This window comes from Cryptomeria japonica, chromosome 6 (assembly GCF_030272615.1).
Source record: "Cryptomeria japonica chromosome 6, Sugi_1.0, whole genome shotgun sequence".
NCBI lineage: Eukaryota > Viridiplantae > Streptophyta > Pinopsida > Cupressales > Cupressaceae > Cryptomeria > Cryptomeria japonica.
Window position 1 is genome coordinate 70,450,873 of NC_081410.1, and position 288,358 is coordinate 70,739,230.

The 288,358-nt window shown below is 36.5% G+C and overlaps 2 protein-coding genes across 7 annotated transcripts; one reads left to right on the forward strand and one right to left on the reverse strand.

The window, feature by feature from the left end:
- The first annotated feature begins 64,652 nt into the window (after nt 1–64,652).
- On the forward strand, nt 64,653–221,229 carry LOC131064206 (helicase and polymerase-containing protein TEBICHI). Of its 6 annotated transcripts, XR_009358148.1 has the most exons (28): nt 64,654–64,860; nt 81,437–81,984; nt 82,112–83,277; nt 83,423–83,514; nt 83,626–83,889; nt 94,033–94,097; nt 110,121–110,226; nt 110,375–110,575; nt 147,506–147,706; nt 147,963–148,124; nt 148,250–148,489; nt 148,784–148,996; nt 149,167–149,517; nt 149,649–149,801; nt 159,108–159,335; nt 186,036–186,254; nt 186,432–186,549; nt 204,015–205,231; nt 205,724–205,921; nt 206,064–206,323; nt 207,632–207,821; nt 207,946–208,056; nt 208,168–208,520; nt 219,644–219,752; nt 219,841–219,987; nt 220,078–220,174; nt 220,277–220,404; nt 220,644–221,229. XR_009358148.1 is itself a non-coding variant. In XM_057998265.2 (27 exons), exons 1-27 carry the CDS (start codon nt 64,825–64,827, stop codon nt 220,345–220,347), a joined length of 7,116 nt encoding a protein of 2,371 aa, XP_057854248.2. In that variant the 5' UTR covers nt 64,654–64,824; the 3' UTR covers nt 220,348–221,229. The 6 variants fall into 6 exon arrangements, 3 of the variants coding, with proteins under 3 accessions (XP_059063139.1, XP_057854248.2, XP_059063138.1); XM_057998265.2 differs by having other exon boundaries at nt 220,277–221,229; XM_059207155.1 differs by having other exon boundaries at nt 82,133–83,277; nt 220,277–221,229.
- Nucleotides 221,230–240,916: 19,687 nt separating this feature from the next.
- Nucleotides 240,917–243,091, reverse strand: LOC131064155 (uncharacterized). The gene has a single exon (XM_057998186.2). The coding sequence runs from the start codon at nt 243,089–243,091 to the stop codon at nt 240,917–240,919; it is 2,175 nt and encodes a 724-aa protein (XP_057854169.2).
- Between the last annotated feature and the right edge of the window lie 45,267 nt (nt 243,092–288,358).

A 288,358-nucleotide genomic window follows, 5' to 3' on the forward strand; every position in this document is an offset into this window, starting at 1 on the left:
AACTTTCGTGCTCTCTTTTTAGATATATTATTTCTTCAGTCAGCTTCTTGTTCTTTTCCATCAGTTCTAAGACTGCTTCTTCAGATCCACTTTGTTCAGAGAGTTGATCTATGATATCTGACTCTCATTTAGTCATAGAGCTAGTTCCTTCCTTTAGCAAGTGATTTTCTCAGTCTCTCCTTCAGCTGGGCAATCATTTCATTAGCTTCATCAATCTTCTTCTGATATTGGTATTCCTCCATTATCTTTTCCTCAAGCTGTCAAACTTTTCTTCAGAGGACCTTAGGATCTAATACCAATTGTTGGTCCCTACCAGTGACTAAGAGGGGGGGTGAATCAGTCACCTACCGGTTTTACATAAATAAAACCCTTTTACTCAAGTTTGCAGTAACTTAATATTCATCAATACAAATAGTTATTGTAGGAGAACATGCATGCATGAAAAGATACACAATAACACCAAGAATTATCTTGTGGAAACCCAAATGGGAGAAAACCATAGTGTGAGTTGATGCTCACAAAATTTGTACTCTTTTGGAGCACACCCTACAAGGAGCCATCCCTATTAGGATATTTACATAGACATTGTTAAGTACCACCTGATTAAGGGATTTGAATCTAGGCCAGTTGAAGCCTTTACCATGTTAAAGGTAGCCTAATTAAAGGACTTAAATCATCAATCAAGATGACACCCGATTAAGGGATTTAAACAACATGACCTATTAGAGTCCACCCGGTTAAGGGATTTTGAGTTGCAATGGTTAGAAAGAAACAGGATGTTGATCTAGTAGAATAGCTACTGATAGCTTGATCAAATTACAATGAATCTCATACTCTGTATGTACTGATTGTGTCTGCTCTGCACTACACCAGTTCTCTACCCATACCCTCAACTTTGCACTTTGTTGGTCTACTTCACACACACTCTGCTCTGCTAAATCACTTATCACTTCCTCACTCTTCACTCTACACGTTGGATCACCTCTCATAGGATTTGCACTTTGTAAATTATTTCGATCATAAATGTTTTGCATGAACTCAAAACACTTTATACTCCCTCTATCATCACCTTTAGATGTTCCCTTAATCAATTCAATCACAAATCATGGTGGATTTCAAATTCAAAAGTTCTCACTCTTTCTCTATGCGTACTACAACAATTTTGTGAACTGTTCATCCAAATTTACCACTGCATCACCCAAAAATAGCAACTTCTGGGCCGAGTTCAATCCTTTAAATGTGAACCAAAAAATATGCAATAATAATGGCTTAACTACATGATGAATGAGTTTGACTTCACTAACCTTTAATTTGGCTTTATCACAAACTAACCAACTCACCTTTTTCTATTTCAACTTTGAAATCGATCACCACTCCTAGATTTAAGGTGACCACCTATCTTCCTTCTGCTTCACCGGTATACCACTGCGTTCTTCACTACCAGTTCATCCTTTGCTACCGATTTGTGGTACTTCCATCAATAATATTTTCCTTTTTGCTAATGAGGTTCTAGTTTGCATAGGACCTCAAACCTTCTTACCCAAGGCACCTTTTGTGACTACATCATCATCAGAATAGCCAATTTGAAGATCTGACCTTAACACCGATCTTCTTGAATGGCAAACCAGTTGGCTTATTATGTCTTCCCTTGAACCGACTAAACCTTGATCATCTATCTCTAATGTTTCTTCCATGTTTTTTACAATTCATCACCTTTGCTACTGAGATACACCACTCCACCGGTCAGTGTTAGTCATCAATGACAAATCTCAGCTAATATGTTGGTTCACTAGATTAACCAGTTTTGTCAATATTAGTAATGCCAACAATATATAGAAAGGATCAATGAAATTATGGAAGACATGATGTATTTCATGATACTACAAGAGAATTAATTGGTTCTCTCTTCATCTATGCAAATTTTTTATGGATTTTGATATTTATGGGAGCTGGCCTCACAAGGAAGTACATTTCTAAAAAAAAAATTAGAAACATTGGAGCCAAATTAAGCAATTTATTGTAAAATAAGTATTGTTGCCATATTTGGTTTTTTTTCCTAATTTTTTAAGGTTTTTTCAAGAATACATTTAGACATATGTAATTTAAATTTTAGAGGTTTTGAAGTAGAATTAAGCAATCTATTAAAAAATTAGGGTTTCCAACAAATTTTCTCTTGAGGCTACAAATTAACTATTTTTCTTGAAGATTTGTCTAAGTAATTGTGACCTAGGCACTTAAGTTGTAAAAGAAAAAAAAGAATCAAATGTAGTAGAAAAAAGAAGTATAAGAAAAAAAGGAGATGAATAAGAAGGAAAAAGAAACATAAGAATTAGATGAAGACAAAGATTTTTACAAAAAAAAAATCTATAATTAATTTGCATTAAGGACAATGCTTTTATAGAGAGGGGGGATATGTCATGCCCCTAACCTTATAGTGTGTATTGGTTTATGCTTAGTCAACATGTGGCTACTTTAATCCTTAAAATCATATTATCATCATTATATTATTATTTAGTTAAGTAGGTCAACATATGGGTTAAATGTTGTTGTCCAACTTAGCTTGGGTGATATCCTAGGCATAAGTTGGGTATATTGTAGGAGCTAAGATTGAGCTATGATACTATGTAGAATTTGATGATCAACCACAGGAGCCAAAAATCATTTGCAAGAAAAATACCTATCACACAAAAGATGTCAAGCAAAGATTGTATGCTCTATAACAACCAAATAATTTTGTATTATTGCAAAAAATAATTGAAGATTTAATATTGAAGGTACATAATATTGGAGGTACAATTACAATGAATGAATGAATTTCTATATAGATAGAAAGAGATTCCCTAATCCTAAAATTAGAATAACTACAACAATGCAAAGTAGGAGCTAAATTAAGCTCAAATACAAGCTATAAAAGCTAACTAGAAGTGCCTCTAAGTGAACTGAGACTTAAAAAGCATAACACCTAGATAAGATAAAGCACCTAGGTTTAGCTTAAGTGAAAAATCAATTAAAGGACCTAATTAATAAATAATTAAATAATTGTCCTAAAATTACTCCAACATACATTTAGAGCGCAAAGGTCATTTATTATTATCATGTACAATGTCATCTTCTTGTTGAAGACTAATGAAAGTATCCCCCTCAAAGTGGATTCGGTGGTCTCCTCCTCAAATTAACATATTATTATCAATTATTTGTATCACATTTCATATTATATTATCTCTTATGCAATTTACTTCATAGCAAGTAATATTACCTCTTACAAGTATTAGTGATATCATTTTTTCCCAGTATTGCAAGTTGAGCATTGTCATTAAAGGATTGTTCTTGATTTTAAAATGTTATGTGTAGACGTCTAAAATTAATTAAATTAAATATTTAATTAATTTATCATTTTTACATAACTAATTGATTTAATTATGTTGTCCTTTATTCTTCTCGAAATTAATTTAATTTAATTTAATTAATCCTATTACTATAGTCCAATAATTGATTTATTAAATAAATTGATTATTCCCTATTCCTCTAAGGTCCTCAATTAATTAATTCTTCTAAATTAATTTTAGTTAATTAATTGAAATTAATTAACTAAATCATGTGATTCCTACAAATCACTTTCCTCTAATCCTCACTTGGCGTAATTAATTCTTCTAGAAGCCCACTTAACATTATTTCCTAATTTTTAATTCCTCCAATTCTTCTCTCTCCTCTTGTCAAATCCTCCTAACTTTCCCACTTGTCTCCTAATCCCCTATTAATTTTCCTAATCACCCTCTTTAATCATTCACTAGTGGTTAATCCTCATGATTAGCCATAAAGTCAATCAATTGCCATAAATGGCTTGTCCCCTCTCAACCTCCAACCTTAAATGCACCAAATTTGGTCATTTCAAGGATTTCAAAATTTCTCATTTTCCCATGCACTCTCATCTTCCCAAGGAATTTTTAATTCTTTTTCCCATTTCCTTTCCCCATGCTCCTCATTATTTGGTAATTTTTAATTCCTCTATCCTCCCCTAAGGAATTTTTAATTCCTTTTTGTCTTCCCAATGTACTTGAGGATCTCTTCCCCATGTACATTGTGGAGTGTGGAGACAAGAAATGCCTTTATGAAAAATATCTTGGTCTCCACACCATGTCCCTTTAATCCATGTCCCCACCTTTCAATATCCACCCTTGATCTACTTTCAATCTCAATTGTCCATTCATCCCCCTTCAAATCTATAAATTGGGGTCTCCTCCCCTTCATTTCTCATCTCATTTTTCAAGTAATCTTATGTTGCTCATCTAGCTTTTGAACTTTATCTTGTGCATCCATACGATAGGCAATTTTATTTATCACCCACATTCTCCATCCATCTTTGCAATTACCCATTCATCATAATTCATCCACCAATTTGTTGTGCATTGGAGAGAAACCGCATTCAACCAAGGAGCTCATCAAATCAAGTGGAGACAAGGGCACTTCTTTACTTCATCCATAGCTCAATCTAAAGGAGAAGGTAAATGGAAAGGTATAATAGTTTTTCTTTTATTTTTTGAATACTCCATTTGATTTTCTAACCATTCTATTCTTTTATTTGGCTTTTCACCCTCTTCATTTTTGCATGCTCGATGGGACCCACGTCCCTAAATACTAATAAAAAAATTCAAGTTTTTATGATTTTTAGCTTGTAGGTCTCAGTTCAACATCTGCGTCTAGAAATCAATGCCTATGCTCAGTTGTTTCAATGTCTCCATCGTAGATCAATGCATGTGTTTTAAACTTGAATTTTTCTAACTGCCATTTTTTGTAGGACTACGCTTCAATGTTTCCGCCCTGCTTCAACGCTTCCACACAGTGTCTTTGGACGCTTAGTTTAGAGATTTCATTTTTCAATTTCCTGCCATCTAAAAAAGAACAAAAAAATCTAGAGTAGTTCTTTTTTTTCTGTTTTTGCATATTAATTAGTCTTTTAGGCAAGTTATTTAAATTTTTTAGGCCTTTTGATGCATGACCGTTTGCACAGACGGTCAACGTCTACACTCTGGTTTGACACCTCTGTCGGACCTGAAAAGCCCACCTACTTTTAAATTTAATTTTTAAATTTTGAATTTTCACCTAACTTTGTTTTTTGCATTTAATTATGTTCTAATGTCTGTGCAGACCCTTAACATCTACACATAGGATCGACGTCTGTATTATAGTAGGGTAAAATTCAAATTTTTGAAATTTCAAATTCTGTCATTTTCTTGCGTCATTGTTGGTACGTTGTGTGCAGGTTGCTTCTATGTCTGCACAGATGTTTCAATGTCTGTGTAGGCATTTTGATATATGCGCCATTGGTTTAGCATCTGCGTTGTAACCTTAGAGATTTTTGGTTACTGATTAAATCTTAGTTTTTGCAGGTTCCCTCATCTGTCCAAAGACAAAATCTCAGACTACTAATAGTTTCTTTTGCAACACCGCTTGTCAAAGATGAATATTTCTCACTAGTTTAGTTTACTTTTTTGTACCTTAGTGTAGAAAACCTTTGCATGTGGGATTTGTTGGCAGTAACGAAGGAAATTGAGAGGGGGGTGAACTAGTTTTCACCAAATTATAAACTTAACCACAAAAATAGATTTGATAAACTGCAGCAATAATAGAGATATGTAAAATGACAAACAACACACAACACCAAGATTTTGATGTGGAAAACCTGATTAAGGGAAAAACCACGGTGAGAACCTACCCACAATAAGATGATACTCTGCAGTAATATGTGAAAATATTACTATGGGGAATGCACATGCATTCAAGCATACTTCCTAGAGCTCACTACTCAATGATAGTGACCTAGCTCAGGGAAGTCTCACTGACTTACAACAAGATTAGGACTACAATCCAAAAGAAATGAATTGCAATAATAGCATCTCCAAATGCTTGATGATAGTTTTGGTTAAGTACAATTGTCTGCCCTGCAATACCAGTTTCTCCTTAATGCACTACATCAAAAAATGAATCCTTTCTTGTACATACACCACTCTCTAATAATGCAGACACAACCTCAACACCCAAATTACATGATAATATCATCTATTTAGACAATTCATTAACCTTGACAACAACGTTGGCTAAACCCTCAACTCATAATTACAAAAATACATCACACAATACAAAGATCAACTATACCAAACCAATATAATAATTTTTATAAAATAACATGGACCTAATTCAAATTCTCAAGCATTCAACACCATCAAAAATCATGCCAAGATCAATCGCAACACGCTACACCACTAAGAAAACCGCATAACATGAAGAATATCATCGGTTCAACAAAATCACCAAAAACTCGCACAACGATCAATGCAGATCATCAAGAAAAATAGGACACAATTAGGAAACACCATCAAGCACGTTAGAATCATTAGTAATAGCTGCACCAATGCCACTTGTCAAATCTTCATTTGTTAATGTCTACAACTCAAGAACACTCAAATAGAAGCAACTGTCACGAAGAAAGATAACTTGTGGAGCACCAAATAATGAACCATCTGAAATGAAGATACACAAGACCATCCCAAGAAAATATCCCAAAAACTCAAATCAAGATCTGATCACACCGGAATATACCGGAGGAAATACTGAACTCTGCAAAGCACTGATTAGATTAAAAAATTTAAAAACCAAATCATATGATATGATCAATTAATCTTCCCAGATCACCAACACCAATCCAGAAGAATATAATGATACTAAAGATACTCCATACACCAAACCATAATCACAATGAGCCAATCTGCAATCATCGGAGCAGGAATATGTTGACATCAATGACAACAACATATCCTAGCAGCAACAATGTCCAACAATCTCCCCCTTTGGCATTGATAGCAACATGAATGTGAAAAACAATCAATGCAAAGAAAGAAACATCTCCAGCAAACTCCTCCTAAGATCAGGCAGATAAAACAGTTTTTCATATGCATCTCTCCCCCTTTGATAACAATGCCAAAGATAACAAAACCAAAATATCCCCCTTAAACACATAACCAGTCTACTCTACCAAAGGAGCAGCACCAACTCATCAATCTAGATAAAGAGATAAGACTGTGAATTCCACCAGATTGATGCAACTCAATGCATCTAGTTCTCATCAGGAAGGGTGGATATGCCTAACTTGTCTCTCAAATAGACAAATGTATCTGTAGGCAAAGGCTTAGTGAAAATATCAACAATCTATTCCTTTGTAGACACATACTCCAAATTTACTTCCTCTTCACTGAATTTCTCCCTCAAGTAATGATATTTGATTGACACATGTTTATTCTTTGAATGTTGCACCGGATTCTTTGACATGTTGATATCACTGGAATTATCATAGTATATGACAGTAGGCTCATCATAGATAACTCAGATATCCTTTAACATTTGTTTCATCCAAACCACCTAAGTGCAACTACCAGTAGCAGCAATGTACTCAGCTTCAGTAGTAGATAAGGACATTGAGTCTTGTTTCTTACTATCCTATGAAACCAAAATTCTTACCCAAAAAGAAAGTGCCACTAAATGTACTCCTTCGGTCATCAACATTTCCATGCCAAATAACATCAATGTAAGAACATAACATGAAACCATGATTTCTCAGATACCACAAACCATAATCCATAATTCCCTTCAAGTATCTGAATATCCTCTTCACAGTTGTAAGATGACTTTCTTTTGGATCAGCTTGATATCTAGCAGCCATACACACAACATACATAATGTCTAGCCTAGTCTGAGTAAGATATAGCAGTCCACCAACCATAGACTTGTACAAACTTTGATTAGCTTTCAGATATTCATCATTTTTAGATCATTTGCAGCCAATCACCATAGGAGTTCCAACTGGTTTGGAGTCATCTAACCCAAACTTCTTCAATAGTTCCTTCACATATTTAGTTTGAGATATAAAGATACCTTTTTCAGACTGTGAAATTTGCAAACCTAAGAAAAATTTCATCTCACCTATCATAGCAATCTCAAATTCCTCATGCATATCACTGACAAACTTCATGCTCAAGCCAGTTAGGAGCCGGAAGGACAACTGAGAGGGGGGGTGAATCAATTGTCAATGAATTACAACCCAAATATAGAAATTATTTCAACTTAAAATTAGTGTTGGTAAACAGATTAGCAATTATACCAATACCAGTGTAACTTGATGCATGAAACACAAAGAGAAACAACATCCACAATATATGACACAATGATTTTTATGTGGAAACCATGTAAGGGGAAAAACCACAGTGGGAAACCTTACCCGCAATCAGATGATACTACTGTAGATAGAAAGTATATACAAATGGGGTATGCACATGCAGAAAGGCCAACCACCTAGAGCTCACTGCTCAAACATAGAATGGGAGTCACATTGACTACAGTAGGATGGTTAAATCCTATAACAATGTACTGCTTCAAAGTAGCATCTCCAATGCTATATTCAGTACCAGTTTAAGCTCTGATAAACACCTTTATACCTTCCTTCAACCTTCAGATGATGTATGCATGATTATTTGTATATTCTTCTCATATAATCTTCAATATTCGCACATATATTCATACCATTACCATGACATGATACATCTCTCAAATGAGATCTTACATTTATACAAAACCTAAGACCATAACATGAGGTCGGCTCACTAAGGATATTACAATTAAATCAATTACAAATAATTCTTGATGTGATACAACATGTTGGCTCAATACATTTACCACAATATCCAATCAATGAACCATCTCCATAATGTGTCGTGTTGATCTGGAATAGATAGCGTGTACCGGTCCATAACTTAGATCTATCTACCGGTAAAGGAAAATATGTCAACCCGATTAGACAAATAAGCAAAACACCAAATCCAAACATCCAATCCATGTCTTCGACATAATCAAATGATCTCCTGATGATAACAAGTCATCTTCATTGTCAATGAACCATATATCCTACCGGTGAGCATATACCGGTAACTGTGCATAAGTCACTAACCTTGCCAGTGAACATAATGTGTCAGTTCAACAGTAAACCAATATAACCATAGTGCCAAATCAACAATGTAAACCTCTTGAAGGATAAGTGTTGACATCAATGACAAAACCAAGGCAACACATCCATAATACCAACAATCTCCCCCTTTGGCATTGATGGCAACACTAGATGGAAAAAACATCTAAGTGCCAAAACAGAAAGCCAAAACCAATAAACCAACAATCTCCCAAAGATAGATCAATACAAAGATTGTTACAAAACCAAAAAACCAAAAATATATCTCTCCCCAAAGGAATAATCTCTCCCCCAAGGAATAATGTTTTTCCATAGATATCTCTCCCCCTTTGACATCAAATGCCAAAGTAGTTAAGAAACAAAACATAACTTTCTGCCAACTACTCCCCCTGATAAGTAGCTCTCCTCCATCAAAGTCGGAAAAAGAATCTTTTGTTAGTTTATGTCAGTTTGATGCCAATCTTCAACATCTAAGTCTCTACCGGTGGGGGAATTATCCCAAGCTTCTCTCTGAGATATTCAAAGGTTTCCTTAGGCAAAGGCTGTGTAAGGATATCTGCAATCTGCTCTTTAGTATTCACATAAACCAATATAACTTCATTTTCTTCAACATTCTCTTTCAGAAAATTATACTTGATAGAAACATGTTTTGTCTTAGAGTGAAATACCAGATTCTTTGTGTATGCGGGAAAAATGGGTCGATAGAACTCAATATGTGGAAACGGAGCTCTATGGAGCCTTGCTCACACACTCACAGGATTTCTTGGTGCAAGCTATGGAGTAATGAAGTATCACTCAGCTTCCCAAGGTTGGTCCCATGGTTCTCTATCTTACACGGTCCCTCAAACCAATGTTTTTGCTCTCAGATCACTGAGCAAAATGGTTTAGGGATGGCAAATGCAAGAATGAGGGATGCTTTTTATTGGTTTTAATATGAGATGCATCCTAAACTATGCATGAATCTAGAAATGCAATAAACTAACTATAAGATGACAAGGTTAGTAAACAAACTATCCTAGCATACTATATTAGTTAATGATTTAAGCTAATGATAAAGAAAGTACTCTAAACATGCATATTTAGATTAATTTCTATCTAAAAGAGAGGCTAAAATGATGAGCATAAATGGTATATGAAAGCTTGAATGTATTTGAGCATGAGTATGATACTACAAACTTGGATTGATCTCTAAAAATGGAGGAATGAGAGCTCTATTTTATAGCAAAAATAGGGCAATGGATGGTCAGGATTGAAAGATATAATCAAGGGTTGAGTTTGAAAGTTGGGGATCCATGTTTGCAATTTGCACCAATGAAATGGTGACAAGTGTCAACATAGGGTTGGGTTGAGAGAAGGGGTTGGAGACATTAAATGCCTGAGAAGACCTTATGGTTATCTAGAGGGTAAGGGTCAAGCCTAAGTTAAGATTACCCATTGGATTAAGAGTTAATCCAAGGATAAACTCTTGTGCAAATGATTAAGGAATAACCATGGTCAAAGCAATGAATGCTTGAAGAGACCCTTGGGTTAGATGGAGGTTGAGTTAAAAGAAATTCTTTAACCATGTAAGAGGGTTTGAGTTAACCATTAATGGTTATGAAGACTTTGGGGAATTAAGTGGTTGAAGACTTGAAGCCTTTAATGGTTATCAAAGACTTTGAGGATTTGAGAAGTGACTTCCCTTTGTTTAGGGATGTGACAAAGTTTAGAAGATGGGTTAGGCTAATTAGAAGCGATTAGAAGAGTCTAGAAGGGATTAGAAATAGGTTTTAGAATGCAAGTGGGAGATGTAGGAAAATGCAAGTGGATGGAGGGATAATAGGATTTAATTGAAATAAAGTTAATTTAATTCAATTTGGTTGCAATTTGGGGAAATTAAATAAATTAGATTTATTTAATTTAGGATAACTATTTAATTAAATTTGAATTTAATTAAAAGTGGATAGGGGGGATTTAATTGAATAAAATGATTTATTCATTAAATGGTACAGTGAATTTAATTTAAATAAATTGAGTAATTTACTTAATTAAATAGAGGAATGCAGGTAATTTAATTAAATTGGATTTAATTAAATAGAGAAATGAACATAAAATATTCATTTAGGAATATGGTCATTTTTATACATCTACACTTTGATATATCAATTGTTGTTGAATTATCACAATAAATGATTACCGAGTCTTTGCATTTTACCTTTATATCCTTCAACATTTACTTAATCCATAATACCTGAGTACAATTAGTTGCTACTGCAACATATTTTGCTTCAGTTGTAGATAATGATGTGCAACTCTGCTTCTTGCTTATCCATGAAATCAATCTGCTGCCAAGAAAGAATACACCACCAGTGGTACTCTTTTTGTCATCTACATCTCCTACCCAATTTGAATATGTGTATACACATAAATCAAAATTTTCATTTTTAAGATACCATAAACCAAGATTTGTTGTGCCTTGTAGGTACCAAAAAATCCTTTTTACTGTTGATTCATGATTTTCTTTGGGATTACTCTGAAATCTTGAAACAATGCATATTGCATTCATTATATCAGGTCTGGTTTGTGTCAAATATAGTAAACCTCCAATCATAGGAGTACTTACCAGTTAAGAGTTTTCCATACCAAATTTCATCAAAATTTCTTTTAAGTATTTTGTCTGACATATGAATTTACCATTGTCTGTTTGTGAAATCTGCAAGCCTAGAAAGAATTTTATCTCTTCAATCATAGACATTTCAAATTTTCTTGCATCTTGTTAGCAAAGTCCTTACATAATCCATCTTCACCTCCAAAAATGATGTCATCAACAAAAACTTCAATAACCAAGATATCATTATTAGTGAATTTGTAATATAAGTTACTGTCGGCGTTACCTTTAGTGTATCCAAGCTTCAAAAGATATTTATCCAATCTATCATACCAAGCTCTGGGAGCTTTCTTTAATCCATACAAAGCTTTCCTTAATCTTCAAACCATATATGTATCATTTGTCAATGAAAATCCATCAGGTTGTCCAATGTAAACTTCCTCTTCAAGATCACCATTCAGAAATACACATTTTACATCCATCTGATATATTTTATTCTTATGAGCTGCAAATGCAAGAAATAGTCTAACTGCCTCAATTCTGGATACTGGTGCAAAGGTTTCATTATAATCAATTCCCTCTTTCTGTGAATAACCTTTACAAACTAATCTTGCTTTGTTTCTTATTAGTTCTCCATCTTCATTAAGTTTATTTATAAATACCAATTTAGTTCCAATTATATTTTTGTCTTTAGGCTGGGGAACTAATGTCCAAGTATTGTTCTTTTTAATTTGTTCTAATTCATCTTCCATTATTTTTATCCAATGTTCGTCCTTACATGCTTCAATAACAGATGTTGGTTCAACTTGAGAAATTAAACATACCTCTTCATTTTCCAATCTTCCTCTTGTCATAACACCTTGATATTTGTTTCCAATTATCTGATTCTCTAAATGATTCAATCTTATATACCTGGGTTTATTCACATGTTGTTGTTCTTCAGTCATAGTGGAGTTTTCTGATGATACCGGTGTGACTGGATCCACATTTTGTACCGGTGCAATCTATATTGGTTCATTTATGATCATCTCAACTATCGGTTCGGAATCTATAGACTTTGAATTTCCTCTAAAGTGTTCATCTATCATCATATTATCACTTTCAATATTTTTTTGTAATCTTTTATTAAAACATCTATATGCCTTGCTCTTAGATGAATAACCAATAAATATTCCTTCATCACTTCTAGGATCAAATTTGCCAACATACTCATCTCTCCTAATATAGCATTTTCTTCCAAATATTCTGAAGTATTTAAGAGTAGGAGTATTACCAAACCATATTTCATAAGGGGTCTTACCGGTTTCACCTTTGATGTGAACTTTGTTGAAAGTGTAAACAGTTGTATTTACTGCTTCTCTCCAGTAGGCGTGAGGTAGATTTGCTTCCATTATCATGCTCCTTGTTGCATCCAGAATAGTTTTGTTCTTCCTTTCCACAACTCCATTCTGCTAAGGTGTCTGGGGTGTTGATAGTTATCTTTTGATTCCATTCACTTCACAGAATGTATTAAATTCCTTAGATGTAAATTCTCCTCCTTGATCAGATCTTAAACATTTGATTTTCTTGTTGGTTTCATTCTCTACCATTGCCTTGAATAACTTGAATATTCCAAAATCTTTTGACTTCTCCCTGAGAAAAGTAACCCAACACATTCTAGAATAATCATCAATTATTAGCATAAAGTATCTATCTCCCTAAAGACTTCTTGTTCTTGCTGGACCACATAAATCGGTGTGAATTAAATCAAGAACATTATTTGATTTCTCATAAATACTCTTAAATGTTGTTCTAACTTGCTTTCCCATTTGACATCCCTTACATATCGGATTATGAGGTTTCACAATCTTAGGTAAATCCCTTACTGCCTTAGTTGAACTAATCTTTACAATGCAATCAAAATTTACATGACAGAGTCTCTTATGACATAGTTACAAAATTTATGGCACCAACCCAAGGAGCACCAACCCCTACCTGATTTATGGGCTACAACCCAAAGGAGCACCAATCCCTAACTTTAGGGCACCAACCCAAGGAGCTACAACCCCTGCACTGAGCTGCAACTCAGTGTTCACAAATTAAACATCAAATACATAAGTGGTTATCTTGTTACAAGTGAATCTTGCAACCATTACATATATCTTACCCTATCGGTGTGATACCTTCTCTGCTTCACCGACTCACTTCTCTTTTGCTCTTCACTTGTTGCTTCTCTGGTGGTAAGACTTGCCAGTTTATCTCTCTTCTATACTGCTCTCACTAAATTTCCTCTTCACTGCTCTGCTTTTCACCGATTCTTCTCTACAATCTCCTTTACTTCTGCACTGTCGGTATGAACACTACCGGTTCTTTTCTCCAACCGGGTTCTCTCTCACTACTACTCTCTTTACCGATGCTTCTTGAGCACTTGGCTAATTTTCTCTTACTTGCAAAAGCCTTCAACTTCGCAATCACACGATATTCTATTCTTCAGTAGCGCCAAACATTCTCTTCTGCCACATACTTATAGACCGGTTTTCCCTCCAAAAAACCAATTCAAAATCTAGGCGGTTAGGGTTTCCTCACCATCCTTGAGGCAAACCAAATCCAATCAGATCTTGCATAATCTGATCTTTCTCACATCCAATTGCATAACTTCACCATATTCGCATCTCTTGGATCACGCCTTCCATCTCTGGTGACTTGTTTTTTACCCTAATAGTTGATCCCTTGGTCAATCATGAAAGATATGTTGTGTTGTTTCCTTTGTCACCTCGATCTTCTCAATCACTCTAGGCTAACTCATAGTTTTCTTCCATACCTTGAGCCTCAAACCCCTACAATCACTTTGCAGCAAGTCCCATGATTTGTGTGACCTTTCCTTAAAGCCAACCAACCCTGCAACAACTCTGTCGATGTACATTCCATCTTTACCCAAACACAAGTTTGCCACATTGACTCCATGTGGCATCCATATCGATTAACTGTCAGCTTGGCACTTCATGTTGGTCCAAATGGGATCACCAACTAGCCACTCAACCGGTTCCTCTTTCCTGCCGGTTTGCTAACCCTACTAGTATCATACACTATATCGATAACCTCATCATGTCTGCATCTTACTGAAGTGTGGGTGGAACACCTTGACCAGTTGTCAGACATGTCTTTCTTTGAGCAAGTTCATTTGCTTGTTACCCCAAGGTGGAGAGTCATCTGCATCTGCACCTTGCTCATATTACCAATGGGCTTACATACCGGTTATCACACTTGATGACACCAGTCATCAACCTTTACTAGACTCCTTCATCGGTCAGGCCATTCTCCTCTGACTGTATCTGCTCAACCAGTTTGCTTGAATGACAAACATATCACTCTTTTCAGCATGCCTTCTCTGTCAGTCTAGTGCATAACCCTGATCTCATGTACTTAAGACATTCCCTCAATTCACTGATGGATCTAGTGTGATCCTTCAAGTCCTTACTTTTGCCACTTCACTCTTATCTCACCAAACTATAGTCCCTCAATGCATATAGGAGATAAGCCCCACTTACTTGGTGGAGTAACACCTTGTCATCTACTCATGTGAGTTCCATGTTTGTGCAGCATATCTTCAAACAGGCACATGTGATCTGGTGTGGACACACTCACTGTTTAGTCATTGCTTCTCATGATGACTGTATCTTCAACTGGTGAGGTTCTAGTAGTTCTGCAACCTCATAGCACATCGATTCATTCTTCTCTTCTAGTGTTGGTGTGATTCAAATAACATTCTGCCTCTTCATCACAAACAACCACTCAAACACCTCTCTATCTCATCACACAAGTCAGGCACTAACTTGTGTATAGGTCATCTTCCTTACCTTTATCGATGTTTCACAACACAAGGTGATATCAAAGATATCACATCCTGTACTCCTTCATTTCAGAGTTGTACCTACATCTCATCTACCAGTGGTCATCTTATGTCGGCTGACATCAATGACAACACAATGCCAACATCTCTTCTTTTGATTAAACAAGTTTTATCATCTCCAAAGCTTACTAGACCTCCATCACATTCTTGAAATGATAAGAATTTTATTTTATCACCAGTCATATGATGTGAACATCCACTATCAATGATCCATTCATCCTTTTCTTCAATGTTAGCTGTCAGTGCCTACTCTACCGGTTTGACAGTAGGTGTCGGTTGATCTTCTTTTATTGCAACAAATTCCCATCCATTGTCTTGTTGGGACTCATTAAATTTGAGTCAAGTTTTGAGGCCCATTTCAAAATTTTGCTCTCCATTTTCAAAAAGGCACCTAATCTCATCCGGAGTGGCCTAGTTAGAGAGAGGGTAAAATGAAGCTAGTTAATTATCAAAGGGTAAGGCTTGGTAAATGTGTCCTATACCTTTCATTTGGCCTATGAAGTGATTTGAAACTTTCATATTTCAATTTGGATTAGTTTTTCAGTTACTCATTTCAAGGGGTGAGCTGAAAGTCCATCATATGTATAAATGCAGATTTTATTAAGTGACCTACTTCGAGCTCCTATATCTTTTGAATAGTTGATTTTCATGCTAAAATTTAAAGTGAATTGAATTTTATGCATATAAGTGTGCCTCCATGCCAATTTTCAGATCTTTATGAATCCGTTTGATTAGTTTTCCAAGATGATTTCTTGAGCCACTTCATTTAGTTTTCTACATTTTCATTGCTACATCAGTTAAAGTGGCTATTTCCATGAGCTCGCCATTTACACCTAGTTAGCTTCTTGGTTAAACTGAGCATTCCAAGGTCTTCTTTGTTCTTCAAGGTACCTATGCCCCAAATTTAGGGGTCTATGGAGATCATTTGATATTTTTAGTAAAGGCAGTTTGTGGTCCCTGCACATTGATTTTATCAAGTTCACAGTGTTGACAAAGCCATTTGGTCATCTTTGACGATTAATATTTCTTCACTCAGGATTCGTCTTGAGAAACGGCTTAGGAGAGTTAATGTTTGTATATTAGACAGTAGGCCTGTCAGTTTGCGAAGTCCAAAAAGGTGTTTTGACCAGTTTGAAAATTACATCTTTGGGATTAAATGCGAAAATGTGGCGCAAGCGCTTGAAAGTTGCAAAACTCTGTTTAATGATCAGAAAACTATGTTGATCAACTCCAAAGGTATGTTTAATATTTTTGAGGCATTTCGAAGGTCAGTTGCATGAAAACAAAAAAAAAATAATCAGACCCACTTTGGGGCCCGATCTGGCTCATGCCCTTGCAGTATTAATTTTACTAGTGACTTGGCCCTTCGAGCAATTCCAGAATGATAGTGACATCCATCGTTGGAGTAGAGTACTTGCAAGTTTCCCAAGAGAGAGTAATGCAAGAATGAGAAAGCACTTGAATCCAAAGCTATTAAATAGACTTGATGAGATAGTTGTCTTTTATCCTCTTAAAAATAAGGAGCTGAGGAAAGTTGCAAGATTGCAAATCAAAGATATTATTATACAACTTGCAGAGAGGGGAGTTACTTTGACAGTCACTGATGCAGCATTAGATCTCCTTGTGGTATCCTCCCTGTGAATGGTATAAAAAAAGAAAAGGCATATAACTTCAAGCAAAATTTCATCCTCTTCATTGTCAGTGGCAAATGAAATAGGTGTTGAAACTTTAAAGTAAATAACAATTGGCAGGCTTTCAAAGTTAATTCCTCCTGGGGATGCGTGAGAGGGAGGCATTGAAAAGGTTTTAAGAACCTTCAGTAAATGAAATTAACAGCATATGCAAATGGCATGTTAAATGCCAGCCATATTCCCTCCTCCCTTTGCGTGGTTGAAAGGCAAGTAGGAAAATCTCAAGCAAATGAAATTCGCTGAAGAAAGTTTTTAACTTTCAAACAAATGCCTTGGTAGCTTAAAACCAAATTCCACAACTCTGCCAACGTCCTCCCTGCACTATAAATGTGGGCAGTAGAAGCTATGTTTGTATATGCAAATTGGCAAATAAAATGCTAAATCCTCCTGCTATGGTAGTGAGGAAGGCATAAGAATTTTTTTTTAAGCAATTGCAGATTGTTAGGTGTCTAACCAATCTCCATGTGTGAGGCAAAGGCCATTAAACTTTTAGCAAGTGCATATGTCGGTGTAAAGGTCAAAGTCCTCCAGTTTGTTGTGAGTATGGCATTGAAGGAGTTTAGTGGGCAATAAACTTCAAAGCAAAGGCAAATAGCAGGTGCAAAGCAACGTCCTCTTCTGCACAGTGATAATGGAGGGGGGCATTTAGAAATTTAAATAAATGCAATCTCCTCCTTGTTGTTCATTAAAAAACCCCAAACACATGTAGCTAGAGATGGTGCAGAATGTTGTTGGAAGGGCATTTAAACTCAAAGAAAATGTAAATGGCAAGTGTATAACCATCCTCTCCTCTTGTGTGGAATGGTTAAAATAGATACTTCCAACCAAATGTCATTGGAAGTTGTAAAGCTATTAAAACTCTCAGAAACCTTTAGAAAGTGTAAAACCAGGCATAAACCATTATCCCACATTGGCTAGGAGATGAGATTTTTTAGTATTTAAATCAAAAGCTCCACCCTTCTATAGTGTCAAATAATTAAAGGCTTTTGACGCAAGGTGTCGACTAGGTGCAAAGTGGACCCCACACATGCGTGCACGATTCCTAAGGTGACCGATGAGCTAGTTGGCGATTAGGTGGACCCCACCATGTTCATGGTTCCTGAGGTGAGAAATTTTAACAGTGAAAGGGTAGAGTAAATATCGAGAAAGTTCGTAGAAGATCAACGATGGTCACTATGTCACAAGGCGAAGATGCACGAAGGTTACAATCGTGGATCAGTGACCAAGCATGTGCGGAAAAGGATGCGGTAAATATCCAGCAAGTTCGCAGAAGATCAACGATGGACGTCATTTCGCGAAGCGAAGATGCATGAAGGTTACCCTTCCCGAACCAACGACCGATGATGTGGTAGGTCCAAGTGGCAGTCCAGCTGGCGGGTCTCGCTGAGGTGGCCGACAAGTGGCCGATAGGTGGCGGTCCACGTGGCTGACAAGTGGCAGTATGCGTGGCTGACAAGTGGCGGATAGGTGAGGTGTCATCCTAGGTGGTGAACAGTGGACCTTGCGAGTGAATCACAGGCTATCACATGGCAGGGTGTCAAGTAAAAAATGAAAAAAAATCAAATTTAAATGCATAGTTTCAACTATTCTAAGAATTGAAAAATTTAAATGATGGTGGCCTGCATTCAAGATTAATTCGCTCAGGGGGTATTTTTTACCCGAAATGGCAAGTATTATATATCATCGGAAATCTCTTAAGACAAGGAATTCAGTTATGCAGTTTGTTTCAACAAACATGAGATATTTTGAGAGCGGTTTCCATGGGAAGAAAAGGGGATATTTTTGCAGTTAGGGAAAAAGAGACACTTGGCATGTTCTGATGCATTCTGGTCTTTTCCCCCCTCCTTCATATCCCCATTTCTTCTCATTTGTAAGGGTTCCATAATTCTGTGAGAAATGCTTCAGATTTTCTTGGTTTCCAATTCTAACATTTTTTTAGTTTTTTTGTAATAACAGTGTGTTTCTTCTGAGTTTTCAGTGTTGTCTTCGTTGTAGGTTTTGTTCCAGTTTGGAGGTTTACCCATATGCAAGGCATGTGTGATTTTTCACAAAATTGTCTCCAAAATACCATTTGAGTTTATACAATTTTATTTTATCAATGGTAATTTGGATTTGTCTCTTTTTGTCTTCTCTGAGAGTGTAATGTTTGTCTTTTGGGTATTCTTCAAGGAAGGATTTAAATCCTAAAACCCAACATTAATGATGTTAAATGTGTATATTGGATTTATAAGTATGATTTTGTGATAGAGCAGAGGATTGTATTAATTTAAGGCATTAATACATAAAAATTTAATGCTAAATAAAACTTGCATCTGAGATTTCTCTTCCAGTTTTATGCATGACTTTGTGGCCTGGACAAGGCACTAATCTTTTGTAACATCGAAGGATTGTCAGAACATCAATTTAAAATCAAATCAGAATATCTTTATTTTATGTTCTATGGAAATGTTCCACCTATCTCATGTTCAAGCATGTTGAGATGTCAATGCAGATTTAGCCTATCCACAGTGCCCTCCTTGCTTTTGAACCTTTTATGAGATCTATTTGCTTTATTGATGTTGTCATATGTGGGTAAATGGGTTAATTCTATGCATCAAAGGTATACCCACCTAGGTTTTGCAGAGCCTGAAGAGTAGAAGGACTCATATCCTTGTTATGTTATCCAAGTCCTGATGTATGTCATAGATTGAAATTGGCCATTTCATAGATTAATTACAGGTGAACTTGGGTTAACCAGTTTTGGTAAACAACATGTATGTCGGATCTTCATCTGAATCATTTGTAACTCCTTCATCTACATAGTAACATGACTTATCTTTATTCTTCTTAAATCTATATCTCTGATATTCAGGGTTAGGCTTATATGTTCTCTTTGCTTCTTCTCTCAATCTTGCATGTCTATCAGGACATCTAGATGCTATATGACCAACTTTATTGCAGTTAAAACATTTGAAAGGTGCTTTACCTTCATACTTACTTCCAACTGGACCTTTAGGCATCTTCCTTGCAAATAGTGCATCAAGTTCTTCCAATTCTTCATTTTCCCTCCTGATATCTTCTAGTTATTTTGCATAAAGTGCTTTCCAATTAGATTTGTCAGATGATGATGATGATGTTATAGATGATGATGCTTTGAAAGCTAAATCAGTCTTGACTGTAGTAACGGGACCAAATTCCTCAAGCTCAAATGTTGAATTTTTTCCAACCAAGGTATCTCTAGATACTAATGTATTAGGCATTGTTCTCAACTCATTAATAGTAGTTACTTTCATTTTGTAAGCTAGTGGCAAAGCTCTTAAAAATTTAGAAACAATTTCATCTTCACTTAAGGATCCTCCACAACATTGTATTCCTAAAACAATTTCATTAACTCTTTCCATAAAAGCAGAAATTCTTTCATCTTCTTCCATTTTTAAATTTTCATACCTGGCCTGGTAACATTCCAGTTTTGCAATTTTGATAGTGGTATCTCCTTCATTCAATGTCTCCAGTTTATCCCAAATGGCTTTAGCAGTAGATCGGTCTGATAATCCCATGATTTGTTGATCTGATAATGCGCTCAAAAGAGCTTCTCTTGCTTTGCAATCATTCTCCAAGTATTTGCTCAAGTTTGGTGTATGAGGTTGATTCAAAGTAGGACCAACATAGACATTCTTTGTAACTTCCCATATATCTCTTCCAATGCAATTCAAATGTGTCTCCATTCTGATCTTTCATATACCATAATTAGTTCCATCAAGTTTAGGACTGTCCTTTCTGAAAAAATTTGCTGCCATAGGATCTCCTTAAGTTGTTAGGCTTCTACAAAAAGAGAACTAGGCTCTGATACCAATTGTTAGGAACCGGAAGGACAACTGAGAGGGGGGGGTGAATCATTTGTCAATGAATTACAACACAAATATAGAAATTATTTCAACTTAAACTTAGTGTCGGTAAATAGATTAGAAATTATATCAATACTGGTGTAAATTAATACATGAAACACAAAGAGAAACAACATCCACAATATATGACATAGAGATTTTGACGTGGAAACCCTATAGGGGAAAAACCACGGTGGGAAACCTTACCCACAATCAGATGATACTACTACAGATAGTAAGTGTATACAAATGGGTCTGCACATGCATAAAGGCCAACTACCTAGAGCTCACTGCTCAAACACAAAATGAGTCACATTGACTACAGTAGGATGGTTAAATCATATAACAATATACTACTTCAAAGTAGCATCTCCAATGCTGGATTCAGTACCGGTTTAAGCTCCGATAAACACCTTTATACCTTCCTTAAACCTTCAGATGATGTCTACGTGATTCACTCTATATTTTGCTAATATGATCTTCAATATTCACACATATATTCATACCATTACCATGACATGATACATCTCTCAAATGAGATCTTACATTTATGCAAAACCTAAGACCATAACATGACGTCGTCTCACTAAGGATATTACAATTAAATCAATTACAAATAAGTCTTGATGCAATATAACATGTCCGCTCAATACATTCACCACAATATCCAATCAATAAACCATCTCCATAACGTGTCGTGCTAATGTGGAATAGATAGCGTGTACTAGTCCATAACCTAGACATATCTGTTGGTAAAGGCAAATATGTCAACCTGATTAGACCAATAAGAAAAACACCAAATCCAAACATCTAATCCATGTCTTCGACATAATCAAATGATCTCTAGATGATAACAAGTCATCTTCATTGTCAGTGAACCTTATATCCTGTCGGTGAATATATACCAGTGACTGTGCATAAGTCACTAACCTTGTCAGTGAACACAATGTGTCGGTTCAACAATAAACCAATATAACCATAGTGCCAAATCAACAATGTAAACCTCCAGAAGGATACGTGTTGACATCAATGACAAAACCAATGCAACACATCTATAATACCAACAAAGCCATCATCACCTTCAAAGATAATATCATCAACAAAGACTTTAACAATTAAGATGTTATCATTTTCAATCTTAAAGTACATATTACTATCAGCAGACCCTTTATTAAATCCTAATTTCAACAAATACTTATCCAATCTATCATAACAAGCTCTAGGGGCTTGTTTCAATCTATAAAGAGATTTCATCAGTTTACATACCATGTCTCCATCATAAAATAATGAAAATCCATCATGTTGCTCAATGTAGACTTCTTCCTCAAGATCACCATTGAAAAAGGTAGATTTGACATCCATATGATATACCTTGAAATCTTTATAGGCAACATATGCAAGCAATGGTCTAACAGCTTCAAGTCTGGCCAGCGGAGAAAAAGTATCCTCATAATCAATTCCCTTTCTGTGAATATCCTTTACCTACCAATCCTGCTTTATTTCAGACAACTTCACCTACCTCATTTAATTTATTCCTTAATACACAGTTATTACCAATCACATTCTTATCTTTAGGTCTAGTTATTCTTCTCAATCTAATATAATTCTTCTTCCATAGCTCTCATCCTATTTTCACCTTTGCAAGCTTCAGCAACATCTTTAGGTTCAATTTCAAAATCAAACATACCTCTTCAGTAGCTAACCTTCTTCTAGTCATCACACCTTTATTTTTATCTCCAATAATCTGATTTTCTGAATGGTTCAGTCTTGCATACCTTGCAGTCTTCTAATTGTTCTAATTTTCAAGTTCCTGCACCTCTCCACCGACAGTAGCAACATCCAAATTAATAGTTTCTACTTGATCAGACTTCTTTGGTTCTTTAGTTTAAATAGGGTTCAGAATAATATGTTGACCATCATCATGTCCACATGTTCTTATCTCTATCTCAAGGTTTTCATCCACCTTCACATTTAAATTTTCCACTATCTTTCTCAATCTCTTATTGTAGCACTAGTAGGCTTTTCTCTTTGTTGAATATCCCAAGAAAATTCCTTCATCACTTCTTGCATCAAAATTTATTATGTTTTCATCTCTCTTGATATAACATTTTCTACCAAATACTCTGAAATATCTCACACTAGGAACATGACCAAACCATAACTCATAAGGAGTCTTACCGGTGTCACCTTTGATATAAACTTGATTGAATGTGTAAATAGTAGTTCTAATAGCTTCTCTCCAATAGATCTTTGGAACATTCCCTTCAATCAACATAGTCCTTGCAGCATCCAAAACAGTCTTGTTCTTCCTTTCAACAACTCCATTCTACTAATGGGTTCTAGGAGCAGATAATTGTCTTCCAATCCCTTGCTTCTCATAGAATGAATCAAACTCATTGGAACAAAATTCTCCACCTTTGTTAGATCTCATACATTTCACCTTCAATCCTAACTCAGTCTCGACCTTTGCTTTGAATATCTTGAACTTGTCTAATGCTCCTGATTTTTCCTTCAAAAAGATGACTCACATCATCCTAGAATAATCAATTAGAAACATAAAATATCTCTCCCTGCACACTTCCAACTTTTTTAGGTCCACATAGGTCATTATGCACAAGATCTAGCAATCCATCAGATGTATATTGCTTGCTCTTGAAATAAATTCTTGTTTGCTTACTATTGAACACAATGTACCACTAAGAGGGGGGTGAATCAATGGTTCCTAAGAGATCTTTTGTTTTTAAACCAAGCTATGAGTACTGATTAACAACCTAAACACTTAGCAATCAAACCGGTAAGATATGAGAGGACATATAAAGAGGTAAACACAAAAATGCATAACCCACAACACCAGATGTATGAGGAAAACCCTATATGGAAAAAACCTCGGTGAGAAATGTTGTTGGAATCTACTGCTCCAATCCAACCTCATGATGAAACAACAGGTTACAATGGTTTAGGGAACCAACCCAAGGAGCACCAACCCCTACTGATTTAGGGCATCAACCCAAGGAGCACCAACCCCTGCACCAAGCACCAACTTGGTGTAATACAATGAAATATAATTTTAATGCAATGATAGCACCTAGTTAAAAATGAGTTTTGCAACACCTGATCAACTGATGTCTGTCGGTTATCACCTTCATTTGTTTCACCAGTCCTTTTACTATCAGTTATCATATTTCTCTCTCTGATCTCTTGTCAGTTACTCTCTGCCTCTTTTCTCTTTCTCATGACCTTACCCTACAAAGTATCACACTTAGATGCCTTCCTAACCCTTCAATCTCTACCAGTACGCTTGACTGTTAAGATTATAACAGTTTACTGGTTACTCTATCTCTGTCGGTTAGAACCTCTCACTAATTCAGCCTACTAACTCCACACTCTAACTCTTCTATGAAATAACTCTTAGGCAGATAGTTTCTCTTCTTGCTCAAGCTCTCTTCTTACTCTTAACTCGCATCCAGCATCAACATCTTCAGTCTCAAGTTCACATATTTATATGTGAGGGTTCTCACCAAAAGAAACATTCAAATGGGGAATGATAAGTTTTTCCTCCACCAACTCAATCTGTATCAAATATGATCAGATCTTCTTTTGTGGAAAGATGATATGCATCATATCAAACAACATTGTCATATCCTTTCCTTCTAATGCATATTTTCTATTTTTAGATATCTGCAACATGCTTTTTGGTGTTGCTTTGTCAATCACCTTTAATGGCTTGATTGTTTCCTTCATCGAATGAGTACAAGGATCAGATCATCCTGCAAGGTCAATTCAATCACCTTGCCACTCTGTCTGCCTTGATCCATAATATCTCATCATCATCCCATGATTTACAAGTTCTTCATTAATGTCGACCTACTTGTCAACTATTACATTGATGAACATTTCATCGACCTCTGCATGCTCGCCACCTGGTGTCCACCTGTCATGCTTGTTGACATCCACCTATGCTCAGAGTGCAAAGTCAGTTTGACATTCTTCACCAACCAAGACATACTACCAGTTCAACTCACCTTATTGGTATAACCTAAATTCATCGATGGACCTTCACACCTACTGACCTCTTCTCTGTCGGTGGATCAACTTGGCCTTCCATCAAACATACTGGTCCATCCACCAAATCCATTTACTGATTACATTATACTTCTCTTTGTCTATCAGTGATCAAATCCCTATGTTCTTCTTTGCTTCTTTTCTTGCTTGTTGGTGGTCATGCTTTACCGGTAGATGTTGCACTTTATGTGTACCGGTAACATACCTTTTCTGTCTACTTACACACTTCATCCTTCATACCGGTTGATATCATTACTTACTTCACCCATACCGATCACCACTACTTACTCACCGGTGACCATGCCATACCAATTGACATCAATGACAATATAATGTCAAAAATCTCCCCCTTTATCATTGATGTCAACACACTTTGTTCCTTCATCTAGCCCATTTACATACTCTCCCCCTTTGACAACAATGACAAAGGGTTGGGGCATCCTTCCATCTAATTCATTCTCCACCAGTTATATAGTGTATTCTCCCCCTTTGACCACAATCCACTCAACCAGTAGCATATAAGACTCAAATGTGATTGTACTATGAGTGCTACCAATTGGGAAATTAGATTCTTGTAATCATGAAATTCTCTTGGGTATTCCTACAACAATTTCCTTCTTCTGCATTTTATTCTTCCAATACACCCAAAAGTTCAAGCATGTCGGTACTACATCATAAAAACTTGATCTCCCCCTGTGTTCAGCATATGGTCCAAGAGATAGGATATTTTACAATGAACTCCCCATGAACCATAGATTTGTATACATATTTAAGTTCATGAAGAAGGTGACACCACTCCTAACTTGTGTCTCAAATACTCAAAAGTGTTTACCGATAGAGGCTTGGTGAAGTGTCAGCCACTTGTTCACCTATAGGGACATACTCTACCTTGACTTCTTGATTTGCCACCTTCTCCCTTTGAAAATGATATTTGATGGCAATATGCTTTGTCCTTGAGTGCATAACCGGACTTTTTGATATGTTAATTGCACTAGAATTGTCACACTAGATGGAAATGAGGTCATGCATCTCTACTTGAATATCCTTGAGGGTCTTCTTCATCCATAGCACCTGAGAACAGAATGTGGCAACAGCAGTATATTCTACCCGAGCTGTAGATAGAGAAATAGAATCTTGCTCCTTGTTGTTCCATGAGACCAACCGGTTACCTAGGAAGAATGCACCACCACTTGTGCTCTTTCGGTCATCAATGCAACCTGCCCAATCAACATCAGTGTAGGCATACAAGATAAAATCCCCTTGCTTGGGATACCATAGTCCATAATCAAGTGTCCCTTGTATATACCAGAATATCCTCCTGACTACATTTACATGTGACTGTTTGGGTGCAGCTTCAAATCTATCCACCATGCAAACTGCCTGCACTATATCTATTCTAGAAGTAGTAAGATATAACAAACAGCCAATCATGGATTTATATAATGTTTGATCTGCTACCAGTGATTCATCATCCTTGCTCAACTTGCATTTGGTCACCATGGGGGTACTTACCAGTTTGTTGTCTTCCATTTGGAATTTCTTCAACATGTCCTGGGCATACTTGGTTTGAGACAAAAATTCCCTCGTCTCATTGTGAGACTTGCAAACGAACAAAAAATTACAGCTCTCCAAGCATAGACATCTCAAATTTAGTTTTCATCTTATTAGCAAAGTCCTTGCATAGAGTGTCCTTATTACCTCCAAAAATGATGTCATCTACATACACAACCATGATGATCATGTGTTTTCCATCTACCTTGATGTATAGATTGTTGTCAGCACTCCCCTTTTTGAATCCTTTCTCCTTTGGGTACTTATCTAGTCATGAATACCATGCTCTAGGAGCTTTCTTTAAACCATATAGGTCTTTCTTCAACTGACACATAAAGGTTTCATCATCATGAAATAGAAACCCTTCTAGTTGCTCCATGTACACTTCTTCCAAATTTCCATTGAGGAAGGTAGATTTTACATCCATTTGATATACCTTATAACTTTTGTAAGCTAAAAAAGATATAAACATTCTAATTTCTTCTAGTCTAGCTACTGGTGTAAATGTTTCTTCAAAATCAATGCCTTCTACTTGAGAGTAACCCTTGCACACAAATATATCTGTATGCCTAACAATTTTACCTTCTTCGTTCATCTTGTTTTGGTAGACCCATTTGGTGTTGATGATGTTCTTGTATGTCGGCCTAGGGACTAATTCCCAAGTCTTGTTCTTCTCAATCTGTTGCAACTCTTCTTCCATTGAATCCATCCATTTCTGACTTTTGTTGGCCTCATTGAATGTCTAAGGTTCCATTTCAATCATTAGGCATAAATTGACTTGTTCATCATTCCGGGCAAGTCTTCTTCTAGTCTGCACACCATCACTCTTATTACCTAAAATCTCCTCTTCCGGGTGGTTTTTTTGCATATACTGGTTAGGGACCTTATTGGATGCTTCTTCTAGTTCATTTTCTGACTGAGTTTCTTTGCCTTCATCACTGTAATCATCATATCGGTTCACTTGTGCTTGTCTTCCTTTATGCATATCCTCATCTACCCTTACATGCACACTCTCAATGACTCTTCTTAGTCTTTTGTTATAGCATTTGTAGGCTCTACTGTGAGTTGAGTAACCAAGGAAGATCCCTTCATCACTCCTAGAATCAAATCTGCCCAAGTCATCCTGGTCTCTTTTAATGAAGCATTTACTCCCAAACACCTTGAAGTACTTGACTGAGGGTTTTCGATCATACCACAATTGATAAGGTGTCATATTGTTGTTTGTTCTCAATTGAACTCAGTTCAAAGTATATGCTACAGTATGAACTGCTTCCTTCCAATACATATCTTGAAAACATGCCTCATTCTGTTAAGAACCGGAAGGACAACTGAGAGGGGGGTGAATTAGTTGCCAATGAATTTCAACCCAATTATAAATTAATTAAACTTAATACATAATACCGTTAAACCAATCTTAATGCCAGTTAAACATATTAACAATGTATATCAATACTAGTGAAACTTAATGCATAAAACAGAAAGAGAAACAACATCCACAACACATAACACAAAGATTTTTGACGTGGAAACCCTGTAAGGGGAAAACCCATGATGGGAAACCTTACCCATAATTAGATGATACTACTGCAGATAGTTTGTGTATACAAATGGGGTCTGCACATGCAGAAAGGCCAACCACCTAGAGCACATTGCTCAAATGGGAGTTGCAATGACTACAGTAGGATGGTTAAATCCTAGAATAATGTACTGCTTCGAAGTGCATCTGAAATGCTGGATTCAGTATCGGTTTAAGCTCTGATAAACACCTTTAAACCTTCCTTTAACCTTCAAATGATGTTTGCTTGATTCACTCTATGATCTGCTCATATGATCTTCAATATTCACACATACCATGAGCATATGTTCATCTCACAAAATGAGATCTTACATTTAACAAAACCTAAGACCAAATGTGTAGGTCGGCTCACTAAGAATATTACAATTAAATCAATTACAAATAAGTATTGATGCAATACAAGATGTCAGCCTCAATACAATAACCAATAACAAATCATCTCCATAACGTGTTGTGCTGATCTGGAATAGATAATGTATATCAGTCCATAACCTAGACCTAAGTCGGTAACAGCAAATATGTCAACCCGATTAGACCAATAACTAAAATACCAAAACCAAGTATCCAAACCATGTCTTCAACATAATTAAGTGATCTCCAAATGATAACAAGTCATCATCAGTGTCAGTGAACCATATAACCTGTCAGTGACCATATACCAGTGACTATGCATAATTCACTGGCCTTGTCGGTGAACACAATGTGTCGGTTCAATAGCAAACCAATATAACATAGTGTCAAATAAATAATTTAGGTCTCCATAAGGATAAGTGTTGACATCAATGACAAAACCAATGCAACACATCCATAATACCAACACATTCAACATGATTCTGGCTATTTCCTTGACTATCGTACTCTTCCTTTCTACCACACCATTTTTGTTGTGGTGTCATGGGGGTTGAGTATTGTCGTTTGATTCCATGTCTTTCATAGTAATCTTCAAACTCATTTGATGTGAAATCTCCACCTTGGTTAGATCTTAGGCATTTCATCTTGCATCCACTTTCCTTCTCTACCATCTTCTAGAAGATCTTGAATCAGTCAAATGCTTGTGATTTATCATGTAGGAAAGTGACCCATGTCATTCTTGAATAGTCATCAATGAAGAGCATAAAGTATCTCTCACTGGAAAGAGATCATGTCCTTGTCGGACCACATAGATCTGTATGTACAAGTTCAAGTGGTCTTGAAGTGTTGTGTTATTTTGTCTTGAAGCTCACTTTAGTCTACTTTCCTTTCACACATTCATCACAAAATGTGTTTACCGGTTTGATGATGGGTGGAATATTTCTCACACGGCCCTTTTTGCTTACTGCAACTAGATTATCAAAATTTATGTGGCCTAATCTCCTGTGCCACAACCAACTTTCATCCACTTGTCCCAACATGTATTGAGATTCAAAAAATTATTTCCGGTTATATACATTCCCATATGTCCTCTTTCCTTCTACTACAACCTGACCAGTACTCTCCTTCTTTATCTGGCAACCAGTAGAGTCAAAAGTGAATTTATAACCTTTGTCACACATCTGACTCACACTTAGCAAATTGTGTTTTAGCCCTTCCACGTAATATACATCATGTGCCTTCAATTTTCAATCTATATTCAGAGTACCTTTGCCTTTTATCTTCATGGAGGAATTATCTCCAAATATTATTAAGACACCATTCTAATCTTCAAGCTTGATAGATTTATTTCTATCACCAGTCGTGTGGTTGGAACAGCCACTATCTACAACCCACAAGTTTCTTCTTTCTGCATGTAAAGTAGTCTGTACTATTAGACTTGTTTCTGCTTTGTCATTTTCTTTCTCAACCCAAACCAGTTGAGTTTCCTTCTTCTTATCGACTGCAATTTTATGCTCTGGTATGACTACCTGTTCCTGTTCAAGAGCATTCCTCTTCTGCTTGATTTTCCCATTTTAAAATTATTTGCAATATGTCCAAACTCATGACAACTATAACACTTTACATTCATATTAAATGATGATTTTGAAAAAAAATTATAGGAAACCAGTTCACTTTTCTTACACTCATAACTTCTATGACCTGATCCATTACATTGATAGCAGATGACATTCATCTCCCAAAGTGTAGAAAAGGAGTTTCTATTTTCATAACTTATAGTGGGCTTATTCATTAATCTACAGTTAGCTAACCTATGTCCAAATTTGTTACACCAATAACAATAACCATGAAAGTTTGGAACATATCAGTTAGCTTTCCTTGGTCCTACAAACATTTATCTCATCGGGGGTCTTCCTTTCATGTTGCTAACTTTAGTGAATCCTTCATGATCAAGCTTTGCATTTCTCCTAAGATCTGCATTTTGATACATTGAGAGTGGCCTCTGGTTCATTGATTATGTATATCGATTTGTGTAGCAATTTCTAACAGCTTCTACATAAGTCTTCTTACCGGTATCCTTTCTTATTGTAAATGTTTTCTTATCTTCACCTTCAATTGAAGAAGTGAATTGTATCTCCTTATAGGATGTATCTTTGTTGTTTAAACTTTGTCCTTCTTCAAATCCTAAGCCACCGATATCTTTAGATTAATTCTGTTTCCTCAACATCTTGTCCAAGGCTTTTGTGGTACCCTCATATTTGCTCCTCATTTTTAGTTCATCCTTACTATTTTCAAGCTCCTTTCTAAACTTCATTATTTCTTCTTCCAGGTCTTGATGCTCGTTTTTATTCTTCATCAAATTAGAGGATGTAGCTTCACATATCCTTTTGGCTTCTTCCAACTGGAGTTTCAAGTCAGAGACAACACGATTGGACTCATCCAGGGATTGATTCAAGTGATCTTGTTCTTCTGCTGGAGAAAGCTTGACTTTCTTGAGTTCTCTTTTTGTCTTAGTTAACTCCTCAAGAGCACTTATGATCTCACCTTCTAGATCCCCTTCAGCTTCAAAGTCTTCATCTTCCTCATCTTCCACAACCGGTTCATCTAGTACCATAAAAAGATTAACTTCTCTTTCATCTTCATGGCAGTCATCTTTTGATGCACTCTCTTCATCTACGGCATCATCCTCAATGGTATATAGGCTATTCTTCTTCTAGTAGCTTCTTCTTTATTGTCAATAAACTTTCTTTTCTTTGTTTTTACCGAAAGATTTGCCAAAACTTATTTGTTCATCTCCACCGATTTCATTATAGGGACATTTTGCAGCAAAGTGTCCAACTTTACCACAATTAAAGCATTTGAGTGGTAAATTTCCTTTATACTTATTGGATCCTCTCTTGAGCTTTCTGACAAATTTTTCTACCTTTGCATCTGAGTCTTCACTGGATCCTTTATGAGAAACCTCTTCCTTTCCCTTTTTGATGGAGTTGAAGGTTGCCTCTTTTCTTCAAGATGCTTCACTGATTGTCCTCATTTCATAGGTAGTTAAGGAGCTAAATAACTCATCCATTGTGAAGGTTTTCAGATCCTTGGCTTCCTCTATGGCAGAAACCTTAGTATCATACTTAGATGTGGGAGATCTAAGCACCTTTTTGACAATAATTTCATCAGCAATTTCCTCTCCAAGTCCTCTGATGGTGTTCACAATTTCATCTACTCTGTGAAGGTGGTCTGCAATCTTTTCTTCATCTTTCATCTTCAAGCCTTCAAGTTGACCTCTCAGTGAATGCAGCTTGGCCTCTTTGACTTTGGCATCTCCTTCAAATAATCTATGCAGTTTATCCCAAGTCTCCTTAGCAGATGCACAGTGCATGACCTTGACGAATTCATTATTTGTCAGCCTGCTTAGAATAGCATGTTTAGCCTTTGCATTATTCTTGAGAAGGGGAAAATAACACAAGGTAAATTGGATTTGTTAGTATGCAAATCAAACACTAAAAACATAAGAAGATAAAGCATAAACCAAATCACACAAGAAACATGAATACAACGCTTATACCTTGCTATTTTACCTTCTCCTTTAGATGAAGCTTGACGAAGTGAAGGCGCCCTTGGATGATGCTCCACTTGATGTGATCCTCTTGCTTGCTTGATGTGGATGGCTCTCCAATTTTGTGCACAAATGAGATGGATCTTGAGGGATGTGGGGATGAGATGATCAAGTATGGATGGGAGATGATTTTGACATGATAAGGGTGCCAAGATGATTTTCTTAGGCTCAAAAGGGCAGCATAAGATTACTAAACTTGGAGATGGAGAATGAAGGGATGGAGTCCTCAATTTATAGGAAGAGGAGAGGAAAAATGGATGGCTAGGATGGATCCAAGATGAAGGGCTAGGATTTCTTGTGAGCTCACACAAGGCCCAAGAGAGGGTGTGGAGACCAAGAGATATGCCTTAAAGGCATTTCTTGTCTCCACACTCCTCAAGGTGCATTGGGAAGACCTCCCAAGGTGCCTTGAGAAGAGTAAGGTGCATTGGGAAGACTTCCCAATGTGCCTTGAGAGGAGCAAGGGATGTGACATTCCTTGAAGAATGGGGAGGAGGAATTTAAAATTCTCCAAAAAGGGATGATCATGGGGATTGGAGGAATAACAAGGAATTAAAAATTCTTTGGGAGAGGAGATGCTTAGAGGAATGTGAGATTTTGAAAATCTCATATTCACCTAGGAAAAGAGCATTAAAAGCTAGTGGTTGGATGGAAGGGACAAGGAGTTGACTTTGTGGCTAATCATGATGATTAGCCACTAGCAACTCATTAGGAGGGGATTATAGGAAGAATTAGGTGGGATAGGATTTGTAGGAGGATTTGACTAGGAGAGAGAATGAGTGGGGGAATTAAAAATTAGAAGAATAATGTTAAGTGGGTTTAGGGAGTTTCTAGAAGACTTTATTAGGTTAATGATAAATTAGGAAGATGATTTGGAGGATTCATGTGGGTTAACTAATTAATTGAAATTAATTAGCTAAGAGGAAGATTTGTGAGGATTCAACTTTTAGAAGAATAAAGAAAGGGATTTATTTATAAATAAATCAGTCACATACTATAGTGACAATATTAATTATAATTAATTAATATTGAGGAGAATTTAAATTAACATAATTAAATTAATTAATTATGTTAGGAATTAAAAATAATAAAAATAATTATTTTTAAGTGTCTACAATTCTCATACTCCTTCTTAGCATCTGGATCAATGGGAGGAATGCTAGGGATAGTATACCCATTCTTGACAGACGTCCACACATCAAAACCAAGAGAGCAAAGATAGGTCTCCATTCTTCTATTCTAGAAGGCATAGTTAGATCCATGAAACATGGGGGATTTTGAGGAGGCTGACTCATTTCTTGCCATTATGTACTTTGACCAAAATCTACCCAAGCTAGAGAAAGCTTTGATCAACTGGGAACCTGACTCTGATACCAATTGTTGAACACAATGTACCACTGAGAGGGGGGTGAATCAATATTTCCTAAGAGATCTTTTGTTTTTTAACCAAGCTATGAGTACCGGTTAACAACGTAAATACTAAGTAGTCAAACTGGTAAGATATGAGAGGACATATAAAAAGGAAAATACACAAATGCATGACCCACAACACCATATGTACGAGGAAAACCCTATATGTGAAAAACCTCAGTGAGAAATATTGTTGGAGTCTACTGCTCCAATCCAGCCTCACAATGAAACAATGAGTTACAATGATATAGGGCACCAACCCAAGGAGCACCAAGCACCAACTCGATGTAATACAATGAAATACAATTTTAATGTAAAGATAGCACCTAGTTCCAAATGAGTTTTGCAAAACCTGATCAACTGATGTTTGTCAGTTATCACCTTCCTTTGTTTCACCAGTCCTTCTACTACCTATAATACCCTAAAAATGGTCATCTAAACCATGGGCCCCTAATCTCGACAACATCACCAAGGTCCTAACCAAAGGCAATTAAATCAATCTTGAGCACACAATTAATTTCTTAAATCATCATTTCACATGGCAAAATTAATCAGCCAATATTAATTAAATATTTATTTAATTAATTGATCATTCCAAGTAAATCATTTTAAACAATCATCTTATTTATTTTATTAAATATCCTAGCATACAATAATTAAATAAATCGATTTGCCATTAAGTCATCAAAAAGAGGAATTAATTTAATTAAATAAATCAATTTGCCATCAAATCTTGGAAAAAGGAAACAAATCAAGAAAGAGGAATTGGAAATTATGAGCACAAATCTTCAAAAATGGAAATAAATCAAAAAAGGAATTAATTGACAAAAAAGAATTAAAATTTGAGAAAAGAAATCAATTGGAGATAATCTTGAAAAAAAAAAATTAAAAATTGATAAATAATCTCAAAGAAAGCAATTAAAACAATTAAATATTAAAATTGAATGAAATAGAGAATAAATCAGTTTTTCTTGATTTTATCTTAATTTTAGTTCAATTTCCTTTAAAACTGAGAAAAGCATCCAATCACATCAATTCACCTGGATTGTGCTTCCTCTTGGAAAATCTTGACCGCTCATCATCATTTGATCTCAGCCTTTGGTTTCTTTCTGAATTTTCTATAAATTCAAGCTCTCATCTCTCATTCAAAAAAATCTTGGAGAATATATTGTTATTATACTGTTTTTGCTCTAGGTTCATTGAGAATATTGCATACATATTTAGATCATTTATCTCATTTATTGCTTAAATCTTGTTAGATTAATCTTGCATCCATCTAGCATTAATATCATGCTCATATATATTAAAATCATTCATCTTGGTGTAGTCTAGTCACTGAATTGCTTATACAAATCTGAGAGCAATCTTATACTCGCATCTTTTAGAAGGCAATGGGTCGGTTTGTTATGGTTTTTCATATTCATGCTTATATCTCACTAACCATGCATCTAATGACTTAATTGAAGTGTTGTGTATTCCAGATACAGATACAGTTCCACTTTTCACACACACATCTTTGGCGCCCCACGGTGGGCGCCAAAGATGTGTGTGTGAAAAGTGGACCTGTATCTGTAAGCACAACACTTCAATCAAGTCATTACATGCATGGTTAGACAGATATAAATATGAATATGAAAACCATAACAAATCGACCCATTGCCTTCTAAAAGATGCGAGTATAAGATTGCTCTCAGATTATAAGCAATACCAGTGACTAGACGACACCAAGACGAAGGATTTAATCTATATGAGAATGATATTAGCTAGATGGATGCAAGATTTATCTAACAAGATTTAAGAAATAAATGAGATAAATGATCTAAATATGGAGGCAATAACTTAATATGTGAATATCTAAATGCACAAATATCAATGAACCTAGAGCAAAAATAGCATGATAACAATACATTCTCCAGGATTGTTTTGAATGAGAGATGAGAGCCTAAATTTATAGAAAATTCAGAAAGAAACCAAAGGTTGAGATCAAATGATGATGAGCGGTCAAGATTTTCCAAGAGGAAGCACAATCCAAGTGAATTGATGTGATTTGATGCTTTTCTCAGTTTTAAAGGAAATTGAACTAAAATTAAGATAAAATTGAGAAAAACTGATTTATTCTCTATTTCATTCAATTTTAATATTTAATTGTTTTAATTGCTTTCTTTGAGATTATTTATCAATTTTTAATTTGTTTTTTTCAAGATTATCTCCAATTGATTTCTTTTCTCAAATTTTTAATTCTTTTTTGGTCAATTAATTCTTTTTCTGATTTATTTCCTTTTTTGAAGATTTGTGCTCATAATTTCCAATTCCTCTTTCTTGATTTGTTTCCTTTTTTGAAGATTTATGGCAATTTTTAATTTATTTTTCAAATTAATTCCTCTTTTTTATGATTTAATGGCAAATTGATTTATTTAATTAAATATGCTAGGATATTTAATAAAATAAATAAGATAATTGTTTAAAATGATTTACTTGGAACGATCAATTAATTAAATAAATATTTAATTAATATTGGTTGATTAATTTGCCATGTGACATTTGATGATTTTAGAAATTAATATTGTGCTCAAGATTTATTTAATTGCCTTTGGTTAGGACCTTGGTGATGTTGTCGAGATTAGGGGCCCATGGTTTAGATGACCATTTTTAGGGTATTACAAGCACCTCAGCCGCCTAGCTGACTTATTTATATAGCGGCTCAAAAAAACCCGTTTGAGATTATGCTGGGAGATTTGATATCCCCGATGTGTCCCAATTCTAAGTACCCTTGTGGGGTGATGAAATACCAATCAAGAATACCCCTCTCTACAAAAATAAAAAAAGTGGGTGTTGATTTCTCTTTCTCTTACACCAAAGATCTATGAAGGCGAGGAGAGAGGATAATCAAGCACAATGGTGGGTCCACCAAAACATGTGAGCAAGCACACAAGACACATAAGACATTTGTTAATTTTAATCTTGTTGGACATTGTAGCTGCTAGGATATATTATTTTCATTGATGTCAACATATTCCTGCTTCGGTGATTGCAGATTGGCTCATTGTGATTGTGGTTTGGTTTATGGAGAATCCTTAATATCATTATATTATTTTGGAATAGTTTTGGTGATCCAAGAAGCTTAATTGATCATATCATATGATCCAATTTTGCAATTTATTTATTTGATCAGTGCGTTGCAGAGTTCAGTATTTCCTTTGGTATATTCTGATGTGATCAGATGTTGATTTGAGTTTTTCAGGATATTACTTGGGATGGTCTTGTGCATATTCCTTTCAGATGGTTCGTGATTTGATGCTCTCTTTCTTTGTGACATTTGCTCCTATTTGAGTGTTCTTGAGTTGTAGACATTGACAGATGAAGATTTCAAAAGTGGTGTTGGTGCATCCATTACTGATGATTCTAACATGCTTGTTCGTGTTTCCTAATTATTTCCTATTTATCTTGATGATCTGTATTGATCATTGTGCTATTTTTTGGTGATTTTGTTGAACCGGTGATACTCTTTGTGTTATGTGGTTTTCCTGGTAGTGTAACGTGTTGTGGTTGATCTTGGCATGATTTCCAATGGTATTTCATGCTTGAGAATTTTAATTAGGTCCACGTTATGTCATGGAAATCATTATATTGGTTTGGTGGTCGATCTTTGTATCGTGTGATGTATTTTTGTAATTATGAGTTGAGGGTTTAGCTGACCAAATACAAAATGAGCAAATGAAAACCTAAAATCTCTATTTATAGCTCAAAATTAGGGTTTTTTGACACCTCGACGTTTGTGGTCCCCGCTAGCTTCAAACAACTTGTAGCCTACTCAAACAATCTTGAAATGGAACGAAATTTCACACGCTTGCTCGTTACAGTGGTATTGAAAACATGGTCTCAAATTTTGAAATTTTCGACCACCTTTTTCGAGGGGACATATTTACACTATACAACAGTACCAAGGCATACTGGGGCATAATTTTTTGTTTTCTTTGAAACAATATAGTTCCGAATTTGTCTCAAAGAGGGCAAAATGTAGACACCTAAAAATGTCTCATTGATCATGTACTAATTATTCCTCTAATTGATTAAATAATTCTTTAATTTTTTAATTAAGTTAATTAATCTTATTCTTCTAATTTCATATTTCCCCATCATCTTACTAACTATTCTATTTCTTATTATTTTATCATTTAATCATTTTAACTATTTTCTAAATATTAATTATTTAATTAATTATGATTAATTCCCCAATTTAAATAATCTTTATTATTTAAATAAATTCTATTCTCAATTTCTATTTCTAATCATCTAATCATTCAACCCCTTTCTAAAGATTAATTGAATATTTATTATTTAATTAATTATGATTTAAACCTTTAAATTAAATAATCTTTATTATTTAATTAAGTTTCATTCCCAAATAATTAAATAGTTTCTTTAAATTATTTAATTAACTAATTAATTCTTCTAGTTCTCCAAATTCTAATTTCATTTAATTAATTCTTCTAATTTCCTCCAAATTCAATTGCATGTGCATGATTTCAAAAACCAAATTGAAAATCAAAGTCAAGTTCTAAATATATTCAAATACTAAATTGAATTTCAAATAAGTTCAATTATTTGAATAAATCTCATGCAAAGATTAAATTGAAAATCTAAGTTAAAATGCAATCACGTGCTAAATTAATTAATTCAATCAATTAATTAATTAATTCAATTATCTCTCCAATCTCTATTTCCATCTTCTAGTTAGCTTTTTCTAAAATAAGCTTTCTTTGTCATCAATTAATTTTCCTCCAATCATTCTTTTTTCTTCCTTCAATTAGCTTTTTCTCAAATCAATTGACTCAATTAATCTATTCAATCTATTCTGTTTCACCTCCAAGTCAGTAATTCAACTATCAATTTTCATGTGAGCTCACCTGAGTTCCACCTCTTGATCAATTTGTTCCACCTTTCAATCAATCTTATCCAAAAATCTATAAATTGAACATTCAATCCTCACAATTCCTCAGAATCACGAACTTTGAATCTTTGTGTCACTTGCAGGTTACTAGCGCAATATCTGAGAGCCATCATACCACAAAGAAGAGAAGAGTAATGGAAGTTATACGCAATCACAGAATAGGGAGTTTTTAATTGATTTGATTTATAAACCCTGTTTTGATGTTATTGTGTTATTTCATTGTCTGTTTGTTAGAATTCTTTGATTAAATAGGGATTCGTGATTTCCCTTTCATTCCTAATTTATTTTACATTTAGATAAATTTTACTTGCACACAACCGATATTCATGATTCGACAACCGACATTTAGGGAAACCGATACATAAGGCCGACATAGGAGATTGCTGTGATAGGTCTACACAACAACAATCAATGACATCAGTCATGAAGTTTAATGTATTTATTTTTATCGAGGCTGACATGTAAATAAATTGTAATATCAACTGATCAAACTGTCTTATCAATCGTATCATATCCATATCAAGTGATCATTATCTCGTCTTAAACATAAGAGGATACACTCGAAATCAGATAGGTCAGTCTTAAATGGGCTCCGCAACTTTTTGAGATCAGAAATTATCAACCATCATATCAAGCAACTGAGAACGAAGGCACAAGGTCAATATAGCTGCTGAATTTTGTCCAGGTCAGTCTTTATCTTTTATCATTTGGGGACAGATTATGTTCCTATGCTAGTCAGGGATGTCCACAAGTGACTAGAGGAGCTATGATGGGCATTATCTTTTTCTTTGTTTGTTGTTTGTGGTGTGAACCGATGAAAATCTAAGGAAATTTCTCTAGTGGGTGTCTGTGATAGGAGCATTCAGCTATTGGATGCCACACATACCTCGACCCCTAGTGTAATTCCCATAATGGAGGGCTCAATCCTTGTCTGCTACGTGTTTGTTTCTTCAATTAGATATCTTTACATCTTGGTTCCTTGTGCCCTGATGTGCTAAACTTCATTTTTCAATAATGAGGCTCAGTGATGAATATATATTGGACAATAAAATATGTGACACGGGCTCATGATTCTTTCAATTTCATTCTCATCTCATATGCTTATTGATAGTTTGTTCTGCCATTATCATAACATTCTTTCTAACATTATTTCTAACATTCTCTCTAAATCGCATTCTTTCTAACATTATTTCTATCATCAATCTCTTATCTCTATCATCTAACTAACATTTCTTCACAGTGCATCTAAGTTAAAAATTTGTTCTACCATTATCATACAAAAACATTCATAATAGATTCCATTAAACATTCATAATAGATTCCATTAAACATTCATAGTAGATACCATTTCATTCATTAGCATCATTGATACATGCATATAGATACCATTTCATTCATTAGCATCATTGATACATACATAATTACCATTGTATTTATGAATCATATAGAATCAAATAGATATGCATCATAAAACTCATAGCATCGTATAAGCATATGTGGAAAACAAAACATAAATAGATCACTGCCAAAACTTGCATATCATATATATATATATATATATATATATATATATATATATATATATATATATATATATATATATATATATATATATATATATATATATATATATATATATATATATATATAACTTAAAAATGATAATGTGTACGAATGCAATAAACAGGCTCGAAGGCTTAGATAACATGATCAAAAGTGTCTCAACCAACACTACCTCTGTTAGCAGGTGGATCATGTCCACTAGATCCTGCCCCAGGATGTCGAGGTGGTCCCATAACACCACCACTGCTAGTCCATCAAGAAGTAGATCTACACGATCTCCTCCCCATAAAAGCACTAAAACTAGGCTCTCTCTAACCCTCGGAGATAGCTCTCTCATAAGCCTGCCGATAGTATATAACCTCCTGTGCAGTGGTGAAATACCTATCTGCTTGGTTGTGAGCATCTATACCTAGTCTAAAAAGCTGATCAAATGCATCCATGGTAATTTGACCTCTCTGGACTGCCTCATCTCTCTCCCTCTAGAGACGATCCCTCTCAGCCTCAAGCGCATCGTAATCTGCACAGTAGGCCTCCCGCTCGACATCTCATCTAGCGACCTCCTCCTCCAAACTCTGGATTCACGCTCTAAGACTATGCAGATCATCCTCATCGCCCACCTATCCTCTCCCACCCTCTGCAATAGGCACGTCCTCTAGCTCTGACATATCATCATCATCGTCTCCATCCTCGCTGCTCGATGACTCTGAAGAATCATTGTTATCCCCACTACTGATAGACTCGGTGTCTCCACCAATATCTACATCCTCGTCTCCATCTCCCTCATCTCCTTTCTTATCCTCTCCCTCTGCTCCCTCATCTCCCTCACCTCCTCCCTCGACTCCACCCTCCTCTCATCTTCCGACTTTCTCCCTCATGTCTATCCTCAAGCATTGTCTAGGATGGTGAATCTGGTGTGCTGTAATTGGAACAACTGGATCAGTAAGTGGAATCAGCCTATGTCTAGCAAACCATGCATCATACTTCTGCATCGTCCCTAGATTCGGTGCACCTCTACCCCAACCCCAAAGTAACGGCAAAAGAGAATCAAACTTAGCAAAAGCAACATGTGGCTGAATACAAACACCCCAATCAGATACCTCTCGAGATACACAAGCAAAATAAGTGGTAACCACTGGTGTCACCTGTACCTCACCAAACTATCTCAGTACCCGCCCTAGAAGATACATCTCGATAATCCACTGGGTCTCAAAAGTCCTACTGATCAGATATCTCTGTTGTCGGCAGAAAGGCATGTGCACTGCATCATCTGCCCAACCGGGGCAGTCTAAGTATGGTCTCCAAATGAAATGCTGCAAAATGTCAAACTGATGCCTCCAATACAAGGTGTTACCCGAACCCTTGTGTCTGATACCTACTGTGTACCTAAAAGCACAAGGCTCACTAGGATGCAAATCAACATAAATGACGGGTCTCGAAATAGAAATATGCTCCCATGCCCAAGTCTTGAACAGTGTCACACCACAACTGATAGACCGATATCCAAGATATACAATCCCATGCATTTGATAATACAACATGGCCAGTAGACATGGACCCCACGCATATACTTGTCGATGAACAATCATATCATGGAGCACTATGTCCCATCCAAGTGGAAATTCGTGACCTCGTCTGTCAGGTATCAACAAATCGCCAACAACACTGCATAGTACAATAGTCATGTCATCATAATCCAACCGGGCCCGAGGGATGTTATATCAACCACTGATCTGCAAGTCTTGTATCTCACACTTGAGAAGTGCACACAATCCAACAATGCCATCAACATGGTCGTACACAACTCTCTCACCATGAATCAGAATATGCAGTATACGCCATACATCCTCTAAAGTAATGGATACCTCCCCAGTCAATAGATGGAATGAATGAGTCTCAGAATGCCACCACTCTATCAAAGCTGTAATCATGGCCTTGTTAGTCATAACCTCTGGTAAGTGTAATACATGATATAAACCAAGCTGGCAGATATGCTCAATCTCCTCATCAAGTAAGTCAGCATGAAGATCAAGTCCACTGGGTCTGCTCTATCGGTAGTATAACACTCCAATGTTCTCCTACAACGAGAAAATGTTGAAAATATCAGATATCGGATCACAAAAAACTAAAATATTTTCAGACACATGACAAAACATTTCACATACAACGAATGCATGATAGTTATTACTAATGCGGTACACTTATAGATTTTGTGTAACATTTAGAGCTAATGCGTAATGATATGAGCACGCCTATAACATTAAACACTTATGCGTATATGAACGAATGCAGCACATTCTACACTATGCGTAACAGTTAAGACGATTGCGTAACAGTTAAAGCGTTTGCGTAACAGTTAAGGCGAATGCGTGACGTGAGGAAAAAATGATCACTGATTTTTTTTTGGAAAAAAAGCAAAAAAAAGGCAAAAAATCAAGAAAAATTTGGAAAAATACCATGCCGCTAGTCCCAAGAGGTCTCTAATATGAACGTACTCGGTTAAACAGGTGCAATCGAGCTCTATAACCAGCCATGATGATCAAATACTCACAAGAAAGCACAAAAATTGCAGAGAAAACAAAGAACTTACCAAATACAAAATGAGCAAATGAAAACCTAAAATCTCTATTTATAGCTCAAAATTAGGGTTTTTTGACACCTCGACGTTTGTGGTCCCCGCTAGCTTCAAACAACTTGTAGCCTACTCAAACGATCTCAAAATGGAACGAAATTTCACACGCTTACACGTTACACTGGTATCGAAAACATGGTCTCAAATTTTGAAATTTTCGACCACCTTTTCCGAGGGGGCATATTTACACTATGTAACAGTACCAAGGCATACTGGGGTAGAATTTTTCGTTTTCTTTGGAACAATATCGTTCCAACTTTGTCTCAAAGAGGGGCAAATGTAGACACTTAAAAATGTCTCATTGATCATGTACTAATTATTCCTCTAATTGATTAAATAATTATTTAATTAAGTTAATTAATCTTATTCTTCTAATTTCATATTTCCTTATCATCTTACTAACTATTCTATTGCTTATTCTTTCACCATTTAATCATTTTAACTATCTTCTAAATATTAAATTAAATATTTATTATTTAATTAATTCTGATTAATTCCCCGGTTTAAATAATCTTTTTTATTTTAATAAATTATATTCTCAATTTCTATCTCTAATCATCTAATCATTCAACCCTTTTCTAAATATTAATTAAATATTTATTATTTAATTAATTATAATTTAATCCTTTAAATTAAATAATCTTTATTATTTAATCAAGTTCCATTCCTAAATAATTAAATAGTTTCTTTTAATTATTTAATTAACTAATTAATTCTTCTAGTTCTCCAGATTCTAATTTCATTTAATTAATTCTTCTAATTTCCTCCAAATTCAATTACATGCGCATGATTTCAAAAACCAAATTGAAAATCAAAGTCAAGTTCTAAATATATTCAAATACTAAATTGAATTTTAAATAAGTTCAATTATTTGAATAAATCTCATGCAAAGATTAAATTGAAAATCTAAGTTAAAATGCAAGCACATGCTAAATTAATTAATTCAATCAGTTAATTAATTAATTCAATTATCTCTCCAATCTCTATTTCCATCTTCTAGCTAGCTTTTTCTAAAATAAGCTTTCTTTGTCATCAATTAATCTTCCTCCAATCATTCTTTTTTCTTCCTGCAGATAGCTTTTTCTCAAATCAGTTGACTCAATTAATCTATTCAATCTATTTTGTTTCACCTCCAAGTCAGCAGTTCAACTATCAATTTTCATGTGAGCTCGCCTGAGTTCCACCTCTTGATCAATTTGTTTCACCTTTCAATCAATCTCATCCCAAAATCTATAAATTGAGCATTCAATCCTCACAATTCCTCAGAATCACGAACTTTGAATCTTTGTGTCACTTGCAAGTTACCAACACAATATGTGAGAGCCATCATACCATAGAGAAGAGAAGAGCAATGGAAGTTATACGCAGTCATGGAATAGGGAGTTTTTAATTGATTTGATTTGTAAACCCTGTTTTGATGTTATTGTGTTATTTCATTGTCTATTTGTTAGAATTCTTTGATTAGATAGGGATTCGTGATTTCCCTTTAATTTCTAATTTATTTTTACATTTAGATGAATTTTACTTACACACATTTTAGTGAACCCGACGTGAAACACAACTAATTTACCTTCTCTGTTCTCTGTGTAATTTTTGCAGGTCATACGAACTTTTTAAATTTTTTACAGATTTTGCTCAGATTTCGAGAACAATTTTTTCATCACACAATCATACTTACATCTTCATGCAATCGCATAGATTGCGCTACGCATTTGACCCCTCTGGGTCACGCATTCGACCTGACAGGGTCACGTAATCAACCTTTCCAGATCATGCAATCGCCCTTTCCAGATCACACATTCGCACAAAATTATTTTTCTGCTATTTTTATTTTTATATCCTTTATGTTCTCTGATCTGTTTAATTCTGTCTAAAATTGAGTGAATTTGGAAACAAATTATTTATATTACATAATTTTATTATAATATTTATGGCACAAAAGGTACAATTCAAGATCTCAGGTGCTAGAAGGACAAAGGAACAAAGAAGACAAGCCAAACACTATCAAAGGGTTCTCTAAGCAAAAAAGCAGATACAAGATTGGGAAGATCAACCAGCCTTTGATAGATATAACAACTTAGTTCTTTCATATCAATTTAAACATGATCTAATCAATATTGAATGGATGATGAGAGATTTGGCTAGGGCTTCCCAATTGGTTTTGCAAGTTTTTGATCGAGTTTAGCTTAATTTCTTATTTTTTGTGTTATCTGCCTATCTGTCATGCAATCGTCCTGTTTGGATTATGCAATTGATTTGCTATTGTCACACATTCGAGTTGTCATTATTACGCATTCACTATGTTATGTTCACGCATTGGGTCTGTTAGTGTCACGCAATCGCGCAAGTATTGTCACACATTCGTTTGTCAATTTTTTATTTTTTGTCTTCTGTTGATTTGATTTTACTACTAATCATTTGTTTGCAGCCTGTGACAAATTTACAGAAAGGATCATATTAGTATTAGATCAATTGCACTCATAATCTCACACTTCATCTTTTGGTGCTTAAAATCAACAACAATTAAAATGGACATGCATGCATAATCTCACACTTCGTCTTTTGGTGTTTAAAATTAACATTGGCTAAAATTGACATGCATGTATAACACTTCGATTTGGGATTAAAATCAACAATGGTTAAAATTGACATGCATGCCTTCATATTTCAATTTGGTGTTTAAAATGGACATGCACATGCTTATTCAACACCTCAATTTGGGCTATAAAATGGACGTGAATCAGGCTGCATTAGATTAAATCTTATTTGGTTTTCTTAAGGTAAAGAATTTTTATCATGTTTGGGGTGGACCTACTGTTGCATTAACTAACTTTCCACCCGCCTTCGGGGTCTTGGGAGAAAGGAAGGAGGTGATAACGAAACCCAATTTTATTTTATTCTATGTAATGAGGGGTATCTTTGACTGGGGATTTCATCAACCCACAGAGGTACTTCGAATTGGGATGCATTGGGGATATCATCTCTCCCAGTGTACTCTCGAGTGGGTTTTTCGAGCCGCTATATAAATATACTGGTCAGGCGGCTAGAGTGTTGAGTGAATTTTGACATATATGGGGGCCTTCCCTGCACCAATAAGCTCAACTAAAGTCTTAAGTGGCTTGCTCTGAGAATCCGTCGTTGGATCGGGACCCCTCGAAACCTTGTACTACGAACCAATTTAGTAGCCCAAAATCCTACATTTAGTGATTCTGAGAGTGCGGATTGTACCCCGTAGATACCCCTCATGTACCTTACATTATGAGATAGAAATCCCTTGGTGATAAGATCTTTGGATCTTCGAGGTAAGAGAGACTAACATGCCCGAGAAGTGTGTGTCGTGGAGTGGAGCCAGTGCTGCCAGACTCTCTATCTCTCCATCTTGTTTCGGTATTTTGCTGCGGGGGCCTCATTGAATGGTTTCCACTTTCCAGCCTAAGATTGTATTCTGTGCTTTTTAATGTATCATTGTGTCGGACCAGTATTGAGTCAGTCCTTTGGGCTATTTCAGGCCCTATCCTACGTATCTCAGAATTTTCTAAGATTGTTTGAAAAACAAGTTCAGTCAGCTATATTTACCTCCAAACAATTGTTCTCAGACTTGGAAAACCACAAAACTTGTCCTACACAGAATTACTGAAAACAAAGTCCATTTTTGAAACCCAAAACTCAAAGTTTTACACACTTATGACCCTAGGAAGTCCTTGCATAGTCCTCACTTGCATCCTCATTATCATCCTAAGTCCTTGCATAGTCCTCACTTGAATCCTTATTATCATCCTAAGTCTTTGCATAGTCCTCACTTACGTTCTTACTAAAGTCATATGTCCTTGCATAGTCCTCATTTACGTCCTTATTATCGTCCATAGTCGTTACATAGTCCTCATTTTATGTTCGCATTATCATCCTCATATACATCTTCATCTAGATCTCATATGCATTTATCTTAATCCATAATCATCCTACAAAGTCATAGCATGTGTCTTGATGGGTCTCCCAAGTGATGGTTTGCTCCCCTTCGAGCAACCTAATCCAGTGCCAAACGACGGTCAATGAGAAATCATTGAAGGTCTAGCTAACTTAGACCGGGACTCAAGGAGAAACTCACCTTAGTACATAGGAGTCAAGTACGAGATAAAGATTGAGTATAAAATTGCCCATAGGATTGATAGAGAAATTCTTGCAGAACGTCTAAGAGAAGACATGGAAAAACTTGCATTATAGAAATCCAGAAATGCTCAACAGGTCTCGAATCGAAATCCCCAATAGAGAGTCTAGTCTAGTTTTGCATACCTCATACCTACGTCTACAGTCTAGCATTAGTCGTTGTCTTGCATAAAACCACCCTCATATAGTAGTCTTAAATGCCCGTCACAAGGTCACAAAAGGCAAAAGGTATAATGGACCCAAACAACGACCAGTTTGTAAATCCAACTTGGAATATGGACATATCAACTAGTCAACAATTAGGTTCTCAAGCAATGTCTACCCTAAATGAATTACAACAACATTTAACAAAAGAATAAATTGAGTTATCTCAATAAGATCCACATGTCCTTATGATCTTAGATGCACTTGTACATAGTGATAGGGATAAATATCTCTTGTTGTTATTATAAAATGGGGTGAAGCTACCTGAAAATTTTGATGTCACAAAGATCTTACCATTGGGAAAAACTTTAGGTCAAGAGAATAGTCAAACACCGCCCATAACACAAATGCAAGCAACGACCTCTAGTTTTCCTCAAAACGTACCTATCCAAACAAATGTCAATATGAATGCAAACTTTCAAACAAGTGCATCATCTTCAGCGATCAATGTTAGTATACCAACACAAAGCATACCAATAATATCAAGTGTCTCAGCACCTATTCAAACACAAGCAACAAGTTACACCCAACCTCCGATTTCTTATTCTATGGGATCAACATATAGTCACCAAAATGCAAATCTAGGTCTTACCAATACAAATAAGTACAACTCAACCAAACATGGGTTTGCATATCACTTATTTCACGGTACCTAGTGGAACGCTAAACACACAAAATTATAATCATGGTACCTTCCAACAAGCTCCTAGTTATGCAACCACAAATCCTTTTGTGGGACATACACAAACACAAGGTGTACCTTTGACCCAAACATATATTCTGACACAACAATTACAAAATTTGCAACAACAAATGACGATCATGCAGACCGGTAACAATAAGAAGAGCTACACAATGCAGGACTTATGTCCTTATCCACTCGATCACACATTATACATGTCGCCTTTCCCACAACATTTTGAAACACCTAAATTTGGCAGATATCGAGGGAAGGGTGATCCTAGAGACCATATCAGAGAGTTTTTTACGACATGTATAGAGGTTGCAATAGAAGCTACTTACTTAATGAGACTATTTCCTAAAAGTCTGGGGGGTCCAGCTTTAGAGTGGTTTTCACATTTACCACCAACCATCACATCATGGGGAGAATTAGCTGAACAATTTATTGCAAACTTCTCACATAACATTGAAACCCTAGTTACTTTGATGGACTTGTGTGCCGCTAAACAATATGAGAATGAAACATTTGCCTCCTTCATACAACGATTGAGGGCTCTCTATAGGAGGTGCAAGACAATTATCCCAGAAACAAAGCAAGTGGATATGTTCACATAAAACTTGATTCCTAAGATTAAAAATCTGATACAAATGCAATGTTTAACCACATTCAAACAAATCACAGAAAAAGCTCTAAAATGTGAGAAGGGACTAGTGGAACAAGGTCTTATTAATTATGGCAACACCAACAACAATAACAAGTCCAAGTTTTGGTCGAAAAATAAAAATGTGACCAATGATGGTATTGTAGATGCCAGAACAATAAACAGAACTCAACCGGTTTTATCTTTGGGAACAAGTCAGTCATCTAATCCACATATAGGGAATAACACGACCTCAACACATGTAAACACTACACAATACATGAACACAAGGTACCCCAGGGTAAATGCTCCAAGAAGAAATTACACACCTCTAGGAGAACCTATTGAGTCAACACTCAAAAAGTTAATACAGACAAACATGATCACTTTACTAGAAATGAGAGTATATGAACCAGGTCCTTTCAAACCCACATGGTGGAATGATAATGATTTATGTGATTATCATCGGACTTAAGGTCACAAAACAACAAGTTGCTACAAATTGAAAAACTTGGTCCAAGATATGATAGACCAAGGGGACATCACAATTGATACCGATAAAACCTCAACAAACACAAATCATACAATTTTTAAGGATCCATTTGTTAAGCATGACAGGGAAATCTACCACATCTGGTACCCAAGACAATACAACTAACTACACAAAGGTCTCATACGACTACACTATTCATGCCATTAGAGATGTAGTAAACAATGATTCACAAGAAATACTTGATGAAGATGAGCAATATCAAGACACTCACACAGATGATAACCAAATTTGCATGATATTAGAGGCACCAAAATACGATGATGATAAAAATCATTGTCTTAGAGACTGGAGGCATGATCAACCATCTCATTCAGGTTGGTTTGAAGATGAACTCATAGAACACATCATGGATGTCAAACATGCACATAAAGACTATGAAGAGGGATTTAACATAAATCTTGATAACACAACATATGATACCGACAAAACCTATAAGTCATTTAATACAGTGGCTACAATCACCATAACTCCTAGAGACAGAGACTGTGCAGTAGTTACTCGTAGATCAAAGGTAACTTTAAGTGGGAAACCGTTGTCTCTATCTCCTAAGTCTTTTGGGAAACCTCACAATACAGTACAAAAATAAGATAAAGGAAAAGAAATTGTCAGATACACAGACTCATTCTCTTTAATTAGATGGGGTGACTTACAACAAGAATCCCTGAACAAAGATGTTAACCATTGGATATATAGAGAAGAAGATCATATGACAATACCTAGAATACCCACAGATCAGTATGGCAAGGGATTCAAAATGCTCCAAAGACATGGATATGATGGTACCATAAACCTGAGGTTATAGAAACAAGGAAGACTAGAGCCTATTGTTCCTAATGATAATCAAGGGAATCAAGGATTGGGGTATAAGCATGCACCACATATCACAAAGGCAAGACAACATACCCTTGATATACTAAATCGACCAATGAAACCATCGGACTACATACCCCAAAGGGATTTGTCCATGCAGGTGCTTCCATCTTCATCTCAAACAAGTAATCAAGTACCAACATCACGTAGTGTGGAATTAGATGGGGAAGACATGAGACACCTTCTGCAAGAACCCAGCACTGAGTCACAAAATGATGCAGTTGTTGACACAATAGTACAAGCTAATGTTGAACGGATGCAGGTTCATCCCCACCAAATGAATCTCATCCATGGTTATTGTCACTACTTCTGCCACAAGAAATGACTCACGCTCAACCTAACGAATCAGATGAAGAAAGATGGCACAGGCTTATACTAGGCTAAAGAAGGGTAACTATTGTCCAAAGAAGACCAGTCAATCTACAATAGAATCAACGATAGGAACAAGAAGAAATAAGTGATGATAGCTCACATGATGAAACATACATTGAAATTAAGAAAGACTCTCACGACTACGAGCTCTTATCACTCCATGATTCTAGCCCACCAACAAGTGTCATATTAAGGTATCAAATAAAGCCTATACAAGATGAAAATACACAAAGTCATTCAAACAATCTAGTCTTCATGTTATCATAGTCTACTATGGAAGGGAGTAATGATTTACTCGGTGTACATTCACACTTTATTGATTGGGGGCAAGAAGGAAAACCAACGTTGGATTGGTTTGAAAACAATCAAGCAATTGCAGAATTTCTCATAGTCGGAGAGGGGTTTCCCTAAGGTGATCACAAAGCAAGGTTTGTTGTAGACATGGATAGAACAACATACTTTGGAGAAGAAAGTACCTCTACAATAGAAGATAAAGATCAAAACACCCATAATGGCAAGAACGAGTTGGGTAACCTTCCTATTGAAAGAGAAAGTTCAACATTGCTTATAAAAGAAACAAAAGAAGTAAACATAGTAGAAGGGGAGGTTGTACATAACATCCATCTAGCAAAATCACTAAGCAAAGAAGGAAAAGATAGATTCATTCATTTTTTCAAGCAACGACCTATCAATTTTGCTTGGTCCTATGCAGATATGCCAAGCTTAGACCCTGAATTAGTGTTGCATTACTTACCTTTTATACCGGGAGTTAAACCTTACAAGCAAAAATTGAGAAAAATGCATCCAAGTATTGCATTATTGGTTAAAATAGAATTACAAAAGCTGCTGGATGTAGGTTTCATTAGACCTGTTGACTATATGGAATGGATATCCAACCTAGTACCTATGACTAAGCCCACACGAGGCATAAGAATTTGCACGGATTTCTAGGATCTAAATAAAGCTTGTCTTAAGGATGACTTCCCGCTACCCAATATCGATATGATACTTGACCTAACAGTTGGAAATGAAGTGTTATCCTTAATGGATGGTTTTTCAGGATACAACCAAATTAAAATTGTACCAGAAGATCAACATAAAATGCCCTTTACATGCCCATGGGGAACATATTGTTGGAATGTGATGCCATTTGGTCTCAAAAACACCAGAGCAACATACCAAAGAGCCATGACAATGTTGTTTCATGACATGATCCGCAACACAATGGAAGATTATGTGGATGACATATTGGCTAAATCATAGACAAGAGAAGGTCACCTTGCAGTCCTTGCACATATATTTGATCGGTTGGAGCAGTATAATGTCAGACTAAACCAGAAGAAGTGTGTGTTCGGCGTAACAATAGGTAAACTGTTAGGTTTTATAGTGTCAAACAGAGGAATTGAAGTAGACCCTGCCAAGGTCAAGGCAATCATTGATATGCAACCTCCGTCAACACTTAAAAAACTAAGAGGGTTACAAGGAAAACTGCAATCCATAAGGAGATTCATAGCGCAGTTCGCAGATAAGTGTCACCCATTCCAACATTCACTCAGGAAAGGAGTTACTTTTAAATGGACAGAACAATGCCAAGAAGCTTTCCAAGCTCTTAAAGATTATTTTTTAAACACACCAGTGTTAGTATCACCTACTCCTGGAAAACCTCTATTGTTATACATATCAGCAACAAACTTGGCTCTAGGACCATTGTTGGCACAACATGACGAAAAAAGAAAAGAAAGAGCCATTTATTATATAAGTAGGACTCTGATCAGCTATGAGCTTAATTATACCTCTATAGAGAGAGCATGCTTAGCAGTAATCTTTGCATCCCAAAAGCTTAGACATTACATGCTAAGTCATAAGGTACAACTCATTGCACGCTTTGACCCACTCAAGTACCTATTGAGCATAGCAACATTGACTGGGAGATTTGCTAAGTGGGTTATGATCCCAGCGAGTTTGATATAGAATACATAGACAAAAAATCCATCAAAGGACAAATTATAGTAGATTAATTAACAAAGGCTCCTTTACAGGACAATCACTCGTTGCTAATAGAATTTACAGACGAATCCGTGTTTACATTGACTGCATCTATAATGTGGAAATTATATTTTGATGGGTCATACGCAAGTTATGGATCTAGAGAAGGGATTCTTTTCGTCACCCCTCGAGGGGATACTATACCTAATTCATTTAGGATCAATTTCCAATGCACAAACAATATAGCTGAATATGAAGCTCTCCTCATAGGGCTTCGTACAACTGTACAATGGAGAATACAAGAATTACAGGTCTATGGTGATTCACAATTGATTGTAAACCAGGTCAATGATGATTACAACACAAAGGATGACAAACTCATAAGTTATAAGAAGCTGGTAGAAGATAACAACAAGCACTTCAGCAAAATTACCTTCGAACAGATCTCAAGGATACAAAACAAGGCAGCAGATGCAATGGCTACCATAGGATCTCTTCTGAATATGCCTACTATCGAAACTCAGTTTGAGTTCATCATAGAACTGTTGATGCTACTCGCATATGAGACTCCCCCAACAGAATACGTATGTGCAATTGTGGGTCTAGAATCACCTTGGTACAGTGAAATATATACATATTTACATACTCAGTACATGTCACTGGATTTGTCCACAAATCAAAAGAAGACCTTTATTCGTCAGGCATCTAGATACACCATTATAGCTGATACTTTGTATAGAAAGGGCTTCGATGGAAATCTTCTCTGATGTCTTAATGAGAATGAAGTGCAACTTTCTTTAAAGGAAGTCCATGATGGAATTTGTGGGGATCACCAAACTAGTCCACCATTGTCAAAGAAATTGTTGAGAACAGGTTACTACTAGCCAACTATGGAAAATGACGCTTATAAGTATGTACATAAATGTAAGCAATACCAAATGCATGGAGACCTCATTCATGCACCAACACAAGATCTTCAACCTATTACGTTACCATGGCCATTTTCACAACGGGGATTAGATCTAGTGGGTAAAATCAACCCTGCTTCGTCCAATGGGCACAAGTTCATTTTAACAGCCACTGAGTACTTTACCAAATGGGTTGAGGCAATTCCTCTTACATACACTACTAGAAAACAGATAGAAAAATTCATGCTCAACTACATTATATGTAGATACATGATTCCACTGTGCTTCGTTACAGATAATGGACGTCCATTTAAAAACCAGGAAATGAAAGAGTTGTGTGACAAATTTCACATACAACAGAGATTTGCCACGCCATATTATCCACATAGAAATGGAAAAGCAGAGGCAACAAATAAAACAATATTGAAAATTCTTAAGAAATTTGTCACTGACATGGGACGAGAATAGCATCTCCAGTTAAATCCCTCTCTTTGGGCTTACAGAATAGGAGTACGCACACCTACAGGAGCAACACCATATTCCTTGGTCTATGGTACAGAAGAAATACTCCCCATTGAAATAGAAATACCATCTCTAAGACTCTCTTTACAGAATATCATATCAGCGGAAGACTATCGAGTAACAAGGTTATAAGAACTAGAAACACTTGATGAAAAAAGACAAACAACGTTAAATCATCTACAAGGGTATCAAAACAGACTGAGACAGAGTTATAATAAACGGGTTCACCCATGAAATTTTGAAGTGGGAGATCCAGTTCTTAAAGAGAATAGAAGGAACCTAGCAGAACGAGAAAAGCCAGGGAAATTCGAACCCAACTGGCTAGGTCCTTTCATCACAACAAGGGTTATAGGCAATGGAGCATATAATTTGGCTACCATGGAGGGAGATCCACTCTCTGACCCTATGAACAACATGCACCTTAAACGATATTATACCTAAGGGTTGGGTTAGTTTACGTTTTACTTTCTGCATTGCATATCATATTATTCAAAGCACTACATTACATATAGTTTCTTTTTTAAAATGCATCACATTCGCAAAGTTTCTGCATTTTCATATAGCAGCACCAATAAAACAAGGCAACTATCCAAGTTTATCATTCGTTTGAATTCAAGAGAAACAAGGGTCATCTCCTTTCTTAGATATTCAAACATGAAGTCTTTGGGGTTCTAAGGTCATTCATTTTCAACATCACCCTGTGACGACGCTTTACTTATGGTTGGGCAACAATTTCACTATTTGAAACTTGTTAACCAAAAATATATCAATTGCTATATCTCAAGCATATCAAGAAGATCTCTAATTCATTCTAGGCACCTAGTTGATCATATGACTAGTTAAAAATCTAAAATTCTACTTCAGCACCGCTGTAATTGTCACACCCAAGTAGGTTTCATTACTTACAAGTCAAGGCAAGAAAATAATAAAAGAAAAAGAGCTATTCCAAATTCATCTCAAGGCCAAAGAGCAATGATATATAACTGAAATATCACGCATACAAGCGCAACAAGAAGCTTGTCTATGGGAGCATGCAAGTAACTCCATCAGGGCTATGGACGCCTACTGGCAATGGAGCAATATTTGAAAAATTACAGTCTATAACCTTGTCGGAGCTCTAAAAGCTTGCTGGCAGCGAGGCTTTATTTGGGATGCTTTTAAAGTTAGGATAATCCATGTAGGTAGTCATATAGGATGCTAAGGATCTTTAGTGAACACAAGAGTGGGAATTAACTCATCTACACACACATGGGCAAAAAAAGATCAAAGTTTCAAGAACCAATGGGGAAGTTTTCTACGTCTCCATTTGTAAATCCTAGTCACTAAGTGTGTTGAGTTGAATGTTCCAAAGGGCCTTAGGGATCGATTGACTACTTATCTATGAAATATTTTGCACCTCCATTTCAATTGGTGTATTACAAATGCTAAAACAAACATAGTCAACCTTGTTTGAATAGGAAAGGCATCTTCATCATGCATATTGCATTAACATAGGTCATTTCAAAAATTTATTTGTCTCCACATGCATTTTGCAGATCATCATGTCATACAGGTCTGCACACTGGGGGCATAACTGGAAAAAACCTAAAAATCATATAAAGTCCTGAAAAAATCATAAAAATCATATAACGTCCTTCAACAAAATCCAAAAACAATGAAAAACACAAAATCCAAAAACATTGGAAAACTTAAAATCCAAAAACAATGAAAAACTCAAAATCCAAAAAAAGATTGGAAAACTTAAAATCCAAAAACAATGAAAACCAAAAAATCAATACCAAAAACATCCATAAAATGTCCTGAAAAAAAAACAACAACCAAAAACATTCAAATATCGATCCACATCCAAAAACATCGAAAAGGCTCTTGGAAAAGAACTAAAAATCGAAAAATCAATCAATCAGAAAAACTTGCAATAAAATGTCTTGTGAGAAACAAATACCCTAGCAGATATCCAACAAACACTTCGCACGAAGTTAACAAAGCATACGACTATCCAATCAAACATTTGCCATCAACTGATCAAACTGTCTTATCAATCGTATCATATCCATATTAAGTGATCATTATCTTGTCTTAAACAGAAGAGGATACACTCAAAATCAGATAGGTCAGTCTTAAATGGGCTCCGCAACTTTTTGAGATCAGAAAGGATCAACCATCACATCAAGCAACTAAGAATGAAGGCACAAGGTGAGTATAGCTGCTGAATTTTGTCCAGGTCAGTCTTTATCTTTTATCATTTGGTGACAGATTATGTTCCTATGCTACTCAGGGATGTCCACAAGTGACTAGAGGAGCTATGATGGGCATTATCTTTTCCTTTGTTTGTTGTTTGTGGTGTGAACCAATGAAATTCTAGGGAAATTACTCTAGTGGGTGTCTGTGATAGGAGCATTCAGCTATTGGATGCCACACATACCTCGACCCCTAGTGTAATTCCCAGAATGGAGGGTTCACTCCTTGTCTGCTACGTGTTTGTTTCTACAATGAAAAATATTTACATCTTGGTTCCTTATACCCTGATGTGCTAAACTTCATTGTTCAATAATAAGGCTCAGTGATGAATACTTATTGCACAATAAAATATGTGACATAGGTTCGTGATTCTTTCAATTTCATTCTCATCTCATATGCTTATTGATACTTTGTTGATTTCTCATCTTCTCTCTAAATCGCATTCTTTCTAACATTCTTTCTATCATCAATCTCTTGTCTTTATCATCTAACTAAGATTTCTTCACGGTGCATCTGAGTTAAAAATTTGTTCTGCCATTATCATACAAAAATATTCATAATAGATTCCATTAAACATTCATAATAGACACCATTTCATTCATTAGCATCGTTGATACATGCATATAGATACCATTGCATTCATTAGCATCATTGATACATACATAACTACTATTGCATTTATGAATCATATAGAATCAAATAGATATGCATCATAAAATTCATAGCATCATATAAGCATACATGGAAAACAAAACATAAATAGATCGCTACCAAAACCTGTATGTATATATATATATATATATATATATACATATATATATATATATATATATATATATATATATATATGTATATATATATATATATATATGTATATATATATATATATATATATATATATATATATATATAACTTAAAAATGATAATGTGTACGAATACAATAAACAGGCTCGATGGCTCAGATAACATGATCAAAAGTGTCTCAACCAACATTGCCTCTGTCAGCAGGTGGATCATGTCCACTAGATCCTGCCCTAGGATGTCAAGGAGGTCCCATAACACCACCACTACTAGTTCGTCGAGAAGTAGATCTACTCGATCTCCTCCCCATAAAGGCACTAAAACTAGGCTCTCTCTGACCCTCGGGGATAGCTCTCTCATAAGACTACTGATAGTATATAGCCTCATGTGTAGCGATGAAATACCTATCTGCCTAGTCGCGAGCATCTGTACCTGGTCTAAAAAGATGACCAAATGCATCCATGGTAATCTGACCTCTCTGGACTGCCTCATCTCTCTCCCTCTAGAGACGATCCCTCTTAGCCTCAAGCACACCGTAATCTGCATGGTAGGCCTCCCGCTCGACATCTCGTCTAGCGACCTTCTCCTCCAAACTCTGGATTCACGCTCTAAGAATTTGCGGATTGTCCTCATCGCCCACCTGTCCTCTCCCACCCTCTACAACAAGCGCATCCTCTAGCTTCGACATATCATCATCATCATCTCCATCCTCGCTGCTCGATGACTCTGAAGAATCATCGCTATCCCCACTGCTGATAGACTCGATGTCTCCACCAATGTCTACATCCTCGTCTCCACCTCCCTCATCTCCTATCTCATCCTCTCCCTCCACTCCCTCATCTCCCTCATCTCCTCCCTCGGCTCCACCCTCCTATCCTCTTCCAATGCTCTCCCCCACATCTATCCTCAAGCGCTGTCTAGGATGGCGAATCTGTTGTGCTGTAATCGGAACAACAAGATTAGTAAGTGGAATCAGCCTATATTTGGAAAACCATGCAGCATACTCTGATGTCGTCCCTGGATCCGCTGGACCTCTACCCCAACCCCAAAGTAACGGTTGAAGAGCATGAAACTCAACAGAAGCAACATGTGGCTGAATACAAACACCCCAATCAGATACCTCGCGGGATACACAAGCAAAATAAGCGGTAACCACTGGTGTCACCTGTACCTTACCAAACTGTCTCAATACCCGCCCTGGAAGATACATCTTGATAATCCGCTAGGTCTCGAAAGTCCTACCGATTAGATATCTCTATTGTCGGCAGAAAGGCATGTGCACTGCATCATCTGCCCAACTGGGGCAATCTAAGTATGGTCTCCAAATGAAATGCTGCAAAATGTCAAAATGATGCCTCCAATACAAGGTGTTGCCCGAACCCCTATGTCTGATACTTGTTGTGTACCTTAAAGCATAAGGCTTACCAGGTTGCAAATCAATATGAATGACAGGTCTCTAAATAGAAATATGCTCCCATGCCCAAGTCTGGAGTAGTGTCACACCACAATTGATAGATCGATATCCAAGATATACAATCCCATGCATTTGATAATACAACATGGCCAGTAGACATGGACCCGACGCATATACTCATCGATGAACAATCATATCATGGAGCACTCTGCCCCATCCAACTGGAAATCTGTGATCTCGTCTGTCAGGTATCAACAAACCGCCAACAACACCGCATGGTACAATAGTCATGTCATCATAATCCAATCGGGCCCAAGGGATATCATATCAGCCACTGATCTGCAATTCCTGTATCTCACACTCGAAAAGTGCACACATGCCATCATCATGGTTGTACGCAACTCTCTCACCATGAATCGGAATACGCAATATACGCCATACATCCTCTAAAGTAATGGATGCCTCCTTAGTCGAAAGATGGAATGAACGAGTCTCAAAATGCCACCGCTCTATCAAAGCTGTAATCATGGCCCTGTTGGTTGTAACCTCTGGTAAGTATAATACGTGATATAAACTGAGCTGGCGGATATGCTCAATCTCCTCATCAAGTAAGTCAGCACGAAGATCAAGTCCACTGGGTCTGCTCTGTTGGTAGTATAACACTCCAATGTTCTCCTACAACGAGAAAATATCGAAAATATTAGATATCGGTTCACAAAAAACTAAAATATTTTTAGACACATGACAAAACATTTCACATACAACAAATGCGTGATTGTTATTACTAATGCGGTACACTTATAGCTTTTGCGTGACATTTAGAGCTAATGAGTAATGATATGAGCACATGCGTAACATTAAACACATGCGTGATGATATGAACGAATGCGACACATTCTACACTAATGTGTAACAGTTAAGACGATTGCGTAACAGTTAAAGCATTTGCGTAACAATTAAGGCAAATGTGTGACGCAAGGAAAAAATGATCATTGAATTTTTTTTGGAAAAAAAAAAAAAAAAGGCAAAAAATAAAGAAAATTTTGGAAAAATACCATGCCGCTAGTCCGAGGAGGTCTCTGATATGAACGTACTCGGTTAGACAGGTGCAATCGAGCTCTATAACCAACCATGATGATCAAATACTCACAAGAAAGCACAAAAATCGTAGAGAAAACAAAGAACTGACCAAATACAAAATGAGCAAACGAAAACCTAAAATCTCTATTTATAGCTCAAAATTAGGGTTTTTTGACACCTCGACGTTTGTGGTCCCCGCTAGCTTCAAACAACTTGTAGCCTACTCAAACGATCTTGAAATGGAATGAAATTTCACACGCTTGCTCGTTACAGTGGTATCGAAAACATGGTCTCAAATTTTGAAATTTCCGATCACCTTTTCCGAGGGGACATATTTACACCATACAACAGTACCAAGGCATACTGGGGCATAATTTTTTGTTTTCTTCGAAACAATATCGTTCTGACTTTGTCTCAAAGAGGGGCAAATGTAGACACCTAAAAATGTCTCATTGATCATGTACTAATTATTCCTCTAATTGATTAAATAATTCTTTAATTTTTTAATTAAGTTAATTAATCTTATTCTTCTAATTTCATATTTCCTCATCATCTTACTAACTATTCTATTTCTTATTATTTCATCATTTAATCATTTTAACTATTTTCTAAATATTAATAAAATATTAATTATTTAATTAATTCTGATTAATTCCCCAATTTAAATAATCATTATTATTTAAATAAATTCTATTCTCAATTTCTATTTCTAGTCATCTAATCATTCAATCCTTTTCTAAAGATTAATTAAATATTTAATATTTAATTAATTATGATTTAATCCTTTAAATTAAATAATCTCTATTATTTAATTAAGTTCCATTCCTAAATAATTAAATAGTTTCTTTAAATTATTTAATTAATTAATTAATTCTTCTAGTTCTCCAAATTCTAATTTCATTTAATTAATTCTTCTAATTTCCTCCAAATTCAATTACATGTGCATGATTTCAAAAACCAAATTGAAAATCAAAGTCAAGTTCTAAATATATTCAAATACTAAATTGGATTTCAAATAAGTTCAATTATTTGAATAAATCTAATGCAAAGATTAAATTGAAAATCTAAGTTAAAATGCAATCACGTGCTAAATTAATTAATTCAATCAATTAATTAATTAATTCAATTATCTCTCCAATCTCTATTTCCATCTTCTAGCTAGCTTTTTCTAAAATAAGCTTTCTTTGTCATCAATTAATTTTCCTCCAATCATTCTTTTTTCTTCCTTCAATTAGCTTTTTCTCAAATTAGTTGACTCAATTAATCTATTCAATCTATTCTGTTTCACCTCCAAGTCAGTAATTCAACTATCAATTTTCATGTGAGCTCACCTGAGTTCTACCTCTTGATCAATTTGTTCCACCTTTCAATCAATCTTATCCAAAAATCTATAAATTGAACATTCAATCCTCACAATTCCTCAGAATCGCGAACTTTGAATCTTTGTGTCACTTGCAGGTTACCAGCGCAATATCTGAGAGCCATCATACCACAAAGAAGAGAAGAGTAATGGAAGTTATATGCAATCACAGAATAGGGAGTTTTTAATTGATTTGATTTATAAACCCTGTTTTGATGTTATTATGTTATTTCATTGTCTGTTTGTTAGAATTCTTTGATTAGATAGGGATTCATGATTTCCCTTTCATTCCTAATTTATTTTACATTTAGATGAATTTTACTTGCACACAACCGATATTCATGATTCGACAACCGACATTTAGGGAAACTGATACATAAGGCCGACATAGGAGATTGTTGTGACAGGTCTACACAACAACAATCAATGACATCGGTCATGAAGTTTAATGTATTTATTTTTATCGAGGTCGACATGTAAATAAATTGTAATATCATTGTAAGTCGACATAAGGCATTTATGTTTATATTTGGGAAGGGTATTTAAGTCAGTCCAGTTATGATATTTTGGATATGATGATATTGAGAGATATACATATGATGCGAGATATAGTGGTATTGTGTGAACAATATTGATTGAATGTATGCAAATATAATATTATGTCGTCGGTCTTGGTTATTGGTTTTAAGGTTTGGGATGCAAAGCAAGTTATCGATGAAGGAGGACATAGTGGAATATAGTTAGTGCTTGAGCCATAACTTATCCAACATATTAGATGCATTCTCTGAGTTTAGAATTTTGTTTGTAAACTAGTATTTGGTGTTTGTAGTCAGTGAGACTCCTTTTGTGATGAGCAGTGTGATCTAGGCTGTTGGCCTTCCTGCATGTGCAGACCCCTATTTTAATATTTAGTCGTTTGGCTAGTGGATAGATATTGTGAGTCACCATTCCCACCGTGGTTTTTCCTCTTTGAGTTTTTTCACATATAAATCTTTGTGTTATGGTGTATATTATTGTGGTGGCATTATTTATACTTGTTGTAATATTCTTTTATGGTTATCGGTTACTAAAACACTTTGTTAATAAGGTTAAAACTTATCTCACTGACAAAACACCGATTCACCCCTTCTCAGTGTTCTTGGATTCCAACAGCTTCTTCACTTCATCCATATCTCAATCCGAAGGAGAAGATAATGTTGGCAATTGACACTCATCCGATAAGGTTAATGACATTATGGGTTGTCATTGATGACAACTCATCATCTCAAGGTAAATGGTTTCATTATTTGGTCAACCAACATTCATTGCACTTAACCGGTATTGGTATTCACATTGCTTTACACCGACACTGACACTGACATTCACTTCATACTCGGCTAAGTCCCGATCTCGGTAATGTGCATATGGAACCCAGTAATGGATAGGACCCAGCTAAGGGAATCTTTAGGTCCCTATTATGTCTTCATGGATTTTGTGGTAATGTGTGATGACCGACACAGTCATTGGATTTATGTTTGATTTTCATTATGTTCCGACAGTTGACTTGTTTATATTTCTTGTTGAAGCCAACATGGTTAAGTCATAAGGATACTTAAGAAGATCTCTTCAGCGATAGATTATATATGTGTGATGGAATATGAACTTTTGGTTGAGAATATTTTAGTGAGTTTTGGTATGCATTTTGGTATGCGATTGGAAGCGACTGTGTGTAGTTTCATGTGCACAACTTAACCGGTAGTAGAATAGAGTATTAGAAAACCGGAATACAGAGGAGGTTATTAGAGCATTCACCAGAACTTATCCAGCATGGTCAGATGCGGTTTATAAGTTCATTTTCAGTTGTAAACGCTTTGTAATGTTCTGTAAGTCAGTGAGACTTCCTATATTTTGTGTTTGAGCAGTGAGCTCTAGGCGGTTGGCCTTTCTGCATGTGCAAATACTCTTATGTAATATTTGTATACCTTGATCAAGTGTATAGATATTGTGGGTATCAGCCCCAACGTGTTTTTTCCCTTTGTAAGGTTTTCCATGTATAAATCTTGGTGTTAGGTGTTGCATTTCATTGTGTTATTTTGTGTATGCATTCTAATTTTATTTACTGTTAACCGGTTAATAAGGAATAAGTTCAAAACTAACTTTACCGATATAACACTAATTCACCCCCCCTCTCAGTGTTCTTGGATTCCAACAGGTAAATGACAAGGTATATTAATTTTGCTTTTATGTTTTGAATACTCCATTTGATTTGCTAACCATTGTATGCTTTTATTTGGCTTTTCACCCTCTTCATTATGTTATTTAGATTTTAAATAAAGTTGGGCAATCGACTTAGTTCATGTTTTAATTATTTTAAGTGGAAGACAATAAATGGGTTGATATTTTGGCATACAAGCAATAAGAATTAATAGTTAAGACAAATAAAACAACAATTTTGAAATATAATAAAAAATAAAGGTATCAAATCAACAAAAAAAAGATACAACCCTGGGAGAAAAGCTAGAGTGGTTCAATGAATCAAGGTTCCCTAAAATGTAGAGAAGAAAGACATCTCTCTATAAAACACATATTAGATATAGGAGGTAAATTCTAATAAAATACTTTGATTGAATCTCCTATAAATATAGTTGAGTTGTGTAGGCAACTCAAATTGAGATGCAAATCAATTTTCTTTTCGGTTTTTTTTTATCACCTAGTTCTCAAGATGGGCAAGGTGAGAACATACAATGTTCAACATTGCAATTAAATTGAAAGCATCATTTGAAAAGAAAGCATTAGGTGACAAGCCAACCAATGCCACTTATTCATTGGGATGCATACATACAATACTAAAAGAAGTAAACATCTGCTCATTTTATGAGAATTATAATGTCACTTTTGTTGGGGTAATTAGGAAATTTATCTAATTATTTATTAGTTAGGTCCTTTATTACTTTTAAATTCACTTAAGCTAAACTTAAGTGCTTTTTAAAATTATTATCTAGAGTTTACTTTTCTAGCTCTAGATGTAGTTGAGCTTAATTTAGCTCCTTCTCTGCATTGCTTTAGTTCTCCTAATTTTAAATTAGGGTTTTGCACCTGAAGTTTCATTCATCTTTTATAAGGATTCATTCATTCATTGTAATTGTATCACCAAACATATTTTGGTGCAATAATACAAAATTCTTAGGTTGCTATTGAGCATACAATCTTTGCTTGATCTCTTTTGTGTAAGATGCTATTTGCTTGCAAATGATTCTTGGCTCTTGTGGTTGTATAATCAACTTCTACAACTTTCACATTTTAGTGGGAATGCTTATGGGAATATCTACTTTTTAGTTAGAAATCTTATACAAATTTGAAATGTAAAGCAAACTTCTTCCACTTATCTAGTGACGAGCAATTATAGTAAGCCACTTATTCGATGAGGTAGGTACACCAACAATAAGGAGAGCAAGTCGTTGGCAACACTACCATCCAATGTTACAATATTGAATGTATGAAAATAATTTATTATGGCAATATGACTACCCATATCATTACAATGTTAGTACATAAGCATAGTAAAATCAAATAAGAGGATTAGTTGATGTTAAAAAGTGCTAATATAAAAATAAAAGCTATATCACCCCAAAATGAAGTAAAAACACATAGATAATCAACATAATCAATTTCCCAATATAGAAGGTACCTTGGATAATGTAAATAAGAGTTGTAGGTTTGTAACACTTAATGAAGTGTAATGATATGAACATATTGACAAATATATAGTCAAATATTTATTGTAAAAATAAAAAATATTTAAAAATAAAATAAAATTTAAATAAATAAAAATGAGTTTTCAAATAAAAATAATTTAAAAATATAAATATAATATAATAATTTTAAAATAAAAGATTATATTTTTTTGACATTTTAAAAATAAATATATTTAACATATTTACATTAAAATTCTAATAAAAAAAATTGATTTAATTATAAACTCATCTAAATCTATTTTGAAAAGCTCACAAGAAACCCACAATTAAAAAATTATCAAATCTTAAAAATTTCAAAATCTTAAAAGAAATAAATAAAAAATTTAATTATGCCTCAAATTTTGTCCAAACATAACGACTCGAAATGAACAAACTCTTGAGCGCCATTTTTTTCAGCTATTCCGTTGATTTCAAATTTCATTTTTGTGGTTCCTCTTCTCTTCTCCCTTCTTTCTCTGCTGCATCAGTATAACAGAAGAGGCCGCGCCATTAAATTATGTTGCAACTTCAGACTTAACAAAGCACGGCATCAAGCGGTCGAGGTCCTCAGGAATGAACCCCAATTTGCGAAACGCCAGGGTAGATCAGGTACGGTATTAAACTAACCTAAAACCCTTCTCTTTGTCATCTATTATGATTTGGTCTTGAGCTGTTTCGGATTACTACAGCGGCCACTAGAGACACCCACTAGATTCTCACCCCTGTTTGCTATCCCTACTATGAGAAAATACGTGCATTGCTTACAGTTGAAGAAATGTAAAAACCCAAGTGCTGGCGCATACAGTCATAGGGAAAAACATTTCTTGTAATAATTACGCTTCAGGGATCAGAAGTAGAACCATCCCAACAGATTTGGGTGCAGCCCAGGCCTAATTTTGCCCTAACAATGTCCAAACAGCCATCAATAAATTTATTGATTGGAAGGAACACAACAAATCTAATATTCCAGGTATGAGTAAAACGTTCTTGAATATAACAGGCGAAAGGGTTTGCTCTACCTTATTGGGTGTTGGCCTGATGAAAAGATGCCATGCGAATGGCAGTCAAACCCTTGACCACTTATCTACAAATTCATCTTAAAATCTGCATATGGAGTTCTAGACAGTACAGCCATATTAAAATCTTCAAGCAAGAATGGTCCATTTGAAAACATGGATTGTGAATTGAACTCTTGCTCATCAACTTGCAAAATCGAATCTTCAAACCTATACATGAGTTTATACAGTGCATCTATTTTGAAAACCTCAATCAAGATATTTTAATTGAAAGCATTAATTGGGAACTGAACTGCTGACAAATCTCATTTTAAAACCTACACAAGGAGTTCTATTCAGCACACGTCTATCAAAAAATTCAAGTCAGGATTGTTCAATCGAAAACTTTTTTGGGAAGTCAGCTCTTGAATGGCTAACTATAAACCATTGAATGGCTAACTATAACTCAAAATGTCTGCATGATTCAAAATGAAAACATTGATTGGGATTTGAACTCTCAAAAACCTGTTTAGAATATTGCATCTTAGAGCCTACACAAGGAGTTATATTCAGCACAGATATATCAAAAACTCAAAGTCAGAATGGTTCATTTTTGGTAACTGAATTCTTGAACGTCTAACCATAAAATCTCAACATAAATTATTTTCATGGTTCAATTGTAAACATTGATTGGAACTGAACTCTTGACAACCTACTTACAATATCACATCTTAGAACCTTCTTAAGGAATTCTATTCAGTACAGTTGTATCAAAACATCAAGTCAGAGTGGTTCAATTGATGACATTTTTGGGAAGCAAACTCATGAATGCCTAACTACAAATTCTTAGCTTAAAATGTTTGCATGGTTCAATTGAAATTTGAAAACATTGATTAGGAACTGAACCCTTGACAATCTATTTACAAAATATCATCTTAGAATGTACACAAGGAGTTCCATTCACAGGTGTATAAAGAAATTCAAGTCAGAATGGTTCAATTGAAATTTTTATTGGGAAGTGAACTCTTGAATGCCTATCTACAAAATCTCAACTTAATGCCTGCATGTTTTAATTGAAGATATTGATTGGGAACTGAACTCTTGACAGCCTATTTACAAAATCTTATCCTAGAACCTACATACGGAGTTCTATTCAGCACAGTTGTATCAAAAACTTCAAGTTAGAGCAACTCAATTGAAAACAGTTTTGGGAAGTGAACTCTTGAATGCCTAACTACAAAATATCAACTTACAATGTCTACATGGTTCAATTCAAAATATTCTCTACAATGACGAAATGGTAGTTTGCAATGAAAGTACGTTAATGGCTTGTACTTTTGCATCTGATTGAAATCATTTTCCATACAAATGCTACGATAGATTTACTTTTGTATACATCTCCAAGAAACATTTGATTCTTTATAATAGTGATTCTGGTCACCAGTTCAATGTTTTTCCTCCAAGGATAGCTGTTGTAATGGCAATGTTGGAGTCCTTTACCTCTTGTTTTTCATTTCTTTGTCATGGAGGTATTGATATAAGGAGCTCCAATCGGCAAGCTGTATTTATCAATCATCTCAACGATTGATCACAAACAGTGGCTGAAAATGTTAATTTTAGGATCAGATTGTAGCAAAAAATAGCAATAACAGAAAGCAAAACAATGTGCACAAGGAACACCAAGAATACCCTGGGAAAACCTCCCTCTTGGAGATGAAAAACCCAGCTATAGATCTCAGATCTAATTATGCAATAATCAGAAGTATCTTACAATATGGCTTCAACACTTGAAGCAATCAGAACCAGCAAACTATGCACAATAGGATAATGCCTTCAACCAAGGATATACAAATGATAAACTTATCTCTAAGCATAGGGTATCTGCTGTTAAGAAGGTTCACTGCCCCAGAGATAGTGTTTGCTGCTCTAGGATGAAGATCCCTGTCAACAATGATAGTTTGGACCCTTCAAATGAAGCTCGCTGTCCACAAGATGAAGTTCGCTACCCTTGAGAATAGTTCACTGTCTCTAGAATGAAGATCGCTGTCACTGCAAGATGGTTCGCTATCCTTGAATTATAGTTCATTGACACAGAGAAACAATTTGCTGAATGAAGGAGATAATTTTCTGATTGAAGACAATTTGCTAAGTGTATGTATATACAGTGACTAAGCCTTTGTATATATATGTGGCTCAGCCTCCCAATTCACTCTAGGTCGGCCCTTTCAACTTGGCGCCAAAACATAGGGTTAAGATTACCAGATACATAAGATAGGGCCTGCCCTATTCACAAGTTACAAGTTACATTCAATATAGGACCACAAGTTACATCGCCCAATTAGGGTCAGACCAAATTACAAGTTACATTTATAGGGCCCGTCCTATCCACAAGTTACATTATATATAGGTCTTGCCCAATATTCATAGCAAGACATAATTACAAGTTACATGTATTTGGGCCCAGCCCTAAGTGGTTCGGATTGCATGAGAAGTAATACATAGGAATTTTAATTGTCATTGACAACATTAAAATTCAATAGTCAGGTATCCGAGCTAGCTACAATTTTCAACAGAAAATGTTGTTAAATTATTTCTCTTGCTCATTTATTGCCTTGAAGTGATAATAATTTTTCAAGATATTAGAGTTTAGACTTCACCAATCTATAATTTTAGAGGCATTTTTCTGAAACAAAAACTGTGCACAAAGAATTTTAACATCACTTTTTTTTCTCGCACATTGTGAGCCTTCATCATTGTGTTCAATTTTTCAAGTAGGGATAGCTGGGAAGGAGAGGTTTTGATTTTCTAAATCCTATTCCTATTCGTTTAAGTTCTTTTAGTATTTTATTATGTTATAGCTAGAGTAAAACTAGTTCCATATATAAAGAGTTTTGTCCATCTGGAAATAATTCATATAGCTTTGAGATATAAAAGTAGGGTGTATTTATATGAATTTTTTAAAGTCTTGGCTAGTTATAATCTAGGTGCACTGTTGGCCTCTAGAAGCAGACTTCCTAATATTTTTTCAGCAAGTGCTGCATATTATATTATAAAACCGTTGCGTAAAATGTTCCTATTGGGTTTTGAAACTTTATCCATATGGAAGTTCAACACAAGTAGTTAGGAGATGAAAAAAGGGTTTCAGATCAATCTAAAGAAAGACTGATGTAAATTGTAATATATAGTTACAGCATAGTGTGACATGACTAGGAGTGTTGCCATTATTTTTTATTTGATAGGTAAACATGGTTCTCTATTTTGAGTCTTTGCCATAACCATAGAAACAAGACTTGGACTCGGCACGGACTCGGCAAGGTTGAGCCGACTCGAGACTCGGCAAAAAAACCAATTTCTAGTGATTTTTGCCTAGAGCGAGTCTTGGAGAGTCACGAGTCCTTGAGACTCGGCTAGGGTCACTCGGCTCGGGACTCGTGAGGACTCGGCGAGTCCTGGAACTATGGCCATAACTAACTGAAAAATGCAACAAAATAAAGCTTCCTAGGAAGACTGTAGCTGGCATAGTAAAAGCTATAGCTCCAACATCAGTATGATTGAAATCACATATGGCCAATAGAAAAATACTAATCTCTCCCATAGCAGTGCCTGAAACTGAACAAAAGTTGTATGCTAGAAATTCCTGAGATAAGAGCCTTTCAAAGACTACATAAAGAAGTCAATTAATGTTTCCTGTCCCATCAAAGTTTCGAAGTTGGAAATTTTTATAACAGGCCTGACAGCATATTATTAAGCCTTACATTGACTAGCAAACTCAAATACTTAAAATCAAAGCATAATAGACTTAAGAAAAAGAGGAGTTTTTGCCATTTGGGATCAGAGAGAACAGACCAATGAAGAAGCTAGCTTATGCTGTTCTCTGGAATTATCTATGCCAATGCCTGGAATATACACTTCATCTGAGGAAATACCCAGAGATCTTCATGTTGTGCGCTGGTTATGTTTTATGAGGATCCTGGCCAAGTGAGGAGAAGGGTTGTAATTTTTAATATAGATTTAGTTTCCTAGCCCGTGACAAGTGCCCCCTTTTTAATTAACACCTTTTTTATACATAACCATGCTTTTAAAAACTCCCTTGTATATGTGCATTATCATGGGGAGCAAGCTAAATAGGCATAAACCTGGGCCATAGTAGTGGTAAGGGAGCAACAGGCCCTCTTGTTTACTAGTAGGGACCTTTGTGCAACACTTTTACTTTGAAACAAGGTTTTGTAGGTTGGATTTCACTTTGGGATTTTCTTATCACTCCCAGCTTTTTAAAGAAAGAAAGAAGGAAATGTTTGTAGCCTCTATGAATGATCAAAGTAGGTTAGTAGAACTCAAAAGAACAATTTTATGATAGCTAACTGCAAGCATAAAACTGAGTCCATCAACAAAAGATTAAAAAACCTAAAAGGTAAACTAGACTTAGAAACTTGGATTCAAAAGAACATAATGAGAGGGGGCCTAATCCGAATAGTTTTTCCATAGACAAATAGGCCACATTTCTGGTTTACCGCACCCATCACATTGGTACCTGTTGATGTGTTTTTTATGCACATGCGAACACAGAATAAAATACCGAGTATCTTATCCTCTCTTGAACAAAGTTCCCGACTGTTGAAGATCTCGCCGAAGGATCAGTCGAGGCAACTCCAAGGTTCTTGTATGTAGGATCTCTACTCGTGGATAAGCTCTCTGCGGTACGATGTGATTTTGCTGGAATCACAAGGGGACTTACACTTGATGACTGAACGTCTGATTTGCTGGAATCACAGGTTTTCACTAGCCTAGATTTTTTGAAAAAAGGGAAAAAAGGATGAGGGCGAGGGAAGGATCTAATTCTGACACTAAGAATGTAGGAGCAATGAATGATCTTTGATGAAATTCTAACTAAGTCTTGTCTTGACATCCCAGGACCATCTCCACAAGGTTAGTGCGATCTTCGGAGGAAAGCTTTATGATGTTCAGATCATCGCTACAGGCATAGACACCATCAGGCTGATGCATATCAATGAAGAAGCGACAATTGAAGTTAAGCTTAAGCTGAATGATTCCAGTTGACTACACAAGGCAGGTCTGCAATCAACAAACTTCTAGTAGTATGGATATACAAATTTCACCATCAATCAAACACATTTCTTCCACTCATCTAATAACATGAAATCAAAACTGAGAAGTATAAAGACCATGGAAATTGTTGAATCGACCCATAGATTTCACCATTTCTTCAATGAAGTTTTACAAGCCTTTTACAACAACATCTTGGCAACAATCTTTGCCTTCTCTTTCTATTCTACTCTAATTGCTATACTATTAACTGACTTATTCAATATTCTAACTATTCACCTTCTAACTCCTGACTGACTATTATTAGCCTTTACAAATGAGGAACCAGGGCTTATATAGTGCCCTCAATACAATTCGATGGCTCAGATCAACTTGAGATCAATGGTCGAGATTTTACAATGAAAACCCTAATTAGGGTTTGTTACAACAAACTCAATTCTGGCCAATGAAATAATTGCATTACTTGGACACATGTCTTCTCTGGAATATTTGACCAATGGAGAACCGGGGTAGGTACATCGAAGTTTGTGCCATCTCCCATGAGTCAGTACATTGAATCTGGACACGCTGAGGTGGACCAATCTGACTGGAGGAGTGATGACTGGGATGCCACCTTGTCTGACACTTGTAACTTGGTAGATGCTCAATTTGATGATGCTGAGAAGCTAACTTTAATTAACTCTTATGAAACTGTCTGCTTCTTCAACGAACCCTTGCTTTAACTTCCTTTGTCTTCGATGTGCAGGATGGATGGTGTACCTTTCCTTCGAATGCTGGACTGGAAGAGGTCGTCCCTGATGATGCTGGACTGGAGAAGGTTGTCCTTGTTGATGCCGGACTGGAGAAGGTCGCCTTTTAACTGCAAGACAAACAAAAAGATGATTAAGGACACATACTAAATTCATTTCAACATAGCCTTTTATACCTTAAATCATCAACAAGAAGACATCAAAATTAAGTTTGTTCAAGAGTCTTTCTAGGGACAGGCCCTATAAGAATTTCGCCCTGGACCCTCTGGAAGGGTCAGGAGCGAATTTTGCACTTTTGGACAAATTCCATCATGTCTTTATTCCAAAATACCTTCCAAGGCAAGCATACACTAGTCTTTTCTCCACCAAGGCCTGGGAATCCATTTCTTGATTGTCATTGTGAGCAATTTAGGTGATACTGGGAATTTCGCTCTGGACCCTTTGGAAGGGTCAGGAGCGAAATCCAAGCTTTAGGTCTCAATTCCTCATCTCCTTCACTTCAATTCATCTTGCAGGGCAAAGTAACATCATTTCAACCTCAACTACGCCTTAGGACTCCTAGTCTTGACTTGACACAAGGAGGAAATAGGCAGATGAAGAATTTCGCTCTAGACCCTTTGGAAGGGTCATGAGCGAATTTCTTGTTTGTAGCTCATTTTTTCATCATTTCAACTTCAATCCACCTCACAAGGCAAGGAAACACTTTTCTTCTCTCATCCAACCCAAGTTTATCTTGATTTTGCAAGGCAAAATAGGTGATTGAAGGATTTTCACCTTGGACCCTTTGGAAGGGTCAGGAGTGAATTTCCTCTTCTGGCCTAAAATCATCACTTCTAGTGACAACCATCGACTTAAGGGCAATCGCAAGGGCATCTTTTACCTTGGTCTAGGCATAGCTTAGCATAAATTTGAAAGGAATAGGTAGATTTTAGGATTTTCGCTCTGGATCCTTTGGAAGGGTCAGGGGCGAAAATCTTGTTTTAGGGCTATTTCACCATCCTTTCAACTTCAAATCACCTCCAAGACTTAGAACACCTTGCCTCACTCCTCTCCAGGTCATAAAAACCAAAATCTTGACTTGATTTGCAAGGAAAAAGGGGAATCTTAAGAATTTCGCTCTGGACCCTTTGGAAGGGTCAGGAGCGAAATTCTCATTTGGCTTCAAAATTTGCATTCTTGGCGACCAAAATTCACTCTAAGGCAATCCAAATGACTTCTCTCACCCTTGTCCAGGTTTGACTTTGCTCAAATTTTGGAAGAAAAGATGGTTTTTAGGATTTTCGCTCTGGACCCTTTGGAAGGGTCAGGAGCGAAAATCATTTTTAGGCTCAATTCCTTCATCTTTCATGGTTTCTAGCAACTTAAAGTCAATCTCAGGGGCAACTTTTCCTTGAATTTACCTTAGCCCACACTTGATCTAGCAAAAAATTGATAGCAAAGAGAGGTTTTGAGAAAATTCGCTCTGGACCCTTTGGAAGGGTCAGGAGCAAAAATCTCATTCTTGACCCAAAATCATAATTCTTTCAACTTGAAACTTCTTTGCAAGGTAGAATTTCATCCTTCATTGCCCTAGGAACAAGGTTTCATGTCCAAGAAAGGTTAAAAAGTAGGCTTATAAGGAATTTCGCTTTGGACCCTTTGGAAGGGTTAGGAGCGAAGTTTCCTTTCCTGGCTAAAATCCTTCATTTTCACAACTTCCAAACACTCTCAAAGGCAAGATCATGTCCATTTCCCCTTTCAACATGCTTTGGACATCACAATTTGGTCAAATAGGGAAGGAAATGAGGTCTAGGAGGATTTTTGCTCTGGACCCTTTGGAAGGGTCAGGAGCGAAAATCATGATTTGGGCTTGATTCTTCCTTTTTCCAACTCAAAATCACGTCAAGAGGTAACTAAATATCATCCTTCACAAGGTCAAAAGAATAGGCTTGCAAGGAATTTCGCTCTGGACCCTTTGGAAGGGTCAGGAGCGAAATTCACCTTCTCGGCTAGAATCCTTCATTTTTTTAAGGCTTTCAAACACTTCCAACATCCAAACATGTCTACTCTTCCCTTCAAAATGCCTTGCAAATCAAAATTTGGTCAAATAAGGCAAGAAATGAGTCTTAGGTTGATTTTCGCTCTGGACCCTTTGGAAAGGTCAGGAGCGAAAATATTGATTTAGGCTTTAATTGCTCATTTTTCAAACTTCAATCTTCTCTTGCAGGCAAATATAGATTGTTTTCCACTTGAGGAACCAGGTTTTAAGCCCATTCAAGGTAGCAAATGAGGATTATAGTGAATTTCGCTCTGGACCCTTTGGAAGGGTCAGGAGCGAAATTCCTATTCTTGGCTAAAATCTTCATCTCATCCACCTTTACTCACCTCCTAAGGTCAGAACATGTCAAAAATCCCCCAAACATGCCTAAGGAACTATGAAATTGGTCTTGACAAGTGATAAATTGAGGTGCATAAGGATTTTCGCTCTGGACCCTCTGGAAGGGTCAGGAGCGAAATTCCTAATCTTGGCCAAAATCCTTCACATTTCTACGTTCCATCACCTCAAAAGGCAGAGACATGTTATTTCCTTCCCAAATTCGCCCATGGAACAAGGTTGGTATCCAAAACAAGGGAGCAAATGAGGCTTATGAAGAATTTCGCTCTGGACCCTTTGGAAGGGTCAGGAGCGAAATTTGCTTTGGACCCTTTGGAAGGGTCAGGAGCGAAATTTGACATTTTGGACTCTCCGTCAGGATCATTTTATGGAATATAACATTTAAGTATAGGTGACATTTCCTTATATCTTATCTTTCTTCTTTCTTATACTTTAAGTTATATTCCATATATACTTTCAAGATGTTTGAGAGTGGTTTCGGACCTCCAGGAGTTATATTGCAAAATCTAGTTTTTGGAGGGTTCTTCAATTTTCTAGACTTAGTCAAATTTCAGGATCAGGACATTCCAGACTTAGCCAAATTTCAGGATCAGGGCATTCCAGTCTTAGCCAAATTTCAGGGCATTTGAAGATCAGGATGACATTCCAGACTTCATCACTCACCAACTTGACCTAGCTCGGACCCTCAAGAATGATACCCACTCACAAAGCAAGACACAATTAGCAACGAGAGCAAAACCAGGCCCTAAGGAAGACTCTCAAAGAAACCCTAATTCTGGGGCCCTGTGGACTCATCCTGGCTCAAGCAAAGCTTGTAATCCAACGATCCCCTCGACAACACTCATCCTGCAAAGGCTAACAGACAAAACCCTAAAGACCTAGAAAACAAACCCTAGAAAGCAAAAAGCAGGGGTCCCCATTTGCAATGGGGCGATGTGTGAATACGTCACAACAATACCTAATTCAAATTGGTTTTTGGTCTTGGGAAATTTATGACCTAGAATCAGTTCGAATTGCTTGGAAAGCATAACCTTCCCTAGGTGAGGCTCAAGTTCATTAGTGGACTTGTTGCACCTTGGGCAAAGTCTCATGTACTTGGGGTGAATCGATGTCTATTTCATTAAAATATTTGTACACATAAATTTATTAAATTATTAGTTAAAAGTTGCGAAGTTATGAAATTTTTTTTGGTGTTCATTTTTGTTCATATTATGCATTTTATGGCTTCATTTTGATTATTTGCTTAATGTTTTTATATTTTTTGTATAGACATAAGTAAATACTAAATAGTATTGAACCTAAGATAAATGTGGAACCCGCATACCTAAACTTGTACGGGCAACCTAATCTGAATTAACAACTTGACAAATAACTATATGCAAAGCATGCATTGCCAAACGGTCTTGTGAAAATCACTTTGGGATTTTCTTATCACTCCCAGCTTTTTAAAGAAAGAAAGAAGGAAATGTTTGTAGCCTCTATGAATGATCAAAGTAGGTTAGTAGAACTCAAAAGAACAATTTTATGATAGCTAACTGCAAGCATAAAACTGAGTCCATCAACAAAAGATTAAAAAACCTAAAAGGTAAACTAGACTTAGAAACATGGATTCAAAAGAACATAATGAGAGGGGGCCTAATCCAAATAGTTTTTCCATAGACAAATAGGCCACATTTCTGGTTTACCCCACCCATCATATTGGTACCTAATTCAAATTGGTTTTTGGTCTTGGGAAATTTATGACCTAGAATCAGTTCGAATTGCTTGGAAAGCATAACCTTCCCTAGGTGAGGCTCAAGTTCATTAGTGGACTTGTTGCACCTTGGGCAAAGTCTCATGTACTTGGTGTAAATTGATGTCTATTTCATTAAAATATTTGTACACATAAATTTATTAAATTATTAGTTAAAAGTTGCAAAGTTATGAATTTTTTTGTTCATTTTTGTTCATATTATGCATTTTATGGCTTCATTTTGATTATTTGCTTAATTTTTTTATATTTTTTGTATAGACATAAGTAAATACTAAATAGTATTGGACCTAAGATAAATGTGGAACCCGTATACCTAAACTTGTACAGGCAACCTAATCTGAATTAACAACTTGACAAATAACTATATGCAAAGCATGCATTGCCAAATGGTCTTGTGAAAATCAAGTCCCTTGTGAAATAGAGACAAACAATTGTTGTCATCTTTAACTGTTTTGTTTAATATGCAAAGTAAACCAAAACATAATTTGTACCATAGGTTAGATGCATTGGCAAGGTTTAGAATTATTGCTAGCTTGGCCAAAAAGTCAAAACCCAAAGAATTAAAAACATTAAATATATTTAAGAAAAAATGGAAAAGCATTACCTTTGTGCAATTTTACAAGTAGTGTCTCATACACCAAGATGGTGTTTTGGTTCGTGGTGACTAAAACAACTTCGTATATCTTTATTGCAATAAATATTGTAAACTTCCCTCCAAAATCTTATAGGTATCTTATGGGCCATGGTTTTGTTGATGTGTTTTTTATGCACATGCGAACACAGAATAAAATACCTAAAGGTACCTTATCCTCTCTTGAACAAAGTTCCCAACTGTTGAAGATCTCGTCGAAGGATCAGTTGGAGTAACTCCAAGGTTCTGTTATGTAGGATCTCTACTCGTGGATAAGCTCTTCGCGATATGATGTGATTTTTGCTGGAATCACAAGGGGACTTACTTTTGACGACCTGAACGTCTGATTTGCTTTGAATATTATTGGAACACAGGATTTCACTAGCCTAGATTTTTGAAAAAAGGAAAAAAAGGATGAGGGCGAGGAAAGGATCTAATTCTGACACTAAGAATGTAGGGGCAATGAATGACCTTTGATGAAATTCTAACTAAGTCTTGTTTTGACATCCCAGGACCATCTCCACAAGGTTAGTGCGATCTTCGGAGGAAAGTTTTATGATGTTCAGACCATCGCTACAAGCCTACAGGCATAGACACCATCAGGCTGATGCATGTCAATGAAGAAGCGACAATTGAAGTCAAGCTTAAGCTGAATGATTCCAGTTGACTACACAAGGCAAGTCTGCAATCAACAAACTGCTAGTAGTGTGGATATACAAATTTCACCATCAATCAAACACATTTCTTCCACTCATCTAATAACATGAAATCAAATCTGAGAAGTATAGAGACCATGCAAATTGTTGAATTGACCCATAGATTTCACCATTTCTTCAATGAAGTTTACAAGTCTTTTACAACAACATCCTGGCAACAATCTTTGCCTTCTCTTTCTATTCTACTCTAATTGCTATTCTATTTGTTATTAATCATTAGCTGTTCTAACCTCTATCAACTAACCATTAACCTCCTAACTATTAGCCTTTACAAATGAGGAGCCAGGGCTTATATAGCGCTCTTAATACAATTCAATGGCTCAGATCAATTTGAGATCAATGGCCAATATTTTACAATGAAAACCCTAATTAGGGTTTGTTACAACCAACTCAATTTTGGCCAATGAAATAATTGCATTATTTGGACACATGTCTTCTCTGGAATATTCAACCAATGGATAATTGGGGTAGGTACATCGAAGTTAGTGTCATCTTTGATGAGTCAGGTACATTGAATCTGGACACGCTGAGGTGGACCAATCTGGCTGGAGGAGTGATGATTGGGATGCCACCTTGTCTGACACTTGCAACTTGGTGCCTTAATTGTCTCATTTCTTACTCCAAAATCCTCTTAAAGGTGTGCATATGCTTGTTTTGGCTTAACAAAGCCTAGGAATTCAACTTTTTAGCTTCTCATATGGGCAAATTAGGTGATAATGGGAATTTCGCTTTGGACCCTTTGGAAGGGTCAGGAGCGAAATTCACTTTTTGCTTGCCTATCCACACCCAATTTAATTTTCTTCACTTCACTTCATCTGGACTCCCTCACATTGAATCCACTTCCCAACTTGGCATCATTGGTTTGATCTTCACAAGGCCTAAAAAGTCAAATTCGCTCAAAAACCTAGCCAGGGACAGGACCTATCCAGAATTTCGCTCTGGACCCTTTGGAAGGGTCAGGAGCGAAATTCCAATTTTAGCTCAAAATTTGCATCTTTGGTGATCAAACATCTTTCCAAGGCATTCCAAATAGCTTCTCTCACCCTAGTCCAGGCCTGACTTAGCACAAAATTTGGAGAAAAGGATGGTTTTAGTGTTTTTCGCTCTGGACCCTTTGGAAGGGTCAGGAGCGAATTTCTTGTTTTGAGCTCATTTCTTCATATTTGATGACTCTTGGCAATTTGAGGACATGCCTAAGGACACCTCTAATCTTGACCCACACTAGACTTGGCATAAATTTGAGGGAAAAGATAGGTTTTGCACAATTTCGCTCTGGACCCTTTGGAAGGTTCAGGAGCAAATTTCTTCCTCTAGCCCAAAATCATCATTTTTGGAGACAAAAATCCATTCAAGGGCAATCTCAACGGCTTCTATCATCTTTGTCTAGGCCCGGCTTGGCACAAATGTGAAAGGAATAGGTGGATTTTAGAATTTCGCTTTGGACCCTTTGGAAGGGTCAGGAGCGAAATTCTAGATTTGGCTCAATTCCTTCAATTTCAATGATTCCTAGCAACTTGAAGTTACTCCTAAGGACCTCTTCCATCCCAATTCACTTTATTTTGCAATTGTCTTGACACAAAATTGGAAAAAAGGTGGTTTTGGTGAAATTTCGCCCTGGACCCTTTGGAAGGGTTAGGAGCGAATTTCATATTCTAGGCTTGATATTTCATCTTTTATTACTTTCCATCATTCCTCAAGGCAAGAATATGTCTATCCTTCCTCCAACATGCCTTGGACACTAAGAACTTGGCCTAACAAGGAAGACAATGAGGTCCATGAAGATTTTCGCTCTGGACCCTTTGGAAGGGTCAGGAGCGAAAATCATGATTTGAGCTTTATTTTTTTCATTTCTCCAACTCCAAACCACCTCAAGAGGCAAAGACATGCTATCCCACTTCCATCCATGCTACAAAAAAACCAAGGACTTGACCTCCTCCAATGGAAAAATAGGCGTTTTTAGGAATTTCGCTCTGGACCCTTTGGAAGGGTCAGGAGTGAAATTCACTATTTGGCTCAAAATCCTTCACTTTTCAATGCTTTCAAACATTCCCAAAGGCAAAAAACATGTCAAACATTTCCATACATGCCTTAGAGACCAACACTTAGCCAAAATTAGGAAGAAACTAAGGGTTATGAGGATTTTCGCTCTAAACCCTTTGGAAGGGTCAGGAGCGAAAATCTTGGTTTATCCAATTCTCTCTCAAACTTGATCAATTTCAAGGTTCTTTCAAACTCTATTCATCATTTTAGGCAAGATAGAAGGTCAAATGGAAGATTTCGCTCTGGACCCTTTGGAAGGGTCAGGAGCGAAGTAAGGGTCAAGAGCGATATTTCCATTCTAGGTTGATTTTCACCATTTTGTAGTCTTAAACCTTCTTTCCAAGGCAAACATGCATCCAAGTCTCCTCAACTATGCCTCAAAATCCAAAACTTGGCCATATGAAAGAGCAAAATAGAGGAAAAGGTGAATTTCGCTCTGGACCCTTTGGAAGGGTCAGGATCGAAATTCATGCTTTAGACAAGATCCACACTTTCAAACACCTCAAATCACTTCCTAAGGCAAGAATATGTCAATTTGCCCATACCATGCCCAAGGAATCAAGGTTTCCAGTGCAAACAAGGAGAAAAAAGGTGTCTAGGGAGAATTTCGCTCTAGACCCTTTGGAAGGGTCAGGAGCGAAATTCACATTTAGGCTCAAATCTTGATTTCATTTCTCACTTTTCTTCATCCAAACAAGTGATTTGCCCTCAATAATGCTTGGGAATGAGTTAGTTCTAAATTTAGGTCAAACTAGAATGTCTTATGGAGAATTTCGCTCTGGACCCTCTGGAAGGGTCAGGAGCGAAATTTGCTTTGGACCCTTTGGAAGGGTCGGGAGCGAAATTTGACATTTTGCTCTCTCCCTTAGGATTCATGTATGGAATATAACATTTAAGTATAAGAAAGAAGAAAGAGTTATATTCCATATATACTGTCAGGATGTTTGAGAGTGGTTTCGGACCTCCAGGAGTTATAATGCAAAATCTAGTTTTTGGAGGATTCTTCAGTTTTCCAGACTTAGTCAAATTTCAGGATCAGGATGACATTCCAGACAGCCAAATTTCAGGGCATTTGAAGATCAGGATGACATTCTAGACTTCATCACTCACCAACTTGACCTAGCTCGGACCTTCAAGAATGATACTCACTCACCAAGCAAGACACAATTAGCAACAAGAGCAAAACCAAGCCCTAAGGAAGACTTTCAAAGAAACCCTAATTCTGGGGCCCCAAAGACACCTCGGCTCAAGCAGAGCCTACCATCCTAGTGATCCCCCTGGCGGCACTCGAAAAGCAAAGGCTAACAGACAAAATGTAAAAACCTAGAAAGCAAACCCCAGAAAGCAAAAAAGTAGGGGTCCCCATTTGCAATGGGGCGATGTGTGAATACGTCACAACAGGTTTACTTTGCTGCATGGTAACATGCATGCTTATTATCTTATATAACTTATAGTCACCTACTTTTGATTTGTTATCATTCTTTTAATTGTAGACTATAGTTGATAATGAAAAAATCTATTTGACCTTGCCGATTCTATGCTACTTGATTTTCATCTTTCATTTGTGGATTTCTAATTCACACATCCATTTGGATTCTACAAATAGGTTGAAGAGAATCCATTTTGTTCTTTTGAGTTTTCTTTTCTAATGAACAAACATGCAAACCTCTGGCAGCATTCTTGAAGTATTCCTTGAATGTGATTCAAATTGCATTGTATTAACAGATTAACCTTAATACAAAGTGGATGCTCAATCTAGGAAAACCTTCCACTAGACAAGGAAACTTTAAAATGGTCAAACAAGCTGATTAATAAAATTGATTTCCCCTTCAAAAGCTTACTACAAGGAGCTAGGAGCTTACTAAAACAAATATGTAAAGAACTATTTGAGCACAAAAATATGTAGCACTAAGGCATATAGTAATTGGATCATTTAAATAAAATGCTTTTCTAGAGGGCATAAAGAAATAAAAAATATGCACTCAAATGTATGGATAATTGTGAAGAGTGTTTTTAATGTATAGTTTTGGATTTACTTTGAACTTTAACCATTTATGTTAGGCCTAGAAGGCATGTTTTTAAGGAATACTATATTTAATTAACACTTACAGAAGTTTATTTTGTAGTGTCACGGAGCATTAAGACTTCCAAACATGGCAATTAATTTGCAATTTTAGTCAAAGATTCAACCATGTGTTCTAGGATGTCTCAAAATCAAATATTGCCACAGGTAACGCGAGAAAGTTGTAATTCAAACTTTGGCAAAAACATACATGTGTTATTAATCCATACAAGAGTATGGTCTAATACTTTGTTTCCATGAGAAAAAAACACTTGTATCTTTGTAGAAGTGGTAAGAGGGTCATTGCTTCTCAACCCCACAAAGGGTAGTGAGGGAAATAATGAAGGATTTTCTTGGGTCTGGTGCATGATTATAAAGCTCATGTGTCGAAATGCCATCTTGAAGAATTGCAGGTGGATTGATTTTGAAAAGTTGTGCATTTTTATTATCTTAACCCCAACAAAAGGGTGAAAACATTATTTTCTTCCTGCTTAAGCTTTTTCAATCTTTTTAAAGGATTATCATCTTGGAGAACAATAAAGTTTGATTCATTTTAAACGCAATCTGTATTCTTGACTTTACTAATTTTGAGTGAGCTTAAGTTTGACTCATTTTAAATGCAATATGTATTCTTGACTTTACCTAATTTTGAGTGAGCTTTGAATTATACAAAATTATCATTCTCATGATATTCTTGAAGATTATATAAATGAGCTATAGTCAATTATCTAAATATTAGCAATTGAGCATTTTAAACATTCTGTATAAGTCATCTGTCATATGAACTTGATTTCTTTGCAGTTTTTCCCTTCCAAAAAGAAGAAATGCTTGTCTCCATCTGGTAAGCTACTCAAGATCAATAAGGATGTGAGTTCTCCCAACACAAAATGTAGTTTGGATGGCTATTTAGTGAATTCACATGATGGACTTATTTCGCCTGATCATGTTCGTTCAAGTAGTCATGACTCAAATAAAGGAGATACAGCTAAGCAAAATTTGACTTTTGAAGCTAAGCAGCATTCCCCCTTGCTGGAGAAAACTTCACAAGAAAGTTCTCTAAGATTCAAGCCATGCTCAAGTTCTCTGTTGTTCTCTTTATCTAGTAAGGCGAGTCATGAAAATGAAGAAGGAAAGACAATAGAACATGGAAAGGAGGTGTATTCTGATCCAGCCTTATTGGAAGAAAATGGGAAACCATCTGACATGAATCATGGTTCTATTGGATTGTTGCATTCTGAGGCTGGAGTTTCATCCGCTGGATTTTCCAATAAAGATCAAATATCTTCCCATAATGGGCATGGTGAAGAACTTAGCCAGTTTGCAAATAGCTTTCTGGCAATGTGCTCCAGGTACTCTTATTTAGTAATTGACGGCAAAGCATTAATATATTATTATTTGTCCTTTTATTAGGGTTTGAACTTGTATATTATTCTATTGCTAATGAATGCAAGTCAAAGTTGAATATCGATTTTTTAGGCTGAGTTTTTATCCTGGCAGTGGACTTGTGTTAAAAGAAGCCTCTTCAAATGAGGAACCTTTGGCATCTCAAAAGATAAATAGGAACAAGAGACCAGCAAGTGTCTCTGAACTGTCTCCATATAAGGACATTTTGAGGAAAAAACAATGTAGTGTAGAAGATGGTAATAACTTGCCAGAAATACTATTGGATGAGCCTTATAGTCACAATGGAAAGTTGACTGACCATGCAAGCAATACTGGGAATGAATTATTTGCTTCTTGTACATCTCAATTACAAGACTTGCCAGTAGGACAGTCTACAGATGTAACTAAAAAATTCAAGGGTCAGGAAAATGATAGCAATGAGCAAATAGTGCAACACACGAGCAAGGTTTTCAAAAATGCAATGGATGCTAGTGCCAAAAGTTCAGAGTCTAATGCAATGCAAAATTCTCAGGATATTTCTGAAATTGATGGACCAGTGGAATTTCGTGGTTTTTTCATAAGCGAAACTCCCAAGATCTTAAGAAAATGTAGTGGAACTCCTGAAAATGGAATAGAACAGATAGTGCTATTTACTCCTAATGCTGTTGTTGTTAAAGGGTCTTCAAATACAACTCCAACGCCTGAGAATGGAAGACAATGCATATCTCCATTTACTCCCAATGCTGCTGTGAATGAAGGGTCTGCGAATAAAGCTCTTGGATGGGTGTATCGTAGCTCTCTTTCCCCAGGAGACGAATTCTGGAATGATGCGATTCAGGTTGCAGATGGTCTAGTTGCTGCCAAAACAGATAATAATGCTAGGGGTGATTGTGATGCTTCTGCACACACAAATAGTGAAGATGTGCAAGAGAATTCATTTTCAGATAAAATAGAAAGATGCACAGTCAATACCCAAAATTTGGAGTCTCATAATGCTGCAAACAGGGTTTCATCTGGCAATAAACTTCAGCAATCAGTTGTATCTGGACGGGAGTTTCACTGTGCAGCATCAGAAGCTCCTGATTTGAGTGTGTCATCCTCTAAAGTACCCATGCCAGAGGAATGCACCGAAAACAATGAAAAGATACATGTTGGAAGGGTGGGTCTATCTAAAACAACTGGTATAGGAAACTCTGCTTTGCCAGTCAGACATTTTAACGTTCTATTTGAGGATAATATCACTATGAACAACACTCAAGGTAAAGTTCCTTTCAATTATATGCAATGTTTTTTTTTGCAGAAATTATCTAACATTTGCTATTAGTCTGCTTCTCAAAATATTTAATGATACAAATTTAAATAGAATTGACCAATGAATGATTAATGTTGCCCTGAAAATTTCAGACTATTCTTCGAAGGCTGAAGATTGTAGAGTCACTGAGGTTGTTAATGCAGATACCTCAGACGAACATTTAAAGGATGATGCTGTTCAAAATGTGAGGACCATGCTCTTTTTATGCTTTGAATTGTCTGCTAATAAATATTTTGCACCTTTGAGTTGTCATGATACCAAAATTCTGAACATTGCATCTTTTTCATACTTGTAGTCAGAGAATCAAGGATATGAAAAGAAAATTACAGTCATAAACAGGAATGCTGCAGTATGTAATGATAGTCCAGTAGTAGAAGAATTGGAACTGGCTGAAACAAAAGGCAAGGATCCTTCTGAGCTTTCTCTTAGGGAGGAGAATATTAAAACACCTTCAAGTAATATTTCTTTTACAGACAATCTAGAGCTCCGTTCATGGCTTCCAGACAAAATATGTGAAATTTATGCAAAAAAGGGTATCACCAAGCTTTACCCATGGCAGGTTATACTTTTTTTCTCTTTTATCTTCCCTCTACACTACTGTATTTTTTCATGGATGCTAAGATTTGACTCAAATGTATTTCATGAAGAATGACAAAGCACAGGCCAACCTAAAACCCAAGAAAGTTGATAAAACAATGGTATGGGAGATTGATCTTAGGTTGGTATATTTGGCACATAGTATCATTACACTTGAAAAATGTGCATTTAATCCCAAGTAAAGATGATCCACCTCATTTGCTATTCCATTTCCTGAGTTTTTACTGCATTTTCCAAAAACAAGTTTTGATTTTTATATATATCTTTTTTCGCTCATATTTACCTATAGATACAAAAATATAAAGAGCTAAGGAAGACTAAATATTTTTGGTAAAGAGTTAGGGTTATCTTATTTTAATTAATTTTAAAGTTTCACTTTGAATGGGTCACTTTTAGACATTAAATTTTATACCACAATGAAAATTTTTCTTTTAATTTTTTTCTTTCTGTAAAAGGATTGAAGTAAAAGACACAGGGCTGCCCTTGAAATGGTAGGCCATGCTTTGTGATATAATGGCATACTGTTTTAGGCCCAGGTGTATGCTTTTTACATAAACCCTCTTAACTGGAAGAAAAGTTCTGTATAATTTTTTTATAATTATAGTTTTTATAATGTATAACATGTGTTTGTATCTATATGCAATTTATTTGACATGAACTAACAAAACTAGTTTTTTCTCAGTTTTTAGTACTAGTACTTTGTTATTTAGTTCCCAAATTTTTGCTTTGTTTTTCGTGTTTTAAACTTGGGTATTTGAATTCCATTTATACTTTTAAACTGCTGTGTTAATGGAGTGCTACTATGATTTGGCATTTAAAGGTAAAGTGACCAAAAGGGATTGGCTTGGGATTGGTCCTAAATTAGGCATCCTATGGCATTCGGAGATAAAAAAGATGGTAAATTTCATAGTTATCTTGAATCATTCATATTCTGGTGGAGGAGGATGATCACCATTTGCAAAGTTCATATGCCCCTTATATTATCTAGAGAGCTGGCAGATGATTGGTATCAACCAGTTTTGCAACTTATCTGCCCGTTAATACCATAGATAGAATAGGTGCTTATTTTAATCATGCAATAATTTTCTTCTTAGAGAATCAGCAATTATTACAAATTGATAAATTTCCACACTAATACTAATAGCTGTTCTGAAAGGGCTTTGAGGAAACACTATCTGTCTTAGCTGTGTATAATGCTTGAGGTTTCTGTGTATTGCTTTTCATATTTATCAAGCATGGGTCATTTGTTCTTGGTATGGAGTAGAACAATTGGACTGATAATAGTCATTCTTTCATCACACTACGCAAGCAATGCTTAATTGAAATTATAGTTACAATACTTAGTGAAACTTAGTGAGTTCCAAGATAGTTGAGTTGAGCCAGGGCTTGAGGAATTGGGACCCGGGTACTTGGTGAGTTTGGTCAGACTCATAAACTCACCAAAACTTGCTGAAATTCAGCGAGTCCCAAGCTTGTTGAGTTGAATCAAGGCTGTAGGACTTGGGACCTACATTGTAGGGTTCACTAGCAAAGGTTTCACATCTGAGTCCGGTTCGAACCCGGTTTGGATTCGGGTCCGGTACTTTTGCTAGTTTGACTAGGGGCCACTGCAAACTGCACTGGTTTGACCTAGGCCAACCCGGTTGCCCAAGTGGCAAAAAAATTAAAAAATTGCAGTTTCTTAAATTTTTTGGAGGTTTGGTTCACTTTATGACCAACCCAAACCCTAAAAGCTGCCTCCAAAACAAAAGCATCATCATTTTTGCTCATTTCAGTTTCCAAAAACAAATTCATTCCTATAGGATGACTTATATTTTTGCTTGTTGCATCAACATAGAGAGTTGAAGATTGAAGATTGAAGATTGAAGATTGAAGCTTCATCAAGTGTTGCACCATCATTCCTACGCATTTGCATTGGTTGTAAGAGGTAAGATTTTGTTCATTTTCTTTTCCTCATTTTTTTCCCTCTATTTTTTCTCCATTCTTTTTTTGTTTTGAATGTGTTCATAAAATTTCTTGCCATAGGAACTACAATGGCAACTAGCACTACCTCCACAAATGAACAACAAAAATACAAAACAAATCCAAATTCTCTTCTATGGAAATACATTGATATTATACAACCACTTCCAAGAGGTGGGGGGTTCCTTTGCAAATGCAGGGGATGTGATGTACAACGTTCTAGTTCATTTTTTTGGGTGAAAGGCCATTTGTGTGGGAATACTAGGAAGAGGCATCAAAAGTTGCCTTGGAAAGATGGTGTACCTCTACCACAAGAGACTGTTAAAATATATTAGGGAGCAAGATGAAGTAGATGAGAGAGAAGCACATGGATTAAATCAACCCATTCCAAAAAAATCAAAGGAAATGCAGCCCTCGTCAACTCCTAATATTGTGGTAGAAGACCACCCATTTTTTACCATAGTTGATGTTGAAAGTGAAGAACCCTTTGTACGCAAAAGATCAAAGGGACCTTTGGAAAGTGCATTTCAAAATGAGAGTTGAGCCATTGTTGACCAACATGTAGCAAGATGTATATATGCAAATGGGTTGTCTTTCAATGTTATTTGCTCCCCATATTGGTAAGAGATGTTGAAAAAAATTAATGAAGTTCCAAGAGGGTATAAAGGCTTGGGTTATGAGAAGGTACATGGCACCTTGTTCGAAAGACAGGTCAAGGGGGTTGAGATGCATTGAAGGTCATAAGGGATTCATGGATTGAGACCAAGTGTGTCCATTGTTTCAGATGTGTGGAAAGATTCAAGAAATCGTCCCTTGATCAATGTCATTGTCCTCTAAAGGGGCAATGTTTTTGAAAGCCGTGGATTGTGAGGGGCAGGTAACAGATGGACAATTTATTGCTGATATTCTCATCTCTGCTATTGAGATTGTGGGACCTTTTGATGTTGTTCAAGTCATAATATACAACACAAAAAATTGTAGAACTGTTGGTTTGTTGGTTGATCAACGATATCAACATATCTTTTGGACACCTTGTGTGGTCCACTCACTAAATTTTATGCTATAAAAGATTGGGAAATAAATTAAGTGGATCAAAGAGGTGTATGTAGAGGTTGAGGACATCCAGAAGTTCATCACCCAACACCCTATGTCTCAAAGAATTTTTAGATCATTTTCAAAATTGGAGCTATTGAAGGTAAGTGTATTATAAAATTTTACATTTTCTGATTTTCATAATTTTATTGTGCAATGTGTATTCAAATTCTTCTTTAAAATTTGTCTTTAATTTTTAATTATTTTGGTTTTCATTTCTATTATAGGTTGCAGGGACCCATTTCTCCTCTTACACAATCATTTTGAGATGACTTGTGAAGTTAAAGATGCACTTTGCAATATGACGATCAACCAAAATTGGTCTATATGAAAGCAAATTAACACTGAGAGGTCAACAAAAAATAAGCAAAGGATATTAGGTGACTCATGGTGGGATTGTGTGGAGTATCTCCTTAGTTTCACTGAGCCCATTATGAGCATGATTTGCTATGCTGACATGGATAGGCCTTGTATTGGGGATGTGTATGATGGCATTGCCTTAATGCTTGAGAAGATGAAGTGCATCATAAATGCAAAAGAGCAAGACCCTGAGGAGACTTTCTTCAAACAATTGTATGCAATTGTTGAAGAAAGGTTGAACAAGATGACCACTCCATTACATCTTCTTGCCTATGCATTGACTCCAAATTACTACATCAATCAATACCTTGATATGCCAAAGAAGGTTTGCCCCATATAGAGATTTTGAAGTGTTTGAAGGGTACAAGGCAACATTCCTTTGACTCTTCCTTGAAGGTGATGTGTGAGATGCAATTACAAACGAGTTCATAGATTTTGTGCACGCAAATGGTCAAAGTGTTGAGGCTCTTCGTGATAAGTATAAGAAGGATGCTCATAGTTGGCAATACTTCCATGGTCAATACATCCAAAACGTGTAGCCCCTCGCAATTAAAATTTTATCACAAGTATAGCAATTAATGAATATTTATTTTTTAGCATTTAAAGTTTTATTTATAGTTTTTTATTTTTTAAAATTGAAATCTCTATTAATAAAATTATAAATGTATAACTTCAATTGTTTACTTTGTCTTCATAGGCTGTTAGTTCATTTACTTCAAAAAGAAATTGTAGCACATATTCTTTCATCCACTCAGTAAAGTGCAATAGATTGCACTCAAAAAGAGAGGAGAACTTAGTATATGTGCATTCCAACTTGCATCTCCTTTAACACAAATAACATGACTACAAGCAAGGGGAGATGAAGATGTGGGATATAGAGCCAAAGCATACTGATTTGGATGCTTCCACTTTTCAGTATGTTGCATTTGAGGACTCAGAAAGCAAGAACACTATTAGTGCAAGTGCAAGTGGCATTGGCATTGGCATTATTTGCGGTTCATCTAATGTCAATGATGATGATATTGATGATTTAGAGAATCCATTTGATGATTGAAACTTAAAAGTTAAAAGCTCCAATTGTTGAAACAATGAAACTTGAACTCGATATTTTAACATTGTTTTTGTACTAACAAAAAACTCATTTTCAAAGTTTTGTTGAATTGGTGAACTGGTTCTCGAACTTGAATCTGAACCCGAACCTGAATTGACAACTTAGCTTGGGACCCAAGTACTTGGCAAGTCTTGTCATCAACACTTGGTATATTTAGGAAAAGTACACCACTGGGCCTGATAAAACTTCTTTTTTACATATGAGAAAAAAATTGAAGATGAAAAGCAGGCTTGTCTAATGCAAGATAGCTTTTATATCTACCCTCTTAAACACATTTGAATGTAGGGAAGAAATTGTAGGTAGGGGTAGCCAAGAGATCAAGTCTTCACATCTTCTATTCATTAAAGAAAGTGATGGATCAATACTTGTGTGCTAGTAAATGTAGACATTTCCATATTGTGTCATGCCCCTGCCATACTAGGCTTAGCTTAATAAAAATAAGTTGCTGCCTTTATTAATTGTAAACCTGGGCGATAGTACTAGCAATTCAAGGGGCCAACCATATAAATAAGTCTAGGCAAAGGGAAATTAAATTAACAGCAGCCGACCAATATTAAAAGAGTTTAATTATTAACATTTTATTTAAAGTGGGGGAAGCTGAAATAGCATATAAATATATTAACAATTAAGGGCAGCCCTTGATTAGGAAAAGATGCACCCCTTGCCAAGGTTGTGTTAATGAAAAGATGTTACTTTTCCTCCAACCGTTGAAAATATAAAAGGGGGAGATCAATTCAATTGAGGGTGGAGGCATCAAGGATAGGAATTCAAGTAACATTGAAAAAAATATATTGAGCAGCAGATCCTCAATTTAGAGCAGTCAATAATATTAAGGGAAATAATTGGTACTATTGTAGTTATTTATTTATTTCAACATAAATCTGATAGGAAGGTTTTAAGTCTTACTTACATGATTAAATTGCCAATCCATCAAGAAATATAAGACAAGTAATTATTTACCTAATTTCAATCAGCAACCTGTTGACGTGTTTTTTAGGACTACATCCAACACAAAATAAAATCTACCAGCGGTCACTCTATTCTCTCTTGATCAAAGTTATACTGCGTGCTAAGATTACTCCAAGGTTCCTTTAAGCCCAGACGTGACTCATTCAGTTGATGAGTTTGCTGATAACCCAAGGGGCCTTATGCATTCACTTGAAGAAGATAAGCAATTTTGTGCAAGTTCGAGGATTTGATATGAATGATTTAGCTTTGAAAACAATGTTTTATTTTGCGGGACTTTTTTCGATTTGGAATATATTGAAAATAAAATGAGGTAAGGGTCTAGAGAACTATGCAAAAACTAATCTAGTCTTAAGAACTATGCAAATTGACTTGATTATGGTGAGGAGAGATGGGTTTGATCAAGTTTGAAGTGAATTGAGGAGAGAAGAAGTGTGAAATCAACCCAAAGTGTGAATTTCGCTCTTGACCCTTCCAAAGGGTCCAGAGCGAAATTCTCCATAGACACTATTTTCTTCCTTGTTTAGACCAAAATCCTTGTTCCTTGGGCATAGTGGGGGTGGATTGACATGTTTTTGTCATTTGAAGTGATTAAAAGTGAAGGAGATGAAGGATTTTGTCCAAAAGTGTGAATTTCGCACCTGACCCTTCCAAAGGGTCTAGAGTGAAATTCCTCAAAGCGCCTTTTTTCCCCTTGTGTGAGGTCAAACATTGTTTCCTATGGGGTGGCTGAGGGTGGATTAGTTTATATTTTCTTTGCAAAGTGGATTGGAGTTAATGAAATGAAGGAATCAAGCCTAAATCTTGAATTTCGCTCTTGACCCTTCTAAAGGGTCCAGAGCGAAATTCTCAAAATCTCCTTTTTCTCCCAATTTTATGTTGAGCCAAGTGTTGATCAGGGTGAATTGAGCTTAAAGATATCCCTAGGCATGTATTTGAATGGGTTGTGATTCCGAAAAGTGAAGATTTTGAGCTAGAGCATGAATTTCGCTCTTGACCCTTCCAAAGGGTCCAAAGAGAAATTCTAAATAGGTCCTGTCCTTGGCCATGGTCTGAAGCGAATTTCTCCTTTCAGGCCTTCTTGAAGGTCAAACAAGTGTTGCCTTCATGAGGGAGGGATCGAAAGGTGAGAATCAAGGCAAAACAAAGTAAGAAGGAGGAATTCAACCTAAGGGAAGATTTTCGTTCCTGACCCTTCCAAAGGGTCCAGAGCGAATTTCTTCATGAAGCTTTATACCTTGCTCCAATCTACAAGCTAGCTCATTCCCAAGTAATTTCGAAGGCCAAAGATTTGATGACTCAAATGCATGAAGGGCGAAGCTAAGTGAGGGAAGACAAGCAAAGTATGAATTTCGCTCTTGACCCTTCCAAAGGGTCCAGAGCAAAATTCTCAAAAAACACCTAATTTGCTCTTGTACGAGTTCAAGATATGGATTCCTTGACCTTGGTGGAGAGAAGACTAGTATACTTGCCTTGAGAAGCAATTTGGAGCAAGGAAGGGATGGAATTATGTCTTAATCATGAATTTCGCTCTTGACCCTTCCAAAGGGTCTAGAGCGAAATCCTAAGGTAGCCTGTTTTTTTCTATTTTCTTGCCAAAAAAACACTTTGAAATTGGCATCACTTTGAGGGTAATTGTGTAAGATTGAGATGGGATCTGACATAAAAGCCAAGCTTAGAAGTGAGATTGAAGGAAATGGTCAAGATTTGTGCATTTGACAAAAATCGCTCCTGACCCTTCCAAAGGGTCCAGAGCGAAATTCCTATAGGGCCTGCCCCTAGAGAGGATCCTAAGCGAATTCCATTTTGATGCCTTCTTGTTAATGATGTAAGGTAAGAAATGCTATGTTGGGATAGATATATCATGCGTACTTAATCATCTTTTGGTTTGTTTTACAGATGGAGGAGGACTTCAAGTGTTAGGGAAAAGCATTGAGAGATTTCAAGTGTTCAAGGAGTTCCAAGCTATCCTCAAAGACTTCATTCTGCCACACAAAGGAACCACATGATGACAAAGAAGAAGGACCTTACAAACACTTCAAGGCGAAGTATGCTACCAGAGAAAGAAAACTTGATAGTGAGGAAACCTCATCAAGCACATAGGGAATCAATGGGTACATCATTCATCGCATCAAGGACGAAGGAGGATCAACCAAGGTCAGTGCAAGGATACATTGAAGAAGCAAATAGTTTCAGAATAGTTAATCAAAGTTAGCTTCTCGGCATCATCAAATTGAGTATCAAGAGAGATACGAGCAAGTACCAGACAAGGTGGCATCCTAGTCATTGTTCCTCCAGTCAGATATGTCCACCTCAGCATGTCCAGATTCAATGTACTTGACTCACCGGTGACGGCACAAACTTCGGTGTACCTACCCTTGCTTCCTATTGGTCCACACTCATTGAATGTAATTTTCTCATTGGCTAAAGGAGTTTGTTGTAACAAACCCTAATTAGAGTTTCTATCTTGTAATCCTAGCCATTGATTGTAAATCAATCAGAGCCTTTGAAATGTAAAGAGCTCTCTATATAAAGCTCTGGCTCTTCATTTGTAAGGGTTAATAGTGAGAGAATAGTGAATAACTAAGAGTTAGTAGCTAGAATAGTCAAAAGATAGAATAGCAATCAGAGTAGATTAGGAAAAGAAGGCAAAAAATTGTTGCCTTGATTGTAAATAAACTCCATTTTCATTGAAGCTATGGTGAAATGTGTCTTTTCTTTGCAACATGCATGGTCTCTTGTTGAATCTTCATTTTAAATGATAGATAATTAGATTGAATGAAAGGAGTTATTGAATGCACTCGCGTGGAATCCACCTAGTCCAAACCACTAGCCTCTTGTTGATTGTAAGTGTGCCTTGCGTGGTCAACTGGCATAGAATGAGCTTAATCTGGAGTCGTTACATGTCTATTGTTCATGCATTATCTTGAATGGTGATCAGTATTTGATGGTATACGATTTGAACATATTCGAAGCATCCCTTAGAAGATCGCATTGAGTTGGTGTTGAATTTTTCAGCTTGATGGTGAGACCCAACCCAGTAGGACTCCACCTAGTTGTTCATCCATCTTCTTGCATTCTAGGTCTTAGATTAGATTCTCCAAACCCTGTATCTTTTGTCATTTCTTTATCTTCCAGCTAGTAGATAGGATTCAAGTTCCAGCAAATCAGATGCTTAGGTCATCAAACGTAAGTCCCCTTGTGATTCCAGCAAAATCACATCACACCGCAAGAGCTTATCCACACGTAGAGACCATACATACCAGAACCTTGGAGTTGCCTCGATTGATCCTTAGGCGAAATCTTCAGCATTTGGGGAAACTTTGTTCAAGAGAGGATAAGATACCTTGGTATTTTATTCTGTGTTTTCATGTGCATGAAAAATACAGAATAACCCCGGAGGACTCACTATCCTACAAATGATTACAATAGTGTCTGAACTGAAGAATAGCATCTACTAATGCCAAATAGAAGTTCTTGTTAGGCTCAAGAGTTCTGCTACCATTGTTTTGTCATTCACAAAACTTCGTACATTCGGTCATACAGTCTGCTCACACTCATACCATCCTTCAAAACGCTCAAATGAATTGGTCTGATATATCCGCATCAACAAAATAAATCAATTCCCATGTTGGCTTCCAAAAACCGCGTTACACGCAACATGGAACGTGTAACCAACAAGTCGGCTCAATTCATCCACAAATTCATATGCGGACCTAAACAAGATGATAAAAAGCTTCACACATGTCGGCTCAATCTCCTCGAACTCAAAACCAATCACCGAAATCATCCCAAAGATTGCTGATCACACGTTACATCAAAATAGCTCTATTATTCCTGAATCACCGGATACTGGACCTTCAATCTCGCTCATGAATCAACATTGGCTACTAGGATTACAAAATAAGCTGCTTCAAACCTCAAATCATCTGCTTCTATTACCACAACCAAAGTTATGTAATTGAAATCAAGATCTGCACAATGTACTCATACTCTGTTGGATATTGTATTCCACCTTCCAGACTTATGCTTAATGATAATACAACTTCGGTAAATCAAATCTACATGTACCGGATATGATTTCTGAACTGAGTTGCCATCAATGACAACTCCTAAACATCTCTCATGGATCAATCTTCACCGGAACAGTGTCTCTTGCCAACATGATATTATAATCCATGAGTTTTGTACACTTAAAACACTTGACAATGTTTATATATTTAAAAATATTGTTTCCTTTAACTCAAATTCGTTTTTATACTCAATTGATGCATACTTGTTTGTGATTAAAGTAGCTTCTAATTGATAAGTTTATTATGTCTTTAAAGTTGATTTATTGAAGGGTACATAGTAAAAGTTTTAAATCCCTGAACTTTTAAAATATTCTATGGCTTTTCAATTTTCCAAGTCTTAGTGCTAAGACTCAGTTAAAAATCAGACTGCAGAGGATGAGCCAAGTCCACGTTTTGTAAGTATGGTTGAAATCATATTTATTCAATCAATCCATTTTGTGTTGGGCTTGTAGATGTGTGTGAAATGTGTATAATCTTTCTTGTTCAAGGTCCTTAACTTTGAGGAGAAACTTAAATATAGTTTGATGATTTGTCATTGCAGGTTGAATGCTTGCAATTGGATGGTGTGCTTGAAAGAAGAAATCTTGTTTACTGTGCATCAACAAGGTTTGAATGCGACTCGAAAAATTATTCCTTCATAGAATATCATTATTGTATGCTTAATATATCTGATGTGTTTTCCAATTGCTTCATTCATGCATAACAAACTGAATTGCCATGTAGAGTTTTACTGCATGCGCCCTTGTTTTAGTGACTCGAATTCTTATTAGGATCAATTTCTTGTGTAGCTTGGTTGGGATATTATTGAGATAAATTTTTGCTTCAGGATTAACACCATCTAAATATTGCATTTGCTCTGTACTTTCAATGTGATAGTTATTGAATTTTTAATTTAATTCTATATGTAGATGAATCTGTGATTATCGGTTACTGGATTCCTCATTGATGTGTTACTGTCCAATCTTTGTATCACATCAGTTTACTGACTTTTGGCAAACTTTAATATATAAATTTTATTTCAAATATTATATATTATTTAGAAATATGATATTTCCATAATCCGTAATAGTTTTTAAACAATTTTTCTGGATTAAATTGATTTAAGTTATTTGAGAAACCAATGTTTTGAATCATACTACATGATCCATGATCAGGATTGGACAGTTATGTTGGAAAATTGCAAGAATCAAGTATAAATATCAAATAAGCAGAATGACTATATTGCCAAGCTAGCTTTGGCTGAGCATTTATCTTGCACAAAACACCATATCTGCCTAGAAAATTCTCAGATATTGGCTAAGGAAGCTAACTTTATCAAAAGAAAACTCTTGGAAGCCATTGCAATTGACAACCACCCTTCCAACTTGAATAGTGACGAGGGTCGGAATTGGAGAATCTCTTGTAAACCTTTGCTTGCCTATCTCAAAAACCAAGCTTCCCCTCCCTCTGGATTGCCTCTCGTCCTCTTTGTTTTCCCCTTCTACCCCTCTTTGTCTTCCTTGCTCTCTCCTCATCTAGTTGTTTGTATACCCCTTGAATGTTGGTTCTTGGATTTTCTCCCTCTTTTTTGCTGTTTGATTTCACTCTTCATTCTAGTTCTCCTCTTTTCCTTTCTTCTTGTGTTTTGGTTTTGTTTCTATTTTACTCGTTCTTCTTGCTTTGCTCCTCTTGTATATATATATCGCCTTTGATACACACACACATATACACGTGCATATGCACATACACATATACACATGCACACATACATATACACATATACATGCATGCACACAAACAAACATATATATTAACTACTTTTGGCACTTATGTGGGATTTGTTAGTTTCGTTGCTTTTGTATATTCTTTTGTCTATTTTTGGTTTTTCCTTTGTTTTGCTGCTTCTTTCTTTATAGTGCTCTTCTTTTCTTTTATGTTTATAATCTCTTAATGATGATATATACAATTATGTAATGTTTTTCATATTTTTATTACTTCATGCTTATTTTTTTCAATTTATTTACATTCTTTTTTTTTGCTATGTAAAACACAACTGAGGTGGCAGAAATTTCTATTGATATAATAAAAAATTACATCAAATATTGTCGATAGTCGAACACAAGCCTGTTGTGAAGTTTTCACACATCGCCCCATTGCACACATACATATACACATATACATGCATGCACACAGACAAACATATATATTAACTACTTTTGGTGCTTATGTGGGATTTGTTAGTTTCTTTGCTTTTGTATATTCTTTTTTTTATTTTTGGTTTTTCTTTAGTTTTACTGCTTCTTTCTTTTTATTGCTCTTGTTTTATTTTGTGTTTATAATCTCTTAATGATGATATATACAATTATGTAATGTTTTTCATATTTTTATTACTTCATGCTTTTTTTTTTCAATTTATTTGCATTCTTTGTTTTTGGCTATGTAAAACACAACTGAGGTGGCAGAAATTTCTATTGATATAATAAAAAATTACATCAAATATTGTCGATAGTTGAACACAAGCCTGTTGCGATGTTTTCACACATCGTCCCATTGCAAATGGGACCCCCTACTTTTGAGGCCCTCTCGGTCTTTTGGTTTTGGTGTTTTGGGTCTTTTCGCGGCAGTCTCTTCGGTTTCCCCGGTTTGCAGGTGATTGGGATGGAATTTAATCAAGTCTGGAACCTGTTGTGTCTATTTTGAATAAATTTGGCCAAGTCTGGAACCTGTTGTGTCTATTTTAGGGTTTTGCCCTTCAGACTTGGATTTGAGGCCTTTCCTTTAGTGTTTCAGAAAAACTAAACATTGCATTGGAATTAGGACCCTTCAAGGAAGCTCCTAGTGCAATTTGAGCAAATTTTGAGCAACTTTCTATTTTTAGAAAGTTCCCATTTTTAGGGATTACACTGCCCCTCTCGAATTGTCTTTATTTTGCCAAAATTCAAACTTACTATTTTTAGTAGTTTCTATTTTTAGTAAGTTTCTATTTTTAGTAGTGTTGTCTTGTCTTGTTTTGCTCTAATCTTAACATTTGGAAGTACTTACTATTTTGGGTAAGCTTATTTTTGGCAGTTTCTTCACAGGCAGGGTTGCTGGCATTGAAGACTGAACACTCCTGAATACTTGTCTAAATCCAAAAAGTTTGAAAAAGCAAGCTTCTAAGCAAAAAAATGGCTGTGGAAATCATTACAAAAATGTAAAGGCATTGAAAACTTTCCAAGGCAGAGAAAAATCACTTCAATCTTGAAATGGCATTCCAATCTGGAAATGAGCAATCAATGACAAATCCTTACCAAAGGCAAAATAGATTTCAAGGATGTGGGTGCTAAATTGAGGGTGTTGAGGAATTTTCCTCCACACCATATTTTCCTTCACACTGCCAAAATTCCGCCTAAGTTGGTAGTTGGGTGCCAAAATGAGGTCATGGAGGAATTTTACTCCATGGCAAATTTTCCCTCACCCAGCCAAATTTCCGCCCAAGCTGGCAGCTGGGCGCCAAAATGGGGGTGTGGAGTAATTTTCCTCCACAACCCAAATTCCTCCCTTGCATGGAAAATCCACCTAGTTAGGTGCTTGGGTGCCTAAACCAGGGTGTCATGGAAAAGTCAGTGCAGTCAATATTCCTCCACAACATGGAATTTTCACCTAGGTTTGAGGTTGGGCGCCAAACAAAGGGGATGATGGAATTTTGTCCAAGGCATAGAAATCCTCCACAACATAGAAATTCCACCCAAGTGTGCATCATGGTGCCAAAGTGAGGAAGGGAAGGATTTTTCCTTCCAAAAGAACATTCCTCCACAAGGTCATTCCATCGCCCAAGATTAAAGGTTGAATTCCAAGGCATGGAAATTTGAAGTGAAGGAATTTTCCTTCCAAAGAAAATTCCTCCACAAGGTCATTCCAGTGCCCAAGATTGAAGGTTGAATTCCAAGGCATGGAAATTTAAAGTCAAGGAATTCTCCTTCCAAAGAAAACTCCTCCACAAGGTCATTTTAGCGCCTAGGATTGAAGGTTGAATTCCAAGGCATGGAAATTTGAAGTCAAGGAATTTCGCTTCCAAATAAAATTTCTCCACGGGGTCATTCCAGCGCCTAAGTTTGGAGGTTGAATTCCAAGGCATGGAAATTTGAAGTCAAGGAATTTTCCTCCCAAAGAAAATTCCTCCACAGGGTTATTCTAGCGCCCAAGATTGAAGGTTGAATTCCAAGGCATGGAAATTTGAGGTCATGGATAAGATTGAGAAAAGAAAATCCCCCCAGGAAATATTTCAAAAAATACTCTTTTGGGCATGAAAATTCATCAAATTTTGAGGCGATGACAAAATTGGCCAAGGGAGAGAATTTTCTCTCTCCTGGACCCCGGAAACCAAATTTAATTTTTTTTCTAAAAAGTAGGAAATGTGAAAAATTGATCAAAAATATCCTTTAGGACAAGATGAACTCAAAAACACGGAAAAATTCCTTCAGGATAGAAAATTCCCTCTAGGACTTTCTCTCCAAAATTTCCAGGCATTCAGGAATTCTTCAGAAGTGAAAAGAATGTATCAAGGCAAGAAACCCATCCCAAGTATCTTTTGTGAACCTGGAATTGAAAGATTCTTGTAAAGGATGAATTGGCGACAAGCAAGGAGAATATTCCGCATTAATGAAGCACAACCTTGGAAAATTATAAAGTGCCTATGATAGCGGAATCCATTTGCATGGTGAGAATCTTTTGGCTACATGATGTAGTGGCACATTCATGGTGGGAATATTTGACCAAGTGGCAGCTAGATCACCACATGCTAAAGTAATGGAGCATCTTTTGCATGTAGCCATTGTATTTAGGAGATGATGGTGCATTTATGGCATCATGGGCGATTCTGTGTGGATGAATATTTATTGCATTATGATGTATTGGGCTGATTTAATGGAAAATGGTGCATTTAATGCTCAAGTGGATGCCATTTTGGACATGTAGGAATTTATTGTTAGTGGGTTTAATGGGCATTTAATGAATATTCCCACCTTGTTGCATCATGTGTGGAGAATCTTTTAGGGCAACCATAGTTAGGGTTTTGGATGTAATCATGGCTTGAAGCCTATATAAAGGGGTGATCCCCTCATTTGTAAGGGGGGAAATTTGTATGAAATTGTTGTGATAAGTTTTTGAGATAATAACAATGATGCATTGTTCTCTGATGGTGTTCACTTAAGTTATTTTTTCAAATCTTGCATGGTTTCACCTTCCTCACTTAGAGTAGAAGTAGAGTAGTGCTTTGATTTCAATGGAGAATGTAATGGTGTTTGATGAATTCCTATGGTTCATACTTTTTGCATCTTGTTGATTATAAGTTGTAGTATAAAGTTAGCTTGAGCCACCAAATTTGTTCTAAGTTCGATTGTGGATAGTTGTTTGGATTGTGTCATTTTGGATATTCAAATGCACTTTCTCGATGTGAAATTTTTTCAATATCCTTAGAAGATTGCACCAATTCTTGTGGAGTTGTAGTTAATCTTGGCGAAGTAGGATTTGGTTTATTTGGAATTCGTCCACTAGAGCACTATCTATTGATATCATTGCCCGTAGGAGTAGATTTAGATCCTTCTAAACCCTTTCCCCTTTAATTTTAGTCCATTCCAGTTCCGGTCATTTGAAGCAGAAGTATCGCAGAATTGCCATATTCGATGATGAATTTCCAGCCACGGAAAAGAATTGAAAGAATGATTCAAATGTAAGTCCCCTTGGATTACTAGCATTTCACATCAAGCCAACTAAGTCACATCCATTGCATAATCGGAACCTTGGAGCCAATTGTTTGAACTTATCACAATCTTAGCATACGATTAGACTTTGATCAAGAGAGAGTAAAGTGACCGTTGGGCAACTTTATTCTGTGATGGACGCTGTCATAAAAAACATGTTAACAAGGCCCTTGAACTAGAGCAACACTATAGAACAGGCTTGGAATTTGACGGCCACCCCTGCTTGTCACATGATTTTTTCATGACGGTTTGGTCATTGTAATGCCTTTCATTTTACGTTTTAGGAAAAATATTAAGTGTCAAAAGAAATTTAATTTATGTTAATGTAGGAGATTTTAATTTATGATAACAGAGGAAATGTGCAGATTTTATTAAAAATGCAGAGGGAATACAAATCTAAAGGTGCATATTTTAATAAAATTTTATAGGGAATATAAATCTAAAGGTGTTGATGAAAATTATTAAAATTAGAGGGAAAAGACAAGGATCAACATTGGAAATTGAAGAAGTGCTTGGTAGGGTTGAAAATTTTGGACAAATATCAATTCAAAGTCGTAGATTTAAAAAAAATAAATAGGTGTAGATGTGATTGGAGGGAATTGTAAAACCTGCATAGAAAAAACTCTTAAAGAAATGAATGAGGCAAAGTAAGAGAGATTTTAAAATGGAAAAAATAGAGGTTGATAGAGAAGAGTAGAGGTTGTGCATAAAAAGAAAAATAGAGTGCACAAAGAAAAAATAAATGGGGCAAAGTAAGAGAGAAATTATAAATTGCAAAAAATAGGAAAAGGATGCAAGTGATTGCAATGAAATATTGAATTAAAAAAAGGAGGGAGATAGATAATAGTAGAGGTTATGCCTAAAAAGAAAAACATGTTGCACAAAGAGAAAGAAAAGACTTAAAAAATTTGCAAATGCAAGATAGAAAGGGCACAATTGCAAAAATACATTTTATTGAAAAATATGAACTATGAATACAAAATAAATACCTTAAGCCTCACATATTGAAGCTATAGTAAAATTTACATCTCATTTTTTTGAAAAGCAATAAAAATCCATGTCCTTTCATTATTCATATCACATATGATATCTTATATAGATTAAAAAAATGTAAAAATTTAAATCTTAAATTTACTAAGTATGTTTCTAAATTGACATCCAAAAATCTTGTTAATAATTAAAATAAAAGTTATTCTAAATTTTTTAATTAAAATATTTTAAAAATTAGAAAGAAAAATCCTATCATTTCGATTATGACAAGTTTCTAAATTGATATTTAAAACAATCTAATAAAAAATATTAAAAAAATAAATTAACAAAAAAATGTGAAAAATCCATAAATCAGTTCTTAATCCTAACATTTCAAAATATACTAAATAAATTTATATTTTTTATAATAAACATTCTAAAATAATATATCAATATTATATATTAAAACAGTATATAATATATATTACCTATTATGATTTTTTATAGTTAATTAATAATTTGGAGTGTCATTTATAGTTTTAAGAAAAAATAGCACGTCAATACATGCAGCCTAATAATTTTATAAGTTGTCATATACGGTCTAAAAGTGAAAAAACGGCCATATAGACTGTCAAATTCCAGACCTGCTATAGAAGAGAGCCCAACAAAAGTCTAGCAACAACTCATTGGCCAAAAATAAAAAAAATCAAAACCTCTTCTAGAAGAATTGACAAGAAAGAGCCAAAAGGCAGAGTGCTAGTCCCACACAAAAACAAAAGCTACTTTGAATCTGCAATGTCCCCTAATTGGACTTCACTCAATTTGCCCTAGAATCCTCGAATGAGGTATGATTTAGGGTTTGGAAATGTAAATTGTCAACTTATATCTTGATTTAGAGCCAAAATATTGACCAGTATGTAAACTGCTGTCTGTTGTGCCTTGCACACACTCCCCGTCGTTGACCCCCCCTTCTTTGTTTTCTCGTCTTGTCCTCGCTTAGGTCATGAGTAGGAAGTTCTGATAATTTGCAGAGAGATGATTTCGGCAGCTAAGAGTTTGAATGTCAAGAAAATGATCCAGTATGAGTCCTAGATACTGGAGGATTTGCATCTTGAAAATGAGAAGCAAGATGTTGCAGTTAAGTCCAATCGTCAAAATAACAATAGGTCTTGAGTTGATAAAGATTGGCTACCTAAGTAGGAAGATACCCCAGGTGAAATCATAAACATTTTTAACTTGACGCCGCTCATGGACAAGTTTCAAGCCGAAAGCCAGTCAAGATAAGTGAATAGGCCATGGTGAAATGCAAATCGGCCTCCATGGCCAAAATGAGAGGAAAGATCGTCAAAATCGGCCTCTAAGACCAAATTGTGAGCTCAAAACTTTAAAGTCGGCCTAAAAGGCTAGATCGCAAACTTAAAGTTCAAATCGGCTTGTAAGCCGAAATGGAAGCAAAGGTTTGAAAATCGGCATAATAGGCCGAAATGTGAGCCGAAGATATGATGAAAAGAGAAAATCGCGAAAAGGAGGCTTTTGAGCCGAAATTAGAAAGCAAAACTCGTTAAAACACAAATCTCACATTCGACCCATTTTGTCCGAAATAATTTAAGTAGGAGAATGCAACGTAAAATTAAAACTCACAAAATCGCTCAATAGCTCGAAAAGTCTTCAAAGGCTCAAAGTTCACGAAAAGGCTTTATAGCTCGAAAGGAGAAAAGCGTTTAAGTTTGCATTTCCTCCCATTTGCCTGAAAACCTCAATTAGCCAGTATATGAATTCAAGTGGTAAGTTGTCAAATTCACCTAAATTGCCGAAAATCTCTAAGTCTTGCATCTTACCCATTTAGGCCGAAATGCAAACAAAAGTTCACAAAACTGGCTAATGAGCCGAAACTGAAAGAAGAGTTATTCAAGTTAAAATTGTGCAAAGGGGATCATTTCGCCGAAAAGTTTCCAAAGGCTCTAGGTAGTACATTTCAATCTCCAAGTTGAAAAGCTTCAGCAAGTTCCAAGTTTGCGGAAGTGGCTTTTTAGCTGAAAACAAATGAATGATTAGAATCATGCAATATAGGCTTTTGAGCTGAAAAGTTAATGAGATCAAATTCGCGCATTAAGCCTCTTATTGCCGAAATAAAGTGAAAGTTAAATCGCTAAAGAGAGGATAGAGAGCCGAAAACGTCATAACTCTCACAATTAGCGTCTAAGTCGAAAATAACATGAAAGGAGAAAATCGCGTGAAAAAGGGATATTTAACTTAAAATTGCCCAAATCCCTCATTCCACCAAGTTGCAACTGTCATGTCCCCTCCTTGATCGTTATATATAACCTAAACAAAGCAATTATTGTTATTAATTAATATAATAATTACCAACCAATGATTATTTAAAACTTATCTATTTATTAAATATTATTATTTAATTAATATTTATTACTAATAATATTCTAGAAATATTCAAATAAAAATAAATTAATATATTATAAACATAATTTATATACTATAAATTATAAACATAATTTACATCTTCGATGTCCTCATCCACGTTGCAGACTTGATCGTTGCTACCATGGACTAATACGATTAAAAAGATTACAAACCTGATGTTACTGTTACAGATATGAGAGCATCGATGGCATCGAATATGCTTTTGGTTAGCGTCAAAATTGTTAGTATTATCTAAATAAGTCTAACAGCATATCGAACACTCTAAATAATGAAACGGTTTAAATAGAATGGTAACAAAGCATTAGTTAATATGCAGCGATAACTGTTGGTGTTGGAAATAAGCCACACCTGGACCGACGATGGACTGGTCCAAGAGGGGCCAGTGGCTCAGTGGTAGAGCACTCCAGCAGCATATGGAAGGTCCTAGGTTTGAGTCCTAGCTGGTCCATGTCTCAATATGGTATCAGAGCCAGGTTCAGGCTAGGAGCCCCAAGCACACGAGAGGTGTGGCTTAAGGGGGGGTGTTGGTGTTGGAAATAAGCCACACCCGGACCGACGATGGACTGGTCCAAGAGGGGCCAGTAGCTCAGTGGTAGAGCACTCCAGCAGCGTATGGAAGGTCCTAGGTTCGAGTCCTAGCTGGTCCATGTCTCAACAATAACATTATTTAAGTGTTCAATAACTATCTTGAAGACCGATTCATATTCCTAATTGATGGCTGATCAATTTATCCAAGCAAGGTGTCTTTTATGCTTCATTTGGGTGTGTCTCTTCATGAAGAGACAAGTATATAGATATATATACTTATTTGTAATCATTTTCAAGGAAGGAAGAAACAGAGAGAGGAAGACTAATTAAGAACTGTCATAAAGATTACAAACAGCAACATCTTTGTTATTGGTTGAAGGCATGGGATGCATTTAATAAGCATGTTTAATAGATGAAGCCCGATAACGTGTTTATGCAGAATTTAATATTAATATTAATAAAGTTTGCAATAGGTATGAAGGTCATGTTTAATATCTAGTGGCAGACTAGATCTGACACATGTCAGATCTGTCTGCCTTTTCAGCTACCATTATACTAACAGTTTATGTTTTTAGGCAGTAATAGTATTAGTGATTTATACAAAAGGTAATTAGCAAATGTATTAATAATTGGTAAATTAATAATTAGGTAACTAATATATATATATAATTTATAATATAATATAATGTATTTATTTGTATATCTGTTCAAATCATAATAAGGAATAATATTAGATATAGATATAATAATAGATATTAATATAATATGTTTAGAAACTGTTCTGCAGTAATGCATAATAACTCATACAACTAGTAATTAATTAAATAAATAAATGATTTATAAATGAATCAGAATAAGATTAATTATTAGTATGGTAAATTGGCAATTACTTGATAGACTAAAGAAATATAGAATATCACAGATTTGATTCACGTTAAGATAGACTTGACTCTTAATCAAGTTAGTTTAAGTCATGAGTATTTTGGAAATAGATTAATTATGGTTAAAATAGACCAAACCCTAGTAGGGGACATGACATCAACAAAACTAAATCGCGTGAAGAACATTTAAGCCAAGAGATCGTTCAAGCTTTACAGTAGAATTGCACAAATCATTTAAGCGCTTGAAGTTTGGCATTAAACTCAAAATTGCCCAAAGCCATCAAAATGGCCGAAGTTGTAGGAGTTTAAAACTTAGGGCAAAGGGCGAATAAGTGAAAGTTCGACATTTTTTGTTATTGCATGAGAAGCAATGAAATTACATGATTGATCATGCAAAGTTCCGAGTTTCTTCTTAGACGCATGAAAGGGCAAAGTCGGTATTTCACCAAGTTTTGCATGAAATAGTTCAAATCACACAAAAGCTTTGAAATACCCGAAGTTCATCTATTATAGAGGCATTGAACCTAAAGGTAATAGCTTCACCCATTTCTATCAGAAATGCGAAGTTTCGACTTAGCAAAATCAGAAGCATTTGAAGAGTTCAACGTCTAGGAGAAAATCACGGTTTTTTGTTCGGAAATTTCTCATTTGCAAGATTGGCATGCAAAGTTTGTAGTTCTTCATTAAGATACAAGTTTGGTTCAAACTCACCAGTTTTGAGGATTTGGCGAGTTCATCAGAGGAGGGCATTCTCTCAATTTATTGCATCAGGCCGAAATTATAAAATCTACCCGAACGCTAGGTTCCAACAGTATTCGCGGTCAGCAACCTTTCACTTCCGCTGCCAGGTAAGTTCCAAAACGGCCCCCCCATGGTTGAAATTTTCCAAGAAATGTCGTTGTAACTTGCCTAGGGTTGAAATTAAAGTGTGTAGTGTAAAATCTTAGAATGTCAAACTACAACAAACATAAACACACCTGCACTATAGTAGCGATAAACTGTCAAATTTGGCCTTCCATCCAAAAGATTTGAAACTTAGGCAAAATTTAAGAATTCAGGTCCAAAACTATGAAGCGCGTAGGATCATCTTTCCGGATAATTGCAAGCACGATCATCTTTGAAACTTTAAGTGTGAATCAATTGAAAATTCAGAATGCTTATTCGCACAATCCAATAACACTGGCAACTTTCATCGTCAGCATCGTAGAGAACATTTCAAAATCTGTTCAAACCATTCGCTTAAACCAATTGACTGATTTTCAACTTCAAATTGCATTCATTCCCCAAGCACAAAATTTAAATTGTTTAAAAAGCCCGTTTCAAAACACTTTCAAATTTAAAAAAAAAAATTCTCTCGCCGATCATCAATTTTAATGTTAATGTCGTCTTCTAGCCTTGCTAACTCATTTCTTAAAAATTTAATCTCGTCTCGTAATTCGTGTCCGGTTGTGCAGGATAGACACCTAAATCAGCGACAAAGTCTTCAAAGGTACCTGACACAATTGGAACATCACGGACTTCCAAAGCTGACATTCCTTGCAAGTTCGAAAAAATGAAGTATCAATATCAAGGAGTCAAGGAGTCAAAGGTCCAAAGTGTTTGGGACAATGTAGGAGACACAGACTTGGGGCATATCGATATTTTGTTGGGAAAAATGGTGTCTCAACCTTGCATTTATGTGAGGTTACTATTTATAGTAAGTTTTCATTTGAGCACGAAATAGTGCGAAACTCTCCCTGAAGCTTCTGGTTGGCTAGATAAGCATTTCGGTAAAGTTTCGTCGCAAGGTCACAGCTAGTTTTGAAGATATTAAAGTTTTCGTCTTGGAGGGGTGCAATAAAATATTTAAACTTAATTTTGGGGACTTTAGAGGCTCCGAAACGCCCTGAAAAGTGGCCGTAACCGGCGAAGCGGGTTACGAGGTGATAGAGCACTTCGCGAGCTTTCCGGCGCTTCAAACGGTTCGTCAATCGGACACCCGGTTCTCAAGTTATGGCCTCCGGAAGTTTGTACTCTTGAAATAGGAAAAATAATTTGTATCGAATACATAAATGAGCTGTAAAAGGGAGCGACACGTGTTGATGTGTGCTTTAACATGTCATAGGGCATCTAGAAGGGAGATAAGGTCGGCTACACCTTATTGGGTGGTTTTAGCCCATGGTTTTATAATACCGTTTGACGGTTTCTTGTATTGTATCTCCTATTTATGATGTGTGTGAGATAGAGGTTGTGTGTAAGAGTCCTATGGCTATTGAGTTGCCTCTGAATCTCTGATTAGTGGTACTCCTGCGAAGAGCTTGCTCTGCAAGTATTTTGTAATCTGTTTTTGATTGCTGAATAAAATATTGAGCTGCTTTTGGAGGGTGGGGTTTTTCTCCCGAAAGGGTTTTCCCCACGTAAATCATTGTGTTGTGGTATGAATGCTATTATATCTATTTCTATTTTCTGTAACTGTTGTAATGATCTGAAAAAGTTTTGCATTACCCTCCTCTCAAGGTTAGTGTAGGAAGTTGTTTCCGCTACTTAACTTCCTTACATATTCAAGATTTCAGGAACATGGTGTACTCACCTAATACCTATGGCAAGCCCAAACAGATGTTGGAGAGTGGAATTGGTCTGGCAGTTGGTTTCCCACCAGATATGCATAATTATGAATTAGTGGTTGAAGCCGCTAAGTACTATCAGTCGAAAACTAGATTAGTGGTACTGAAAGGATTGGTAATAGCCGACTTTACACCTGAGGCCATTGGGGAAGCATTTGATATCCCGTTTCCTGATAATCCCATCGCTACAACTATTGATGAGGCTCAAATTGCTTATGACAAAAATCTTGTTCTATGTAAAACGTTGATAAATGAAGAATGGTTCAAGGAGAGAAGACCACCAAGCATTAGGATCAGTAAAAAGACCCCCAAAAGCGATTTCCACAACGAGTATGGTGATATGGTTACCTTACTCTATCGGGTCATGGGACTTCCTCATTCCAATCTCTTTGAGAAATGGATGTTCTACTTCACCTAGGCAAGTCTTCGCTGGGAAGTCTAAGTTCGACTGGATTCATACACAGTTGGTCGAGCTTGAAGAGAAAAAGTATTTTGCCATGACCTCTTACTTGGTCTACATGTTTGCTCGACATCAGCCGTTGCCAGGATTAATCAAGAGAGGTGAGATTGGGATCGAGCCAAATTAGGTGAAGGTATACGAGTGCTATCCTCAGTTGCATTACTATGACATATCTCAAATTGACGCAAGGAGGGTTGCACATAAGGCTGTCAAAGCAGGCTACTACCCTGATCCAAAAATACGGTGCATGGTTCATCCAGTTCCCCAGATTCACCTACATCAAAATAGCAGGCTTTGAGGGAACACTGTATCGGCTTCTGCGTTACCCATTAGATAGATTAGTCCTCATGGAGGTAGCAAGGCAAGCACACCCAGCAGTCAGGATTCACCTTCCCCATGATTTTAGGTAACCTTGATGTGCACTTCAAGAATTCGGTGCAAGTTGAAGAGTCATTTGCTGAGTTAGCATCCTATTGCTTACAGGAGCATTTCCCTAGGAAATGCTTTGACCATGATGGATTGGCAAAGAAGGACTACGACAAGCATTACAAGGCCAAGGCACCAATAGAGGACTATTGGAGCAATTATCCAGATGACTTTGAGGTCTGTCGGTGGGAATATTCAAGGTTGAGTGTTCAACAAATGCGACTTTATGAGTATCGCCAGGTTCCAAATCAGGTAGTGGACTATGGAAATTGCTTGCAAGTCCGGGAATTTGAAACAGTCAAGGACCTCCCGCTAACCATTGATTGGACTCAGGACCCTATCACAAATTTTGAAGCTGTCATGGAGGGTCCAAGAAGGTACACAAATAACTGGCTATCCCAACAAATATAGAGGCTAAAACATGAAGGAACACAATTTACATTCAATTTGATGGGTAGTCTTGATTCCTAGTTTGTAGAAGACGAAGGAACCTGAAGCACGCTAAAAGAAGAGGTTGAGAAACCTGAAAAAAAGAGAAAGAAGGCAAGAGCCAATAGGGGGACACAAACGTCAAAAAGGACAAGGAGAGAAAAGATCCCAATCAGGTTACCAGAGGTTACTTCCTCATCCAAGGACCCTAGTTCAGAGGATGATGTGATTGAACTCGATCACCTTCCAACTCCACCTTCACAGGATGATCCCGTTGCATTAGAGGCAAATAATCCTCAAATACAAAATGGGCAAGAATTGGAGGCAAGGATCATTGGTTTGGATGGACCTGAGAATCGGGTCGAAGAAGGAGAGGTTGAGATTTCCTATTGTGTTTGAGTGATGTTGGTTGCATCCTAAGTTGAGATATGTGAAAGGTGAGACCTAGAGTTCTATATTTTATGTTACATTCATTTTATGTTTAGTTGTTTTTCTTGATTTTTGTTTTTTAATTTTTATTATTTTTGTTTTTATAAAATTAAACATGCTAGAGATCTATTGACATTGTTTCAATTTTTAGTATATTAAAATTTAATATTTAAAACTATTTAATTTAGATTATTAATTATTATTATATTCATTGTGTTAAATTTAACATATTTAGTATTTACAATTTTTAAATTAAATTTTTATAACTTATTTATATTCTAATATTTTTAAATTAAATTTAGCATATTTAGTACTTTTTTGGCAAATATTCTATTTTTTTCAAATTTAATCCAAATTTAATCTTTGTTAGATATAAAATTGAACCTTGTCACATAGGTTTAAACTAATTTATTATGTTTTTCAAACTTTTGTCCTTAATTTTAAATGGAAACAATATGTTTGTAATCTAAGTTGCTGAATCGTGGGATTTTTTGGGCGATTTCGAACACGGAATGTACCGGAATCGGATTCTGAAATGAATCTCCTGTGGGTGTGTGGGGTTTGTGTTTTTAGATGCCGAAATGTTTAGTGATTCTAGTTTGACCTTTTTGATATCTGATTAGTGAAATTAGAACTTATCTATCATGAGAGTCTAGTTTGATCTTTTTGATATTGAAAACTGAATTTAAAAGTATGTTATGCTTCAAAATTCAAAATTTGTAATGGTTTTGTTTAGCATATGTATTGGTATATGACGTTCTAAACTTAATTATATTTTCTAACTACATATATAAACATGCACACACACACACAGATGTATGTATGTGTGTGTACATACATACATGCATATATATAAATTTTCTTTTGCATGAACGTATCGAAAACGTACCCAAGCCCCTTGATTCAATTAGTCGTTTCTAGCACTTGATTAATGAACTATTATAGCTATAGTTACTGATTCGATTAGAGGAAGAAGCTAAGGGGCTGACTATCGATACCCTCCCATTTAATAACTATGCTCCCAACTAGAATTGGAAGAGGGTAGCAAGTTGATGCCATTAGCACTACAGAATAAGGCTGATTCGAGTGCCACAACTATTCAAAAAAATTCTAACGTACCAGTATTTCGTACTCACATCCTGTTCCTGTACCTGATTCAGCAACTTAGTTTGTATTGCATGTTGGTTCAATTTTATATATTTTTCTTCTTTTCTTATTGTTTAAGAATTGTTAAAATAAGTGTAAAAATTTTTGATCTATTTGTGGTTGAAGCTAATGAATACATCAAAATTTGGTGAATCAACATAAACTATTTTTTTCATTTTGAGATCATCAAATTTGAAACTTTCATTGAAAAATGGCTGTCTGCTAACCATGTAGTGAATCATGGTTGACAATAAGCACATTTGTAGTTCACAGATAAATTCAACTCCATATTGTCTCGAGGATACTAAATTTCAGATGCATTAGCTAATTTCAACTTTGCCAAATTTCCCTTATTTCTAGCTGTATGATTTTGGCATGTTCTTAGCTACTTTCATAAAAAATTGAAGATGGATGGGTTAGTGTGTTTAGAGCTATACCAAAATTTATGGGTACTTCATGTTAGGAACAGTTGAAATGAGAGGATGTCACAGTTGAGGCTACCAGGCTTGTGGATAATTATATTCTAAGGGTCTTTGTTTTTGGGAAATGAGAGTTCCTTTGTATTGCAGCTTACATTGGCTGTGGTTCTGTTACAGCGCTGGAAAGAGTCTTGTTGCTGAGGTATTGTTGCTGAGAAGAGTTATATCTACTGGAAAAAGAGCCTTACTAGTTTTGCCATATGTATCTCTTTGTGCTGAGAAGGTATATTTTTTTACATGCCAGATCTTTGGCTGTTAAGATTTAATTTTCTTGTTAGGATGGTAAGAGTGACTATTTAAGAAATGGGCAATTAGCAGTTTGCCTGTCTTTGTTATTATTTTTCTCATCTGGTTATTGTTTGTTAAGACAGACTGAACATATGGAAACTCTTTTGGAGCCATTTGACAAGCGTGTTCGCAGTTTTTATGGAAATCAAGGCAGTGGAACATTACCCAAGGATACATGTCTTGCTGTATGCACAATAGAGAAGGCAAATTCACTTGTCAATAGATTATTGGAGGAGGGTCGTCTGGCCGAAGTTGGAATTATGGTGATCGATGAACTTCATATGGTAAGCTAAACACTTTTTATTATTATCACTTATTAGTCTTTTGTAGCTATTCGGCATTGATCCATATGTTGTCTAAATGCTTGTTTTCCTGAAATGTTGGATCTTTTGTTGACATGACCTTTTTTTTTTCTTTAAGGTTATTTTTTGTTTTACTGTTTTACTGATTCTTAGCAGCCCCTTGTGATATATTGTAATTTTCATGTCATATGTTTTCATTTAGATTTAAATATTTCAAGCAGTCAAATGGACCTTTTTTCCTTACTTTACTAGTTTTGCAATTGTAATGTTGTGGATTTTGAGATCACAGTTCATATTTGATATTTAACCTTTATATTAATGCTTTTAAGTGCTGTCTGAAACTTCTTGTATATGGATATGTAAGAGATTGAAAATGTTTCAAGGATTTTCTGTATGTTGACTGCACGAGGTACCGTATTACTAAATAGGAGCCATTGGATTGCAAGTGCTCGGGGAAAGAGAAAATAACAGGTTCACAATATGGTATAAAATCTTGAAGAGTAGACCAAATAGCTTCTAAATCCTTGTTGGTATTCTAGTTTTCATTGTTGAATAAATTGAAAAATATTCTTCTGTTGTGCTTATTAGATTGAAAGTGTAGACTTTGATATTACATGGGAGAATGTTTCTATACATAGGTAGCATCCTGCGAATACCAGTAGAAAAACTATATCGCAAATTACTAACCAGTGACTTGTTCAGGCATATCAAGTTGCCTATTATTAAGCAAATTTGAACAACAAAAACTATGGCTAATATTTACGTTCCCTAAGTTTCTATTATGTAATAGCTCCCTTAATAACTAAACTAGATACAATTGTGAGTTTATCTCTATTTTCCCAAGTTTTGTTTGTTTGGTGATGTACATGTTACAGTTCATGTGAATGATAAATATTGTTTGTTTCTATTCTTTTTTTTCTATGTAATATTATTTTGGAATATATTGATATAATAAGTGCTCTTAATGATAATTTCAATTTTTTGATAGTACCCAAATGCTGCAACCTAATATGCTGTGAATTTTGTCAAACAGTCTTTGATGAAATGCAATTTCTTATAAACAACCTCTTAACATTAATTCTTGTGGTTGTGACTTATGAGTGCCAACAGATGTTAAAATTGTGGTTTTTTAAATTTGTAAGTTAAAAAAAGTTAAGACAGGTGTGTGGACGTCCGACCTGATGTGTACACATGTTACACAGTTGATATTGAAATTCATAGATTTGATCAATATCATTTACTTGCTTATATCGGAGTCAATGCACATTTTATATCAAATTGTTATTAGTTTTGAAAATTTCCATCTTCTTGATTACATTATTTAAGCCATATAAAAAAACCAATTTATATTTTTAATATGAATGTCAAGATGATTTCTCCTTTTGGATGCAAGACAGTGACAATGCATTTCTATTTATTTATCTTTGTTGAACTTTGGGGACATTCTCTATCGGTGAGAATGTTTTGTTTTCTGCTTGAGCCTTGTCATTTATATCCAAGCAATCCCTTCATTGCCTCAATATTATGTGTAGTAGTGGTTGAACAAGTGAATCCAGCTTTTGATTTGCTAGTTTTACAAGCTTTATAATGAAATGTCAAATCGGGACAAAATACTCTAACAAAATGGCTTTAGCATTCTTCGCATAATTTTTATTGCTAGAATTCATGCAAGGTGGTCTATTAAAGCCTTTAAACCATTGACACACCTAGTGTCACCGTCACCTGTCATTTTTAAAAAAAAGCTGCTGTTTAGTGACATCTAAACATTCAAATTTTTGAAGCAAGCAACATATTTAATGATTTCACACATTGTTGGCTATCTTCATCATGTCTATGTGACACATCTATGCATTGCATTAATCATGTCCAACAATTATCTAAACCTTAACATACTTAGCCATGGAAATCTATATCTTTAGCTAAATTATTTACGGGTACATGTCTTTATATTAGTACCTCTCATTAAGATAAATTTTTATTGTTTAATGTTTACCTGTCTTTTAAAGGGAAGTTCCTCGTCTGTTTTTTGCTAGCCAGTGAGCTATACTGTAATCCTGTTGCAGCAGATTTGTACAAGGGATTTTAGGTTCTTCTGAATATAATGCCCTTTACAGGATTTTCTTCTCATGTCTTAGATTTCCCTTTAACAGGAGTTACTTATTATATTTTACAGACAGATGTATTAGGCCTCAGTACTCTTTGAATTTTATAGGTTTCTTGGGTCAAACCTCCAAAGCCACAGAAACACAGACACACAAAAGGGCTCTACAAATGCCAAGGTTTGAACTTGGGCCATTTACATGGTAACTCCCCATCTCAACCCTAGAACATAACCCAATGGTCGTTGTTACGAAACTTTTTCACCAAAAATGATAATAAAGTTATGAAAGAATTAAAAGGAGGTAGAAGAATAAAGGATAATATGATCATTCGGTTAAAATGGAGATTAATGAAGAATATTTATGAAAACACTTTTAAAAGAGAGGAATAACTATAATCATTTAATACTACTTAAAAATGCAACCTTTGTGAAAGGGTGTGATAATTTGAAAACCACCCTTAAGGCTTATATAAAACATTTATGTGATGCTTGGAAAGGGCATGGAGAATACTCAAGGAAGAAGAAGGTGGTTTGGTGGGGCTATGGGCATTGGAGAAGGGGCACACAAGAGTGGCCAACATGGGGTACAAAGGACACTCGAAATTTTTTAGGCTAGAGTTTTGTGTAAGTAGGCATGGTGCGAGTAGGCACACACTGTGTTCTTACATATGTCCTCTAGAGTTTGCCATAGTGGCAGTCAACACCATTGAAATCTTCCAAGTGTGAGAGTGACTTTTCCAAGTATTGTTAATTAGATAAGTATTGAACTTTTTATTATTCAAAGATATTGTTTAATTATAAATGAGATGGAGTTGATTTAATTAAATTCTTTAAATATGTTATTTGTCTATTGATATCTTGTTCATATGGTTGAATGCTAATTAATATATTAATATTGTTGATCTTGTAAAGTTATTTCAATTTCAATGAAAGAACAAGTTATGAACTATGAATGCTATATATGGATATGAGGAATTATGTCAATGTCTAATAATTCTGATTTTTATCTGCAGGTCTGAAGGAGAGATCATTTAATATTTTCTATGTCTTCTCCAAATGAATTCAATTGGCATATATATCATTTAGGCAACCGGTCAATTGGTGTATTGACCGGTCATGCCTTTTAGGCATGACCGATCAATGCACCCATTGATCGGTGCCTTTACAATTATACCATTAACACAATGCTGATTATCGGTTCAAAAACCCCCGATAGCATATTGTAATATCATAATATAATGACTGATCAATATAATGAATCGGTTCATATAAACACCGATGATTCAAAGTGCACGATGTATATAATCCAACCGGTGCATTTGTTAACCAATGTTAATGCCAAATGAAGCGGTGTATTCATTAAACCCGATAACAAATATGCTCGATATAATTAAGCCCGATAACAGATGTGAATCGGTGCCAATGTTTATGCAGCCGATAGCAAGTATGTATCGGCGAATTTAACCCGATAGCTTATAGCATTTAATATGCTATCGGGTTAATACCCTGATAGCATATTAATGGCAGTTAACAATTGACATTAATATGCTATCGGGTTGTTAGCCCGATAGCATAATGATAAGCAATGTTTGTACAATCCGATAATCATATGCAATATAAATCAGACATGAAGCATGTAGATAAATAACAGAACAAGGAAGGTTAGGAAGATCTTATCTTGCATAAGCTACCATGCATTAACACTCCCTCTTAGCTTTGGAAGATAGATAAGGCAACCTGCATCACATTTCCTTTTCATAACTAAGACAACGTCAGTTAGCAAAAATCATTTATACATGAGAAGTACCATCAAGACATATGATACAAAATAGAAGAACATCACCTGAGCATGTGATATAAAGTATTATTTTAACATGTGATAAAAGTAAGAGAATCATCAAGATATCACCTAACACGTGATATCAGTATTGCCTAACATGCAATACTTAAGGATAAGTCTATGAGAAAGGTTAGTTTCTCATCATATCCAAGTTGTGATAAGTGCAATAACATTTATAAATGTTTATCACAACATAGTCATGGCACATCCATGACTTACCAGAGATCCAACATGATCAATGGTTGAGATATCACCTACATGTGATATCAGTATTGCCTAACACGCAATACAAGGATAACCATATGAGAAGTGCTTAAGTTCTCATCATATCCAAGTTGTGATAATGCAATAACATTTGTACAAATGTTGTATCACAACATAGTCATGGCACATCCATGACTTACCAGTGATCCAACATGATTACTGGTTTGACTATCATAAGATCGTCACCTTATGATGTCTACATACAAGTGTTCAGTATCTAAGAGATCGTCACCTCTTAGATATGAACATAGGTGGCAAGAAGCCAAGAGATAGTCCAAACATCACAAAGAAGTTTACACATTAAACATCTTAAATATATGTAAGTGTAGATTACAAAGCAGATTACCTTTCTATCATACTTAAACCCTTTCTAAAGTGATCAACCTTCACTCTGGAAAGTGGTTTGGTCAGAATATCTGCAGTCTGATCTCCTGTACACACATATTCTAACTTTATCACATTCCTGTCAACCATATCTCGTAAATAGTGATATGGAATCTCAATATGTTTGGACCTGTCATGAAATACTGGATTTACAGAGAGTTTTATACAGCTTTGATTATCACACTGAATGACTGTAGGTTTCATAGGTTCTCCAAATAATCCCACGAGCAATTTCCTTAGCCATACTGCTTCTCGGGCAGCCATTGAAGCTGCAATATATTCAGCCTCTGTGGAACTCTGAGCTACTGAAGATTGTTTTCTGCTGATCCAGGATATCATGGCTGACCCTAAACTGAAGCAGCACCTTGAAGTGCTCTTTCTGTCAGTCACACTGCCAGCCCAATCTGAATTTGTAAATCCATGTAGATCTATGTCAACCTTTTCATATTTAAGACCAAGCTTTAGGGTACCTTGTAGATATCTCATTATATGCTTTACTGCAACCAGGTGTATCTCCTTAGGTTCACACATGAATTGACTTAAGGCATTAACAGCATAGCAGATATCTGGCCTTGTATTTACTAGATACATCAGGGACCCAATCATCTGCCTGTATTGAGTGGGGTCAGTAGGTCTTGATTCTGCTGCTGCTTCTTTAAGTTTATGGAAGTTGGTTTCCATAGGAGAGGTCATGGGTCTGCAGTTTAGCATTCCAAATCTTGTCAATATGTCCAAGGTGTACTTCCCTTGGTTCAGTACAATATTATCAGAATTCTGCCATACTTCCAATCCTAGGAAGTAATGAAGAAGCCCCAAGTCTTTCATATCAAATTCTGTGGATAGATCTTTCTTGCATTGATCTATTAGGTGATCATCTCCTGCGATTAATAAGTCATCAACATATAAAATTAATATTAACATATCACCTTTATTTCTTTTGAGGTAGAGATTAGGATCTGCATCATTCTTAGAGAAACCCAGCTTTGAGAGATAGGTGTCAATTCTTTCATACCAGGCTCTGGGAGCCTGTTTGAGCCCATAGGGAGCTTTCTTGAGTCTACACACATGAGACTCTGCATCATGAATTTCAAACCCTTCAGGTTGCTCTAAGTAGACTTCTTCCATGATCTCGCCATTTAGGAATGCTGTCTTAACATCCATCTGATGTACCTTCCACCCCTTTGCTGCTGCAATGGCTAGGACAGCTCTTATTGATGTGTACCTGGCAACAGGTGCAAATGTTTCTTCGTAATCTATTCCTTCTTTCTGTGAGAACCCTCTAACTACAAATTTGGCCTTGTGTTTTTCAATACTGCCATCTGCAGCATGCTTGATTTTAAACAACCATTTAGAAGACACAACAGACTTCTTGGTTGGCCTAGGAACAATCTCCCAAACATCATTCTTCATAATGGACTGATATTCTTCAGTCATGGCATCTATCCATACTTGATGTTTGAGTGCATCTAAAACATTGTTAGGTTCAGCTTTAGAGAGATCATTCATAAGTGCAACATAGTTGATGAATTTATTAGGCCTTTTGCTTTCCCTGAAGGTTCCTGAAGGAGCAGCGAACTTCTGAGCTTCTGCTATAGTTTTGGTGGCCCATAGTGGTCTTTTCTTGCGATTATCTATAGGTGGGTCTTGTGTTTCACTTATAGTTTCCTCAAGATACTCCCTCTGAAGCTTAGGAGTAGGATCTTCTTCTAGGTTAGGAGTAGGATTATGAATTTCAGGTTCTATTGTTTTTTGGGCCCTTTTGAAGGCTAAATCTTATTTGAAGATTACATCCCTACTGAGTTCAATATTTTTCTGCCCTTGTACATAGATTTTGTAGGCTTTAGAAGTTTCACTGTATCCTACAAGTATTCCCCTTTTTCCAGAGGGTTCTAGTTTTAGTCTTTTCTCTTTAGGTACATGAATATAGACCGGACACCCAAATATCCTAAGATGGCTGATATCTGGTTTTGTCTTGGTAAAGACTTCCTTAGGAGTTTTATCTTCAAGGTGTGAATGAGGACATCTATTTTGTATGTACACAGCAGTGTTAGTTGCTTCTGCCCAAAGGTTCAAGTTTAGATTTTGATCTAGTATCATGGCTTTGGCAGCTTCTACTATGGTCCTATTTTTCCTTTCAGCTACTCCATTTTGTTGTGGATTATAAGGTATTGTCAACTCCCTCTTAATCCCACAATTTTAACACTCATAATTCTTCTATCATATTCCGATATATTAATTCTATCCAATTTTATATTTGAAGAAAGTTGTGTTACAGCTGTTGGGCAATTGTCTTTGACTATGAGACATTCCTTACTTTATCATAGATTGGCTAAAAGATCTTTCAAGAACCTTTAGCACAAGTGCTTTCATGTCTTTTCACATCTAGTACCTCAATTAGGGACAAACTTTTCCTTCAAACACCCACAATTGTGTAACTTGTCATTTCCTTTTTGTAGATGGAACTTGTTGATGTGTTTTTGTAGGACACTGTAATGTCCGCATTTGCGTGAGCATCAGAATTCGAAGGATTAGCCTATCAGTCGACCCTCATAGGCTAGTGTGGTGGATTAGAGGGTCCATCTTGGGCGTTATGGAGCTCTTCAGGTGGCAGTTGTAAGTGTTTATCTCTCCGGATCCTTCATATGTTTTGAGGCATTGATAGTAAGTTAGGAGATGTTAGAGAGGGACCCTTACTATTTTTAGTAAGGCAGTTGGATGCACAGTGGATACAATGGTTAACTTCCAGGTTCAGATGGAAACAAGAAATAATGATTATTTTTGGAGTTATGTTTTTTTAATTATTAATAAAGTAATAATTTATTAATAATTATTTATAAAGTGCAACTATAATGTTATATTTCCACTTTATGTGAATGGGGCCACTTAATGACTTAAAAGTCATTTAATAAGTGCATCACAATGATATAATGTAACTTTATGGTTAAAGTGGTCATTTAAAGACTTAAGTGAAACTATAAAAGCATTTAATGATTTTGAACGAGTTTAAAGGCCAAAAGAGAAATTGATCTAATTGGAGATGAATTTAAAAGGCACCAAAAGAAATGAAAGAGCTATCATTAGATCATTTTATTCTTGTGTGTTTGGAGAGCTCCTTTCTTGGAGAAGGAAACCTAGGGTTTCTGCACTTCTCTGCTCATTGAGAATGAAATTCTCATTGATTTGCATACCTAAGGTTGTGAAAGATCTTCCAAGGGCTTGCCTTTCAGATTAGCTTCATCCAGGAGTCAACATTATGCTTCATTGAAGGATTAAGCAAGGGTTTCAGAGAATACTTATGAGCAGATCAGAAGTTGAAGATTATTTCTGAAAGAATATTTGACTGCTGGCTGTGTGCCATTCTTCGTCAGCGTGTGGGGTTGTATTGTTGCTTCCACAGGCTGTACAGTGTCAGAGGAGCTGGGCGTATGAAGCTATGGGCAGGAACACTTAGGTTTAGAGTGTTATTAGTTCATCCTTTGGAGTGGCTAGACTTCTATTAACAGCATGATGCATTGATAGTGTGGAGAACTCAACAACAATGTCTAATGTCCATGAATAAAGGTTTACCATTGCTGCACTGATCTCCAGAATTGCTGATGCTGATTCTTTCATATCAGATTTTCCAGCATTTGACTTGAGCCATTCGGGTATGAAGATTAAAGAATTTTCAATCTTTATTTGTAGAGCTGAAGTAAATATTTTGAATTATTGCATGTTATTGTAATCAGAAACAAAGTGTATCAGACCTGATTTACATTGTTATCAGACCGGATATAGTGGCAATACAAATTCATTTGAAGGTTTGAATGTTCATTATTTGTTTATGCAAGTCTTCGGATATCATTTCTATGTATTGGTATATGTCTTGGAATTGCAAATCATTCAAATACAACAAAACAAACACATATCTAGTTTTTGGAGCGGACTTCCTTTACTGGGGTTTTGAAGCGAATTTCTCCCTTTGCTATCAAAGTGGGCTGATTGCGCTTTATCAAGAGGTGGGAGATGTGGTTAAGAAGAATGAACTTCCTTTTCTCCCAATTTGGAGCGATCTTTTGAGACCACTTCCTTTGCTCCATTCTTGGAGCGAATTCTACTTTCTTTGCTCCCTCTTAGGAGGGGTTTTCACTTCCTTTTCTCTTTCTAGGAGCGATTTAGACTTCCTTTGCATATTTAAGGGCAATATGATGAATTTCAACTAGCGCAACCTTGTTTTGATCATTAAAAGGATCAAATTCATCAAGTTTTTGGAGATTTTTGACTAAGGAATGGAGGGAAGTGGCGAATTGAAGTTACTTCCTTTGCTTCTCTTAAGGAGCGAAATCTACTTCCTTTGCTCCCTCTTAGGAGCGAAATCCTCTTCCATTGCTCTCATCTTGAAGTGATGTGGACTTCCTTTGCATATTTGAGGGTAAGGAACAAGTTTAAGTGCCTTCAACATCATTTTGATCATTGAAAGAGATTAATGCATTATAATTTTGACAAAGGGAAGGATTGAGATGGCAAATTTGGAGTGACTTCCTTTGCTCCCCTCCGGGAGCGAAAAACACTTCCATTGCTCCCCTTTAGGAGCGAACTGCTCTTCCTTTGCTCTTGGTTTGGAGCGAAGTCATCTCTAAGGTGTTCATTGAGAGGTATTTGATGACTTTTGTGCACGAAAACCAAAAACCTAAGGCATGAGTGGATAAGACTAAGCTAGAGAGCGAATTTGAGGTCACTTCCATTGCCTAGGTCTTGGAGCGAAAAACACTTCCATTGCTCCTCATTTGGAGCGAAATACTCTTCCTTTTCTCTTTCATGAGAGCGAATTTGCTTCTAAGACCTCACATTAAGGTAATTTGATCCATATGAGTTGATGAGAGGAGGGTAAATGGAGGAGATCAGGCTATGCGTCGAAATTGAAGTGATTTCCTTTGCGCCCCTTCAAGAGTGATTTTCACTTCCATTGCTCCTCATCTGGAGCGAGTTTCCTTTCCTTTGGTCACCTTCAGGAGCAAAGTTGATTCTAAAGCCTTTCTTGAGGCTAGTCTGGCACATTCACATGCATAGAGAGCAAAATGCCAAGACACGAGTTCATAAGACCAAGCTAAGGGCGAATTTGAGTTTGTTTCCATTGCTCCTCCTTAAGAGTGAATTTGACTTCTATTGCCCCATCCTAGGAGCAAAGTCATCTCCAAGACATTCAGTGAAGGTGATTTAATGACTTTTGAACATTAGGATTAAAAACTCAAGGGATGAATTGATGGAATGGAGAGAGTGGATGTAAATTTGGCGCTATGTGAAATAATTTGTATTGCTCCCCTTTAGGAGCGAAATGTGCTTCCATTTTTCCTTCTCAGGAGCGAATTCACCTTCCTTTGCTCCTGCATGAAAGCGAAAACCTTCCCTAAGCACTTTTGATGATTGTTTGAAGCATTTTACACAAGGAGGATAAAAAACTTAAGGCAAAATGGGTGATAGGAGATAAGATGGTTAGAAAGTGAGCTGAGTTTCATATCATTTCCATTGTTCATCATTTGAAGTGAAATTGACTTCCATTGCCTTGATGTTGAAGCAATTTCCATTGCCCTCTCCTTGGAGCAATTTTCTATTCCATTGCCCACTTCTAGGAGTGAAAATTGCTTCCTTTGCTCCCCTTTCAGAGCGAATTTTCTCAATTGCCACTCCTAGCAATGCAATAATAACACATTTGGCACCTAAAATTGTATTAAAAAAGAAAATACATGAGGCAAGTACAAGTCGGCCACCTTGAGGAAACAATTCTAATTGTATCTGCTTAAAATCAGGTCGGCCTTTACCTCTAAAGACACATCCTTTCCTTTAAGCGCCTACAAAGGGGCATTCAAAATGGTCATTTCAATCATCAATCCAAAGCAATTCACTCCTTCAAATAGCAAATTCAGAAGGCAAAGGAGCAAATTCAGTTGCAAAGAAGTGAACTCCATCAACATAGCAGCGATTTTGATCATTGGTGCAGCGAATTGGAGCAGACATAAAGCGAATTTGCTCATCCATCTTCAGCACCAACAAACTTCTTCAGCATAATGAGTTATACCTCTTGATTAGATGCATCAATTCGGGGTTGAAATCGTCCAAATCAGACAAAATCAGATCACATCAAATTAAGATGGATGAAATTAGGTATATATTATGTATGTTTGATACCTATTTGTTTGTTTTGCAAGTGGTAAAGAAGAATTAGATCAAAAGGGCCAGATTGTAGGAAGATCAGAACAAGTATTCCTAGGAGGAAATTTCCACATCAAGGTCAAGGTCCAAGATACAAGGAAGATGTCTCCAAGAGGAAGGATTTCAGCAGCAACCACAAGGGTATCAAGAAAGGTGACTTCATAAGAAGAATCTTGAGGTATTCAAGAACTCTCACCGCATCACAATGACATGAAGAGGTCAAGACCTTAAAGTGTAAAGGAGAAATCATTTAGCTATCTTGAGGCAAAATACACGAGCAAAGATGGAGGAATGACTCGACCATAGTGATGCTTCCCATCATCATCACCAAATTGAGCAAGTGACTAATGTTGAATATCAAGAGATATTGCTCAACATTCCTTCATGATGAATCAAGTCTACAAGTGCAGGTTGAGGTAGCATCCCAATCACCATTACATTAATTAAAAGGTTCCACATCAACATGTCCAGATGCAATGCACCTGACTCGTCCATGGGGGCACAAACTCCAATGTACCTACCCCCGTTTTCTTTTGGTTCACATTCAACATTGAACTTGAATGTAATTTTCTCATTGGCCAGAGGGAGTTGTTTTAACAAACCCTAATTAGGGTTTCTATCTTGTAATCTCAGCCATTGATTGTGAATCAATCTAGGCCATTCATTGTAAAGTGAGCATTATAAAAGGCTCACCCTCATTTGTAAAGGTCAATAGTTAAGAGATAATAGATAGTTTAGAAATAGTGAATAGCGAATATTAGATAGAAGTTAGACTAGAAGTTAGATTAGGAGAAGGCAAAGATTGTTGCCAAGATCTTGTTGTAAAGAACATATGATTTCATTGAAGCTATGGTGAATTAATGTGTCATTTCAACAAGTTGCATGGGCTCTATTTCTCAATTCATTTGCATTCGTGTTGATTAGATTGAATGGAGGAATTTGTTGAATGCATTTGTGTGGAATCCATTTAGTCCATACCACTAGTCTCTTGTTGATTGCAAGTGTGCCTTGCGTGGTCAACTGGAATTATATGAGCTTAACTTCAATTGTTATACGTCCATTGTTTATGCATTAACTTGAATGGTAATCAATGTTTGATGGTAAGGATTTGAACATCTTTGAATTATACCTTAGATGCTTGCATTGAGCTTGTGTCATATTGTTCAAATTGATGGTGAGACCTTGCCTAGTAGGATCCCATTGAATCATTCACTCTTTTCTTGCATTCTAAGTCTTAGGGTAGAATTCCTCAACCTTTTCCCTTTTGCCCTATTTTCAACCCAAGCTAGTTTAGGATAAAAAGCATCACAAGATTGCAACATCGGATGATCAAAGTTCTAGCAATTCAAGCATTCAAGTACAACGTAAGTTCCCTTGTGATTCCAGCATAATCACATCAAACCATTGACCTTATCCACACGTCGTGACCTGACATTAGGAACTTGGAGTTGTCTCATTTGATCGCGAAGCATAGCATTTGAGAGACTTTGATCAAGAGAGGATAAGATACTTTTGGGTATTTTATTCTGTGTTTGCATGTGCCTAAATAACACATCAACAAAATTGGCGCTAGAAGGAGGGCATGATCACCATGAATTCTTGAACAGCTAAACTCCATATCATATCAATTCGTATTTGCAAGGAGTAATCTTATAGCTTTTTTTACCTTCCTCCTCGCTCAACAAAATTAGGAGGGCATGACTGTGAATATATGCTTGTACAAAGAAAGAAGGTGATACTTGGATCGTCAATTGGACTTGCAAGAAATGAAAGCATTTCCCGCAGCTGGAACTAGCTGAGCAATCAAGTCAGATTTGAGATTTGCAAGATCTCTTTATTCCAAAAAATCCAAAAAAGTGAAAAACCAGAAGTCTAGAAAAGTAAAAAAATCAGAAAAATTAAAAAGAAAGGTTTCTAAATGGAGCGACATCATTGTCAAGTTGAACAACAAGTTGATATTTCTCAACTTTGGTGGAGATTGAATGCACAGCTATACCCACGCTGCTTGTCTGAGTTTGCAATGCCTGGGCAGTGTAGAATCCATGAAACAAATGAACATGATGAGATGCATTGCTTGATATACCTATCAAGGATGGAATCGACAATGCAAGGAAAGATCTTCTTTTGGGATGTCCCCAAGCTAGAAGCGGAAGAAGGCAATTTTAGTATTCTGGAAAGCAATTATCCTCTTTCAAGCTTTTTATGGATGATTGAAAATCAACTTGTTTTGAATGGTGAAATGCATTTAGAAAGCATATTGCTACCATTGTGGTGTAGGATTCATAATGCACCCCATTCCGAATTTACTTGCTCACTGTGTGAAATGGCTATCAACCAAGTCAGATATCAATTTGGATTGGTAGCTTTATCCAAGGAAGAGTGTATCGCGAATAGATCTTGGAGTGCATACCTTGCAGCTGAGTTTAGAAGAACATATGATTATGACATTGCTACACCCTCGAATAGTGAAGGAACCCAATTGCAGGTTGATGATACAAATTCACCTAATGATCAATGTATTGCAGTAAAAAGCCTTCCATACCTGTTGATGTGTATTTTGTACACGACCAAACACAAAATAAAATACCCAAAGGTATCTTATCCTCTCTTGAGTAAAGTTTCCGAATGCTGAAGATATCGCAAAAAGGATCAATCGGTGAAACTTCAAGGTTCTGTTATGTAGGTTCTCTACTCGTGGATAAGCTCTTCGTGGTATGATGTGATTTGCTGGAATCACAAGGGGACTTACACTTGATGACCTGAACATCTGATTTGCTGGAATCACAAGTCCTATTTACTAACTGGAAGACAAACAAATGGTAAAAGATGCAGGGTTCAGGAAGTCTACTCTACTACCTAGAATGCGAGAAGATGGATGAACGACTAGGTGGAGTGCTACTGGGCTGGGTCTCACCATCAGGCTTGAACAATCTGACACCAATTCAGTGCGATCTTCTAAGGGATGCTTCCAATACGTTCAAATCGTACACCATCAGACACTGATCACCATTCAAGATAATGCATGAACAATATACGTGTAACGACTTAAGATTAAGCTCATTTTATGCTAGTTGACCACGCAGGGCGCACTTACAATCAGCAAGAGGCTAGTGGTATGGATTAGACGGATTCCACAAGGTGCATTCAACAACTTCTTTCATTCAATTTAATTATCTATCATCTAAAACGAAGATTCAACAAGAGACCATGCATATTGCAACGAAACAACACACTTCACCATAACTTCAATGAAAATGGAGTTTGTTTACAATCACTAGCAACAATTTCTTGCCTTGTCCTCCTAATTTACTCTAATTGCTATTCTATCAGCTGACTATTCACTATTAGCTAATGATTCACCCACTATCAACTATTGACTAACTATTAGCCTTTACAAATGAGGAGCCAGGGCTTATATAGTGCTCTCAATACAATTCAATGGCTCAGATCAATTTGAGATCAATGGCCGAGATTTTACAATGAAAACCCTAATTAGGGTTTGTTACAACAAACTCAATTCTAGCCAATGAAATAATTGCATTATTTGGACACATGTCTTCTCTGGAATATTCGACCAATGGATAACTGGGGTAGTGTTGACGTGTATTTTGTACACAATCATACACAGAATAAAATACCGATAGGCATCTTATCCTCTCTTGAGAAAATAGTCTCTAACTGCTGAAGATCTGCAAAAAGGATCAGTTAGATGGACTCCAAGGTTCTTTTAGTGGGGTCTCCACGTGTGGACAAGCTTTTTTAGTGGTATGATGTGATTTGCTGTTTCCTCCAAGGCGTCTTACGGATTCCAAAGGCTCGAAGATTTTACTAATTTAAAAAGAACTTTCAAAAATGGCAAAAGGACAGGGTTTAAGGAAGTCTAATCTAGCCTAGCCCTATGAACGACTTAGCATGAATGAGATTTGGCAAGACTCAACCAACTTCAATTTTGCCATAAGATAACAACTCAATTGAAATTAGTGCGATCTTCTAAGGTAATAATGGTGTTCAATGCATCAAAGACCAAGGACACTACTATGAAGGTACATATCCTAGATACGAAAATGCTTGAAGGTTAAGGACTCAAAATGTTTTCCAGTCGACCACGCAAGGCGTTCCTACAATCAGCAAGAAGCTAGTGGTTTGGATTGCGAATCCTACCAAATATCAAATCTCACACTTAGTCTTTCAAATTAACAAACTACTTTGATTGAGCGTGATTCAAGTACATCCAACAACCATGAAGATAACTTAAGAAATTTGCAACAAAACACCATAACTTCAATATTTTATTGATTTCCAAGTCATCATATACAACAATTGCTTGAATTTCTCTCTTCAAGACTCAATCTTGCTACAAAATAAAAATTGCTTCTAACTCTAATCTCTCTATTACATCAACTATTATCTCTTACACTTATTCACTATTCACTATTGAAATGAAAAATGGGGGTATAAATAGCATCCCCAGTTACAATGAAAGGTCCAGATTGAAAATAAATCAATGGACAAGATCATGACACCTAAACCCTAATTAGGGTTTGTTACAAATGACCTCCTTTTTACTGAACAATATTAAATACATAGCCAAATATTAAATTTGGCACAAAAATCTAGGAGGTATCAACCAATGAGAAATAAGATGTCATGTCATCTGTAACAACCTTTCATCTAGAATCTTATTCCCTTTCCAATTCTCTTTTTTAGCATATGCAATGAATTTTGTCACGATTCCTTCGATTTCTGTGCTTGGAATATCGGGAAGATTCTTGATACTCTCTTCTAAGTGGATAACCTGATCAAATGCATCTAGAAGAGCCGTGTCCCAAGTAGGTTCAAGTTCCTTTGTTCTATCAATCAGGAGCATGGTGGCATACATCTGATCATACTGCTCATCTGTAACATCTGCGTCCTTGCGAAAGATGATCTTGATTCTATCCTCAAATTCTTGTAAATCCACATCTGTCTCGACCTCGATCCTTCTGCCAAGAATGGTACGAAGTACCTCAAATACTCTGTCCTGGATCGGATTGATCACCTCCTCAACTTGACCACATCTAACACTGATGTCCTCGAAGAGAACACTCTTTATATGGAGTAAGGTTGACCACTGAAACAAACTGTGAGAATCACCTTCTAAGATCCTCTCTTGTGCTAAAATTCTTCTGGATTTGTGTCTTATAACTTTCAAGACAGGGATGACAACGTCCTTAGTATGGGCAAATGCAGCTACTGTTGCCATCAATCTGTGAATAATCTCAAGAACTTGGATAGCCTGATGGGTGATCTTCGACATCCTTGTAACAAACTCAATGGCCACCGTGTGAGATCTATCCATCCAACTACATGTACGCTGGACCAGGTTCCTGAATCTTTCTGCTTCATTGATCGATTGAAGGGGCAATGCCTGCAATGGTGATCTAACTGGATCCTGACGTCCCAAAGGTTCATTGATGTGACTGAAATATGTCCTCCATGCGCCAACCTCTCTCTCAAGCTTTCTATTCTTTTCTACTTCTTCTCTAAGCTTGTCCTTCAATGCCTCAAATGTGTCGGTGGCATCATCTAAAGTCTGCTCTGTTGTGGATGGTCCTAACTCAATAGTCTGTATATGGTAGTCTTCTGCTAGGATCTCACCCTCATATTTGTCCGCTGCCGGTGTAGCTATTTGTAGTTTTCGAGATCCAGTCTCATCTCGAATCATCTTGGACATCTTTGTAGCCTTCTTCTTCTCTGTTGTCATATGTGAACGTCCCACGAGGCTCTCTAAATCAATTGCACTGTCCTCGTCCTCAATTACGATCACCTTAGTCAATCTTTCCTTCAACCAATCTGGGATATTTGATCTTGTCTCTTGAACTTGAATTTCTTTATGTACTATTTCTTCTTGTCTGGGAGGAGATGTTACTTCATTATCATTATCTAAATCATAGTCTTGGAGAGATCCATCGGATGAAACATGCTGTGCCTGTCCTTCCTCCTGTCTGTCATTCTGTACCATCGATTCCATGGACTCTTCCACTCGAACTGTTCTATCTTCTGGTCTGGAAGAAGTACCTGGTGTTTGATCTTTGTTGGCACCTTGCTTTTTCTTGGAAGGCTCTTTCTTTTCTGATCTTTCCTTTCTCTTCGAACCTCTCAAATGGAGATTGCCCTCACTGGCACATCGAAGGTTACCTTCACCTGAATTCCTAGGATTAGGATTGCCTTCACTAACACTGGCTCCACCTTCGGCTGGTTTCTCTTCCAAAGTAAAAGACATAGCTATGCCTTGTTCTCTCAACTTCTGATGCTGAACGTCTACCCATCTGCGAGTACAAGACAAGACTGGTGCCATCAAATCATCTAAATCCACGACCTCGGGCTCATTCCAATTCAAACTAATTGTTTTACTTTCTCTATCATATGAAGATTGGATGTGCCTGCCGTTGTCCTGAGCTTGGTCGGCCACTCTGTAAATCTTACATTTCTTGATGAAATCCAAAGGCAATCTAGAATGCATCTTTCGTTTCACTTCGAGATCATCTAGGAGATTCATCATAAAATCTTCAATTTGGTACTCATGTCTAAATCTTCTACCGACCGTCTCCTCTAAATGTCCATGTGGATCAAAACTATTCCTCCAAGCAAAAGATGAAAAAGGATACAAGGCTAACTCCTTCTCTGCGTCATCCATGGCTAAGACATTAGGACATACCTCAACTGAATTACCCAAAATAATAGGTACCTGAACTCCATTCTGATGTCTGTGTCTGAATGCCTTCATATATGCTGCCAACTGCCTTGTTATTTCAAGTAACACAATTCTGTCTGTCGGGTACCTCGGCAACATGTATGGAGGTAAAGGACATCCATGCACTCTAATGTAAGTGAACTTGGGAAACTGAATGAACCAAGCACCGTACCTCTTGATGAACTCCTGGGCATCCTGAGATAATCTGTTGTGAATCCCTCCTTGCAACGTCCTTGTGATGTTCATCGTGAAAGTATCATTGACTAACTTGTAGTTCTTCCCTGGTGGATGATGCAAGTAGGTATAGGATTCACAAACTCTGACCTCGCCGGGTCCTCTTCCAATCACTCCTCTGTGAGGTAGTCCTGCGTACTCAACGCTCCTGATTAAGGCATAGATGACGTATGAACTCATGTGGAAGGACTTAGTAGCCCTGAGTCTTCTCAACTGTACGTCTAAGCAATAGCTAATTATCCTAGCCCAATGTATTGTACCCTTTCCTTGAACAATCACCTGGATGAAGTAAAACATCCATTTCTCAAAATAGAAGGCATGAGGTGCTCCTGTAACTCTGTTGAGCATGGTAATCAAATCTCTGTATTCCTCCTGGAAATCAATCCTGTGTGGTGTGTTCGGTACTTTGCTCAGACGGGGACGACTCTTGAGTAGCCAGTTCTTGTTAATTATGCTTAGGCAAGCATCTGGATCATCATCGTACACTGATCTGGCTCCTTCAATGCTCTTGTATATCATGTCCCTGTGCTCTGGAAGATGGAAGGCCTCACTTATGGCTTCCTCTGAAAGGTACGCCAAAGTGCTTCCCTCATTGGACACAATTGTCCTGGACTGTGGATTGTAGTGACGGGCACACTCGATCATCATCTCGTGGCACTGAATGGCTGGAGGAAAACCGGCCGCCTTGATGATGCCACTCTCTATTATTCTCCGGGCGATAGGTGATGGCTTGCCGATGTAAGGGACCTCTCGGAACTTCTTCGTGCTAAAGTTCCCCAAGTTTGTATCTCCAATGTTGCTCCATTTAGACACGATCTTGGTCTCCACTTCTTCGGTCTTCTGATCTTCTTTCATGAGAGCCGAGCGACTAGTGGATGCTCCCGCCTTTGGGGTTGCCATACCTACACAACATTTCATTATAAGAAATAGATTTTGCAATAAATAACGTAAATAAGAGAGATAAATTTTAGGAAACCTCATGATAAGTCTCTAGAGTCATCATTTCCTAAAATACAACGATTGAGCCAAGAGAAATTCAAGAATCAAAATTCAAAATTTCAAAATTTGAAATATGACGATGAATGAATAAAGCAATAATAATTAAATCGCCATACCTCGATAGAGAGCTAACTCTAGAATGCAAAAACAAAATTTGCCTAGGCAAAATTGAGGTATAAAATAATCTTCAATATGATCTCCTCAAAATTGACTTCGCCACCTCTGGAGAGAACGTGATCTTCAATTATCGCCTTTGACGTGGTCTCAAATGGATCTTCAAGTTCGCACAAATAAATCTCCAAGTTTCGCACCTTCGACGTGGTCTTAGATGGATCCCCAAGTTCGCCTTTAGTGTGGTCTTCAAATTCGCACCACCTTTTGATAACTAATCGCCACCCTTGGATGAATGAAACTCGCACCACCTTTGGTCTTCAACGCAATTCGCACTCCACACTTCAAGCACACTTCGCACCACCTTTGCTTTCTTCAATTCGCATGAAGGAAGGTAAAATAATGTTGTAGAAATGATAGTTTTTACCCCCCTTATATAGCGCTCACATCACAATTCACCCTCAAGGCCGACTTGATAAAATAAAGTAATTTCGAACGATTTTTAAATAAAATAACAAGGCCGACTTACATGCATGAGCGTTCTTATTCGACTTTTAATTATTTAATTCATTAATTAATTAAATGCCTTTTATTTTAATTAATAAATTTCGATTTTTTAAATCAAGGCAAAATAATTAATTAATGCAAAACGCCATATTAAATGCCAATTAAATAGGACTTTAAATCTTATCGAATTTTGGCATTAAAATGAATTTAAAAAGGTTTATTTGGCGCCAAAAATTTTGAAAATGAAGTGGACATACCTCATCGCCCTGGTCCCTTGGAGAGGGACAGGAGCGATCCATTATTTTGTCTTGGTTTTGCATTTTTTTTCACGATCAACTTCTTCATTTCCACGTTCCAAATCGATCATCTGGTTGGGTTCTTCGAATTAGATTGCCTTGCATGTGCGCATAAGTGTCTTTAGATGTATCATTGCCCTTGTCCCTTGGAGAGGGACAGGAGCGATCCTAAGGTTTTTGCTTGAAATACTCCATTTTGATACGATCCTTTCCTTGTATCATCTTCCAAGTGCCATTTAAAACCTTGTGCGTCCTTGTCTTAACGTGATTTTCAAAAAATATCATGTGTTTTGCCTAACATCGCCCTTGTCCCTTGGAGAGGGACAGGAGCGATCTCCATGTCTTCACGTTCATCTTGTATCTTTGACCTTCGAACTTCCATTGTAAGGCGAATAATATCATTGCTTGTCCATTCCACGTACGTCCCAATTGCTTTTGCAAGGTACCTTTGATGTTATAAGGATCATCGCCCTTGTCCCTTGGAGAGGGACAGGAGCGATCCATGTTTTTTCTCCATTTTGAGCTCAAGTTGGTAACGTTTAACCCTGGTTCATTGTTTATTGCCTTCGAAATAACGTCCTTTACCTCGTCCATCCTCGCCTTGCCTTGACTTTGAAGGAGTATGAGTGTTTTTGATGAAATCGCTTTGGTCCTTGTCCAAAAGACAGGAGCGATATGGACTCCTTAGCTTGATTGATAATGTTTGGACGTTCAAAACTCTTGCATGTCATCCTCAAAAGACATCTTGAACCCTTTACAACCTTGTGAAGCCTTGACTCAACGTAATTCTTGCATGAATTGATCAATATACTCAATATCGCTCTGGTCCCTTCCTGAGGGACAGGAGCGAAGTTCAACATTGTGAGCTTGTTCTTGTTTATTTCAACTTACAATTATCTTCAACGCGTGTAATGACGTCCTTTCGATCCTCTTGCTAGCTTAACACTTGCTTGTCTTTTGAAATCGATGCCTTAATGGAAATATCGCTCTGGTCCCTTCCCATGGGACAGGAGCGATCTGGGGTCTTAGAGCGCAAATCCTTCCAACGTGACGACCTTGATGCTTGTGTTTGATTGAAAATGCCTTGAAACGTCCCTCGCCACCTTGTCTTGACTTGTGTCGACCTTGAACTTCGGAGGAACGACCTTGAACTTGCGTAGGAAGTATCATCACCATTGTATCGCCCTGGTCCCTTGGAGAGGGACAGGAGCGAACTTGCTCTTGTGGTCTTCATTTCACTTTGCCAGGTTCCAAGTTTATATTCAACGGACTCGTCCTTCTTCACTCTATTCGTTCATGCCTTGACATTGTTTGTAACTTTGCAAAAAAAGGCAATTATATCAAAAATCGCTCTGGTCCCTTCCTGAGGGACAGGAGCGAACTAGGCATTTAACACCGTTATGGACGTCCCAAAAATCTTCAATTTATATTCAACGCATTTATCTCATGTTTTCCCTTGTTTTTGAACGTAAACTTGCCTTGACCTTTGTCTGGATTTTGCATAATGAAGGAAATCGCTCTGGTCCCTGGGAGAGGGACGAGAGCTACAAAGTACCTCGCCCTGGTCCCTTGGAGAGGGACAGGAGCGATTTGGTCAATATAGGTCATTCTCCTTCGTTTTTGCATCTCAAATTATATTCATTTGGCAAAGCATCTTCCCTTGGACGTCCTCAAATCATTAAGTTTTCGAAATCTTGCAAGGACAAGGCGAAATTTGAATTGTAGCTCCGGTCCTTCACTGAGGGACAGGAGCGATTTTCCTCCTGGAGGCATTTCTGTGCTCATGAAAATCTTCAATTTATATTCAATGGAAAGATCTCGCCGTTCTCCATCACGTCCAACTTGAAATTTGCCTAGACTCTGCAGGGATGATGAGATATTTGAAAATGAGCTCCTGTCCTTCACTGAGGGACAGGAGCGATTTTGCTCCTACAGGCCAAAATAACAAGATTTTTCACATTTTAACACTTCACGAGGCGAAAACAAATCAATTCCAATGCCCAGGATCAAAATTCAAAAAAGTCAAAATTTGGTCAAAATATTCAATCGGACAAAAATTCACATTGACTGTCAACACTTAGACAAATTCAAGCTCTGCATTAACATTCCAATTGAAAATTAGACCATTTTGGCGAAATCATTGCATTCAAAATTTGCACTCTAGAAAAGGAAGCTCAAAAGCTCTCAAAAACGACTGGATTTTGGCTTGAAAAGGCAGAATTTAAAACCCTAAGGCTTGGCCCTAAATCCAGACAACTAACTAACTAACAAAACCCTAAAAACGAAAGCGAAAACGAGCGAAAAACAAGCAAAAAGAGGGGGTCCCCATTTGCGATGGGGCGATGTGTGAAATGGTCACAACAGGTAGGTACATCGAAGTTAGTGTCATCTTTGATGAGTCAGGTGCATTGAATCTGGACACGTTGTGGTGGACCAATCCGATTGGAGGAGTGATGACTAGGATGCCACCTTGTCTGACCCTTGTAACTTGGTAGATGTTCAATTTGATGATGCTGAGAAGCTAACTTTAATTAACTCTTCTAAAACTATTGGCTTCTTCAACGAACCCTTGCTTTAACCTCCTTTGTCTTTGATGTGCAGGATGGATGGTGTACCTTTCCTTGAAATGTTGGACTAGAAGAGGTCGTTCTTGATGATGTTGGACTGGAGGAGGTCGTTCTTGATGATGCTGGACTAGAGGAGGTCGTCCTTGATGATGCTGGACTAGAGGAGGTCGTCCTTGATCTGGCCTGGTATTCTTTCATCTGCAAGACAAACCATAAGATGATCAAGGACACATAATATATTTATTATAGCATAGCATTTTCTACCTTAAATCATCAACAAGAAGATATCAAAATGAAGTTTGCTCAAGATTCTTTCCAGGGACAGGCCCTATAAGAATTTCGCCCTGGACCCTTTGGAAGGGTCAGCAACGAAATTCTAATTTTAGCTCAAAATTTGCATTTTTAATGATCAAGAATCTTTCCAAGGTATTCCAAATAGCTTCTCTTACCCTAGTCTAGGCCTGACCTTATTCAAAATTTGGAGAAAAGGATGGTTTTAGTGTTTTTCGCTCTGGACCCTTTGGAAGGGTCAGGATCGAATTTCTCTCTATGCTTGTTTTCCCTCACTCAACTCCATTTCTTTCACTTTCTATACTTGGAATCTCATCCTTGGATCCCTTTCCCATGCTTGCAACATTTTGCTTGACCTCAAAATTACTAGAAAAGAGAATTTCGCTAGAAATCATGGCACATGACCTATAATGAATTTCACCCTGGACCCTTTGGAAGGGTCAGGAGCGAATTTCTTCCTCTAGCCCAAAATCATTATTATTGGAGACAAGTACAACAATCCATTCAAGGGCAATCTCAAGGGCTTCTACAATCTTTGTCTAGGCCTGGCTTGGCACAAATATGAAAGGAATAGATGGATTTTGGAATTTTGCTCTGGACCCTTTGGAAGGGTCAGGAGCGAAATTCTTGATTTGGCTCAATTCCTTTAAATTTGATAATCTCTGGCAATTCAAAGTCACACCTAAGGATACTCCCAATCCTATTTTACCTTGAACCACCCTAGACTTAGCATAAAATTGAGGGAAATGAGAGGTTTGGAGAATTTCGCTCTGGACCCTTTGGAAGGTTCAGGAGTGAAATCTCATTCTAGGCTTGATATTTCATTTTTTTTATTGCTTTCCATCATCCCTCAAGGCAAGAACATGTCTATCCTTCTTCCAACACGTCTTGGACATTAAGAACTTGACCTAACAAGGAAGATAATGAGGTCCATGAAGATTTTCACTCTGGACCCTTTGGAAGTGTCAGGAGCGAAAATCATGCTTTAGGCTTGATTCTTCATTTCTCCAACTCCAAACCACCTCAAGAGGCAAAGACATGCTATCTCACTTCCACCCATGCCATAAAAAACCAAGGACTTGACCTCCTCCAAGGAAAAATAGGTGTTTCTAGGAATTTCGCTCTGGACCCTTTGGAAGGGTCAGGAGCGAAATCGATATTCTTGATTGATTTCTCACCTCCTTCATCCAATCCATCTTCAAAATTGATCTAACTCAACTCTCCTCTCCACAATCAAGTCCACTTACTACCAAATTAGCTTGAAAACTTCACCTCTCAATGCCTTAGGCAAAATAAAGGGGGTAAATGAGGATTTCGCTCTAGACCCTTTGGAAGGGTCAAGAGCGAAATCCATGTTCTAAGTTGATTTCCACCATTTCTCAAGGAAAGAACACATAAATCTACCTTTCAACACGCCTTAGAAACCAACACTTGGCCAAAACTAGGAAGGAAATGAGAGCTATAGAGATTTTCGCTCTGGACCCTTTGGAAGGGTGAGGAGCGAAAATTACTTTTTAGTCTTCTTCCTCCATCCTTTCAACTTGAATCTACCTCAAAAGGGCAAGAAAACACTTCTCCTCACTCATCCAAGTTATAGAAACCCAAGTTTGACTTGATTTTGCTAGGAAAATAAGGGATCTTAGGAATTTCGCTCTGGACCCTTTGGAAGGGTCAGGAGCGAAATTCACTATTTGGCTCAATTCCTTCACTTTCAATGATTTCCTAGCACTTGAAGTCATTCCTAAGGATCTCTTTCACCTCAATTCACTTTAGTTTGCAATTGCATTGGCACAATATTGGGAAAAAGGTGGTTTTGAGAAAATTCGCTCTGGACCCTTTGGAAGGGTTAGGAGCGAATTTCTCATTCTTGACTTGATCCTCCATCTTTTCAACTCCAATCCTCTCTAGAAGGTAACTAAACATCATTCTTCACCCAAGGGACAAGGTTTGTCGTCTAAGCAAGGTCAAAAAATAGGTGTGTAAGGAATTTCGTTCTGGACCCTTTGGAAGGGTCAGGAGCGAAATTCACCTTCTTGGCTAAAATCCTTCAGTTTTCAATGCTTTCAAACATTTCCAAAGGCCAAACATGTCCATTCTTCCTTTCAAGATACCTTGCAAATCAAAATTTGGTCAAACAAGGAAGGGAATGAGGTCTAAGAAGGTTTTCGCCCTGGACCCTTTGGAAGGGTCAGTGTCATGTCCCCTCCTTGATCGTTATATATCCTAAATGAAGCAACAATTATTATTATCAATATAATAATTAACAATGAATGATTATTTGAAATTTATTTATTTATTTATTAAATATTATTATTTTAATACATATTAATATTTATTATTAATAACATTTTTGAGATATTCAAAGAAAAATAAAATAATATTATATTATAAACATAATTTATATATTATAAATTATAAACATAATTTACAATTGTAAACACAATTTATATACTTAAATAATTAATAAAATAATAAATTCTTTATTATTTAATTAATAATTTTATATTAATTAATTAGGTAAGAATAATTATTATCAATTATTAATATATTTATGATATATTATCTAATCACTAATATATTATACACTCATAGATTGAAATAAACCAATTTATTAAGAAATCGGCAAAATGCAAATAAAACCCGATTTATTAAAGAGATTTTACAAACTAATAAATGGTTAATGGAAATAAGATGTGCGATTCACTTTTAATAAGTTACACAATACCAGTCCGTGTCTACCATCCAGGAGAAGACAAGACATTAAGAGTGCAGCACTGACCAAAGCAGTGACTAAATAATATAATCGACCATACCATATACGACAATGACCGGGAGGTAGAAACTAGTTATTGGAATAACTCAAGGCCACGATACTATTAAGCACATCAGCTACTACCAGTCGATGACACATCCCTAATATGAAGATGCTTAATACTGAAGGACTATCACTTAATTAGTTATCAATTATAATATGGGAAGGTGCGATTAGCATATAAGACTAAGCATTAATAAATAGGCACTAGTCGTATCTTTTGGAGACGCAACACCTCATATTCACTATCAAGATATAAGAAGGTATTTTCAACCATGGAAGAGAGGGGGGAGATCGAAGAATAAGAGATTATGATCATATGCAGATCCATATTCATTGATAGGTAGTAAACATCTTTGTTCTTGGTGCTGTGCTTAATATGCATGCTTTATATATGAAGCCCGATAATGTTTTAATGCAAAACTTAATAGTAATACTAATATAGACTGCAATATGTATGGCAGCCATTCTTAAATTTGTATACTGTGGCAGACCAGATCTGACACATGTCAAACCTGTCTGCTCTTACAACCACTAATATAGTTAGTGCTTTTAGGCAGTGGTAGAATTAATAATTTATATAATAGGTTATTAGCTAACACATAAATTATTGGTAATATTGTTTAATTCATATATATATATATATATATATATATTCAAATTAGAATAAGGAATAATATAAGGGTTATAAATATAATTATTAATATAAATATAAATATTAATATAATAATAGATATTAATATAATATCTTTTAGAAACTGCTGTGCAGTAATACATAATAATTCATGTATCTAGTAGTTAATAAATATGCAAATGATATATAAATGAATCAGAATATAATAATTCATGTATCTAGTATTTAATAAATATGCAAATGATATATAAAAGAATCAGAATAAAATTAATTATCTAGTATGGTAAATTAGCAAGTACTTGATAGACTAAAGAAAGATAGAATAGACTTGGCTCTTAATCAAGTTGTTTAAGTCATAAGTGCATTGAAATAGATTAATTATAGGTTAAATAGACCAAACCCTAGTAGGGGACATTACAGTCAGGAGTGAAAATCTTGTTTTAGGCTAAAATCCTCCATTTTCTCCACCTCTAGTCATTTCCTTAGGCAAAAATATGTTTAACACTTCCACACATGCCTTAGAAACTAGGAAATTACTCTTGACAAGTGAGAATTTGAGGTTTATAAGGATTTTCGCTCTGGAACCTTTGGAAGGGTCAAGAGCGAAAATCTTGATTTAGGCTAATTTCCATCATTTTGTAGTCTTAAACCTTCTCTCCAAGGCAAACATGCATCCAAACCTTCTCAACTATGCCTCAAAATCCAAAACTTGGCCATATGAAAGAGCAAAATAGAAGAAAAGGTGAATTTCGCTCTGGACCCTTTGGAAGGGTCAGGAGCGAAATTCTCAATTTGAGCTAATCTTTCACTTGCTTCCTCCTTTTCATGTCTTGGACGCACTTTGCTAGGCCTCCTTCCATCCTGATCCTGCAAATCTACCCTTTAGGTTGACATTTAGCCCAAGAATTTAGTGAAAAATAGGGTTTTAGATGAATTTCGCCCTGGACCCTTTGGAAGGGTCAGGAGTGAAAATCATGTTCTAGGCTTGATTCTCCTTCAAACTTACTTGACCTTGCCTTGGACATGATCCTAGACAGATTTCCTTCCATGCCTTTTGCCAATTTTCTCAACCAGTAACTGACTTCCTCAAACTCAAACAAGACACAACCAACAAAACCAAGCCTAAGGAAGACCTTGAAAGAAACCCTAACTTGGATCATCCACTGACTCACCCTGACTTAAGCAAAGCCTGCTATCCAGTGATCCCCCTGACAACACTCATCATGCAAAGGCTAACAGACAAAACCCTAAAAGACCCAGAAAACAAACCCTAGAAAGCAAAAAGCAGGGGTCCCCATTTGCAATGGGGCGATGTGTGAATACATCACAACAATACCTTACACGAAAAGAAGAGTACAATGGAATGAAATTTGAAGAAACAATTGAGAATGTTCAAATAGAGACAAGTGGTGAGCAAGCAATCGAGGAAGAAGGTGATTCATTCCTTGAGGAATTTTTGTTCATACTACAAAAGGAGATTATTGAGAAGGAATTACAAGAAGTTTCAAGTAGCACCCTTGAAGAGGACAATCAAGTCGACATGTTGAATGAACAACTATGAATTATCACAAGTGAGCCCAAGTATGAAGAACAATTTGAGGGGGCGCTCAAAGACATCATCACTATCATGCTATTTGAGGGGGCGCTGAAAGATCTCATGGAGGAAATACAAATGGAATCACTGCCAAAATGGCAAACAAGTTATGGTGAGTGATGTGATTCATCATCAACTTCGGCCTCTCGAGACAATGCTTGAGGATGAAATACCACCAAAGATTGTATTTGATCAACTAGAGAAGATGTTTGAAGCTGAATCTATCAAGGAGTCCCTAAATTTTGAAGATATGCTTACAAAGTTTCATAAGGATGAATGGTTTATGCATAGAGATGAGTGAGATGTTATTGTGAAAGCAAAGAATGTTGAGCTATTTGAAGGAGTGCAAAGTTTATTTCGAGAGGAGCTTGCAAGCAAGGATCAACATGTTGTGGATGCTCGTGGAATGGTACATCACCAATGGCAACCTCTTGAAGCAATTGATGATCTCTCTTCTTATGACGCGAAGGTTGAGAACACGCAAGAGTTTCTATTGGAACCTAAAACATGCCAAGTCGTCTCTTTCCTTAATCCTAGTTTTGAAAGTTATCATGATTTTGATTATGGGGGTTTTGGGAAAACAACTTGCATTTGGATTGATCATGGACCTGATGAGTTGCCTCAATTGCTTATCTTGTGCGAGGAATTGATTGAATATGAGAGTGGCCTTGTGAGAACTTCTTTGAAATCAAGGACGAATTTGCAAAACTTAGAACTATAACTTTTGCCATGATGTTGTTGCACAATCTGAGAAATCATGTAAAGTCATGTATATACATCGCTTCTTTGGGTTGTGTCAAGTCTAGGATTCTTGCATATGGCTTCGAATAGGTTTTCTTTTTGCATGTTTTAGCTAAGAGATTTCGTTGAGCCTTTCTCTTTATTTGCCTTGAGTCATTTGACTCAAGAATCTTGGGTGGCTGAAGTAGTTTAGTTGTTTGCTTTCTTTAGTTCAGTTTGCTTTTGGTTTGCCTTAGTGTAGTTTTTTTTTGTGTGCTTTAGCTTAGTTTTCTTTAAGTCTTAGTTTGCTTTTGTGTTAGTTGTTTTGCTTAGTTTAGGTGTTCTAAGTGGGAGCTCTCGATTGTGAGAAAGGCGTTTGTGTTGTTTTCTCACACACTGGTACATTTTGGATCTTATGTTTAGGTCCATTTCGTAGATATCTACTTATGAAATGCTTTTGAATCCGAGGTTATTCCTCTGTAGCCTTATCATTTGGTTAGGACTTGTACTCGACCTGGAAGAGAATCACTTTTTGTGTCTTGATACCGACCTTGTTTGATTACTATATCTTTACACATCAATAAACTCCGAGTCATTATGGCTTTCCAAGCGAAGTCGTGATTAGTGAAAAATTCAAAGTCTTGCTTCAACACCACTGTAATCGTCAAACCCAAGTGAGCTTTGTTGCTTACGAGACAAAGGAATTGATAGAATATAAGAAAAGAAAGCAGTATCAAAAGAGAAAACATGAGAAGAAAAAGGAAAAAATCAAGACGTAAAAAGGAAAAATAAATGAAAATGAAATATCAAAATTGGCTATGGGAACATGTGAGTAACTCCATCGAGGCTATGGACGCTTGGTTGGCAATGGAGCAATATTCGCAAGATTACAACGATAACCTCATCGGGGCTATAGACGTTCGACTGGCAACGAGGCTCTATCCAGGATGCTTATGAAGTTTAGACAAACTACGTAGCTAATCACGATGAAACTTGGAAGTTATGATGGTCTTGTTGAGAAGGAATGAACGCAATTGCACACACGTGGGTAATCAAAGACAAAGTACCTTGATCCGGTTTGGGATTCTTCTTCCTTTTTGAGTATGTTTCCTAGTCTCTTGATAGGTCAGGTCAAATTTTCCGGAGGTTCTAAGTATGGATTCAGTCTTTATCTTTGAAGTGTTCAGGAACATTAATTCAAGGTGGCGCTAGATGTTGTGACGTCATCACACATCGAATTCCATCAAATCATTCATTCTTTTCTTGCAATCTAAGTCTTAGGATAGAATTCCTCAACCTTTTCCCTTTTGCCCTTTTTTCAACTCAAGCTAGTTTAGGATAAAAAACATCACAAGATCACATCCTTCTTGGACTCCCTCAAATCCACGACCATCCTAGAACTATTCCTTGGCACCCCCAAATGCACGACAGTTAACAAACTTTTTCCTTGACATGTTGATATCCATGGCCTAGGATGCATTTCTCCTTGGATTGAGGAAATCCACCCCTTGAGCACGAAGGGAGCAAATATGATTAATGAGGAAAAGAGGAAACATCAAGCTCATTTCTTTAACTTTGGAAATGAAGAATATTGTAATACGAAGGCAATTAAGGCAATCAACAACTTGGAGAAGTCAACAACTTGGAGAAGTCATAGGCATTGTTCCCCTCACATCTCCAGATCCATGGCTAAGGAAGGAAACTTTCTTCCCTGCCTCAAATCCCTGACCTAGGATGTATTTCTCCTTGACTTGCTAAAAGAACCACCCCTTATGGAAGTCAAATGATTGAAGATCTTGAAAGTAATAATGAGTAATCTCAATACCTTGTTAAGTAATGATGAAAATGCCTTGATGAATGAGGAAAAGATACTTTGAAGTAAATGGAGTGAAGAAATCTTGGTGTGGAAGGTGGGCGAGAAACAATGAATTTATAACTTGAAATGTTCCTTTACATGACCAAATCCCCGACCATCCTCAAGAAATTCCCTTGCAGCCTAAATCCCCGGCCATGATGAGAATTCTCCTTTGCATCTCGAAATCCACGATAATGACCATTTTTCCTTTGACCTAGCAATGGTAAGTGCAACATTCTGATATTTGATCAAGCAAAGGAATAAGTTTGATGAAGGGTGAAAGTGATTAAGGCAACCATGAGTTGAGGGAGGCAAGCAAGTTTTTCCACTTCCCCTCCAAATCAACGGCCTTCCTTGACATTTTCCACTTCCCCCTCACATCCCTGGCCTTCCTTGACATTTTCCACTTCCCCTCCAAATCCTCATCCATCATCCTTCCTGCACTAGCCTTAAATCCACGGCCAAGAAGGGATACTTCTGTCACTGCCCAAGATCCAAGACACAACTCAAGAACTGTCCTTACTTCCTCAAATCCACAGACTTCCTTGCAAAGTTCCCTCACTCCCTCAAAATCCCGGTCATCATGACATCTTTCCCTTACACCTCCAAATACATGATAGTCTTGGTGAAGTGCAGTAAGTTTGTCTACCATTTGGTAGAAACACCAATAAGATCTCTAAAAGGTGAAATCTCAGACTGAAAACCCCAATCAGACCTGAGATCAGTAAAATCAGACATGAGATCAGAACTGAGAACATCATTTCCCAATTAAAAATCAGTCATTTCCAGGTTTAAGTGAAGGTTTGAAGGCAAGATTTAGGAGAGTATGGAACACTTTATTTACATCGTTCTTGATTTATATTCGTGCTCTTTTCAGGTTTAAGTCAGAAGTAAAGCATATGAAAGGGAGCAAGTGAGGATGTTACAACAATGAAGAGGTTGAGGAGATTCAATCACATGGAGAGATCACACTTGCAACATCAAAGAAGACAACAATGCAATGAGAAAGAATTCAAGTATGACAAGAAGATCCAAAGAAGAATAAATGATGGTGAATCAAATAAATAGAACACCTCAACCTAGCAAGTGGAATACTTCAACAACAATTTTTGATGCAAGGATGGAGGACATAGGGCATTATAACACAAGGACTGCAATCACCATGAGAGAGACCCCAATAATGCAAAAGTTGCTTTACAATGAGGGATTCCACAAGGACATCAAGACATACAAAGACAAGCATGGATGGACTCTATAGTGCAATGAAGAATAGTTCAACCACATAGAAGATCAAGTTACACAAAGCGGCAAAATCAAGGACTAAGACATGAAAAGATGCTAAAGCAATCTTGAATTTCCTTTGGATATCCAAGAATCACTATCAGTACAACAAGAGAGTAATCCAGGATGAAGGCTTCAAATGAAGGAATTCAGGTCTAATGCGAGGTGAAACACACAAAGGTGAAATCCCAAGTATAAGGAAGAAGGATAAGTGAAGGTGATCAAATTAAATAAGATGATGCAATTTGGGAATATCTCCCACCATCATCACATCAGGGGCTTGGAAATGTTGAGTATTAAGAGATATTGGCCGAATCACAAATACTTGTGATGAGTTACAAGGAGTAAGCAGAGGTGGCACTTAGTCATCTTCAACCCAATCACATCATTCCAAGTTAAGGCATCCAGATTCAATGCAGTTGACTCATCCAATGAGGATAATTACCGAATGTGAAGGCACAAAGTTTGATGCACCTAACCTCATCATTCATTGGTTAACATTCAAAGGACATGTGTCCTATTTAATGTAGTTTTTATCATTGGTCAAGCATTAAATGTTATGTAATGGGTGTAACAAACCCTAATTAGGGTTTATATCTTTCAATCTTGGCCGTTGATGGGGTTTTGATCTTGGCCATTCAATTGTATTGAGAACACTATATAAGGCTTTCTCTCCTCATTTGTATAGGTTAATAGTTAGTAAGGAGATAGCAAATAGCTAGAGTAGAGTAGGAGGAGAAGGCATAAATTGTTGCCAAGCTTGTAAATAAACATCCTTTTCATTGAATTCATGGTGGATAGTGGTCTTTCCTTTACATATTGCATGGTTTCTTGTTATATCCTCATGTTAGATGAAGTTCATTGATTGTGATGGAGTAATGTGTGGATGTTGATAATTCCTTTGGTTCATACTATTTGTGGTTGGATGATTTTCAGTTACAGTTCATAGTTAGCTTGAACATTATAATGTGCTAAGTTCAATCGTGGATATGTTTATTCAAGTTGCACCAGTGTATTGGGTATTTGGGTGAAGGATTCATGATATCATTTACCTTGGAAGATTGCATTGATTTTGTGTAGTTGTTGGCAAGATGGCAAAGCAAAGCTCGGTTTAAGGAATGCGTCCATCCAAGCATGATCCGGTGTTATCATTGATCTGAGGAGTAGTGTAGTCTCTCTAAACCCTCATCCTTTTATCTTTTTTTCAAGCAAATTTGAGATTCCACGTTCCAACAAGTTCCAAGTAAAATGTAAGTCCCCTTGCGATTCCAGAAAAATCACATCAACACACTTGAGTCTATCCACAATATAAAGTCAAGACTTGACTATTAGAACCTTGGAGTTGTCTCATTTGACCATACATTTTAGCATTCGAGAAGTATTTGTTCAGGAGAGGATAGAATACTTAGTATTTTATTCTGTGTTGCATGGTGTCATAAAAAACACATCATCACTAAGGATAAGTGAATGATTTTCATATCACTTATGCACATCAACACCATGAGCAATGAGCATAAAGTAATTGAAGTTAATCTTTAAATTCAGTTTAATCCAATTATGCATAATAACTTGCAATCAACAAAATCCAAATGGTATGAACATGTAGGCTTCACCATGAATGAACAAGAAGATCTTTCATTCAATTAATCAACATCATATAAACACATCCAAACTATGAGAAGTAGAAACCATGCAACATGTCGAAACAACATACAAAATCCCCCATATCTTCAATGAAAATAGTATGTTTATTCCTTCAAGCCTTGGCAACAATTTCTTGTCTTCTCCTACTCTATTGCTAACTCTAATTGCTCTTGTTACTCACTATTAACTATTAACTATTAACTCTTTACAAATGAGAAGGCAATGCCTTATGTATACATCCCAATTACAATGAAGGGCCCAGATTGACTTGGAATCAATGGCTGAAATTACATGATGAAACCCTAATTAGGATTAGTTATAACTAATTCCCTTCGACCAATGGGAAAATTACAATATTTTGGACATGTCCTTTTAATGCGAACCAATGAGAAAATTGGTTAGGTACATAGAACAATATTTGATGAAGCGACACATGTCACTTGCTTTCTCCTTGCTGAATCGAGTTCATTGAATATGGACTTGTTGATGTGGCACACCTTGATGGGTTGATGAAGGTGAGTTGGTCCTTGCATGCCTTGTAGACTTTACACTTCATCATGAGCAATATCTCTTGATACTTACCCTTGTGCAATTGCTTGATGTGATGGAACATATTCCCAAATTGCATCATCTTCTAGCTTTGATTAACTCTTTTGAAACTATCATTCATTCTTGATCACATTTGCCTTTCATTCTCATGTTTGGGAGTCCTTGTGATGAATTTTTATATTCAATCTTGAATCTTTCATCTTCATGATGTCAATGCTTTATTATCTTGTGCATGATGTACTTGACCAAGATTATGTCGTTGTTGTACGGACCTTGATTCTTGGATTTCTGAAGGATATTCAAGATTGTTGCAACGTTTCCTCATCATTATTGTGATGTATTGAATATATAGAACTCTTCATTGCTTTGTGGAACAAGCTTGCACTATTAATACCCTTTGCTCATCTTCTTGCACATATGAGTGTGGTCTCTTATTGGTGATGATTTCCTCCTCATTTGCCATCATTACTTGTAAAATTCAACCTCCTCCTTGTCTTAAAGCCTAACCTCTTTCTTGGTTTGTGAAGTCTTGATGTTCATCCTTTGCAAGCCTACTTGAACGTTTATCTTAGCCACATTTCCTTGACTAGGGCGGAAGTGCAAGACAGTGGTGGAATAGCACCCTCCTTGGTGGAAATTGCATGATGAAAGTGGAGCAGTGCCTTCCTTGGGTGGGATTGTAGAACCTTCTTGCAATAGCACTCCTGTTCTTGATGTTGCACTATTGAATCATCCTCTTGCATATGCAAATGTTATCCTTGTGAAGCCTTCTCCAAGTTGCATATTTGAAATTATGATGTTTTCTCTCCTTGATCTCGAAATTGGAAAGTGAATCTTATCTCGAATATATCGATCTTCCCTCTTGATGTCTGAAATTCTTGTCATTACTGAATGTGTCGAACATGCCTTTGTTGTTTGTCCTCCATCCTTACGCACCATGCACTTCATTTCTGGCCCCAAACCTGAAAAAGAACATAATTGGAATCAAAACCCCAGAAATGATAAGAAAATTCCACAAAATTTACGCTTCCTACATTCTTTCAAATCTGGAAATGAACTTTCTGCTTATGAAACTTGTTTGTAATCAGGCTTGATTCAAAATGTTGACTGAGGTCTGCCTCTAATATTCGCATTTGCTCTGATGTTAAAATAGAGAATTTGATCCTAGCTTTATTCCTCAAAATTTTGAATTCACAACCCTTTATTAGGCAGACCTAATAAAGGGCAACCCTCTTTAGATTGGCTAGGTCTGATTTTATCATTGATTTTGCCCTTTAATTTCATATTTCCTCCAACAAACGAGCTGACTTAGGGCTTTATAGCTCAAGGTGGGTTAAAGAGGTCTTGAAGGACATATTTGGGCCCAATTAAGGGCACTTTATGGATTGAGATGGGCGGTATTTACATGTACCCATGGATGAAAGCAAGTCAGCCTGACTACATTTGATTTTGTTTGCTTCTGTCTACAAGGTCAAGTTGGCTGAGCTCACTTATGCATACATCCTTTGAAGGGTATAAGTATAGGTCAAGTGCTCAAATGTCACCACAATTCATCCTTTCCTTCAAACCTTGATTAGGTCTGCTCTGAGCTATAGGACTGTGCCTGATTTTAGGTGTGATTTTTTTAGGTTTGAATGTCTGATCTTATCCTTTCTAGTTCAATTTTCATCTGATTTTTGAGCGGAATTCAGAGGGTTAAGTACATAAGTTTGAAATTCTCATCACGTGTATCCATTGCTTGCTAGGTTGGGTTTAAGGCATGTGTATGCACAATTTGAAGTGGGCGGATATGGGGTGGGTACATGCACAAAAGCCCTTGGGCGGATTTTGAACGTCTTGGTGCACAAAATTGAGCGTATTTTACACTTGTGCATGCCCAAAAGTGCATGTGGTGGGTTAGAAGGGGCCTATCTGATGTACAAAATATGCTGAGCGGTTTGAGACCTCTGCTTGCCAAGTTGAGTGCGAAGCGCAACTTAGGGATGTGTGTATGCTGATTTGTCCTAGAGTGCATTTAGGGGGTGTGCTTGCATTGGTGAAGTAGAGCGCATTTGAAGTAGGTGCTTGCACAAAATAATGTGAGTGCATATTGCAAGTGTGCATGCATGAATGTAGGTTGAGGCCCCCCTTAAACAGCACTTCAACGATTCTGGATTTGCATCTTGAGGTTTTTCACCTATGCCATGTGTTGTTTGCAAGATAAGGTTGGGATTTTGGGGTTAGTAATGCATGAAAGGCCTAGGGGGAGATTCACTATGGTATATGCACTCAAGGGTCGGACTTAAGTCATGGTTGTGGAATGAACATCAAAGGGCGGGAATCCACCAACGTCATGCGTAAGCATTCAAAGCAAGGTTGGAATTTCAGTTAGGTTGTGTACTGAAAGGTATAGAAAAGTTGGAAATCCATGATGGCTATGCACTACACTGAAGGGTGGAACTTCAGAGTGTTGTAAAATTGGGCGAAAATGCAAGGAAACCTTGCAATTCCACCCCCAAAATAACCAGAGCACCTCCATTTCTCTAACTCTTAATCTTTCATTTTGACAACTTTTCAACATTTTTTACACTTGGACAATTTTGCAACATTTTTTACAATATTGACAACATTGACAACTTATAGCACTTTTGACAAATTTTGCAACATTCACAATATACCCTTCAATCCTCAGTCTTGACACTTGATCATGGACCTTGAACATGAAACATGACTTCTTGACTTGATCTATTCAATTCCAAGGGCAAGGTGTTGCACTCTAAGTCAAAGCAAAAAGAACCAAGGTAGAAAGCAAAAAAGTGGGGGTCCCCATTTACAATGGTGTGATTTGTGAAAATGTCACAACAGGACTCAACACCATACAGATATGGTGAATCGCGGTATTTGTTTATTATATCAAATGTTTCTATGTTTTTGTAATTTAGCTGGGGTCATTGGAAATTTCCAATGAAAATAATTGCATTATTTAAGGCACAATAAAAATGCCATCTATAATTTATGATATAAATGCTAAAGTGTACCATGTTTTCATTTGCACATTTGAACACAATTTGGCATCTGGCTGTTAACGTTCTGCATGTCAAAGATAATATTAAAAAATGTTAACAGTCTCATATATATTTGGTTTTATTTCTCTTGAAGTTACTTTAAGTTGGTGTCCACTCTTTTTCAAATTTTTCTTCTCAGGTTTTGACCCCATAAATGTAGATATGTAGAATTTTTGTTATTATTGTGTTTAATTTAAACCTTGTCATATTTATTACTATTATTGACTTGTTTGTGTGTGTAATAATAACTGGTATTATAACAGGTGGGGGATCAAAGTAGGGGATATCTGTTGGAGCTTATGTTGACAAAGTTGCGGTATGCAACAGGGGAAGGTGATTGGGGAAACTCTAATGTTGAGAGTCCTGGAAATAGCAGTGGAAAAACTGATCCTAATCTTGGAATTCAAATTGTTGGTATGAGTGCTACAATGCCAAATGTACAAGCTGTTTCTAACTGGCTTCAGGTGTGTTTAAGTTTTGTCTCATAAGCCTGTGTGGTATTAAGTTTAAACTTTAATAAAAAAATATAAAGCTTGGATTAGAATTATATAATGTGAACAGATATTTAATTTCTGTTATAACGGGGTGTGATAAGAATAGATAAATGGGAAGCACTTATAGACTAGTGAGCTATGGATTATTAGTTAGTTTCATGCACACTGACCTCCATCATCTGATTCTCTAAGTACATTGTTTGGGCTTCTCAATGTAATAATATAGGCTGCCTTATATGAGACTGAGTTTCGGCCAGTTCCTCTGGATGAATTCATAAAGGTTGGAAATACAGTTTATAACAAGAAAATGGAAGTTGTACGGGCAATTCCCAAGGGTTCTGATCTTGGGGGGAAAGATCCAGATCACGTTGTTGAGTTATGCAATGAGGTTCAAAACTATCACCCCTTCTGCTATATGTTGTCTAGTTATTACTATCACTATATCTGTTTTTCTTTTTTGAATAATTTTTGCTGAATACCTCAGTATCTCTTTTATGCATTTATATTTCACAGGTTGTTCAATCTGGCCATTCTGTGCTTGTGTTTTGTTCTAGTCGCAAAGCATGTGAAACAACTGCCAGACATATTGCAAAGTTCATTAAAGAATTTTCTTGTAGTAAAATGGGGACAAATTGTCAATTTAAGGATGGATCAGCTGCTGTTGAAGAGTTACGGAAGTGTCCTGCAGGGCTGGATGCTACACTTGCCGAAACTGTCCCATCTGGAGTGGCTTATCATCATGCAGGCCTTACGGTAGGGAGGGCCTGATTTTCTCTTACTTGCCTGCTTCTAATTCTAATATAACATGTCAGATTTATGTCAAAACTGTGATCCATGAAGGAGAGTTCTGCCTGGAAATCCACATTGGTTTTAATTTTTTATAGCTCTTTTAATCAAAATTTCTGACTAGCATCATATATGGAAAAGGCACATGACTGATTCAAAAGTATAATAGTCTGCATGAACCAATATTGTGATTGCAAGTCTTCTCTTTGATTGTTGTTTCTTCTTGGTAAAAGAGTCCCTTATGTTCTCCTACATGTCCAGGTTGAAGAACGAGAGATAATCGAGACATGTTACAAACAAGGAATTGTGAGGGTGTTGACAGCTACATCTACTTTAGCTGCTGGTGTCAATTTACCAGCGAGAAGGGTGGTTTTCCGGCAGCCTAGAATTGGACGAGATTTCATAGATGGGACAAAATATAGGCAAATGGCTGGTCGGGCAGGACGGGCAGGAATAGATACAAAGGGCGAAAGTGTAAGTGGATTTGATTGCGACTGATCTATGCTGCTTGTATTTACAATTATTGCTTTAGGAGAGAATCAAATACTTATACTCTGTACTTCATTTTTTCATGGGCATTGTCCTGTAACTTCTTTTCTGTTTCATTGCATTCATTTTTCAGTTTCTGATTGTGCTTTAAACAGATACTGATCTGCAAGCCTGAAGAAGTTAAACGGATTACAAATATGCTGAATGAAGGCTGTCCTCCACTACAGTCTTGCCTTTCCGATGACAAGAATGGAATGAAACGAGCCATTTTAGAGGTTGTGGCTGGCGGGATTGTCCAAACAGCAAATGATATAAACTGCTATGTTAGGTGTACATTACTGAACTCAACACAGCCATTTGAAGATGTGGTAAAGTCAGCACAGGAGTCACTTCGTTGGCTATGTCATGCAAAGTTTCTGGAATGGGATCAACAATCTCAAGTGTATTCTACAACACCATTGGGGCGTGCAGCATTTGGAAGTTCATTGAGTCCAGAGGAGTCATTGGTAATAGACAAATATAATTGCATTAAGATATTCTTACATTGGTACTCTTATTTTAATTGTCATTTCCATTCTTATATTGCATATCATGGAATGCTTATTGACTCTGCTTTGTGTCTGTTTTCTTACTCCAGACTGTCCTCGAAGATCTTGCTAGAGCAAGAGAAGGGTTTGTGCTTGCCTCAGATCTCCATTTGTTGTATGAGATAACTCCTATCAATGTTGATATACAGCCAGATTGGGAACTGTACTATCAGAGATTTATGGAATTATGTCCTTTGGATCAGGTAATGACTTTCTAGTACTTTGGATTTCTATTATTTTCTTGGACAACTTACTGCCTTTTTGGTAGACTACGTGTTTATTTTTACATTTATATGCTTTGGTTGACAGCATTGGAAATGATTCTGGCACGGGAGTTTCCTTAGTTCATTTGAGGGATCTCTTTTAAGCATGGGACTTTCCTTTTAGAGGATTATTTTGTGTCATATGACTTTGTATGTAACATTTACTAATTAATCTGGGGCTTATCTATTTGGGTTAATTATCCTCTATTTAGGATCCATTGCTTCTTAGATTTATCGTTTGTGTTTGCAGATTTGGCAAAATATTTTTTAGGGTTCATAAATATATATTATTATTAGTAAGTTTAAATGTTAAAATAATATATTAGATTTACTAACACTATAATTATTAAAATTTAGGTATATTATATAAAAAGTTAAAATTGTTATAAATTTAAATATATTATGTTCCTAAACCCATGGGTAAATTCATAGAGCATAGCTTTCATTTGAATAAAACATATACTTTACTAATACTAATGATGGATGAAACATAAATATATAGAGAAGCAGAATGAATAAAACAAAATCATAAGCAAATGCAAGTGCTGTTCTCTACCACTATTGTTTGTTGGTTGTTGAAATCATGGTAGGGCACAACTTTGAGCATTTGGTGTTATGTTTGTTAGTATCTATCATCATGTGTTCTACTTCGCTGGGGATTTTGGCATGATCTAGTAGATTGTCTTGATCATTCATCCATAACTTTGCCCTTGGTTGACAATGACTTCAATTCATTTGGGTGTGGGAGCTGGTTGTGACTGCGTTATTGTATGAAAAATGATCCTATTGAATAAAGAAAATTGTCAAGTCTGCTAGGAAAAATCATTGCTGTTTGATGGGCAAAATTGTCCAAGCAAAAATAGTTAGGTCGACGGCCAAAGGTGATTAATTTTTTTTTATAAATCCATAAAAAAATGTGGGTTTATTTTGAGTTTTGATAGATTATCTCAAATTTGATTTGGGTTCTCTTAGTTCCGTCCCTCATATGAGATGACTCTATAGGTCAGAATGACCCTAAGTTGAATCCTTGATGGGATTGACTTGAAATCCCAATCGAGTTTAGATTGAACCTAGATATGCTGCTTGCTATTAGTGAACTGGCTATTTAGGATTTCTTTTTGTTCTCCTGACTAGCTATTACAACTTGTTGGTATTTTGGTTCTCACTGATTTACATGGGCAGTTGTTTTTCGCTTCTTTCTTTCTTTCTAAAAAAATTGATAGGAAATGTTGTCTTTTAAGTAGGATTTTCATAAGATTCATGTCATACATCCATATTTTTTTATGAGTGGATATTCATGGCATTGATAAAAGTTGTCAGGTCAAGTGTTGAACAATAGCACGTCCATTCTCTCCGAGGAGTGCAAGAATTTCGCCTTGAGGCTTAGTATTTTAAGGTCCAGTTCTGAGTTGCTAAGTCATTCTAAAACCAATGAAATATTGTATAGCTGTAAGAAGCTTCAACTTTGCAGTGGTATGATAAAGTAATTAGTGACAACACAAAGAATAGAGAACCAACTAGTTTTTTACATAAGAGGGTCCCCACAGATGATAGCCTTACAATTGACAAATCTCTTGAAGGCACTATATGAAGGATTGATATGTCATCATACTTAACTTGCAAATTTTGTAGTACTAAAATATTTGCTCAATATCTTGTTTAGATCTAATTGTATGCAGAAATCTTAAGTGAGATACTTTAAGCGAGCTAATCCCTACAAAGATATGCTATTAGAGAACTCAAAGTTTATAAGCACAAATGTAGTGGACACAATTGATGCCCCATATGGGCATTTTCATTATTCGTGAAACATATTTAATAATTAAACCTCTAGTATGTTGAGATTGGGTATGAGATTGACTTCCACCATGGGATCCAAGTTGTGGCACAAAGGACAAACTAGTTACCTCATAAATTACTTAGTAACAACACAAGTATAACACGTTCATGAGACAAAGTTAGTAGACTAATGCTCTTTTATTAAAAATGAATAGATATAGTTCATATGTGTACAAATAACTGAAAGGCAAACAATGAGATTTCTCTTGATTTTAGGACTAGGGGAAGACTTCCTAGCTAATTTTTCTATTGATCTTAGAAGCGATTTTGTACATATTAAAATATAGTTTCAAATAAGGGTGGTCATAAAATTGTTCAACTTTTTGACTAGTTGATGGTTTGCCTTATTTTTGGTGTGTTTGTGTATCTTTCATATGTGTGTTGCATGGGTTGGTGTAATGACATGACATGGATCATGGGGATTCTCTATGGAGTGGCATCATGTAACACAAAGGTTTTCTATTGAGTTCAAGTTGTGTTGAATCCCTTTGTATTGGATCTTTTCATTCTCTCAAACGGATGTGGTATTGTGGGCTACATGGAAGTGGAGGTTTAGGAGTTGGTTGATTTATTGCTTTATAATGCATTGTGTTGGGACATCTTTGGGATCTTCAAAGATGTCAGTATAACGTTGCAATAGATTGTTGAGCTTCAGTTGCTATGAAATTGTGCTCAAACTTGGCACGTTGCGACTGTGTTCTTACTATGTCACTCAGGTGTCCCTACGTAGGCCACAAACAATATGAACTTCTATGTATGAACAATGTTGTGGTGATTTGTTTGTGGATTCCAAATTTTGTTTGTTCTTTAAAAGGGACTCCAAGATGTTATAGGTGCTCTCATTGAAATTGATGAACTAACATTATGACTTAGCTTTGTAGGTATCATTTTGATCATGGACATATAGCTTGTTAAGTACAATGTGACTTGGTATGGCTTGACTATCAACAATGACATGGAAGGTTTAACCTTTGATCGAGCTCTTGGTATGGAAGAGGTGTTGGTGCTTGGACACTTAGCATCTAGATTAGTTCTTTTTTTTGTACTTAAGTTATTGTTGTGCATGTTGTAAAGAATTGCAACTGCCCTTTTGCTTTCTCTTGCCGTTGTTTCGCATTGATTGCATTGAGGCCTTATATTGTTATGTAGGTTGCTTCGTTTGTTGTGCTCTTGGATGGGACTATAACAGGTGGTCTTTTGTTTAGTCTTGGAGACATGGTGGTGTGGTTGCCCCACTTTGTTAGTGGCAATCAATTCTATCTTGGTGCAGATATAAGGGTGAAGTCCATTGATGTACTTTGGCATGCTATTTCTGCTTATAGGATTCTCGTGAATAAGCTATATACATTTTGTTTATTTCCAAAGTCAAAATAAGTGCCTTGTTGGTGTAATATTTTAGATTCGTTGAGGAAATTAAATTTCAAGAAATCCATGACATAAGTACTTATTGTTTAATATTGCATATTGGATCATGACATATTTGTTAAGAGGATTGTGTTATTTAATTAACTTGTCCTAATTCAAAACGTATTTTATTGGTGTATTTGGATTTTGGATTGACTTGTTAAATGCAAATTCAATTGGTTGATGTTTGGTAAAAATTGAAGACTGAGATTGAGAGAAAATGTCATGTTTTCTCCGCTTGAGAGCATTGCATTATGTTATGGATCATATGCTAATTACAGAGAGTAGTTGTGCTCGAAAAATAGATGGTATTTACAAGAAAATAACTACAACTAGTTGTTATAAACAAGTGTACAAATACACTTTATTATATTATTAAACTAATATACTAATAACTCGCTTTAATGAATAAACCGAATGTTAAAGCCGATCAGATTTATCTATATAGGTAATTTTAAATTTTATTTTTAGATCACACAATATTCTGTGTAATATAACAGCTTATTGTCTTGCAGATCGCTGCTGTTTGCTATCACAACAATATTGGCTGGTAACTGTTCTCTCAATAATAGCGACTGCTGAATGTAATTGCCACAATATTAACAACTCTTGCTTGTTATATCAACTGCAGATTACAATTTATAAAGTGAAGTAATTCACACACAAGAACTGTCACTCCCACGGTAGTCTCTCTTATCCACCTGTGACAGAAATCCTGATCTTCTATCTGTGCGTATTAATTCCTTTGCATTCATCGACAGCATTTGAGTTTATAATCGACGGTGATCTTCAAAGGAGTCACAACTCCTTGTGGAATCAACATGATTCCTCAAGGAGTCGTGACTCCTATGTGGAGTCACGTCTGTTGATTCCTCAAGGAGTCGTGACTCCTATGTGGAGTCACGTCAGCAATATAAATCAATGTATAACCAACGAATATATCGTCGGTTTCTTAGCAAACTAATCGGTCAATCAAACCGATAAATACATGTTATCACTTGCAATGAATCGGTAAGGTAATTAATGAAATAATATAATATAATTGATATTATGAATGATTAGTAACACCTGTTTACTAATTATTCATAATATTGATTATAACATTAATCATAATATTAACCAATAAATAATTGATTACATAAATAAATGTATGTCCATATGTGATCAGAATAATAAGGATAGATGTACGGATAAGTACAAGACAAATGTCTCAGGCCGTAAGGCCAATTAGACATTTCGATCATCCGACTGATGCTATCTGCTTTAACACCAAAAACAACATCAAACTTGGCTCTAAATTTGAGAAAGTAAACAAGAGCTGGAGGTTTAGACATTAAATTAGTAGGTTGCTCCTAAAAAGTGCAAAATTGAAGAGAAATGTCTTCACTATCCACTAGTTGTTGAATTGTGTGATGATAAATGAGTATGATACATTGGATTATTAACTGACTTCAATACTCCTTGGTTATCATAGAAAAGTGGAGTGAAGAGCATGCGATTATACTGAGAGGGGGGGGGCGTGAATCAGCATAATAACACTTTTCAATTTAATACTTTGTAATTAAAATAATTATGCATATGAACACAATAACACAAAGGTTTAAGTGGAAACCCAATGTGGGAGAAAACCACTAAAAATGCTTGCTATATATAAATTTCTTTTACAATGTTTGTGAGCACCAACCCACTGGAAGCACCAACTCCCCAATCTGATTTTGTGAGCACCAACCCACTGGAAGCACCAACCCCCTAATCTGGAAACAATGAGCACCAACTCACTTCACTTTGAATCTGAAATCTTCATTTTGATGTGTTGCTGTACCAACTAATGAAGGATAATTTTTCAACAAATTTGATTATCACTCTTTTGTTCAAACTGTTATGATTCCCTTCTCAAACCTGCACAATTTTATGTATGTCTGCACGTATGCTTCTTATCAAATCTGATGTAATATTGATCAACCTTTATATAACCCACACTCCTTCCATAAATCTGTCAAGATTTTATCTTAAATCTGCTACAAGATAATTATCATCTTCTTTTACTTCCACACTACACTTCCATTATTATCTAACACCACACTTCATATTTCTCCACATGCTTGAATTTTTCTTTTTAATATTTTTACATACAACACTTCTACCTCTGAATTTTCTACAGCATATATGTATCATGCTTCACACACACCTTACCCTCTTCTTCTGAATTATTATTTTTGCATTGTATATCACTCTCCACACATTTCTGAGAACTACTTTATTTTCTGAGTTATATATCAGAATTATTCTCTCACTCTCAACACTCAACAGTTACTATATATATATTCATCAAAAAGACGTGCCTCTTTATTGAAGAGTCTTCTCCATGTAAAGACAACGTGGCTTTTCCTTACTGCTTTTGATTAAAAACATTTGTTTTTATATTTTACAACTCGCACTTATTCATATCATTAATCGCTGCATTCTTTAATTATAATCACTTCTTTAATGACTTTTGTTTAATAACTCAGATATCGCTGCCACTTTTCTCTTAATCGGCCAAGCTTATATTGTTAAGTTGCTGTTATCAACATAATATCCTTTGCTCCTTTCTGAAATCGCAATATTATAATTACAACAGAAAGCTGCTCCTTAATAAAGTCGATTACATTATGTCTTTAGATTATAATATACTTCTCTTCCAATATAAAGTCACTGCATTAATACTAGATCTGCCATCTGTCTTTAATATACCAATTGCTGTTCCATTATCATCTGCATATATTATCTCTGCATGAATCGGATGATCCAACCAAACACGTCATACCGTATATCCAAGTCGATAAACTTTCTGCCGTTTTTAATTAGGCCCGATAAATATATATATAGGTACCGCTTCATTTTAATATTTTCTTTGTTAATATAGTCTCTGCCGTTTTTAATTTAGGCCTGATAAATATATATAAATGCCGCTACAAAATATATTTACGGTATATATATGATGTCTTCTGTTGTGTAATAAGAATGTGCCGCCTCTAATATAAACATGTGCCGCTAAATATCATATTTAGTATTCTGTATAATATACCTGTAGGATCTGTGTATAATTTTTGAATTTCCTGAATGCACCTGTAGGCTCTGTGTATATGCTGCACCTGTAGGCGGCTCTGTATATATTAATGACATCAATGACAATATCTTCATCATGGAGTAGGAATATGTTGAGGATGTTGAAAGTTTGTAAAAACTCTTCATAACCAAAATACTTCACAATTGGTACTCTCAATTGCTTTGTTTTCAGCTTTAGTGGAAGAAAATGCTATGGTTTGCTAATGCTTACTTTGCCATGAAACCACTTTTAAAATCAAAGAGAAGATGCACCTAGTAGTAAACTGTCAAGTATCAATTGGTTCTGCCCAATTAGAGTCTATATCCAATCAGACAAAATATTGTTGCTATTTAATAAAGTATGCCAAAGTTGAGTATCTTTAGCATGCCACAAAATTCACTTTGTAGCCAACCATTTTGAGAGCTTCACTTTGGAAAAAAAATGAGAGAAATGAATAGCTAACAACAAAGCATAGATCTGGTTTATTAGATGTAAGATATATCAGGTTGCCCACCATCTGTTTATAGAGTTATTTGTTGGTAGGGGATGAATCATTAGATGCTAACAATTTCAGCCTATTCTGCATAGATGTAGAATATGAGTTGCAATTTGTCATTCCAAAATGCAAAAAATGAGAGAGATAAATAGCTAACAACAAAGCATAGATCTGGTTTATTAGATGTAAGATATATCAGGTTGCCCACCATCTGTTTATAGAGTTATTTGTTGGTAGGGGATGAATCATTAGATGCTAACAATTTCAGCCTATTCTGCATAGATGTAGAATATGAGTTGGAATTTGTCATTCCAAAATGCTCTAAAGGATTTGTGGCATATTTGATTTGAACCACAATGATGCAATGATCATATTAGCAAAATTCAACTTTTAGGTAGTAATGTAGAAGTCCTAAATTAGACATTTCAAAAGCTAGACATAATTTTGATTTTAATCATTGAACTGTAGTGCATGTGCTTCTTATAATGGGAAGATCACTAACTTATATCACAATATTATTAGCACTGCTTTTGACATAAATATTTGAACTAGAAAGATTCCTGTTCCATAATCTTTTAGGTGTGTATCAATTTTAAGATAATAGACTTGAAGAGCTTTGTTACGCTTGTACAGGGACTTAATTTGCAAACTAGATATTAACAGTCAGGACTTGGAAAACCCCTTTGTTACTCCATATGGGCCTCCTCATGCAAGTCTTCATTCATGGAGTCTTTTTTGACATCTACTTGATACACCTACTAACCAAATTAAGTAAGTATACAGAGAAGCAATTGAAAAGTCACCATCCTAGTAGTAGGAGCAAAGTGTCTTCATAGTATTCCCTCTTGTTGTGAATATCCCTTAGCAACTGGACATGCTTTGTACTTGTTGAAGGAATTATTGGCTTTGCATTTTACCTTATAGACTAGTTGCGTTTGATGGGACTTCTACTTAAAAGCAATTTGATCAAGTCTCAAGTACAATTCTTCATCAATGCATCATGCTCAATCTCCATATTAGTTTCCCATTTCGGTTTCCCTTTTGTTGTAGAAAACTTCTATGGTTCAAAAACATGAAAGTGATCAGAAGATAGAGCAAAATGAACACGTTCAGCAGCTGAACTAATATTTGGTTTTCCTTTTCGCTGTGGGCATTGATCTAATTCAAGAAGTTCATCCTCATGTATGCCATCTAAAGTGGAACAATATTACTTGGGTCTCTAATGTGCCTTAGGCACATGTTGTGAAGGTATTATGTCTACAAGAACTTGGGCCAAAGTGGGAATACTTTCGATCTTACGTCTTTGATTGAGTAGTCGAAAAGAACCTGCCAATGGCTGATGCTTAGGCCGCCTTTGTGGATTGGAAGGTTCATCTTTCAAAGGTACTGTAATAGAAGATTCAAGAACTTTGTTACTATTGAACACAAGAAAAATATTGGCTTTGTTTTTTTAAAAAATCAACACGTTGGCTAACAATGAATTTGTTATCATAAATATCAATATGCCTCTATGTTTTTAGATTGGTTATTATAACTAGCAAAAAATATATCTTATATTTTCGAATCTAGGTTGTCTTTTCTATTCAGGAACTAAAGTATATGTGGATGAACTAAAAACATGGAAATATATTATCCTAGTTGTGTTATCAGATTAAGTTTTCTTTATGTGATTATCTCTAACGGTATGTAAGAACTTGATTTAGGATATAAACTATTATGTTCACAACTTCTCCCCAGTATTGTTAGGGCATGCTCCCAATGTGCATCATGCACTATGGTATTTCCATTTTGTGACTTTTTTATAGATGCTCGTTGCTCATTCCACTCATGACCTCTGCAATTTTTGTGTTATTTTTTTTCAGCCTCCTCTCTTCCCAACCTTCAAATTCCATATGATTGACACAATTCAACTTTGATACCCATGTTAGTAAAAACTGAAGAATGAGATTGAGAGAAAATGGTGTGCTTTGTCATGTTGAGAGCATCACATTATGTTATTGATCATATGCTTAAAATAGAAATTAGTTACAGTCTAAAAATAGATGGTAGTTACAACAAACTAACTACAGCTAATTATTATAGACAAGTGTACACATATACTTTATCATAATATTAAACTAATATTCTAATAGGTGGTAATTTTATTATAGTTATTTTGATTATTTTTCCTCTAAGATTAAAACTAGATTTTTAGCATAGTTTTGGAGGTTAACGGGATATTATAATCAGCTAATTTGTTGTCATATTGTTTTACATGTTTGATTTCCAAGCACATTGAAATATTTTTTGCATGCATTGTTAGTCTCTCTTGAATTGAACTTGTTGGAATATTTAAGGTTTTTAACAATCTTGTTCCTGACTAAGAAGCTTTTAAATGTATTTAGTTCTTCACTTTTTTGAATTACTTTCCTGTTGATAGGCAGTTGGCAATAGGGTTGGGATTATGGAGCCATTTTTAATGCGCATGGCACATGGGGCTCCTATTTTGCAACATGACAAATCATCTAGAAATGGAAAAAGCCCTCGTGATAAGAGTTCTCGATTACTTGCAAATAGGAAAAACAGCTCTAGTACACCCTCAATAGAGCAGACACTGCGTGTATGTCGACGGTTTTATGTAGCACTTATGTTGGCACAATTGGTGCAGGTAAGTTTAATTACTTATGTATCATATTTATATTCTTCAACTTCATTTGTGGTTAAGATGCATACCTTCAGCTAGCTTATTGTTAGTCTTGTATTTGAATTTGTGCATAATCTTATCTAATGCTTGTTTTAGATATATATGATGGATTTTCTTGAGATAACTTTTTATGGGAGTTCACAACAATAAAAAATTTATATTCAGTTTATACATTTTGCATTGGGCTAGGTTTTTAGGTCGAACATCGTGCCAAAACTGACATTTACTATCTTCATTTTTTTGTTTAATTTAAAATCAAGGTTTATTATTCAATTAGAAGTTGCATAGGAACTACATGGAATTGGAAGAAAGATTAATATTAGTTGGTACTTTTAGGTTTGTGTTTTAACACAATGATTTAGATCTCAGAAGAATCATAGGGACAAACCTATTTGGTATGTGTTGTGACGTTTTCACACATCGCCCCATTGCAAATGGGGACCCATGTTTTTTGCTCGTTTTGTTCGTTTTCACTTTGCTTTTTCTAGGGTTTTGTTAGTTTGTTAGTTGTCTGGATTTAGGGCCAAGCCTTAGGGTTTTAAATTTTGCCTTTTCAAGCCAAAATCCAGTCATTTTTGAGAGCTTCTGCGCTTCTTTTCTAGAATGCAAATTTTGAATGCAATGATTTTGCCAAATTGGTCTAATTTTCAATTGGAATGTTCATGCAAAACTTAAACTTGTCTAAGTGTTGACCGTCAATATGAATTTTTGTCTGATTGAATATTTTGACCAAATTTTGACTTTTTTGAATTTTGATCCTGGGCATTGGAATTGATTTGTTTTCGCCTCGTGAAGTGTTAAAATGTGAAAAATCTTGTTATTTTGGCCTGTAGGAGCAAAATCGCTCCTGTCCCTCAGTGAAGGACGGGAGCTCAATTTCAAATATCTCATCATCCTTGCAGAGTCCAGACAAATTTTACGTTTGAAGTGATGAAGAACGACGAGATCTTTCCATTGAATATAAATTGAAGATTTTCATGAGCACAGAAAGGCCTCCAGAAGGAAAATCGCTCCTGTCCCTCAGTGAAGGACCGGAGCTATGAATCAAATTTCGCCTCGTCCTTGCAAGATTTTAATGACTTAGCAATTTGAGGACGTCCAAAGGAAGATGCTTTGCCAAATGAATATAATTTGAGATGCAAAAACGAAGGAAAATGACCTATATTGACTAAATCGCTCCTGTCCCTCTCCAAGGGACCAGGGCGAGGTACCTTGTAGCTCTCGTCCCTCTCCCAGGGACCAGAGCGATTTCCTCCATTTTGCAAAATCCAGACAAGGGTCAAGGCAAGTTTACGTTCAAAAACAAGGGAAAACATGAGATGAACGCATTGAATATAATTTGAAGATTTTTTGGACGTCCATACCAGTGCTAAATGCCTAGTTCGCTCCTGTCCCTCAGGAAGGGACCAGAGCGATTTTTGATATAATTGCTTTTCTTGCAAAGTTACAAATGATGTCAAGGCATGAACGAATAGAGGGAAGAAGGACGAGTCCGTTGAATATAAACTTGGAACCAGGCAAAGTGAGATAGTGGCCACAAGGGAAGGATCGCTCCTGTCCCTCTCCAAGGGACCAGGGCGATGATGATGATAATACTCTCTACGCAAGTTCAAGGTCGTTCCTCCAAAGTTCAAGACCGCTCCAAGTCAAGACGAAGGGTGGCGAAGACATTTCAAGGCATTTCCATCAAGCGCGAGGTTGTAAAGGTCATCACATGGAAGGATTTGCGCTCTAAAGACCCACTTTGCTCCTGTCCCTCAGGAAGGGACCAGAGCGATATTTACATAATGGCGTAGATTTCAAAAGGCAAACAAGTTTCGAGCAACCAAGAAGGTCGAAAGGACGTCATTCCACGCAATGAAGTTGATTGCAAGTTGGTACAAACAAGAACAAGCACATAATAATGAACTTCGCTCCTGTCCCTCAGGAAGGGACCAGAGCGATATTAGATGTATTGATCATTTCATACAAAATTCACGTAAGGACAATATATTGCAATGTTCTGGAGGGTCCATGGTATGACAACAAGGTGATAAACAAGAGTTTTGAACGTCCAAACATCGCCAAATCGTGTAAAGGCCCCACATCGCTCCTGTCCTTTGGACAAGGACCAAGGCGATACTATCAAAACACTCACGTTCCTTCAAAGATCAAGGCGAAGCGAGGTTAGGAAGTGCGAAGAACGACGTTTGAAGGACATTGCAAAGGAGATCGAAGTTTAAAAATCGCCAAGATCAAGGAGAAATAATGGATCGCTCCTGTCCCTCTCCAAGGGACAAGGGCGATGGTCCCTTTAATGCATCCAAACACATAATAAAAGCAAATGGGAATAAGCGCAAAAGAACACTAACATTGATATTTCGAAGGTCAAAGATACAAGATGAACATGAAGACATGGAGATCGCTCCTGTCCCTCTCCAAGGGACCAGGGCGATAATGATCATGAGATGCATTTGCTCGCACAAGAAAGGCATTCAAATTCGAAAGGACCACCAGATGATCAATTTGGGACGTGGAAGTAAAGGAGTTAAACGTTGAAAACGCAAGAATCTAGACCAAGATCATGGATCGCTCCTGTCCCTCTCCAAGGGACCAGAGCGATGAGGTACGTCCCTTTATTTTCATATTTTTGGCGCCAAATTAAACAATTCGAATTTCCTTAAATGCTAAATCGATTTAAAAATTGAAAATCTTATTTAAATTGGCATTTAATATGGCGTTAGACATTTATTAATTATTTTGCCTTTATTTAAAATCGAAATTCTCAAATAAAAAACGCAAGGTATTAAATAATTGATTAATTAATTAATAAAAATCAAAAGGGAGCGCTTGGGTTTATTTTGTCAAGGTCGGCCTTTATTATTTATTTAAAAATCGTTTTAATTGCTATATTTCGCAAAAAGTCGGCCTAAGGTCAATATGAAGGTGAGCGCCTATAAAGGAAGGTGTTTGTTTCATTTTCACACCATCATTTATCATCTCTCATATGCAACTTGGAGAAGGCAAAAGAGGAGCGAATTTCATACAAAGGAAGGGCGAAATTATCATTCAAGAAGAGGAGCGAATTCAATCAAAGGTGGTGCGAAACTACTATCCAAAGGAGAGGCGAACTTGAAGTTTCCATTTGAGCGAAGTTGCCTAGGACGTCAAAGACATATCAAAGATGGCGAAATTGCTAACTTGAAGAGGAAATCACATCCAAGACTTGAAGGGTGGCGAAGTTGATAAGAGGAACGTTCTTTTGAAGATCACATCAAGACTATCGAATTTCAAATTTTGCCTAGGCGAATTCCTTTATTTTGCATTTTAGAGTTAAGCTCTCAAAGAGGTATGACGATATGGATTTATTGTTTTGATTTTGAACGTTGATCGTCATTTCCTTAATTTTGGATTTTGAAATTTTGTTTTGCCTTAGCTCAGTTGTTTTTAGGAAATGATTAATAAAGGACTTATCATTAAGTTTCCTAAAATTTGCTCTCTATCTATTCATTGCAAAATCATGTTACTAATTTTGAAATGTTGTGTAGGCATCAAATGGAGGTCTCTTCAAGGAAAATCAAGCCGGATCAAGGACGGTCTTCGCCAGGACGATCAAGCCAAGACAAGGGCGACCTCTTCCAATCCAGCGTTCCAAGGCGAGGTACATCATCCTGCACATCAAGGACAAAAGGAGTTAGAACAAGAGTTAATTAAAGATAGCCTCTCAACGACATCAAATTGAATATCTAGCAAGCTTCAAGTGTCAGATGAGGTGGCATCCCAGTCATCACTCCTCCAGTCAGTGAAGTCCACCTCAGCATGTCCAGATTCAATGTACTTAACTCATGGAAGGTGGCACAAACTTCGATGTACCTACCCCGGCTATCCATTGGTCGATTTTTCTAGAAGGGACATGTGTCCAAGCAATACAATTTTATCATTGGTCAAGCATTAAATGTTATGTAATGGTTGTAACAAACCCTAATTAGGGTTTTCATTGTAAAATCTTGGCCATTGATCTTGAATTGATCTAAGCCATCAAATTGTATTGTGGGCACTATATAAGCCCAGGCATTTCATTTTGTAAAAAAGGATTTTTTAGATAGAATTAGAGAGAGTTGTAAATAATTGATAGAATAGCAATTAGAGTAGAATAGGAGGACAAGGCAAGAAATTGTTGCCATTGATTGTAAACAAACTCCATTTTCATTGAAGTAATGGTGAAATATGTCGTTTTCTTGCAATTTGCATGGTTTCTTGTTGAGTCTTCAATCTTAGATGGTAGATGATTAAATGAATGGAGGGAATGTGATTGATTGATGGTGGAATTCGTACATCCATACTACTAGCAGTTTGTTGATTGCAAACTTGCCTTGTGTAGTCGACTGGAATCGTTCAGCTTAAGCTCAATTTCAATTTGTCGCCTCTTCATTGATATGCATCAACTTGGATGGTATCTATGCGTGCGGTGATGATTTGAATATCATAAAGCTTCCCTAGAAGATCGCACTAGCCTTGTGTAGATGTTCCATTGATGTCAAAACAAGACCTAGTTAGAGTTTCATCAAAAATCAATCATTGCTCCCACATTCTTAGTATTAGGATTAGATCCTCTCTTCACCCTTATCCTTTTTCCATTTTTTCCAAATCTAAGTTAGTAAGAGCCTGTGTCCAGCAAAGCAGATCGGAAGTTCAATGTAAGTCCCCTTGTGATTCCAGCAAATCACATCATACCACTGGAGCTTGTCCACACGTGGAGACCCCACTAAAAGAACCTTGGAGTCTACCTAACTGATCCTTTTTGCAGATCTTCAGCAGTTAGAGACTATTTTCTCAAGAGAGGATAAGATGCCTTTAGGTATTTTATTCTGTGTATGATTGTGTACAAAATACACGTCAACAGTATGGGCCTTATGAAATTTTGCAATAGATTGCGAAAATAATTTTCAATTAAACTTTCTCTTCAGCATACTTGATCTTGTGAATGTATTCTGTGAGTGACTATGTTTAGAGGTTCTTGATGTTTGCCCATGCACTACTAGGCATAAATCTGCTACAGCTTACTTGTTTGGTCAGAAAGGCTTATTGCCAACTTATGCTAAGTGGCTGTCCCAATGAGTCTTGTAGCAGCATGTTGCACAACTAAAACAAGAATCAAGGAAATTTTCTCTAAGATGGGAGTAAATAATGGACATATTCATATGGGCTAGTAAATATGTAATTTATCTGAAGTTTTTGTTTTGTTTTTTATGTAAATTCTCTAGAAGATTCCTTCTTTTTCTTCTTTAAGAACTATATATACCTTTCTCCTTTTAGATGATTCCTTCTTAAAGCTTCTTGTTGTGATGTTTTCACACATCACCCCATTGCAAATGGGGACCCCCACTTTTTTTTTGCTGGTGGTGTAGTTGTCTTAGCTTAGTTGTCTAGTTTTGCAATAATTTTGGTATCTTTAACCTTTTGCTTGTGAGAAGATGCAATGCCTTTGTTGTTAGGTTGCGATCAAGTTAGGCAGTCAAGCAGCAGTCAAGCTCTCTTTAGGTCAGATTGGAGTGGTTATAGCTCTCAATTCTTAAGTAATAAATAGAGGTCAAGATGATCACCGGGCAATGCTTCATAGTGCAACCTCTAGGTCAGGTTAGAGTGAATCTTACGTGTGATGAACAATCAAGCAAGCAAGTGGACATCCTTATGTTAGAGCATAGAAGTGAGGAACAATCAAGGAGTAATGATTAATCAACTAAGGTGAAGTGCTTAATGAAGATCAATCAAGGTCTAGGTGATGATAAAAGGAAAGAAAACACCAAGTCAACCCTTTGAGCAAGTCACTCTACACTTGGTGGAATCAATGATTGATGAGGTTAGAGCAAATTATCCATGACTTGCTAAAATCTAGGTTATCGGGTTTGGCTCTCTACCCCCTTGGTCTTGGTCCGGTCCAACTGTGGTCCAGACAGGGTACGTTTTCCACAGGTCGGGTTCGAGCTAGAATGGACCCGGGCGGACTCAGGTCGAGCTCGAGCGGACCAAGGTAGACCAAGGTTGAACTCGACCGACCGACATAACCAAAACACATTTTTTTGAAATCCGCCTCTTAAAAAATGATAATAAAACCCTAAAAGTGGCTTTTTAAACATAAAATTGGCTCATTTCTCCTCATTTGTTTTGCAAACAAAAGTTTTTTGCTAGCAAGTTGAAGAAAGGGTGAACAAAGTTTGGCTTCCAAAATCAAATAGGAGTTGGAAGACTGATTTTGAAGCTTCAACAAGTGTTGCAACATCATTTCCACACATTTGCAAGCTCCCATTGGCTGCAAGAGGTAGGTTTTTGAACATTTTTTTCAGCTATTTTTGTTCCACAAATTGTCAAATATGAAATATTAATTGTTTTTCATTATTTTGTTTTTGTTTTTGATTTGAACATATTATTTCTTGCCATAGGAACTAGAATGGCATATGCCTCTTCCCCCATTGGCATAAATCAACAATCAAAACAAAGAAATGATCCAAATTCTCCCCTATGGAAGTATGTTGTGTGATGTCCCCACTCTAGTCAGTTTCAGTGACTGATGGGTTAGCCTATTACTTTGGACTCTCGTAGGCTAACATTTTGGATAAAGAGTCTTAGTGGCAGTTCCACTTCCTCAGTTCAGTCTTGGTTTTAGTTCCAGGGCCTTTGTAGTCAGTGTATGGGCTTAGTTGAGGGATTTACTATTTATAGTAAGTCAATCTAGCAGTTGTGATATTTTTAGTCAGGGCACCTGGACACATGGGGGTTATTCAGTGTTGACCCCACCTTCTGACGACATGTTAAAAGACAGAATATTGAGGGAGATTAATATTTTAGTGGTTAAGTTATTTAATTAACTTAAATGGATATTATAAAGTCATAAAGTGACTATTAAAATTTTAAACCACTTAAAATATTATAAAGTGACTTTTAAAATCACTTAAATGAATTTGGATGCTCAAAAGGTTAATTAAACTATAGGAATTGAATTAAATACATTTAAATGTATTTAATATGAAGTTGGGAGTACTTTTCTTGGAATTTGTATTTAATATGAAAAAAAGTAATTCAAAATGGATTATTGTTGATTATTTGAAACCAAAGTTCCCAGACTCGGACTCGGCTCGGACTCGGCAAGGTCGACTCGACTCGTGACTCGGCTATGACTCAGCAACGACTCGGCAATGACTCGGCAAAATTAAAAAACCCTTGAAATTAAGAGATTTTTAACAATTTAAAACTTGTTTCATGCACCCATTATTGAATAAAGCCCAATTATAATGTGTGCTAGCTTGTTATGTCATGAAAGGCATGTTGGTAGAGTATCTACTTGTTTGAGGCTTTTGTTTAGTATTTTCTTTGGCCAAATTGAAATTTTGGGAGCACCAACATGAGACATCATGAGATTCACTTGGAAACTGTAAGGAGTGCTTGTGTATGGTAGCTTTAAATAGTGTGCTTGTTGAACTTAGGTTTTACCTTGGGACTATAGTTGACCTTGGTCTTTCTTGGACCTCTAAGTTTTTAGGCTATATATATGTTGGATGGAAGGGGGAATTGTGAGGCCAGAAGGGTTTGAAAATATGCTCCTTAGAGACATGTCCCTTGCCAAAAATAACCTTGTGCCCCATGGGGGGATTTTTTGGGATGTGGGGACAGGTAGGAAATGTCCCCAACTCACCCCCTTTTTTCAAAATTTTAAGAAACATCCCTGTTGTGAGGTACTCACACATCGCCCCATTGCAAATGAAGACCCCCACTTTTTGCTTTCTAGGGTTAGCTCTTTTAGTTTTGTTGTTGGTCGTTTTAGTGTCTTAGCCTTTGCATTGAAGGGATTGAGTTTCTCAAAGGTCATCAAATCAGGTGGATCTCCTCAAGGTGGAGTGAAGGAGGTTAGGTCAGTTGAGTGATTAGGGGTTATTTAGATCATTCCTAGGGTTTTTGTGTACTATCTGGTCACGCTTCAAGTTGCTAAATCAAACCTTGGTTGAATGCATAGTGTCCTCCTAGGTCTCCTAGGTCCCGTCCCTTACATCAAGGTCAGAGTGAACTTGCCTTAAAAATCTGGAATGTCATCCTAATCCTGAAATGGCCTGAAATTTGACTAAGTCTGGAAATTTGAAGGATCCTCCAAAAACTAGATTTTGCATTATAACTCATGGAGGTCCGAAACCACTCTCAAACATCCTGACAATATATATGGAATATAACTTAAAGTATAAGAACTTATACTTAAATGTTATATTCCATATATGAATCCTGACGGAGAGACTAACTTGTAAAACAAATCAAAACATTGACCTGTCGTGGCCGAGTCTTGGAGCTTGGACTCGGCGAGTTTTGCCATAACTCGCCTGACTCGCGAGTCAGGCGAGTTATGGTCAAAACTCGTCGAGTCCGAGTCCCGAGTCGGCAAAACTCGCCGAGCTTGGCTCGACTCGCCAACTCAGCGAACTCGCCTGACTCGCGGCGAGTTTGGGAACTCTGTTTGAAACTGTTTTGCTTTGCTCTATGGATTTTTTGAGACAAGGGTTTCAGAGGGTTTTCTATTGAAGAATGAAAATTCTTCATGGATGCATGGAAGGATTAAAAAAATTATGAATTCCTTGACCTAAGGGAAATTCCGCCCAATACTCAGGGAGGGTGCCAAAGAGGGGCAATGAAGGAAAATATTGAAAATCACGAATTCCTCCTTCCTTGAGAAATAGCGCCTCTAGGGTAGAGGAAGGCGCCAAAAGTAAGGCGTCAGGGAAATTGCAAAATGAAACAATTCCTTCACAATAGGAGAATTGCGCCTTGGTTGAGAGAGGAGTGTTAAAATGGCTAAGTCAGGGAGAGTCAAGGAAATGATGAAATTCCAAGACATAGTAAATTCCATGCTTAAGCTTGAAAACTCGAAAATTTGTCAAAGGCATGAAAATCCAAGGGTCGAGGAGGAATGAAAAGCAAAAATCCCCTCAAGAAAATTTTCGAAAATTCCATTTTAGACATGGAAATCTTATCAGAATCATGGTGCCGACTCCTAAATTTTAGGAGGATTCCTAAAATATAGGAGATGTTGGAGAAGCATGGAAAATTCCCTCCGAAGCAGGAAAAGTCAAGCTAAGATGATGAATCAGGCGAATCTTGAAGAATATTCCAATTTCTCTCCAAAATTTGAAAGAATGGAAAGTTAATTAGTTGGCAAAGGAATATTTTAAGTATGACGCATGACTTAGTGCATTAAGAGAAACTTCCAAATTCGAACTCAATTACAAGGGAAGTTCCATTTGCATGGCACAATGATTGGGAATGTATGACGCATAATAAATTCAATTGCCAAATTAATGCCTCCCAACTTAGCAGTACGATTTGAAGAATTCTATATAAGCATGGAGAAGCATTTCACTTCTCACATGCAGGATTTAAGAAAGAAGAATTGGAGAAGTGAAGAAATGTCATACTTAGTCAAATTTTCATCATTTTCAAGGTGCTTTTCAGGATGGCGGAATCAAGCAAGGCGGCTACTATCACCAGGCAAGCGCTGATCAAGGCAGAGATGAAGGGCTTCCTTCCTATTTCCTAGATGAATTCCAGGTGGAAGGAAATCGACGATACAAATTTAGGCACATTCAACATGGCTACCTTCAAGATCAGAATGTTCGGAACAACAGGGGATAATCCATCACCAACAATTGCCAAATTCGTCAAGAGCAGAATTGTTGCGCAACTGGTTTTCCTCTTGCTATTCAATGTCCAAATTTGATTTTGGAGTGTGCAAAGCATTAAAATCCGGAGGAGAAGACAATTTCAACATTAGATGGCAAGTTGTTGGCGACATTGACTTTAGAATCAATTGGTGAAGCTTTTGGAATTCCTTCACACCATTCCATGATGTACATGACTATTAGTGGATCTCAAGCAGTGTATGACACAGGTCCTGCCAGGTTTGCTGACATGATCAACATACAGTGGTTGCTGAAGCCTAGGCTGCATATTTCCAAAATGCCAAAGACTCAGTATCTTTGAGTTTCAATAGGAATATGTGGACCTGATAAAGATGCTGAGCAGGGTAATGGGATGTTCACATACTGTGAATTTTGAAACATGGATGTTTTTCTACATTGGCAAGATCATGAATGTAAACGGGCTAGTTGATTGGGCCAGATTGATTAGTCATTACTTGCACGAACAACTGAGGAACTTGAAAGAAAGAAAGTCTCAATCCTTCTTCACGAGCTCTTATGTAATCTATATGCTTGCACGAAGGTGAGGATTTGATGGTCTGCCAACAAGTGGAATCATGGGTTGCGGACTAGCACAACTGAAAGTGCATGAGTGTTATCCTTAGCTACATCTTCACAATGTTAGTTCTTACAGGTTGGCGAACGACACCTTCACTATGTACTTGATGCGGCTAATGCAAAAATAGTTGAACATAAGGGTGTTGCCACAAGCAAGTGCCTTGGTTCAGAATTATGGAGCTACGTTCTTACAATTTCCAAAATTCACCTACATCAAGACGTAGGGATTCTCATTCCAGTCATATAAGTTGCCAAGGTATCCATCCGACAAATTCATATTTGTGGAGCTCATGAGGCAATTAACAACCTATGATCAATTACATGGAAATGTGCCCAGGTGTGGAAGCAACTGAGAGTGTAGCAGAGGAGTTATCATTCTAATGCTTGCCATTTTATACATCCAGAGCTCAGTGTGATCCTTACCGCCAAATCAGAAAGGTTGCTGGTGTGAAATTCATACACAATTTTCACTTAGAAGATGATTGGGCGAGTGCCAAGGATGACCTTGAAGTCCGGAGGAAAATGCATTCCAGACTGCCCCTTGACACCATCAAGATAAGTGAAATTTACCAAGTGCTGAATCAGGTGTAGGAGGATTCGGATTTAAGGCAACCTGAATTTGAGAATGTGAAAGATCAGCCCATTCAATTGCCAGACTAGTCGGAGCCCGAAATTGACGATTTGAATATCCTGGCTAGACCGGTGCTAATTTCACTAAGCACTGGGTTGATCGGCAGATAAGGAAGTTGACGGAAGGAAATGTTCATTTGACATATTAGTTGATGGGAAGTCTGGATTCCCATAGTGAAATAACTTAAGGATCTTCACAGGCCCAGGCATAAGAAGAACTCTGGATTGATAAAAGCAAAAGTGCTCTGAAGAGGCCAAGGATGACAAGGAAGAAAGATATCTAGTAGGAAGTTCCTTAGGAAGTTCAACAAGAAGTGCAACAGGAAGAACCTCTGCAAAAGAGAGCACGGGTAGAAAGGGTACAGTCACTGACAAGTTCTTCTAGTGTACAAGAGGTAGAGATGTTCGCATAGGAAAATCTAGTGGATCCACCTCCAGGTAACACTCCAACACCAGATATACTTAGCATTAGTGCTTCACACAAACCCAATTAGCCAAGAGGTCAAAGACAAGAAAGTCCTCCATACCAGGAAGAGTCTCGTCAGGATAGTTTTGTAGAAGCCATCTGTTGTGACCTTTTTCACACATCGCCCCATTGCAAATGGGGACCCTCTCTTTTCCTGCTTTCTAGGGTTTTTGTTAGTGCCCGTGGCCTTCCGCTTCAGTTTTGCCAAGCCTTGCTCAGTTTGAACGGTTCGAGTCCTAGAGATTGGAAGTTAGTTTTTGCAAGTTGAGTGATAACAGAGTCCAGATACCGTCAAAGTGCCTAGAAAGGCCAAAGGATGAAGAACGCAATTGATTTGAATGAATTTGGACAACTTTCTATTTTTAGAAAGTTTGTTTTTTTGCTTTTTCCTATTTTTTAGGAAGTTTCGTTTTTGGCATTTTTAGCCCAATCCTCGGTATGGCTATTTTTAAGAAAGTTTTCCCTATTTTTTAGGGCTGCCTGCTTTTTGCTTTTTAAGAGTGGGGACCTAGGGTTTGCACTGATACCATTGACCTGCTTTGATCGCGATCAAGAATTTCCAAGTTTTGACCTAAAAAGCTAGGTTCCTACATTCAAGATCTTGCCACATGTCCAATATGGTTTGATGATGGGTTTGGCCTAGATGGTGACAATGACAAAGTTTCACATGTGTGGGATAGTCATTCGATTTCGCGCGAAGGGAAGGTCTAGCGACCAAAATTCAAACTTGGGATGAACGTTAGTTTTCAAATGGTTGTCATGGTGGTTGTCGACCTATCAGGTCGAATTGAATGCATGTCCTATTGACACGCCATATCTAATCGGATATGTTCCAACCACTCCTAGTTGATGCAGAACTATCGACATTACTCTTTCCAGCCTCTGCATATGTTTCCCAGGGCTGCCCATGCTCATTTTTGGTGCATAGAGGACTTTTTGGCCTAACAAAGGGGACTTCAAATGCCATCTCTTGCCAAGGGTGCCTGAATTTTTTGTGGATTTCTGTCTCCATCGATTGTAGTTGCGCTCTAGGGATCTGCTCCAGTGTGCACCATTAGTTCTTCCATCTGATTCATGATCTCGGTCTCTCTCTGTAACATAACCTTGGTTGGTTAGATTTCCAAACCCAATGTTTTATCTAAGTTATGCTTGACCTATAAAGGCAATTTTGTATGATTTTCTTGGGGTTCTCCTTTCATTCTAATATAGAATTGTTTTTTTTTTTGTATTTGTAATGATACCTTACCTTTGCATCAATAAAGTTAGCTATTTTACCTCTTTCTAAGCTCATTTACCTTGTGCGAATTATCTTGCCTTTGTTATGAATGTGTTCTTAATTTGTTTTGTTTGTTCTATATGTTGTATGAACTTTGCTTATGAGAATTGTTTGTGGATATTACAGTCCCTCTCAGTACTCCATTTAAGTTTTGATCTCAAATATGTCTTAAGGACTAATTTAGGATAGGAAACTGTGTATGCTTTAGGTTGTCAATCTTGGCTTGTCATCTTTCATTTTCCCTTCAACATTCCTTCTCCCTTTTCTGTTGCAAATAATTAGAATAGCCTTTACAAGTGTTGAATTGGTCCAACATTGCATTCTGATTGAAAAGGAAGCCGACCTTCTCTGGATATTCAACCTCACATGTGCAAGGTCTCACACTTGGAGGTTGTTTCCTTTTTTCACAAGGTTGTTGAGCATTAGTGTTCAACAAGGGTGCAAACTTTTGTGTCAATAGCTTCAATTGGTGATATGTTCAAGCACTTTGGTGGGTGCTCGATTTAAGAGATATACTACTGTGTGAGCTGCTTCAACCCAAAATGTAGGAGCAAGATTTGCATATTTCAACATACATTGCACCATTTCAACAATAGTACGATTATGCCTTTCTACAACACCATTTTATTGATGTGTGTAAACAGTGGTCGATTGTCGTTAAATCCTATTCTCTTGAAGGTAGTTTGAAAACTCTTTGTAAATTGCCCCCCTCGATCTGAGCGAAGGGCTTTGAGAGAATGACTAGATGACTTTTTTGCAGGGGCTTGAAATGCTTGGAATCTCTCAAGTGCTTGTTTTTTGTGAGTCAAACAATAAACCCACTTTTTTATCACAAAATCATCCACAAAGAGTGGAAAATACCTAGCATTATTATGACTTAATGGCATCAGTCCACATAGATCAGTGTGTATCAATTCTAAGGGCTTGGAGGGTCTATTTTGTATATCAAGAAAGGGAGCACGATGTTTTTTTGCAGCAATACAATGTGAGTAAAGAACTTTTGATTTTTGCATGAGTGGGAGTCCTCACACAATACTTCTCTTACTCAATGCAAGAAGATAAACCAAATTTTTGATGCCAAAGGGTTGTGGATGCACTAGTCTTCACCGCAAGGGGCTTATCTTCATGTGTGACATCAAGAAGTTGAAACATCTTGTTGACCCTTGAAGCATCTTGTTGACCCTTGAAACATCTTGTTGGCCCTTGAAAAAAGTTTCTTAGTGAGCCCCGAGACATATAGAACCTTTGTAAATTTGCACTGGTGAGTTTTGAGGGGAAAAGACATAGCTCCGATTCCCTTTACTTCATATGATGTGTCATCATTGAGGGATACTTGCCCATAGGAAGTGGATGGAGTGAGATCACAAAACCACTCTTGTTCACTTGTCATATATTTGGATGCACTAAAATCAACATACCAGGCTGAATTGTTTGAAGTGGTGGCCTTTATTTCAGTAGCATGCAAGAAATCCTCTTCATTTGAATGTCCTATTGATGCAACATTACCATGTTGTTTATTTGGCACTTTCTGCCAATCGGGTTTCTTCTTTTTGCCCCCTTGAGAAGGCTTTTGTGGCTTTCTATGATTGGATTCACTAATGGCGTAGGAATTGTACCAACAATTTTTGAGATCTTTTCCTTTTCTTCCACAAATGAGACATTTCGTTTTCTTGATTTGAATTTGACTATCCTGATGGACCACACCGACAATCAGGTTGTTTTGTCTTCTTCTTGTTGTGAGGGCCTTATTCTCTTGGGAGTTTGATGTCTCACCATGGTTTGCTTCTTCGTTCACACACGTACTATTTATAGTAAGTCAGTGGTTGTTTGAGAGGGACACTTACTATTTTTAGTAAGGCAGTTGGATGCGTAGAAGGTGCAGTGGTTGACTCCCTGGTTCAAATGGAATTGAGAAATAACGAGTATTTATGGAGTTATGTTATTTTAATTATTGATGAAGTAATACTTTATTAATAATTAATCATTAAAGGCATATTATAAAATTTTTATTTGCACTTTAAGTTGAGGGGTCAATTCATCATTAAAAGGGGGCCATGTTATTTAATTATTTAGGCGCCAAGACCAAGGAGGATATTAATTATTAATAAAGTGCGAATTTGGTGATATTATTAAATAATTAAAAAGGTGCTTTTTAGAGGGAAATCGACCCTTTCATGAAAAATATATAGAGTGCCAAGAGAAGATCGAATTCATTATGATTGAGTATTTGTTATTCCTCTTTGTAGAGTGGTGGGAAGAAACCAAGGGTTTCCAGCACTTCCAGCCATTGGAGAACATCAACTCTTCAGTGTTGCAGCTATTCTGAGGTGGTGAAATATCCATTGAGGGTGGCAGTTGGAGTGGCTTCACTCAAGGGTCGCATTTGTGCGAATTAGAGAAGGATCAATCAAGGGCATCAAGTAGATTGCTGATGATAACAAGTAGATTACTTTGGGCAGCGATCATTAATTGTTGGGCACATTATTTGCGGGCCGTACAACTCTCTAATCTCTAGCCGTGCCATTCTTTCAACCAAGCAGTTCGAATTTGTAATCAGTCCCAGCAGTGGCTTATATTCAGCAGATTGAACTCGTGATTAGTCTCAGCAGTGGCTACCTATAATCAGGTTTTGATAAAAAATACTTATTCATCCCTTTGGGAATGCATTTGGTTTGTAAGCCGTTGAATAAATGTTTGATGTAATGCTTATGGTTATAATCTTCATAGATAGCATAACAGTCTGCATGCCAACTGTTTGACTTAATGTCTAGTTGCTGTAGGTGCATATTTACATTGTGTGGGTCATCTATATGCATTCAAAAAGAGAAAAGAATTGCTCTTACATTTTAGTTCTTTGCCTAGACATCTTAGTAATCCTTTGGAAAGCATTTAAATCACGTTGGACAACATTTCAAGCAAGCATTAGCAAACTGATACACAAACCAGCAAGCATAGAGGTTGTATGCAAAGTGTTTGCCAATATTCCTTGAGCCTTTAATCAGCACTTTCAAGGTCAGAATTGGCAAAGGGATATTTCAACCAACTCTTAAAAGGATTGTTTTGCAAATGCCACATTTAGATAAGTGACAAACACACAAAACAAAGGGGGTAGTGCTCTAAAGAGTATGGGCACAAGAGAGTCATCTGTGACTTCTTCCCCTAATACTTGTAGTGATGTACTAATCTTTGCTTCTCTTCTAAGAAAGTTTTCTATTTTCTCTTCATGTTGCATTTGAAGACAATGTAACCTACATTATAAATGAAAAATTTGAGTATGATATTTGGCCTCATAGACTGTTATAAGACGATCCCAAGTGTCTTTTGCAGTGGTGGCGGTTATAATGTGAGTTTGTACCTCACCTGATACTTCTCAGAACAGTTTGGTCTTTTGATCGGCCTCATCAGACTTAGTTTGGTCTGCACCCAGATTTGGGGGCCTAGTGGTGTTCCCGGTGACAATATCCATTAGGTTCTCAAACTCAAGCTGAGTTTGCACTTTTGTCTTGTAAGTGACACTTTGGTGCATTGTTTGCTATTTTCTAATTTTTTTTCCCAAGTCTCATATAAAAACATTATACTTTTCCCCAAATTGAAATATTCATATGCAATAAAAATATAGTTTTTAATGGTTTATAACTATTTTAATTTTTGCAAAACATAAATTAGAAGAGCATTAAAAAAATTGCACCTTGCTTTCTTTGTCTTCTTTCACGTTCAAGGCCTGCAACTTCTCCAAGCTACCATTCATAGAACAACACACTTTCAATTCTTCACTCTCTCCCTTATAGATTGCTTTTCATGCCTCCTTTCTACAACAAATTTAATACCATGAAGAGGGAAGTATATACTCCATTGCTTCAGTCTAACAGTAGTTGGGAGTTTGGGCACCTAGCATTTAATTAGATTTTAGTGTAAATATCTTCTACTTCATCACTCTACTCTCTACTCGATGGCTTTATGCTATATTGGAATGTGGCTCAGGGTCTCATGCTGGACTGTGTAAAAAACTGACAAGCAATCTTCATGGCAATATAGCATTAATCTCTTCAGTGCTTGGGAAACACCAGGAAGTATCTTTCATTCAGCACAACACAAACTCAATATGCAACACCTTCATATGTAGATGAAATGCCATTTTAGCTTTGCAGATTTCAGTGCCTCAAGTGCCAAGCATTTTGACTTTAGAATTTTATTACTTTGATCGCTGGAATTGTCTAGCGTTGCAAGAGCATAGTGAGATCAATATGCAAAAACAACCAGGTTGCTATCATATGCTCAGCAAAAAGTTCCAGACACCTCCAGGCATTCTAAAATGCCTAAACATTCTATCACTGGTCACAGGCAGAAGACTTTCATAAAGCACTTTGATACTAATAAGATAGAAGCAAAAATAGGCAATTAGAATGTATTAGGCAGCAGCAATAAATATATAGCAAAAAGTGATTAAGCAAAGCAACTACATAACTGATACCACATAATTGATTAACTGACAACTAACAGATTGGTAAATAACTATGATCTAATAAAATAATATGCTAACATATGGCACCCTTTAGGAGGAAACCATTCTTATGTAGAATATGACATGCTTGAAAGCAATTACTCAACATGCACAACACAACATGTTCTAGAGTAATTACTCAACATGCACAACATATGTTCCATAGTAATCAATCAACATGCACAAATCAACATGCTTCAGAGTAATTTCTCAACATGCACAGCACATGCTTTAGAGCAATCACTCAACATATAGAAAGCCTTGGCCAGCACAATCCTAAGTGTACTCTATACCCTAAGTTGGACACTCTGTGCGATCCTTCTCCAACACCCATAGCCCACCAAACCACTTTTTTCTTGAGTGATCTCCATCCCTTTCCAAGTCTCACATAACATATTCATATGTTACCTTTTAGGGATGGTTTCCAAACCATCACATTCTTTCATAAAGACTTCCTTTAATTATTATTTAATAAATACAATTATCCTCTCCACAAAAAATATTTTTCGTAAATATTCTTTATTATTCTCCATTTTGTAGTTTGCCCATTTTTTAGGATATAATAATAATAATAATATGGTCAAAAGGCTATGAAATTGAGATTTTTGAATTTGACATATTCAAATATACGTATTTATCAGGGCTGCTGTGTGGAGTTAGTTACTTGTGCAGATATAATATTATATCCCATGAATATTCCATTATATCTTCTGATGATTTATTTGAGAACATTATATCCTAAGACATCGCTTCAGTTTAATTAATGCAAATGCTCAAATGAATGAGTGGTATTTTATATTGCCAGCCGTACACCTCCAATAGGGAACCACATGCTAGAGGGGACAATCTCTGACAATATCTGACACAAACTTGTTTGTCTGATTTTGCGTCTAACTGCCTGTTGACGTGTATTTTGTACACAATCATACACAGAATAAAATACCAATAGGCATCTTATCCTCTCTTGAGAAAATAGTCTCTAACTGCTGAAGATCTGCAAAAAGGATCAGTTAGATGGACTCCAAGGTTCTTTTAGTGGGGTCTCCACGTGTGGACAAGCTTTTTAGTGGTATGATGTGATTTGCTGTTTCCTCCAAGGGGTCTTACGTATTCAAAGCTCGAAGATTTTACTAAACTAAAAAGGAACTTTCAAAAAAAAAAAAGCAAAAGGATAGGGTTTAAGGAAGTCTAATCTAGCCTAACCCTATGAATGACTTAGTATGGACGAGATTTGGCAAGACTCAACCAACTTCAATTTTGCCATAAGATAACAACTCAATTGAAATTAGTGCGATCTTCTAAGGTAATAATGATGTTCAATGCATCAAAGACCAAGGACACTACTACGAAGGTACATATCCTAGATACGAAAATGCTTGAAGGTTAGGGACTCAAAATGTTCTCCAGTCGACCACGCAAGGCGTTCCTACAATCAGCAAGAAGCTAGTGGTTTGGATTGCGAATCCTACCAAATATCAAATCCCACACTTAGTCTTTCAAACTAACAAACTACTTTGATTGAGCGTGATTCAAGTACATCCAACAACCATGAAGATAACTTAAGAAATTTGCAACAAAACACCATAACTTCAATATTTTATTGATTTCCAAGTCATCATATACAACAATTGCTTGAATTTCTCTCTTCAAGACTCAATCTTGCTACAAAATAAAAATGCTTACAACTCTAATCTCTCTATTGCACTCTTATCTGACTATTCGACTATTAACTATTATCAAATGAAATGAAAAATGGGGGTATAAATAGCATCCCCAGTTACAATGAAAGGTCCAGATTGAAAGTAAATCAACGGACAAGATCATGACACCTAAACCCTAATTAGGGTTTGTTACAAATGACCTCCTTTTTACTGAACAATATTAAATACATAGCCAAATATTAAATTCGGCACAAAAATCTAGGAGGTATCAACCAATGAGAAATAAGATGTCATGTCATCTGTAACAACCTTTCATCTAGAATCTTATTCCCTTTCCAATTCTCTTTCTTAGCATATGCAATGAATTTTGTCACGATTCCTTCGATTTCTGTGATTGGAATCTCGGGAAGATTCTTGATACTCTCTTCTAAGTGGATGACCTGATCGAATGCATCTAGAAGAGCTGCGTCCCAAGTAGGTTCAAGTTCCTTAGTTCTATCAATCAGGAGCATGGTGGCATACATCTGATCATACTGCTCATCTGTAACATCTGCGTCCTTGCGAAAGATGATCTTGATTCTATCCTCAAATTCCTGGATATCCACATCTGTCTCGACCTCGATCCTTCTGCCAAGAATGGTACGAAGTACCTCAAATACTCTGTCTTGGATCGGATTGATCACTTCCTCAACTTGACCACATCTAACACTGATGTCCTCGAAGAGAATACTCTTTATATGGAGTAAGGTTGACCACTGAAACAAACTGTGAGAATCACCTTCTAAGATCCTCTCCTGCGCTAAAATTCTTCTGGATGTGTGTCTTATTACTTTCAAGACAGGGATGACAACGTCCTTGGTATGGGCAAATGCAGCTACTGTTGCCATCAATCTGTGGATTATCTCAAGAACTTGGATAGCCTGATGAATGATCTTCGACATCCTTGTAACAAATTCTATGGCCATTGTATGAGATCTATCCATCCAACTACATGTACGCTGGACCAGGTTCCTGAATCTTTCTGCTTCATTGATCGATTGAAGGGGCAATGCCTGCACTGGTGATCTAACTGGATCCTGACGTCCCAAAGGTTCATTGATGTGACTGAAATATGTCCTCCATGCACCGACCTCTCTGTCAAGCTTTCTATTCTTTTCCACCTCTTCTCTAAACTTGTCCTTCAATGCCTCAAATGTGTCGGTGGCATCATCTAAAGTTTGCTCTGCTGTGGATGGTCCTAACTCAAAAGTCTGTATATCATAATCCTCTGCTAGGATCTCACCCTCATATTTATCGGCTGCCGGTGTAGCTATCTGCAGTTTTCTAGATCCAGTCTCATCTCGAATCATCTTGGACATCTTTGTAGCCTTCTTCTTCTCTGTTGTCATATGTGAACGTCCAACAAGGCTCTCTAAGTCAATTGCATTGTCCTCGTCCTCAATTACGATCACCTTGGTCAATCTCTCCTTCAACCAATCTGGGATATTCGATCTTGTCTCTTGAACTTGAATTTCTTTATGTACTATTTCTTCTTGTCTGGGAGGAGATGTTACTTCATTATCTTCTTCTAAATCATAGTCTTGGAGAGATCCATCTGACGAAACATGCTGTGTCTGTCCTTCCTCCTGTCTGTCATTCTGTACCATCGACTCCATGGACTCTTCTACTCGAATTGTTCTATTCTCCGGTCTAGAAGAAGTACCTGGTGCTTGATCTTTGTTGGCACCTTGTTTTTTCTTGGAAGACTCCTTCTTTTCTGATCTTTCCTTTCTCTTTGAACCTCTCGAATGGAGATTGCCCTCACTGGCACACCGAAGGTTACCTTCACCCGAATTCCTAGGATTAGGATTGCCTTCACTCACGCTTGCTCCACCTTCGGCTGGTTTTTCTTCCAAAGTAAAAGACATAGCTATGCCTTGTTCTCTCAACTTCTGATGCTGAACGTCTACCCATCTGCGAGTACAAGACAAGACTGGTGCCATCAAATCATCTAAATCCACGACCTCGGGCTCATTCCAATTCAAACTTATTGTTTTGCTTTCTCTATCATATGAAGACTGGATGTGCCTGCCATTGTCCTGAGCTTGGTCGGCCACTCTGTAAATCCTACATTTCCTGATGAAATCCAAAGGCAATCTAGAATGTATCTTACGTTTCACTTCAAGATCATCTAGGAGGTTCATCATAAAATCTTCAATTTGGTGCTCATGTCTAAATCTTCTACCGACCGTCTCCTCTAAATGTCCATGGGGATCAAAGCTCTCTCTCCAAGCAAAAGATGAAAAAGAATACAAGGCTAACTCCTTCTCTGCGTCATCCATGGCTAAGACATTAGGACATACCTCAACCGAATTACCCAAAATAATAGGTACCTGGACTCCATTCTGATGTCTGTGTCTGAATGCCTTCACATATGCTGCCAACTGCCTTGTTACTTCAAGTAACACAATTCTGTCTGTCGGGTACCTCGGCAACATGTATGGAGGTAAAGGACATCCATGCACTCTAATGTAAGTGAACTTGGGAAACTGAATGAACCAAGCACCGTACCTCTTGATGAACTCCTGGGCATCCTGAGATAATCTGTTGTGAATCCCTCCTTGCAACGTCCTTGTGATGTTCATCGTGAAAGTATCATTGACTAACTTGTAGTTCTTTCCTGGCGGATGATGCAAGTAGGTATAGGATTCACAAGCTCTGACCTCGCCGGGTCCTCTTCCAATCACTCCTCTGTGAGGTAGTCCTGCGTACTCAATGCTCCTGATTAAGGCATAGATGACGTATGAACTCATGTGGAAGGACTTAGTAGCCCTGAGTCTTCTCAACTGTACGTCTAAGCAATGGCTAATTATCCTAGCCCAATGTATCGTACCCTTTCCTTGAACAATCACCTGGATGAAGTAAAACATCCACTTCTCAAAATAGAAGGCATGAGGTGCTCCTGTAACTCTGTTGAGCATGGTAATCAAATCTCTGTACTCCTCCTGGAAATGAATCCGATGCGGTGTGTTCGGTACCTTGCTTAGACGGGGACGACTCTTGAGTAGCCAGTTGTTGTTGATTATGCTTAGGCAAGCATCTGGATCATCATCGTACACTGATCTGGCTCCTTCAATGCTCTTGTATATCATGTCCTTGTGCTCTGGAAGATGGAAGGCTTCACTTATGGCTTCCTCTGAAAGGTACGCCAAAGTGTTTCCCTCATTGGACACAATTGTCCTGGACTGTGGATTGTAGTGACGGGCACACTCGATCATCAACTCGTGGCACTGAATAGCTGGAGGAAAACCGGCCGCCTTGATGATGCCACTCTCTATTATTCTCCGGGCGACAGGTGATGGCTTGCCAATGTAAGGGACCTCTCGAAACTTCTTCGTGCTAAAGTTCCCCAGGTTTGTATCTCCAATGTTGCTCCACTTAGACACGATCTTGGTCTCCACTTCTTCGGTCTTCTGATCTTCTTTCATGAGAGCCGAGCGGCTGGTGGATGCTCCCGCCTTCGGGGTCGCCATACCTACACAACATTTCATTATAAGAAATAGATTTTGCAATAAATAACGCAAATAAGAGAGATAAATTTTAGGAAACATCATGATAAGTCTCTAGAGTTATCATTTCCTAAAAAAACAACGATTGAGCTAAGAGAATCAAAATTCAAAATTTCAAAACTTGAAATACGACGATGAATGAATAAAGCAATAATAATTAATCGCCATACCTCAATAGAGAGCTAACTCTAGAATGCAAAAACAAAATTCGCCTAGGCAAAATTGAGGTATAAAATAATCTTCAATATGATCTCCTCAAAATTGACTTTGCCACCTTTGGAGTGAACGTGATCTTCAAGTATCGCCTTAGACGTGGTCTTAAATGATCTTCAAATTTGTCCTTGACAAATCGCTCAAACAAATCCTCCAAGTCTTTAGCAAATTCGCCTTAATGTATCCTCAAGTTCGCATTTGGTGTGGTCTTCAAATTCGCACCACCCTTTGATAACTAAGCGCCACCCTTGGTTTGAATTCGCACCACCTTTGAACACACTTCGCACTGTATTCGCCTCTTCTCAATTCGCATGAAGAAAGGTAAAAATGATTATGTGAAAATGAAAATTTCCACTCCCCTTATATATAGCGCTCACACCTTTTCATCCCCTAGGCCGACTTGATAAATAAAATCATTTTTTAAATGATTTTCAATAAATAACAAGGCCGACTTGCTTAATTGAGCGCTCCAAATCGATTTTTATTAATTAATTAATTAATTATTAATGCCTTGCGTTTTTTAAATGTGAATTTCGATTTTTTAAATAAAGGCAAAAAATAATTAATAAAAGATAACGCCATATTAAATGCTAAATAAAATGGATATTCAATTTTTAAATCGATTTAGCATTTGAGGAAAATTCGAATTGTTTACTTGGCGCCAAAATTGGAAGACAAAGGGACGTACCTCATCGCTCTGGTCCCTTGGAGAGGGACAGGAGCGATCCATTATTTTGTCTTGGTTTTGCATTTTTTCACGATCAACTTCTTCATCTCCACGTTAAAATCGATCATCTTGATAGGTTCCTCGCATTTGATCATCTTGCATGTGTGCTTAAGTGCCTTTTGAGTGTACATCGCCCTGGTCCTTGTCCAAAGGACAGGAGCGATCTTCTTGTTTCCACGTCCATCTTGCATCTTTTAACTTCGATTTTTTATTGTTGGCGAATAACATCCTTTGTTCGTGTCTTTTGCGCTTATTCCATTTGCTCGCATGAAGTTTTGAGCGTATTTGAAGGGGTCATCGCCCTTGTCCCTTGGAGAGGGACAGGAGCGATCCATGTCCTTTCCTTGACCTTGGCAACTTTACACCTTGATCCTCGTTGTGATGTCCTTCAAACGGCGTCCTTCACCTTACCTAACCTCGCCTAGCTTGGATCTTGAAGGAAAATGAGTGCTTTTGATAGTATCGCCTTGGTCCTTGTCCAAAGGACAGGAGCGATGTGAGGCTTTTACATTGTTTGGCGATGTTTGGACGTTGAAAACCCTTGCGAATTATCTTCATACGATGTCTTGGACCATATGCTATCTTATGACGTCTTGACTTAGCTTGAACTTGAAGCAAAACGAGGAATCCAAAGCAAATCGCCCTGGTCCCTTGGAGAGGGACAGGAGCGATATAGTCTCCATGCTCAAAATGATGATCATTTTACGTTCAAAACCCTTGTATATCATCTTTTTATCATACCATGGACCCTCTAAAACATTGCGAAGACTTGTCCTTACGTAAATTTTGCATGAAATGACCAATGCATTCAACATCGCCCTGGTCCCTTCCTGAGGGACAGGAGCGATCTAGGCTATAGGGTGCGAATTTCATCATTGCGACGACCTTTGAATGTTTGTGCTTGCTAAAAAAGTCTTGAAGTGTCTCTCGCCACCTTGACTTAACTTGGATCGTCTTTGAACTTGCATAGGAAGTAACATCACCATTGTATCGCCCTGGTCCCTTGGAGAGGGACAGGAGCGATCCTCCTTTTGTAGCCTTTACCTCACTTTGCCAGGTTCCAAGTTTATATTCAACGGACTCGTCCTTCTTCACTCCATTTGTCCATGCCTTGACATCATCTATAACTTTGCAAGAAAATCAATTATATCAAAAATCGCTCTGGTCCCTTCCTGAGGGACAGGAGCGAACTAGGCAGTTAGGACCCTCGTGGACGTCCAAAAAATCTTCAATTTGTATTCAATGCGTCCATCTCATGTTTTCCCTTGTTTTTGAATGTAAACTTGCCTTGACCTTTGTCTCGGATCCTGTCTAATGAAAGAAATCGCTCTGGTCCCTTGGAGAGGGACGAGAGCTACAAGGTATCTCTCCCTGGTCCCTTGGAGAGGGACAGGAGCGATATGGGCATTCTAGGTCATTCTCCTTCATTTTTGCATCTCAAATTATATTCATTTGGCAAAGCATCTTCCTTCGGACCCTTTCAAATTGTTAAGTCATCGAAATCTTGCAAGGACAAGGCGAAATTTGATTTGTAGCTCCGGTCCTTCACTGAGGGACAGGAGCGATTTTCCTCCTGGAGGCATTTCTGTGCTCATGAAAATCTTCAATTTATATTCAATGGAAAGATATCGCCGTTCTCCATCACTTCCAACTTGAAATTTGTCTGGACTCTGCAGGGACGATGAGATATTTGAAAATGAGCTCCCGTCCTTCACTGAGGGACAGGAGTGATTTTGCTCCTACAGGCCAAAATAACATGATTTTTCACATTTTAACACTTCACGAGGCGAAAACAAATCAATTCCAATGCCCAGGATCAAAAATCAAAAAAGTCAAAAATTGGTCAAAATATTCAATCGGACAAAAATTCACATTTCACTTTCAATACTTAGACAAATTTAAGCTCTGCATCAACATTCCAATTGAAAATTAGACCATTTTGGCGAATTCATTGCATTCAAAATTTGCATCCTAGAAAAGGAAGCTCAAAAGCTCTCAAAAACAACTGGATTTTGGCCTGAAAAGACAAAATTTAAAACCCTAAGGCTTGACCCTAAATCCAGACGACTAACTAACTAGCAAAATCCTAAAAACGAAAGCAAAAGCGAGCGAAAGACAAGCAAAAAGAGGGGGTCCCCATTTGCGATGGGGCGATGTGTGAAATGGTCACAACACTGCCGTACGTATTCGTACAAGAAAATACTAATATATCATGCCTTGCCAAGATAATCACAGCCTTATTGGGTTCGCTAAAAATAATAAAGGCATTTAAAAGAAGTTTGAATTAAGAAATCATTGGCATCAAGTAATTAAAAGTAAATTGGGGTTTAACACCAGCGATCAAGCATGGAGGGTTACACCCTTCCAAAAGGTAACATTTCTGAAAGGTTGTGACTCCCTCAATGAGAAGGTATAAAAGGGAGATCAATCCATTGGAGATGGGCATCAAGGGATCAATGAAAGAAGAACAGACTGATAAAATTTCAACTGGAGACTGAGTTTGATCACAACAAGGATCAGAATTGAATATATATATTATCTGCAACCATGGAAGGATAATTATTGATTTGGCAGATCAGATTCTCTGCAGACGGTATTCAATATTCATCGACAGGCAGATTATTGCAATCATTACTGGGACATCAGATTGGTATTGTGTCTTACTTATAAATCAAATATTTATTCACAACTATATTATATCTGAATACTAAAGCACAACAGTTACATTTGCTCCTATTTTGTACTTTTAACAGAAGTAATAAGATCTATATTGGTTAATTAAGTTTATATCAATTTGCTTAATTACCATCGTTGACATATTTATTTTCAATACAAAAGATATTGGCATATTCATAGCCCAATTACTTAATCATCTCTATTTATCCCCATAAGGAGAGGTGGAGTAAATCCATCCCAAATTAGATGTTCCTGAAACCTGGGCCCAATTATGGAGGTGGTGTCAGCATGCCCTAGACAAGTAAATCCCCATCCAGGGTTGAGGATGAGGAATGAAGTAAGAATTGGGGCTTGAATATAGCCACTATCAGTTGTACGTTGAATAAATATGGCCATCTAGTTTAATAAATTAATTTAAGGCATGATAGTATTTTGTAATGAATGTTGATTTTTGGGAGACTGGCAGCGTCCTAGTAGGGGACATTACACATTTTAACCAAAGTATAATATTAGTTTTTATTTTTCTATGCTCCTTTAATACTAAAGGTTTATTTCATAAATTTCTTTTAACTGTGGGGAAGAAGTCCCAGAAACACCTGTATGATTTTCTCTTCAGCTTGGTGTTGTGGCTGGACATTTTTTAATATTAGCAGTGTCATTGGCAGCACGGGTAAATTTCTGCATTTGATTTACAGGAAGTACCACTCAATGTTGTTTGTGAAGATTTCAAAGTTCCAAGAGGCATGATCCAGGTGTTGCAAGAAAGTGCTGGCAGATTTGCATCTATGATCACTGCTTTTTGTGAGAGGCTTGGTTGGCATGATCTTGAAGGTTTGGTTTCAAAATTTCAGAATCGTGTCTCTTTTGGTGTAAGAGCAGAGATTGTAGAGCTTACTTCAATTCCATTTGTGAAGGTATGTCTTAGATGTCATACTCATTTGTTCTATGAGAACCATTTGCTGCTCGGTCGTATTTTAAATATTCTCTGAATCTGTTTTGGACAGTCTTGGAGTTCAATATTATGTTATGAGTCCATAACATGTTACAATTCTAGACAAATAAGAATAAATTTTGTTTTGATCATTTTATAGGCTGCCCGTGCTAGAGCCCTTTTCAAGGCTGGCTTGCGTACTGCTCAAGCTGTTGCAGAAGCTTCCCTCTTGGAACTTGTAAAGGCTCTTTTTGAAGCTTCATCATGGGCAGCTCAAGGTGAAATCCACTTGTCAAACCTGATCATATCAATTGTAAACTGTCACATGTTGGTTTGAATGTTGATAAATTAATATTGTGAACTGGTTTATTTGCAAGTTCTTTGTTTTGATATTGTTATTATGTGTTCTCTTCATTTGAATGGTATCAGATTATAATGGTTTCTAAGATACAAGGCAACAAAAGAAATGTTGTTTGTGTGTATGCTTTTCAGTTTTCAATAGGTCTATTATTTATACTTGGAAACCATTTCCTTGGGGCTATTCTTAGTTTTTTATATATTTCTCATTATCAACTAAACAATGTTCATGATCTTTTTGAATTTTGAATTGCTTTTTGTTACCCCTTATGTAGGTTGCTGGTGAAATCAAGTGCCGTGATGTGATATTTTCTATAACTCAGCCATTAGAATTATTCTCCGATTTTATGTTATTTAATTGGCTACATTATATTTTAATACATATGGAAAATCTAGTAGTATCGTATAGTTTCCTCCAATATGTTTATTTTATTCTGAAAAGGATTCCTTTGATTTCTCCAATTTGGCACTGCTACTGAGCCCTGTAATACTTGCTAGAGTTCCTTCAGAGCTATAATATGATCCTGTGACTAGATTATTATTAGAAGTGGAGTGATGGTATAAAACATAAGAATAATTATAAGAGAAATATGAATTTTCTGTGGTTAACCAGTGAATACAAAGAGGAAGTTCAGCTGCGTAACTCAGAAGGAAACTAAGACAGAAAACAAATGACTGGAACTATCACTCTTAGAAATAATCTGTAGGGGAATGGAGGGGCAAATCTTTCAAAAATAAGTCATTGTAAAATGTTTGATGTTCATGACAAATCTGTCTTAATAAACAATTAACAGCTTGGAATTCAACATGCTAATGCTGTGTGGGTCTTCATTTCACAATGAAGACATTTTCAGCTGATTTGATGCCACAGAGGGATTCTGAAGCACTATTTGTTTGAGGGTTGTGTTAATGTGTCTTTTGTACACGACCAAACACAGAATAAAATACCTAAAGGTACCTTATCCTCTCTTGAATAAAGCTCCTCGAATGCTGAAGATTTCACAGAAGGATCAATCAGAGAAACTCCAAGGTTCTATTATGTAGGTTCTCTACTCGTGGATAAGCACCAGTGGTCGTTGTGTTTGTAGTTTTACAAAGGGCCTTACGTACTTTCTAAGAAAGCTTGTTCTTGCAACTACTTTTCAATGAGGAAAGTGAATTCTCCTAACTTTACTTGATGTTTCAAAAAAGGGCAAAAGATAAGGGGTTTAAGGAGGCAATACTAAACTAATCCTAGGAATGACTAAATGAGGACTGGTCTTGATAAAACTCTTCCAATTTTAGTATTGCCAAAAGATTACAACTCTATTGGAATTGGTGCGATCTTCTAAGGGGATTCAATGATTTTTGAATCATCAATGGGATAGATACTATCACTAATATACATATCAATATCTCCAATAATGATTGAACTCTTAAACAACCTTAATATCTCCAGTTGACCACACAAGGCGTGCTTACAATCAGTAAGGAGCTAGTGGTTTGGAGTCTGGACTATGAGTTTTACCAAAGATCAAACACAACATTCGTCCTTCAATCTAATTCTAAAACTTAAGTACTATTTCCACTAAGAGTGATTCAAGAAGATAAACAACCATGAAAATAGCCACAGGGATTGCAATAAAACACCATAACTTCAATATTTTATTGATCTCATAGCAAAATAAAACAACAATTGTTCAACTTTCTTTCTTCACTACTTCTTTCTCTGTTGCAAACAATCTTAATCTTTTTATCTCTTCTCTCCTAGTTCATTTTGCATGAGGATGGTTTTCACGGCTGCATCCGGTACAATTGCATATATTTTGGCCCTCAAAAGGTAATGTCTGAATTTTTTGATGGCTGTAACCAACGCATAGGCCTGCTTTTCAATATTAGGGTATCTGAGCTCTGCATCCTTCAACGGGGTGCTCATGAATGCAATCGGGTTCTCGTCTCTTTATTCTCTCCTTTGTTTGAGGATAGCCGCACAAGTATATTCAGAGGCAAATGAATACAGGTAGAAGGGCTTCATGTAGTCAGGACTGATCAGTAATGGAGCCTCTGCAATTGCCGACTTTATTTCCTCGAATTCTCTCTTCGCTGGTGCTGTCCATTCTATCTTGGTGTCTTTCTTTAACATCTCATTCAATGGTCTAACTATCTCGGCAAATCCTGTGATAAATTTTCTGACAAAATTGATCTTGCCAAAGAATGATTTAAGCTCTTTCTTGCTGGCTGGCAGGTTAATGGTTGATATAGCCTTTACTCTGTCAAGATCAATGGAAATACCCTTTTCTGATATGACATGGCCTAGCAATTTTCCTTCCGTTACTCCAAATAGGCATTTTTTAGGATTGAGGTAAACACCATATCTTCTACATCTTTGGAAAACCTTTCTTAAATCATCCACATGATCTTCCCTTCTTCTGGAGAAGACTGTGATATCATCCATGTATATGATAATGCATTTCCCTATCAAGTCCTTGAAAGCAATATCCATAGCTCTTTGAAACGTGGCGTCGACATTGATGAGTCCAAAAGGCATTCTTTTATATGCAAGCGTTCCCCACTTAGTAGTGAAAGCGGTCTTCAATCGATCCTCAGGTTCTACTAACACTTGATTATAACTCGAATATCCATCCAGAAATGACATCACTTGTGATCCATTAACAATTTGTAACACTTCGTCTAGTGATGGCAGTGGATAATTATCCTTCTCTGAAGCTCGGTTGAGATTTTTGAAGTCGACACATAGTCTGATCTCTCCATTCGTTTTCCTGACAGGGACCAGGTTGGCAACCCACGTTGAATGTCTTACTGGAAAGATGATTTTGGCTGAGAGCAACTTTTTAACCTCTTGATATATCAATGGTTCCAATAAGGGATTAATCGGCCTTTGTCTTTGTCTGAATGGTTTGATTCCTGGTTTTAAAGGGATTGTATGAGTGATGATTGTAGTGTCATAAGTTTTGAGATCTTCATAGGTCCAAGCAATGACATCTGGGAAATCCCTCACATTTTTTAATATACCTTCTCTTTCCTGCGAAGTACAGGCCTTTCCGATGAGGACATTTTTAATTTCTTTGTTGTCACCAACATTGATGGCGTCACATGCATTTCCTTCCATGCTATGGCCTTTCACCTCCCTTAATTTGTCGGGATCAAAGATTCTCTCTAATTCCACCATTCCCTTTGGGATAGTGTTTGTCTTTATATTCAAGACTCCTTCTGCATCCAGTTCTGCTCCTTCCACTTCCTCTTCATTGATGATTTGGGCTAAGAAGACATCTGTGTTAGTCAAGAAATCCAATATGTGCTTGTCATCTTCAAAGACCTGAAAGTTGGTGATCTTATCAGGGACTGAAGGTACTGGGGTCAACTCTACTGTGAACTTCTTCAGTCCTTTCATGGCAAGTGGAACCAAAGAGCTGGCGGTCTGAGCAAGAGAATTAGCCACTTGATTCTGATGTCTGTATATGGACTTAATATTGAAGGCATCAAAACTTTCAATTAGATCCCAAACTCGATTTCGGTACCTAGTTAGCCTTTTGTCATGGCACACATATTGCTTCCTGATTTGCCTTATTACTATTTTTGAATCTCCATATATCTGCAGTATTTTAGCCTTCTTTCTGATGGCTAGCAATAACCCATGAATCAAGGATTCATATTTGGCAACATTGTTAGTGCATGGGAATTGTATTCTATGGGCGGCGAGGTAGGTTTCTCTTGACGGACTGATCAGTTCAAAGCCGGCTCCTGATCCTTGTTTGGACTTAGATCCATCAAACCTTAGTGTCCAAATTAGATTCTCCTGGTCTTCCGACTCTTGGTCCTCTTGGCTTTCTTTTGACACGTTTGATAGAGTTTCTTCTTCTGAGGAATTGTCAACTTCTGGGGCTTCAATTTCTTCTATAATCAATGCCTGTGGGACCCTCTTGTATACTTGTTCTAATGCAGTCTTGCACATAGCACAAGATAATTCTGAATGGAAAGCATTATGTATCCTGCACCAGTTGGGGAGGAGTGGACCTCGAACAGATGCTAAGTTACCAAGTTGCATACTTTGTTGCACATTCTTGTGGACAAATTTTCTAAAATTTTCAAACATTCCATCGTCATCTTGGTTAGATCCTTGATCACTTTCCACAATAACTTTTGTAGATTCCATCACCTCTTGTTTACTACCCCTCTCTTGCAGATCCCGTATCATCAAGACCTCTTCTACTTTAGGTTTGCATGTCCCCAGATCAGTTTCTAAGAATAGGACCTCGTTATCTTCTCCATACTTGGTTATCATGAGTCTCAATCTTGGAGTACTGTCGATTTTGATCTGGTTTGGAACTCCTCTCCAGGGCAACCACATATGTGCAAAGTCTGTTGATACATATCCATTCAACTTTCGCGACCAATCTCTACTCAGAAGCATACCATGTGTCAGGTATATCCACGACTGATATGTCTATGAAATTTTGGACCCTTGGGTCTGCTGCTAACTGCATGTGGATATTGTTCAATTCTCCCATGACTGGAACCTCTGTCTTGTCCAATTGAGTGACCTTCCTTCTGGTGGGTGTAGGAGTTATACCTAATTTCTGACAGACGGCTAGGGGCATTACATTACTAGAAGCTCCTGAATCATATAGACAATTGTGCAATTTCTGACAGACTGATAGTAGGAATGGGGTTGGCTCATCTTTTCCTTGACAAAGAATTGAGGAGTCCTCATCATGTTCTTGATTCTTTATTTCATTGAGCTTTGGATTGGCATTCTTTTCTGAAGTTTCTTCCTTTGAATTTTCCGCTTTCTTTGAAGACTTCCCTTTCTTTATCGCATCCTTCTTAGTAGCTATCCATTTTTTGGGAAGGATCTGGCTTGAAGTGAGGCTTTCTTTGATGGTGGGTTGGATTTTCTTAACATCGCGTCTTTTAAGTAACACTTTTCCTTCTAACATATCCTCCTTTTTGGCTGGAAAGGATATGGTCTAGACCATACATTCGTCCTCCTCCGACTGGTGCTTGTTATCAACTTCATCTTGAATCACATTGACGATGGCTTGAGTATTGCCGACCGCTTCTTTGGAAGTATTCTGACTATTTGGCCTCACTGCGTTTGTGTCATTCAGGCTATTGATCAACAGTGTCTTTAATTTCTGACACTTTTAGCAACTCATAGAGTGGCAAGCTAATCTTAACCTTTTTGAGTTCTTCCAACACAAGCATAGCAAGTCTTATTATTTCATCCCTTATTATTTCATCCCTTGGAGGAGGAGGAGCATTCCTTTGTCTATACTCTTGTGTATCTTGCGGATAATTTGGAGTATTACTAGCCTTTGGATCTGGGGGAGTAGAGAAATTGTTTGGAGGAATGGATGTTGTCAGAGGTTCCTGATTTCTCTGATTTCTTTGGTATACCCTCGAACCTACGCCTCCTGAGGATTGGTGGAATACTTCTTTTATCCCTTCAACCAAGACACTATTATTTAAGGGCGGGAAATAATATTCTGAGTCTTCAATAGGTTCATTTGCTGAAGTAGGTGGGAACTGGGAACCAGGAGGTACCATCGGTCTATTAGCTAATTTCGGCGTAAATCTTCCATTTTGAGCCTGGTCGTTCTCTCCTTTCGGTGAATGGTTGTAACTTTCCACGACCATGGCTTGATCATACCGAGTGGTCGGGACCATTTCATATCTTTTCGTAGGAGGGTTTTCGGGTGCATCATTGCTACGCATCTCCTGCTGAAATATGTCAGCCGCAATCTTGAATTCAGGACATTGCAATTCAAAATGTTGGTTTGTACTGTGGAGTCTACACCAGTTGGATAAGGCTGCCTCGGCTAGAAATACTCTACTGGTAGGATGATTTTCTTGATTTTGTGAACTTGATGGGTTGTCTAGTGGCGTCACCACATTTCCATTATTAGGAGCCGTATTCCATGTTCTCCTTTGAAAGCCTTGATTGTTGTTTCTGAAACCTTGACTATTGTTTCCTTGAAAGTTTTGATTGTTCACTTGTTGTCCCTAATTAATTCTTTGCATGCTTTGCAGTTGATTATTTTGATTCCTCAAGTGGGTCACCTCAACCGATAACTTGTTGACTTGTTCAATCAATTCTTTCATTTTGTCCTTTTCTTCCTATGTTCTTGAAGAATTTGTTGCATTTTGTAGGTACACAGGTTGTGCTGGTGGGGCTTGTGAAAGTGCAACTCCAGGATGAAGCACCAACTGGTTTGACGGCTGCACGCCAGGATATGTTGCTTGCGGAATTGGATTCATGACTGGGGTTTGATGTGCCAATGCCAGACCAATTGCTTGAATTTGGTTCGGTGTTGCAGTAGGCCCCATATGAAGTAGCGGCCCAGTAATATTTTGCCCCATGTGTTTACTGACTTAAATAGCTTTTGCATACGCTGTGTTTAAATCATTTGGGATAGGATAGGCCCTCACAAACATGGCAGTGAGATGATCTAAGGCTCCATAATAAATCTCCCTTGGGTCAACAATGAGATATGGATGTTGCAACATTGTGTAAGCTCTATGGAACCTATTATTGAAAGAAGTAATGGGCTCATGTTTTCTCCTTCTGATTTCAACAAATTGCTTGTATAACTCAGCAGGTGTGGTTGCAATGCCAAACTTTGCAATAAAAGCATCTTTCATTGCGTCCCATGTCCCGATTGACCCAGTTGGTAGATGAATGAACTAGAAGTATGCCTCTTCTCCTAGTGAATATGGAAAAAGTTTGCAGGCCACGTCCCTGTATTCAATTTGCTTGTTGCGAAGAAGGTCTTCATACATTTTGATATGATCTTCTGCTGTACGATTGAAATCATTAGTGTTGAACTTGGGATAGAAGTTCTTCGGATTCTTAGGCATATCATGATATACTGTAAATTCTAATGGTGATGGGTTATCGATCATCCATGTAGCGCGGTTGAGTGCATAAGCAGGAGGAGGAGGAGGATTGTGAGCCATCGTGCTTCCCGAAGGTTGGAAACTTGATTGAGAACTTGATGACTTATCTTGAATTGTTGATTGAGAAATTGCCTGGATAATTGCCTGAATTGCAGCTTGTACTTGTTCTTGAAGCGATAGAGCTTGTAATAAATCAGTAGTATCTTCTAACTTCGATTCAGGTTCTCTTGAAGTATTTTCTCTCTTAGCCCGCTTCGATCTTGAAGTGAACTGAAGTTCAGTCAAATTTTTTGTGCGTGGTGTAGACCTTAATATCCTTTGGTGTTTTTCGGGTGAGAAAGAACCAATACGATCCAACGTGAAGATCTTGCTTTTGAGGATTACTGCAGATTCCTTTGGTTACGAAGTTCCTTGGTGGCAACTCTTTGACGTTTTTCAGCTTTGTCTGCTTCTTGTTTCAAGATAATTTTAACTCTAGTATACTCAGCTTCACTTCTCCTTAGGTTCCACGCCAAGTCATTTAATCCTGAAATGATGTCTTCTTGAATGTTGCCTATCTCCAGATTGGGTTGTACTACCTCGTTCGATCCTCTATGTGGCAACACCATAGTGATACATGTTCATCTCAAATTTTGCTGAATTTCTTTTGAGGTAGGATTTTCTAAATAGTACTGTTCCTCTTGATGATCAAACTTTTATATAGAAAAGTAGGCTGGCCCTCCTTCTAGTGCCAATTCTGTTGATGTGTTTTTTATGCACATGCGAACACAGAATAAAATACCAAGGTATCTTATCCTCTCTTGAACAAAGTTTCCTCGAATGCTGAAGATTTTGCCTAAGGATCATTCGAGAAGACTCCAAGGTTCTTATATGTAGGGTCTCTATGTGTGGATAAGCTTTTGTGGTATGATGTGATTATGTTGGAATCACAAGGGGACTTACATTCGATTGCTTGAGCATTTAATCTGCTGGAACTTGAATCCTATCTTTCTCATCCAATCCATCTTCAAAAATTGATCAAATTTGCTCTCCTCTCGCCACATCCAAGTCTATTTGTCATCCACTTGGCTCCAAAATCTTCATTTTCAATGCCTTAGGCCAAAATTGAGGGCCAAATGAGGATTTTGCTCTGGACCCTTCAGAAGGGTCAGGAGCGAAATTCACCCTTAGGCCATGATTCTGACTCCATTTTCACGTTTCCTCATTCAAACAAGTGCTTTTTCTTTCCTCCAAGCCTAGGTATGGGCCAGCTCAAAATTTGGGTCAGGATGGAGTGAATTGTGGAGGAATTCGCTTTGGACCCTTTGGAAGGGTCAGGAGCGAAATCCTAGTCTTGGCATGATTTCCTCTAAGACTCATCCCTTGATGCATAGCTTATCCATTTCCTTGCCAATTCACTCAACAATTCTTAAAATCGCCTCCTGAATCCTCACTTTGCCACTGACTCTGCTTAATCAACTCCGATTCGACAAAAGACAAGACTTGACTCGAAAATCAACAACCTTGACCTATCTTGACTTACAAATTTTATCCCTTTTGCACAATTTATCCATTTTTCATCTCTTGAAAGGCAAGACCCTTCTAAGATAACACTAGGGTTCAAGGCAGACAACATATGATTTGCTCGAGCCCAAGTTAAATTTAGCTCTGAAAGACACCCTGGATGAGCTTTTCGAAGGAAACCCTAATCTACCCAGCCCAGGCGACCACTAACTCACTCAAAACACCTAGCAAGTAGAGAAAAAACCTAGCTAAGGGAAAGCAAAACCCAAGAAAAAAGAGGGGGTCCCCAACCTGATGGGGCGATGTGTGAAATGGTCACAACAGGTTGCTAAAATGAAATAGAGGAATATGTCTTTACAGCTACACATGCAATGCGAATGACGTTGCTAATAAGAGTTTTTATCAAGTATAGTGATGTAGGGGCATCTATGCTTAAAGGCAATTTGGCATCAACAAAAAGACATTTCAGGATTCATTTTCAGTTTGGTTTCTCTTTTTTGGTGTTTTTGACACTTTGAGATTTTGTTTATCTTGCTTCTTCAGAAGTGTTAGAGGAAAGTTTCAATGTCTCAAATGGGAATTGGACTTGTATCTGTGTTGCAAATTATGTATTGAGTTGTTTCATATCATTTTCATGATGCTATAGGATGGTTTCCTATGAGTTTATAAGCTCGTTTAGAATGGTTTTATTTTAATTACTTTAGAAATTCCTCTGGGAGTGCTCTGGGTGGATTTTAAGTTATTTTGCTCCAGGATTGTGAATTAGTTTGTTTTGGAATAATGTATTATTCAGGTACAGGAGGTCTCTGTGATTTTAGCTTCAAGAGGTCAGCATTTAAGTATTTATCCTTTAATATTGACACAATAAAAAAAGGTTATGTTTTCTATTTAAGTCATGTCACATATGGTGCTTATTGATTAGTGATTATTGTGGCCTTTGGCAATATAATTGAGCGAGGGTGATGTTTTAAACTCCTAATTGTGGTGGAGAGCATAGTAGCATCCACAAAGTATTCCATGTTACGTGCCTCAAAAGGGCACTTAGACAACATCTTACATCCTCCATGGAGGCGCCTCCTTTGGATCACAAAGGAAGTTGATATTGGTTCCAAAGCAATCATTAGTCATACAGAGAAAATTGAGGAACATGAACATAAGAGAATATCTGGTGTGGTGTAATATGCTGGACCAAATTTATGAATGAAATTTTTGCAATTTTTACATAGTTTAGTACTTGGACATTTCATAAAACAGTTTGTATGCTGCTGGTATTTGTGTTTTTGCAATTTATTTGATAGAATGTGACACATATTCATCATAACAGTGCTCCACAATGTTTAAATTTGTTAATGACTTCATTCACATACAATTTATTGCATTATATAAACAACAGAAATTTTTTTCGTGATACTTTGTATTGCTGATATACAATATTCAACTCAGAAATGGCATGAAGGGGTCACAGAATTTTCTAAAACACTTTGTTTTGCTTGTTATCAAAATTGAAATACAGATAGAGAAATGTACAAGAGTCAACCTTTAAATATTATAATCAAATGGCTGACCTGGAGGACTACAATTCTTCCTTTATTTCCAAACTATATGGCAACTTCTAAATGATATGCTAGCCTCAAAAATAGTGGTACAGTTGTCTAGAGGGCTGCGACCTCTCCCTACGGGACAATGATAGTTTGACCATTTAAATCTCCCTCCAAACATCTTCGCTAGCTTGAATCTCCACCAGAAGCAGCTACTCAAGGAAAGCTACACCTAGCTTGGTGGAGCCTTGCTTCATCTCATTCGATCCTTTCCTAGCTATTTCTTGCAATGTACGACTCCTTGTGGGTTTCTTGGAATAGTATGGCTGGGTTTAATGCTCAACAATAAATAAATGAATTTCATTCTGTTCTTCACAACCCCACAGAACACAAGATTGCTGTCCAGTAGTCCTTGCACAAAGAGCACTATTTTTTTTTTGGCTATTTCACCATTGGCACACACCACCACACATTTATTATTTGCTTGCAAATTTAAATAAATTTGTACCTGAGTATTCTGGAGCTAGCAACTGTAAATAAATCCCTATTTCTTCAAATTAAGCACAATTATGAATCTTGAGTGAAGCCACCATGATTCTGACTAGGGAGAAATCTTTCATCCCTGAATCCAAACACCTCTAGGGCTTGAAGTTTAACTTGCAGTCTAAACTTTGCAATAAGAGAAATAAGATTCTGACTAGTGAGCTTCTTATTCCTCTTTAATAACTTCCTCGGGAACTTTTGAGAAGTTGTAATTTAAAATTCAGCTTTATAAAATAATCACATTTTGGCCCCATGAAGTGACTTTATTTTATTTCGGCCTTTTAACTTGGTCAGTTTATAAAAAAATTAATTAAAAAAAGTTGCTTGCAACAACTTAAGGCAACTTAATTTTATTTTAATTTAATTAATTAATAGTATTTCCTTAATAAATCTCCCAAATTAGCCTACGGCAACAAAATAGGCTAATGAGATGCTCCCGAATGCCCAAGTTGAAGAAGGGGACATTACAAGCATTGGAAAAATGCCCCCAACTAAGATGCTACATGGGAAGGTGCGGAGAAATTGGAGCATCCAAATCTGCAAGTGCTTGAAGGCATGCAATTCTAGGAAGGCTAGACTATAATGTCCCATTTTTAGAATTAAAATATTTGGAAAGACTCATAGCTTATTTCTTACCTCCTATAGGCTAAATGATATAGTTAGGGAAATAATTTCATAATAAATTTGAAAAGAATTTGGAAAGACTCATCGCTTATTTCTTACTTCCCATAGGCTAAGGGATATAGTTAGGGAAATAATTTAATAATAATATTTTAAGTTTTCAAGTAATTGTGATTTATGACACTGAAAAATGGAGAATTTATGTATTATTATCATTTTATTAATGCAGGCCTAATGAATGTTGTATTAAAAGTATTTTTAAACACTTCCGGAGGAAACATTAGGTGGGAAAAGAAAATTCAAATTAAAAAGATGAATATTAAAGGAAGAGTTTTACAAAACTTGAGAATTTTCATTCATCTCCAAGTGAAGGACGAAAACCCTTTTGTGTAGAAATTTGAAGGACAAAAATGTTGGAAAATTTATTATTAGTGTTCACATAAGTTAATAATGTGAGTTGTTAACACAACTCATGTAGATGTTATAGATGTGAAAATAATTATTTGTTGAGGTCTGTTTGTTTGTTTTATTTGTTGTTTTAACGAATCATAAATTTAGGAGAGTGGTTATAGCAGTTAGAAATATCTTACTATAACATAGGACATAAAAAGTCCTATAAATATGTAATTTGCATTAAACGAAGGAAGAAGAATTGAAGCAGGTAATATCTTGTATAATATAATTCCAGCTTCTATTTGAGAGTCTAAAGTTCCTATTATGATATTAGAGTGGGTTTAATCAATGGGTTGGTGAGATTATTCTTCAACCTGGTCATGTGAAAATCCCTCTAAGCTTGCATTGCTATAGGCTATAAGATCGTTTGTGTGTCTTTGATTTTGGAATATTTGGTTCACTGTAGGGTTCTAAATTTCATTTTTTAATATTGATTGCTGTAAGAACCTGTAAGATACTGGCTTGAATTTCTGATTTTAGTGTATTGACATTTTGTCAAACACTTTGTATGCAAGTTACCTTGTTCGTTTTCTGATTTTGTTTGCTTCCACAACAGCAATTTAATAGTTCCAATTCATAATACCCATGTTACCCCAAGTTTTTGGAATGCGGGGATGGGTTTCCAGGACGGATTTTTTGGGGCCATTTTTGGGGATGGCAGAGGACAACTATATAAAAAGTAGGGAAAATATAAAATATATAGGGAAATTTAAAATATTCATATGATAACATTGATAAATCATACATCATATACATTATACATAGCAATTGAGTTGAACCGAGAGTTCAAATGAGAGTCGAAATTTATAAATTCATATACATGATGTAACTTAATAGTTAACACATTAGGGGATGTCCCTTACCCTCCTCTCGTCCTGTTGGTGTACGTTTTATCATACACCGAACATTAGAATAAAGTACCCAAAGATAATTTATCCTCTCTTGAAAAGTCACCGCTTATGTGAAGATTGCGAGAAGATTATATGGCGATTTTGAGGTTTTAGGTCTTGACATGTGGATAATTTCAATGGGCGTTGTGATATGTTGGCAATACACAAAGGGACTTATGCTTGGTGTGTTCAATTCAGAATGGAGGTTTAGACAATGAAGCTCTATCATTTGGGACTTGGATCATGAAAAAAAATTGAAACAGAGACAAGGGTTTAGAAGTTCTAATCTATTCCTGGGAATTCAAGAGATGGTATTGACTAGGTGAACTCAATAACCACACTTTGCTTCGCCTCACTTAGAACAACTATACAAAGTGGATGCAATCTTCAAGGGATGTGCTTATGATCGAAAATTAAGCATACACAAAGGAAAGCTTAGACTAACTTTACACAATGAACAAAAATCATTTGTCCATTAAAAGTATGAGCGGAGATACACCATAAATCAGTACCTATCAAATCTTGCATTCAATCTAACATACATGAAATAAATTCTAATCTATTGTATTGAAGAAATTGAAAACCTTGCTAATCATTCAGATAAAAGAGAGTACAAGGCCTTAAGAGAAAGCACACAAGCAATGTATTATCTAAAAATGACCTTGCAACAATATTTCAAAAACCTTACACTGTCCAAATGAGACGAGGAAACCTTATATAGGAGTCCAAAATTTTGAATGGCCGAGATCGAACATCGATCAAGGGTCCAGATTGAAAGACCAAACCCCTAATTAGGGTTTGTTACAACTAATTACCCCTCAACCAATGAGAAAATTACATTTGGGGAGACTTGTCCTTCTTGCTAACTATGAACCAATAATTAAAAATAGAAGGTTGTTGCATTGTGAAGTGTGCCCTCTAGAAACTTCTGTGGATAAGTTAGGTTCATTGAACTTGGACATGTTGACTTGGAACAATCTGATTGGTTGGAAGATGATGAGGTGCCACCTCAGTGTGTTGGATGTCTTCCCTGAATTCTCCAATTTGTGTGAAGAAATTGTCTAAGTATGGAAATTTGATTCTTCTTGTCACCATCTGATTCTGATTGGGAGCTTGTCTTTAATTCTTCAGGAGATGAAATCCTTCAAGAAGTTGTCCTGATTGCTTCCATAGGTCTAGGATTGTAGATGAAATTCCTCAAGAAGTCTGAAATTCTTTTCTATATTTTCACCAAGTCTGAGAACTTTTCTTTCTTGATGCTTTGAGATTCTTTCAAGTGCCTTGAGTTTGGAGAAGAATTCCTTTGTGAAATATTTCTCATACTGAGCCAAATTTTATGCTTGGACGAACATTGCTTGTGGATTTGTCTTCAATTCTGAATTTGACTTGAAACTCCATTCGTGTTTTCTGTGATGATCCCGCCTCCAGTTGCCATTTAGGATCCGCAAAACCAAAAAGAAAATTAAGTTAAGGTTTGAGTGCAAATTTTGAAGGTTTGATAGCATAATAAGTTCTGATTTTGGTCCTTCAATTCCTATTTCCCAACACTTTTAGCTTTTGGACAGATTTCCCACACTTAGGTTTTCTTGAAAATCTCAGAAAAAAACCCTTGAATATTGGTCAAACTCAAGTACCTACATGTCTGATTTAAATCCAAAATCAAAACTGAGAATAAACTAAGTCCAAAAATTGGTTAAGTCCCTGCTAATACTGTCTTATGGAGCAGAAAATAAGAAAGAAGAGAAAGAAAATTCATTGTATTTGTTCTTTCTTTGAAAACTTTCGAAAAATCAGGTTAGGAAACCTGATATCCTGCCCATAAAACCAAATTCACCTTCAAAAGAACAAGAAAGGAGAGAAGAAATGCTATTTAAGATAGAGAATCAGAGGTTGATCTCCAAAAATTTGTGAATTGGGTCTTCAAAACAGTCAAAAACTGTATGAACCTCTGAAATATTGTTGAAAATCCTCAAACCTGCACAAAATCTCCTTCAAAATCCCTTCAACCTGCAGAAAACCTCTCTCAAAGCTCTCTTTACTTTCTCTCCAAACTTTGAACTTCATATGAGAAAATGAAAGAATGAATTGTACTTTGTATAACGTTCGAACTTCTTAATTAGAAACACAGAAGATCTCTTGAAATTTGTTTCTATTCACTCTTTGGTCTTTCAAGTTGTGAAAGAAAGTTTCTAAATTGAATTCCAGTTGACTTGTCATCTTCTTTAGCAAGTTTGAGTTGCGAATCTCAGTCTAAATGAAAGTTTCTAATTTGATTTTCTGTCTGCAAATTGAACTTAATCTTCAAATCTCCATGTTGAAAAAAAACTTTCCAATTTTGCGCTTAGTTTGATCTTGGATAAGATATCTTGCTACATCGTGTGGGAATATTCTTTCATTGAAAATTAGCAAGTTTCATGTGAAGGCGGATTTGGAGAGACTTATTCCTTGAAGTCTAGGCAGACTTTGTTGAAGTGTTTCTTCTTACACTTAAGGTAGGGCGGACTTGTCTTAAGTTAGGTACCATTCCTCATGCTTTAGGCGGACTTCTCTTGAGTTGGGCACCAACTTCATCTTTGGGGCAGACTTCAATGGCTTTATTGCTTCCTTTCATGCTTCAAGGCAGACTTGAGGGAATATGAGCACTTCATACCCTCTTCATAGGGCAGACTTGCTTGAAGTCATGTACCTTGCATACTTTCCTTAACACTCCCATGGCAGACTTGACTTGATTCATGACCCATCACCTTAGGCAGACTTCACTTATCTTATACACCATGAAGGCAAACTTCATCACGTTTATGACTCTAAGGAGGGTGGACTTCATCAACTTCATGCCACATTGCTTGTTTGCTAGGCAGACTTCATCCATTTCATGCACCAATGTGAGGGCAGAGTTCATTAACTTCATGCATCTTACACTCAACCAAGGGCGATTTCATTCATTTTAGGCACCAAGGAGGGCGGACTTGGTAAAATTCATGCACCATGAGATCAAAACTTCAAATCTTCATAACTTGTGCAATTCTTCTCAGATTTGTTTGAAATTTGAAAACCACTCATCATTCATCCATTGAATTCTTCTTGATCCCTAAAATTTAGGAAATTGACTTTTTTGAACAAAACTTAAATTTCGGAGGAATTTGTCGATCATTTTCAGTGTAACATGGAGCCTACAATACAAACCCTAGATCCCCTTTCCAAAAATAGAAAAAGCAAGCATCCCTAAAAAAATAGGAAAAACTTTCTAAAAAAGCCATTTCAGGGATTGTGCTTAAAGTGCCAAAAACAAAATTTACTAAAAAATAGGAATAAGCGACACTTTCCAAAAATAGAAAGCTGTCTAAATCCATTCAAATCAATTGCAGTCTTCGTCCTTCAGACTTTCTAGACACATTGAAGATGCCTAGACTCTGTTCTAACCATGGCTTGCACAAACTGACTCATGACTTCCAAAATTCAGACCTTTTAAAATTGACAAAATTGGTGCCGGGAAGGGTTGCGAGACTCTAACAAAAACCCTAAAAAGCAAAAACAGGGGGTCCCCATTTGCAATGGGGCAATGTGTGAAAAAGGTCACAACACGTCCCCAGGACGTTTCCGTTTCCGGGATCCCTGTTTTTCTACCCATGTAACGCATCCCCTGGTAACACCTTTGAAATGCTTGATATGCTCAGATAGAAGAATGCTTCCCTTGATCAATCCAATTCTCATTAGTAGTCACCAAGAAGGTCTCAAATTGGAAACCAGAAAACAAATGAACCGGTAGGACATGCCCAGCCATGTGGAGATTTGGAACATCAGAAGGGAAGCTTCTTCTGAAAGGCGGCCTGGGCCAAATTTGGTTTCTTTATAGATGTTCTCCTCCTCAACAGGGTCTTAGAAAATTCTAGTACGTAATGAATCCTTCTCTTCAATAAGCTGTGCTTAAAAATTTTAAGCTATACTTTCGTCTTTTTGTTTCTATAGGAAGTCATGAAAAATCTGATGTTCAACCATTCTCACTTTTAGTCATGCTTTGTGACAGCTACGCTTAATCACCTGTGTTTCTAATTTCTTAGCTCTATCTTGAAGTATTATCATCCGAAGTCTGAAGTATGTTAGACTGGATTTTGTAACGTTTTTTTATTACATATGCATGAACATATTCTCATACATACTTGCATGCACATATATACTCACATATTTTCTTAATCCTTAAGAAATGATTTACTTACTCAAGGTTCCTTTGTCTAAGTCAAATCCAGTTTACACTCCATTTTCGAACAAAAAATGTATAAGCCAGATACAAATGTATCAATTTGGTGAAATAAGTGGTTACTGAAAAATTAGGAACTATTTACGTGGCATTAACAATACTACTTTCAGAGATAGTTTGAATGGTTAACAATGCAACAGTATATATTTCTAATATTAAATCATTCTAATGTATAATTTTAATCATTTCTACTAAATGTGTCTAGTTCACTGTTTCAGGTTTTTAAGAAGATCTATGTTAAAAAGTGTTTCACAATTGTAGTGTATCTATATATTGCTTAAAGTTCTTCAAGAGTTTATTTGTCTGTCAAGTCAAAATTCTCATGTTTGAGATCACATAGGACACATTTTTTTATCATAATGTACCTACCAAAAAAATTATTGAAAAAAACCTTTTAGAAGTACAAGTCATAAGGCTGAATTATGTTGCAGACAAGATACTTCATAAAATTTCAATAGATTGCAACTATTTTAAAAGCAAATTATAGGCATTTCACTTGAACGTATTAAACATAAATATGCTTTAACAGTTTTGCTTGTAAGACCTTGACAGGATCACGACATTTTAGGTTGTCATTGCATATAAGCTTTTTATCATCTTGTTTAGATCAGCTATTATTCTGAATGGTGGCATTATATGTAGCTTTATTAAGTATTTTCTGATTTCTGACTATAATATTCTTACAGATGGTTCAAGAAATGACATGCAACGTAGAATTCAAATTGGAGTTGCAAAGAAAATAAAGAATGGTGCAAGGCAGATTGTCCTGGATCAAGCAGAAGAAGCTAGAGTGGCTGCTTTTACTGCATTTAAAGCTCTTGGATTGAATGTTCCTCTCTCTCTTTCTCAACCTATTCCTGCCAGTTCTTCTGGAGTTTCCTTGAATCAGGATAATAGTGAGACCCTGCCTGAAAAATTGTATGATGAGAATAATCAATTGTTTAGAGATCCTATATCGGAGCTATGGACTACAGACAATCAAATTGCTGCCAAATATGCTGATAAAGATGGAATGACTCTGCCTATTGAAGAGAGGACAAAAGATAGGGACACTACATCTTTAATTAGAGGTGATTTATCTCTTCAAAATACTGTAGACAAAAAAAATATGTATCCAAACAACGTCAATGATGGAAAATATGGCCAGCCATTTGTAGGTGAAGGTGTTTCTGACACTGAAATTTTGCAGAAAAGGAGTGAAGATAACATGGCCTTAGGTAACGAAATTAATATAGTTTCAAGAAATAATGACAAAAATGAAGTAAATGTTGTCAGTGAAGGTGCTTTGATGTTTTCTGGCTTTAGTTTTGAGCATGAAACTAATCAGGACAGGCATAAGTTAAATGAAACTGTGAATCCTACTCTATATAATGGACCGATAGATGTAAATAATATCAGTGGTGGGTTTGAGGCTTTTTTGAACAAGTGGGAACTTGTTAATGAATTTTGTTTTGATCTGCATTTTAGTAATGGCAGTGTGAAAGATTCATCGCTAATGTTTGAAATACATGGCTTGGCTATTTGTTGGGATGGTTCTCCTGTGTACTATGTAAGTTTTTCTAAGCGTTCGATGGACACAGAAAGAAATGATGCTCATGCAAAAGGAAAATATGACATAGCTAAAGAAAGATGGGAGAAGGTAGCAAAAGTCATGTGTAAGAAGGGTGTAAAGAAAATTACATGGAGCTTAAAGAATCAATTTCAGGCCTTTACCAGGCCTGGAATCTCCATGCCTAATATAAATCAGAGTAAAGATGAATCATGCAAGAAGAATGAACTATTGACAGCAATGCACTTGGTGGCACTGCCTTCAGTTGATGTGGAAGATGCTATTGATCTTTGTCTTGTGGCATGGCTCCTTTGGCCAGATGAGGAGAGTACAGACTACCCAACACTGGAACAGGTGAATTTTGATGTGTTTGTTCCACTAAGTAATCGTTATGATGTATTTGTTTCTTATTTAGAGTCAAAGATAGGTATTTTCTTTATCTCCTCGAATTAAAATAGAAATTTGTTCCTTAAATGTAAAGTGCAAGGTGTAAACTGAAAATTTATAGTTTTCACCAGTTTGCCAAGTGTCTACAAGAAGGTATTTATGCACTTGCATCAGGGGAATGGACTACCACTAGAAGCACAGAATCCTAGGTCTAAGACATAATTTTGTTATTCCTCTTGGTTCAGCAAGATTCTTCGCTCATCATTACTAGTGTACAAAATGTAGTTCATTCTCTTTTTGTTATTCCTCTTGGTTGAGCAAGATTCTTTGCTTATCATTACTAGCGTACAGGATGTAGTTCATTCTCTTTGGCATGTGTAAGGCTTGCTGCAAGAAGAGAATTTTCATTACGGATATGTTGGTATATTTTTATATAAAATATTTCTGTACTTGTCCCAGGAAGTGAAGAAACGGTTGTCAGGAGAGGTGGCTGCTTCAGCGAATAGGGCTGGTAGGTGGATAAATCAGATGGGAAGAGTGGCTCATAATGGCTGCTGCAGACATGTTGCTCAGGTTCGAGCATTATATTCTAACCTCTGGAAGTTGATTCTATCAGAGGGCCTTGATCAAGTACTTAGAACCCTTGAAATGCCTCTGGTAAGGGTGAAAGCAATATTTAAGTAGATTTTTAATTTTAATTTTGTAAATAAGTAATGTGGATTTACATGTACGCTGGTCTATAAGATCACAGCATCACAGAGGTCATAGTTCGATCACAGTTATTTAAGATGAATTGCAGGTTAAAGTTCTTGCAGATATGGAAAATTGGGGCATAGGCATAGACATGGAAGTGTGCTGGAAAGCAAAACGTGTTCTGGAGCTTAAACTAAGGGAACTTGAAGACAAAGCTCAGATGCTTGCTGGTGTAACCTTTTCTCTCTCAACGCCTGCAGATGTTGCAAATGTACTATATAGTCATTTAAAGTTGTCCATTCCAGGAGGGTGCAACAAAGGAAAACAGCATCCTAGTACAGATAAACACGTGCTGGAACTCCTTCGGTATGAGTTTTTTATATATTGTGATGAAGTAAATGAAATTATTAATAGACAGCATTGTTTCCTAAGTTCATTGTTATAAGTGTACCTCTGAACCAAATTTTATGTTGGTTGCATGTTAAGAGAATGTTCTAAGTTCTAAAGCTTGTTTGTGCTTATTTGTGTCTGTGCTTAGGGTTTTCTAAATGACTATGTGTTGGGTCACGCAGTTTTAACTGATATAAATGCTTAAATAGCATGCATTCATGTTTGGAGTTTTTTGGTTCATCAGACATCAGCCTTCCTTGCAAAATTGTTTCTATTCTACGTTTTTTGTCCATGCAGCTTATATTGTTGTCTGTAATTTATGTGTTCATCCTCCTTTTCTAAAATCTTTTAGTACTGTTTTCAGAATTTTTTGTAGACAAAGAGTGCTTATGGTTCTTTTCACTTGTGCTTTCCCATTGTCAGTAAATGTACTTTTGAGCTAAGTCACCAGGTTCGCATACGAACTCGAAGTTTGACAACTTTGAAATTCGAATGAAGTTCGATGAGGAAAAAATTCGAAATGTATAAAATTCGAATTAAATTCGCCATATATAATTTTTTAATTTTTTTAATAAATATATGTGATATATCTATAAAATTGCCTAAATAGTAATTGCGAAAACGACAGGCAAAAATTGCAGACGAACTTCTCCTGCAGGCTGTGACTACCGCGGGTCCACGACTACTTCTCCAGCGACTTCTCCTGCAGGCTGCGACTACCGCAGGTCCACGACTACTTCTCCAGCAACTTCTCCTGCAGGCTGCGACTACTGCGGGTCCGCGACTACTTCTCCTGCGGCTTCTCCTGCAGGCTGCGACTACCGCGACTCACGGCAGTGGGCAGACTGAAGATCTATGCGGCCTAAAGACTCACGGCAGTGGGCAGACTGAAGATCTATGCGGCCTAAAGACTCACGGCTGTGGGCAGACTGAAGATGTGTTTCAACAAACGTTGGCCTCTCATTTATAAAAAAAAAACCGAAAGAAACCCTAAATCGCGATTTAAAAAATATTAACAGAAAAAAAAAATCACTTTTTTTACCAATCGAACTTCAACGAATTTCAACGATTTTTATTGCATGTTTTAAAGTTGGGGAATTTCGAACTTCAAGGATGAAATTCGGCTGAACCTAAATTTGTTATTAGTAGACATTGGTATAATTTATCTCCTTTATTAAGGAAACTAAAATTGAGAGGTCAGTATAAATGAGATATTTCTTGTTTGTTTATGCCTGATACAATTATGCATGTGCATCTGATGAGTTTCTTTTTTTTCTTCGACAGAAACCATCACCCTGTTGTTGGGGTCATAAAGGAACACAGAACACTTGCAAAACTTCTATCTTGTACAGTCAACACAGTATTGTCTCGTGCAAGAATTTATGAAGGCTCTAAATGGTACTCTGTTCGTGGACATTGGCTTCAGACATCTACTGCCACTGGCAGACTTTCCATGGAAGAGCCCAATCTCCAGGTCTACATACAGTATGATAATGATTTCATCTCCTTATTGCAAATTTGCAATGTTGTCTGTACTATTATTTATATGCAAGTCATCATTTGATCAAATTATTACTTGATAGATTTGTGTGTGACAGCGTGTGGAGCATGAAATTGATTTCAGAATTGAGTCTAATGAGATTGGCGTAGCTGCCAGTAAAATTGATCAGCACCAAATTAATGCACGTGACTTTTTTGTACCTACCCAAGTAAGTAACAATGTCTGCTCTTTCATGTAGACTTATAATTGTATTTTTGATTTCATTTCCTCGATATTGTCCTTTTTACTAATTTCATTACTTTACAAATTCTGGTTGCAGGAAAATTGGTTATTAATCTCAGCAGACTATTCTCAGATTGAACTGCGCCTTATGGCACATTTTTCTGGGGATTCTTCATTAATTAATCTTCTGAAGAAGCCAGATGGTGATGTCTTCATTATGATGGCGGCAAGATGGACTGGAAAAGATGAATGTGCAATAACTGAGAAGCAGAGAGATCAAACCAAAAAGTTAATTTATGGAATTCTGTATGGAATGGGTGTTAATACATTAGCTGAACAGTTGGAATGCAGTGTAGCAGAAGCTAGTGAAAGATATGAACGGTTCAGGACAGTGTTTCCTGGGGTCTCTTCCTGGCTTCAGCATGCTGTTGATGACTGCCGCCATAAAGGGTATTGGTTCACACTTCTATGTCAGCTAGATTATGCTTTCTAGCATGCTAAGGATGTTCTATAGATCAATGTTGTCTGTTTGGGTTTGGGGTTGAGTACAAAAAATTCAAAATTGAGGGCACAACTGACAACGATACTTTTTAGAGATTGTTAGGTTTTTAATGCATTTTTTAATCCCTTTTTAAAATCAATATTGCATGGAATTTCAGAATGGAGGATGTGGGGATGCAGATGGCAAATAATTCCCCAAAATTTGGGGATGGTGGGTTTTGATGGCACAAATTAAACAGAATATTTGAAAAATTTATTATAAAAGTAGTAAAAGAAATTGTAATTTATCATTTACACTAATGAACAGTTTATAAATAATGCGTATAATTAATTAATACATAAATTTATTGAATATTTTTTTGATTGACTTGTTAATTGAGGGAAGTGGGCACATCAACTTTTTTATTAACTATTATTAGAAAACACAAGTATTGTTCTAGAATCTTACCTAAGTGAAAGCTAAGCCGACACCACTACAGCCTAAGAAACCTTGCTTGAGAGATTCAAGGGACAACATACAAATTATGACCCAACTGTCGCACCAAGTGGATGCTAAAGAGAAAGACACATACATGTTTGACAAAGGGTAAAGAACTAACCTACCAGAGAGACAATTATCAACCCATATACAACTCTACTAACCCTTAGAGATGAGGAAAAACATAATTAGACATGCACATGCATCAACAATAGTTGTTTCCTTTCATATGAAGCCTCTTCCAATTTCTTTCTCCTGTGCTTCTTTATTGCAGTAGTGGAAATAGAGGTCCCTTGGGAACCCGAACACGAACCCACAGGGAACTCAGAGTCCCTGGGGTGAACCCTGTCCGACCCAATCATGAACCTGTTGATGTGTGTTTTATGTACATAACATTTCAAAAGAAAATACCAAAGTAATTTACCCTCTCTTGAACAAAAGCACCTCAGATGCTAAGGGTAAGATCAACTAAAATAATTCCAAGGTTTGTACATGTCAGGTCTTGATGAGTGGGTAACTCAATGGTCGATGTGAATTGATGTGTTCACTTGGGGACTTACACAAATGTTGGGATTATCTTCTTTGACCATGAAATATGCGGAATAGGTATGCTGACAACTTAAGATTTAGCAATGTAGTTCTGGACTTGGTTCTTATTAAAAAAATGGGCAAAAGGAATAGGGTTTGGGAAATCTATTCTAAGCCTAAGAATGTAGGAAATGATGAACAAGTTTAGTGAAATCAAACTAGGCAAGGTCTTACAAACAGGTATTGACACAAGCTTAGTGCAATCGTCTAAGGTATACTCAAGGATTTACAGACTATCACCATCAAACGTTGACACCATCCAAGTTGATGCTTGTCAAGGGATGCATAATAGTTGAAGTTAAGCTTACTCAAATTTCCAGTAGACTACACAAGGCGCACTTACCAACGACAAGAGGCTAGTGGTACAGATTAAGGATTCCAGACAAATATATTCAACAAATCTTTCACTCAATCTAATAAACATGAAAATAAATTCTAATCTAAAATTCTAATCTATCTTGGAGGAATTGACAACCATGAATGCAAAGACAACATTTGAAGAGCAAAATCACCAACAATTGAACAATGATTTAGATTCAAATAGCTGCAACATATACCAACAATTCTACAAAAACTCTCGCTTACAAATGAGAGACAAGGATGTATATATAGTCTCTTACAAAATGGATGGCCAAGATTAAAACTAAATCAATGGCCAAGATCATGCCAACAAAACCCTAGAATTGCCCTAATTAGGGTTTACATCAATTATGATGTCACCAACATATTGCCAAATAAAAAGATACCTAGTCATGAAATAGAGAATCTTCTAGAAGATTCCTCCCTGCATCTCTCTCTCTCCTAGCATACTCCAAGAATCTAGCCAATACAAAATCTAACTCCTTTGTGGAAATACTAGGTAAGGTATCCGGTTGCAAATCATTCACGTCCAATGAATCCGAGCAAGCATCCAAAGTGTTCTCCCAATTTGGCATGAGCTTCTACGAACTATGAACATGAATCAACAAAGAGACCAAATCATCTGACTCTTCTTCAAAGAGTCCAACTGACAAAAATACATAAGTTTCATCTTGTCTCTTAATTCGGTTAAGTGTAAACCACTAGCATCGCTAACATCAACACCCAATAAATCCTCAAATGAGGCAAGGATCTTCAATTGAATGTCCTGAATCAATCCTTCCATCTTTGTACAACTCAACTGGGTGTTCTCATAAGTTAATTTCTTCACGGCCAATGTACAATACCAGCCATGGAAATCGTACCTGTCTCCACTGTGTACAATGCTCTCGCTGATCAATGTGGACTTGGGAATCTTCTTCAAAGCTCTGAGGCGTGGAATAGTCTTTTCCTGAATATGCCAGAATTCTTCCTAAACTCCCTCCAAATACTGGATTCTAAACATGAGCCCCGTTGTCTTATCATATGCCTAATTGAGTAAGGAAATCATCTGCCTGTTTTCTTGCACTCTCAATCCACTTCTCCACCTTTGAGAGCGTATCTCTCGCTGCCTCATAGTGTGAATTTATCCCACGATCAACCGCAATAGGGGAAATAAGGGTGGGATTCTCACGCCTTATCCATGCAATATACTCTCTGAGTTTGATATTCTCTTCTCTGTACTTCTCCTTATCTTCAATTTCTCTATCTAACCTTGTGCTGATCGCCTTAAGGTTATCACCAACCTCTTGAAACTCTTGCTCTCTTGTAGTACGACCAAGGGCAACTGAAGTAATCTGGAAATCCATAGGAGTAGCAATGTGCGCCGTCACTCCTCCAATAGGAACAACCACCTGCGCAATCCGCTTTCCTGTCTCATCTCTAGCTATGTGCGACAAAATCTCAACTCTCTTGGGTTCTTTCTCCTTGTTGCTCCTAGCTAGGTACTCATTAATGTTATCAATAGGCTGTACCTCTATCATTTTCTTACTTTTTTCCATACTTTTCATCAACCAATCAGGAATAGCGGCCATCTCCATACCATCATCGAGACACATATCTCGATCAAGTGCTTTGAATGCCAAGATAACATCATCATCATCATTGGGATTACTCTTGGTCAAATCATATATTTCATTTCTAAAACTAACCTCCAAAAGGACAATAGTGGATCTTGGCTGATCATCATTCTCATTTGGTTGAGCAGATTTCGCTGTGGCATGTAATTCCTGAATACTCTTTGGTAGTATTACTGTGTTGGAACATTGTTGGGTCTCCTTATTTTGTTCTGTTATTTCAATTTCCTTAATTGATGAGACATTGAGAGGTGGTGAAGGAATGATAGTGTTTTGTTTCTTCTTCTTGACTTCTTCAATCTTCTTCCCTTTGGCCTTGACTCCTCGTGGCATGTTTTTCCTTCTCTTGGGATCTTGACTCTCTTCATCTGCATGAATCTTGATATCACTGATAGTCCTATGATCATCTTCGGAAGTAGATTCTTCTGGCTTCATCTTTTCATAAGTGAAGGAAACACCCATATCAACTAACTTATTCATTTGAATATCTACCCATGTATGGGAGAAACTCAAGACCTCTCTCATCAATACATTCAAATTAATCTCTTCTAATTCTGACCAATTAGGCAATAAGATTGCCTTCTTCATTTCATTTTCATATTGTGGATGCGTATGATCCCTGTCATCTAACACCTGATCAGGAATGAGGAAAAGTCCACACTTCTTCATGAAATCCACTGACATTCTGGACCACATTGGTCTCTTCATTGCCTGCTTGTCCATCAGGTTAGCCGAATAATCTTCTATATCTACCTTGTGGATGAACTTCTCTCCCCTGATCTTTCCAACTTTCTTATTTGGATCAATTCTTTCTCTTTTCTTGAAGGTTGCAAATCGATAGAATGCAAGCTCCTCACTCGCAATGCTGGCGGCTAAGGCAGATTGGCAAACCTCCAATGTCTTTCCAATTGAAATAGGGAATGTCATGCCTGTCCTATGCTTCTCTCTCTGAATGGATTCAAACTCTAGAAGTTGTCTCACCACTTCCAACAAGATCATTCTGTTTGTAGGATACCTAAGAAGCTTGTAGGGTTCGGATTAAAACCCATGAATCCTAAGGTACGTGAAAGTGGGAAATTAAATATACCACGATCCATATTTCTCTATTAGCTCTGTTGCCTCCTTGGACAACCTCTTGTGGATTCCGCCTTGCAACATCCGCGTGATGTACATTGTGAATACGTCATTCACTCTCTTATAGTCTTCAATTCTATACATGTTTAGCTGGGGATAACACTCATGACTCTTGAATTGTCCTTGCCCCTCCTCGACTTCACCTCTGCATATCAATCCTTTGTATGAAACAAATCGTGCAAGCAGGTATACCAAGTAGGAAGTCATGGCGAATGACTTGAACCTCTCTACATTCCTTAGCTGAAAGTCTAGATTGTCACTTATGATTCTAGACCAATTTATCAATGTCCCTCTAAGACAATCCTGGATGAAGTAGAACATCCATCCATCATATATTGCACCCTGCGGCCTTCCCATCACTCTGTTAAGTAGGAATACTAAGTCACTATATTCCTCTTTGAAGTCTGTGCACATGAGTGTCTTGGGAGCCTTGGAATGATGAAGCCTAGGCTCGATCATCCACTCTTTGTTTATTATATTCTTACTCGCATCCATCTTCTTCGTTTATCGCTCTTCATATTCATCCTTAGTTGCATTCTTCATATTTGCTCCACGTGGGATTCCAAACACTTTAGCAATCACATCCTTAGCAAGGAAGGCAATGACAACGCCCTTAGGAGTCTTGATCATTCGCGAGCGAGGATCATAACATCGTGCACACTCCAAGATAAGCTCACTGCATTGTATGGACTGTGGAAATCCAACGACTTGAAAAATACCGCTTTTCATAATGTTTGGAAAATACGGCTTGAAATCCATCATATATTGCACCCTGCAGCCTCCCCATCACTCTGTTAAGTAGGAATACTAAGTCACTATATTCCTCTTTGAAGTCTGTGCACATGAGTGTCTTGGGAGCCTTGGAATGATGAAGCCTAGGCTCGATCATCCACTCTTTGTTTATTATATTCTTACTCGCATCCATCTTCTTTGTGTATCGCTCTTCATATTCATCCTTAGTTGCATTCTTCATATTTTCTCCACGTGGGATTCCAAACACTTTAGCAATCACATCCTCAGCAAGGAAGGCAATGACAACGCCCTTAGGAGTCTTGATCATTCGCGAGCGAGGATCATAATATCGTGCACACTCCAGGATAAGCTCACTGCATTGTATGGACTGTGGAAATCCAATGGCTTGAAAAATACCGCTCTTCATAATGTTTACATACGTTGGGGAAGGAATCTGATTTTTGACTCTGAATATCCGTTGTCCCATCAGGTTCAGGCTCAAGAAATGCATGTTTGTATCCGTAATTTCCTTCCATTTGGATGACATCTTGGATTCTCGATAGAAACCAATCTCCAGTATCTTCTGTTGTTCTCTTCTTTCCTTAAACCCGGACTTCGACATCGCACCTGTACGAAGCTTGAAGTTAGAACTTAGAAAAAATATAATATTCTTAATAGAATTCTTGACTTTTTAATGATTTAGGCTAATTAGGGTATGAAGTCAGGAAAATAGTCCACACTCTAGGTAGATATTAACAATTTAAATACAAAATGCGACAAGATTAGGGTATGAAATCAACACCTCCTTATACTTAGAAATTTCGTGCAAATCATAGTGCAAAGGAGTATACCGGATCAAGAGTGACTAGGGAAAGGTGTGTCAGGTTGTGTTTTCACAAAAAATATGTCTGAAGACACCTTCCGCAGTCAACAATGGAGGTCACAAATTTGAAAACAACCTGCAACTATATGAATAAATCTTTCAAAACATGTTGCAATCATTAAAAAATATGCACAAACTTGATGAATATCAATTTAGACAATGAAAGCAAGTCAAATCCGGGAATAATGGTATGGCTGGTATGAGTCTGGATGAAAATCCGGACTCAAAATCATAAAAAATGCTTTCAGTGGAAAATCATCTTGAGTATGGATGAAAATCCAGACAAAAATCCTCAAAAACTTGTCACAAAAGACCTGGTGGAAAATCAACCTAGGTGTGGAATCAATGCAAACGTCATCCGCAACCTATTCATACCTCCTTGGTGGAAAAACGTGGGTAGTCAGGATAAATCCTAACACTTAGTCAAATTTTATTGCTTCCAGGGGAAAAACGACCCCAGTATGGATTCACAGTGGTGGAAAAATGGAGCAAATACGGATTTTAGGGGAAATCCATGTCCAGTCTAGATTTTGAGAGGGGAAAACCATGGGTAGTTAGGAATATGAGGGGAAAAGCACCTCTAGTATGAAATTTTGACCTTTTAACCCTTAGAATATGGATTTTCATCCGTAAAATGATAATTTTTCCACTCAGAATCACTAGGAAACTTCAAATTTCATTAAAACCCATATGGACTTAGGCAAATTCATCAAAATTGGAGCATAACACAAGGAAATCTATTAGGAGAAAGTGCGAAATCAACTTGAATAATTCTCTAGGAGCGAGAAAACAACTCCAAAAGGTCTAAAAACACCTTAGCACTTAAAATCACCGATGGGGACATTTAAAAAAACACGTTAACGCTCCAAAAGGGTCAACACTTAGACAAAATTAGGATCATTAAAAATCTCAATTTTATGCGCTTGATCCTATAACTTCAAAACCCTAAACGGCACTAGGCATGATCAAAACTCCGAGACTCGGGCACGAGAAACACAAAATTGCCCACTAAGCAGCTAAAACCCTAACCTAACAACACATAAAGCAGGAAAAGAGGGGATCCCTGTTAGCAATGGGGCGATGTGTGAAAAGGTCACAATAGAACCCAACGAGAACCAGGACCCACGCGGATCCGGTCCATGTTAGGGGCTCTAGACAGGCGAACCTGATAACTTAGATAAAAAATAATAGCTAAACTAATCTAACCTTCTAACAATTATGGTTTAATCTTTTTACCTTTTTATATTGGAGAATGAAATTGAATAAAACAATAAAATATGAACGTACCCTAAGGTTCAAAACTATACTATTAAATTAATGAATCCTCATCCAGAAATGTCAAAAAAATGTTATCCAGTATACAGACTGCTTGTCGACGAATGGAAAGAAGAGAGGTGAGTGATAATACACTGTTGTATATGTCTGATGTTAGGAGGATGAAGGACCTCAACTGATGTAGGAGGTTAAGGGGCTTGACTAACAGAGAGAGGTGAGTGATAGGGCTTTTTGTTGCAACTACTGAAATTCTGGTCTTCAGAAAAATTGAAATAATTATTTATTTTTATTTTTCATTTTTTATATTAAAGATAGTTAATAAACATTAGAACTGTCAAAATATCAAGGTTCAGGACAGTATAAGACTCTCCAGCCCCTGGCATTGCTTTTCCTGTTCTCATTTTCTGCCCCTTTGTTCTTCTTCCAAGCATCCTTCTCCTCCTCCACTTTACTCTCATTGTATTGTTTCACAAATTCCCTCACTCCCCGTACAAAGGGTAGGTTCTCCTCCTTTGTATATGCCCATGTACGCCCATACATGACTTTAGATACACTAACCTTGACTGTGCCATCTTCCAACAACTTCATAAACTTGAACCTCTAGATATCCAACGTCATAGTGACCTGCATAGCAACATTAGGAAAAATGAGTCTCTTGTAAGACTCAATAAGCACCCTCTTAATTCCTGGAAATCTTTCCTCATTCCTCAATTTCTAAATATGCCACAAAACTTTAGTAGAGAATATTAGCCAAAAGAGATTACATTCTTTGTTTAACCCAGCTATAAGTCCACATAATATTTCAGAGAAGTTAATTCTGGTATTCCAACCATACATATTAGAACAAAAGTGCTGCCAGATCTCTTTAGCATAGGAATACTCAAAAAAAGAAGTTTTTAATGGAATACTTCGAATGTGTCCCTCCTTATGACATAGATAACACACATTCAAACCCTCCAACACTTCGATATTGTAGGAGAAACAATCATTCTCAATATTGAGGTCAATAGAGCTGGGCAATTCAAATCCAGGGTTCAGGGAATCTAAAATCCTCACGTCAAGATGAGGTAGGGTTGCCTTAGCCTCATCTTGCTTGAGGATTTTGCCCATGAGAGCGAGCATTTGCGGTAGAAAGGACCATAGGAATGTCAGAACATTTTTAATAGTTAACCCTCTACGGCATGATAAAGCCAAATTTTCATCATTATGAAAGTTACCCACCACTGAATGGATTGCTGATTTGTTTGTTTAATTCAGTTCTTTGGCCAGCGTATGCATTTTTTTGGATTTTTGAGGTGAATTCTTGAAACTTGACAATGTAGAATGAATACAAATGCAATACATAAAGAAATACTAGAGCTTCCACAATGAGACAACAACTCCAAATTTTTTTATTGACCCTAACATGAATTATCAAAAACAATTGACGAAGAAATATGCAGACCCAGATGGAATTCCAACTTCTTGCCAGGAGAAGCTCCAATTTGGTGTGCTCTTTACCCACTGATTTGCTCCTATAGCTCCAATATGAATCAATTCTCCCAAACAAACACTGAAATTCTTCTTATTAGCCCCTAACAATGATTTTTGTAACAAAAATTCTAGTTAAAACCCTCCAATTTATTTCTTTGGTGTCCCAAGCTGTCTCCAAATGGTACGATTCAGCTGGAGGATGAATAGCTGAACCAAATTAATAAAATAGAGTCTGAAATGACTTCTAAACCTGCTGTGATCTGAAAATCAGATTGTCTCCTTGCTGTAGCAGTTGCAAAACTCAGAAAATTGGCCCTTTTTGGCAAGATATGAGCTTCCCAGACAAATAAATGTAGTGTAGATGAAGGGGATTTCATCCTCTCACCCAAGATCTGAAGGTTTCCATCTCCAAATCCCAAAACCAACCTTGCAAGAAACGTTGCAGACCTGCAATTACCAATGCTCTACAAAAAACAACTTCAATAATAATTGAAATGCTGCCCCCAATGTCTTTTTAACATGCCTCAAACCCTAATTCGAATTTGGGGTTAAGGTTGTACTTTTGGCATCATAAAACATGTTAAATTGTTTCTTTTTATTAAAACAATACTTCCCCTAAGTGGTTTGACCCATTGAGGGTCTAATTCCTCATTAAAAGTGGCCATATATTTAAGTTATAACTTCTAGGAAAATGTGCCAAGGGGCCACTTTATTAATATAAAGTGATTGTATTATTTCATTTTATTATTATTTATTTAATCCAACTTAGGAAATAATTTAATATTTCCTAATTTATTCAAATAATGAAATCCGCGACTCAGATTTGAATTCTGTCTGAAGCATTGTGATCACTTATGTTGTCCGGGTCCTGCAGGCCAATTGGCACTTCCTCCTAAAAAGTAGGGGCTCACCCTAAAAATAGGAAGCTCTCTCCAAACACTTGTAACTGCTCAAAAGGATCCTGCTTTGCTCCTTGGTACCTCGGGTGGTCATTCAGTCAACTGCCAGTTCTCCCTAAAAAATAAGAGACCTCCCTAAAAAGTAGGAACTGTCGTCTGAAAGTCCAAAATGGCTCACAGAGCCCCTACAAAGCTCCATGACTCTCATAATGAGTCCCCTAACCATGCCGTTGACCTACGGGAACTCGAATGGTAGGTCAACCCTTGCTCATCTCATGTCACCTAGAAAAGGGGACATTACACATTAACCACTTTCAAAGACCATTTTGGGGTTATGAAAACACAACTACCTATGTTCCAGTATTGTTTTCTAGTTAGAATTTCTTGCATTTTAGCATCTTTAAAGAAAATCAAGAAAGAAAGCCCTTTAGAACCATCCTACAGAAAGAAATTTAAATGCTCATTTATTTTAGCCATACATTTCTAAACCATTCATCTAGGAATTTCCTCATTGGGATTTTATTAATATCCACCACATCGAGGAATATAGCAATATTTTTCAATCTATTCTTCTCTTGATTTACCACTTCAAGCATATCAGGGTTGGGAGAAAGAGAAAGCTTTTTGGAGATACTAGGAGGGGGCTTACCTTGTCTTCCTCTTGGGTCGCTATTATCCTTTGTACAATTGATTACATTAGCCAAAAAGCACACAAACTCCGGGATAGCTAGTGGTTTTTCAACAAGGTCCTCTTTGAAGTATTTGGATTCAAAGTTATGTGAGTTGATAGCATTGCTGCCAACAGGTAAGTTGCCCTCAATTGAAGGCATTGTATGCTGCCGAATGCTAAATCATACAAGCCAATTGTAGTTCCAGTGAAGGCTGCCAGAGATTTTACGGTGGATGAAAAGATAGACAAAGACAAACATACAAAATGCAATAAATGCTCTACATCAAGAGGAAATTAGGAAAGCCAAGGGTTAGAAGGCACTTAAACTGGCAGGATACTAGACCTGCGTGGAGGTCGATGGCCTTCTCCACAATAGCGGAATGAATCCCTTGTACGCGTGCTCACTCAAACCCTTTCGTTCTCGTCCTCCCAAACTGAAATAATATTTCAAAAAGGAAATTAAAATCACTTGCATAGACTTTTGTAGGTATATAGAGCAGACAGTTTGTTTTGAGAGTGTAATTGCTTCCAGTACAAGAGCAAATCTCTCAATTTCAATTGAAATTAACTTACCTTGATGGCTTCTTTGGTCAAATCTATCAATGCTAAATAAAACCATGTGACAAATATATGCTGATTCGTAAACTTTAATACATAGATGATAGATCAACCTCATTTGAGAATGCTCTGAACTAGTTTATACTCATAATTTATGATGAATGTTTGATTTGACATAAATGCTTTACAATTAAGCTTGCATTGTTGAACAGACATACTTGAAACATTTCTGCCGTTTATCATTCTCTAATTGTAACAGTAGATTGATGTTTGAAATTATTTATTTTTGGATTTTATTTTCTTGTACCTATCTTTTTTCTGGCTTCATCAAGTAGCTTGTTATGTTGGCACCCAGTGTTTAGTGGACTCCTAAAAATTTAGAAGTATTCTTGACTACAATGCATATCAGGTACATAACAACACTCAGTGGGAGGAAACGTTTCCTGGGTAAAATAAAATTTGGAAACCGAGTGGAGCAAGCCAGAGCTGAGAGGCAGGCTGTTAACTCTATCTGTCAGGTATTGTTGACCTCATCATTTTAAATATGGTCAGAGGAAAGATAAGACTAAATGATCAACTATGGAAACTCATAGTATGTTATCTCAGGGCTCTGCAGCAGATATTATAAAAATGGCTATGGTTAAAGTGCATTCTACCATTGCTATCCGACCTTCTGAAGGTGACTTGGATACTTCTCAGACAAGTCCAAGTGCAGTTTCTAGTCTTAAAGGCAACTGTCGACTACTACTTCAGGTCAGTATTATCTTTTGAGGTTGATATTAACTCTTGCACTTTTTATGATGTCAAAAGGTTACATAATCCATCTTTCTCATTACTTTGTAGATCCATGATGAGTTGCTGTTAGAGGTAAAATCTGATATGTTAAGTGAAGCTGCTCTTTTAGTCCGTTCCAGTATGGAAGGCGCTGCCTCACTGAAGGGTAATACTAATTTCCACTTGTTTTGTTGCAGATAATTTGTTTTTTGAAAGAAGGAAAAGTGTTTTATGTGAATTCTTATCCCAATTATCTGCACTTGTGTAGTTCCGCTGCGTGTGAAGTTGCAGGTTGGTAGGACGTGGGGTTCTCTAACTCCTTACAAGGAAATTGAATGATTCATCATTGATACATTGCAGCTATCAAATTTAAATTGTTTCGGAGCCTCAAAGAATGTAGTTTCCATTTCCCTTTGTTCTTTACAAGCAATAAAGGTTCAGCTTATGCATTCAATTAACTAATTCACATGAGTTCATGCTCCTCCATACTTTTTTCTTGAAATCTGTCATCCAATGCCATAAAAAATGTCTATCTTGTATTATTTAATTCAAACTATAGCTTACAAATATTGATTACTTCTGAGATGAACAGAGGGGCTTGACAAGATATCTGGCTATTTGTAATTGCTTTCCAGTTATAATGGGGGGGACATTGTGTAAACCAAGAATAGTGACAGAAATGCCTACAGCCAAATTCAGCCAATTACAAGGCAGTGATCACTTCACCTGCAATTTATCTGCATCTATATTACACAAATCTTGCATATCTCTGTTTCGGAGGCAACTGGAAATCAAGATTCCTGATGCAGAAGATTTCCAATTGAAAAATTGACATAATTAATATGGAAACAGATTTCTTCAGCTAGGAAGACATTTTTCCAGACATTTGAAATTGAGATATATTGAACATGATAACATTGTACAATATTCTGTACCATAATGCAGAGTTAAATCTTTGATTTTCAGTTAACCTGAAATATGGTTGCAACTCTTTTGTATCACAAATAGAAAGTTATACAATTCAATGCCCTCAAAGAGAATGAAATAACATAGTTAAAATAACATACAAAATGACATTTTCATCCTCTTCTTGATGATGGATCACGGAGTATGATCCAAAATGTTGATGCAAATAAGCTACTGGCAGTTTTCTTCTAGAAGCTTACAATGTATGTGCAAGTTTTTATGTGTATTATTAAAAGTGTACAATCTATCACTTTATTTTTGAATTGATGGTTTTATGATTTATCATAAAATTACTTTGCTATAGATATTTTTAATTTCAGGATTATAGATTTACATGATAACCACAGTCCATCCTAGCAAGTATAATGGTAACCAGAATTTTTATTTGTTTGATGGATTGCATATCCGTGAGATTGGAAGCAGGGTTTCATCCTAGTGAGCTCTTTTCACTTACAAGTTAACCATAGGTGTTGATGGGGAAATTTGAAATTTGATTGTGTTTGGCTGCATTTTAAGAGCTTGAACCTGCGCAAGAACTCCTTGTAGAACAAAAAATTTTAACGATATTATTATTTTTAGTACAGGTTCAATTGTTTTTTGTCTTTTAGAAGGAAATCCTGTAACTTTTGAAATCATTTGTATTGATAACCACTTTTTAAAAGTAGATCACATATATTTGGGATCAATGGGTGGGGCTTTAGATGGGGAGGGCACTGTGGATGGGGTCGGGATCAAGGCATACTTAAGCAAGTTCAGACTAGCAACCAACACCTCAGATGTGGGAGAAGGGTTGGGGGGTGCGTGGTTGGAAGGAATTGGAGCTTTCTTTGCAAGGGATACCACAAAGCATACACCCATTTTAGGCGTAGCATTACTTTTACCAAAGTTCCTCTAAACGATGGGACAATTACTTCGAATGTGTCCCTCCTTATGACATAGATAACACACATTCAAACCCTCCAACACTTCGATATTGCAGGAGAAACAATCATCTCAATATTAAGGTCAATAGAGCAGGAGAAACAATCATTCACTTACAAGTTAACCATAGGTGTATGGGGAAATTTGAAATTAGATTTGAGAGAACCAAGACACTTTCAAAGATGCACTTGAAAAACAGATCCGAGATAGAAAAGACACTAGCAGTCCCAACGAAGACCTTAAAACCTCTGGAAAAGAAATAGAGTCCAAAAAAATGTATGAATTACTTGTAAGATCAAAAAAAGAAGATTACATGAAAATGAGAAAGAGTTGATCTCTTTGAATAAGCATAATCCTAGGAGTTTTTGGAAAGAATTGCAAGAAGCTAAAACAAAAACTGAAAATAACATCTCAAGTACCCAATGGTTTCGTTATGCCAAGGAATTATATGAAAGAAGACAAAATATAGAACCCCCTCCTATTATTAACTCTAGGTTCAAACTCTTCTTTGCTAAGGACATCAAGGTGGGAATTAAAAGGTTGGCTAGTAGCAAAGCTCAAGACAAATGGTCTTTAGGTTGAATTGTTGAAGTGGGGCTTGGAGGCTCTTGCTCCAGACATCAAAAAATATTCAATCAGGTAATTCAGCAGTGTTTTTTGACAAATTGGACAACTAGTATTGTCATCCCACTCCTCAAAAGTGGCGATGTCAACAATCTAGCAAATTATTGTTCAATAATGGTCAACCCCCTATTCGGTAAACTCTTTGGAAGTATGGTGGAAAATAGGATCAGTCTTTGGGCTGAAAAAGAAAGGAAAAGGGAAATGGGTCAAATTGGTTTTAGACCAAGGCACAATACTATTGACCATTGCATCACACTTAGACACTTGATTGAGAAGGTTTGGGAAATTTATGGTGAAGAGGTTTTTTGGTGTTTCGTAGATTTCAGAAAAGCTTTTGAAATGATTCCTAGAAGTAAACTATGGTAGAGAATGGAAGAATTGGGAGTTTTAGATCATTATAGGGCACCAATACATAGGTTATATAAGCAAATTTAGGCCCAAAAAATCAAAACTAAGGATGGGCTCTTAGAGGGTTTCGGGAGTCACATTGGAGTCAAATAAGGTTCTCTATTGTACCCCACTTTGTTTGGGCTCTATATTGACAATTTGGAGGATTGGATAGTCAAGTCACGTGATGAAGGTGTGAATTTGGCTACTTTTTTAATAAAGTTAATGTTATACACTAATGATCTAGCCCTATTAGCTAAAATGGTTGAGGGTCTCCAAGAACACCTAAGAGCACTAGAATCATTTTGTCAGGAAGTGGGAATTCATGTGAACATTTGAAAAATAAGAAACCAAACTCATGATTTTTACTTTGAGAAGAAAAAGGAAGCAAGTAAAGTTTGAGTTTGAGGGAAGCCCATCATAAGTGATAAGTGATTTACAAATACTTGGGCCTTGACTTTCATAGTAACTTTAGTTGGGAAACATGTAGAGCAAAGAGGTTACAAGTGGGATGAAAAACATTTTACATGCTTGAAAGCGTATGCAGATTAGTCAAGCTATGGGAATGAAAAACTAATAAGATGTTATTCAGGTTGCTGGTTTTATTGGTGATTTTATATGGTTGTGAGCTTTGAGGCAGCAACACGTCAAAACCAAGATGGAGGCAAATGTAAATATTACAAAGATATCTTATTACAAGTAACTTTAATAATTAAAACCACAGTTCCTTATGAAATCATCTTAGCCAAAGCCAAAGCCTTCTCGGTTGAAGCAACTACAATACTCAAGTTGTTAGGCTAGTTGAAGAGAATGAAGAAAATGGAAGATCACCATTGACCCAAAATTGTGGCAAAAGAAAAGCTAAACAAAAGAAAAACCCCTGGATGAAACAAAATATCAAGTGGTTGAGTAGGCGGGGAATTAACTTGCATGAATGCCGAAATGTGAAAACTGAAATCTAGAAGTGAGAAATTCAAAGTGGCATTATCATCAAAACAACATTTTAATCTCACATATGAACATCAACAAAAGCATTACATAGCAATGGATATAAAATGGACAACAAAAATGCTAATAGCCCAGTTAAAAACCAACTCACACCATTGTAGGTGCAAAACAAGGTGGAAAATACCCAAAGAAGAATGGATTGTCAGGGTTTGTCTTTTTTGCACGTTTGAGTCAATTGAAATAAAATGGCATTACATCATGGACTGCTCGGTTCATGACGACATTTTGAGTAAATATACGGATATTCTAAAAATTGAGTCTCTAAATACTTTGTTCTGTTATGAATGCGGAAGTATCAACCCAAAAACAATCAAATTACAACACACATTAGATGCAAAGAAGTAGTGAAAAATAAAGAAGAATAACAAAACAAATGAGATTGCATAGATTTACGTGGTAAAACCTTCACAATATGCCAAGGAAACATCCACATGACAAGTATTGGTAATCTTATTGCTCAGGAAAATCAATTACATTTGCAAGCTTCATAGCCGCTGCAATATTTCTCTTACAAAACATAATAATAATGCCTTGAAGAGAACAAAGATGTATAACCTTTCGAAGATAACAACAATCTCTCAACATAGAATAAAACCCGATTTATTCTTTCGAAGAAATTGGAAACTTCCTTTCGAGAGTAAAAAATTGTTTTTTCTAAAACAAGAGAAAGATTGTTTTCACAATCTTGTTTTTTCTGTTTTTCTTGTATTCATAATCTTACAATCTCCACCTTGACAATAATTTACCTAATACTTGCCCAAGCCCATGCATCAACCCTTTTGCAAACCAACAGAAGCGAAACTCCACTTCAGCTTCTCCACCAGAACTAGTTTAGTAAACATATTTGCACAGTTTTTTAGGTTCATGAACTTTTTCAAGGGTTACTCCACCTCCATCAATAACCTATCTAACAAAATGGTACTTGATTTCAATATGCTTGGTTCTACCGTGATAACTTGGATTTTGAGTCAAATGCATAGCACTTTGACTATCACAGAATACAATAACATTGTCCTACACTTTTCCAAACTCACCCCAAAAACCCTTCAACCAAATTGTTTCTTTACATGCATGTGAGACAACCATATATTCTGCCTCAATTGTGGACAAAGCAACTATTTCTTGAAGCTTTGACATCCAACTAATTGCTCCACCTGCAAGAGTAAAGACATAACTTGATGTAGATCTCCTTTTGTCCAAATCACTTGCAAAATCAGAATCAACATAACCACACACTGAACTGCTACAACCATTATAGGTGATACAATAATTACTTGTGCCTCTAAGATACCAAAGCACCCATTTCACTGCTATCCAATGCTCTTTACTTGGATTTGCCATGTATCTACTGACAACATTGACTCCATGTGAAATATTTGGTCTTGTACATACAATCACATACATTAAACTTCCTACTGCATTAGCATATAGTATACAAGACATATCATCCTTTTCTTCTATAGTACTAGGACATAAACTTAAGAAAACTTAAATTGGGAAGCTAAAGGGATATTAACAAGTTCCACCTTTTGCATACCTAACCTTATGAGGATCTTCTCCACATACTTCTGTTGTGATAACCAAAGCTTACCATGTTCCCTGTCTCTGTATATCTCAATGCCCAAAATTTGTTTTGTTGCTCCTAGATCCTTCATATCAAATGTTGTAGCCAACTTAGCCTTTAACTTATTAATTTCAGCCATGCTTTTATGTGTCACAAGCATATCATCAACATATAACACTAAGACAATGAATAAACCATTTTCCGAACTTTCAAAGTGAACACAATGGTCATACCCACTTCTTAGAAAGTCTTGGCTCACCATGAAGGAGTCAAACTTCTTGTACCATTGCCTGGGTGATTGCTTTAGGCCATACAATGACTTCTTGAGCTTGCAAACAAATTTCTTGTTGCGATCTTGAACAAACCCTTCTGATTGTTCCATATATATCTCCTCATCCAAATCTCCATGTAAAAATCTTGTTTTAACATCTAGTTTCTCTAACTCAAGATCAAGTAATGCAACTAATGCTAACACAACCCGAATAGAAACAATCTTCACAACTCATGAAAAAACCTTATGGAAGTCAATACCTTTTTTTTGAGAATATCCTTTTGCTACTAAACCTTATAGCTTTATCATCAACAACCTTCTTCAATTTGTAGACCCACTTGCAACCTACAACTTTCTTTCCCTTTGGAAGCTCTACTAAATCCCATGTCTTATTCTTCTCCAAGGCATCCATTTCTCCTTTCATTGTTGTTTTCCATTTAGCATTTTCAATGCCATTCATTGCTTTCTAATAACAACTTGGTTCTCCATCATTAGAAATCAAAGCAACAGATGAAACAAAATCATCATAACTTTTAGGAGGATTTTTGACTCATGTAAATCTCCTTAGAGATGATTGTGGTGTTTCCACACTTTCCTATATGTCTTCCAAATCTGCACCTTCACCTTCAGAGAGTTATTCTTTTTCTCTCTTATCTGTACATGATTGAATTTCCAATTGAACTTGTTGATGATGTGGTACTTGTTCCTGTTCCAAATCAACTTCTACAATATCTAATTTTGTTAGAGAAGATTCATCAAATACTATATCTCTACTACTGATGATTTTATGGGTAGTAGGATCCCACAATATATATATCCCTTAACTCCATCACCGTAACCAACAAAGGATTATTTCTTAGATTTGGGGTCTAATTTAGAACGCCGATCCTTAGAAACAAGAGCATAAGCATCACAACCAAAAATGTTCAAATTTGAATAATCCCAAGAATGACCCGTCCATACCTCTTCAGGAATCTTAGAATCAATTGCAACTGATGGTGACTGGTTTACCAAATAGCATGTTGTATTAACCGCTTCTGCCCACAACTATTGTTGCAATTTAGCATTACTGAGCATGCTCCTTGCTCTCTCTAGAAAAGTCCTATTAATGCATTCAACAACACCATTTTGCTGAGTGTAAATTGTTGTTTTATGCCTCACGATCCCAACTTCCTTGCAATAATTTTTAAAATCCAAAGATGTGAACTCACCTCCATTATCCATTCTTAAACATTTGATTGATTTGCCAGTATTGTTTTCAACCATAACTCTAAATTGCTTAAATGCACTAAACAGATCAACTTTACTTTTAAGAAAATAGACCCACACTTTCCTAGAGTAGTCATCTATAAATGTTACAAAATATGATGCTCCTCCAAAAGAAACAGTAAGGGAAAAACTTGGTTTTGGATAAAGTGTGGGCATGGGGAGATCACTCTCTTTCTATCAAGCCCTGGACAACCTCTTTTAATCCCCTTACTGAATCATTATCTGTGCATCCAATATGGGTTCGCATCCCTAATCTCCCTTTCCATTTCTGGGAACTCTCCCGTTACGAGGCCATTGGTAGCTCCATTGGTCATTTCTTGAAGGTGGGTGAGGCCACGTCTTCAATAGGGCACTCTAGCTTTGTTCGCTTGTTAGTTGACGTCGACATCTCCTTTCCTCTCCCCAAGGATGTTGTTCTTATGGTTGGGGATAGGCCTTGGTCTCAGCCGTTGGATTATGAGGGTCTGCCCTTCCGTTGTCGAAAATGCTTCTCAATGGGACATCTTGCTTCAGACTGTTCTCTTCCTTGCCACAAGGGTGTTGCTACTTGGTGGAAAAATGCTACTATTAAACATTTGACTGTCAATGTGTTGGATTCTACTTGCTCCTCTCACGAGGATGATGTTTCCTCCTGTGATGAAGAGCCTCACTACTGCTGAACCTTCTACTAATCCTCTCACTATTGTTCAACAACCTTGTTCTACTACATTTGAGCTTGCTTCTGGTGCTGCACTACTTCAACAACCTATTTTTGCTCCCTTGCAGCAATCTGCCGCTATTTCTCAGCTTCCTGTTGCGGTTCTGCAACAACACTCTGCAGCTACTTTTGATCACAACTTTGCTGAATAACTTCCATCGGATCTCTCTCTTGGTCATAATGATTGTATCGCTTGGACTGTGGTTCGTCGTAGGCAGAAGGGGAGGTCCCCCGCTCCCCCCCTCTTGTCCTAAGCTCTCTCTCTCAAGGCTTGGGTGTCTATTCCCCTCCTTGAGTTGGGTCTTATTTGTTTTTTGTTCTAACTTTGTTGTAAGGGGCCTTGCTCCCTTGGTTTATTTTATCTTCCTAATAGTCTGTAATTATGTTAAGGGTCGGCGCCCTAGTTAACGTTGCTTTTTAAATAAAAAACAATAGGGGATGGACACCAAACATTTGAATGGATGTAGTCTAAAACACATTTACTTGTTTGACTACCTGATTTAAACTTTTGTCTACATTGCTTTCCAAAGACACAATGCTTGCAAAAATTCAAATTCAAAGTTTTTAAATCTGGAAGTAACTTACGGTTTACTAGTACCTTTAGCCTTTTCTCGCTGTTATGACCCATTCGTTGATGCCATAAACGAGTAGATTTAGTTGCTTCCTTAGATACCACCATAGCCTCATTTATCTCAGTATTTCCTTTCAACCTATAAAGGTTTCCAACTTTTGTAGCCTTCATAACCACCAAAATGCCCTTTGACACTTTAAGTACTCCACCTTGCAAGAGAATTTATAACCATGAGAATTCAAAACACCCAAGGAAATTAAATTCTTTTTTAGTTCCGGTACATGTCTTACATCTGTTAACGTCTTTACAACACCATCAAACATCTTAATTCTAATACTCCCAATCCCAACAGTCTTACAAGAAGCATTATTTCCCATAAGAACAACACCGCCATCAATAGATTGGTAAGTAGAAAACCAACTCCTATGTGGACAAATGTGATTAGAAGCACCAAAATCTAATATCCATGCATCTTGATGTTGTAAGATATTACAAACATATAATACTTCACTAACCATACCTGAACTTGTCTCAACAGATTTTCTTCCTTTTTTCGGATCCATCATCATCCTCTTTCCTCTTCCAACAATCTTTCTTGAGATGCCCTGATTTACCACAATACCAACATTTTCCCTTACCCTTTTTGCCTCTTGACTTGGATCTAGATGTACCTCTCATATTTTCTCCTTTTTCTGTGGATTGACCTCTAGCCACCATTGCTTCTGGTGTGGAAGTTTCTTTATTAGACTTCTTGCGCACCTCTTCAGACAACAAAGCTCCCACAATAGAATCTAATAGAAGTGACTAAGTGATTCCAAGATTCGGGCAAAGAACACAACAATGTTACTGCCTTGTCTCCCTCTTCAATTTTCGTATCCATACTACCTAATTGACAAATTAGAGTATTGAAAATATTTAAATGATCAACAATTTTTATACATTGCTTCATTTGCAGACTATACAATCGCCTCTTCAAGCAGATCCGATTTGTCAAGGATTTTGTCATGTAAAGTCTCTTCGTTCTGCTCCATAAGCCTGTTGCTATTTCCTCTTCAACAATATTGAAAAAAGCCTCATCTGCAAAACACAACTGAATTGTGCTAAGAGCTCTCATATCTAGATCTTCCCAGTCCTCATCAGACATATTTGTAGGTTTCTTTGATTTTCCTACCAATGCTTTGTGCAAACCTTGTTGCACTAACAAATCACACATTTTAAGTTTCCAAAGCTCAAAATTATTCTTTCCATTAAATTTCTCCACCTCAAATCTTGTATTTGAAACCTTCGCCATTTGATGTTGCAAAATCAACACCACATTATAACACGGTTGCTGCAAAACAAATTGCTCTAATACCACTTGTTATGAATGTAGAAGCATTAACCCAAAAATAATTAAATTACAACGCAAATTAGATGCAAAGAAGTAGTGAAAAATAAAGAATAATAAAAGAGCAAATGAGAATGCACAGATTTACGTGGTAAAACCTTGACAATATGCCAAGGAAACATCCACAGGGCAAGTATTGGTACTTTTATTGTTTAGGAAAATGATTACATCTGCAAGCTTCATAGCTTCTATAATATTTCTCTTACAAAACATAATAATAATGCCTTTAAGAGAACAAAGATTTATAACCTCTTGAAGATAAAATCAATCTCTCAACATAGAATAAAACCCAATTTATTCCTTCGAAGAAATTGAAAATTTCCTTTCGAAAGTAAAAAACAGTTTTTTTCTAAAACAAGAGATTGTTTTCACAATCTTGTTTTTTGTCTTTTTATTGTTGTCATAATCTTACATGTTCGAGGAGGAACATATTGTAAAGATGGCTGATTACTTAGTGAAAATTCATAGCAGAAGAAACTTTATAAGCAAAGATTAGTGGTCGTTTGATGTTTGTTGTTGGTTGGGTGGTTCTTTTGTGGTCATTCTATTTTTTTCAGTTTTGGGTCCCATAGACTGTTTGGTCTCTTGGATGTCATTAAAAATCTTTGTTCATTCATTCTAGGCCATGCTCTCATTTGTTCTTCACATGGTCAATGTCCCAATCAATCAAGTATTTTACAATGGAGGATGCCACCTATTGCAATATCCTTAAGTGGGATGTTAAGCAATATTTGACATAAAATGCTCACTTCACAAATTTCAAAATTTTGTAATTGAATTCTTTTGAGATTTTAAAATCAGATGTATTTGCATTAATTAAAGACAAACCCGTGTGAAACATATATGATCTATTAACATAGCAGCCCACATTATTTATTTCCAGTTCAAAGAATTATACACAATTATGAAATTGCATATCTAAATCAATTAATACAACAAATCAACAACCATGTTATTGTGTATGGTGCTCAGTAGCCTACCCAACAAATACAAAGAATGACATTGAGATAGCTACACAAATATAAAATATGGTGTTATGAAAGTCATTTCAAACTATTTCTTCGGGGTGACAAAGAAATTTCTGTAATAGTTACCAAAATTTGTAGATATGACATTGAAATAGTCACCTCGATCTCTTGCAAATTCACTATTTGGTCCTACACAAGTGACCTTCAAATCCTTCACCAATTAGTTGTATACTAGCAACCATGATATTCACAGTATAAATAAAAAATAAAAGAATGATTTCACCATGAATCCTTAATATTTGTTTAAGTGAAGTTGTGATGCGATCTTTGAATGACTTTGCCCAAGATATGCATCGCCTCAGTCATGACAGTGGCTAGCCCTATAGAATTGTCGCCAAGTAAAACAATCAACATAAGCAATGAATTGACTAGATCTCAACATGTTGAACTATTGTAGATGCTTCAAGATCACACTTTAGCATTTGCATGAGAGTATAATGATATGAAAATCATAGATCCCGACCTATGTATGCATAGGATATATATATCTATGAATGTTGTAGACTAGTGAGATAACCATATTAGAGAATGAATCTAGTACTTAGGGACATAGTAAGAGCTCAAGTACAAAAGCTTCTAAATGTAGGGTTTATATGCCTTATCTTAGACAATGAATGGATGCCACCCCTTGTAATTATGGCTAAAAAGGGAGGGAAATGGTGAGTGTAGATTATATAGATTTGAATGCAGCTACGAGAAAAGACCACTTTTCCTTGCCTTTTATTGACTAAGTTTTGGATTCATTGGTTGGTCAAGGTATTTATCTTTTTTAGATGGGTTCAATGGCTATAATTAGATCAAGATAGCCCCCGAGGATCGAAACAAGACCACCTTCACATGCTCATGGGGAACATATGCCTATTCAATATTGCCTTTTGGATTATGCAATGCACTGGCTACCTTTCAGTGAGTTGTTTTGAGCATCTTCCTAGACTTTGCCCATGATACCATAGATATTTACATGAATGATTTCACAACTAATGGTAACTCTTCTAAGGAGGCATTAACAAACTTGGAAAAAGTACTTTAGAGATGTCAAGACAATAACCTCTCCCTTAGTCATGATAAATGTTTTATGATGATGAAAGAGGGAGTTGTGCTTGGACATTTTTTCTCAGCTAATAGAATTCAGGTTGACCATGCCATGATTGTAAACATCTCGGTGCTCCTAGTACCACAAAAATAGAAAGATGTTAGAAGCTTTCTTGGGAATGATGGTTATTATATGTGTTTCATAAAGGACATCAACAAGATTGCTACATCTCTTTTCACACTACTCACAAATGAAGTAGAATTTGAGTGGATTGCAAGTTGTCAACACAATTATTTGAAGTACTCAAGTCATTTCTCACTCAAGTGCCAATAATTAGAGGACCTAATTGGACTCTTCTTTTCCATATACACAAATATGCTTTTGACTTTGTAGTTGGAGCCATGTTGGTTCAAAAGGAAGGTAATTTACAATGTGTAATTTATTACATAAGAACCTGCATGGTGATGAGATTAGCTATACAGTTACAAAGAAAGAGATGCTTGCTGTCGTTTATGTCATAAACAAATTTAGGCATTATATCATTGGGTCCTCTTTTTTCATTCACACTGACCATGTAGCAGATGAACAAACCAGTGGAAGTGGACAATTTGTTAGATGACTACCCTTGTTACAAGAGTTTGACATCACAATTGTTAACAAGCTTGGGAAAGCTAATGTAGTAGTAGACTTTCTCTCAAGATTAACAACCTCCACAAAAGATCTAGTAGTAGATGACTGATTTTCGAATGAACATCTCTTTGCCTTATTAGTTTATACCCCATCGTATGCAAATATTGCTAATTACTCGGTTGTTGGGCAAACAATTCCACACTTGTAACCCAAATAAAATATGTAGATGGTCCATTTTATCTCTTCGTACTCATGGATAGTTGGTTAGCTATTTTATACAGGGCCTGACAATGTTATTTACAGATTCCTTAGGGATGATAAAACATTTGACATACTTAAAGCATGTCATGATGAGCCATGAGTTGGACATTTTGCAACCAAAATGATAGTCATTAAGACGCTCAACACAGGATATTATTAGCCTACCATACACTAAGATTCTATCTAGTATATAAGGACACACGATAGATGTCAAATGATGGGCAAGCCTAGGAGTGATGGAATTCCTCTTCAATCCCAGTTAGGAATCACACCATTTGATAAATAGGGGATTGATTTTATTGGACCAATAGAACCAACATCTAACAACAAATCTTACATATGAGCATGTATTGACTATCTCACCAAATGGGTGGAAGTGAAAGCTTTGATGACTACAAGAGACACTAAGGTTGCTCAATTCTTGTATGATGAGATATTTACAAGGTATGGAGTTCCAAGGGAGATAGTAGCAGATCAGTGTGCATAGTTTACTTTTAATTTAATTATACAATTGGTGAAAGAGTTTGAGATCAGACATAAGAGGTCAAAATCTTACCATTCACAATCAAATAAACATATTGAGGTTACCAATAGAGAGTTTGATGCCACTGTGATTGAGACAATGTTATTGCACAAAAGAGATTGGGTTGCGAAGTTGCTTGAAGCAATGTGGGCATATAGGACAACATGGAAAACAATAACAAGGTTTACACCCTATAAGCTTGTCTATGGCAAAAAGGTAGAGTCATTCCTATTGAATTTGAATATAAAACATTGAGAACAATAGTGAAACTAGAAATTGATTTTAATCAAGCACAAAAGGATCGTTTATATAAGTTAAATGCACTTGATGAAATGCGGATGGAAGCAATTCAAGACACTAAAATTGTTCAAAAATAAAGGAGAAAATGACATGATTAGTACATTAAGAAAAAGGAACTCAATGAAGGAGACTGGACATTGTTATATGATTTAAGGTAAAAGGACCATAAGGGAAAGATACAAACATGATGGTTGGGTGATCTGATTAGGATCTATGACAATTACAGACAAATGCTTAACAATATCACACAAGTTAATTCAAAGCTTTAATCTGAGCGAATTAACATAATAATGCTTAAATGAACAAAGCATAATAAAGGTAATGAATTGAAAGAAAGAGAGTAGAAAGATAGAAGACAAAACACAATTGATAACGAAGTTTGTCCGTGGGTCGGACTACGTCTCCAGGTCCTGCTCCAATAGGGGGACCGATCCGATTAGCTCCAAAATCAATTACAAGTGTTACAAGATATTCCTTTCAAGCACAATGGCAACATTATTCTCCAATGTGCAGGAATAATGAACAAATTTTCAAGCTCATAATCTCCTTCTCATCACTTGGATGCCTACCAAAAGCCTAATACCCCTTTTTATACATGAAATTAGCCAAAAAAGGGCTATAACCACTAATTACAAAGATAATCCCTTTCAACTAATTGAATCTTCGTAATAAACCCTTTACTGTTTTATGGATTTGATTTTACTCCATAAATAGGGGTTGTTTTAACCATATACCCTTATTTAACTAAGGATAGGCGGATCGAATATTGGTTAAATTAATATTACCCCAAAAATATCTCAAGCACTATAAATAGCGCAACGGTTATGTAATATTTTGGGAGGATGATGGTCAAGGTTCAACCCCCGTCGGCCTCCATTCTCTCTTTGGGTAGTTTGTTATTAGCTAAAAGAAACTTCTTTCTAAATAATAGTAAATTGCATATGTGGTGTAGCGGCAAAGGTGGACGGTTTAGCTATGGAGATCACGGGTTCGAATCTATACTTGGAAACTTTTTGGTAACTGTTGTAAAATTATTTTTGGTGGAAAGCATATCCACCCGGATCAATCCTCCCCATTGGAGAGCTTTTGGACCTCCGAAAGCTTGATTACTTAGTAGGTAGGTGAGGGTATAGTTCCCTCACCTTCCCAATCTCCATCCATCTTGCTTTACCAGGGTGCATCCCTTTACGTCCCACTTTGAGGTATTCAACACCACCTCTTTTAGAAGATCTGACATTTCTGTCGAGGATGACATCCTCTTGTAACACATTCATGTATTCAGGTGCTAGATCATCAACAGAAGGAATCTGAATAGTAGCCTCTTCCTCAAATATCATTGGAGGCTCATACAACTTCAGATTTTCTACATTTACAACTGAGTAAATTTGCATATATGGAGGAAGATTAAGGCGAAAGGCATTGGTACCAATCTTTTCCAAGATCTCAAAGGGACCATATCTGATAGGCTTAAGCTTCTTACCTTCACCTTCCATCCTTCCCTTGCTGATATGTAACCAAACACGGTCACCAACCTGAAAATGATGATCTATGCGATGCTTGTCATGGCGAGCCTTGTATTTTGCTTGGCTCTGCTCCAACTATGCTTCTACTACCTGATGGATTGCTTGGACCTTCTGGATGAACTTTAAAGCCCTTTCTGCATCATGGCATCCATCTATAACATCGTCCTTTCCAAAAGCAAAGTCCATTGGTGTCTTTGGCAAATAGCCGAAGCAAGTCTCAAAAGGAGACCTCTTTGTAGAAGAATGTGCTGCATGGTTGTAAGCATGTTGCACATAATGAAGATTCTCATCCCACAACTTAGGATGCTTGCTACAGTAACCTCTAAGCAGATGAACAACTGTCCTGTTGACTACCTCTGTCTGTCCGTCAGTCTACGGATGGAAGGTTGTACTCTTCTTTAGCTTGGTGTCCATGAGTCCCCACAAAGATGCCCAAAATTCCCCTAAGAATCGAGAATCTCGATCCGATACAATAGAAGTAGGTAACCCAAAATGAACCCATACAAATTGGAAGTACATATGAGCTGTTAGTTCAGCAGTGACCTGTTTCTTACAAGGCATTAGAATACACATTTTGCTGAATCGATCAACAACAGCATACAAATAATCATGTCCCTTCCTAGACATAGGTAAACCTCCCACAAAGTCCATAGACACACTTTCCCATGGATGGGATGGTACAGGTAGTGGTGTGTACAAACCCAATTTCTTGTTACTTGGTTTACTGGTTGCACACATTACACATCCCTTTATATACTTTGTAACAATTTCTTGCATACGAGGCCAGTAACAATACTTCTGTAATTGAACCAATGTTTTACTTACCCCGAAATGTCCTGCAATCAAAGAGGTATGTGCTTCTCGAATCACCTGTGCCTGCTCATCTTTAGGAATACACAATTTACCCAAGTGGTACAACAAGTTATCCTGCACATAGTAATCTTATTCTTCTACATGTTTACCCTGGATTAGAGCTGCATATATGTCCTTAAAGTTCTCATCATTAGCATATTGTTCCTGAAAACTTTCATGAACCATGGAACTATTTTTAAGGATTATCAAAGCATTCTTAACTGGAGGCCTAGAGAGCATATCTGCTACTTTGTTATGGGCACCTTTCTTATACTTAATCACCAAATGAAACTGTTGAAGAAAACCCATCCACCTAAAATGCCTACTTTGTTGCAGTTTAGACTGTGAGTGCAAATACTGAAGTGGCTGATGATCAGTGTGGATTATAGTTTCTTTGCCCATTAAGTAGTGTTTCCATTTCTTAACACTCTGAACTAAAGCATAAAGTTCCTTATCATAAGTGGGATAGTTACTTACTACTCCCAAAAAAGTTTTAGAGTGGTAGCAGACTGGTTTACCTCCTTGCATGAGTACAGCTCCCATGGCAAACCCGCTAGCATCTGTCTCGATCTCAAATGGTTGATGTAAATCTGGTAAAGCCAGAACTGGTGTGGTGCTCAACTTTTCCTTCAAAGTGTCAAAAGCCTTCTATTGTGGACCTCCCCACTGAAAAGTTGGCTTCGTACTGGTCAATGTGTGCAATGATGAAGCAATAAAAGAGAAGTTTGCAATGAACTTCCTCCAGTACTGAACTGCACCTAAAAAACTCCTGACTTCTGTGACTGTACTTGGCTTAGGCCATTTTACAATACAATCGACCTTCGCAGGGTCTACTTTTAGTTGACCATTCCCTACGACATAGCCTAGGTACACTAAGGATGTCTTAGCGAACTCGCATTTAGACATCTTTACAAAAAGTTTTTCTTTCCTTAATACATCAAGGACTTTTTTAACATGAATTACATGATCTTCCCAAGACTTGCTGAATACAAGAATATCATCTAGGTAGACTATGACAAAATCATCAATAAAAGGACAAAAGACATCATTCATGACTCTCATGAATGTAGCTGGTGCATTACAAAGCCCGAAGGGCATAACCAACCACTCAAACAGTCCCTGTTTAGTCTTAAAAGTAGTTTTCCAAATATCATTTTCTGCAATTTGTATCTGATGATATCCACTACGCAAGTCTAACTTAGTGAAATAAATTGCATGTTTCAACTGATCAAGTAAATCATCAATTCTAGGAAGAGGGTACCTGTTCTTTACCGTTATCTTGTTCAGAGCCCTGTAGTCGATGCACATTCTCCAAGTCCCATCTTTCTTTGGAATCAACACAATAGGAGAACCGCAAGGAGATGTACTAGGACGAATAACTCCTTTCTCAACCAACTCTTGAACTTGCTTTTTGATCTCTTCATTTTGCAAGACTGATAACCGGTACATGCTAATGTTTGGAAGTGGCACATCCTGCTGCAGCTAGATCTCATGCTGTATCTCTCTCTTAGGAGGCAATCCTTTTGGTTCTTGAAACAAGTCATCGTAAGCGGAAACAACTTTGACCATTTCAGCCTTATGTTTAGGATCACATCCTCTAAATGCCTCAGATGTTTCTTCCTCTTTGGCTTTTACAAGCATTAATACAAAGTTCTTACTAGAGTTGACTAACCTTTTCATCTGACCAGCATTAAGTAGTGCAAGATTAGTCTTTACCTTATGTGCCCGTACAATGTATTCAACCTTATCTTTAAAAAGATGGTATTTGTTCTCCCCTCTATAGAAGATAGCCTGTCGATCATACAAATAGGGACTCCCAAGTACAAGACCACAAATATCTAAAGGGACTACATCAGCTTCTACCTCATCTACAAAGTTTGCAGTGATAGCAAATCTTATCTTACATTGTTTAGTTACTTGCAATTGTGCATCATTGCAAACCCATCCCAGAGGGTATGGTTTTGGATGAGGTGTTGTAGTCAAGTTAAGCTTTTTAACAATTTCTTCAGATATCAAGTTAACTTGAGAACCCGTATCAAATAATGTATCAACTTTAGTATGTTTGATAACAACCCGAATATGAAATAATTCATTCCTTTTCTTATCATTCTTAGGAGTAGAATCTTTACTTGTACTTGCACTTATATTAGAAGAACTTGTAGCTGATGAGAGAGATCTACCTTTTTCTTTACCATGGATTCCAACAGCAACGATCTTTGTCTCATCTCCAGAGTCAGATCCAAGATCCTGTTGAACTATAGCAACAGTCTTTTGTTTGTCTTTGTTTCCACCATATTTCTTTGGCCTCTTTTCAGGGTGTAGCTTCCAACACCTAGAATCATCATGCCCTTCTTTCTTGCAATGTGAGCATGTGGGTTTTTCACCCTCTTTCTTCATCGTAGCTATCTTTTTCCCCTTCCCTTTGTTTTGGGATTTGTTCTCAGACTTAGATGGCTTCTTATCAGACTTATCAATAAAAGAACCCTTACCTCTTGACTCTAGGTGTGTGGCTTGGACACAGACTTCATCAAAGTTACTAGGATTCAAGACCAAAATTGAATGTCTCAGATAAGAGTGAAGACCACCTATGTACTTAAGCAACGTGTCCTGGGTATACAATGGAACATTTAATGCAATAGCCTTCTTTCTGAATTCATGGGTGTAATTCTGGACAGACTGACCTTTCCCTTGCCTAAAAAGTTGCCAGCTCATCATTAACTGTTGCATATGGCCTAGGGGATAGAATTGCTTCTTGAGAGCATTAACAAAGTCTGACCAAGTTAAATTGATTTTACCATGTTGTGAAGACCCATCCCAAATTCTACTCTCCCACCAGGTTAGAGCTGTACCTCCTAACCAAAGAGTAGCTAATTGGATCCTATCAGCATCATCTAAGAGGTTTTGGACTCTACAATAGACTTCAACCTGTTGAATCCAATCATCTAATTTTTCAGCATTTAATTCCCCACAATACTTTGGTAGATCAAATTTTACATCCAATTTAATCTTAGGCTTATGTGAACTCTTGAAAAGAGAAGAAGACTAAGAATGAGTAGAAGAGGGAGAAGACGGGGAAGAAGGAGAAGAAGGAGATGGGGGTGTTTTTGGAGGCTCACGGTCACCTCCTGGTCTTTTTCCTTTGTTCTCACGAGCTGCACGTCTTCGCATCTTGTCCTCTCTCTCCTTACCTAAAACTTGTACAATGGTTTCCAAATTCTGAAGAGTCTTCTGAATACTCTTATCTTTGGAACCTTCTTCACCACCTTTTCCTTCCATCTGTGATGGTGGATTAGTTCTTCATTTTCCGATCTCAGGATTATATTCTTCAAGCTTGCCTTCGCCTCGTTGAATCCTGGATCTTGTTAGCATTCAATTCTGCAATACTAGTCAAACAAAGCTCTGATACCAAACTTGATCTGATTAGGATCTATGACAATTACAGACAAATGCTTAACAATATTACACAAGTTAATTCAAAGCTTTAATCTGAGCGAATTAACATAATAATGCTTAAATGAACAAAGCATAATAAAGGTAATGAACTGAAAGAAAGAGAGTAGAAAGATAGAAGACAAAACACAATTGATAACGAAGTTCGTCCGTGGGTTGGACTACGTCTCCGGGTCCTGCTCCAATAGGGGGACCGATCCGATTAGCTCCAAAATCAATTACAAGTGTTACAAGATATTCCTTTCAAGCACAATGGCAACATTATTCTCCAATGTGCAGGAATAATGAACAAATCTTCAAGCTCATAATCTCCTTCTCATCACCTGGATGCCTACCAAAAGCCTAATACCCCTTTTTATACATGAAATTAGCCAAAAAAAGGCTATAACCACTAATTACAAAGATAATCCCTTTCAACTAATTGAATCTTTGTAATAAACCCTTTACTGTTTTATGGATTTGATTTTACTCCATAAATAGGGGTTGTTTTAACCATATACCTTTATTTAACTAAGGATAGGCGGATTGAGTATTGGTTAAATTAATATTACCCCAAAAATATTTCAAGCGCTATAAATAGCACAACGGTTATGTAATATTTTGGGAGGACGATGGTCAAGGTTCAACCCCTGTCAGCCTCCATTCTCTCTTTGGGCAGTTTGTTATTAGCTAAAAAAAACTTCTTTCTAAATAATAGTAAATTGCATGTGGTGTGTAGCGGCAAAGGTGGATGGTTTAGCTATGGAGATCACGGGTTCGAATCTATACTTGGAAATTTTTTGGTAACTGTTGTAACATTATTTTTGGTGGAAAGCATATCCACTTGGATCATTGGGGCCTTATGAAATTCAACAAGTGTTTCAAAATAGAAATGTTCAGCTCACCACCATCAATCCAATTCGTTTCTCATTAATGATGAACGAGCATAGATTCAAATACAAGAAACCACACAATAAATATGTTTTTACTCCACCCGTAACAACAGTTCATCTCACCACTCGATTCGTCGTGGCCATCCAGCTCCATCTGATGATGTCGTTCTTTCACCACCATCATCTCCCAAATATTCACCTTGTATGCCATCTATGGACGAACCATGAGTCACCCCCAACCACTTCGTCTGAATAAATTTTCCGAAAGACCTCGCATGCACACACTGCGTGCGTTATCATTCACTTTTTCTTTTTCTCCTTTCAGCAGCACGGAGGATGCAAGCATACACATGAGTCGAGACCTACAAGATCACGACAATGGCTACGCAGGGGACAAAATGGCCCCCATGCCATGCCTTCCTTTCTCCATGCCCCCATGCCATGACCCCATGACGCCACTGTCCAATCAACCTGTCTCATCAGAAGCTTCGCCCCCAAAATTCGTACTGTCCTGCCGCCTCCATATATTTTAATATGTTTTTAATTTATTATATATATATTTTTATATTGATAATAAGGAGTTCAACAGAGGAGCCCAAAATAGCTCAGAACGAGTACATCAAAAAATGAGTCACCATCGGAAATTAGACTTTAGTACATATATGGAGAAAAAGTAAATATAACTTAAAGAGGAGCATCGCAGAAATTGTCCACCCAGGCAGTCCAACCGAGAGGGCCTTCCATCCAGATTATACTTTTGTGAGCTTGCACCTAGGAGAGTAAAGCAATCTCGTCCATCCTCGTATTAGCACTCTTTCTGATTTCTTCCTTGAGTTTATTGCACACACTTTCAAAAGCCCGTAAGTCTTCAAGGGTTCTTCGCCACATATAACCATTCTTTAGCTCATAGTAATAGAACGTAGCCTGTCCCGCCTTGAGAAACCTTTTCAACATCTTCCTCTCCATAATCATAGAAACCTGAACCTGCATGAAAATTTTAAAGTGTGTGAGTTTCCTGGAAAACTCCGTAAGAGCCCTTGGCTTACCTTGGTATTTCTCCTCATTCCTGCACTTCCAAAGCTGCCACAAAATATTAGAAGAAAGCATGTTCCAGAACATATTAGCATCTTTAGGAATACCAGAAATATGACCGGTGATAATATCAAGAATACTAGCAGAAATCGGATAGAAAATTCCAAACATGCCCCATATTTCTTTGGCAAAGAGACAGTCAAATAGAATATGCCTCCCAGTTTCGGGGAGTCTACACAATGAGCACAAATCAGAGTCAGAGTTGCAAAATTTAACGGGGAGCTTATCAAGTAAAACCAGCCATTTAAAACAATTAATTTTTGGCTCAATAGGCGTCCTCCATAAGAGAGAGAACAGCTTGTTCCAAACTTTAACATCTAAAGAAGAGTACCAAACCTTGTTAACATGATTAATGATATCATGAGACTGATTGAGAACAACATAAATATCCTTGGCTTTGATTTTTGACAAGACCACACCATTCGGCCACCTGCAATGGAGATATCTATGAGAGTCGACATGGCACATTGTAGGAATGTTTCTGACGGCCAATCGAATCATACTGTATGTCTTCTTTTGAGAATCAGGTATGTTAAACTTGTTTTTGATAGTCTCCCAGGATAGAAGGTGATCAGACTCAAAGAGATCAGCGAACAGCTGGATCCCTTTCATAGCCCAAGCCTTGGCAGAGCATCCTTGCGAAAGAGCAAGGGGCTTCCCATGAACAATAAGATTCCACAAAATAGACCTTTCACCATGCAGTTGGTCCTTATAATAACTGTCCTTATTAGATAAGTGTTTCTTAGCAATATCCCAAGCCTTCCAAATTGACTTAAACACAGCCGAACCTTGAACAGTGACAGGAAAGTCACCAAGAAGAAGATCACCTAACGGGAGATTTTTCCAAAATTTAGCCTTCCTGGGGAACCCTCTCTCAATATTATGTCTAACAAGAACCTTCCAAGGGTTATTACCTTCCAGGGAGTGAAATATCCATTTAGAGGAGAGAGCGATACCCTGAATTCTGAGATCCTTTAGGCCAAGTCCCCCGAGAATCTTATCAACATGACACCAGGACCATTTAACAGAATGATGCTTCTTAACACCTTTGCCATCAGACCAAAGGAAAGTTCTAATAGCACTTTGAATTTCTTGAATTTGGTAGTTGCTAAACAACCAAGCAGACGAGTAATATATACTGTATGATGATAATATTTTTTGGCAAACTTGGATCCTACTGGCTAGCGAAAGAGTTATATTGTGCCATTTATTAAGCTTATTGAGGATCTTGTCCTTGATCCAAAGCCACATATTTTTGAGGGAGGGGTCCACAGAAAAGGGTATCCCCAGATATTTCACAATTTTACTAGGGCTGCCCCATAAAAAGCCAGAACTAGCAAACCACTCAGGAGGAAACTCATCCCAACCAAGACATATTGACTTGGCATGGGATATACGAGCTCCCGAAGCAGAACAAAAGAGATCCAATTTACCTTTAAGAGCATTGAAGTTATTCTCAGTAAGAATGAAGAAAAGAGCAGTGTCATCTGCAAACTGACAATTCAGGAGCTCTTTATTATTAGGAAGGCAGATACCTTTGACATTAGGGGAAACAGAAAAATCTCTGAGGATAAAAAATAAAGCTTCAGACGCAATGACAAATAATGCAGGGGCTAACGGACACCCCTGTCTGATAGACCTACTAAGGGGGAATGAGGGGGAGGGAATACCATTGACCTCAACAGTAGCACAGGCGTCCTTCAGGAGGGTTTGAACAACAAGGCAAAAAAAAGGGGGGAATCCAAAGGCTTCCAACATCATTAAGACGAATTTCCATTCAATTCTATCATATGCCTTCTCAAAGTCAAGAAGCAGCATAGCAGCGTTCTGTTGGGAAGCCTTAGCCCAATCCATGGCTTCCCAACTGGTGATCAGATTTTCAAGAATATACCTGCCTTTAATGAAGCCGGTCTATGAGGGATTAATAAATTTAGGTAGAATATCGACTAATCTAAGAGCAAGGACTTTGGCAAGAACCTTATATGACACATTGAGCAAGGTAATGGGCCTCCAGTTTTTGATGAGAGCCTTATTGCCCTCTTTAGGGAGTAGCTTGATAGTGCCTTTATTAATATCTGGTCCTAGGGAGCCTTTAGAAATAGCTTCATTATATAAATCCAGAAGGTCTTTACTAATCCAGTTTAAGTTAGCCTTATAGAATTCCATAGGGAAACCATCCGGACCCGGGGCCTTATCATTATTCAAGGCAAGAACCGCAGCCTCAATCTCACTTAAGGAAATAGGCTCAGCCAGCCTGGTGACATCATTAGGATCAAGCTTAGTGGGGATAAGCGACCTGCACTTGGATCTATAATTATCAGCCTCCATCGAATCATCAGAAGAAAACAGAGTTTTATAGTAGTCAGCAAATGCACATGATATAGCATAAGGGTCGGAGATCTCCTGGTCATCTATGGATAGAATATCAATGTATTCTTTACAATGCTTGTGCTTAAGGAGATTAAAAAAAAACTTAGAACCTTTGTCACCCACCTGTAACCAGTGCGCCCTAGACCTAATCTTAGCTCCCCTAATCTTAATCTGTTGGTGATTTCTAAGCGCATCTTTGGCTGCAAGAACCTGGGATAGCCGATTGGGATCAGAAGGATTGGCCTGCACATTATACTCAGCGATTTGCAAGTTAATGTTCAACTGTTTTTCAGCAAACCTGAAGTCCTTGGCCTTCTTTTGGCCAATTGTTTGAAGGAAGCTCGTCCAGGTAGAAATATTGTATAGCCACATATCTAACTTAGAACAATTCCGAAAATTAAGTTTATTAATACCATTGATAATCTGCAATGCAACCAGGACGTCATCGTCCATAAGAAGACTGGTATTAAGAATGAATTTGTGCTTCCTGGGGGAAGGATTGGCAGGAGTAGAAATGAAGTTAACACGAGCAAGAATAGGGTGGTGATCAGAAAGAGTAGTGGCAATAGTTTTAACGATGCTGCCAGAATCACAAGGAATGAAGGTAAAAAAGAATTTGTTCGCATAAAAACGATCAAGTCTAGAATAGATCCTGGAAGGACCCTGTTGAAAGTTGCACCAGGTGTGCCAAAGGCCTTGGTGGATGGCTTTATTACCAGTCAGCAGGTTGAAAAGGTTCTTGGTACTAATGAATCTATTCCAGTGATCCAACTCATTATTATTCCAATTAAACGAATTACCACCAATTTTATCCTCCTGCGATTCTATCATATTGAAGTCACCCCCAAAGAACCAGGGGATTTCAGGCAGGGAGCATAACCAGTCCCACAAATTACCTCTTTCTTTGGCATCATTAGGAGCATAAATAGAGCATATGCCAAAGGGGAGGTGGTCCTGTTCAAGGATACACCACACCGCCCTTTGACATGGGGAGCAGCCATGTTGGACGATGGACTTTTCCCACTTAGGGTTAGCCAATATGGCGACTCCCCCCCTGCCTCTATCATGATTTGTGTAAAATTTAACTGCATCCTTCCATATGAAATTAAGATTAGTATCTAATTTAAAACCAGTAGATTTAATTTCCTGTAACATAAAAAAATCAATGTTCTGTTGAGAAGATAAAACCCGCTTAATAACAAATTTCCTGTCAGGAGACTCGAGCCCCCTAATGTTCCAAGATAAGCAATTCATGAGGAACTTAGTTAAGCTGAGGTGACACAAAATTACCGCCTTTAACAGAACCAGAGTCAACATCCATGTAGGGAGTAACAGCTTGGCTTTCAATGGGTGGACCCGCTGGAATGACTTCCAGCATGTATCCATCCTCAATCTCTTTAAATTTTTTTTGAGGAGTCTCCTTTTTCTTTCCAGAACATCGGGTAGCAGAAAGCGAGACGACAGTCTCTTTCCCTGAATTGATATTGTTACTTCCAAGATTACCCGCACTCACATGACGGTTAGCGGTAGAGACAGCCCCCAGGTGGGTATTAGTATTATGCATGTTCTTAGTAGTACTCGCCTCTTTCCTTATCCCTGAACCATGATTTGCTTTCCGCTTTTTTTTATCGCGAACCAAAATAAAACCATCATCGGAATTAAGATCAATTCCAGAAAAGTCCACAAGGGATGGTTGGGTTTCCACGGTGGGGCCAGAGACATCACGGGGCGTATTGTCGGAAACCGGTGATAGGGTTGAACACACAGGGTTACTATTTTTAACGGCACTGGTCGGGGCGGATGCATTATTAACCTTAGTACCTGCATCAGTATTTTCTTTGGAAGGAGGGGTACACTGGATGCCAGAAGGGCTTCCATCATTAATAGGTGGGGTAGTATGGACGACTTTAGGGTTTCTAGGAAGATTCCTCTTAATAATAGGACAATCACGCCTAAGATGGCCTTCCTTGCGGCAAAGGAAGCATGCATTCAGACCACCCAAGACCTTAAGAGGACAGGTAAAAGACTCATTCGCAATATCAACCATAATAGACTCAGGGATTTCTTTGCCAGGTAACAGAGAGATGAGCAGTCTAGCGTCCATATTGGGGACAAGCCGCGCAGATTCGTCCATACGGATCGTTTTTCCAAGCGGCTCCATCAACTGAGGCAAAAAATGCCAAAGAAAGGGCGGAACGTTTTTAACTAATACCCATCTGGGGGCAGCTAAAGCCAGCACCTCATCATGGAGTACATCCGGCGACCATGCAAGAGCCCTAAAGGTTGATGCACCCACAGACCAGAATTGTCTTTTCAAAACTTCCTTTTGAGCCTCCGAATTAACAAAAAATACAACATACAGACCCTTTTGAATCTGTCTACAGAACGAAATATGGTAACCTAGCTTATTATTCCAGAAATTGTGAAACCAATCATCCATAAATTTCCTTGGCGGGCACTTATCAATTTCAGTGGCCGAAAAGAAAATTGCGAGATTACACAGCCTATTCTTTTCCTTTAATATTTCATCCAGCATATCAGAGTTAGGAATAATAGAAAGAGATACAGAGGGAGCCGAGGGGCTCTTACCAGCTTCTGATGGCGCTTCATTCGAGCTAGGGGAGAAAACATCAAACCTGGCTTTACCATTGAAACCAGCCGTGGAAGCCACAGCCTCAGAAAACGATTTAGGTCGAGAAATGGTGGGTGCAATACCGGCTTCACCGTCATTGCAACCATCAAGTAAATTCTGCACGCGCGATCCATTATGATCGCCTGTGTCTTCATAACGCGCCGTAGAGGAGGGAGCTGGGGAAGCGGGCCGAGGTGCCAGGTGTTGCCTGGAGCCGCCGGGATCACTCGCGGCCGCAGGTGGTGACGCCACCATCAGGCAACTTGCCTGATAGACGTCAAGATTTTTTCAAACTTGCTCTGCAGTTTTTCGCACAATTCGCTCCGTTTTTCGCATCGATGAAGTACAATTATTTTTCAAATGTCCATTATATATATATATATATATTTAAAAGTTACAATTAGTAATATAATAAATTAATAGTTGATTATATATTTAGATTTTTAATAATAAGTTATATGTTTTTTTATATTATTTCTATTTATTTTAATAAAAATCATATTATAATATATATAATACGTAATTGATGATTTTAAGATATATGTATTATATAGAAATTTTAATAATATTAATTTTTAAAATTTTAATAATATTATTTTTTAATTTCTTACATACATATAAATAGGTAAATAATAGTTTATTTTTAATTGAGTTATACATATTTAAGTTAAAAAACATTATCAAATTTATTAAGACTAAAAATAAAAGTAATTAACTAATTTTCTTAGTTAAAAATATTATAGTAAAGTAATTAAGTTACACATATTTAAGTTAAAAAATATCAAAAACATTTACTAAAAGTAAAAATAAAAGTAACTAAGTTACTTAGTTAAAAATATTTAAGATAAAAATATTAACTTACACATATTTTTGATATTTTTTCATTTAAAAATAAAAGTAAAAATATGTGTAATTAAGTCTATGTAACTAATATACAAAATATACAAATTTAACATATATATTAAAAAAATATTAATATAACTTAAAAATAAAATTAAAATATGTGTAAGTAATGTAAAATTTTAACATCCATAATATATAACTAATTAAGCGATTTTAACATATGTAAGTTAAAATTAATGATTAGTTACACATATTTAAGTTTTAAAAAAATTAAAAAATAAACTAAAAGTAACTAAGTTACTTAGTTAAAAATATGAAGTAACTAAGTTACACATATTTAAGTTAAGAAATATCAAAAATTTACTAAACTAAAAATAAAAGGAACTAAGTAACTAAGTTAGTTAAAAATATTTAACCAAGTTACACAATTTTTTTATATTTTTTAAAGCTTCTTTTTAATTATATTATACTTTTATTTTTAAGTTATATTAATAATTTTTTTAATATATGTGTTAAATTTTTATATTAGTTACACATATTTTTACTTAATTACAACTTTTTTACTTTTATTTTTAAATTAAATTTATTATTAAAAAAAGAAATATATAATTAAAAAATTAAACTGTTATTTACCTAATGTATTTTAAAAAGTTAAAAAATAATATTATTAAAATTTACATATATGTTAAAATCACATAATTATATATTATAATACAATTATATTAAAATAAATAAAAAAAAAAAAATTAAATATATAACTTATTATTAAAATAAAACATTAAAAAGAAAAAATAAATAAAACATAAAAACATAAACAATAAAAATAAAATTTTAAAAGAGTTAAACGAGTAAAACTTAAAACAATATAAATTAAAACATTAAAGATTAATAATAAAAATTAAAAAATGTAAACATATAACTCAAATTAAAAATAAACTATTATTTACCTATTTATATGTATGTAAAAATTTAAAAATTATTTTATTAAAATTTCTATATAATACATACATCTTAAAATCATCAATTAAGTATTATATATATTATAATATGATTTTTATTAAAATAAATAGAAATTAAAAAAGAAAAACATATAACTTATTATTAAAAAATCTAAATATATAATCAACTATTAATTTATTATTATATTAGTACTTGTAACTTTTAAATATACATATAATAAATTAAAAACATATTAAAATATATGGAGGCGGCAGGACAGTACGAATTTTGGGGGTGGAGCTTCTGACGAGACAGGTTGATTGGAGGGTGGACTGTGGCGTCATGGCATGGGGGCATGCCTGGAGAAAGGAAGGCATGGCATGGGGGCCATTTTGTCCCCTGCGTAGCCATTGCCCAAGATCACACTACAATTTGGACCTAACTTTGTAGACACGCAACCACTCTAGCTCCCCATGTAGTTTTTAGTTTTTGTCATGTCGCTTATAGCCAAAAGAAACCCAACTTTACATGCATCCATTCATTTTTTTTTGCGGCACCTTTCCCATTTTATGCATAAACCAATCTTTTCGCTGCCAATTTCAAAATTCTTGCACATGGCGCAATCATAAGCTAGCAATCCATTCTACTCCACAACTTCAGTCACATCAATCATACCAACTTCACTCCAAGTATCATCTACTCTTCTTATCACCAACTATCAACTTGCAAATCTTAAAGCAAGTATTTTAAGTATTAAATTATTTATTATATAATTGATTTTATATTGATTTTGTAATTCACATGTGTATTTATTTATTTATTTATTCACTTGTCAAATATCAATATGAAATTCCAATTTCAAATCTCTCATACCCCCTTGTCGCCTTGCATTGAATTTGAGGACAAATTAATGTTTTAAGTTTGGGGGACAGTCGTAATGATTATTCAATAAGTTTGGTAAGCCTAGAGCTTGGCTAAGCTGTATCACACAAGTAAACCAATGGCAAAAATTATAACCATTTGATTATCTCATAGTATATAGGCAAAGAACTTGGAATGGTAAAGAAAAGTTGATAGATATTAGTTGCAGAATTTGGGTAATTTGGAAACTGAGTTAAGTTGCAAACTATAGTGAAGTGTTGATAGAGTATTTTTTTTTTCGGAATAGTTCAATTGCAATCACAAGAAAAGAAAGAATAGGGGAAGAGACTAAAGAATAGAAAATGTGTGGTGGCCCTATCAAATGAGAACCTATAAACCATACTTTTTTACTTTTAAGTTTAGAATCCTTATCAATGTTGGAAAGGTTTGGATCAATACATTATTTTCCTATGGTTAACAGAGTTCAATGATAAAATGACATAGTCGTTTGCAGAGACCTTTCACAAAAATGAAGCAATCATCAAGGGATTGACAATTGAGACATCAAAAGCAACTATTGTAGAGGTTTTTGGTCTTCTACACATCGAAGAGGAATATCCAACATCCCCATATGTTGTCTCTGCGATAGAAAAAAATTCTGCACCTGAAGAAAGACTTGACTCTTCAACTCAGGGTACTAGGCATCTCTCTCCACCTATGCAATGGAAGGATGTAGTATCCCAAATAATAAGGTGCTTTACCTATGATGAATGCCATTCTATTCTCTATATTGTTTATTTTAAGCTATTAACCCATATCTGTCATAATAGGCCAATGGATGTCTCAAATTATTTTCATCACATGCTTACAAGAATGGATGCCAAATTTAGAAAAAAGAGGACATATTCCTCTTTGTTACATCATTGTTTAGTCATTTTTCAAGTTAAATGAATTCTATTTTCCCAATTTCCAAATGTCACAAAAGAAGAATTTAAGAATTGGGATAATATTCAGAATAGGCTCCTAAGCCACATTCTAGAAAATGTTAATGTTAGGGGTGAAGAAGAGATTAGTAGGGTCGAGGAAGAAGAAAAATAAAGTAGAGGTGGAAGAAGTTGAAACACTCATAAAGAATGTGCTAATGAATAATAAGGACAACATGCCACCATGTATATAAACTTCCATAAGACCTAAGGAGCATGGAAATGAAGAACTAGGACAAAGAAGTAGCAATGAAAATTTGTCACCAATGTCACTTGTAGCATAAGAGAAATCACTTGTAGTGTCTATCAAAATCCTTGCACAATCTCCACCTAAAACCCCTACTCCATCTCCACCAAAAATAAGAAAAATAAAATATTCTTTCTCTTCCTCTTTAGTGGCAAAGAAACATATAAGTATATAAATAGAGAGAGGACTAAGAAACATGTATCTAAGAAGGAATTGAAGAAGCACAAATTTGTAGAGGAGACTAGGAAAACACCTAGAAAGGAGATGGGCAAACAAAAACTTAAAGAAAAATTTGAGACACCTAGGTTTGGAGAAAAATCCCAAAATAGGAAGCATAAGAAATGAAATTTTTAGAAGCAACAAAATCTAGAGAAGCATTCTCATCACCTCCGAAGTAAGCGGATTACATGCGAACAAAAGTCTCCTAAATAAGATAATAACTTTTATCTTGATACTGATTGTGAGAGAGAATATCTATTTGGGAGGAATGAAAGTGCAATTGAGGATGAAAGGAAACTAGAGGAAGAAACCATTGGAGAGGATATACAAAGGGGTCAAGAATAGTATAGCTCAGAGCATGACATAGACATTGATGACCCATTCATAACTAAAAAAAGGGATAATAAAACTGTTGGTGTAACTAATTATTCATCCTGGATATTATTACACCTTAATTAAGTTTACTTAGGAAATGCATTTCATAGTAGTTTGGGTATGAGACACTTGGGTGTTTGTGCCACATTGGGATAGTGTGTGTAGGAGAATTTCCACCTTTTATGGTGTGATCTTGTTGTTACACTCCACATTCAGTGGGTGATCCACGTCATGTGGAATATTATATTATTTCTCCTACCTACCCACACCTATTTCCTACCTACCCTTGTTTCTTATTGAGCCACATGTCATGTTTGTGTGCTCACATATCCATATAGCCTTGCCTATATAAGGAGGCTCATATTCATTGTATGTAACAACGATTCATGATCCAGTTGATCAGTATTTTCTCTTGATAGAATACAGTTTATTTCTATCATCTATTTTGTTCTCTCTTATTTGTGCTTTTCATTGTTTCTTGATCTTGGCAAAATCTCACATGGTATCAGAGTCATTAGAGTTTCATTGGTTTGCTAATTGAGAGAAATTTGATGCTATTTGGGGTTGTGTATTTTGAAGTTTTCTATTGCAGGTTATTATTGAAGCTTGATGGATCAAATCTGAGGTTACCATTGGATTGAGGAGGTCCAAGAAAGTCAGTTTTGTCTTTTGTTTCATCCAAATCGGACTTTGGAGGCCAAATCTAGAGGCATTTGAAGTTTGACGCTGCGGTAGAAATTTTCTACAAATTATAATTTTATAGGCAATTTTCAAATAGCGATATGTCACTCATCCAGACTCGTTGTTTCGAGCAATTTTTTTTTGTTTTGGGGTAGAATTTCGTGATATGTACAGTGGTGCAAGAGTTTTCTGATTTTCGGATATAGGTTCTTCGGAAATCACGAAATCCCGATTTTTACAACTTTGGAGGCTTCGTTTGGGCTCATATGGACTCCTTTTCAGGTGCCGTTTTTTTGAAAGTGCATATTTTTTCATCTACTTTCATAATCTGCCATTTGTTTGTAGTGATTTTAAGTAGAAATTGCACTTTCAGTATTTGGCCCTTTTTGACATATTTGGTACTTGCATTTTGCTTGGATCTCAGTTTAGATCACTAGCAGTATTTGTTGAAGTCTCTTAGATCTCATTTTTGAGAAGTTGTAAATTGAAATCAGAAGTCCACTTTGCCTTGTTTTGCAAGTGGCCCATTGTATACACACTAAGTATAAAGTGCCAAAATCACCATTTTGGGGGGATTTCTTGATTGAGCATTTTGGGGGGATGTCTTGTGTGATTGTGCCTCTCTCTATCTTGTGTTTTTTCATTTTGGTGCTATGGGTTCTCGTAAATTTCCACTTTTAAGTCCTCATAATTATGCATCATGGAAAATTAAGGCATGGAGTAAACTAACGGAAAAAGGACTCATTCATTATGTAAATGAAATTATTATAGCACCACCTGATCCTAAGGCTAATCCTAATGCTCAAATTGAATGGCTTACTAAGAATGCTATGGCACTTGGAACACTTAGAAAGTATGTATCAGATGACCTTATTTTTCACATTGATAAGTGTACAACAATTAAAGAGGCTTGGGATATTTTTAAGAAATTGTATGGTCAAGTTGATGAGATTAAGGGCTACAAGCTTGATAGTGAACTCACAACTTTGGATCCCAAGGATTTTGATACAATCCAAGATTATGTCACAAAAGAAATTGAGTTAAGAGCAAAGCTAAAGGATTGTGGAATTGACAAAAATGATGCTCAATTGGTTTATAACTTGTTGGACAAGCTTCCTTCAGAGTATGCAGCCTTTGTATCTAGCTTTCACACCCATATGTTAGCTCAAGGTTCCTCATACACTTCTCCCTTATTTGATTCATTCATGAAGATGTTGATACTTGAGCAGTCTAAGTTGACCACAATGGGGATTCTCAAATCTTCAAAGTCACAAGCTTTGGTGGCTAACAAAGGTAATCAAAGTAATCAAGGAAAAGGCAAGAATCAAAAGCAACCTAAGTCAAAACCACAACAAGATGGAGCACAATCTTCCTCTCCACAAAAAGGTGATTCACAATTCTCACCTAAGAGGAAATCATATAAGGACAATCTTTTTTGTGGATATTGCAAGAAGTCAGGATATGATGAACATCATTGTTATAAGAAGGATATTGATGAGTTGAAGAATCTTCTTGAGAAGAATAGAATCAACCTACCTTCTAGAATGTCTACATCGGCTTGTTCTTCTAAGGATAAAGGAAATGATCACTCTTTTGGGACAGATAAAGGAAAGGGAAAAGCTCTTTGTGCTACTACAAGTCCTGATTCAGGGAGATGGCTTCTAGATTCAGGGGCTTCTCATCATATGGCATCTTCTTAGTCTATGTTTTCTACATTTGAGCCTTGCCACATGCCACAGATTTTGATGGGTAATCATACATACATGGATGTGATTGGGAAAGGATCTATTGCCATTGGGGATAACTCCTTCAATGATGTGTTGTGTGTACCCCACTTGACAAATAATCTTCTTTCCATCTATCAAATCACACATGGGGCAACTAGGAAAACTGTGGAGTTCACACCTTATTCAATTATCATTAGAGACTTGGAGAGTGGAGCTATCATTGCAACTGGGGTGGTTGATCATGCATCTCGGTTGTACTCTTTTTCAGATTTTGGTCCTATTGATGAGGTTGATTCTTCCTATGTTGATGATTCAAATTTTGAGGAGAACTTTGGGCATTTGAACTTGGGGATTCTCACATGTGACCCCATTCTTGAGCCTTGCATTTCATCTCCTTCTATTGATATCACACCACCTATTGCACCTGATGATGTAGCTAGTGCGACAGTTTTGCCTTCTAATGATTCAGTGCAGTAAGATATTTCATGTCTTCCAGCTTCAGTTGATTGGGATGCCTTCTTGACAAACATTGCAGGTTTGTTTGTGGAGTCCTACATTGCAAATTTGGGAGACACCATTGATGACATGCATATTCTCTTTGTTGAAGATGATCCTTCTTTGATTGTTGCAAGGGATCACTCTGACCCTCTTGTGCATTCTCTACATGATCAATCTTTAGAGGTTGACATGATTGTGGATACTTTTGTACAACACTTGGAGGAGGTCTCTTTATCTTTTGAGGAGACATATGAGTCTTTGGATATTGTTCTACTTTCATCTCCACTAGATCTTGGAGTGCCTTTTTCATCAGTGTGGCACAGTTTACCACCTTTGGAGGGGATAAATTTCAACATCGACATGGGGACACTTGAGCAGTTTTTAGAGATTCCTTTCATCATGAGTATTTTTGCTTCATCTTCCCTTCATGGTTGGGGAGACTTCATGGATACACCTTTGGTTTTGTTTCTTCCTAAGGGGAGGAATGTTGTTCGACGTTCATGGAGTAGTTTCTTCATTCATCTTCGAGCTTCTATCATTGGTGCAGACTCCAGATTGAGGGGGGGGCTTCCTAGTCTCTCTTCTTCTTCTCTCATATGGGGGGGACTTTTTCCTCACATGGGGTTTTGTTCCTCACACACTTCTATGAGAGTTCTTTGTATCTAGTTTTTATCTCTCTTTTGGGGGAGGGTTTTTTCCCATTGGGTTTTTCTCTCTTTCCCCGCTTTGTGAGAGATTTCCTTGCATTGGTTTTCATGCATTTGTATTTGTACATGGGTACCTAACATGGCCTCGTAGTTGGGACCCATCTTGAATTGCTTAGTTGCATTGTAGACTTAAGTGCATTCCCCTAAGTTGCACTTAAGGGGGGGGGGGGGTGTTGGTGTAAATAATTATTCATCTTGGATATTATTACACCTTAATTAAGTTTAGTTAGGAAATGCATTTCATAGTAGTTTGGGTATGAGACACTTGGGTGTTTGTGCCACATTGGGATAGTGTGTGTAGGAGAATTTCCACCTTTTATGATGTGACCTTGTTGTTACACTCCACATTCAGTGGGTGATCCACCTCATGTGGAATATTATATTGTTTCTCCTACCTACCCTTGTTTCTTATTGAGCCACATGTCATGTTTGTGTGCTCACATATCGATATAGCCTTGCCTATATAAAGAGGCTCATATTCATTATATGTAACAACGATTGATGATCCAGTTGATCAGTATTTTCTCTTGATAGAATACAGTTTATTTCTATCATCTATTTTGTTCTCTCTTATTTGTGCTTTCCATTGCCTCTTGATCTTGGCAAAATCTCACAAAAACAATGAGCCCTATACAATAGGAGATAATTACTCCAATTGGGACTTATAATGACGATGATGAGATTGATATAGTGACTAACATTTTTCTTGGGCCATAACATGTCCTTGAAGGAAAAGGAAATGATGATGAGTTGCAGGGAAATCTCAATAAAATCAAGGACTTGGAAGAACAATTGATAGGCTACAAAGAAAGAGAAGATGGGTTATAAGGGAGGATAAAAGAGGTAGAAACGTAGTTAAAAATCCACCAGTATGAAGGGGAAATTTTAGAAAAGCTAGCTAATCTAGCTATAGTAGAATAACAAAAGAAGGAGTCCCAACTATTAAAGAAAGGGACACTCCAACATATCTTACAACACCTACCCTTGGCATTTCTTTGTGGCTGACACATTTAAAGTTTGAATGTCATAAAAAACAATGGGAGAAAGAGATTGAAACCCTCAAGTCTAACTATGAGGAAAGGCTAGAAGAAAATAATACATGAGTCAATAAGTTAATAGTCAATATCAAGAAGATGGATGATTGAGCAAACTAGCTCAGAAGTTGTAGGACATTGCTAGAGTGTATGCTTTATATATGTCAAAAAAGTTCCTATGTTATTAGATAAGTCAACTTCTTAGTAATGGACTAATTTCTATTGTTACACCCAGATCATTCTTGATTGCCTATTTAAAGGAAACACCTGAGACACAAGATCAAATGTGTGAGTTCTATCTCCACAACTTGGTTGTACCCTGTATACACATAAAAAATGGCTATGAGCAATTAAATAAATATTTTATATTTATTTAATGATTATTCTTCTATTAAATAGTTAATTTGAAAAGATTAATTGATTTAATTCATTTCGTGTCTTTCTATTAATTAATTTAATTGAAATAATTTATTAATTAATTCATCTATCCTATTCCTCTAATTAAATAAATATCTAATATTTAATTATCTCCTTCAATCAATTAAATATATAATATTTAACAGTTATTCTCCTATCCTATAATCTCAAATATTAAATAATTTCTAAATTATTTAATCCCTTTTCCAACTCATCCTCCATCTCCACTTCATCTTCCCTTTGCCAACTCATCAAACATGTGGCTAAGGAAATTAATATTTCTTAAATATTAATTCATCATTTATCTCCAACCTCCAAATTTAATGAATATTGTGTACGTACACATATTTCATAACCATTTCCTATATTCTCTCCAACACTCCCTACATATTAGGAAGGACTTGAGTCCACTTGTCTTATCATGCCTAAATCTTCTCCAACCATCCCTAGATTCTCTCAGTCAGCAACCTAGTCAAGGTGAGATGAGTGACACTTGTCTTCTCCTTCCCCCTTTCTCTCAACCTTCACCTTTTCTCATAGCCATCCAAATCTGCAGATCCGATCATGACTGTTGATCTAAGCCACATCATCTCATCCTCTCAAAGTATATAAAATCAAGAGCTTCAGTTGAGAGAGAGTTAGACTTCAAGTGCATTTTCAAGCAAAACATTTGTAAAACTTATGCATCCTGAGTTTTAATCTTGAAGCAAATATCAATTAGCATTTTAGCATAATCATGTAGCATTGCATATCATAGTATCAGTTAACTATAAGTTATCAGTCCATTCTTCATATGCCATCTTGGAAGCTATTAGTGCATTGTCTAAGAGCACACCATCTGCAACCAGGAACAGTGGAGTTAGGACACAATGAGACATAAATCATGAAGGTAATATTAGTATTTTTATTTCATATGTATTTCATGTAGTTTCATTGGTTGAGTTTGGATTTCCTGTAGCATTTCCATTGGTATTTTGTGAAACTAACTTGTTACAGGTAGCATTCTGAGGATGAAATTCAAGTCGACACATTTTGGCGCCCACCGTGGGGCTCATGGACCTCGCATATACCTTTAAAAATCTCACAAAAGTAGAATTAATGCATTTGTAATGTAGATTCATGCATGTGTGAATTCTGACAGCGCTTTTGCATCTCAGGTTAGTGCATTTACATCTTAGGTTAGCACATTTTTATCATAGGTTAGCACATATGCTGTGCAGGTTAGCGTTTTTGTCTGAAAATCTGCGCATTTGCATTACTAGTTAATGCTTTTGCCCTCTAGGTTAGCGCATTTATGAAAGAAATCACGCTTTTGTATCTGCAGAGAAATGCTTTTGTTGTCTAGATTAGCATTTTTTCTCTATAGATTAGCGCTTTTGAGGGGAAAGATAGCGTATATGTTAGAATAGCGCTTTCGTTTGCACTGATAAAATTTTCTTGCAGGTTCAAATGTCCAAGAAATTAAATTTTTTTAACTACTAACATGCAGGTGCAGGATGGTGTTTAACGCAAATTTTATGCATTCACTTAGTTAATTAAAACCCTTATTTTGGGAAGTAATATATCATGTCTTGCTCATTTAGTTTAACTAAGAGGATAAATTAACAACATGCAACTTGCATTTTTTAGTAACTTCTCTAAAATAGTTGCACATAGACTTTTAAAGAAAAGGCTAAAATAAACACCATGCTTGTTGGAGCAACATCTCCAAATAGGACTTAGCCAAACAATTGCTTTGAAAAGGTTAAAAAAAGAACACTTATATTCCATGTCTCGAAAGTGGTAGGTATATGCTCTCCCCTTAATTGGGTAACCAAAAAGCCAAACCCACTCTTTTATGCTTTCTTTACTTTCAAGCAATTAAATCCTTTAGAGTGCCTGCCTTTTCGAGCTACCTTGAGGGGGCCAATGATAGGGGAACGACCTAAAGTGGAAATGGGCTAATACCGAATCCTTCCAATCCACTATAAATAAACTGTGTTTGTGATGAAAGTCCCAAACAACATGTGCTGATAAGTTCATACCGACACTATGTTTCCCCATAAACCCTATGGAGCATAACCTCTATAGGCTACGAACTTTCTATATTTACAGAGCTAAAAGTGCCGCATGTATGGCCACATGACCAAAAGCCTTTACTAAAAACCATTTGTTCTAGTTGCCAAAATCCTTCTAGTTGTTGGCACAGGAGGTTGGACCTCTGAAGCTGCTCACACACATACAGTTCCTAGTAGAGATATAAAGTTTACCATGGGGAGTTTTCATGGAAACTAGTGCTTGGCTGCCCCGGAGAAGTGAGTGCCGAGGGTGGAGCCAGTAGGGTCAAGCATCTAAATATCCACTTTGAATAGCATAGCCTTGGGGGAAACCCCATGTGAGATTCAACAACTATTGTCTCAGCCTGCCATCGAATTTGTACTTGCTTGTGCATTTTGTTTATTAGACATTGTGTCTTCTATGTCTGTAACATGTTCCAAATGGTCAAAAATTGAAGAAAATTATCATCTACAAGTGAGCAAAAATTCAACAAATTGCTGAAAAAGTTTGATCAAAAGGGTAATGCAAAAGCTTTCCAACATTTGAAACACTAGATCAAAACCAAAGTGTCAAAACGTCAGTATCAAAATAATTCTTGAAGTAGGTTTGTCTCTAAACCATCATATATTTTTCAAACTAGCTCAACAACTAGGTCACTAATCCAATAGGTTATTCCCAAGAGGTTTCTATAAACATCAACATCCAACAAGCTATTGATTCAAACATCTTAAGTGCAAAAATTAACATCATTGTCAAGTCTCTCATCAGGATAATCAAATCCTCTATCATGAAGCTTGATCAATCTTTACTAGGTTCATAATCTTGGAAATATCTTTCCTATTTTGAACCTAGGTTATATCAAAACCAGAATTGCACCAACATTGGAATCAAACAAACTTGTAAATTGTCAAATGCTTATATGAATTTTAAGTATCACCTTAAGAAAAGAAAACCCAGTTATAGAGCTACTCAGAAAAGGATAAGATTCTTGTATATCAATCGCAAGATCTTATTAAAACATAGGACATTCCTACACCGTTTTCGTCACTACTTACGTGGCTGCGGTACAGAGTTTGACAATGAAATTTTGCAAAGATGTTCTTTTCAACAAAGAGACGCTTTATCCCAACGAACAAACAATAGTGGTAAAATCAACAAAGCATATCTTCCTAAACCAATAATCACCTATTGACTTTGTCCTTTGGAAATTTCAATAACTTTGAAATAATCACATGCCAGTTTGGACTAGAGCCCAATATGAACAACTTAGAAAACAACAACAAATGAAGGAAGAAGATAATCCTGTATTCCAAACTTTTGGATTTACCGCTGTTGATGAAGAAGCAGTCAATAGCACCATTAGAGACCTTGAGCAAGATTTCAAATTTGATAGGCTAATGGAAAAATTGTTGGCAAAGCAAAAAGAGAAATATCTCTTGATGTTGGCAAAATATGGGGCTAAACTACCACAAGACTTTAACATAGAAAGCTTGAAACAAGATGTGGAGGCAAGTAGCACCCAAAAAATAGATGATCCAAATAATGAAGATGTGAACAAACAAAGTAATGAAGAAACAAGGAAAGAAAAGGACGACACAAGAAAAGAGCGTAGTGATAAAAGAACTCACGAAGAAACAAGTAGAAACTTTGTGGATAATCCATTTTTAAACCTTACTCAACAAATGCAAACTCTACAACAACAAATACAAGACATGAAAAATGGAACCAACTCCAAAAAATATTCATTAGAAGATATATGCCCATATCCTTTCGATAAGAATTTGAATATGATACCATTTCCGCAACATTGCGAGATTCCTAAATATGACAAATACGATGGAAAATCTGATCCATAGGATCACATTAGGGAGTTTTGTAATATGAGCATGGAATTTGCTCACGATGAAACTTACCTTATGCATCTTTTTTCGAGGAGTTTAAATGGACAATCAATTGAGTGGTTTTCAAGATTACCATCCGGAATCAAATCTTTTGAAGAACTTGTGAATAGATTTATTTCACAATACTCCTACAATATAAGGAATGTGATAACGATGCTGGATCTTTACAATGTTAAACAAAAGAATGGTGAATCTTTTATGATCTTCTTACAATGATGAAAACGCATGTTTAATAGGTATCCCCGCGATGTACTTGATCAAGAAAAAATGGACATATTCATTGATAATCTTATTAGTGAAATGAGTTATCGACTAAGAATGCAATGTCCTCCCTCTTTTGCCAAAATGATTGAGAATGGTCTGAAAATAGAGAACACAATGGTAAAGAAAGGAGAGCTAAAACTTTACAATAATTCATACTACAACAACAACAACAACAACAACAACAACAACAACAACAACAATGACAAACCCAAGTTCTGGTCAAAGAATAGGAATGTCAGCAATGAAGGAAATGACGATAATAGTACTACAAAACAACAACAACCAATTTTTAATCTATCAAGTCAAATCCCAAGCAATAACAATCCAGAAAACAATAAAGCCAAGTCATTTTTCTCCAATCCTCGGAGGAAATTCACAAACATTGGAGAACCTTTGGAATCAACTCTAAAAACTCTGCTTGCCAACAAATTGATTGTTTTACTAGAAGCAAGAAGTTATGAACCACCGGTCAAGCCAAATTGGTGGAATGACAATCATTTTTGCAATTACCATCAGAATAAAGGAAACCTAACAAATGATTGTCAGAGATTGAAACACCTTATCCAAGATCTAATCGATAATGGAACCATCATAGTGGATAGCCATAAGACAAACGAATCACACCTGGCTTTCAAAACTCCACTTCTGAATTATGACAAAGGTGAACCATTGCAAATAAAAGATGACAAAGGAAAAGCCAAAGTGAATTACACTTATACATATGATGATATGGTAAATGTAATCATTGTTAAAGATAATCCATCTTCAAAGCCAATCAATGTTATTACGAGAAGGAAAGCAAAGGTTACCTTTCCAGGTATAGCAAAATACCCAACATCCACATCACAACAATACAATTTAGTAGAGCAATTACAAAGAATACCCGCTCAAATATCAATTCTGGAACTTCTCAAGGTTTCACCTATGCATAAGGAAATTTTGGAGAAAGCTTTAGTGGAAAAAATAGTTTCAAAGGATTTGGATCTAGATCAGTTCCAAAACATGGTAGGACACCTTATAACTCCTAATTTCTTATCATTTTTTGAAAATGATGACGCATCCTTACAACATCCTCACAATTCTCCCTTACATGTTGAAGTCTCCATTAATAAAACTCGTGTTAAACGTGTACTCATAGATGGAGGAGCTGTCTTAAACATTTGTGCATTAAGTTTGATAAAAGCTTTGGGATACTTAGAAAATGCAGTAGACCTAAAAAAGAAAATAACCATCAAGGCTTATGATGAAGCAGAACGCTCTTCTAAAGGAACTGTTATGCTACCAGTAAGAATATGACTTGTGGAAAGGGATACATTGTGTCAGGTTTTAGATTTGAACCTCTCTTACAACATTCTTCTAGGATGACCATGGATTCACAAGATGCAAGCAGTTCCTCCTACATATCATCAATGTGTGAAATTTCCTCATGAAGGACAAGAGATCACTATAATTGTAGATTCTAGTCAATATTGCAATAATTTGAAGCCAACACGAGATACAAGCAAAGTTATGGGAAACTTTTGAGAAAAGGCTCAAATTAAATGATGAAGGAATGGGAAAATATTCTTGTATATCTATATCCTACCAAAGAAATTCAAGCAAAGTTATGGGAAACTTTTGAGGAAAAGCTCAAATTAAATGATGAAGGAATGGGAAAATATTCTTTGCATAATTTTCCACTTTCCCCTAAGTCTATGGAAAGCCTACAGATATTCAATCAAAGACATCAGAAAGATCAAAACATATGTTTAAAGGAGCATTTGTTAGTGCTAGAACTCTTGAAGAGGAAAATGATGACAAAGACATTCTTGGTTGGTTGTACAAGGATGAAGATAAAACTATAGCAATAGCAGCAAAAGTCAATATTCCGATGAAACAATATGGCAAAGGATATGAAATCATGCAAAAAATGGGATATGAAGGGAAAGGACCAATTGGTAAGCGACATCAAGGTATTTCAGAACCTATTTGTCCACACTTGTAATCCAAAGAAGATAAATCCGGGCTTGGAAATCTAAAATCCAATCAAAGGCAACATAATCATCAACAACACAAATGGAAAAAGAAATAAGTTTCTAAAGAAGAAAATTAGCAAGAAAAGCTACATCAAGCGACCGAAATAGTAACCAATAAACAAAAGAAGCAAGAAGAACATGAAAAGAAAGAAGAGGAGATTAACATCAAAGGTAAAGAAAATCTTGTCAACAGGTTCTGAAAATACAAACAAATGCAAAATCTGAACAAGATATTCCAGAAGCAGTAAAAATAGAGATGGTAGAAATCAAGGAACTTTTTGCACCATACGATATTCCAGTATGGTATAGTGGAGTAATATTAGATCATGATTCAGAGACAGATTCAAATGACTATGAATGGGGTCCAAATGTCTTATCTACTACATCAAGTAAGGAACACAATGAAGACCAAGCAACTATCATGAAAGAAGACTTGTCTATTGCAAAACAAAAGATGAAGTTAGAAAGAAGGCAAGAAAAACTCAAGATTTAGAGAAAAGAGGTGTATGCAAAAAGAAAAGGGAATGAAAAAGACAAAGAAGTAATGATGCAAGAAGTACAAACAAGGATAGATCAAGCATCTGGAAATACAAGATTTTCATCAAAAGAGCAACAAGATGTATCCTGATGTGGCAGAACCATAAAAGAATTAAGAGATAGTTAAGTTGGATTGACTATTAGTCCATAAGAAGTTGAGTTTGAAAGGAGACAAAATCTAGCAAAAGAATCCTCTTTATCATGTACACAAGTATGTCAATTCCAAAATGCAAATGAGGTCAATCAAGAAGGAATTTTTAGTATTAAAGATGTGTGTGCTGATATAATCCATTCATTTAAGGGACAAACGTCAATTGAAGAACCACTTGAGTGTGAACTACAAAATGCTAATATTGATTTTGTCAGGACTAATTCGGAGATGCTTGAGAAAGACAATTCTCAAAAACATTTAATCTATGACAGTACTTATTCTATGCCAAGTTATGATCATTATGTCATGAACGTTGAAGCACTTAATGATGACAGTGATTCTGACTTACCCCTTCTCCATCCTGAACTAATTGATTGGGATAGTTTAGATAACCCTGAACTGAATGTATTTTCCAATGATCATGACTTAGCTGTGTACCTTAACGCTGTTGAACCCATCCCACCTAAGATATCTTCCATTGTAGAATCAAGTGATGTTTCTCATAGTCAGGAGAATGCCAAACTTTCTAGTCGCAAAAGCAAAATAAAACAAGGAAAGAGACCTATTGTTGAAAACCATTTCATGGCAACACTAGATCAATCAAAAGGGAAAACAAAGGACGTATCTGATGGTGAAAACCTCTTTGAGGCACCAGAAGATGGAAAGTTTGACATTCTTCCTACATATTTTCAGGAGAGATCTGCTATCTTGATAGAACCAATAGAAGCAGTAAACATTGGTACATCATGTTGGCATTATGTGAACCGGTATGAGGACATAATGACATTGTATGTTGTCATTGATGTCAATATGCTGAAGAGGAGAGAACCGATATATATAAGAACTGGTATAACACTGTGAACCGACATTTGTGCCAAAGTGAAGTGGTGTGTTTGTTCAAGGTGAACCGGCATATGATTATGGGAACCGACACATGGAAGGTTTGTATGACTACCGGTTGGTAGTCTCAACTTCAGGGTTTCCGGTTGAAGTGCTTCAAGCTTGTGTGGCTCAACCAGTGACTTTATGTGATGAGTTAGCATGGTAATGAAGAATAGATCGTGTTTCCACATAAGCCTTGTGTGCGTGAAGGATCTTGCATGAAGGAGATTGTTCCCATCTACCTCGGGAATGTGCGAAGCCTGTAAACAGTGATAACGCGTGATGGGTTATCAGCCACCATGAAATTGGTGGAAAATGAACGATGGAGAATGTCTTGAGATTGGATCAAGATTGTTGCATTTAATGCAGTGTGCTCAATGGTCAGGATTGAACCATTTGAATTCCTTAACCTAACAGGTATAGGGTTTAGGGTTTATGCTACCGACCTATCTGTTTTCCTATAAGGTTGATGTTGTGTTTCTTTCTGAGGTTGTTGGCAGAAGTTGTGTGTGAGTATCCAAGTGAAGAGATACATGATTCTTTCCAGACCAGAAGAGTGAAGTGATACCTGCAGAGTGTAAGTGTAGAAGGTGAAGAGGAGCTAAAGCAGATCTGCATTGGCATTGAGTGTTGTTACCAGATCATTGTAATACCTGTTGATCTCTAACCACTTCAACAGTCAGGAAATCCCTTAGCAACCCTTAATAGGGTAGCTTTAACTGGCTTGCTGTAAATTCTTTAACAGGGTGACTCAAAACCATTGAGTTCTTGAAATCCTCTAATAAGGTAACCTTTAACAGGGTTTAACTCTTAACTAGGTATTCTAGCCATCCCTTAATTGGGTGATCCCTAACAGGATCGGTTCCTAACAGAACCTATTGTATCAGTCTTTAACCGGACAAGGCTCCTAATAGAGCGGACTTCTAAAGAGTTAAAAAACAAGCTTGTGGGTATTCATCCCCACCATGGTTTTTCCCAGTTGGGTTTCTACGTGAAAAATATGTGTGTCATATGTGATGTCTTTTTCATGTGATGATATGTTGTTTTCTGTCAAGCAGTGAATCATGTTGATCTAGCTGTTTACATATATGTCTTTGATGATACTTTCCTGTTCATGTACTAGGATGAAATGGAAATGAAGTATTAGATTGTGTGAGAAGATAAGTGTCAACCAGTTTATTCTTGTCTTAGTTATTATGGGTTTTGCCAGTTGTACTCTATTTAAGACCGGTGTTACTGTTTGTCTATATAAGCACAGTGTCTGCTGACAAACCGGTTTAGGATTGTGATTTTTGTCTGTACCGATTCACCCCCCCCTCTCAGTACCGGTTTGGTACTATCCGTTCATCATTGAGTTATCACATCAAAGGATCCTAAAATACTTCATTATGCTACCTCATTATCAGAAAAAGAGAGGAAAGAATACATGAAATTCTTTAAGAAAAGACAAATAAATTTTGCTTGGTCCTATGCAGATATGCCAGGACTTAATCCAGATCTTATCATGCATCATTTTAATGTGGATTTAAAAGCAAAACTGGTTAAGAAGAAGCTAAGAAAGATGAATCCACACATTGCTCTTCTTGTAAAAACTGAGCTGAAGAAACTATTAGAAGTGGGTTTTATAAGACCTGTTGCTTATCCAGAATGGGTTTCAAGTATTGTACCAGTATCAAAACTAGATAAAAGAATAAGAGTCTGTACAGATTTCAGAGATTTGAATAAAGCATGTCCAAAAGATGATTTTCCGCTACCAAACATTGATATAATAGTGGACTTATTAGCAGGGCATGAAATGTTTTCATTAATGGATGGCTTCTCAGGATATAATCAAATAAGAATTTACCTGAAGATCAAGAAAAGACAGCTTTCACCTGTGCATGGGGAACATATTGCTGGAATGTTATGTCATTTGGGCTTAAGAATGCAAGAGCGACTTATCAAAGGGCTATGACAACAATTTTCCATGATATGATGCATACATTTATGTAAGATTATGTCGATGACATACTTGCAAAATCTCATACAAGACAAGAACATTTGAACATCTTAAGCAAGATTTTTGATAGGTTGGAAAGATATCAATTGAGATTAAATCCAAAGAAATGTGCATTTGGGGTAACCTTTGGAGAGCTCCTTGGGTACATTATATCAGCTCGTGGGATTGAAGTAGATCCTGAAAAAATAAAAGCCATCATGGAGATGGAATCACCTAGGATCATAAGTCAATTGCGATCTTTACAAGGAAGATTGCAATCAATCAAGAGATTTGTCTCTCAGTTAGTAGATAGATGTCTTCCGTTCACCCATCTTCTACATAAAAATATTCCATTCAAATGGGATCTAAAATGTGAAGAAGCTTTTTTGCAAATAAAAGAATATCTTATGAGTCCTCTAGTACTGATATCACCAACCAAAGGGAAACCATTGTAACTCTATGTCTCAATAACAAATATATCATTAGGCGCTCTCCTAGCTCAACATGATGATGAAGGAAAATAAAGAGCAGTTTATTATATCAGTAGAATTCTTGTTGGTTATGAATTAAATTATTCCCCAATAGAAAAGACATGTGTAGCAGTTGTATTTGCAACTCAGAAGCTGTGGCATTAGATGTTGATTAATTCTGTGAAACCAATAGCAAAGATAGATCCCCTCAAATATTTGTTGAGCAAGTCAACATTGACAGGGAGACTAGCCAAATGGGTTATGATACTGAGTGAATTTGATATAGAGTATGTTGACCTGAAAGCTATCAAGGGACAAGTCATTGCTGATCAATTGGCTGATGCACCTTTACAAAATGACATGCCTTTGCACATCGAATTTCCTGATGCAGATATCTTGATAGTCAATACAAACTTTTGGGAATTGTACTTTGATGGTTCTTATACACAATATGGATCAGGCGTAGGAATATTTTTCATCACACCTCAGGGACACACAATTCTGAAATCATATAGACTATGGTTTCCATGCACCAATAATACTGCAGAGTATGAAGCATTGGCTATTGGGCTTAAAATGGCCATTGAATGGAACATCAAAGAACTACATGTCTATGGTGATTCATAACTTATCATCAACCAAATAAATGATGAATATCAAACAAAGGATGATAAGCTTATGCCATACAAACAACTGATAGAGGAGTTTAAAGAACACTTTAAAGAAATATCATTCACCCAGATTCCAAGAAATGAGAATAAAGTAGCAGATGCAATGGCTACAATGGCATCTCTCTTGCAAAATAAGGAGAATCAACAACATTACAAATTTATCATGGAAGATATCTTAACCCCTACCATTCAATCCCAGCATACCTACCGAATTTGCTATATATCAGGAACTAGTCAATTCTCATATGGTCAAACTTATCAGTATTTAAAAGACAATATCCTTCCTCTTGACTTATCTCATAATCGAGGAAGGAATTTTATCCGTTAGTCCTCTCGCTATACTATTATTTATGATATCCCATATAGGCGTGGTCTAGATAGTAATTTATTGAGATGTCTTGAACAAGAAGAATCTGAGAAAGTTATTAACGACATTCATGCAGGTATTTGTGGCACACACTCAAGTGGTTTAACATTGGCTAAGAAACTTCTTCGTATGGGTTACTTTTGGCCTAGTATGGAGAGAGATTCATTGAAATATGCTAGAAAATGCAAACAATGTCAGATGCATGGGAATCTCATTCATGCACCAGCACAAGAGTTATATCCTATGATATGGTCATGGCCATTTTCACAATGGGGTCTTGATTTGGTAGGAAAGATAAATCCCTCATCTTCTAATGGACATAAGTTTATTTTGATTGCTACTGAATATTTTACTAAATGGATTGAAGCAGTGCCTTTAACAACAGTGACAAGAAAACAAATATCATCATTTATTTTGAATTATATAATCTGTCGCTATGGAGTTCCTATGACCATTATCACTGATAATGGAAGACCATTCAAAAATAAAGCTATGAAGGAGCTATGTGAATAATTTCATATCCAACATAGGTTTTCTACTCCATATTATCCACAGGGAAATGGTCAAGCTAAGACATCAAACAAAACTATCTTGAAAATCTTGAAGAAAACAATCAATGAAGCTGGAAAAGATTGGCACATTCAGCTAAATCCTGCTCTTTGGGCATACTGAACTAGCATCTGCACTCCAATAGGGGCAACTCCATATTGTTTGGTCTATGTATCAAAAGCCATATTACCTATAGAAGTAGAGATACCTTCTCTACGAGTATCCTTGCAAGGTCTTATACCAGAAGAAGAACAACGAGTCTCTCGACTCCAGGAGCTTGAATTGATTCAGGAACGTCACCAAAATACAACAGATCATTTGAAAGTATATCAACAAAGAGTGGCAAGAAGCTATAACCATAGAGTTAAGCCACATATTTTTTAGATTGGAGATATAGTTCTAAGGGAGAATCCAAGAAATCAGCAAGACCGAGAAAAGAAGGGAAAATTTTAACCAAATTGGCTAGGACCTTTTGTCATAGTAGCAACATATGGATCGGGAGCATATAGGTTATCTACCCCTGAAGGTGATTGGTTTGATGAACCTATCAATTCTATCCATCTCAAGAAATTCTATGCTTGAGATATAAATTCCTGAAAAAATGAACAAAAAGCATATAAATTCCTAAAAAAATCCCCCCCAAAAATACAAAATATGGAAAAAAATGCAATAAATTTAGATGGTGAAAACTTGGTAAATAGGCGCTATCGAAAAAGTGAGTTCCTCCATCTATGAGATCACTTTGTGCACCTATCCGCTCCATCCTATCACATCTATCGCTTCCATCTATCTTACCTTATCCATTCCATATTCCATCTTTCACATCCATTGCTCTGAACCATTAGCAGAAAATATGTAGCTTACCAACAGTTATAAATCTTTGACATACTTGTTGTAGTCACTATCCTAAATCTTATCAGAAGCAATCAATCTGCATTTGTATCCCTCCATGGTTTGGATCTGGATCAATTCATACATCCATAATAATTTTGTTTCCACTGGGGGCAAAATCATAATTCCTTTTGCTAAGGTAATCTTTTGAATCTTTGAAAATCCAAAACATTCTAAAAAATTAGAAAAATGAAAAAAAACCTAGGGTTTTGAAACAGATAATGAGCAACAAAGCAACAAAAATCAAGGCATTTCATTAACAACTGAATCGTGAAACTCAGAAACCGACAAATCAACTAGCAAGTAATAAAGGATTATCAAAGATCATTCATTAAGATGATTATATTAGTTAATAACCATAAGAACATGTGAATGATATGTAATGACCATAAGAACATGTGAATGACATGCAAGATTCAATGTTTATATCTTGATTTTATTGCTAATCATGTACTCTATGCAACTCAAGGATGTCCATGACTAGAGAAGCTATGATAGGGCATGATTATTTTTCTTTGATTGCTGTCTGTGGTTTATCTCTTACTACGGTATGTACTTGTCTCAGAATGTGATTGGCAAAAGATCAAGGAGGATGTTCCAAGTCATGCATGAAAGGGGATAATCCTTGTCTGTTCTGCAAGCAATACTCAGGTCAACTTGATCCATTATATCAAGTTGCTTGTATTAACTTGCTATATCAAAATCCATGTAAGGAATACTCAGGTCATCTTGAATCATTATGTCAAGTTGTTTGTATTTTCTTACAACATTTTAAAGCTCAATGATGAAATCAAAGAACTGTTACAAAGATAGCATATGAAGAATGGTAGTATCATTTTTAGTTAGATTGTTTCATTAGCTCATTATTCGTCTGCATTATAAGCATTCATTTTCAGTTACATTATAAGCATATCATTTCATTAACAGATCAACGGTCATAAATAAAGATTGAGTATACTTGGACAAACAAAAACAATTTGCATTTAATCATTATAGGTGCATTCATTTTAGAATCATTTTAATCATCATCCATTTCATTTAGTTGCATTTTGAAAATTGCATCAATTTGCATTCAATTAAGTGCATTTTATTCATCATGTAGTGTATCATCATTATTATTTGCATTATTATTTCATTAACGATCATTTAGTTGCATCTTTGCACTTAGATTCATAATCATTATAAATATTACATATAAAAATAAAAAACATTTCATGTAGATCATTTGCATTTACATCATCATAAATCAAAAGCAAATCAATCATTCATTGCATTCCCATATAGATCATTGCATTTGCATCATTTAAGTTAAGTAATAATTTTCATTTGCATCCAAGTTCATCAAAAACAAAAATAAAAAACATTTAGCATTGCATCATATAGACCATCATCATAATGAAGAGAAAAGATCATAACATTATCCATGTAATCAATGCATATAGAACATCATCATATAGAATAACATGCATAATAAAAGATCATTGTATAGAGTCTGTGTCTGCATATAGATCATCATAAAACAATAAAAGTCCAAGTATACAATGATATCAGATCAACAATTTACAAAGTTCCATCAATACAAATCAAGTCAAGAATCATGACTGCCTCTCGAGCCTGTGGGTCTAACAACTAGATCACCTGCAACACCTGCACCAACATCTTCATCCAATGGAATCATTCTTCAATTTAATATCTTCATCATTCATTCAACTATCATCTATCAAGTCTTATACAAGATGTATCTTTCCTGAAACCAGATGTTTTGATCATTTATCAAGTCCTATATAGGATGTATCTTTCCTAAAACCAAACATTTTGATTATCTATCATGTCTTATACAGGATTTATCTTTCCTAAAACCAGACATTTTGATCATCTATCATGTCTTATATAGGATGTATCTTTCCTGAAATCAGATGTTTTGATCATCTATCATGTCTTATATGAGATGTGTCCTTTCTGAAACCAGACTTGATCTCAATCCAATTCATCTGAACAGTCTGCAATCTATCCACTCATCTATTTTTCATATAACATTATTCTTCTATCGAGATATCATCCATGCCTTTAATGCACAAATGATCTCTTGAGGGGGCATCATCACTAAATCAATATCTTAAAATCAATATTTGGGGCACACAATCAAGATTTTTAATCTTCGTCGGGCGCACTATCGAGACTTGATTTAATCTTTGAAACAATGTTGTCTCGACATCATTTCAAAGAGGGGAAAAATGTATACACATAAAAATGGCTATGAGCAATTAAATAAATATTTTATATTTATTTAATGATTATTCTTCTATTAATAAGTTAATTTGAAAAGATTAATTTATTTAATTCATTTCGTGTCTTTCTATTAATTAATTTAATTGAAATAATTTATTCATTAATTCATCTATCCTATTCCTCTAATTAATTAAATATCTAATATTTAATTATCTCCTTCAATCAATTAAATATCTAATATTTAATAGTTATTCTCCTATCCTATAGTCTCAAATATTAAATAATTTCTAAATTATTTAATCCCTTTTCCAACTCATCCTCCATCTCCACTTCATCTTCCCTTTTCTAACTCATCAAACATGTGGCTAAGGAAATTAATATTTCTTAAATATTAATTCATCATTTATCTCCAACCTCCAAATTTAATGAATATTGTGTACGTACACATATTTCATAACCATTTCCTATATTCTATCCAACACTCCCTACATATTAGGAAGGACTTGAGTCCACTTGTCCTATCATGCCTAAATCTTCTCCAACCATCCCTAGATTCCCTCAGTCGGCAACCCAGTCAAGGTGAGATGAGTGACACTTGTCTTCTCCTTCCCCCTTTCTCTCAACCTTCACCTTTTCTCATAGCCATCCAAATTTGCAGATCTGATCATGACTGTTGATCTAAGCCGCATCCTCTCAAAGTCTATAAAATCAAGAGCTTCGGTTGAGAGAGAGTTAGACTTCAAGTGCATTTTCAAGCAAATCATTTGTAAAACTTATGCATCCTGAGTTTTAATCTTGAAGCAAATATCAATTAGCATTTTAGCATAATCATGTAGCATTGCATATCATAGTATCAGTTAACTATCAGTTATCAGTCCATTCTTCATATGCCATCTTGGAAGCTATCAGTGCATTGTCTGAGAGCACACCATCTGCAACCAGGAACAGTGGAGTTAGGACACAATGAGACATAAATCATGAAGGTAATATTAGTATTTTTATTTCATATGTATTTCATGTAGTTTCAATGGTTGAGTTTGGATTTCCTATAGCATTTCCATTGGTATTTTGTGAAACTAACTTGTTGCAGGTAGCATTCTGAGGATGAAATTCAAGTTGACACATACCCTATAATACAAATTGGAATACTTTAATTTATGTGGGAGATGTTCAGTTGAAAGGACTAACATCTTACCTAAGGAATGAGCAAGAAAGAGAAGAATTATTCAAAGTACATTAGGAGATGAAGAAGACACATCCTTTCTAGATTAGAGTCGAGTCAACCAAGCTAGAGAAAATTCTAAATGAATGGGTTGAGCTTATAAAAAAACTAAAGGTGGCTACAAAGGTTAATGAGTGTAGAGAACATGACTATAATAGGTTTATAATTTTAATGGACTGATTAGGTAAGGGGACGAAAATGATGCACTCTCAGAATAGATAGGTAGAGTTGCCCCTAAGCTTAAAAGAAGGGAACCTCACTCCATTTACAACTATATTACCTTGGAATTGACAACAAGCAAATACATCAAAGCTTCAAAAGACACATAATAGTCATGGCTTCCACTCATGTTTCATCCTCCACTCCTCTTGTATGCAGTTTCACACTAGTTAGGAAGGAAGGTGGTTGAATTGGTTAAAGAAAGAGAATAATGAGAGAAAATCAGAGAAGACAATGGTTTTTACATGCATTAAGGTGTCGGTATCAATGTCCATAGATTATAGGCTTGGTGTCTTAGGGTATAATATTAGGCCCTAATTTTCTTAAGGTAAAGAAAATGTATAGTTGGGAGGATGATAAGCCCTACAATTGCCACTATTTCACTTGCTTTATTGCTACTTTTTTGAAACTTTCATATATTTTAACTATAACTTGAACCATACTTTTACCTAGTTAATGATATATATGAAATGTGATTATATGAATATGCTTTGTGAACTTCTATGGTCGATATATTTTCAATTTTTTTTAGATGATGTTAATGTGGATAAATGCTTGTACTGAGAAACTAACATGCAACTTAAGATTTTGCTGTCAACCTGCAACCAAAGCATACTGTGCCCTGTTCTCGGGTAAAATAAGTTGGAGGGTTATCAACTATAATGAAGTTGTGTTAACTTTGTCTTATAGAATAAATGTAAAAAGTGATTATGGGAGTTTGTGGGATGATGGAGTCATGTTTCCTAAATCCATATGCATGAATTCTTTCACGTTCTTATCTTGTTATTATTATTTTCAATAAAGAGTCCAATTTGGATTGGGACTCATGTTAAATTTAGTTTTTATTTTAGCTTCTCATTAGAATAAGTCATCCTCAATACTAGGGAGGATTGAAACATGTTCTCACTAGCTTTAGAGAAGTAATTATTCCACTCTTGCATAATATTTATAAAAGTTTAGTTCTAGCTGAGTTGGAGATCTGGGGATATGCATGCAATTTAGATTGAATTGCACCTAGATTTATGAGTAGTCAGGAATAGTAATGTTACTATTGTTATGAATTGATTAATATGAATAAATTGAATGATTAGAAACATGTTGTTTTAAAGAACTATTTTTCATTCAAGGTTACATCTCCTCAAGCAAGATCCACTTGAGGTAGTGTAACTCTCTCTTAGTTTTATTTGTTAAAGAATTAGTTAGATTGTTATTACTTTAATCGATTCATTGTTATGATTTTTCCAGTTCATACAATTTGTTAGCACAATTGGTAATTAGAGTCCAGGATGTAACCAAGTCATCACATTGTTTACCCACAATGATTATTGAGTCAACTTACCAATTACCCACAACAACTTTTGTATAGACAAATTTTTCATTTCACTATTGTTGATACTTTCGTTAGTTGGTAGTTCCCTTTACACAACTGATAGACAAATTAAGAGTTCTTTGATGCACATAGAGTGCCACATCATCCTAGTATATATATATATATATATATCCTTGGTTGATAATTAAAGTATCATCTACTCTAGGACATTAGGTTACTCTATGTGGAATTAGCTGCTCAATTGAGAGAGTGCATTGAGTGTTCTACACCCAATCTTATGTACTTAGTAGAGACTAGTTAGTGGAACCCTTAATTTTTTGAGCTAATAAGTCTTTACCATCCTCTAAACTAAGTTCTTCAATGTCTGTATCTTAAACCTTGAACCTAAAGTATTATTTGCCTTACCCTAAAACCTAAACCCTAGGCACTTTATATTTTAGAGTTGACTCAATATTACAAGTCACACATTGCCTAAGTGATAACTTGAAGGGGTTAAAGTCATTCCTTCACCAACCCTCTCATCCTTGTAACTGTTACTGAACACTCAGAGTGCATATAATATTTCCTAAGTCCAGTGGCCCAATATTCATTAAGCCTTTTAAAGTTTTTTCTTACTAGTTGTATAAATAAAAAACCAACACAATCTTGCAACTCCCACATGTGTCAGAAGTTTTAGGCCCATGGTGACACACGATCCATCCAATCAAGTATGAGACATGATCGTTATTTAGAAGGTCAAAACACTTAGCTTGTTTCTGAATGCAACACATCCTTGCCATGTTAGACCTATCAAAGCCAAATTAGTCTTGCACTATTGCATGGTGATTAAACATGGTCGGACCATTTGCCACTAAGGAAAAGAAAGGCCCATCTTGTGGCCTCACAGTGCCAGATCTTTGGGACCCATTTAGTATTGTAGGGTCACACTATTTTGACATGTTGCTCCACTGTGTAAAATTGATTCCTATATATATGTTTTTTGATTGACTAGAATCTCCCAAGCATGTTAAAGGACTTTTCAAATAAAATTATTCTAATCTTAGCCGTTCAACTTGTCACGATCCTTTGAAAATAGCTTTCATTTGAGTTCAAAAAATGACTAGTCACTAGTGAAACTCAAACACAAAGTGTAGTAATGGTCATATGACTAGAATTTATGGGGTTTTGGGCTATTAGTTGCAAATAAATACATGGTCCAACCCATTTTTTTGACCAAAATTCATTGTACTCATTTTCACTTACTAATTTAAGCTCTAGGAACTATTGCAAAAGGAACTAGGGTTTGCAAGTGACTTTTGGTGTACATGGATCTTGAATTATAAGTTATGTGAATTTTCACAATTCTTTTCTTTTTAAGCCTATAAATTCAATTCAAGTACATTGAAAGTGAAACTGAAGTCCCTGGTAGTTGAGAGGGAGCCCTAGTTGTAGAGTGCAGAACCCTAGTTACAATAATATTTAAGATGAGTAAGAAAGAAATTGCCTCTAGGAATTATAGTAAGTTGTATGAAGATTTGTTAAAATAACTAGAAGGAAAGAGAGTGCATTTAAATTTAAGTGGTCTTGAAGAGCCAAATGATAAAGTTTTAGATGATATGGTTGGGATAAGGGATGCTAAATTACCAGAGTTAGGCTAGGGATTATTTGAGCACTGGTATCACAAAAGAAATTGCAATTTTTCTTTAATAAATGTTTGGTATTTAGATATAGGAAAGTTTTTTGTCCCACATATTTTCCTTGATGTTGATTTCTTAAAGTCAATGGTGCAAAGACACAATGTAAGAAAAAAAAGTGTTCTTTAAACTAGAGGATAATAAATGATTAATTTGTCCAATCTTGCAATTGTTGGTGTGTTCAATTTGAACAAAGGATCCTCAATGCAAATTTATTTTAATATCTTTAAAGATGAATATGAAATACATAACCATGTATTTAGGATTGTGGAAATTCCTAAGTTCAAAGTTAAGATCTCAAGGAAAACTATGGTCCCAATTAAATTTTTTAAAAGGAGCCCTTTGGTGTAGATACTTTTGAAGATTATTTTGCGAAGACTTACTACATATTATGTCAAATACTAGGATATGATGCTAAAACTCAAATTATTATTGTTAGCATATATTTTGACTATGTATATGGATACTGATATTCAAAATCTTATGGTTAGCACAGAGTTTGACTGGGCATCATTTCTTGCAAAAAGGATGCATGAAAAACTTGTCATAGCAAAAATAAAACTAGAAAAGTTTGAGTCTAAATGGTACTCTCCCTTCTACCACATGTTTTTGTACAGGGGAAGATATTTATGGGATGGTAGTTGTAGGTTAGACAAAGAGATGGTAGATGTGATATGAAATTTGTCCAATGTTGGACATACATATGGGTCAAGAACTGTGAAAATGCTGATTTTGTAACATTTGAAGAACATTTTATTAATAATTTCATGAGTTATTTTTGAGAGCCAAAAGTTAAGATTTGTAGCGTCATAAATTGTAAACCCTTAATTGGATGGTACAATTTCATGCTTAGGTTAGCACACACCTTAGTGTGTTTGCATCTTGCATTTCAAATTCCCTTTAAGCATTTAATTAATTTTTTTAATTAAATCTAAAGTCTTCTTTCATCACTCTACACATTATAAAATTGGGCCTTTAATCCTAAGTGTGCCCCTTTTTATTTCCTTCTTCCAATTAATTATTTCATCAAAATCCCTAATTATGTCCTATTCGACCTTCAAGGCCTGATTTCGCATATTTGGACACCTTGAATCTCCACATACTCCTAGAATTGGCTTTAGAATCATAATATCTTGCTTCCCCAAAAATTTGGCAAAAATTTGGTCTGACCAAGAGGCACCTCTTGGTCCCGACTTTTTCTCCCTGAATTTTGGGAGCATAATTTGGTAGTATTTTAATGTTTGAATCCAAGAAATTGAGGAAAAGTATCATTTCTAGTTTGACCTATGATAAAAAAAAAGGTTAGGGTTTCATACATATAGCCTTTCCTTTCCTCATTTGAAGGATCCATTCTTTAGTAGTTGAAGGAGCCTCTTATGAAGTGAAAGTGTAGGTTACGTGAAGTCTTTGATGGACTTGAAAAGCACTGAGAGGGGGGGCTGAATCAGTGACACCAAAAATAAAACTACTTCAAACACTAACCGATAGATGAACTTAACAAAACTTTTAAACACAATGCATATAATCCAAAATGATATAAGATCCACAATAAGTAGAACATCCACCATAACATAATATTTATACGTGGAAAACCCAAATAGGTAAAAAACATAGTGAGATGGAACTCACAAGTTAACTATCTGCAGTAATAGATAACTGACTGATTAGGGTCTACAAAGTGCTATGCTAGGAGGGAATCTTGTTAGAGATCCCAAAGCTTGATTAGAAGCTTATACCCTGTGAAAGGTAGTACCCTGTGAGGAGTAACCTCGGTGGAGGATTTTTGAATCCAAACTAATGGATCACCCTGTTAGAGAATTTGTATATTGAAGATTGTTAGAGCTTACTCGGTTAGGGGATTTGATTTCTACTGTGATTGTTAGAAAACAATGGGATTGGTTTAATCTATCTGAGTAGCACAATACTTTTCTTGATCAGATCCTTCTAAACATATTCAACACTTCTCTTTTGCATACTCTGCAACTTAACTCTTTTTGAATTTTGCACACAACATATCACTTTCACTCATGAAATAATTCATTGTGATGTCAATATATAGACATTAAGATTTCATGTCGGCCCAAAGAAATCATAACACAATTTCTTAGGTGCAGTGTATCTGGTCAAGTGATCATAACTCATCACAAAAATACCGCCAAAAATTATCGATGGGATAACTCATCATGATTTATGATACCTCATCACACAATCAACGAATACTGGTTGGAACAAATCAATACCGGTTGGAGTTAAATATAAGAACCGTTATCCTTGAATCTCCTGATATAATCTCTGCTTGATCTTTATGTTGATGCCGATTAAAGTGTATCCATTGGTTGTCTTCTATGCATATACTGGTTATCACAAAGTACCGGTTAGAGATAAACCTCTTAGTATAACCTCTAGCATACCAGTTGTAGTATAAACAACTTGAAGTTATACCGGTAGACAATATAAACATATGTGTGTGTATGTGTTTCATCAATGACAACATATGATGAATTCATTACAATCATCATCAAGCCAACAATCTCTCCCTTTGGCATTGATGGCAACACTTAGAAAATTTTACAGTAATACCGCTAAGTGTGCATACAAAACAAAGTTACACATATACATACTCCCCCTTAATGCATACATTATACAAAATTTTCAAAAAACACACATACATATTTCTACTCCCCCTTTGACAACAATGTCAAATTGAAAAAGCAATATATATATATATATATATAGAAATTTTTTATCAAAGTGTTCAACATATACAACAACAACTAAAAAACAAAATTGAATCAAGATTCATGCTTAAGCTAGTCTCATGAAAATAACATTAAAGTTTGTCTTCAACTATGATATGGCATTTTTCCATGTCCCTAGCACGTTCTCAGTGTACTCTTTTATAGACATAAGCTGTGTATGAAATTCTTCCATCGAATCTAGTGTACAGGTTTCTAGAGTTGCTAAGATAGCTTCTGCATTGGAGTAGGATCTCTGTAGTATGTCCACTTGTGATGTGAGTAGACTCGAGTTCCTTTAGAGACCAGAGTCTCTTTGCCTTCTCATAATCATAAGTATCCAACTTGTTGTGCAAATCATCTACAAATTTGATAAAAGCAAATATAGAGTCCCGAAGTGGGACATATGCATTGCATATCCTTTCTAGCTCTCACTCTATTTCTATTTGAATTTTTGTGATATTAGAATAACAAAGTGAAATATTAGGGGTAGAAGCAAGATATTTTCCTCCCATTTCAATAGATTTTCCCAATAAAGCTTTATTATGTGACAGATCTATTTTGCCAGTATCAACGTCCTTTGGAAGTTTCTCCCCATATGTCTTCTTATGACATCTTCTTATGACTTTTCTCAGCATAGGTTTGTGCTTCTTCTTCAAGTGACTTGATTTGATCAGATGTGTCAGCAACCAACTAACCAAGTTTTCTAATAGGAGATGCCAGATGTACTGTAGAAGTTTCTGGTAGTAGATTAGATAGAATATCTACCGCATTCTGAATTGTTTCAGCTTCAACCCTTTTCTCTTTAAGTCTCTTCTTATGCGCTCTAGATTGTATAACACTTGCAGTCTTCATCATTTCAGATGCGCTCATGTTGTCAACAATGATAGGCCCTGAAATGCTTAATGAATCATCATCATCCTCATCAGTCTGTGGAGTGACTAATGGCTTTGCCGGTTCAGAGGATGTAACCTTAATGATTACTTTCTCTAGATTTTTCTTTGTTTCCTTTTCAAAATTCTGTGTGATGACAATTTCCATAGACTCCTTCTGAGTTTCTTGCAAAACTAGTGGAGATTGGGGTTTCTCCGGTTGTTAAGGTTCCAGTGGATTGACCACTTTTAGTTGAGTTGCCGGTTGCTCAACTAATTTGACCTGTCTATCAGTGATTTCAGGAGGCTCCATATCTGGTGCAGTGTTGTCTCCAGATAGATCAACTGTATCCTGAACATCATCATCAACATGAATAATGGTGTCATCCTTGATAAGATAGACCTCATCAGCTTTTACAATCTCTTCTTCATCCATTTTCGATCGATTGATAACATCTTCCTCATTCTTAGAGGAATGGATGAGCTCTTCCATCTGTTTGATTTCACAGGCTATTTGATGCATCTCAGTCTCAATAACTAAGTACCTTCAATCTCCTTACTTTGAAAGAAAATTGAATTTTGTACTGATCAACTAAAGCACTTATTTCATCCTTAGACAAATTGGGAAAATATTGTAAAAATATCTCATCAATAATTTATTTTTCCAAATTTATAGCTTCCTCCCATTTATTTAACAAAATAGTGTACAAATAATTTGAGATATCCTTTTCAAGATCATGTGGATATCTACTGTAATGACACAAATGAGTGATTACCTTTTCAATGATTTGCTTCTTCTCATCTTTAGTGAAGGAATCAAAATGCTCTTTGACATTGTCAAATCTGTTCCTCTCTAATGTCTTCATTGTTCTTTCAAAATGGGTATCAGGCTTGAAAGTTGAGATATCAATAGGCACAATTGCCTTTGGCACTTCCTTTACTGACTTTGCTACTCTACCGGTAGCTTTCATCTCCTTAGGTTCTTCTTCAGTATCAGTACCCTCAGATTCTTCTTGGAGAATAGGTTTTCGATTTCTTTTCTTTGGTACATTCTCCTTCTTTGTATAGACTTTAGGTGCTGGTTCCGTTTTGGTTTGGATACTCTGAGTCACCCTTGTATTCTTCATCACCGGAGTTGCTTCATCATTTTAATTTTTCTTTCCTTTCCCACTTGTTGAAGGAGCAATACTGGTTTTGTCTTGAGCATCCTGGAATACCACAATATCTAGTTTTGCCTTCTTTTTATCTTTAGGAGATGCTAATAGGTTATTAGCATAGCCAACCAGTAAGTCATGGTTCACCTCATAACTCATATCTTCCATTTCTTCCTATCTTGGTTCAATTGCTTGCATCAAACAAAGATCAGTTGTAACTGTGAAAATAATGTCTTTTGCAAAATGTCTTACCACATCTTCAGACAATCTCATTCTCATGCTTATGTTCTTCTGAAACTCATTGAAATACTTATTCATAGCAGCAAGAAAAGTATTCTTTAGAATCTTGATGCTGTTCTTGATTTGTGCAAATACCGGTAGGTCCTTTGACCATTCAATATCACCTATTCTCGGTAGCAAATTTTAAAAATAAAAGAATAACCCGACCAATAGCTATCCATACTTGAACTTTAGACTGTTGTCCTTCTTGATAGATTGCAGATTTAGAAATAATTTTCTCCTAATAGCCTCACAAAGATCATAATCTGCATTTTCAACTATCATCCTATGAGCTGTATGAATTGCTGCAGATGGAACACTATTTAGTCTACTGGAGTAAAATACCTGGTAGCCTATAACCATAGCTGCCATTTTCACTGTTGGGTCCCTGATATTGTTAACAGAAAAAGCACGTTTGTCAGATGTTGAACTGGTTAGAGAGTATACCGTCTCTTTTGAAATTCATCTCAGCTCAGGTACTTCACTGGTTGAATAATAACCAGTTACAGCCCAAATGACTTCCTTGGTAATTGTGTGAGTTCTCTCTAAGTACATGTTCTCACCATGAACCCGACTCAAAATGATTCTAATATGCTCTTCCTCAAAATCTTCTAGAAAATAAGCGGCATTGTGAAAACCTTTATTGAAAACCCTAGCATACTATGTTTGAATCTTTTCATTCTCATCACAGAGAGATTTCAGCCAAGTGTAATTATACAGTGATCCTAGATCCTCAATCTTACAATCAATATAGCTCGACAAATCTCCTTTTACTAAAACTCCACTAGGAACTTGTGATAATGCATTATACAACACAATTCGTTCTACCTCTACAACTTCCATTGGCTCAGATGTAATCATTAACCTTTCTACAAACTTTGAAGATGATGCCATTTCAGATGAACAGGATTCGAAGAAGGCTGTTCAAAGAAATACCTTATTTTATGCACACTGCCTCTTTTACCAGTTGAATCCCCAAGTTCACACTAGTTCGATCTTCTGCAACCTTCAAATCAGCTCGATTACAAATCACAATGTAACTTCAACAATTATCAACCAAAAATCTTTCTTAGCTCAGCAAGCACTCTAAATTTCTTTTCTCAAATGCTTTAGGGTAAAAATAACAAAGTAAAAACTCACTTTTATCCTTTTTACCTACTGCATTAAATGCTTGCCTGTTAGGGTTACAAACCCTAATTTCACCACTCAAGGAGAAAATCGATTGATAACATATTGACAAAAAAGTTATCAAAATTTTATGCTTCAAAATTCTCTTACCACTCATTCATCTCAAGGGGCCCGGAAGTGTATTTAACGTTAAGCTCCCCTTAGCCATATTAAAAGGCTTAATTCACCGGTGTAGGGTTCTCTTCATTGGGTGAGGGAATAGTTTCTTCTCCAAGTGAGTCATCACTCTTTTTCTTCCATATCCGATTCATTTCCTCTCTGATTTCTTCAACATTAACTTTCTGTTTTCCTTTCTGATCCTTAGAAGAATTGACCGGTTTGATATTTCTGGATCTACAAAATTTTGCTAAGTGCCCCGGTTTGTTGTAGTGATAGCAGGCCATACCAGATGATTTACAAGGTCCTGCATTTCCTCTCCCAGTTCTTCTTTTGCAGTTTATAGCCACATGACCAAAGTTATTACAGATGGTGCAAATGACATTTGTTACCTTTTCTATCTCAAATGAAATAAACCGGTTGCCATAGGGTCTTTGCCAATTCATGTTGACCCGGTTGTCAAAATTCGCCATCCAGTTGCCATTCGGTCTTGGATGCATATGTGGTACAAGATTGTTTGCTCCATATATACATTCAATAGATCTATATCTATACATTCTGCATGTGAAGCAATGACCTTCAAATTTCTTGAACACATACCTAGCATTGGTATTGTAGCTTGCATTTCTGTTAGGTTTGTCTTTACAAACATTTGTAGTGTGACTAGGTTTATGGCAAACAAAGCAAACAGGTTTAAAGACCTTCTTACCGGTAGGCTTCTTGATCTTAGGAGCCGATTTGTTCTTAAGAGTGTTGCTCTTGGTACCAGAGGATTCACCTTTCTCAGATGTATGAAAACCAAGTCCAGAGGTATCACCTTTCATCCTTTTTGATTGAATTTGTTCTTCAAGCAAGGTAGAACTCTTGTTGAACTTTTCCAGTTTGTCATTAGCTTCGGTAAGTTGTTTGGTGAGATTTTCATTATGCTTTGACAGGTTCTCTCTCAGAGATGATGCTAATTCAAGATCTAGCTGTAGGTTCTCCTTCTCTTGTCTTTCAGCATTCAAATGCTCATGCAAGGTAGTATTTTCACGCTTGATCTTGGAAATCTCATGATCTCTTTCCTTGATAAGATCTTCAGCAGCTCTTCTGGCTTCCAGTTCCTGACTCATGCGAATAGTAAGACCTTCTAGATCTCTCCTTAGATTTAGCTTTTCATCGTTTAATTTTTCAACTTCCTCGGCTAAAGCATCAATATTGGCCTCATCTGAAGAACTATTATCAGATATCTCTAATAGTTGCTTAGTTAGCTCTCTCCTTTTAACTTGTGAAGCTTTCACTTTGACCCGAAGGGTTTCAAGCTCATTTCTGCTAGTTTCTAGCTCTCTAGCCATCTCAATATTGGCCTCATTTCTACTAGCTTCTAGCTCTCTAAGTGATTAGGCTTCAAATAAGTTTGGCTTTGATACCAATTGATGGACTTGAAAAGCACTAAGAGGGGGAGGTGAATCAATGACACCAAAAATAAAACTACTTCAAACACTAACCGATAGATGAACTTAACAAAACTTTTAAACACAATGCATGTAATCCAAAATGATATAACAACATCCACAATAAGTAGAACATCCACCATAACACAAATATTTATATGTGGAAAACCCAAATAGGTAAAAACCACGGTGAGATGGAACTCACAAGTTAACTATCTGCAGTAATAGATAACCGATCGGTTAGGGTCTACAAAATGCTTTGCTAGGAGCGAATCTTGTTAGAGATCCCAAAGCTTGATTAGAAGCTTATACCCTGTGAAAGGTAGTACCCTGTTAAGAGTAACCTCGGTGGAGGATTTCTGAATCCAAACTAATGGATCACCCTGTTAGAGGATTTGTACATTGAAGCTTGTTAGAGCTTACCCGGTTAGGGGATTTGAATTCTGTTGTGATTGTTAGAAAACAACAAGATTGGTTTGATCTGTCTGGGTAGCACAATACTTTGCTTGATCAGATCCTTCTAGACATATTCAACACTGCTCTTCTACATACTCTGCAACTTAACTCTTTTTGACTTTCACACACAACATATCACATTTACTCATATGAAATAATTCATTGTGATGGCAATGTATAGACATTAAGATTTCATGTCGGCCCAAGTAAATCATAACAAAATTTCCTAGGTGCAGTGTATTCGGTCAAGTGATCATAACTCATCACAAAAATACCGCCAAAAATTATCAGTGGGATAACTCATCATGATTTGTGATAGCTCATCACACAATCAACGAATACCAGTTGGAACAAATCAATACCAGATGGAGTTAAATATAAGAACTGTTATCCTTGAATCTTCTGATATAAACTTCACTTGATCTTTATGTTGATGTCGATTAAAGTGTATCCATTGGTTGTCTTCTATGCATATACCAGTTATCACAAGGTACTGGTTAGAGATAAACCTCTTAGTATAACCTCTAGCATACCGGTTGTAGTATAAACAACTTGAAGTTATACTGGTAGACAATATAAACATATGTGTGTGTATGTGTTTCATCAATGACAACATATGATGAATTCATTACAATCATCATCAAGCCAACAACCTGCATTAGAAAATCAAGAATCTATCAAGTCTACATCACTTATTTTCAACATCAATTAGGAGCTTTGAAGGCATTGAAGAATAATAGGAGATGATCGACTGTTGATTGACTTGTACCTCTCCCTTAGGGTTTGGTATGGTTTCACATTATTTTCATGTCTTGGTACGAGCTTCATAAAATTCATATTCAGATTTACATTTTACTTTAGATCCATTATTACATTTGTGATTTGAAGCATTTATATTTACATTTACAATCATTTAGGTTTTTCTCTCCAATGTGTAGGGTAGAACTCTAGATCTAATTTCTTGTTCATTTAGGATCTTACATATACACAGGATTCTTGCACACACACTTTCAGTACATTATCGGCTATTTGTGGAGGTGGAAATCACCAAAACAAAGGGTTTGAATAAGGCAAAAGCCTAAATAGCCACCTATACACCATTTTTCAAGTTGCAGGTGCAAGTACATAGATTTGACGAACGCATGAGTTTTGGGATAATTGAAACACACAAGTATAGACTCAACATCAAGAGCGAATCTCAATTTTCTGGGACCAGGACGTGGTGCCATGGTTCTCCTTGTTTTGCAACATTGTTTGGTAGTTCAACATTTCAGACTCTCGGAATGGAAATCCAGAAGTTCAGCTCTTTGTGGTATCAGGAACAAGGGTGTGTCATCTTGGTCCTGATCAATTAGCAATAAATTTCAGTGACAGGTGCACATCTGAGTTCCTTTTCCATCTCTACACTCATCCATTCAGTTTTAGATCTACAAGTTTCTGCATTTACAGTTCATATTTGCATCTTTGTTCATTTACTCGACTACTTGATCATTGCATTGCATTTTGCACATCTCCTCTTCATAGCAGGAAAGGAATAGAAACCCTAAAGACATTCCTTGACCCTCTCTCTCTTACAAGAAGTGGTCAAAGTGAATTATCTCTTAGGTCCTTTTGTATTCCAATGCGTGCATGGGAGTGGGATTAGGTCTTAGCTACTTGATTCCATTTTCAAACATCACATTTTGGTGAACTCGACGTGAACCCAATCTTATTAGATTTTCATTTCTTACTTTGATTTAGTTATTGCATTTCTCTTTTCATTCAGAAAAAACATAAAGATTAAAAAAATATATATTGTATGCATTGTGTGTTTTAAGTTTTGTGTACACGTTTCATTTAAAAAAAAAATGTCAGGTCTTTATTTGCAAGACTTTCATTCATATGACAATGACTTTTCTTATGATGATTATGAGTTTATTAAGGAAGAAATTGAAAAAAGCTCTTGGTGAATTTTTATACCCTAAGCCTTCTAAACCAACATTTTGCCAAAAACTAATTGATCTTGTTACTATGCCATTTCGTAGTGATGATAAAGATAAGTTGAATGGTTCTTCTCATGAATACATTCCTATCACATCATCCTCTAAATATAGTAACATGATGGTTGACAACATTTCTCTTTATGATGAATTTTCTCCTTTTGAGTCTAAACACAAACCATTCAATAGATATGACCATGCTATGTTGGACAATGCTCTTAATGATTTTATGTCTATTCCAACCTCTTCAAACAAAGATCACACATCTAAAAGATTAATCAACATTATAAATGCGAATGAGTATAACTTTCAAACACCTTCTAATAAACCCCTTTTTGTGGTTCAAGTTGCTTGTCCTCCTTAAACATCACAACCTCTTAATAAGACTCTTTTTGTGGTTCAAGGTGGTTATGGTAATGATCCCTTTTGTACTCCTAATAAACTTGTTATCATTGTGCAAGGAGGATATCCCACCAAGATTCCTTATGAGTATGCTAAACAAATAACTAGAGAAAGTTATAATTTTGTTGATCATACCTATAACACAAGAAAAAATAGACAACCCAATCCTCCTCTAGTAGTTCCAACTTCTCTTCCTAATCCTCAACCTATTCTTCTTCAATAACCTTGTATTTCATAAACTTTTGGTAAGGGGCATGATCTTATTGAACAACTTAAATCAACTCTGACCAAGATATCCCTTTAGGATATAATTCAAACTTATTCCACATATCATGGAATGTTACAATATGATTTAAAGACCTTGGATGTCCCACCCCTGGTGACATCTAATAATATTATATCTTTGATTGACTCCATGGCAACACCTAAAACTCAAATTATGTTTAGCCAAGATGAGCTATCTTCTCGTGAAGTTCAACACCAATACGATCCTCTTATGATTGTTGTTCTTATTAATGGTAATGCTATAAGACAAACCCTTGTGGATAATGGTTGCAACCTTAATGTTTGTAGTGTTAACTTATTGCATAAGATTAAAGTGGATACTTCTCTCATCAAACTTGATTCTCTTACTATTTGTTGCCTTGATAATGTGGCTAGGTCTTCACTAGGTATTATAACCTTACCTATTAAGGTAGGACCTGTTATCTTACCTACACCTATTCATGTCATTCTCAATAATTTGACTTATAATTTGTTATTAGGAAGACCCTGGATCCATAATATGCAAGTTGTCCCTTCTACTTTGCATAGGCAAGTTAAGTTCATTTACAACAACAAGATGCACACTTTATTTGTTGATACAAATCTCCAAGCTTGTTTGCAAACATCTTCTTCTAAGTCTTCCTTGACTAGTTCTTCCCCAACCATTTCTAATGTTTCTTCCAACACCCCTTCTTCCTCCAATACTCTTGTTCCCTCTAGTGATTCTAAGACTCCTGAAAAGGATTCTACCCAATTCGAGTCTTCTCCCAAAGATATCTTTTCTCCCAAAGGGGTACTCTCAGATGACGATCAGGGATCTCTAGATTTTAATCCCACTTTTGTGGGAGAATATAGGGTATGTCTAAAAGAGTCTAAGAGTGAGAAGGAGAAAGATAAGGATGGACCTAAAAACCAACCCAATTTGTCCAAACCATTGAGTAACAACTTTGTGGCTGCTTTCGCTTCTACACATTTGCTTGTTTCTACTTCAACTGATTTTAACATTCAAACCTATGGAAATCTGCCTTGCCTTATAGAAATGGTTAACCTCTATGGTCCTGGTTTCCATATCTTATCTAAGAATGGATATAATGGCAATGGTTGTGGTGCTCAAGAAAAAGGGATACAAGTTCTTATAGAGAACAATGTTCGCAAAACATCTTTTGGACTTGGATATAATCCCTTCAAACTCACCAAAGCCTCTAAGATACCATCTATTAGTGTTAATATCATTTCCTCTTCCTCCAAGTCTCTCTCACTAAAGTATCTTAAGTATATGAACTCTGATTCTAGTGTTTTTTCTTTGGATGTCTTTTCTACTGATGAGTCCTTGGTTGAGTTTCTAGGAGCTTATGATAGAATTCCTCTTTATCACCATAATCGTGGATTTCCATATTGTTTGAAGGAAAAAGAATACTTCAAGAGAGACACTAAATTGATCAAGGGAGATGATGAGAAAATTAAGGAGTTCCCTCAACCAATGGATATCCCCCAACAAAGCAATCTTCTTATAAGTGATACTATCGATATTAAGATGGATCTTAGTAATGAAGAAAAGATTATAAATATTGGAAAGTGCTTAACTGATGGAGAAAAAAATGAATACTCTTAGTTACTACACGAGTTTCCTGAGATCTTTGCTTGGATATACTCTGACATGCCTGACATTGATCCTAAGATTGTTACTCACAACATTGTCTTAACCCCTAATGCTAAACCTGTGAAGCAGAAAATTAGAAAGATGAATCCTAAGATAGCTTTGCTTGTTAAAGTTGAAATTGAAAAACTATTAGATGTAGGATTCATTCACCCTATTGATTATTCCCCTTAGATCTCAAATATTGTTGTTGTTGATAAATCAATGATGAACTGATAGTACTAACCTGATACTGAGAGGGGGGGGGGTGAATCAGTACAGACAAAAATACAGTCCTAAACCAGTCTGACAACAAACACTTCAAATGACTGGCAAACAGTGCCACCGGTTTGAAACAGAGTGCAACCGGTAAAGCTAAGACTAACTGAGACAAGCATTAACTGGTTACTCACTTAGCTTTTCACTCAACTCAAGACTACCTTACCATTTCTCCCTTATGGATAAACATGTAATCTATCATCTGATCATAATAACAACTAGTTCAACATGTTTTATTGACAGACATAAAACACATAACCATTATATGCTTGACAGACAATAGCAAAGCATCACAAGATAAAAGAGTCACACATGACACACATATTTTTCACGTGGAAACCCAACTGGGAAAAACCACGGTGGGGATGAATACCCACAAGCAGTTTTTGAACTCTTTAGAAGTTTGCTCTGTTAGGAGCCTTGTCCAGT

What these genes read in the sequence shown, in the direction of transcription:
- LOC131064206 (XM_057998265.2), top strand. Translation starts at nt 64,825, where the DNA reads ATGAACCCCAATTTGCGAAACGCCAGGGTAGATCAG. An exon ending in AGGATGATGCTGTTCAAAAT is followed by an intron (nt 83,515 to 83,625) that starts GTGAGGACCATG and finishes TCATACTTGTAG; the next exon opens with TCAGAGAATCAAGGATATGA. An exon ending in ACTGTCGACTACTACTTCAG is followed by an intron (nt 219,988 to 220,077) that starts GTCAGTATTATC and finishes ATTACTTTGTAG; the next exon opens with ATCCATGATGAGTTGCTGTT.
- LOC131064155 (XM_057998186.2), bottom strand. Translation starts at nt 243,091, where the DNA reads ATGGATTGGGCTAAGGCTTCCCAACAGAACGCTGCTATGCTGCTTCTT.